The sequence below is a fragment of the Somniosus microcephalus genome, chromosome 10, assembly GCF_052327205.1.
Source record: "Somniosus microcephalus isolate GS21.2 chromosome 10, FLI_Smic_1.0, whole genome shotgun sequence".
Taxonomy (NCBI): Eukaryota; Metazoa; Chordata; class Chondrichthyes; order Squaliformes; family Somniosidae; genus Somniosus; species Somniosus microcephalus.
In genome coordinates, this window is record NC_140996.1 from 197303031 (window position 1) to 197578289 (window position 275259).

General features: G+C 46.2%; 2 protein-coding genes and 1 long non-coding RNA gene across 3 annotated transcripts in view; 2 read left to right on the top strand and 1 right to left on the bottom strand.

Moving 5' to 3' along the window:
* Positions 1–71628: 71628 nt before the first annotated feature.
* On the bottom strand, positions 71629–242205 carry LOC147111974 (LHFPL tetraspan subfamily member 6 protein-like). Its single transcript, XM_085999409.1, has 4 exons — positions 241903–242205; positions 240729–241303; positions 79047–79145; positions 71629–76387 (listed from the first exon to the last, which is right to left on the bottom strand). The coding sequence occupies exons 2-4, from the start codon at positions 241114–241116 to the stop codon at positions 76269–76271; spliced, it is 606 nt and encodes a 201-aa protein (XP_085855535.1). The 5' UTR covers positions 241117–241303; positions 241903–242205; the 3' UTR covers positions 71629–76268.
* LOC147111975 (uncharacterized) lies at positions 112843–119011 on the top strand. Its single transcript, XR_015079791.1, has 3 exons — positions 112843–113086; positions 114032–114099; positions 118643–119011. It is a non-coding gene; the product is annotated as an uncharacterized LOC147111975 (long non-coding RNA).
* Positions 242206–263112: 20907 nt separating the features above from the next.
* The window catches only part of cog6 (component of oligomeric golgi complex 6), a 149153-nt gene continuing 137006 nt past the window's right edge, over positions 263113–275259 (top strand). Inside the window, exon 1 of the mRNA XM_085999410.1 lies at positions 263113–263358. Coding sequence (XP_085855536.1) covers positions 263227–263358 — 132 coding nt within the window. The 5' untranslated portion in view covers positions 263113–263226. The remainder of the gene's footprint in view (positions 263359–275259) is intronic.

The following is a 275259-nucleotide window of genomic DNA, read 5'->3' on the forward strand; positions in this document are numbered from 1 at the left end:
CTCTTATTTAATAAGGGTTGGGTGGGGGCATAGGACCCCTGCCTGTAGGTATTTGAAGTAAAGAGAATTTGCTTCAGTCTGCCCCTATCTGTCTAAAATTCTCAGTTACCAAACAGCCCCCAATGTAGAAAATTACTGTTAGGAACCAAACATCTGCACAGCTTGTTTGGGTAATAAATATTTTCCATTTTGAAAATGTTTCCTTTTGGTTCTATTTGGTCACTCACAGTAACTGGAGCGAGCCCTCAAGGACTTGCCTTATGAGTGACTTCGGGTGTGTAAGCTCCATTGCTTCCCACCCTCCTTTAGTACTGCCATTTGATATCAGTCCCAAACCTCTCAGTTCTGGCAGTGAAATGCAGATTTGGCCTAGAACTGGGAGCAGCTGCTGCCTCTATGTCTTCAGGCAACAGGAATTTCATGTGGTTGAGGGTTGGCGTCACTGCCATTTTTTTTTGCTCTACACCTGTGCAATTGGATTTGGCCTAAGCTCTGCACTGTGTTTTTTTTATGTTTTGTATTTTTTTCATGTTTATCCCTTATAAATATCTGGCACTGTTCCCTTTTTGATGTGAAGATTACCTACTTTCAGGCCTCTGCTAATGCTGGATTTGCTTGCTTCTAGGGAGTCGTGAGAGGCCCAGGCTGACTTGCACTCTCATTCTTCCTCCCTCCATGTTAGCCTCTATTTGGCACCTCCCCTGCAAAGATTAGCTACTTGCTCTGTGAGGAACATAAATTTGTGCCTCATCACTCTGTGGCAAACTTCATTGTTACAACACAAGCTGTGCTACTGTGCCACCAACTAAAGTCTGGAAGCACTGTAAATGCTGCCAACCTCAGATGGCACCCAAATATAGCCAATCTGGTAGGATATAAGTGTAAGATGGAATTTAATACAGAAAAGTGGGAACTGATGCATTTTGGTAGAAAGAATGAGGAGAGAACATATAACCTAAATGGTACAATCCTAAAGCGGGTGCACGAACAGAGAGACCTGGGATTTTGTGTGCATAAATCATAGAAGGTGGCAGGGCAGGTTGAGAAAGCAGTTAAAAAGGCTGTCGGGATCCTGGGCTTCATAATTAGAGGTATAGAGTACAAAAGTGTGGAAATTATGATGAACCTGATTCGGCCCCAACTGGAGTACTGGGCGCGATTTTCCCATTGAAGGCAGGTTGGAGGCGGGTTTCGGTTTGGATGGGTTCCAAACCCGCCTCCACTGTCCGGTGAGAAAAATTTGCGATTTTCCAATAATTGGCCAGTTACTTTCAGAGGTGTGGGTTCCCCTGGGCCAATTAGTCTTTTGGGACTGAAACTCACTTCTGCTGACGTCACTTATTCAGCTTCATTTAAGGGCTGCTTGCTGCCTTGGCTCTTTCCACTGGTTTTTGGTCAATGGTGCACCACCTCCAAACTTTTACCTCCTTGATGAATGACCAGCTCCAAGGCAAGGGCCTCCCCGAGGTTCTCGGATGAGGCGCTGGGTATGCTGGTTGAGAGGGCGAGCTAGCAGGGAGGTGCTCTTCCCCTCATCTGGGAGGAAGAGGCCTCCCAAAAAAACCAAGGCTGTGTGGGTCCAGCTGGCAAGGGATGCAACCTCCAGATCTGTGTGCAGATTGGGTGATTGTTTCTGTTTCTGTTTCTGCTTATTGATGAAATGCCATCCCTGTGTGAATGTATCAAAATTAGGTGATGGCAAACTGTTGGCGTGATGGCATCTGTTATTTCGGCTTAGGCAGCTCCACATTGCGGGCTCCGCGACACTTGCGTGGTCAGGTTGGTGGTCAGAGTGAAAGGAGGCCAGAGACTCATGTCCATTGTCTATCATGTGTTAAGAAGGAGCCAAGCACATGTGCCACAATGGGCAACCTATGCATCACGGGCAGCCATGAGCTCGCGTGCTGCCGCTGCTGCTGGTTGATACGCTGCTGCTCGGTCCTCCTCCTCATCTGAGGAGGCTATGAACTGAGCCACTTGCTCATCAGGAAGCTGCAAGCCACGACACTGTGCCATGTTGTGCAGTGCATAGCAGACCATGACCAATCTGGAGACCCTGGCTGTTGAATACTGCTGTGTTAATAATGATCTGTCAAGGCATCGGAATCGCATCTTCAGCAAGCCAATGGTTTGCTCGATGATGGACCTGGTCGAAATGTGGCTGGCGTTGTAGTGCTCCTCAGCCTCGTTAGCTGGCCCCCTGATTGGCGTCATTAGCCACTTCTTCAGGGGGTAGCCCTTGTCACCAAGGAGCCATCCGTTAAGTTGGTTTGGCGGATTGAAGAGCGGAGGAACACTAGAGTTCTGCAGGATGAAAGAGTCATGGCAACTACCACAGAACTTGGCGCAAACATGCAAAAACTCCTCCTTGTGGTTGCACACCAGCTGTAAGTTGAGGGAGTAGAAGCCCTTGTGGTTGACAAAAATAGCTGGGTTTTGATGGGGTGCCCTAAGGGCCACATGTGTGCAGTCTATGATCTCCTGCAACATTGGCAAGCCTGCCATATTTGCAAAGCCAACTGAACGCGCGGTTACACTTGCTTGATCCCTTGAGAAGTGGATGTAATTGTACGCCTTTGCGAAAAGGGCATCAGTAACCTGCGTGATGCAACTGTGGGCGGCCAACTGGGAGATGCCGCTGATGTCTGCTGATGATCCCTGGAAGGAGCCTGAGGCAAAAAGGTTGAGTGCGGTGATGACTTTGTCAGCCATTGGTAAGGGGTGTCCACCCACTCCTCTAGGCTCCAGGTGTTGGTGCAGCAGTGCGCAGATGTCTCCGACAACCTGTCGTGAATGTCTCAGCCTCCTTTGGCACTGTTGCTCAGTTATGTTGAGTTAGCTAATCCTCTGTCTGTAAACCCTGTGATGGGGGTATCTCCTGCGGCGACGTGCTTCCATGCACTGGTGCCTTCTGCACTGTGCAGCATCAGGTGGGTGAGCAGGAGGTTGGGGCTCCTGCTGCTTTTGCTGCTGAGCTGCCTGGTTCTGCTGCTGCCGTGGCTGCTCCTCATCCGAATCTGAGCTCCATGGTGGAAGGAAATAAATGGTTCCCATGCTGCTGGCAGATACCTCTGTTGAGGAAGCGCTCAATCCAAGCGGGGAGAGGGTCTTCCAAGGAGGTCCCACAGTTGAGAGATAGAAGCTACAGCACCTCCGACTTCGGTAGGCCTGCTAAAAGTGCTGAAAGACCTGTGGAACAAAAGTTCTGCCACCTGTAACTGCTCCCTGATGAAAGCTCCATTTAATGGTGGAGCTGCAGCTGTGAGGAGGCCACCCATGTGTCAACCTGCCAGGATTAGCTGGAGTGGTTTATGAGGGTAGTGCAACACGCACAAAATGTGGCAAAATAACAAAGGCCTGTCAAAATAGGATTATAGAGGCCCTTAACGACCATTTAAGGGTCTTAACTACCTCTCCCGACTGATGGAGGCGTGACCGAATCGCACTCATCAACCCGCTTCCGGCAAAATTGCACGGAGGTGGGTTGGAGGCGGGTTCCGAACCCACCCTCACTTTTTGCGATTTTGCCAACTGTCCCGCCTCCAAACCTGCCTCCTCAGGGCTGGGAAAATCACCCCCACTGTATCCAATTCTGGGCACCACACTTTAGGATGGATATGAAGGCCTTAGAGTGGGTGCAGAAAAGATTTACAAGAATAATTCCAGGAATGAAGGACTTCAGTTGCGTTGATAGACTGGAGAAGCTGGGGTTGTTCTCCTTAGAGCAGAGATGATTGAGAGGATATTTGATAGAGGTGTTCAAAATCATGATGGGTCTGGACAGAGTAGATAGAGAGAAACTGTTCCCATTGGCAGAAGGGTCAAGAACCAGAGGATACAGATTTAAGGTGATTGGCAAAAGAACCAAAGGTGACATAAGAAAAATCTTTTTATACAGCGAGTGGTTAAGATCTGGAATGCATTGCCTGAAAGGGTGGTGGAGGCAGATGTTATGTCTGACATTGGTGATAGGTACTCGATTGCCTTGGCCTGAGCACATGGAGTTTGATAGTGCTGTTATCGTTGTATTGTGTCTGACATTGGATATAGGTATTCGATTGCTTTTGCCTGTGAGAGTGTGTTTGGATCAGCCATAAAAAGCAACATGATCTGAGCTCTGCATACGGCCTCTGGATTATCTTTGCAAACGCAACATTTGGCGACGAGGATGGCTGAAATCTCTCTTCCACCACCTCCTCCCTTCCTTGCACTACCCGGTGAGCCCCCGATCCCATGGGTTCGCTGGTTACAGTCCTTTGAAACCTACCTCATTGCTCTTAGACTAGAAAATGTGAGTACAGCACGGAAAAAGGCACTGTTATCCCATTGCTTGGGAGCGGAGGGCCAGCGTGTTCTTGGGACATTATGCACAGCAGACTCAATTCAAACGTATGATGTGGCTATGGCTCTGTTAAGCACACACTTCTCTGCCCCACAAAGTGCCCTCCTGCGGCAATTCATTTTTAGACAGCGTCACCAACTCCCCGGCGAGTCGGTGCATCAATACGTGGCTAATTTGAGGGGGTTAGCTAGCTCGTGCAAGTTCGGTGCACTACAAGACGAGATGGTGCGTGATCAACTAATAGAGCACACCAACAACGTGAGAGTGCAAGAAAGACTGTTACTCGAGTCCGACGATCTGTCGTTGTCACAGGCAGTTAACATTGCCTTTCAAGTGAAGTCTGCAGCTGAATGTGCAGCGAAACTAGCACACACACCCAGTGTCGGCGCACTTGGCCCCGACAGCCCTGACACTGTAATGCTCGCGCGATGCCAGCAACGCGCACTACCGCGGCAACAGTGTGGAAACTGCGGATCTCGTTCACATGCTACCAGAGCGCAGAATTGCCCCGCGCGCGGCCATGCCTGTCGCAATTGTGGAAAACAAAATCACTTTACCAATGTCTGCCGCTCTGCCCCTGTTGCTACAGATGAACACTCTCAGTCCTCAAGCAGTTGGCCTATAATTCACAACGTGAGCTCTGGGCCAGTAATGGCTTTCAAGTCATGCACAATTAACCTGAATGATGTGTGCATCCCTCTGTTGTTGGATACCGGTGCCAGTGTCTCACTGCTGAATGTGGACACATTCAAATGCTTTTTCATCTCCCTGCCACTCTCTGTGCCCTCCACTGCCCTTTGCGGGTATGGTAATTCGAAAATTGGACTAGTGGGCTCAGTCAACCTCACTGTACACTATGGAACAAAAGTTTTGCCAGATTTTTGTTTTCATGTGGCACGCCAAGGAGCTAACCTGATGGGACTGGATCTTTTCACTGACCTGGGTTTTTCTCTCTTGGACACCGGCGGGTCTGCGATTCTGCACGTCACCTCATCGTGGCGCCAAACATGGCCAGCACTCTTTGAGGGTCTGGGCTGCCTGACTGCCTTCACCCACCAGCCCATGGTTGACTCCACCATTACCCCTGTCATTCAACCACTGCGCCGCATCCCGCTTGCTCTCCGTGACGGGGTCACAGCTGAACTAAAGCAGCTACTGGAAGCTGGCATCATCGAACCAGTTGATGCCTCCCCATGGGTCTCCAACCTGGTGGTCGCAACGAAAAAGTCAGGTGGTCTACGCATCTGTGTCGATCTTCGAGCAGTGAACAAGGCCGTAATCCCTGACAAATATCCACTGCCCACGTCAGAGGAACTCACAGCGCAGTTCTATGGTTCCATCCTGTTCTCGAAACTGGACCTTCGTCAGGGCTATCTACAGGTTCCCCTCCACCCCAGCAGCAGGGACCTCACTGCTTTTGTGACACGTGCTGGCGTCTTTCGGTACACCAGGATGCCATTTGGACTTAGCTCTGCACCCAGCTGATTCCAAAAGGTGATGTCCTCTGTGCTCGCGGGCATTCCTGGGGTGGCCATCTACCTGGAGGACATCGTCGTGCATGGGCCCTTGACCTCCACTCACGACGAACGCCTTCACAGAGTTTTCACGGCTCTAGCAAAACACAAGCTCACACCGAATGGCGAAAAGTGTGTCTTTGCTGTTTCAGAGATCGAATTTGTGGGGTTTCGGTTGTTGGCTGACGGTATATCCCCACTCCAGTCAAACGTGGATGCCATTCACAGCATCCCAGAACCCAGCTCTGCAGCACAGGTTGCCTCCTTCCTTGGCATGACTGGGTACTACCTGAAGTTTTTGCCCCAGTACTCAGCCACCACAGCCCCACTGCGCCAGCTCCTGCGAAAGGATGAGCCCTGGGTGTGGTCACAAGCCTGTATGGAAGCTGTTCACCTCCTCAAATCGCAGCTCACGTCGCCTCCAGTGTTGGCTCACTTTGACGTCACCAGCCCCACCCTCGTCACCTGCGACGCGTCCGCTGCAGCTGTGGGGGCGGTGTTATCGCAGATACAGAATGGAGTGGAGAAACCAATCGCTTTTGCCTCCCGAGCCCTTAGCCCCACTGAACAGAAGTGCTCAGTAGGCGAGCGTGAGGCGCTGGCGTGCGTCTGGGCAAGTGAGCGGTGGCACCTGTACATGTATGGCCGTGCCTTCACCCTGCGAACCGATCACCAGGCTCTCACTGCCCTGCTGTTGACATCCGGCACGGGCCACAGACCACTGCGTCTACACCGCTGGTCTGACCGCCTCCGCCAATACAATTTCAGTCTCCAGTTCACACCAGGACGTGACAATGTTGTTGCAGATCTGCTCTCCTGCACTGTCTCTGCCCCAGCCCCACTCGTCGGGTCTGAACATGTGGAACAGGATATCGTCCAGATGCTGCACACGCCTCTCCAAACCACAGTCTCTCTCCAGGAGCTCAAAGAGGCCTCTGAACAGGATCCGGCCCTCTCCCAGCTGTGTACCTTCATCAGAGATGGCTGGCCTCGCAAGGTGCCTGAGGAACTGTCTGCCTACTCTAGAGCTAAAGAGGAGCTCTCCTGCTGGAATGACTCCTGTGTTGCATGTGGGCTCTGCACTGTGGTCCCAAGTGCCCTTCGTGCGTGTGTTTTATCCATGGCGCACGAGGGCCACTTGGGCATAGTGAAGCTCAAACAACGATGCCGAGACCTAGTGTGGTGGCCGGGTATCGACAGGGAAATCGAGGCCCTGGTCAAGGACTGTGCAGCCTGCCTTGTAAGTGGCAAGACTGGCCACCAAGCTCCTCCACCCCTGCAACCCCTTGCCTGGCCCTCTCAGCCCTGGGAGCACCTGCAGCTGGACGTCTGCGGGGAGATCCATGGTGTCACCCACCTTCAACGGTTCCTAGTGGTGACCTATGACCTGCACTCAAAATGGCCAGAGGTCACTGCCGTGGGCTCCGTCACCTCTCGGGTCATCATCGATACCCTTGAGTCCCTCTTCTCCCGCTGGGGGCATCCAAAGGCCATCACCACAGATAATGGCCCCCAAATGGTCTCTTCGGAACTCTCCTCTTACCTTGAGAGCAAGGGCATCCGTCACATACGCACAGCATACTACCACCCTGAGTCAAATGGGGGGGTGGAGCGTTTTAACCAGACACTGAAAAATGGCCTCAGAGCACACCTATCCTAGGGGTGTGCATTTGACAAGGCCCTCCTCCACACACTGCTGCACTACAGAGCCTCCCAGCATTCCACTGCAGGGGTCTCACCCGCATCCCTCATGCTGCCCCTTGGCAGGCTCCGCCCCTCGCTAGCTCAGAGCCCTGCTCCACGGGCTCAAGCCACAGTCGCTAGACAGCAGGAGAAGATGAAACTCCGCTTCGACCAGTCGAAGAGGGCCAAGGCGCCCAACATCCCAGTCTCCGATTGGGTCAGAGTCCACAGGCCTCACCGCAACAATAAGTTGGCCTCATTCTGGTCCTCCCCTCTCCAAATCAGCCACCAACTTGGACCAGCCACTTTCTGCCTCACTGACGGCTCTCGGTGGCATGCCAGCCGCCTTCGGAAGGTGCCAGCACCCCCTGATGCGGGATTATACGGACCTAATCCCCAAGCCTTACCCCCAGAGTGGCGGGATGCACATGTGGCTCAGCCAGCCAACCCTCAAGCAGATATTGTGCCTCAGCCTGCTCCTCACCAGTCCCCACTTCGGCCTGCTCTTCACCAGTCTGCACCTCGGCCTGTCCGTACACGTTCTCACCCTGGCCACCTATAGGACTTTGTCACTACATTTCATGTTTGAAATTCTGTGAGGGGGGAGGAAATGTTATGTCTGACATTGGTGATAGGTACTCGATTGCCTTGGCCTGAGCACATGGAGTTTGATAGTGCTGTTATCGTTGTATTGTGTCTGACATTGGATATAGGTATTCGATTGCTTTTGCCTGTGAGAGTGTGTTTGGATCAGCCATAAAAAGCAACATGAACTGAGCTCTGCATACGGCCTCTGGATTATCTTTGCAAACGCAGCAGCAGACTCAATCTTATGTTTCAAAAGGGAGTTGGATAAGTATCTGAAGGACAAAGAATTACAGGGCTACAGGGAAAGGGCGGGGGAGTGGGACTAGCTGAGAGTCGGCACGGGCTCGACGGGCCGAATGGCCTTCTTCCGTGCTGTAACCATTCTATGGCCCCGATTTTCGGGCAGCTGTCGGGCGGCTTTTCATGCGGCCGTGGTCCGAAAATCGCGGAAAAAGCGGGTCGGGACCCCCCCCGCCTGATTCCCCGCCCCGTCCGACTTTCGGACTGCCGTTTTCACGCGCCCCGCTTCAGTCCCGCCCACCGCTGGCGGGACTGGTCGTCGGAGCACTAACAAGCAATTATCTGCTTGTTGAAGTGGATTTTCCCGTGCCGTTGCGACTTTGGGGCTTTCCCCACCTGAAACCCGCCTGCGGGGAACCCCGCCGATGAGAGCTGGCGTGAAAACAGCTGGCTTGCTTGCTTGCAGCAGCAGGTCGCTGAGGGCTGAAGATATTTAAAGAGGCAGCATTTGCAGGCTGCAGGACCTTGTTGATCAAGGCTTGGGGGAACTATTTGAAGCCTTAGGAGCAGCTGCAGAAAGTTGGATCCTCACACACTTCTTTAGTGTGAGCTCCTGGGAAGCCCCTCTCACCACCCTAACTCAGGACCTCCTCAACCGAGGCATCTGCTAGAAGCATGGGAGGCCTTTGGCACCTTCCCTTCCTGGCATTAGAGGATCTCCAACAGCAGAGGTGGCAGCAGCAGAACCAGGAACAGCAGGATGATTACCAGGAGCACCAGGCTGCTGCTCACTCACCTGAAGCTGCACAAGCCAGAAGGGGCCAGCGCTTGGAAGTGGCTTGAGAGCACCTTGCTGCGCTTTAGGAGGCCAGTGGGGCCCGTTTCTGCACTGGCAGTCCTACTCAGAAGGATTCCATGAAGATCTGGTTTCTCTGTTCAACAGATGGCCAACGCTCCTCAAGAGATGTCATTCTCTTATGAGCACTCACCATGTTTTCCGTATGCTGGCGAGTTATCTCCTCCATGGAGGTTGCCAACCTTTCCATGGTGCTGCGTTCATGCACCAATGACTCCACAAAGGCTCTGCTCATGGTCGCTATGGACTCCTCCATTCGCTCCACACTCACAGCGACCCTGGAGACAAAACCTGCCAGAGACTCCTGCATCTGTGCATGGAGATCCATCACCTCTTCTCTTGCGGATGGACCCAGAGGCAGAGGGTAGAGATGCAGCGCAGCTGAGCTGAGCTGGCAGAGCCCTGTGCCCTCCGACGAGGACTCTCCACTGCTGTCCCTGTCTCCAGAATCTGCTGAGGCTCACTTGTCAGCTGTGAAACACCAGGTGACAACATTATTCTGTGTCCCAAAGGTCCCCCCAAGGTGTGAGTGTCTGCGCTGGTGCTGGGTGCGCTTACAGAAGTTGCACCCTCAGAGGTTGGAGCTTCCTCTGAGGAGTCTGGCTGCACAGCCTCTTCCTCCTCCACAGTGAGGACGGGGGCTCTGGATGCTACTGTGGGGGAGTAAAGGAAGGAGTTACAGATTCCTCTGGTGACTCCCAGCGAGTTGGCATCTGCTGACACCTGCATCCATGCAGCATTGGTCTCAGTGGGAGGCCTCTTCCTCCCTGACCTAGGGAAGAGGACCTCCCTGTGGGCCCTAACCCCATCCAATAATGCCTGCAGTGAAGCCTCATCGAATTTGAAGGCAGCTCGGGGTCTGGCACTGGCCACAGCTGCTGCAGGCTCCTCTGCCATCCTGAATGGTTCATTTGGAAGCCTTCAGAGGATGCAGTGCTTGCCATGGACCTTGAAAGCACCACGAATGATGACATCATAGTGTGGGGATTTCTGACTCGATTTAGACAATTAGCAAGGCTTCCCACATGCTGGGAATTAATTGGCCAATTAAGGGAAAATTGCGTGGGGCTGGCTGACACTTTTTTATGTGTGTCAGAAACCCCACATTCGGGGAAATCCGACCATTTCCCACACAAGCCGAAAATCGGGGCCTATGATTCTACCAGTGTAAATGCCACACAGCACTGCAGTAGAGCAGCCAATTGTTCTCCAGATGCCCAATAGGTCTCCGTACAGCACCTACTCCAGAACCATTTGAGAGCTAAATCAGTGCTGAAGGTTGCTCCAGCTTCAATCAGGAATAAAAGTTTACTCTGGGAGATTTGTTCTTCAATGTAATGTTCTATTTCCTGGAGTTCCTCACTATTTATATTTCAGAGATGTGTACATAGAATGATAAAATAAGAAAATAAATAAAAATAAGACTTGCACCTTTCATGACCCTAGGATGTTCCAAAGCACTTTACAAACAATGAAGTACTTTTAAGAACATAAGAAATAAGTGCAGGAGTAGGCCATTCGACCCTTCGAGCCTGCTCCACCATTCAATAAGATCATGGCTGATCTTCTACCTCAACTCCACCTTCCCGCACTATCCCCATATCCCTTGATTCCCTTAATATCCAAAAATCTATCAATCCCTGCCTTGAATATGCACAACCACTGAGCATTCTACAGCCCTCTGGGGTAAAGAATTCAAATTCCTTTTGAAGTGTAGTCACTGTAGTAATGTAGGAAATATTACCTAAAAGTTAAGATACAAAATAAATATATTTGTTGCAGCAGCGTCTTCCTGTAGGTTTCCAATCCCTTTGATTTGCATGGGTGATGTTTGGTGAATGTGCTTTCACCACACAAGTTATATTGAATTATATTTTCGTATTATTTAGCAGATAATAATTTTAGTGAACCGCCAATGCTAATGACATTGGCTTTTATCCACAAACCCATACAATGATCCTGTTGTCAAAACTGTGGCTTCTACACTGAATCCAGCAAGACTCTGGGACCACTGACAGTTACACTGTAGGTCAGGGACTGCCTTGTAAGTTGACAAGGGGTGCTGGCAGGGCTCTGCTTACTTGTCAAGCGGCCATCGTTCATGCGTACGTCTACATAAAGAGAGGCGGCAGAGACTCCTCTTCATCTGACATCCACCCACACGCATTTCTCTGCATGGGTCTCTGTAAAACTCAGTGTCCTGGAGTTTCCACTCAGTTGCGCCGGTTTTTTCACCACAATTCGCCTGATATCGGCCAAACCAGCGCAAATGATTGAGGAATTTCAAGCGCAAATTACCTTCAATGCAAATCAAGTTTCCGCGATCATTTGCGCTCATTTAAAAAACACTGCGTTAGCCTAGAAGCCGACCCCGCCCACAAAACCGGCCCAGATCAAATTAATCAGCATTGCGAGTTTCCACTCATTGCGCTCGTCTGTGGGCCTTCAAGGGGGCTCTTAAAATGAAGTTGTTTTTTGTAGATGCAAGGACACTAATAGTTATGATTTAAAAGCTTTTAAATAGGAATTTTTTAATTTACTAAGAAACTGAGGTTCTGTAATTGGTACTGTACCAAGGGATTGTATCAATGTAAATAGTAAATGGTTCTGTAGTTTTTGAAAGTCATTTTCAGTTATTTAAAATCAGGTTACTCACAGGTGGTGGACTGGGCACTCTGATTAAAAATGCTTATTTTTTGTGATAAACCCATTTTCAGCTGCATTAATAAAACTGCATCAGATTACCACTCTCAAATATACCAAGGAATATTTTTTAATGCAAATTTTAAAAAAAATAACATTCTAAAACGCTGCCCGATTGCACTGGTGCATGGAAGATTTTACATTCGGCGATATGCAAATGTGTTTGAGTGAAAGCTTGAGCAAAAAAAAACACTTCTTAAAACTAGCGCAATTTTGAGCGTAATTTGCACCCGGATCGCTGATTGCACCCAAAGCGGAAACTCCTGGCCAGATTTGTTTTTAAGAATACATTTGTTTCATTACGGAGGGAATGAACATTTTAAATAAGAGGCAATTTATTGTTCAGTGTTCCAGTAAATGTCCAAGGCACATGCCCTGGAGGCTTCTATCTAGCGAAGGCTATGTTTAACATTTATATCCCAATGAAAACAGAGCTGCTTTTGTTTGTGACAGTTTGTAGCCATTGGTAATTAAGAGATAGAATGCAAGGGTTTGAAATATGTAATTATTTTGACTGTACCCTTTTACTGGGCCTGTAGGTTGCCCACTCTTGGGTTTTACTGCAACTGAGATGATGCTGGGCCAGGCTCCCACCAATACCACTTTGAAATCAGTCACAGGGACATAGTGGACCGGACTGGCTCTCGGTCATTGTGAGGAACTGACTAGTCTCTTCCTGGCACCTCCAAATGATGATGGGTGGGGGCGGTGGAATTTCCTCAGGGGCTTCTCCTGCTTATTGTTGTGACTTCTTGCAGAGGTCCAGCAAAAAACTTGTTTACAAACGAACGCCAGGTTTCCGCTGAACTTCCATCAAAGTTACAACAACGGAGCAAGATAAGCCCCGAGTTTATTCACCCCAGTGTAGCTGGACTGAAAACACAAAAGTATGCGGGGGCAGTCTATGAACTCTTGTACCCTATCATATCATTCCTCCACCACTGCACTACACCTGTTTTTCTGTACTGAAGTTGTTTTAGCTTGGATCTTTATTTATTCAATGGGACAGATTTTGCTGTGAGCGGCAAACCAACAGATTCTACCGTTTTGATAGCAAAATTCTACCATTTGTTAGACTTGCACTTGGCCATAGACTGTTAGTTAGAATAGTAAATTCAAGGTCAAATCAGACACAGAGGCCTAGAAATTCAGTTGGGCGCGCCAGCCGTTAGCGCCTTAGGAGGAGTAGATCTCGAGCGCTAGGCGCTTAGCGCCCGGGCGCAGCGCGATCTGCGCCTCGCCCCAACTTCAGTACACATTTAGCGCCAGCGCAAAGTCTTAGCGCGCGCCCTGCTGCGCGCGCAGATCATGACGTCATTTCGTCGTGCAACGCCCTTTGTGCGCCCCGAACCGGAACTTCACTCGCGCCGGCCCGTTGTGCGCCGGGCGGCCCTAACGACTGTGAAGTGGAACGGTACACAGCCGAGGCGGGCCGCGGGGAGCGCTAATTAAAGGGCACTTACCCTGCACTATAAAGGCCAGCCATTTTGCAGCATTCACTCTTGTGCAACGGTTTTTTGGAGAGAGGCCAAGGAGGAGAGCTTACTGGTTTGGACCAACACTAGGACAGGTATTTTTGGCTCAGGCCAGAGCTTAGCAATTATCTTTGCCTTCATTGAGAGCTCAGTGTTTGCCAGCATATAATGGGGGCTGCATTGGGTGCTAACGCTGACTTTCAGCCTTATGCCAGAAGGGCTTACAGACGCCGTGAGAGAGTGGCAGCCCTGGCTAGACGCAGAGGGGGCAACAGGCGTCGCCAACTGAGGCCTTACCCACCCAGGGTATACCGCCAGCAGTCCTCCTATCTGACCATGTCTGCCGCGATGTGTGTTAGGAGGCTGCGATTCAGAAGGGAGGTGGTTGCAGACATCTGCCAGCTGCTTCACAGAGATCTGCAGCCATAGCTGATGCGCAGGATGTCTCTGTCGGTGGCAGTGAAGGTGACGGTGGCTCTCAACTTCTATGCCACCGGCTCCTTCCAATCCGCTGCTGGGGACATCGCTAACATCTCCCAGTTCGCCGTGCATTGCTGCATCCGCCAGGTGACCGAAGCCCTTTTCAGAAGGAGACATCAATTCATCTCCTTCCCCATGACCCTGGACAAGCAGCAGCAGCGTGCAGTGGGATTTGCAAGAATAGCGGGCTTCCCCATGGTGCAGGGCGCCATTGACTGCACGCATGTGGCTTTGCGGGCACCTCTGGAGCATGCCGAGGATTACCGCAACCGGAAGGGCTACCATTCCCTCAATGTACAGCTGGTGTGTGACCACAGGCAGCACATCCTAGCTGTCAATGCCCGCTTTCCAGGCAGCAGCCACGATGCCTTTATCCTGCGACAGACAACTGTGGCTGACATGTTCCAGGCACAGCCTCACCCAAGAGGATGGCTTATCGGAGACAAAGGCTATCCTTTGTGTACCTGGCTCATGACCCCGCTCCGCGCGCCCACGACCCCTGCTGAAGAGGCATACAACGAGAGCCATCAAGCGACTAGGAACATCATAGAACAAACAATCGGCGTCCTCAAGCAACGGTTCCGCTGTCTCGATCGCTCCGGGGGAGCCCTCCAGTATTCGCAGGAGCGAGTCTCCCAATTCGTCGTCGTTTGCTGCATGCTGCACAACCTGGCTATCCGCAGGACTCAGGCACTGCCACCTCACGTTGGACCACCACCTCAGGAGGAGGAGCAGGAGGAGCATGAGGAGGAGGAGGACGAGGAGTACCAGCCCAGGAGGGAGGCAGAAGGTCCAAGGGCCGCCCGTCGGCGGCTTATTGAACGTCACTTCTAGGCCCCCTGTCAGGGAATGGCTTGTGCCAATGAAAGAACATGATTGCAGCCACTCCGCAAGCCCTCAGCCGGTTAAGGCAACAAACACTTCAAAGATCAAACATGGACAATGTTAATAAATAAAATGCTTTATTGTACAAACTCAGGGCCCTTCCCACATGAAAACCAAAAACAGACGAAACCCCCAAAAAACACTCAAACACATTACTCGCTCCCACAACCTGGAGAGGATTAACAAAACAGTGCAACTAAAATGGCCGTCATCCTCGGCCTTCGTAAAAAACACACATCACATCCTCGGCCTTCAAAAAACAAACATCCAATTCTCGGCCTTCAAAAAACAAACATCCAATTCTCGGCCTCAAAAAACAAACATCCAATTCTCGGCCTCAAAAAACAAACATCCAATTCTCGGCCTCAAAAAACAAACACAACTGGCCACACATTCGACTTTTTGGCCCGCTAGGGCGATGCCTTGGCCATCTTTGTGTGGCCCCTGCCCGCCCTGCTGCTCCTCCTCAAAGTAAGGCCATTGGCTGCTGCAAGGCTGGGGGCAGGCTCCAGAGGGGCACATGTCGTGATGGCAGATGCCCTTGAGGGTCGGCCTAGTCGAGGTCTGGCCGTCGAGCGGGCGGCTGTTGAATGCTGCAGCTGTGGCTGGCCAGCATCAGTCGCTGCAGCAGCTCCTGGCAGCTCCACTGGGGGAGTGGCAGTGGCGGCTGGAGGAATGGGGGCAAGCTGGCGGATGGCAGGGGCTCGCTGGTCGCCTGAGACACTGGCACTCGCCCGGGCCAGCACTGCAGCATGCGCACCAATCTGCCGAGGGACAGACCGCAGTGCTGCTGCAGCACGCCGGGTGCCCTGGCGATGCCTGGCTGACACAGCGAGTGTGGCAGCAGTGAGTGCCCGTGTTGACCTGTTCAGTGACCTCATCAGAGCACCCAGTGACTGCACGGCACCACTGATCAGCTGCCCACTCGCTGCCTGAGCTGACCCGAATGCCGCCCGACTCGCTGCCTGCTCTGCCCCGAATGCCGCCAAACTGATGGCCTGTGAGGCCCCGACGTCGGTCACACTCCGAGAGAGGGACTCGATGGCCTCAGGCAACCGTGCCACTACCCCCATGAGCTCCGTGTGCCGGCGTTCCGAGTCCGCGGACAAGTCCTCGAGGCGTTCCATCTCCTCGGCGAAGACCATCTCCGGACTGGAGGCCGGACTCTCCCTCTGGGGAGAAGGCCGCCGAGCTGGCCGACCCTTCCTGCGTTGCTGGACGCCGCTGGGCCCAGCAATTGGACTCCCCTCCGACCCTTCCCCCCTCTGGGGAGAAGGCCGCCGAGCTGGCCGACCCTTCCTGCGTTGCTGGACGCCACTGGGCCCAGCAATTGGACTCCCCTCCGACCCTTCCCCCCTCTGGGGAGAAGGCCGCTGAGCTTCCACCCCCCTCCCGCGTTTCTGCAGTCCGCAGGTCCCATGAGCTCCCCTCCCCTCCGACACTTCCGCCACGCTCCCCTCCAGGGAAGACGTGTCCCCTACATTCGCATGGGTTGCCGCGGCTGAGGGTTCCCCTGATGGGCCGCCTTCCTCTTGCTCCTCCTCCTGCTCCTCTTCTGAGGGGCTGTCACTGGCAAGTTCAGGGACCTCCTCCTCACCATCTGAAAGCAGGAAGGCACAAGAGTAGCTTTAGAGTGAGGAGAGGGCGTCAGTGTGGTAAACCACTGTCGTTCACTGTGTTCACTATTGTTGTTGTTGTTGTTGTTGTCGTTCACTCTTGTTTCACTGTTATGCCTGACTATGCCTCAGCTGACTCCGCCCTTGGCTACCTGGTATAAGGACGGCCGCATGGCAGCTCTCTGGCATTCGGTCGTCCACTAGAGGCATAGGCCTGATCTGTTTGAAGTGCAATTCAGTAGTTAATAAAAGCCTGTCGTTCTGAACTCTGCTCAGCCTTTTATTAGAATTGATAGCGCATCAATTTTATTAACTACTGACAAAAAAAAAAATAATAACGATGCTGCAGATCCTTAAGATCAAGTGTCTGGAACTCAACCTGCAAGAACCGGACTCGACTGCTAAGTTCTCGCACTGGCTGAACTGTTTTGAGTCCTTTCTGGCTGCATCCGGCGAGACCGTCGCCACCGACGCCGCCAAGCTCAGGGTGCTGAATTCTAAAGTAAACCACCGAGCTTTTGCCCTTATCCAGGACGCTACGAGCTACCAGGGGGCTATCGACATTTTGAAGGAGCAATATGCACGCCCGGTCAACTATGTTTACGCAAGACATCTCTTGGGGTCTCGCAAACAACAGCCCGGGGAACCCACAGAAGCATACATACAGGCGCTGAAGGAACTCGGCCGAGCCTGCAAATGCAAGCAAGTATCAGCCATGGAACATACGGAGGAGCTCATCCGGGACGCCCTCGTTGTGGGCCTCAGGTCCACTCACACACGGCAGCGACTGCTGGAAAGTAGCGAGCTCGACCTGAAGAAGGCGATTTCACTCACCCTTTCGTTGGACGTAGCCCATCGGAACATGGAGGCCTACTCCCCGGACCGCGCGGCCACCTCGTGGATGTCGCAGCTGCCGCCATCTTGGGACGCGGCGCCGCCCCAGGCCCCGGCCCCAACTGCTGCAGCGATGTCCTGCCCGAGCCAGAAATGTTATTTCTGTGGCCAAACCAAACACCCCAGGGCGCGCTGCCCGGCGAAAAACGCGGTCTGCTCTGCCTGCGGTAAGAAGGGACACTACGCTGGCATCTGCAGAAGTCAGAAGACCCCTACCTCCAGCAGCGCCGCGTGCGATTCATGGGAGCAGCCACCTTGCCTTCCTCCAGCCTCGTGGGGATCGGGATCGTCATGGGCGCCGCCATTTTGTCCTTCTTCTCCGACGCCGCCATTTTGTCCGCCATTTTGCCAACGGGCCCCCGACTCACCCACCGCCTCACCGGGGTTCTACAGCGACGCTCCCGACTCCACAGCGGCCTCCATTACGCTGGATCAATCCAGACCCCATCAGCTAGCCAGGTCCACGATGGACATCCAGGTAAATGGCCGCGCCACAACTTGCCTTTTTGATTCCGGGAGCACGGAGAGCTTCATACACCCTGATACGGTACGGCATTATTCCCTCTCGGTCCGGCCAACGCGCCATCGGATCTCCATGGCCTCAAAATCTCACTCAGCAGACGTCGGCGGCTACTGCGTAGTGACCCTCTCGGTGAAGGGCTCCGTTTATAAAAATGTAAAGCTATTCGTCCTGCCACATCTCTGCGCTGCCGTTCTGCTGGGGTTGGACTTTCATTGTCACTTTAAGAGTGTCACCTTGACATACGGTGGACCTCTTCCCCCGCTCACTGTCTGCAACCAGCAGTTTTTAAATTGCCCGCCGCGCCCCACCTGTAGTCTCTCCACCCTCAAAATCACCCCCCCCCCCGTTCGCTAACCTCACCCGCGACTGCAAGCCTATCGCCACAAAGAGCAGGCGATACAGCACCGGGGACAGATCCTTCATAAGATCTGAGGTGACGCGGCTCCTGAAAGAGGGGATTATTGAGGATAGTACCAGCCCCTGGCGAGCTCAGGTGGTAGTTGTTAAGACCGGCAACAAGCAGCGCCTGGTCATCGACTACAGCCAGACTATCAACAAGTACACCCAGTTGGACGCATACCCTCTCCCCCGCATAGCCGACATGGTTAATAAGATAGCGCAATATCGCGTTTTCTCGACCATTGACCTCAAGGCAGCATACCACCAAATCCCTATCCACCCTGAGGACCGCCAGTACACAGCTTTCGAGGCAAACGGCCGTCTTTTTCACTTCCTCAGGGTTCCTTTCGGCGTCACCAATGGTGTCTCCGTCTTCCAGAGGGAGATGGACCGGATGGTCGACGAGAATGCGTTACAGGCCACGTTTCCCTACCTGGACAACGTGACCATCTGCGGCCATGACCTGCAGGACCATGACGCCAATCTTGATAAGTTCCTTCGCACGGCCCAACTCCTAAACCTCACGTACAACAAGGAAAAGTGCATATTCCATGATGTGCCTCAATAAATCCGAGACTCGGTGTTAGCGAAACAAAACAAGGCTTTTATTGACTTAGAAGGTAACACACAGAGGAGAATGTATCTTCCATCCAGAGGTCTGCCGTACTGGATGTGCTGCAGGCTGGGCCAGCTTACATAGGAGCCAGGTATGGGCGGAGCCCTACACACAGTACAATACAATGGAAATGAAACTGAAACCAACCACAGTCACAGGCAGAGAAATACTGATGAGTGATGAATGGAATATTTCATCACATTCACCCCTTCTATAGATTTAGTCTGTTCGGGGGTTTGATAGTCCTCTGCGACCGACGTGGCTGTTGTGGTGCCGCGGGTGTCGGCTGGGTGTCCCCGGTAGCCTCCTGGGTCTCTGCCGGGGGTGCCGCCAGGGTTGTTGAAGGGGTAGTTGGTGGGGGTACCATTGGTCGATGTTCTTCCGGGGGTGATGAAAGAGTAGTGGGTGGGTAAGAGTTGCTGTGGCCGTTGTTGCTGCTGTTGTCGTGGTTGTTGTCGTTACCGGCTGGGGCGACGTCTTTTATGGACACGGTGTCCTCCCTTCCGTCGGCGTGCCGGACATACGCGTATTGGGGGTTGGCGTGGAGTAGGTGCACTGACTCCACGAGAGGGTCCGTCTTGTGGCCCCTCACATGCCTTCGCACGAATACCAGACCTAGGGTGGAGAGCCATGACGGCATGGATACGCCTGAGGTGGATTTCCGGGGAAAGACAAACATTCGCTCATGAGGCGTGGCATTAGTGGCAGTACACAATAGCGACCGTATCGAATGGAGCACATCTTCCCGAAGTGCCCCTTCTTACCGCACTTAAAGCAGGTGGTGCCTTTCGCCGGGCACAGGTTTCTGGTGTGCTTCGGCTGCCCGCAGAAGTAGCAGTTGGGTCCCCGACGCGTCGCGGCTGTCGTAGGGCTTCTGGGGGGAGAGCGGGGCCCCGACGGTGTCGGGCTGCCGGGCGGGGAAGATGCCTTCCAAGATGGCGGTGCCCTTGGTGCACACGTGGCGGCGTGGACGGCGCGGGCTGAAGAGTAGGCGTCCGAGTTTCTCTGGGCCACATCCAGGGATCGTGCTGTGTCCGCAGCCTGTTTCAGGTCCAATCCCGTTTTTTCCAGCAGTCTCTGCCGGATGTAAGTGGAGCTGAGGCCTGTGATAAAGGCATCGCGAACAAGCTCGTCAGTGTACACTGCGGCTTTTACATCTTGGCACTTGCAGTCTTTGCCAAGCGTTTTCAGGGTGCCTAGGAACTCCTCCACCGATTCCCCAGGTCGCTGTGCGCGAGTAGCGAGCAGGTGCCTAGCATACACCTCATTCGTAGGCTGCTGGTAATGCGCCTTTAAGATGTCGCAGGCGGCCGGGTACGTGTCGGCGTCTTGGATGAGGGGGTAAACCCGGTGGCTTACCCAATTCTGCAGAATTCCGAGTTTCATACTCGCAGCGTCCGTAGCGTCTTTGACGGCTGCGGAATTGTCCAGGAAGAATTCCATACACATAAACCAGTGTCCGAAGCGTGCCGATGCGTCCGAAGCATGCTGGTCCAAATCCAAACGTTCGGGTTTCAGGAGTTGATCCATTGTGTTGAAAATTAAGTCAATAAAATTGATGTGCCTCAATAAATCCAAGACTCGATGTTAGCGAAACAAAACAAGGCTTTTATTGACTTAGAAGGTAACACACAGAGGAGAATGTATCTTCCATCCAGAGGTCTGCCGTACTGGATGTGCTGCAGGCTGGGCCAGCTTACATAGGAGCCAGGTATGGGCGGAGCCCTACACACAGTACAATACAATGGAAATGAAACTGAAACCAACCACAGTCACAGGCAGAGAAATACTGATGAGTGATGAATGGAATATTTCATCACATTCCGCACAGCCCGCCTCGCTATCCTTGGTTGCGTGGTGGAACACGGAGTCATCGGTCCTGACCCTGACCGGATGCGCCCATTGATGGAACTTCCCCTGCCCCACTGTCTCAAGGCCCTCAAAAGGTGCCTGGGCTTCTTTTCCTATTACGCCCAGTGGGTCCCTCATTATGCGGACAAAGCCCGTCCACTTATCAAGTCCACTTCCTTCCCCCTGACGGCGGAGGCCCGCTCAGCCTTTCACCGTATAAAAGATGACATTGCCAAGGCCACCATGCACTCGGTAGACGAGTCCATCCCCTTCCAGGTGGAGAGCGATGCATCCGACTTTGCCCTGGCCGCTACCCTTAACCAGGCGGGAAGACCCGTGGCCTTTTTTTCACGAACCCTCCAGAGCTCCGAACTCAGACACTCCTCTGTGGAAAAAGAGGCCCAGGCCATTGTGGAGGCGGTGCGCCACTGGCGGCACTACCTGGCTGGAAAACGATTTACCCTGCTTACTGACCAACGTTCAGTCGCTTTCATGTTCAACAACAAGCAGAGGGGCAAAATCAAAAATGACAAGATTTTGAGGTGGAGAATTGAACTTTCCACCTACAATTACGACATCTTGTACCGGCCCGGGAAACTCAACGAACCCTCAGATGCTCTATCGCGAGGCACATGCGCCACCGCACAGATTGATAGACTACGGGGCCTCCACAACGACCTCTGCCACCCGGGGGTCACCAGGTTCTTCCATTTCATTAAGGGCCGCAACCTGCCTTACTCCATCGAGGAGGTCAGGACCATGACCAGGAGCTGCCCAGTCTGTGCAGAGTGCAAGCCGCGCTTCTATATGCCTGACAGAGCAAACCTGATCAAGGCCACCCGCCCTTTTGAGCACCTGAGTGTTGACTTTAAAGGGCCCCTCCCCTCCTCTGACCGTAATGTGTACTTCCTCAACATAGTTGATGAGTACTCCCGTTTCCCTTTCGCCATCCCCTGCCCGGACATGACCACCGCGACGGTCATTAAATGCCTGCACAACCTCTTTGCTCTGTTCGGTTTTCCCAGCTATATTCATAGCGACCGGGGCTCGTCCTTCATGAGCGACGAACTCCGTCAGTACCTGCTCATGAGAGGTATTGCCTCAAGCCGGACCACCAGCTACAACCCCCGGGGGAACGGACAGGTTGAAAGAGAGAACGCGACGGTCTGGAAGGCGGCCCTCCTAGCCTTAAAATCTAGGGGCCTTCTGACCTCCCGTTGGCAGGATGTCCTACCTGATGCGCTCCACTCCATCCGGTCACTGCTGTGTACTGCCACCAACGCCACCCCCCATGAGCGAATGTTCATTTTTCCCCGGAGGTCCACATCCGGTACCTCACTACCACACTGGCTGACGTCCCCAGGGCCCGTCCTGCTGAGGAAGCATGTAAGGTCCCACAAAACGGCTCCCCTGGTAGAGAAGGTTCACCTCCTCCATGCCAACCCCCAGTACGCCTACGTGGCATACTCGGACGGGCGGGAGGATACAGTCTCCATTAGAGATCTGGCACCCTCGGGGTCCACTGACCCATCACCATTGCCCTCCACCACGACCCCCTTCGACACGGCCCAAAATTCAGTAGACCCAATTCTCACCCCTGTTCATTCCACCCCAGTAGACGGCATGCCGCGACCCCAGGACCAGCCGGAGTCCACTCGCCCACCCAACACCAAAGGGGACGATACGCCAGTGCTCGACCCCGTTCAAGACGCGTCGTTGGAAGCTGTACCATCGCAACCATCGCCACGAAGATCTCGACGGCAAACGAGGCCGCCCGACAGACTCGCCTACTCGAACTTTTGATACACTTCACCCCGCCGGACTTAATTTTAAACGAGGGGTGAATGTGGTAAACCACTGTCGTTCACTGTGTTCACTATTGTTGTTGTTGTTGTTGTCGTTCACTCTTGTTTCACTGTTATGCCTGACTATGCCTCAGCTGACTCCGCCCTTGGCTACTTGGTATAAGGACAGCCGCATGGCAGCTCTCTGGCATTCGGTCGTCCACTAGAGGCATAGTCCTGATCTGTTTGAAGTGCAATTCAGTAGTTAATAAAAGCCTGTCGTTCTGAACTCTGCTCAGCCTTTTATTAGAATTGATAGTGCATCAATCAGCGAGGGATGCATGAGTGGTGGCATTCAGCGCATTGGTCGGACAGTGGCAAAGGATGTAGATCTGATGCGCAAGTGGGACGAGAGAGGTCCAAAAGGTGATGTCCTTACCATTGGTGCCCAGAACAGGGTCGGCATCTCCACATGCAACGGGGCCAATCACCCGGCCACCCATGATGCGCTCCACGCGATGTTGCAGCTCGGTCAGCAGCTGGATCTGGGGTCGACCTCCCCCGGTCGCAGTCCGGCTCTTCTTATTATTGGCCAGCTTGGCCTGCAAGAGAAAGGACGGCCTCTACGTACAGTGTGTAGCCCTGATCTTGTGTGCACTGCCTCCCATGGTGGAATAGCCTGGCCAGTGTGTCGCCCTGATCTTGTGTGCACTGCCTCCCATGGTGGAATAGCCTGGCCAGTGTGTCGCCCTGATCTTGTGTGCACTGCCTCCCATGGTGGAATAGCCTGGCCAGTGTGTCGCCCTGATCTTGTGTGCACTGCCTCCCATGGTGGAATAGCCTGGCCAGAGTGTCGCCCTGATCTTGTGTGCACTGCCTCCCATGGTGGAATAGCCTGGCCAGTGTGTCGTCCTGATCTTGTGTGCACTGCCTCCCATGGTGGAATAGCTTGGCCAGTGTGTTAAGTGCAGAATGTGCAATTGATGTTCATGCCTGTCCCATAGCTGCTGGATGAGGGCTGGCCATTAGGGCTTTCAGGTCCCTTTGCCCATAATGTGAGGTGCACATGCAAGGATGAGGAGGACACTGGAAAGGGTACTCACCCTGACAATCCGAGTGAGGTCATTAAACTTTTTGCGGCATTGGACACCGGTCCTGGGGACCTCGCTGTTGGCTGACACCTTGCTGGCGACATGCCTCCAGGCTCTCCGGTAGACGCAGACCGGCGCCTTCCTGCCATTGTCCGGATACAAAATATGGCGCCTCTTCTCCACACCACCAACCAGCACACTCAGATCATGCTCTGAGAAGTGCTGCGCTCGTTCACGGGCCTTCTGCATGGCTTCAGGCGCTATTTGGATACAGCAGCAGTGTTCAGGCCTAGCTGGAGGGCTCCACTATCCAGGGCGTGGCAGCAGACCAAGTTGACCCTTCCCCCTTAAGAGCTGGCCGGCGCCAGGGTGTCTGCTGTCAATCACGAGATGGCCGCACCTGCGCTGCGCCCGGCCTCGGCGCTCTCGCTCAGCACCTCCGGCTTAGCGCCTAAAGAGAGGCGTGCAGCGCCAGTTTTAGCGCTCGAGCAAACTCTTAGGGCGAAGCTAATGAATATTGGAGAAGTGGCCTCGATTTTGCGCCGGGCGCAAACTTTAGCGGCCGCCTGACTTTACCGCCCCAAAAGTGGCTACAATGAATATCTAGGCAAGAGAGCGAAATAAAGAGAGGGGAAAAAAGATTGGTTAAGCGAGAGAGATAAAAGAGAGAAAGAAACAGTAAAAAAAATGTTATTTATATTTGTTTTTTAAATCTTCAACAATAACTAAAATTTGAAAGACACTTGTAGATATTAACTTTCAGTGACAGAGAGAATGTTTGGAAGCAATTAAGACTTATCACGTCATTAAAAGGGTACTTAGGCCGGAATGGACAAGCCCTAATTTTTGAGGTGAGTTTAGTCCGTATCTATGATGTCAATAAATTTGAATAGGGAGCCAGACGGCGAGATGCCGTTTCCGCGCAGCTTACGGTGGAGCGGCACATCTTGGACAGCAACTTCTGGATCTTTGCGCTTAACTGCGCATGTGCGCTCACCAGATTTGTGCATAAATAACATAAATATGCCATCCTCACATGTTAATATCCACAAACGCAGCCTATAATCATGGGCTACCAAAGTGGATTTTCTGTACATGCAGGGGTGTAAATAACTCAATTTAAAATATAAGTGTATGATCAAGAAAGCCATTGTTCAAACAGAATGTATCCTGCCTGTCAATGTGTATCTTGTTTTTATTTATACTGAGTTAATGGATCACAGCTGGGGCAGCATTAGTGGTATGACAATTAACCTAAGTGTTCCTGGGCTCCCATTCCTGATTGCTATCCGATGACTCCTGCTGAAAAGCACATGTGTATGTGTATTTTGGGATGAGGATGGGATTAGGGTCTGCTGTGATCCCATCCCGTCCCCACAGTTAGCTGAGACTTTTTTAAAAATTCATTCTCGGGTTATGGAAACCACTAGCAAGGCTTTATTGCCCATCCCTAGTTGCCCTTGGGAAGGTGGTGGTGAGCCTCCTTCTTGAATCGCTGCAGTCGTGTGGTGAGGGTACTCCCACAGTGCTGTTCCAGGATTTTGACCCAGCGATGACGAAGGAACGGTGATATATGTCCAATCAGAATAGTGTGTAAATTGGAAAAAGAAAGAAAGAAAGACTTGCATTTATATAGCGCCTTTCATGACCACTGGATGTCTCAAAGCGCTTTACAGCCAATGAAGTACTTTTGGAGTGTAGTCTTTGTTGTAATGTGGGAAGGGAATTTGTAGGCAATAGTGTTCCCATGCACCTGCAGCCTTTGTCCTTCTAGGTGGTGGAGGTCATAGGTTTGGGTGATGCTGTCGAAGAAGCCTTGGCGAGTTGCTGCAGTGCATTCTGTAGATAGTACACACTGCAGCCACGGTACGCTGGTGGTGGAGGGAGTAGATGTATAAGGCGTTGAATGGGATGCCAATCAAGTGGGCTGCTTTGTCCTGGATGGTGTCGAGCCTCTTGAGTGTTGTTGCAACTACACCCATCCAGGCAAGTGGAGAGTATTCTATCACACTCCTGACTTGTGCCTTGTAGATGATGGAAAGGCTTTGGGGAGTCAGCCACTGAGCCACTCGCCGCAGAATACCCAGCCTCTAACCTGCTCTAGTAACTATGGCATTTATGTGGCTGGTCCATTTGAGTTTCTATATAAGATTCCCATGACCACTTACTGCTTGGGTGGGGTAAAGCAGGGCCCCAGGACCCATGAAATTGTTTGCCATTATGAGCATCTGCAGGAGAGGAAGGAAGAGCACAGTTAGGGAGTTTATTTAAGAGTCATTGCATATTGGGGATTCACATGCAATTTCAGTTCCTGGAAGCACCGGGAAAACCTGTCTCAAAAGCTACCATCAACCTCCCCTGTGTTCCTGCTGGGGAGAGATGATGGCCCCAATATTTATGGGAGGTGGGAAGGGAGCGGGGTGGAGGGGTACAGGGCAGCTGAAAAACCCGGAAATGTGGGTGAGGCGGCAGTCCTGACGAATTTAATGGCAGGACCTAATTTTTTTTCTCCATTTCCCTGCCTGCAGCCAGCCAGATTGAGAGTCTGGCTAGCTGTCGGGCGGGAAGGCCTGTGCTGGTAGGCCACAGCCGGGGAGTGGAGAAGAGGGATGGAGCGAGAGACAGATCGTGGCCGGGGTGGGGAGGAGGAGATTGTGGATGGAAGGTCAGGGGAGATCGTGGATGGAAGGTTGGGGGAGATCGTGGATGGAAGGTTGGGGGAGATTGTGGATGGAAGGTTGAGGGGATTGTGGATGGAAGGTTGGGGGAGATCGTGGATGGAAGTTCGGGGGAGATCGTGGATGGAAAGTTGGGGGAGATTGTGGATGGAAGGTTGGGGGAGATCGTGGATGGAAGGTTGGGGGAGATCGTGGATGGAAGGTTGGGGGAGATCGTGGATGGAAGGTTGGGGGAGATCGTGGATGGAAGGTTGGGGATGATCGTGGATGGAAGACCGGGGGGGATCGTGGATGGAAGGTTGGGGGAGATGGTGGATGGAAGGTTGGGGGAGATCGTGGATGGAAGGTTTGGGGAGATTGTGGATGGAAGGTTGGGGGAGATTGTGGATGGAAGGTTGGGGGAGATCGTGGATGGAAGGTTGGGGGAGATGGTGGATGGAAGGTTGGGGGAGATCATGGATGGAAGGTTGGGGGAGATGGTGGATGGAAGGTTGGGGATGATCGTGGATGAAAGGTTGGGGGAGATCGTGGATGAAAGGTTGGGGGTGATCGTGGATGGAAGGTTGGGGGAGATCGTGGATGGAAGGTTGGGGGAGATCGTGGATGGAAGGTTGGGGGAGATTGTGGATGGAAGGTTGGAATGATCGTGGATGGAAGGTTGGGGGAGATCGTGGATGGAAGGTTGGGGGAGATCGTGGATGGAAGGTTGGAGGAGATGGTGGATGGAAGGTTGGGGGAGATTGTGGATGGGAGGTTGGGGGGATTGTGGATGGAAGGTTGGGGGAGATTGTGGATGGAAGGTTGGGGGGATTGTGGATGGAAGGTTGGGGGGATTGTGGATGGAAGGTTGGGGGAGATCGTGGATGGAAGTTCGGGGGAGATCGTGGATGGAAGGTTGGGGGAGATCGTGGATGGAAGGTTGGGGGAGATCGTGGATGGAAGGTTGGGGGAGATTGTGGATGGAAGGTTGGGGGAGATCGTGGATGGAAGGTTGGGGGAGATCGTGGATGGAAGACCGGGGGAGATTGCGGATGGAAGGTTGGGGGAGATCGTGGATGGAAGGTTGGGGATGATCGTGGATGGAAGGTTGGGGGAAATCGTGGATGGAAGGTTGGGGATGATCGTGGATGGAAGGTTGGGGGAGATCGTGGATGGAAGGTTGGGGATGATCGTGGATGGAAGGTTGGGGGAGATCGTGGATGGAAGACCGGGGCAGATTGCAGATGGAAGGGTGGGGGAGATCGTGGATGGAAGGTTGGGGGAGATTGTGGATGGAAGGTTGGGGGAGATCATGGATGGAAGGTTGGGGGAGATCATGGATGGAAGGTTGGGGGAGATCGTGGATGGAAGGTTGGGGGAGATCGTGGATGGAAGACCGGGGGAGATCATGTATGGAAGGTTGGGGGAGATCATGGATGGAAGGTTGGGGGAGATCATGGATGGAAGGTTAGGGGAGATCGTGGATGGAAGGTTGGGGGAGATGGTGGATGGAAGGTTGGGGGGATTGTGGATGGAAGGTTGGGGGAGATCGTGGATGGAAGTTCGGGGGAGATCATGGCTGGAAGGTTGGGGGAGATTGTGGATGGAAGGTTGGGGAGATTGTGGATGGAAGGTTGGGGGAGATGGTGGATGGAAGGTTGGGGGAGATGGTGGATGGAAGGTTGGGGGAGATCATGGATGGAAGGTTGGGGGAGATCGTGGATGTAAGTTCCGGGGAGATCGTGGATGGAAGGTTGGGGGAGATTGTGGATGGAAGGTTGGGGGAGATGGTGGATGGAAGGTTGGGGGAGATGGTGGATGGAAGACCGGGGGCGATTGTGGATGGAAGACCGGGGGCGATTGCGGATGGAAGACCGGGGGCGATTGCGGATGGAAGTTCAGGGGAGATCGTAGATGGAAGGTTGGGGAAGAGATCAGATCGTGGGGCAGAAGTGGGGGGGAGAAATCAGGCTGCGGGGGGGGCGAGGAGGGGGCGGTTGGTGGCTGATCACAGGGAGGGAAGCAGGTTTGCTTTAAGGAATGGAGTGGTGGGTTGGGGGGGAAGCTCTCCTGCTCTTCCTGGCCCACAGGCAGTGCTGGAAAAGCCCTTACCTACTGGATCCGGCCCTTCTCTCCTCACTTCTGCTGTTGAGTTCCCCATGCACCTCAAAACCCATGCTGGAGACGTTAAATTTCAAGGTAAGTAAAATTCAATGCAAAAAGTCTTCATTAACATCTCATAAGGACATTAATTGCTGTGATAAGTACCCGCCCGCCTGCGTGAATTGAGGTCCTGACTGCGGCAAGTAGGTTACTCACAGGGATCCAAACGCGCATCCATTCAACCTGGAAGTGGGCCCGTTGAAGCTGGGTTGCGGTCATGATCTAAAAATAACATATTTTAACTACCCACCACCCCCCACCCCCCTCACCAACCCAATCGTTCCTGGTGGTTGAATCCCCCCTCGATGTTTCAATAATAAAGCACATAATTGAATTTATTCTAATACATGCAGAATATTTCAGCAATGACAGTGATTTACAGCAGCTATTTTAAGAAGTATGATGGGCCATTAACACATGAATGCTTCAGGGTGTCCGAGTAAAAGAAAGCCTGGAACTCAGTAATAACATTAATGAGATGTTCTATTTATTTTATCATTGGTAGGAGCTGAACCCACTTTCACATGAATTCTGGAGCACTTTAAATTACCGAGTCTGCTTTTCACACATGTGAACGATCAGTCCTCAGTGATCACTAACCACATCCATCAGACACTAGTATTACCATTTTATACATTTGTTTTATGTTATGTGTTGAAAAATATATCTGTAACTACCACACTGAAGATAATTATTACCAAGAGGATTAAAAATCAAACATTCTGAATGCAAACTACCCACACTTCACCTTGTGATATTACTAACATTATTATTTGACATATTCTTTGATATTAAATAATGAAATACTTCATTTTCACATGTTAGATTATAAAACTGGTTAATTATTAAAATAATTAATATCAAAATTAGAAACCTTTTGCTTTTGCATCATACATTGATAATTGCCTATTGTTATTTTCATCTCACTCATGCTGACACCTGAACCGGTTTAAATTAAAATGGCAGGGGGTTGGGAACCTGAGCAGGGAGACAGAGGAAAGGGAAACAAAGGTAAAAGCAAAAGATAGGAAGGAGAAAAACAAAAGTGGCAGTCAGAGAAATCAACGGTTTAAGTCAAACGTGGTCACAGTAAATAATAATTCTAATAGGTCTAAGAGCGTTAAAAAAATAAGCCTGAAGGCTTTGGCCTAGAAATTCATTAAGGCGCTGCCAGCTTTGCGCCCAGTTAACGCCTAAAGAGTGATTTTGCGCCAAAAATGAGTTTGCACAGATATTCAGCACAGCGGTATTGGCGGCGGTAGCCGTTAGCGCTGCGTCGGCACCGATGACGTCATCAGTGTGCGCAGTGCCCCGGTACCGCCCCGAAACCAGCCCGATCCCCATATTCAGTTGCGGCCGCCTCCTCCGAAGCGGCCGCAAACAACGACCAGAAAACGGGGCCGTGCAGAATCCTTAGTGGGGCGCTTTAAAGGGGAAGGTGCGGCCGGCCGCTTTTTTGGCGGCCGCCTGCCCGCACCTCCTTCCCCGGCCTCCTCCACCCCCCCCCCGCGGCATTGCCGGCTAGTTTGCGGGAGCCCGGCACTTCTCCGTTGTGCCAGGCTCTTTTGCCGGCACTCGCGATCGGGGCTCCGGCTGTTGCAGGCACCTCCCCCTTAAGAGAAGGAGGAGGCCTGCAGTACCGCAGCCTGCTGCTCCACAGTGGCTGGCGCAGCGGCGCCAAGAGCGCTGATATTCAGTGTCAGCGCCCCAAGCGGAGGCGGGCACACCCTGGTATAGCGCCCGTTTCCGAATTGGGGCGCTAACAATGAATAGCTGACGATCGCTATAGGCTTCCCGCCCAGCGCTAACTTTTGGGTGCTAGCCAGCTGGCAGGGCCATAGTGAATTTCTAGGCCTTTGTGTCTTAATGCGAGGAGCATTTGTAATAAGGTGGATGAATTGGCTGCGCAAATAGAGGTAAACGAATATGATTTGGTTGGGATTACGGAAACGTGGCTCAAGGATGGCCAAGACTGGGAACTCAACATCCAGGGGTATTCGATATTCAGGAAAGATAGGCAAAAAGGAAAGGGAGGTGGGGTAGCATTACTTGTTAAAGAAGGGATTAACACAATTGTAATGAAGGATATTAGCTCTGATGATGTGGAATCTGTATGGGTAGAATTGAGGAATACTAAGGGGAAAAAAACGTTAGTGGCAGTGGTATATAGACCTCCAAACAGTAAGGCGGAGGTTGGGGATGGCATTAAAAGGGAAATTAAAGAAGTGTGCAATAAGGGCACAGCAGTCATCATGGGTGACTTTAATCGACATATAGATTGGGCCAACCAAATTAGTAACAGTACTGTGGAGGAAGAATTACTGGAGTGTTTACGGGATGGTTTCCTGGACCAATATGTCGAGGAACCAACCAGAGATCAGGCCATCTTAGACTGGGTATTATGTAATGAGAAAGGATTAATTAGCAATCTTGTTGTACGAGGCCCCTTGGGTCGGAGCGATCATAATATGATCGAATTCTTCATTAAGATGGAGAATGAAGTAGTTGACTCAGAGACTAGGGTCAATTTAAATAAAGGAAACTACAATGGTCTGAGGAACGAGTTGGGTAGGATTGATTGGGGAATGGCACTCAAAGGGTTGACGGTGGATAGGCAATGGCAAACATTCAAAGACCGAATGGATGAGCAACAGAATTTGTTCATCCCAGTTTGGCATAAAAATAAAACAAAAAAGGTGACTCAACCGTGGCTAACAAGGGAAATTAGGGATAGCATAAGATCCAACGAGAAGACATATAAATTGGCCAGAAAAAGCAATAATCCTGAGGATTGGGAGCAGTTTAGGATTCAACAAAGGAGGACAAAGGGGTTAATTAAGAAAGGGAAAATAGAAGCTTGCAGGGAACATAAAAACTGACTGTAAAAGCTTTTATAGATATGTGAAGAGAAAAAGATTGGTGAAGTCAAGCGTAGGTCCCTTACAGTCAGAATCAGGGGAATTTATAATGGGGAACAAAGAAATGGCAGACTAACTAAATACATATTTTGGTTCTGTCTTCACAAAGGAGAACACAAATAACCTCCCAGAGATGCCGGGGAACATAGGGTCTGATGAAAGGGTGGAACTGAAAGAAATCAGTATTTGTAGGGAAATGGTGTTAGGAAAATTGATGGGACTGAAGGCCGATAAATCCCCAGGGCCTGATAATCTGCATCCCAGGGTACTTAAGGAAGTGGACCTAGAAATAATAGATGCATTGCTAGTTGATGTGCCTCAATAAATCCGAGACTCGATGTTAGCGAAACAAAACAAGGGTTTTATTGACTTAGAAGGTAACACACAGAGGAGAATGTATCTTCCATCCAGAGGTCTACCGTACTGGATGTGCTGCAGGCTGGGCCAGCTTACATAGGAGCCAGGTATGGGCGGAGCCCTTGACACAGTACAATACAATGGAAATGAAACTGAAACCAACCACAGTCACAGGCAGAGAAATACTGATGAGTGATGAATGGAATATTTCATCACACTAGTCATCTTCCAGAACTCGATAGACTCTGGAACAGTACCCATGGATTGGAGGGTAGCTAATGTTACCCCACTATTCAAAAAAGGTGGCAGAGAAAAAGCGGGGAATTATAGACCGGTAAGCTTGACATCGGTAGTGGGGAAAATGCTCGAGTCCATTATAAAAGATGTAATAGCAGGGCACTTGGAAAGCAGTGACAGGATCGGACAAAGTCAACATGGATTTACAAAAGGTAAATCATGCTTGACTAACCTACTGGAATTTTTTGAGGATGTAACTGGTAAAATAGATAAGGGAGAACCAGTGGATGTGGTGTATTTGGACTTTCAGAAGGCTTTCGATAAGGTCCCACATGGGAGATTAGCGTGCTAAATTAAGGCACATGGGATTGGGGGCAAGGTATTGACTTGGATAGAGAACTGGTTGGTGGACAGAAAGTAAAGAGTTGGAATAAACGGGTCGTTTTCCGAGTGGCAGACAGTGACTAGTGGGGTACCGCAGGGATCGGTCCTAGGACTCCAGCTGTTCACAATATATAATAATGATCTGGACGAGGGAAATGGATGTAATATCTCCAAATTTGCAGACGACACAAAGCTGGGTGGGAGGGTATGCTGTGAGGAGGATGTCGTGAAACTCCAGTACGATTTGGACAGGTTGGGTGATTGGGCAGAAACATGGCAAATGCACTATAATGTGGATAAATGTGAGGTTATCCACTTTGGTGGCAAAAACAGGAAGGCAGATTATTATTTGAATGGCAATAGATTGGGAGAAGGGGAAGTGCAAAGAGACCTGGATGTTCTTGTGCACCAGTCGCTGAAGGTAAGCATGCAGGTGCAGCAGGCGGTTAAGAAGGCAAATGGTATGTTGGCCTTCGTAGCAAGAGGGTTCGAGTACAGGAACAAGGATGTCTTGCTACAGTTGTACAGGGCCTTGGTGAGACTGCACCTTGAGTATTGTGTGCAGTTTTGTTGCCTTACCTGAGGAAGGATGTTCTTGCCATGGAAGGAGTGCAGCGAAGATTCACCAGGCTGATACCTGGGATGGCAGGAATGACGTATGAGGAGAGATTGTGTCGATTGGGCTTATACTCACTGGAGTTTAGAAGATTGAGAGGGGATCTCATCGAAACCTATAAAATTTGTCAGGCCTGGACAGACTAGATGCAGGAAGGATGTTTCTGATGGCCAGGGAGTCCAGAACCAGGGGTCATAGTTTAAGGATAAGGGGTAAGCCATTTAGGACTGAAATGAGGAGGAATTTCTTCACCCAGAGAGTGGTGAACCTGTGGAATTCTCTGCCACGGAGGCCAGTTCATTAAATATATTCAAGAAAGAGTTGGATATATTTCTTAAGGCTAAAGGGATCAAGGGATATGGGGAGAAGGCAGGGACAGGGTACTGAATTTGGATGATCAGCCATGATCTCATTGAATGGCGGAGCAGGCTCGAAGGGCCGAATGGCCTACTCCTGCTCCTATCCTCTATGTTTCTATGTTTCTATGGAACGGGACTAACATCTTTGCGGGGAGGTTTGCTAGTACTGTTGCGGGGGGGGGGAGGGGGTTTAAACTAACTTGGCAGGGGGATGGGATACGGAGTGGAGCTATAGTAGGGGGTGATGCACAGCCAAATATAAAGGAAAAAACAAGTCAGTCTGGAAGGCAGAGCAAATATGTAATGGCACAAGGGAGTATGGCAAGGCTGGATGGCATTTATTTTAATGCAAGGACTCTTGCGAGTAAGGCAGATGAATTGAAGGTGTTGATGGACACATGGGAGTATGATATTTTTGCTATCACAGAGACATGGTTGAGGGAGGGGCAGGACTGGCAGCTCAATATTCCAGGGTATAGAATCTTCAGGCGAGACAGAGGGGGGTGTAAAAGAGGAGGCGGTGTCACAATATTAATCAAGGGGTCAATTACTGCTGTAAGGAGGGATGATATCTCAGCAGGTTCCTCTAATGAGGCCATATAGGTAGAACTTAAAAACAAAAAGGGGGCAAGCACTTTGCTGGGAGTGTACTATAGGCCCCCAAACAGTCAGGGGGAGATAGAAGAACAGATATGTAGGCAAATCTCAGAGAAGTGTAGAAATAATAGGGCAATAATAGTAGGAGATTTCAACTTCCCCAATATTAACTGGGATAGTCAGAGTGTGAAAAGCTTAGAGGGTGCGGAATTCTTAATGTGCATTCAGGAGAGCTTTTTGAGCCAGCATGTAGAAAGTCCTACAAGAGAGGGGGCGGTACTGGACTAATTCTAGGGAATGTAGCCGGGCAAGTGATAGAAGTGTCAATAGGAGAGAATTTTGGTGACAGTGACCATAATTCGGTGAGATTTAAGGTAGTCGTGGAAAAGGACATAGATGGACCGGAAATAAAGGTTCTAAATTGGGGGAAGGCCGATTTTAATATGATAAGGCAGGATCTGGCCAAAGTGGACTGGGATCAGCTACTTGTAGGAAAATCCACATCAGAGCAATGGGAGTCTTTCAGAAAGGAAATAGAGAGAGTACAACACCAACATGTTCCCGTAAAGGTCAAGGGTGGGTCCAACAAGCCCACGGAACCCTGGATGTCAAGGAATATACAAGAATGGATTAGGAAAAAAAGGGAGGCTTTTGGCAGATACAAAGGACTAAAAACAGTGGAAGCCCTAGAGGAGTATAGAAAGTGCAGGGGGGTACTTAAAAAAGAAATTAGAAGAGCGAAGAGGAGGCATGAAAAAACACTGGCGGGCAAAATAAAGGAAAATCCCGAGGTGTTTTATAAGTATATTAAGGGCAAGAGGCAGGGCCGGGACTGATGTCCTAGGGGGAGTGATTGCTAGTGCTGTTGGGGAGGGTTTAAACTAAAGTGGCAGGGGGTTGGGAACCTGAGCAGGGAGACAGAGGAAAGGGAAACAAGGAAAAAAGCAAAAGACAGGAAGGAGAAAAACAAAATTAGAAGGCAAAGAACTCAACGGTTTAAATCAAACATGGTCACAGTAAATAATAATTCATATAGGTCTGAGAACGTTAAAAAAATAAGCCTGAAGGCATTGTGTCTTAATGCAAGGAGCATTCGGAACAAGGTGGATGAATTAGCTGCACAAATTGAGGTAAACGAATATGATTTGATTGGGATTACAGGAACATGGCTCCAGGGTGGCCAAGGCTGGGAACTCAACATCCAGGGGTATTCAATATTAGGAAGGATAGGCAAAAAAGAAAGGGAGGTGGGGTAGCATTGCTGGTTAAAGAGGGGATTAACACAATTGAAAGGAAGGATGTTAACTCTGATGATGCGGAACCTGTATTGGGTAGAACTGAGAAATATCAAGGGGCAGAAAACATTAGTGGGAGTGGTATATAGACCTCCAAACAGTAATACAGAGGCTGGGGATGGCATTAAAAGGGAAATTAGAGAAGCATGCAGTCATCATGGGTGACTTTAATTTACATATAGATTGGGCTAACCAAATTAGTAAAAATACTGTGGAGGAGGAATTCCTAGAATGTTTACGGGGTGGTTTTCTGGAACAATATGTCGAGGAACCAACCAGTGATCAGGCCATCTTAGACTGGGTATTATGTAATGAGAGAGGATTAATTAGCAATCTTGTTGTACGAGGCCCCTTGGGACAGAGCGATCATAATATGATAGAATTCTTCATTAGGATGGAGAGTGAAGTAGTTGACTCGGAGACTAGGGTCCTGAATTTAAATAAAGGAAACTATGATGGTATGAGGCGCGAATTGGGTAGGATTGATTGGGGAATGTCACTCAAAGGGTTGACGGTGGATAGGCAATGGCAAACATTCAAAGACCGCATGGATGAACTACAGAAGTTGTTCATCCCAGTTTGGGATAAGAATAAAACAGAAAGGGAGACTCAACCGTGGCTAACAAGGGAAATTAGAGATAGCATAAGATCCAAGGAGAGGGCATATAAATTGGCCAGAAAAAGCGGTAACCGTGAGGATTGGGAGCAGTTTAGGATTCAACAAAGGAGGACAAAGGGATTAATTAAGAAGGGGAAAATAGAATATGAAAGTAAGCTTGCAGGGAACATAAAAACTGAATGTAAGAGCTTTTATAGCTAGGTGAAGAGAAAAAGATTAGTGAAATCAAGTGTAGGTCCCTTGCAGTCAGAAGCAGGGGAAGTTATAATGGGGAACAAAGAAATGGCAGACCAATTAAATGCATATTTTGGTTCTGTCTTCACAAAGGAGGACACAAATAACCTCCCAGAGATGTTGGAGAACATAGGGTCTGATGAGAGGGAGGAACTGAAAGAAATCAGTATTTGTAGGGAAATGGTGTTAGGGAAATTGACGGGATTGAAGGCCGATAAATCCCCAGGGCCTGATAATCTACATCCTAGGGTACTTAAGGAGGTGGCCCTAGAAATAGTAGATGCATTGATGATCATCTTCCAAAATTCGCTGGAATCTGGAACTGTACCCATGGATTGGAGGGTAGCTAATGTTACCCCACTATTCAAAAAGGGTGGTAGAGAGAAAGTGGGGAATTACAGACCGGTAAGCCTGACATCGGTAGTGGGGAAAATGCTAGAGTCCATTATAAAAGATGTAATAGCTGAGCACTTGGAAAACAGTGACAGGATCGGACAAAGTCAACATGGATTTACAAAAGGTAAATCGTGCTTGACTAATCGACTGGAATTTTTTGAGGATGTAACTGGGGAAATAGATAAGTGAGAACCAGTAGATGTGGTGTATTTGGACTTTCAAAAGGCTTTCGATAAGGTCCCGCATAAGAGATTAGCGTGTAAAGTTAAGGCACATGGGATTGGGGGCAAGGTATTGACTTGAATAGAGAACTGGTTGGCGGACAGAAAGCAGAGAGTAGGAATTAACGGGTCTTTTTCTGAGTGGCAGGCAGTGACTAGTGGGGTACCGCAGGGATCGGTCCTTGGACCCCAGCTATTCACAATATATATTAATGATCTAGATAAGGGAACTAGATGTAATATCTCCAAGTTTGCAGACGACACAAAGCTGGGTGGGCGTGTGTGCTATGAGGAGGATACCGAGAAACTCCAGGATGATTTGGACAGGTTGGGTGATTGGGCAGAAGCGTGACAAATGCAATATAACGTGGATAAATGCGAGGTTATCCACTTTGGTGTCAAAAACAGAAAGGCAGACTTTTATCTGAATGGCAATAGATTGGGAGAAGGGGAAGTGCAACGAGACCTGGGTGTCCTTGTGCACCAGTCGCTGAAGGTAAGCATGCAGGTGCAGCAGGCAGTGAAGAAGGCAAATGGTATGTTGGCCTTCATAGCGAAAGGGTTTGAGTACAGGAGCAAGGAAGTCCTGCTGCAGTTGTACAGGGCCTTGGTGAGACCACACCTTGAGTACTGTGTGCAGTTTTGGTCGCCTTATCTGAGGAAGGATGTTCTTGCCATGGAAGGAGTTCAGCGAAGATTCACAAGGCTGATCCCTGGGATGGCAGGAATGACGTATGAGGAGAGATTGGGTCGATTGGGCTTATACTCGCTGGAGTTTAGAAGAATGAGAGGGGATCTCATCGAAACTTATAAAATTCTGACAGGTCTGGACAAACTAGATGCAGGTAAAATGTTCCCGATGGTCGGAGAGTCCAGAACCAGGGGTCATACTCTAAGGATAAGGGGTAAGCCATTTAGGACAGAGATGAGGAAGAATTTCTTCACCCAGAGAGTGGTGAACCTGTGGAATTCTCTACCACAGAAGGCGGTTGAGGCCAAGTCTTTAAATATATTCAAGAAGGAGTTAGATATATTTCTTAGAGCTAAATGTATCAAGGGATATAGGGAGAAGGCAGGTACGGGGTACTGAGTTTGGATGATCAGCCATGATCTCATCGAATGGTGGAGCAGGCTCGAGGGGCTGAATGGCCTACTACTGCTCCTATCTTCTATGTTTCTATGTTTCTATGTAACCAGGGAAAAAGTAGGGCCCATTAGGGACCAAAGTGGCAATCTGTGTGTAGAGCCAGAAGATGTGGGTGAGGTTTTAAATGAATATTTTGCATCTGTGTTCACTATGGAGAAGGATGATGTAGGCATAGAAATCAGGCAGGGGGATTGTGATATACTTGAACAAATTAGTATTGAGAGGGAGGAGGTACTCGCGGTTTTAGTGGGCTTAAAAGTGGATAAATCTCCAGGCCCAGACGAGGTGTATCCCAGGCTGCTGTGTGAGGCAAGGGAGGAGATTGCAGGGGCTCTGACACAAATTTTCAGAACCTGTCTGGTCACAGGGGAGGTGCCAGAGGACTTCCATGAAGGTCTGGTTTCTCTGTTCAATAGATGCCCATCGCTCCTCAAGAGATGTCATTCTATTCTGAACAATGACCATGTTTTCCATACCCTGGCGACTAAGCTCCTCCATGGCCGTAGTCCTCCTCTCTTCTACCATAGCCATCCTCTCCTGCACGGTAGCCAGCCTTAACATGGAGGTAGCCATCCTTTCCGTGTTGATGCATTCATGCGCCAATGACTCCACAAGGGCTCTGCTCATGTTCGCTATGGACTCCTCCATTCACTGCACACTCGCAGCGACCCTAGAGACAAAACCTGCCAGAGACTCCTGCATCTGTGCCTGGAGTTCCATCACCGCTGATCTCATGGATGGACCCAGAGGCAGTGGGTCGACATGCTGTTGAGCCGAGCTGGCAGAGTCCTGCACCCTCTGACTAGGACTCTCCACTGCTGTCCCTGTCTCCACAATCTGCTGAAGCTCACTTGTGAGCTGTGATACAGCAGGTGGCAACACTACTCTATGTCCCGAAGGTCCCACCGAGGTGTGAGTGTCTGCGCTGGTGCTGGGTGCGCTGAATTCTGCTGACGCTGCGCCCTCAGAGGTTGCAGCTTCCTCTGAGGAGTCTGGCTGCTCAGCCTCTTCTTCCTGGCTAGGGGGGATGGATGCTTGTGATGGTCCTGTGGGGGAGTAAAGGAAAGAGTTACAGATGTGATGCCAAGGCTACATGCACATAGCTTTTTGCAGATGCTCATAAGTCCATCTGTCACAGCTTGACAATCATTATCAGTGACTCATGCAATATCAAAGAGAGAGATAGGGAACTTCTCTGTCACCAGCTTGCTGTGTTGCACACGTCTGTCCATCCCCCATGCGCGAATCATCCTCAATGCCAATGATTTCCAGGACGGTCTCCTCCCAGGGTGTCAGGTGGGCTATTGAGGCTGTCCCTCCTCCTGTCCTGGCTCGCTCTCTTTTGTTGTGAGCTCTCTTTTCCTGCAATGAGGGAGACAAGTGGAGGTTGAGGGAGAACGAAGGAGTGAGAGTAGAGATTGCATAGCATAGATACTTAGAAGGAGACAAAGATGGAGTGAGGTTGCAAGACCAAGGGCCCTCCCTGTGTGTTGTCAGTTGTGTTCAAAGCATCAGAGTGAGAGGATGTGTGAGGGCTGCATGGTGGAATAGTTATGTGAATGTGAGCATAGAGGGAGAGGGAATGGGTAAGGGTGCATGGATATCAGTGTCAAGTGGGATGTGGAGGAAGAGATTGCTGAAGCTGAGTGCTGGTGAAGAAAGGCAATGGGGATCAGATTGAGGGTGATGGGATATTCATACTCACTTTTCCAGTGCGCTGAAGGTCATGAAATCTTTTCCTGCACTGTGTCCAGGTTCTGCGGGTGACTCCCAAGGAATTGACCTCCTCAGCCACCTGCATCCACACTGTCTTGGTCTGAGTGGGAGGCCTCTTCCTCCCTGATGAAGGGAACAGGACCTCTCTGTTGGCCCTAGCCACATCCACCAATGCCTGAAGTGCTGCCTCGTCAAAGCGAGGAGCTGCTCTTGCCCTCCCGCTTGTCATCTCTCCTGCAGGTCCCTCTGACACCAAATGGAGGAAGCTTGGAAGCCTGCAGAAGAAGCAAGGCTTGCTGTGGACCTGAAATGCAGCAGCAATGATGACATCATCGGAGGGGATTTTCAGTCATGAAAAATCCCTTTGCAAAGGCTTCCCACACATTGGAAATCAATTGGCCAATTGAGATAAAATTGCATCAATCTTCCACATCCATTTCGATTCGTGTGGGAAACACGAAATTCGGATAACACGACACCATCCCACACCTGAGCTAAAATCACCACCTATGACTCTATGACTATGCTCACATTATCATTTTTCTCTTTGCTTTGCTCAGTACTGCATCACATTTTAATCCTTAGTATTTCCATTCGCCAATGAAGGAATTATTGATAAAATATATGGCTAACTGAAACTTAGTTGAAAGAATTATAGGCAAACTATTGAAACTCAGACTTGGGTGAATGAATTATAGGCACAATATATACCTAACCCAAACTTAAATAGCCTCCTACAGTAGCATGAAAAAAATGGAGTAACACTGAGAAAATGCCATCTGGTTATTTACCCAGAGACCAGCTGATAAAGGAAGGGGGTAACTATAGCATTTTAGCAGTGAAAACAAGAAAGCTACATTTTACGGATATAGAAATGGCCTTCGTCACCCAGGTGGTAGTATTCAGCAGGTTGACAAACTTCAATACAGGAACACAACCTCCCTTCCAGGAAGCATGTGTGAGGAGATAACAAGTTGGAGGAACACCATCTCCACCAAGCAAAGAATGACACACAAGTCAGGAGAGGGTTGTACAATATTAAGAACAACCTGTGTCGAACCACCATGAATACGCCGCTCCAGAATTTAACTGTCAGTGGGTTTCTAGCGGGAAGCCATGCTGGCAGATCGCTTTCTCACCGGCCCAGGCAGAATGAGGCCAATGTTCCCGTTAAGGTTAAAATTGGCCCCGTGCCATAGCAGGTGGGTGGGTGACCAGTAAAGAGGACATTGGAGAAATTGACTCTAGAGGTGATAAGGGCTTTCCGCAGTGGTGCAACTGAGATATGGTCAACAATCTTGGTGATGGGTGGGAGATGGGGTTGGAAGCTCAGCTCTGAATTAAACAGAACATCAACATTGCACAACTGGCTCAATCTGAGCAAGTGACTGGAGAAGGAGATAAAGTCAGTGGTAAAGGAACAGAATTTATAGTGGAGCCAGAAACAATGGCTTCCTGTCAGAGATAATTTTGACAACTTAATGTCAGACAGGCAGTCATGAAACTCTCGACAATTTTGTGTGAGCGCTATTTGCACCAGCAGTAAATGGCACAGTGCACATTTGGAAGGGGAAGATCTTGCGGCTTCATTACTTGCTCACATGATTCCTCGTATGGAACCATCTCCGCCAATCAGAAAATCCACCGTAAACATCAGTTGACCCTTTCTGAAAATGAAGTAACTAATTAGAAATGCTATTACCAAAACCAATATTAATAGTGCTCACAGTTATAGTACACAGTTCCCCATAAGTAATGCACTGATATAAATATCGGCTTTATCTGTACAGTAACACTTCTGCCAGCCTCAAATGGCTGAATATTTTTACTAAAATCATGAATGGTATTTCTTTTTGTTAAACATTAACAATCTGCTTAACTTGAAGGGTGATGTAATATTTAAAGCAAAACACGAAGGAATATTTTTCACACTCCAATAGAAACAGCCTGAAATGAATAATTAGGATGCAAAAAGCAGATGTGTTTTAGAACCTAGCATTTGGCTGCCCTGTTATTTTCATCAGCTTTATTAGGATTGCCACATGCAGTTGTCTAATCCCTCAGCGGTATCCACCAGTGTTTGTTTAACAACAAAGATCTTACTGTGGATTTTGAACAGCCTTATTGAGTTTCTCAAATATGACAGCTCTTTTCGATTCAAGTAAACAGAAACAGCTTCTTTGTGTACCTAACCCTTTGGTCCCGAGTCTAACAAACAACTGATCAGTGTCAGGTATCTCCTGTCCCACTTTCTTATCTTACGTCTGAAGTGGTTTTCAATTCTGTTTGGAAAGAAACCAGATAAGTGGGTGTTCAGAACAAGACAAACCATGCTGAAATAACATTCACAATTAAAATATGCCACATACAGCTTTCTTAGTGTGTTTTTTCTGGTAAATAGATGTTCTACTTGCTCAATGAAATGTGATAAAGTTGGAATCCTGACAGTAATTAAAACTCTGGTTGCTTTGGACTCAGAAAGATTGAGCAAGCGGAAATGGAGGAATGATGTCTCAACTACTTTGGCCTGCCACATGGCCTGAATTTTAATTTCACAGAAATCGGGCCATAATTGTTTCCGTATGAGGTCATGGAAATATGTGAAGAGCAGAAAAATTAGGAGGGTTAAAGGTCTACAGAAATAATGCTTCTCGGGCCTCTCACCACAGGCTCATGTGGCTCTTGTTAGTTTTAGGAGTTGCTCACGGCAGGAGTCCATAGATCTCCAGCACCATCTCTGTATTTTATGGATGTATTACTTTTGCATTTAAGAGAGAAATGTCTGTGCTTTGCCTTGGGATTCGTAAAGTTCTGAATCAGTGCAGAAAGCAAATCGTGTTTTATGCTAGTGGTCACAGATTCTGTTGTGGCAGAGGAGATATCTTAAGAATTTTTGAGTCTGGGTCACTGCCCCAAATCCTTGCACTGCTGTTGGAGAAATTAAGACCTTAAGGTGAACCGCAGCAAATAATTATATATATTCTTCCTTTGATTTAAAACAAAATTAAAACATTAATTGCTATTTTTTTTAAATTAATTTTCAGTGAAGTCAACCTATTATAGAACTTCCTAAGGTGGCTCAGTTGGCTAATTGCATTGCCCATTTGAGCCATACAGACCAGGAGGATCCCAGGATTTGCTGCCCGATCAATGATGAATTAGTTAACCTTAACCAATGACCTGGTAGGGGTGCTACATTTGGCCTCAATGCCCCTGGACATGGGAGGGGACAATCAGCCAGGGATCCTGCTCCTGATTGCTAGCCAGAAACCCTTACTAGCAAGTGAACATCTGGTGAGGACAGGGGATCGGGTCTCTGTGTTTACTTGGAGTCAATGGGAATGAATATCGGGCGGACTGTAAAACAGGCTGCCAATTCGCTAGCGCACAAGACGAATACATACCCCGCTGAATCTATCCTGTTGCTGCCGCTGCCAACCCAGCTGAGATTAGAAAACTCAGCAAAGGCTGGGAATTGAAGCTGGAACCTTCCCCTCTGTATAACTCAGTCACATGGTCCCTTTATCAAATCAAGAAGTGTGTTGGTAGTGATAGTGAATAACTGAAACATACAAACCAGAAGAGCTTGCTTATTCCACTTTTTAAACAAAATTGCTAGGATTTTCGTGGCCCATCTTAGGCTGGGAGGGGCCTCCACAAGGATATGCCCTTGACTCCGGCAAATTTTCTGGCCTCAAGATTATTTTCAATTTTAAGCTTCTATTCTAATTTCTTCAACCATCTTTGGGATGCCCCGGGACTCTCTTAGGTGCTCTGGTCCAGGGAAGATCCTGGAGCCAGCGCCAGCACCAGGTTTTTTCAGGTACCTCTCCTTCGGGGCAGCTGAAGTCGTGAGTGAAGCGAGAGATCGGGAATGTCCCCTCCCACCTCTTTTACATAGTTACACTGGGCCTGCGCTTGCTGTGGGAGAAGGCCAAATTAAATCAGATTGGGGAAACCCATGAATTATCAGCACAAGTTTGTGGAGGTGGAGATCTGATGCAAGAGGTCTCCACCCGTATTTGCTCTTTGCTGCCTCTGAGAACTGAACATTTCCCAGGCACAATAAAGCGGGAAATCCCCTTTTGTCATGTCACTGCCTACAGGAGAGGAGGAGAGAACTGGAGAAAATATATACTGGGTAACAGGGAATGAATTATTATAAGGGAACAAATCCCTTGCAGTTTATTAATGTTATCTGAATCCCAGATGAAAAGAGAAACGTTTAAATCACTCTGTAAGATCTGTCTTTTCTGGCATACTTACCAGATGAGGTGACAGCGCTATGGTGCACTGGTGCCTCAGAGTGTTGTATCATGAATTGGTGGAACATATGTTTGCAGCTGCAGGACTCCGCACCCTGAGGTGTTCTCATGGGGAGGAGCTGAACAGCGATCCAATGCTGTTCCAAAGGGACAGAATGAAAGTCAAAGGTAAAGTTAGGCCCATTGCACTCTCATGCGCTGATGAGCAGGTGTGTTATTAATAGGGGCTTGGGAGCAGGACATCTGCCCTTTTTACCATGGATAGTTCAGGGCACAGAAGACCCAAGCATTAGAAAGAGGAGAAAATATCTTAAAAACAGAAAGCCTGACTCTCACTGTTTATGTTTTTTTAATTGTATCTTGGGATCTGGGTGACGCTGGCAAGGCCATGTTATTGCCCATCCCCAGTCGCTCTGAGAAGGTGGTGGTGGGCTTTTTGCTTGAACCGTTGCAGCCCTTGTGCTGATGGTGCTCCCATGATGGCATTGGGTAGGGAATTCCAGGATTTTGACCTAGTAACTGTAGTGTATGTAACTGTTCTACCTTTAAGAGAACTATTGTATGTAACCGTCCACCTTTAAGAGAACTATTTTAGGTGTGGCACTACTTTATCCTGGCTGCTGTATACTGTAATACCGACGGTGACCACACCGGTATATAAGTGCTGTGGCAGAATTTATTGGGCAGATTCTCCCTGACCTTCGAATAGTAAAGTCCTGTTTAAGTTACTCTTGTAGTCTGTGTATTACTTCGCTATACAAACCACAGACTTTACAGTGGCGACGAGTTCGATCTTACCCTGCGGCAACAATACTTCTGAAGAAGTAAACGAGCGTCGAGAAGAGGCACCCGCCCTCGTCGTTTTGCTGAGAGAAAACTCGAGTCTGCAGACCAAGAAAGGAGGAAGATTTCAAACACGAAGTCTTCCAGCAGCAACAGGCACGGATTGTCCCTTCTGCCACGATGGTGAGTGAGCCGATCAACACGAGAAGCAAGTCGGCCACGGTGACTGTGAGTAAAGGGAAAATAGAAACAAATAAACGGAGGATAAGGGCGGTGCACTCGACCATGGTCGAGTGGGAAAGGAGCCGGACAGAAGTCGGGCCCAGAGGCGCTGAGACTGGGGCAGCGTGGAGCAGAAGCCGCGGTACAAGCGGGCTGGGGAGCGTCGTGAGACGACTAGACCGCGACGGCGAAAAAGGCCGGACAAATACCGCGACCACGAGGCGCTGTGACCGGGATCGTAAGGTGCGGGAAGATATAAACATAAATAAGCCACGGAGAACGCAGCCGCAGCCGGGGAGGAAGCACCGGACTGCGAGAGGCTGGGTGGAGCGATTGGGTGAAAAAGGTCGGACAGTGACCGAGGCCACGAAGCGCTGCAACCGGGATCGTAAGGCGCGGGAAGAGATAAAATAAATAAATCGCGGAGAACTCAGCCGCAGCCGGGGAGGGAAGCACCGGACTGCGAGAGGGCTGGGAGGCGTGATTGAGAGCCGCGCGAGCGGGAGAGACAGAGCCCGAGCGAGAGCCGCGCGAACGGGAGAGACAGAGCCCGAGAGAGAGCGAGCGAGAGCCGCGCGAGCGGGAGAGACAGAGCCCGAGCGAGAGCCGCGCGAACGGGAGAGACAGAGCCCGAGAGAGAGCGAGCGAGAGCCGCGCGAGCGGGAGAGACAGAGCCCGAGGAAGACTGAGCGAGATCCAGCCCAGCGGCTGAAACTGTTCGCCGTCAATGGGTTGTACCCAGCACCGGAGAGACAGAGCCCGAGCGAGGGAGACTGAGCGAGATCCAGCCAGCGGCTGAGACCGTTCGCCGTCAACAGGTTGTACCAGAGCCGGTTGCCCAGCCGAGAGAAGGGAACACGCTGAAGCCGAAGAGCAGGCTGCGAACCCTGAAAGCCAGCGGCCGTCGCCCGAGGGAAAAGCTTACCCCTCCCGCCAGGGGAAGAAAAGCGGGAACCGCCATCTTGAAAGTGGGCGGGGAAAGAAGATAAGTGCGGGAAACCGCGGGAAGCCGCCAGTAGGCGGAGAAAAAGACAGAAGCGGGAACCGCCATTTTGAAAGGGGCGGGGAAAGAAGATAAGCGCGGGGAAACCGCCATCTTGGAAAAAAATAAATTTTAAAAAAAGAGTTAAAGAAATATTTCGTTGTTGTTTATCAGGGAGGTGAAGATGCCTAAGCGTGGTAACATCAACGATTTCGATTCCGAGGTAGAAGATTGGGCCACGTATGTAGAACGCATTGAGATATATTGTGAGGCCAATAAAATAGAGGATGATGATAAAGCTATAACCTTGCTAAACTCGATGGGGGCGAAGACATACGGGCTATTGAAGCATCTTCTAGCACCAGTTAAACCGGCGGATCAAACCTTCGATAATATTGTTGTTGTTCTGAAGGATCACTTGAACCCCACACCGCTGATGTTGGCAGAACGATTCAAATTTTATGCGAGAACGCAACGGAAAGAGGAAAGCAACGCGGAATACTTGGTCGAACTGCATAGGCTAGCGAAATACTGCCAGTTTGGAGGAAATCTGACAGAGGCATTGCGAGACAAGTTCGTGTGCGGGTTGTCGAAGGAAGGAACGCAAAAGCGACTGCTCGAAGAGAACGACCTTACACTGGATAGGGCTGTCCTTATTGCAGCATCACACGAAGCCGCAGCGAAAGGAACTGCGGAAATGCAGCTGAAGGCAGCGGTCCTCAGTGTGGATCAAATTACTTCGGGTGCAACGAAATGTTATCGTTGTGGGAAGACAACACACGACCAGAACCAATGCTGGTTTAAAAACCAGGACTGTAGGAAATGTGGCAAACTGGGTCACATAGCCAAAGTATGCCGGTCAGGGAAGAAGACCAACAACCAAAAAAAAAAGCCATCACAGGAAAAGTACAACAAAGTACACAAGGTGGTTGAGAAGAGTTCAGATGAACAGAATTCGGATTCAGACCCAAGCGGCCAGGAACTGGGTAGTCTGAGAATTCATAATGTGTGTAAGGAAGCTGACCTACAAACTATCTGGGTCATGCTAAAAATAGCCGGAGTCCAAGTGAGAATGGAATTGGACACTGGATCAGCCCTATCAGTCATAAATCGAAGGGATTACAACCGGCTATTCTCACATATACCCTTGAGAGATACCAAGTTCGTATTGCAGACATACACGGGGCATAAAGTATACCCCATGGGAAAGATAAGAGTCAAGGTGAGAGACAGGGGCAAAGAACACCCCGGAATGGACTTATACGTACTACCTGAGGGAGGACCACCACTTCTAGGACGGGAGTGGATCAAGAAAATAGACATGGAATGGCACTACCTCAAAGCAATAACGAGTGAGGACTTGGGGCAGACAATCAGCTCAGACTCTGAAACGGATGACGATAAGACCAGCCCAAGCATGAAAGACAAGTCTACAATGAACTTGCTGACTAAGGTTGGTAGAACGAATGTGGGCATAAAGGCTTATGCTCCAGAGGAGAACAAAGTTTCAGAACAGAATTCCTCTGAACAACAACAACATAGCTTGACAGAGAATTCTGAGTCTGTTCAAGTTACAGACATATATATTACTGAGGAACATCGAGCTCGAACGCAAACTTATTTCAGATTACGACAGCAATTAGAACAATTGAATTGCCGTCTCGAGCAAGAGATGAAAGCAATGAAAAAGTTCTATGATACCGAATGGGAGAATCTGGAAAGACAACAGAAGCAGCTGGGGAAGAAAAGGGAGCAGGAGCACACAAACCGTCTGCACGAGGAGGCCAAATGAATCAAAGCTGATTCGGCTTCTGAAGGGGCGTGCTCCAATCCGGTGGAACAAGATGTGCCGCAACTGAAGGCGCTGGTTAGCAGGTTGCAGGCAGAAAAAGCTGAGTTGGTCGACATGACTTCCGAGCTCCTATTGAAGTTGGGTGCAGCATCACCGGACGATTCATTTATGGAAATTCGAATGATGGGGGCTGCGGATGATGGCGAAGTGGAAGCAGCAAAGGAGCCCCAGGACAAGGTTCTAAACAGCCCTGCAGCTAATGGAAAAGGGATGAGGACAGAAGAGTTAACAGTCAGCCAACTCCTCCAGGGCAAGGTTATAAACAGCCCTGTAGTTAATGGAAAAGGGATGATGGCAGAAGAGTTAACAGTCAGCCAACTGAATCTGTGAACTGTTTCCCGCAGAGACTGAATCTGTGAACTGTTTCCGCAGAGACTACCTCTGTGAACTGTTGTAACATGAAGTTGGATATGTTATGATGTTATGTTAATGGGGAATAAGTATGTTGTAAGCTAAAAAGGGAGGATTGTAGTGTATGTAACTGTTCTACCTTTAAGAGAACTATTGTATGTAACCGTCCACCTTTAAGAGAACTATTTTAGGTGTGGCACTACTTTATCCTGGCTGCTGTATACTGTAATACCGACGGTGACCACACCGGTATATAAGTGCTGTGGCAGAATTTATTGGGCAGATTCTCCCTGACCTTCAAATAGTAAAGTCCTGTTTAAGTTATTCTTGTAGTCTGTGTATTACTTCGCTATACAAACCACAGACTTTACAGTAACAATGAAAGAACAGTGATATATGCCCATGTCAGGATGGTGTGTGACTTGGAGAGGAACACACAATAGCCATGACATTGCTCACAGCCAAAGATAATGAATAGTGTCTGTCTGTGTATCTACTTGTCTCCCACTCTCTAATTCTTGCAGTCTCCCTTTATCTCTGTCTGTTTTAATCTGTTATTATTGATGTTGGCCAAGGCAACGCCTCTGCTCTTCTTCAGTACCATGAGGTTCTTTTACTTCCACCTGAGCGGCCAGGCAGGACCTAGGTTTAGCATATCATCCGAAAGAATTACCTCTGACAGTGCAGATGTTCCTCAGTACTGCACTGAAGTGTCAGCATAAATTGTGTGCCCAGGTCCCTGGAGTGGGATTAGAACCCACAACCTTCTGACTCAGAGGTGAGAGTGCCACCATTGAGCCAAGGCTGGCACATTTTAAACTTTGGCCGTGATTTTCCCAGCGGAGACGGGTCGGAGGCAGGCCGGAGTCGGGTCGGAGTCGGGCCGGAGTCTGGTCGGAGGCGGGTCGGAGTCGGGTCGGAGTCTGGTCGGAGGCGGGCCGGAGGCGGGTCGGAGGCGGGCCGGAGTTGGGTCGGAAGCGGGCCAGAGTCGGGTCGGAGGCGGGTCGGAGTCGGGCCGGAGGCGGGTCGGGGTCGGGTCGGAGTCTGGTCGGAGGCGGGCCGGAGGCGGGTCGGAGGTGGGTCGGAGGCGGGTCGGAGGCGGGCCGGAGTCGGGTCGGAGTCTGGTCGGAGGTGGGTCGGAGGCGGGTCAGGGTCGGGTCGGAGTCTGGTCGGAGGCGGGCCGGAGGCGGGCCGGAGGCGGGTCGGAGGCGGGTCGGAGGCGGGCCGGAGTCGGGTCGGAGGCGGGTTGGAGTCGGGCCGGAGTCTGGTCAGAGGCGGGTCGGAGTCGGGTCGGAGTCTGGTCGGAGGCGGGTCGGAGTCGGGTCGGAGTCTGGTCGGAGGTGGGTCGGAGTCGGGTCGGAGTCTGGTCGGAGGCGGGTCGGAGGCGGGTCGGGGTCGGGTCGGAGTCTGGTCGGAGGCGGGTCGGAGGCGGGTCGGAGGCAGGCCGGAGTCGGGCCGGAGTCGGGTCGGAGGCGGGTCGGAGGCGGGTCGGAGTCAGGCCGGAGTCTGGTCGGAGGCGGGTCGGAGTCGGGTCGGAGTCTGATCAGAGGTGGGCCGGAGGCGGGTCGGAGTCGGGCCGGAGTCTGGTCGGAGGCGGGTCGGAGTTGGGTCGGAGTCTGGTCGGAGGCGGGCCGGAGGCGGGTCGGAGGCGGGTAGGGGTCGGGTTGGAGTCAGGTTGACTGGTCGGTGGCTTCCGGTCCCGTTGTCGGCTTCAGCCGCTCTAAAATCACAATTTTAATTTAACTGAGTTTATTAAGCTCGCCGTGCGCGCTTCTCGGCCCAATCTTTGGGTTCGGGTCTGCTGCTCACTTCTGCTGATGTCTTCCATTCAGGAGCTTTTAAGGGGACCATGTAGCCTTTGCATTTCATTTCCTTTATGCTGCTCCTGAAAACAAGTTTTCTGAAAATGACTGCTGCAAGATCGAAGGCTGCTCCTAGATTTGATGATGACTCCCTCCATGTTCTGTGCAGGGAGTAAGAGACCACAGGGATGTTCTGTTCCCTCGCGATGGCCGGAGGAAGCCTCCTCAGCAGACAAAGGCAGCCTGGCTGCAAATTGCTGAGGAGGTAAGCGCAAGGTCATTGTGCTCGCGCACCTGGGTGAAGTGCCGAAAAAGGTTCAATGATCTGCTACGCTCAGCAAAACTGAGTCTAACATCACACTTATCTTAAATCTGCTTCCCATCTGTTTTCATCACCAACACTCTGCATTGTCAACCTACTCCTGCACATCCCAACTTACCCTTACTTCCCTTGTACCCTTAACGATCCCTCTCTCTCTTAAGTACAGAATCATTTCACCATCCTACTATGCACCTCGCACACTTGCTCTCTCTCTCTTCTCTTAGGCAGTCCCTCGGAACCGAGGATGACTTGCTTCCATATTAAAAATGAGTTTGCAGGTGACTGATGAGTCCAATGCGGGACCTACAGTCTCTGTCACAGGTGGGGCAGACGGTGGTTGAAGGGGCGGGTGGGTGGGGTGCTTGGGTTGACGTGCGCTCCTTGCGCTGCCTGCGCTTGGCTTCCGCTTTCTCCCGGCAAAGAGACTCGAGGTGTTCGGCGCCTTCCCGGATGCTTCTCCTCCACTTTGTGCGGTCTTGGGCCAGGGATTCCCAGGTGACGGTGGGGATGTTACACAGTACGCAGTATGCAGACGATGCTTGCGTCTGTGCTCACTCGGGGGTCGAACTCCAAACCATCGTAAACACCTTCACCGAAGCACACGAGAGCATGGGCCTTACACTAAACATCCGTAAGACAAAGGTCCTCTACCAACTTGCCCCCGCCACACAGTGCCGCCCCCCGATTATCAAAATCCACGACAAGGCCTTGGACAACGTGGACCACTTTCCATACCTCGGGAGCCTACTGTCAACAAGGGCAGACGCCGACGACGAAGTCCAACACTTGCTCTCACTGTTATGCAATGACAACAACTAACAACGCACAGGGAGGCACCTTGGTTTTGGCACCTCACTCCATCTTTGTCTCCCTCCAAGCTTCTATGTTATGGAATCTTTACACTCACTCCATCAATCTCATTGAAACTCTACTCGTTGCAGGAAAAGAGAGCCCACAGTATGAAGGAGAGCGCGAGGACAGGAGGAGGCCCACCATCCCTCGCAACTTTAACAAATGCTGAGGAGGCTGCTCTTGACATTGTAGGAGATGCTGAGGAGCTGGAAGTGGGGGACGGAGAGACGGGCACAGTAGAGCAAGCTGGTGACAGAATAGATTTGCAACTCTCTCATTTCGATTTCATCTATGGCATCTGATGTTCATACAGATTGAGTTCTGATCGTTTGCATAAGAGGTTGTGTCTGCTACCTAAATATCACGGGGGAGAAATTCAGTTGTTTGCGCCACCCGTTAGCGCCTTAAGAGGGCGATAAGTGGGGCGCAAGATGGCTAGCGCCCAGTTGCGGCGAGACCTGCGCCTCTCGCGAAATTGAGCGGACATTTAGCGGCGGCGCTAAACCGCAACGCCTGCTCAGCTGTGCGCGCAGATCCTGATGTAATTTCATGGTGCAACGCCCTTGGGGCGCCCCAAACCGGAAATTCAGTGATGCCCCCCTCCTTTCCGCCTGTCGCTCCCAGCGACTGGTTGACTGGAACGGTTCCCAGTCGCTGTGGGGCTGGGGAGGGTGCTATTTAAAGGGGGCTCTTCCTGGCTTTTTGTGGTAGCCATTTAACATAGAAACATAGAAACATAGAAGATAGGAGCAGGAGTAGGCCATTCAGCCCTTCGAGCCTGCTCCGCCATTCAATGTGATCATGGCTGATCGTCCAAATTCAGTACCCTGTCCCTGCCTTTTCCCCATATCCCTTGATCCCTTTAGCCTCAAGAAATATATCCAACTCTTTCTTGAATATATTTAATGAACTAGCCTCCACCGCCCTCTGTGGCAGAGAATTCCACAGGTTCACCACTCTCTGGGTGAAGAAATTCCTCCTCATTTCAGTCCTAAATGGCTTACCCCTTATCCTTAGACTATGACCCCTGGTTCTGGACTCCCCGGCCATCAGAAACATCCTTCCTGCATCTAGTCTGTCCAGACCTGACAGAATTTTATAGGTTTCGATGAGATCCCCTCTCAATCTTCTAAACTCCAGTGAGTATAAGCCCAATCGACATAATCCCTCCTTATACGTCATTCCTGCCATCCCAGGTATCAGCCTGGTGAATCTTCGCTGCACTCCCTCCATGGCAAGAACGTCCTTCCTCAGGTAAGGTGACCAAAACTGCACACAATACTCAAGGTGCAGTCTCACCAAGGCCCTGTACAACTGTAGCAAGACATCCTTGTTCCTGTACTCGAACCCTCTTGCTACGAAGGCCAACATACCATTTGCCTTCTTAACTGCCTGCTGCACCTGCATGCTTACCTTCAGCGACTGGTGCACAAGGACACCCAGGTCTCTTTGCACTTCCCCTTCTCCCAATCTATTGCCATTCAAATAATAATCTGCCTTCCTGTTTTTGCCACCAAAGTGGATAACCTCACATTTATCCACATTATAGTGCATTTGCCATGTTTCTGCCCAATCACCCAACCTGTCCAAATCGTACTGGAGTTTCCCAACATCCTCCTCGCAGCTTACCCTCCCGCCCAGCTTTGTGTTGTCTGCAAATTTGGAGATATTACATCCAATTCCCTCGTCCAGATCATTAATATATATTGTGAACAGCTGGGGTCCTAGGACCGATCCTTGCGGTACCCCACTAGTCACTGCCTGCCACTCGGAAAACGACCCGTTTATTCCAACTCTTTGCCTTCTGTCCGCCAACCAGTTCTCTATCCAAGTCAATACCTTGCCCCCAATCCCATGTGCCTTAATTTTGCACGCTAATCTCTTGTGTGGGACCTTATCGAAAGCCTTCTGAAAGTCCAAATACACCACATCCACTGGTTCTCCCTTATCTATTTTACCAGTTACATCCTCAAAAAATTCCAGTAGATTAGTCAAGCATGATTTACCTTTTGTAAATCCATGTTGACTTTGTCCGATCCTGTCACTGCATTCCAAGTGCTCTGCTATTACATCTTTTATAATAGACTCTAGCATTTTCCCCACTATCGATGTCAGGCTTACCGGTCTATAATTCCCCGCTTTTTCTCTACTACCTTTTTTGAATAGTGGGGTAACATTAGCTACCCTCCAATCCATGGGTACCGTTCCAGAGTCTATCGAGTTCTGGAAGATGACCAGTAATGCATCTACTATCTCTAGGGCCACTTCCTTAAGTACCCTGGGATGTAGACCATCAGGCCCTGGGGATTTATCGGCCTTCAGTCCCATCAATTTTCCTAACACCATTTTCCTACAAATACTGATTTCTTTCAGTTCCTCTCTTTCATCAGACCCTATGTTCCCCGGCATCTCTGGGAGGTTATTTGTGTCCTCCTTTGTGAAGACAGAACCAAAGTATGTATTTAGTTGGTCTGCCATTTCCTTGTTTCCCATTATAAATTCCCCTGATTCTGACTGTAAGGGACCTACGCTTGACTTCACTAATCTTTTTCTCTTCACATATCTATAAAAGCTTTTACAGTCAGTTTTTATGTTCCCTGCAAGCTTACTCTCATATTCTATTTTCCCTTTCTTAATTAATCCCTTTGTCCTCCTTTGTTGACTCCTAAACTGCTCCCAATCCTCAGGATTATTGCTTTTTCTAACCAATTTATATGTCCTCTCCTTGGATCTTATGCTATCCCTAATTTCCCTTGTTAGCCACGGTTGAGTCACCTTTTTTGTTTTATTTTTATGCCAAACTGGGATGAACAAATTCTGTAGCTCATCCATTCGGTCTTTGAATGTTTGCCATTGCCTACCCACCGTCAACCCTTTGAGCGCCATTCCCCACTCAATCCTACCCAACTCGCTCCTCAGACCATCGTAGTTTCCTTTATTTAAATTGAGGACCCTTGTCTCTGAGTCAACTACTTCATTCTCCATCTTAATGAAGAATTCAATCATATTATGATCGCTCCGACCCAAGGGGCCTCGTACAACAAGATTGCTAATTAATCCTTTCTCGTTACATAATACGCAGTCTAAGATGGCCTGATCTCTGGTTGGTTCCTCGACATATTGGTCCAGGAAACCATCCCGTAAACACTCCAGGAATTTCTCCTCCACAGTATTGTTACTAATTTGGTTGGCCCAATCTATATGTAGATTAAAGTCACCCATGATGACTGCTGTGCCCTTATTGCACGCTTCTTTAATTTCCCTTTTAATGCCATCCACAACCTCCACCTTACTGTTTGGAGGTCTATATACCACTCCCACTAATGTTTTTTTCCCCTTAGTATTCCTCAATTCTACCCATACAGATTCCACATCATCAGAGCTAATATCCTTCATTACAATTGTATTAATCCCTTCTTTAACCAGTAATGCTACCCCACCTCCCTTTCCTTTTTGCCTATCTTTCCTGAATATCGAATACCCCTGGATGTTGAGTTCCCAGTCTTGGCCATCCTTGAGCCACGTTTCTGTAATCCCAACCAAATCGTATTCGTTTACCTCTATTTGCGCAGCCAATTCATCCACCTTATTACAAATGCTCCTCGGATTAAGACACAAAACCTTCAGGCTTGTTTTTTTAACGCTGTTAGACCTATTCGAATTATTATTTACTGTGGCCACGTTTGATTTAAACCGTTGATTTCTCTGACTGCCACTTTTGTTTTTCTCCTTCCTATCTTTTGCTTTTATCCCTGTTTTCCTTTCCTCTGTCTCCCTGCTCAGGTTCCCAACCCCCTGCCATTTTAGTTTAAACCCCCCCGAACAGTGCTAGCAAACCTCCCCGCAAGGATATTTGTCCCGCTCTGGTTCAGGTGCAACCCGTCCGACTTGTACAAGTCCCACCTTTCCCAGAAGCAGGCCCAGTGATCCAGGAAACTAAAGCCCTCCCTCCTGCACCAACTCTTTAGCCACGCATTCATCTGCTCTATCCTCCTATTCCTATACTCACTAGCACGTGGCACCGGGAGTAATCCAGAGATTACAACCTTTGAGGTCCTGCTCTTTAATCTGCTACCTAGCTCCCTAAATTCTTGTTGCAGGACCTCATCCCTCTTCCTACCTATGTCGTTGGTCCCAATGTGAACCATGACCTCTACCTGTTCACCCTCCCCCTTCAGAATGCCCTGCAGCCGTTCAGTGACATCCTTGACCCTGGCACCAGGGAGGCAACAAACCATCCTGGAGTCACATCTACGGCCACAGAACCGTCTATCTGTTCCCCTTACGATAGAATCCCCTACCACTATTGCTCTCCCACTCTTTTTCCTCCCTTCCTGAGCAGCAGCAATACCCCCGGTGCCAGGAAGTTGGCTGCTGCTGCCTTCCTCTGGTGAGTCATCCCCCTCAACAGTATCCAAATTGGTATACCTGTTTGAAAGGGGGATGGCCACAGGGGTCTCCTGCACTACCTGCCTGCTTCTACTGCTCCACCTGTTGGTCACCCATTTCCCTTCTGCCTGTGCAGCCCTACCCTGCGGCGTGACCAACTCATCAAACATGTAATCCACGACCCTCTCAGCATCGTGAATGCTCCACAACCCATCCATCCGCAGCTCCAGCGCCTCAATACGGCCCGTTAGTAGCTGCAGCTGGATGCATTTCTGGCACACGTGGTCATCAGGGACACCGGCAGCGTCCCTGAATTCCCACATAGAGCAAGAGGAGCATAACACGGGGCTGGGCTCTCCTGGCATGACTTACCCCTTTAATTAATTTAAATTAATTCAATACCACCAGTTAAAGATATACTCTAGGGTGCTTATTTACCAACTGTCCCCACTACACCACAGAGACCCAAGAAAATATAAACCGCAGAATTTCTGCATTGAGTCAGCGCTCGCAGAGGTACTTTTGGCTTCTGACCAGAACTTTGCAGTTGGTTTGCTTTTTCACTGGCATAACCTTGAGTGGCCACATACTATGGGGGCTTCAATGGGTGGGAACGTTGGGCTTCTCCATTACATTGAGAGGGCTCAGAGACGCCAAGAGAGAGTGCCAATCATGGCCAGACAGAGGAGGGCCAACAGGCGTCGGCACATGAGACCTTACCGTCCCAGGGTTTTCCGGCAACAGTTTTCATACCTCAATATGTCTGAGGAGCAGTGTTTTCGGAGGCTGCGATTCAGCAGGGAGGTGGTCACTGAGCTCTGCCACCTGCTTCAGCCAGATCTGCAGCCTCAACTGAGGAGCAGGACGTCTCTGTCGGTGGCAGTGAAGGTCACAGTGGCTCTCAACTTCTATGCCACCGGCTCCTTCCAACCCGCTACTGGGGACATTGCCAATATCTCCCAGTTCGCGGTGCATTGCTGCATCCGTCAAGTCGCGAATGCCCTCTTTAAAAGGCAACGTCAGTACATTTCCTTCCCCATGACCCCGGACAAGCAGCAAGAGCGCGCAATGGGATTTGCAAGAATAGCGGGCTTCCCCATGGCCAAGGGCACCATTGACTGCACGCATGTGGCTTTGCGGGCGCCGCAAGAGAATGCCGAGGATTACCGCAACCGGAAGGGGTTCCATTCGTTGAACGTCCAGTTGGTCTGTGACCACAGACGGCTGATACTCGCTGTCAATGCCCGCTTTCCAGGCAGCAGCCACGATGCCTTCATCCTGCGCCAGACTTCTGTGGCAGACCTTTTCGAGGCCCCGGCTCACCCAGGAGGCTGGCTTCTCGGGGACAAGGGCTATCCTCTGTGCACCTGGCTGATGACCCCGCTCCGTGCGCCCAGCACCCCTGCTGAAGAACGATACAATGAGAGCCATCAAGCGACCAGGAACATCATTGAGCACACAATCGGCGTGCTCAAGCAACGGTTCTGCTATCTGGACCATTCCGGGGGAGCCCTTCAGTACTTACCTGAGTGAGTCTCCCATTTCGTTGTTGTGTGCTGCATGCTGCATAACCTGGCAATCCTCAGGACTCAGCCACTGCCGCCAGACATTGGAGCACGAGCAGAGGAGGTGGAGGAGGAGGAGCACTAAGACGGGGGGAGGCACAAAGTGCAAGGGCCGTCCGTCAACGGCTTATAGCAAGTCGGTTCTAGGCCCCCTCTGAGGGAATGGCTTCTGCCATACAAAGAACATGAATGGAACGGTGCCGTAACCCCTAAGCCGGTCAAGGCAACAAATAGTTCAAAGAGCAAACATGCACATTCTGAATAAAGACACTTCTTTATTTAACAAACTGTGTGCCCTTCCTGCATGACAAAGTAATAGAGAGAAACCCCCCAAAAAGCAGTCAGACACATAACTGGCTCTCACAACCTGGAGACAATGAACAAAACAGTAACCAAAAAATGACCACGATCCTCGGCTTTCAATAAAACATTTAACAGCATTTTGCCACACCTCCTACTTTTTGCCCTTCAAGGGTGATCTGCTTTGCTTGCGAGATTCGCCCCTTCCCAACCTGCAGCTCCTCCGCAATGGGACCCCAGTGGCTGCAGCAAGGCTGGGGGAAGGCTGCTGTGTGTCAGAAACTGAGACTGCAGATGCCCTTGAGGTACGGCCTGGACCAGCTCTGGGCCTGGAGGGCCCGGCTGCTGACTGCTCCAACTCTGCATGGGCGGCAGCAGTCTGTCCTACAGGTGGTGGCAGCTGCAGTGGAGAAGTGACAGTGTTGGCAGCAGGAATGCTGTCATCCTGACAGAGGACAGCAACTCCCTGGTCGGATGACACACTGGCACTCCCACGGGGCAGCACTGCAGCATGTGGCGCAATCTGCTGAAGCGCAGACTGCTGGCCTGCTGCGGCGCGGCAAGGGCCCCGATGATTCGTGCCCGATCGAGTGAGGGTGGCAGCAGTCAGTGCTCGTGTGGCCTCAATCTGCATCTGCATGACCAGCCACTGACTGCACTGCACCACTAAGCACGTGCGTGGCAGCCGCCTGTGCTGCGCCGAAGTCCTGGAGACTCCTTGCCTGTGCTGCGCCGAAGTCCTGGACACTCCTTGCCAGTGACTCAATGGATTCGGGCATCCTTGCCACTGCAGCCATGAGCTCAGTGTGCCTGTGCTCTGCCTGGGCACTCATTTCAGCGAGGAGCCGCACCTCTTCTGCGCTCACTGTAGCAGGACTCGAGGCCAGACTCTCCCTCTGGGGAGAAGGCCGCCGAGCTTCCCTACCCCTCCCGCGTTGCTGCAGCCCGCTGGGCCCTGGAGCTTCACCCTCCTCAGACCATTCCCCCCTGCTCCCCTCCAGGGAAGACGTGTCCCCATTATGGCCATGGGCTGCCTCGGCTGAGGGTGGCACTGATGGCCCAGCTTCCTCCTCGTCGTCGCCTTCAGAGTCACTCACATTGGCAGCTTGAGGGCCCGCCTCCTCACCTGGCAAATCAGCATCTGAAAGCAGGGAGGTATAAGAGTGGCTTTAGCATGAGGACAGGGTGGCAGCGAGGGAGGCATGAGTGCTGCAATGCACTGTATTGGTTCGATAGTGGCAAAGGATGCTGGTGTGAGGCACAAGTGAAAGGAGAGAGGTCGAAAAGGTGATGACCTTACCATTGCTGTCCAGGACGGGGTCGGCATCTCCAGTGGCGACGGGGCCAATCATCCGGCCTGCCATAATCCGCTGGACTCGCTGCTCAGTGAGGACTTGAAGGTGAGGCTGGCCTCCCCCGGTCCATTGCTGCTGCCTGCTGTTATGGGCCAGCTTGCCCTGCAAGAGAAAGGATGGGCTCTGAGTACAGTGTGAAGCCCTGATCTTGGCTGCACTGCCTCCCATGGTGGAATAGCCCTCACAGTGTGAAGCCCTGATCTGGGCTGCACTGCCTCCCATGGTCGATTAGCCCTTACAGTGTGTAAATTGCTGAATGTGCGTGTGAGTCTCATGAAAGGCCCATAGGTGTTGGATGAGGGCTGGGCATTGGGGCTTTCAGGACCCTTTGGCCATAAAGTGAGGTGGACATGCAGGGATGAAGAGGATTCTGAAAAGGGTACTCACCCTGATGACCCGAGTGAGGTCGTTGAACTTCTTCCTGCATTGCACAGGCGTCCTAGGCACCATGCTGCTAGAGGTCACTCTGTGAGCCACCTCCCTCCAAGCTTTGCGATAGTCGTTGGGCAGCGGCCTCCTGCCACTGTCCGGTAACAGGATAGATTGCCTGCGCTCCACCGCGCCAACCAGAACCTGCAAGGCCCCCTCGCTGAACCACTGTGCTCGCTCCCTGGCCCTCTCCATGGTCCTAGGCATAAGAATGTGGCAGCAGGTCTATCCAGGCCGAGAATCAGGGCTCCAATGCGCAGGGTGTGGCTGCAATCCAAGATCGAACCTTCCCTTTAAGAGCTGACTGGCGCCAGCGTGTCTGCGTGCAATTGCTAACTGGCCACACCTGCGCTGTGCCCGCCCTCGGTGATAGCGCCTCGCTTCTCAGGCTTAGTGCCTTAAGACAGTCGTGCAATGCCTGTTTTAGAGCTCCAAGCACCTCCTGGGGCAAAGCATGTCAATTTAGCAGTAGGTGGCGATAATTTGCGCCGGGCGCAAAATTTCACGCTCCGCTCGATACTTACGCCCCAAACGGGGCGATACTGAATTTCTCCCCCCACATGTCTAATTCATGCCTTTACTCTCCCACAGGACCATTGAGTGCCCCCCTCCCCACTGTCCTGGAGGAAGAGCCGGACAACTCCTCAGAGGAACCTGCAGCCTCTAAGGGAGCAGCATCAGCAGAAATGAGCGCACCCAGCACCAGCACAGAGACGCGCACCTCGGTGGGACCTTCGCGAGATAGATTAGTGTTGTCACCTGGTGTATCACAGCTCACAAGTGAGCATCAGCAGATGGTGGAGATAGCCACAGCAGTGGAGAGTCCTCATCGGAGGATGCTGGACACTCCTAGCTCTGCTCAGCTGCATGTGGACACTGTACCTCTGGGGCCATCCAGAAAGAGAGCGGTGCTGGAGCTTCAGGAACAAGTGCAGGAGTCTCTGACAGAATTTGCATCCACGGTAACTGCGAGTGTGCAGGGAATGGAGGAGTCCATCTCAAACATGAGCAATGCCATGGTGCACGCAATGGTGAATGTAGGTGCCACCATGGAAAGAATGGCAACCTCCATGGAGGACATAAATCACCAGACTCAACAGAGCATGGTGACTCTTCTAAATAGATGGTCTGATATGGAGGATAGATGGGCATCTATTGAGGAGAGGAACCAGAGGTACATGAATGTCTCCATTAGGAGGACTGTCAGTACAGAGGCGGATCCTCATGACCCCACTGATATGCAGCAAGGTGCTCTCCAGCCACTTGCTAGCAGTGAAGTGCGGGTGACCCATGAGAGAGATGCTGGTGGTCGACAACAAGGAAGTGTAGGCTCCTCTCCAAGTGCTCACACTCCCATGCCACTGCGGAGCCCTTGGCCAGAGCCCCAGATTCCTCACCCAACTGAGATGGCCGTCTCAGACCCTGCACAGCAACAGGAGGAGCAGACTGTTGCGGAGCCCTCCCAGGCTCCCAAACCCAGAGGATGCCAGCCAAAGGCGTCAAAGCAGGTGCAGCATAGAAGTGAGCAAGGTGCCTCTACATCTGCTAAAGCCACAGGGGAAGCACCACGTAGAAGCACGTGTAAGAGAAAGTTAACACACAAATAGTCACAAAGGTAGTCATTTGGGTGTTTTCAGCTGATACAAAAGTTTGTCATTGTCATTATAAATGTATTGAAGAAAAGCGATGACAAAGATTCAAAGAGTTGACCTATGTGTGCACAGAAATGGAAGTTGCACAGTGAGTTGTCAGGGCGCCTTTCATCTGTAATGATGGTGATGAGAGTGATTGAAAATCACAGTTTATTGTACAGATGCTGTATGGTATGTTAAGAAGGTCGGCCAGACATTCATTTCCATGTGCCAGCCATATGTGGTTAATGCATCAAATTACGCGAATCTGTCATGGATTAGTGCATCCCTTGCCTCATGGCTAGCAATGTGCTCGCGTGCTGGTGGAATTGACACATCTGCCCCCGCAAGGCGCCCCTCATCTGCCGCCTCCTCCTCCTCCTTCTCTTCCGAGGAGTCTGTGCGCTGAGCCACTTGTTTCTCAGGCAGCGGTAAGCCACGTTGCTCTGCGATGTTGTGCAGGGCACAGCAGACCATGATGATTCTGGAGACCCTGGCTGGTGCGTATTGTAGGGCTCCACCAGATCTGTCGAGGCATCTTTGCAAAGTTGCGTGGAGGCGGGATGGCGGCGGATTAGCAACCCGCCATCAATCATTTGGATTTTTACTCCCGACCCGCCTCCAAACCCGCCCCCTGAGCGCCGGCAAAATCGCGGCCTTTATTTTTGCTCCAGTTCTTCTTGCCTCCCGGTCAGCTGGAGTTCCAGAAACTATACAGAGACTATCGCCTCTGTCACGGTCCCTGACCAGCTTATAACTCTAACTTGAACTTTACCTATAAGTGTAGGGATCACTTTCATTGGCTATTTTGCTTAACTTTCATTAATTATGGTTTGCTTGCTGGGGAACATTTGTGCACGATACGAAATTGATACACTGTTGAATTTTGAACACTCAGTTGTGTAACTACTTATTCAGTACTCATATAAACATGGTAGAAAAACTGACATGTTAAAAGACTTTTAGTACAGTTGTATTCTTATAGTTTTGTAGGACCTGCTACACTGCAACCTCTGTAGGGTCAGAGTTTATTTCATTTGCTAGTTGTTCCTGATTCTGTTGTACATCAATAACTAGGGCGTGATACCACCAGTTGAAAAATGTGCCATTGGGATTGCAAAGTTACACTGAAAAGTCTTTGAGAAGATCGATAATTGAAATGTAAGGGTAGATTTTAACTTTCGGGATGGTGGGGGGGGGGTGAAACGACTTGTGGAGCGGGCTGGCTGCCCACTCGTGCCGGGAGCGAAGAGGCCGGATCCATTTCGAAGTCCCACCTTATTTAAATAGAACCATCGAGTTGCCTGCCCCCAGAGGGCACGCTGAAGCAACTTGCCGTATTTGGGCCGGTTCAATATCAGGTGGGACAGAGACCACCCAACTGGCAGTAAAGTAAGGGGGGGGCGGGTGTTGCAATTGGTGGAAGGGGGGGAATTTGATGTAATTCTATGTAATGACTGCTGGTAGGATTGTAACATTAGTGATTCTAATGTCAGCAATGCCAGCCAAGCAATGCCTTTCTACCCTAATATGCAATACTAAAATAGCTATTAGAAATACTTCAAGAGATCATTAGCATTACAGCACTATCTGAAATGTGCATTGATGAGTTCACAGAATCATAGAAATTTATAGCACAGAAGGTGGCCATTCAGCCCATTGTGTCCGTGCCGACTGACAAAGAGCTATCCAGCCTAATCCCACGTTCCAGCTCTTGGTCCATAGCCCTGTAGGTTATGGCACTTCAAGTGCATGTCCAAGTACTTTTTAAATGTGGTGAGGGTTTCTGCCTCTTCCACCCTTTCAGGCAGTGAGTTCCAGACCCCCACCACCCTCTGGGTGAAAAACGTTCTCCTCAAATTCCTTCTAATCTTTCTACCAATTACTTTAAATCTATGCCCCCTAGTTATTGACCTCTCTGCTAAGGGAAATAGGTCCTTCCTATCCACTCTATCTAGGCCCCCTCATAATTTTATACACCTCAATGAAGTCGCCCCTCAGCCTCCTCTGTTCCAAAGAAAGCAACCTCAGCCTATCCAATCTTTCCTCATAGCTAAAATTCTCCAATCCTGGCAACATCCTGGTAAATCTCCTCTGTATCCTCTCTAGAAACATACTCTAGTGCAATCACATCTTTCCTGTAATGTGGTAACCAGAACTGTGTGCAGTACTCTAGCTGTGGCCTAACTAGTGTTTTATACAGTTCAAGATGCAAGCGTTGTCTGCATACTGTAATTCAACGGCAGAGGATGGGACGACCTTGGATCTGGACTGGAGGCAATGGAGGTTGAACAGTTTCCCATTAGTTCTGTAAATTAGCTCCACTCCAGCGGGGAGCTTACTGAGGGTGAGATGGAGCATTACAGCAAGGAAGATCGAGAAGAGCATTGGTGCGATGACACAGCCTTGATTGACCCCAGTCCGTATGTGAATTGGGTCTGTGGTGGAACCATTGGTCAGGATCACGGTTTGCATGTTGTCGTGAAGCAGGCGGAGGATGGTGACAAACTTTTGAGGGCAGCGCTCGGAGGTCGAACTCCAAACCATCGTCAACACCCTCATCGAAGCGTACGAGAGCATGGGCCTTACACTAAACATCAGTAAGACAAAGGTCCTCTACCAACCTGCCCCTGCCATACAGTACTGCCCCCCCCCCCGCCCTGATTATCAAAATCCACGACGAGGCCTTGGACAACGTGGACCACTTTCCATACCTCGGGAGCCTACTGTCAACAAGGGTAGATGTCGATGATGAAGTCCAACACTGCCTTCAGTGTGCCAGTGCAGCCTTCGATCGCCTGAGGAAGAGAGTGTTTGAAGACCAGGACCTCAAACCCAGCACCAAGCTCATGGTCTATAGAGCAGTAGTGATACCCGCCCTCCTGTATGCCTCAGAGACATGGACCATGTACAGCAGGCACCTCAAAGCACTGGAGAGGTACCACCAATGCTGCCTCCGCAAGATAGGCACACCAACATCAGTGTTCTCGCTCAGGCCAACATCCCCAGCATCGAAGCTTTGACCACGCTCGATCAGCTCCGATGGACGGGTCACATTGTCTGCATGCCCGATACGAGACTCCCAAAACAAGCGCTCTACTCGGAGCTCCGGCACGGCAAGAGAGCCCCAGGTGGGCAGAGGAAACGCTTCAAGGGCACCCTCAAAGCCTCCTTGAAAATGTGCAACATCCCCACCGACACCTGGGAATCCCTGGCCCAAGACCGCACAAAGTGGAGGAGAAGCCTCCGGGAAGGCACCGAACACCTCCAGTCTCTTCGCCGGGAGCAAGTGGAAGCCAAGCACAAGCAGCGCAAGGAGCGCACGTCAACCCAAGCACCCCACCCACCCGCCCCTTCAACCATCATCTGCCCCACCTGTGACAGAGACTGTAGGTCCCGCATTGGACTCATCAGTCACCTGAGAAGTCATCCTCCGAGGGACTGCCTAAAAAGAAGATACAGTTCAAGCATAACCTCCCTGCTCTTATATTCTGTTCCTCAGCTAATAAAATAATGTATCCTGACGTAAGATAACTACTAGGCACTTGGTCAGAGTATTAAACAAGGCTTTAATCGACTGTTTCACAACATGGAAGTCTAGTTATCCTTCACTAGTTCCTGTTTACAAAATGTCCTGAGAAAGCTGGGCCCATGCCCGAGTATTTATACTCTCCCTGGACAGCGCCACCAGCAGGCCGCCCAGTATATTTCAGAAGTCCTTTCGACATGAATGGCATGATTTATGTTATATCCCATTTGCCTTCTTAACCACCTTATCTACCTGTCCTGCTACCTTCAGGGATCTGTGGACATGCACTCCAAGGTCCCTCTGTTCCTCTACACTTCTCAGTATCTTTTTCCTTTTTCCTTTCTGTTAAATTAGGTGCAAGAGACCTGAAAAAAAATTAAATCTTCAAGACAAAATTGTCAAAACCTCCTAGTTGGAGACAAAAAATGAGGGATGCTTCCTTCTCAGACGGAAGATAGCTGATTGTGTCATTAATATGGAAGACCTCTTTTTTTACTGTGGCTCCCAGCTCCACATCCGTCTGCGTGTGGCTTTAATTTATTCATTCCTCTTTTCAGATAACTCATCACCGTGAAGCAGCATCTCACCCACCTAATGTGTTAAGGCACTTTGCGCCTTCATTGCTTAAACAGATTAAGTAACAACTGAGATCTGCAGTGGAGTCAGAGAAGCTTTCATCATTCATGCGCACAGCATGTCATAGACCAAACCCAGAAAGAGTTGGTTTCATCGCTCCAGAAAAGATTGCTAGTTTTCTTTGGATAAAATGAAATGCAACTATATTCATAAGTCAGGGGGAATTATAGTAGCTTTCAACATTTAATATGAATTTAACTATCAGTGTCTATCACAGTTTGACAGTCAGTATTTTGTCTCACTTTTTCCAGGATGGATATTTTAATTTTTGGTTTTTTTTTTAACTTGGTTGATTAACCTCAACATTTATCATACAGATAGGATTTGATCTTTGCATTTCTATCTATTTACATATTAAAGAAATTCAAATCTCATTAGTCATTCGCTGCTTGTCAGCAATCCAAGGTTTTTTTTATCCAGCTCTGTAGAAAATGCTCCAACCAGGCCAGCCAATACCAAACCAATGTCAACCACCCAGCCAGAAGTTTAAACAGAAGTATCCATGGAGACAATGGCTAAATTCTATGGACGGGCAGGCTGCACCCTGTTAGCAACTCCCTGTCTCCTCGAATGTGGATTATCACAATACTTTTAATCCAGCTTTGTTTTGGCTATAATTCAATGTTTACTAATGTATCACAAATCATTCAAAAACCACATGAGAAGCACTTCCACAATGGTTACTTTGTATTAGCCACATGGAATCCTTTGAGTAAACTGCTGAATGCTTGCAAATGTCTTGGAAATGTAACGTACTCAGCGACAATGTGATTATGACGGCTTTTATAATAGAAGGTTTGTACAATGCCATGCGTTAGTACATATGAGAGTTCTTATTAACAGTTTAATTTCTAGCTACAAGCGACAGAACAGCAGGAGGTACAGCAATAACAGTGCATATGGGTTCAGGTGTATTTACACTGGTGGTTTATATCCTGTGATTGTATCACTTAAATCTTGTTCACGGATACCAGAATGACAGGCAATGTTTCTTCTTTCGATTAGGCACTCTACAGCCCTCTGGACTCAACATAGAGTTCAACAATTTCAGATCATAACCTCGGCCCCTATCACATATATATTTTTATTTCTTTTTTTTTCTTCTTCCCTCCCACATGGCAGCTGTCCTTCATTCTGCCCGCGCAATTCACACCCCATCTAGAGCCATCCTTTGTTTCTTAACCTGTCCCATTACCACCTCCTCTCGCCTTGAATGTCTCTTAATCTCTCCTGCTTTCTATCCTATCACTGACCTTCCCTTTTGTTCTTTCATCCCCTCCCCCTTTTCCCAGCCCCTAAACCTGCTTTCCATTTCCTGCTTTTTTCCAGTTCTGACGAAAGGTCATTGACCTGAAACGTTAACTCTGATGCTGCCCTGGCCTGCTGAGTTTTTCCAGCATTTTCTGTTGTTATTTTGGATTTCCGCAGTATTTTGCTATCGTATTAATGTTTCTTCTTTTATTGGTTTCATTTTTATCCCTCTTCCTTTCCTGAAAGCAATGCTCGTGCCACGGTTTGGTTCCAGCCGCCTTCCACTACCTCAACCAAGCATCCAGTCTTTATGTATATGCCTAGACAGTACACATTGGCAGGCTGTTCAAGTGTCCCAGCTGGGCACAATTCTGTCCAGTGTCCTGATGCCCGCACAAACACGTTTTCCAGCGGGAACCATGACTTTTCCTCTCTCTGGCCCAGGGACACTGAAACCAATTCTTGTGCCCTTGCTGCTGCGGTGTCCGAGACAGGCTCACTCAGTACAGACCAGGCGCTCAAGCTTGGGACCTTCCCAAGCTGGGTGGATCAGTGCCAGGCCATATGGTGCTTCACCCATTGAACCATTGGTGGAGTTAGGTCAATACTTCCAAATCCTCAAATTTATATGTGTTATTGCAAGTTAGGCCTCGTATCACTCTGGTGAATTTGTGCTGTACCCCCGCCAAAGACAATATATCTTTCCTGAGATTCATTGCCCAAAACTGAATGCAGAACTCCAGATGAGGCCTGACCAAGGCTCCAAACAACTGCCACTTTTGCATTCCAACCCCTTTGAGATAAAGGCCAACATTCCACGAGCCTTTTTAATTACATTTTGTACCATGGTCACCTAAACTTATTTGCTCCTCCAGAGCTCTTAGTCTCGCACCATTAAGAACATATTCAAATTTGTCTTTCTCAGATCAAAAGTGGATGAATTCACACTTCCTCACATTGAATTCCATCTGCCAGTTTTGTCCACTCACTTTGTCTATGTCCCTTTGTAACTTCCTGCTACCATCCATAACTTACTGTGGCTCCTAATTTAGTGTCTTCTTCAAACTTGGATATACAACTCTCTATTACTTCATCCAAGTCATTAATATATATTGTGGAAATCTGAGGCCCTAATACAGATCCCTGGGGAACACCACTTGTCACATCCCGCCAATCAAAGAACATTACAGCTAGAACATTCAGAGAACTACACTGTCTCCTACATCCCAATCAATTACCGACCCTTGTCACAAGGTTATGTTCAGTTCCATGCTCTTTCATTTTTGTTAATAATCCTCTGTGCAGAACCTTATCAATTGCCTTCTGGAAGTCCCGATAGACAACATTCAAAGGTGTTCCTTTATCCACCGTGCTACTGACCACCTCAAAAAATTCAACTAGATTAGTCAGACATGACCTACCCTTCACAAATCCATGCTGACTGTCTTAAATTAGCTCATACTTGTTCAAGTGCTTAGTCACTCTGTCTCTGATGATAGATTCTAGTAACTTCCCCATAACTGACGGTAAACTGACAGGTCTGTAGTTACCTGGTTCCTTTCTTCCTCCCTTGTTAAATAATGGAGTGACATTGCAATTTTCCAATCCAAAGGCTCAATTTATGAATCTAGACAGCTTTGGATAATTATGACTAATACATCTGCAATTTCCTCGTCTAGTTCTTTTAATACTTATGTGGTGGAAACCATCAGGTCCTGGAGATTTGTCTATCTTAAGACCCATTACTTTCTCCATTACCAACAACAACCTGTATTTATATAGCACCTTTAATGTAGTAAAACATCCAAAGGCACTTCACAGGAGCGTCATCAAACAAAATTTGACACCAAGCCATATAAGGAGATATTAGGGCAGTGGCTGAATCGGGCGATGCTACGGAGGTGGAAATAAGCAGTCTTAGTGATAGCGCGGATATGTGGTCAAAAGCTCATCTCGGGGTCAAGTATGACACTAAGGTTGCGAACAGTCTGCTTCAGCCTCAGACAGTTGCCAGGGAGAGGGATGGACTCGTGGCTAGGGAATGGAGTTTGTGGCTGGGACCAAAGACAATGGCTTCAGTCTTCCCACCTTATATATTAAATCCATTAAGTTCCACTGCTTGACTAATTTTTAGGTTCTTTTGTACTGCTGATACTTTGGCCTCGTCCTCCACTATGAAAATGAATACAAAGTACTCTTAAAACGTTTGTCAGTTCCTTATTATCCATTACAGTCTCACCTGCATCCACCTTTAATGGGCCCCCCTTCTCCTTCACCACTCTCATTCTTCTAATATATTGATAAACACATTTGCTGTTAGTTTTTTTTCATATTCCCTTTTTGCACCTCTTATTACTTTCTCTGTATCGCTTTGTGCTTTTTAAAGCTCTCCCAGTCCACCGGACTTGCACTTTTCACTATTTATGTAAGCCTTTTCTTTTAGCTTGATACTGTCTCTTACCTCATGGCTGTCTAACCACAGAAGTGCAGTCTTTGCCTTTTAGATCACTACTGTCAGGAAGTCTGTACACTCCTACCCTACTTTGCGGTTCCTTAACTCTACCCATAGTTTTTCTACTGCCCAATCACCCTTACTGAATTCCCTTCTTTCTACTGCTGTAATTGTGTCATTTATCAATAGTGCTAGTCCCTTTTCCCAATTTCCTTATCTTTACTGAAGATCCTATAGCCTGGAATACTTAGTCAATAATCATATCCAGCTTGTAGCCAGGTCTCTGTAACCACATCATGGCTACTGCATCATACCCTTGAAGCTGATTTTGTGTTTCTAGCTCACTTGTTATATTTTTTATACTATTTGGGTAACTGTCCCCCCTCAGGTCAGCTTTATGCTGACATGGCTCTTTCCTAGCAGTGAGATGGGTAGGCCATCCCATTTGTTTAGATCTCCATATTTGTTGGAAAGAGGAAAAAATAAATTCCGTAAAGGGTTACGAATTTGGCCGTCATAGTTATGTGCACGGTTTTGAAGCCTGCATCTTACCAAGGAAAGGGGTGTATGTGAGCCTTACTTTGAGATGGCCATTAAACTAAGACTTGTCAGCTGTGATTTTTGAAAATATTGAAGTACTGGCAGCACTGTTAGAAAATAAAGCAAATCCTTCTATTTATATAGCACCTTATCACATTGAAATGTCTCAAAGTGTTTCATACAGTGAATTACTTTTTGAAATGCGGTACTTATTATGTAGGCAAACATTACGTCCATTTTACTTCAGTGTGCTTTGAAGGTTTTGGCATGAATTTAGCTTCTGTTCCTATGTTGTCTTAAGATGACTATTGGGATCACTGTGACTAAAAACGGTGTTTGATAGGACCACACACACACACCTTAAGTGGAGTCCTGCTCACAACCATGTTTAACTTTTAGTTATTTACAGTTGTGTATTAAGATATGACCCGAGAGTCTGAAGTCAGATCCTATCGTTCTATAGTGCCTTAAGTGCATTCTCTAGCAGATTTCAAGCTGTAAGCTTTAGCAGGGAAAAGAGATTAACTTTTCTGCACCCATAATTGTAGAACATTGGATTTTATCTCGAGTCCTATCTTCCTGCATTGTCACTGTGTTGAAATCAAAATTTGTCACCCAGTCTCCTCTCCTAATTCATGAGCTCAAAAGTGTGGAACTCCTTACTTTCCTTAAACTTCTCTTCTTACAATCCACAAGCTTTTAAAACTCAAACTTAGCATTACCTTATTATTTCTCGATTTGTCTCATCTTTTCTCCTACGCTTTTCTTTTTGTTCAATTTTGAACATGTTAAGAAGGGGCAGGGCGGGGGTGGGGGAAATCAGTCAGGGTTCTTGCTCCCACTTGTTACTCTTGCTGGAAAGTGCAAATGTGTAAACATTATGTGAAGTTAGGATTAGGCTAAACTGTCATAGACCCCGTGGTTGAACAGCACACAAACACTTATTAATGAAAGTCGCAAATTACATCCTCTGTGACTGTGACCGTCGTGCACTCTCCCTCCTCATCCTTCTCGGCCTCTCTGCAACCTTTGACATGGCCAAACATACCAGGCTGATTTACTGACATACAGTTTTGGGAACGGAGCAGCAGGAGGCTCGTGGGGCGCTAAGCAAAGGGGAGGTGGCGGGCGGGGGGGATAAAAAAAATCGGCCGACTTACTTGGCACTAAATTTAGCGCCCAAAATGGTCGCTAACGAATTTTTCCCCCTGCGTTTCTCTGACTCTGGTCTCTTGTCTATCCCGCCTCCCTATGCCATAACCATTAGCGGCCATGTCTTCGGCCACCTAAGCCCTACATTCTGAAATTCCCTCTCTAAAGCCCTCCACCTCCTTCTTCTACTTTAAGACCCTTCTTAAAACCCAGCTCTTTGACCAAGCTTTTGGTCATCCCTCCTAATATCTCCGTCTTTGGCTCGGCCTCCATTTTTGTTTGATTGCGTTTCTGTGAAGCTCCTTAGGATGTTTTTTTAATGTTTAAAGCGCTATGTAAATGCAAGATTTTGTTGCTGTTATTTAGGCTGACGCACAAGGTATAGTCACATGGATAAGGTACCACTCATAGAACTGAACAGTAGGTCTTCAAGATGAGGAATGGGAATAATTGGAAGAAAACTAGAGGGAAAACTGTAGCAGATAAAATTTACAAGACATCTTTCTTTCAGAGGTCATGTTCTCTGGAGTTCCAGGATATATACTTCAAGTGGAAACTCACTTGCTAACTTAAATGAACTGTATTTTACTAACTATTATTACATCCTTCAAAAGAGAGCACAATAAGAGATTGCTGGGAATGAGATAAGTATGGAAAGGGCTCAACAAATACTGCATTGAACATTGCAGTTCCTGTACTGTTGGGAGTTAAGAAATTACATCTGTGGATAGCAACCAGCCAGACCTGTGTGCATATCTCTTCCCACCCCCTCCTGAAAATATTGACTGCCTGCTGGGATATGGTTCCACAGATGCCAGTCACCATCTTATACCTCACTCAAATAGCAGCATTCATCTGTGAGCTTTGATAGTGATTGTTGGCAGGCCATTCAACTGCATGAGGCATCATTGCCAAGCCTAATTCTGTCCTCATCTGACATCTACATCAGTAGACTTCCAGCAGGAATTGCTGCAACTGTTAGGAGCAGGAGCTATAACTGATTTACCCCTATCCTAATACATGAGCATCGAGACCAATTGCTTCTCTAACACAAGACAGAATGGGGATCAAATCTGTGACCTCTCTAGTTTATATGGCTCACGGGATAAACTTACCGAACCATCGGGGAGCCAAATAGATATTCCCTTGATTACCTTTGGAAGTCAGAAAAATTCTGTAAAACTTACCCTCAAGTTACCACAAGATGACTGATAAAGGCATGAATTACACAGAAATTACAACACAGAAACAGGCCACTTATACCAAGATCATTAGATTTTTGGTGTTGAAAAAGCTAAGACTGAAGTTGAACCTTTCATGGAGTACTCATGATTAAATGCTTTAATTGATTTCTGTTCGGACAAGTTGTACAGGCCTGTGGAAGGAACATTTTCATGTACTTAGAAGTTAAAACACTTTTATGTGGCGAAAATGACGATTAATTGCAACACACTTTAAATTATTGTATGAAAATAGCAGTTCTGTAATAAATGAAACTTTTACACTTATAAGTTAAAGCAACTGTAGGTACTTTAATGGTCTGAGCAAATGTACATGACACTTGCTGCAAATCGGTAGTTTAATAAAATAGTTGCACTGATATAGTACAGAGTAATAAAAGTTTGCAAAAAATGTATTGGAAAGAGATACAGATTGGGAATTACAGCACTGATAGCAACAAGTAGAGACAGTGAAAACATAACTTTAGATTCAGAATTGCACTCAGTTTGCGAGTTCCTTGAAAGGGTAGTTTGGAAAGTTTGCAAACTGTGAAAACATTAGGAAAAATGTCTGTGGTACCTCAGAGGCAGCCCCACTTGGCAGAAATCTTCATTTTACGCATAGCAGGTTACAGTCTGCATGTCTGTAACCCTATTGTGGCAACACTTTTAATGTACCAACCTGTACACATTAGAATTTTACTTTAAACCTACTTCTTTATATGTGCATGTAATAGTATATCTGGTATATGTAGGGCTACAAAAGAACAGCTGATTCTGCTCAGTCTGCAGAACAATACTAAACTGACCAGTAGAGGACAGTAGAGGGTAAGGCCATGTTGACTCTTTTTGGTATGTGAGGTACACACCCGTCTTGTTTAAGTTATTTTGTTCTCTCCTTTTTAGCTCACACCAAGCCATATGGTAACTGCAGCCACGGGGTAGACAACCTGCTCCCAGTCCTCTGTCCATACTGTTCTCCAGGCACTAGGAGCTGATCAGAAGTGGATCGACCGTGACTGTTTCTCTGATTAACACCTCCCACCCATTCCCCAAGTAAATCATTTTGCCTTCACTCTATATGTGGCATGGCTGAGATTGACAATGCATGAGTGGGCATGTTTCAGGTGAGAATTCCTATCCCATAACTTCATGGCACAGTTCATCAGAGCTTTAACATACCATGCACCATTCCATCCTGCCAATCTCAGGACACATCACTTTTGTAAATGTTAGAATTCTGACAACAGTCTGCGGATGGGATTACAGAACGCACCCGGGGTGAAATTAAACTTTGACGGGGGTGCAAAACGAGCGGTAATGGATTAGCCGTGTGTTACACACCGATTTTCCTTTCTATTGAAGCCAATGGAAGTTAAATTTCACCCTGACTTAGTTCAACATCCTCATGAGGAGATGCTTCAATTGACAGAATATAGCGTCTGAAATGCTTGTTAAAGGGGGTTTCATTGCACCTAATTCCCTGTCTTCATTAAGTAAAAATGCTGCACTAATGAACTTCCCTTTCCTATAAATGCTCAATCACTAATTTTGCAGTCTTCTGGGATCCATACTACATGTAAAGCAAGTTGCTGGCGATGACCTAGATTCTATGATACACTGTGTTCAGCTCCATTCTCTGCACTTCCACTCATCTGAAGGGCCATTAGATTTTTTTTTTAAACAAATCACTCTATAATTACTTGGTGAAGAGGCAATTACCTCTTAATATAAAATGTAACATCGACGTTTTCACCTGCATCACAAATTGAGGTGTGGGAGATATCTGAGAGATAACACAATGTAAACAAAGCTAAGTACCTTCAACTAATGATATTAAGATATTATAAATCATCAAGCTTTTTTGGGGAATAGGGCCCATTTTGAGCCCTGACAGATTTAGCATTCCTATAAATGTTTAATCAGTTGGCTCTTGTTCCAGGCTGTTGCTAGGGTTTTAGAAAGACCTCGACAACGGCACAGTTTTTAGACCCAATATATTTTATAATAATTTAACATTATGCTTCGGAGACATGTTTCTAAGCATGATCACGAAAACGTCTGCACATGATCACCCTCAGTCAGCACACATTTCAAATTCTAATTCCACTATTTTGCGTTTCAGCGACTTGGAATTTACCAAAACCTTGGATTGTTTAGTTTGACTTATATTACAGGGGCACTATCTGTAGTCTACATGTGATCTCGGTTCGCATTTTGTTTTTGGCTGGTATGCAGAAATTTGATTTGGAATCAAATACTTTGGGGTTTCCAGTCACACGCAGATGCTCAATTTAACAGGAGCGCAAGTGTGTCAGGGTAGTGGCACAAATATTTTTTGATAATTCCCATAAAGATGCCAATCAATGGTCTCTCACCTTTGGATCCAAAATTCAAACTTGGTTTGGGCGTGAAATTTTAACTGGGTCTGCAGGCTGTCCAGTTTATGTTTTTAGTCCAAACCTGATTTGAACTGTCCTGGCAAAGGGGCCCCAATTCCTGACCTTCACACCTACGAGCCAGGTGGTTCCTGGCTGGTAAACATATCACCACTGCATTTCATCAGTAACTATAAATTTAAATGTAAATCTGCTTCCATTTGTGGTTCCTTTTATGCCATTGGTTTGGTCTATTTGAATTTGACAGATTTGGTGGCCTGGAAAAACACTGTTTACTTTATTTTATTTATTGAATTTACGGTTTATTTACCAATGACGGAGCAGTGCTGAGACCAGACCTTTCAGGACCGCCGGACTGCCAAACTGAAACAGGTGAACTCAGCCACAAGTAGGGATGACGCATTCTATCAGGTCTTCTATCAGTTGTTTTGCAAGTTCAAGATTGATGTTACATCTGTGCACTGTAACTGCGATATATCTGAGGATGAGTCTGCAAGCCCCACCACAACCGTTACATATCTGATCCCAGATGGAGGTTAGAGATAGGGCTGAGGTCCCAGGGAGCAAAGGAGAAGGGAGGGTCTCCAGGTAGGATTGATGCGGAAAGTGTGGAGTTTTGTCTTGAGGAGTTTTAAGGCGGGCATAATACCCAGGGTTACCAGATGCATTCTGCTCGCCAGGTATGCATTCTCTATTATATGCCCACAGCTAACTATTGATTGTACTCACGACTTCTGACTGGTCAGGAGTGCGCTAATTTTTGGTCGTTGAAGTTATAAGTAGACAACAAGGCCTGGATTTTCCTTCACCCTGAATCAGGTGGGATAGTGTTGGAACTGGTGGAAAAATGAGGCAGTGAGGTCTACCACTGCCTCCCTGCCCCAACTTGGATTTTCCTCCACATGTAGATTATAGCAGGAAGCGTTGGGCTCTGACTACTGCCGCAGCGTCAGTCGTCCTGGGAACCGCCAGGAGAAGGGCGGTGGTAAACCCCCGGGTCATCAGGGCCGATCACCCTTTTTGGGAGAAAGGGGACCTTACTGGGTGCCTCTCTCTCCCTCCAATTAGGCCACATACCCCAACCTTTGTTAGGACTTGGCTCAGTCTGAGGCCTGACAGTAAAATGTACCTCAGATCTTTGTGGCCCCTTGAACCCTGCCTTCACTTCTGCTGGTGCTGCCGTGGCGGTCTCATTGCAGAACCACTTTTCCTTGGTTGCAGTGGGGGCTGGGGCGGGGGCGGGGGGCTCCCACTTGCTGATAGGGATGCCGGCAGGAGCCAACCCTGCATACATAATGACCCATTACCCAGGAAATTGAGTTGGATTCATGGCATGATTGGGGCATTGGGTGGAAGTCCTGCCCTGGCCTTCCACTGGCAGGAAGAGGAGAATCCAGACCCAAATCTTTTGTTTTTTTGCTGTTTACAGGATTTGTTAAATATCTGCATAGAAAGTGACTGTTACCTGTACACTGTAACAGCAACAACACTGACACAAAGTTCTACCATACGGACATATATACTGAAGTGTACACACGTGGAATACAATCTACCCTGACGTGATAACATGGTACACAATATAAAATACTGCTATTAGGTACATTTACTAGCCTTTAACATTGTCACCAAATTATAAACACATCACAGTTTTTTTTCCAAAAGGGAAATGTGTGTGTATGTGTGTGTATATATAATTATATATATAATTATGTACATATATGTAAAAAAAAAAGCTTTTACTAGTAAATTGGTCCTTTGAAAAACCTTATTTAAAGGCGAAGAAAGGTCCAAGGGGAGTACTTTTCATTCAAAGTGCTCCATCTTTTACAGAAGAAAATAATGTACTCACCATAAACTCTTTGTTTTAAAAAAAAATTGTAAATATTATTGCTGGCATGGAGAGCGACTCCCCATTGGCGGAGAGTGTTCGCTGTGACTTCCAGAGCAGCTCTAAAGCGAACAACCGAAGGCAGAACTTCTCAACGGTTTGAGAGGTGCCCCAGAGCCACCGACCCCAAGAAAGCAAGTGATTGGCTGCTTTGTAATCATTTCCCCTTCCTGTTCCCCTGCCCCCCACCCTTTGCTATGGAGCCATTCCACGAATCTCCCCATCAGTGATGTCACCAGTGGCCGAACAAGCAGGAACATCTTCCTCAAGGGCCTCCATTTGTACTGAAGCATCAACAATATTTATGGTGAGCCTATTCTATAAAATGGGGGAGTTTGAGCAGGGAGCACTTTGAGCGAAGAGAACTTGCCCAAGACTTTCCTTCCTCTTCAGTGATTTGAAAGGCCTTGACACTATACATCCTAGAAACAAACACTTAAAAGAAAGAAAATCATAATCCCAGACCACAAGTGTTTTGTTCAGATTCATTTTCAGTTCGGAATCTTCTTATTTCAGGTTTTGAATGCGATTAGGAGCAAGTTCAGTAAGGAAGCATTGGAAAAGTTCCAGAAAATGTTTTGCCTGTAATTTCACTCCTCCTCGGCTCTCTTGCTCAGAGCTGTTTCTTTGTCCTTATTTGGGGTTTCAGTATGGATACTGTTTCTGTTTTTTCCCAGCAAAGCAAGCCAGCCAAGTGCAGAGAAGCATTGCAGCCGCTGCACCTCCTCCAGTACAGTAATAGGCCCATCCCAGCTGGCATGTGCCTACAAATAAATAAAAAAAGCTGTGTCAATTCTAATATTATCAAGCTTTGCGTCACATGCAGCTTTCTAGTCAATGATGTATGAGCTTCTCCAAGAGGCACCCTTCTACTTTAGACAGTGCGAGGTCTGACCACAGAACTGAGCTTTCCAGAGTGCCATGGAGTTTGTCACATGGTAAGTTTCCAGTCATAAACACAGAATCCTAGCTACATGCGGAGTGAGGCAGAGGCCAAGGGCTTCCTCATAGGCAGGGAAACTTGAGCCCAGAAATGACTGTGAGCAGCGTTACTGTACAAATGCTCAGCGCACTCATATCAAGTTCTTTGCTGTTATTTTAATGGAAGAGCTAACCCCTTTATTTTACATTGGCTAATGCCTTTGTTAAAATAGCAGATAGAGGCATCGATATGATTGTACTTAGCAATCTTAGATTAACGTGAGGCAAACCCGGAAAGGTTGCGGGTGGACAAGACAACTCATTGGCAGCCACCGGAAGCTGACTAGCAATTAACTCACCTGTGGTGTGGTTATGGTTAACATTCCAGAACAAGGAACTAACAAGATGAGCTTCTAATAGGTAACAGTGTCAGCTTAGCTCAGTTGTAAGACTCAACTCTGAACCAGAAGGTTGTGGGATCTAGTTCTACCCCAGGTACACACAATCTAGCCTAACACTTCAGTGCACTACTAAGCAAGTGCTGTATTGTTATAGGTGCTGTTTTTTGTTCAGATCTTGCATGGAGGCTCTGCCTGCCTATTCAGAGGGATGCATTTTTTTGCTATTACAATATTCTGGCAAAATTAATCCCTCGAAAAATACCACCAAAATAGATTAACTGATCGTTCACCAACAGCAACAATTTGCATTTACATAGTGTCTTTGATGTAGAACAACATCCCAGGTGCATCAAGGAGGGGATACAGAAAAAAATGGATCATGAGCCAAAGGAGATATTAGGAGGAGGTAACCAAAAGCTTGGTCAAAATGGTGGGATTTAAGGAGGGTTTTAAAAGGGGGAGCTGGAGGTGGATAGCTAGGAGGGTTTAGGGAGGCAATTCCAGAACATGGGGCCTAGTCAATTGATGGACAGCGGCCAATGGGAGGATGAAGTGGAGGGCATGCACAAGAGACTGAAGTTAGAGGAATGAAGAGTTGAGGATGGTTGTAGGGCTGGGGGAGACTACAGAGATAGGGAGGGACATGGATGGTTTAAACACAAGGATAAGAATTTAAAATTTTAGGCACTGGGGGAACTGAGAGCTAATGTAGGTCAGCAAGGACAGGGCTGATAGGCAAATGAGAGTTGGTGCAAGATAGGACAACAGATGAGCTAAAGTATACAGAGGATGGAGGATGGGAGAGCAGCCAGGAGAGCGTTCGATTAGTCCAGTCAGGCATCAATGAGGGTTTCAGTGGAAGATGGGCTGAGGTAGATCAGAATCAGGTGATGTTTAAGCAGGTGAAAGTTGGCAGTCTTTGTGATGGAGAGGATATGGGGTTGGAAGCTCAGCACAGGGTTGAATATGCTGCAAACAGTCTGGTGCAGCCTGAGACAGTGGCCGGGAAGGAATGTAGTTGGTAGCAAGGGTACAGCTTCAGTCTTCTCAGTCTTTAGATGCAAGAAATTGAGCCTCAACCAAGACTGGAAATCTGATAAACAGTCTGACAGCACAGAGGCAATGAAGGGGTCGCGAGAGATGGTGGAGAGATAGGGTTGGGTATTGTCGATGTACATGTTGAAGTTGACCCCATGTCTGCAGATATAGCCAGGGGACAGCATGTAGATAAGGAAGAGGAGGGGGCCAAGAATGGATCCTTGGGGGACTCCTGAGGCGATGGGGTGGGGTGAAGAGAAGCTATTCATCTCACTGCTGTTCTTTGGGATATCCTGAGGATGTTAAAGATGTTATATAAATGCAAGTTCTTTCTTCCCAATAAGGCACACATTCTAGACTATCAACTCAGTCCAACTATTTAGTGCAATCCTCACAACAGACAGATCATAGTCAGGAAGCACTACCCAACCAGGAATATTTTGTAAGTGTTTTGGTACCACACCTGCTCACTATCATGACCACCCATAAAAATGGTAAGGCTAGGAGATCTAGATATCCCACTAATCAAATCCTCCATTTGAAGAGGTTTTACTGTGCTCTATTCAAAGTAGATTAGCTGAAGAATTAAACATATCTTGGACCCTATAACTTTAAAGTCCAGATTTATTGGAGCGCCTGTTCACTCTTTAGATCGCCCTGTGCCCCACAGTATTCCTGGGTGAGAGATCAGGCAGGTGAGCCAAACCCTGGGCTCAGCTAGTGCTGATCCGTAACTGGCCACCACCATCTCACTACTGGGTCAATCTCTATCTACAGCGCTCCTAACATAGCTCTGCCTGTCAGGAGTACATAATGGGAATTTGGGTATGTAGCCATCACAAGTTTTACTGGACAGAAGATCATGTTGGGAGGGAATTGCTTTCACATTTCCAGTCTGCATTTTCTGCACCAGGAGGTCTACAGACAAAAACTCTCCCCTATGAATCCTCCCAGAAAGCAGCAAAGATTTCAGAGGAAATCATGGCTCGTATATTTTGACCCCAAGCAATAGGATTTGAAAATGGTTTATAGCTAACCCTGACTGGAAGTTGAGTCCCCTTACCTAGCTCGAACTGCTCTGAGAGATTGCTGCAGGTCTGTTGCACCTCTTCACTATTCCAGCCTAGGGGATACAGGGCGCAACCCGAGCCAATCAGCAGACCTGGTGAATAAAAAGGATAAATATATTTGTTAAACATTTAAGCTGGGGGATAAATATGCATTATAATATCTATTGCATACTAAAAAGCCAACAGCACATAGCGCAAATAAGCTCGTCATATCCTAGTACCCGTTATGTGATGCATCTCACTCCATTTGCACTTGTTGCTGCCTGGCATCGGACTATCAAGTGGCCAACATTAAATGACAGGAGAATCAAAACAAAATTATTCTTAAAAAAGCTGGACATTGACAGTTAGTGAGATTGTCACCAAGCAGGTTGTTAGAAACAATGACCTCAAAGGAGATGTCCGAGAACAGGGTTTGAATCCAACCCAGACTAATGGAACAAAACTCTGTTGGCTCTGAGCGTCTATGCAAAGGAAAGCAAAGAGAGAGCATGAAAAAATATTGACAAGGAAAACCCAACGATGTTTTATAAATACATTAAGAGCAAGAGGATAACTAAAGTAAGAGTAGGGCCGATGAGGGACCATAAAGGTAACCTGTGTGTGGAGGCGGAAGACATAGGTATGGTTCTTAATGAATACTTTGCATCTGTTTTCACAAAAGAGAGGGCAATGCAGACATTGCAATCAGGGAGGAGGAGTGTGAAATATTAGATGAAATAAACATAGTGAAAGTCTGTTAAGAGAAGTAAGAAAGGAAATAGCAGAAGCTCTGACCATCATTTTCCAATCCTCTCTGGCTACAGGTGTGGTGCCAGAGGACTGGAGGACTGCTAACGTGGTACTAGTGTTTAAAAAGGGAGAAAGGGATAGACCGGGTAATTACAGGCCAGTCAGCCTAACCTTGGTGGTGGGAAAATTACTGGAAAAAATTTTGAGGGACAGGATAAATCTTCATTTAGAGGACACGGATTAATCATGGGACAGTCAGCATGGATTTGTTAAGGGAAGGTCGTGTCTGACTAACTTGATTGAATTTTTCGAGGAGGTAACAAGGAGGGTCGATGGGGGTAGTGCCTTTGATGTAGTCTATATGGATTTTAGCAAGGCTTTTGATAAGGTCCCACATGGCAGACTGGTCATGAAAGTAAAAGCCCATTGAATCCAAGGCAAAGTGGCAAGTTGGATCCAAAATTGGCTCAGAGGCAGGAAACAAAGGGTAATGGTCGAAGGGTGTTTGTGTGACTGGAAGGCTGTTTTCAGTGGGGTTCTGCAGGGCTCAGTACTGGGTCCTTTGCTTTTTGTGGTATATATCAATGATTTGGACTTGAATGTAGGAAGTATGATTAAGCAATTTGCAGATGATACAAAAATTGGCTGTGTGGTTGATACTGAAGAAGAAAGCTGTAGACTGCAGGAAGATATCAATGGACTGGTCAGGTGGGCAGAACAATGGCAAATGGAATTCAATCTGGAGAAGTGTGAGGCAATGCATTTGGGGAGGGCTAACAAGGCAAGGGAATACACATTAAATGGTAGGACACTGAGAAGTGCAGAGGATCAGAGGGACCTTGGAGTGCATGTCCACAGATCCCTGAAGACAGCAGGACAGGTAGATAAGGTGGTTAAGAAGGCATACGGGATACTTGCCTTTATTAGCCGAGGCATAGAATATAAGAGCAGGGAGGTTATGCTTGAACTGTATAAAACACTAGTTAGCCCACAGCTAGAATACTGCGTATAGTTCTGGTCACCACATTACAGGAAGGATGTGATTGCACTAGAGGGGGTGCAGAGGAGATTTACGAGGATGTTGCCTGGGCTGGGGAATTTTAGCTATGAGGAAAGATTGGATAGGCTGAGGTTGTTTTCTTTGGAACAGAGGAGCCTGAGGGGAGACCTAATGGAGATGTATAAAATTATGAGGGGCCTAGATAGAGTGGATAGGAAGGACCTATTTCCCTTAGCAGACAGGTCAATAACCAGGGGGCATAGATTTAAAGTAATTGGTCGGAAGTTTAGAGGGGGTTTGAGGAGAAAGTTTTTCACCCAGAGGATGGTGGGGGTCTGGAACTCGCTGCCTGAAAGGGTGGTAGAGGCAGAGACCCTCATCACATTTAAAAAGTACTTGGATATGCACTTGAAGTGCGATAACCTACAAGACTACGGAGCACGAGCTGGAAAGTGGGATTAGGGTGCATAGCTCTTTGACGGTCGGCAGGGAGAATATGGGCTGAATGGCCTCCTTCCGTGCTGTAAATTTCTATGATATATGAAAGCTAAGTGATCTCAATCCAGTATCCTTAGGCCTCAGCACAAGTTACCCTCAGAGGATGGATAGAACAGTTTTCTTAGAGGAGGTGTGTTGCTTTGGTTTGACATCGCCAGTACAAAACCAGATGTAAACTGTGCCCGAGGTTTCTTTGGGCCACATGGTCCCTTTTTAAACCTATCTTCAGTTAATTAAAATCTTCAGAGAATGAGGACTCCTTTTACTTGTTTATCTTCGAGGGTCCAGGCTGCAATCCTGGCCTGGACCCTAAGATGGGCCCCACTTATGCCAAATGTACCACAGCCAACCATATGCCATGTCTGAGTAGGCCAGGGCACGGAAACTCCAACCTTCAAAGGTTCCCCCACTTAACCCCCTTACGCTGCTGGACTTGCAAGGGGCAGGTGGAGGGTCTGCTCTTTACTAGGCCGAGCAGGATTTCCAGCCTCTCTGGGTCCCAGCCTAGGCCGGGAAATTCCTTGGTGCTGCTCCCGCTCCTCCAGCGGAATGGGAACAGCTCCGAGGAATTTCCCGGCCCGAGTCTCCAACCATTTCGGTGCACACCTGCCGAAGTTATGGTGGGAGTCCACTGGAACGGCCACAATCTTTGGCCCCTTAATGTTTAAATCCAGGCAGAGAAGTGTAAGCACACTTGTGCAATGTTCTCTCCTGGGCAGCAGAATTGAAGTATCAGGCAACAAACCAGTAGGTGCAGTCTAAATGCACCCTGATTTATACCTGGTACTGCTTAATGCTGAGTTTGGGTGCCTGAAATCTCTCACCTTGATCAGCACAAAATTGACCAAAAAAAACAAGGGAACGCCTATTGATCATTTTTGCACTTTGATGAAGTGTGCAGGGAATTCCAAGGGGGGTTTATTGTAAGACTGTAGTCAGTTCCTGTATCTATGATACGCAAGCCACATTGGGCACATTACTTCAAGCAGTAAGAACAAACTAAATCAATTCAGAGTGCTGAAACATCCACCTCTCTAGCCTTTATCAGCAGGCTTGATAGTGAGTAACACTATTAGGTTGTCTGAACTATTGTAAATGTTTCACTCCCAGAGATTTGAGCACTTTCCCATACTAGCATCTTTGCAGTAATAATATTTTTTGCTGAAATGCTCGGCCTGCAAAAATATAATTACTGCAAAAACACTTAATTAAGAGGGTAGACCTAGAAGTGGAGGTGAATCTCTGATTATAAATTTACCACACACACAACTGCCATTCATAAAACATTATTTTTGCAGAATAATAAGTAATTTGACAGTAACTTGTTGGTGACGGATCAGAGGACCCATTATGTTGGTAATATGACTTGGAAGTAATTGGTACCAGGGCGATAGCAGAACAGTTTATTTCTCCCTCGGTGTTTGAAGAACCGTCAGTTAAGGGTTAGCACTGAACGTGACTGTTTCTGCTCCCCAGCATGCTTTCTTCGGTTTTCCTTAACCATGTGTTAATTGATGTTATTTTTGGCACTGCGGTAAGCCAGTGTTAAAAATAACAGCAACTGTAAACGCCAACATAAAATCTCGGTGACAATTTATAACAGTGCTCACATTTTATGTTATTTTTAACACTGCGCTAAAATAATGGCCACCAGAAAATCCTGGCTTTTATGTCCTTGTATAGTCACTCTTGCTGTTCTGTAAGGTGTTTACTGCCTTCCACTGCTCAGACTTTATTCTTGGACAATACAGCAAGCAACCTGTCCCAGGACTCAGCCAATGCTACTCTGTAACTGGCAATCAGGATGTGTTCAAGAGCAGCCTGGGTGACTTACCCTTTGATTTTCTGTGCCTCCCTGCAGGGAAAGTGTCTGGGCTTCATTCAGTATCTCTTTACAATAGCAGGAATACAGCCAAAACCTCACAAGTATGGAGAACTGCAGTTGTGGAGCTATGTTCTATCCCGGTTCTTGATCATCCAACTTCATCTTCTAAGCTACATGCTTGCCAACATCGTCAACATTTCCTTTTCTTCTGAGCACTTTAATAACCTCACTACCCCAAGAAACCCACCATTGTCTCCAACTAATACCCTTTCTCCATCCTTTTGTTGCTTTCCAAAGTCTTGGAACGCGTTGTTGCCTGAGAACCATGCTCCTATGTCTCCCACTATTTGTTGTTCAAAATCCTCCAATCTGGCTTCTGCCCCTGCAACAATACTGAAGTTGAAATGGTCCGAGTCACAAATAACATTCTGCGCAACTGTAATCATTCTGTTCCTCCTCCTCACCTTCAGACTCCATACCATCATCCGCCAACATCTCTTCTCTGCAATCCACCTCCATGGTACTGCTCTCTCCTCGTTCCAATCATACCTGTTGCATATGGAGTCATCTCATCACCTCCGGTAGCTTCTCTTCCTGCCCACTTCTCTCCACTTTACCGCTTCCTTCTCTGCTGTCAAAACCCTCCTCAAAACCCTGCTATTCAACTCTGTATTCAGCCCTGCCCAAACTAACCCTCTCTGTTGTACCTATTCCTCTTCTGCATGGCATCCACTGTTTTTCCTCTTTAATGTAAATCACTTCCTGCACATGAGGAGTGCTGCAGTAATACAAGTTCTTGTTGTATGGCCTGGCACATCAGCACACCATTACAGAGACTCATACAGCACAGAAGGAGACCATTCGGCCCATTGTGCCTGTAACTGACTCTTCGAAACAGCTATCCAATTAGTCCCACTGCCCTGCTCTTTCCCTATAGCCCTGCAAATTGTTCCTTCCCAAGTATATATCCAGCTCCCTTTTGAAAAGCTGCTATTGAATCCGCTTCCACCATCCTTTCAAGTGGTACACTCCAGATCATAAAAACATGCTGCATAAAAAAAAAATCTCATCATCCGCCCTGGTTCTTTCACCAATTAGCTTATTATTGTACTACTCCAGTGCTACTGAAGTGTAACTTTTATTTATGAGCACTTCAATTTTATTTGAGATTGGTATTTGTTATAATTTGTAGGCTATCACATCAGTGACTAAATGCCAATTAATTTCAAAATATCAAAGCTTGGTATCTCACCATACCTGTTTAGTGTGCTCCGCTCAGATAAATGGAGAAGTAGCAGATAATTATAAGGTTCCTCTCTGTAACCTTGAAGCACAGACACATTAATCTAATGATGTGTATTCCCCAGAATACATGTGCCTCCAATTTCTGCTCCAGGTGACAGCATTTCTATTAACTTCCTTATCACCTCGAAGGGAAAGCTAGTTGGGCGGAGAAAGTTTCAGTGCTCAGTTCTGCGCTGGCCTGACAGCTATCGGCTAAATATGATCTATTGAAACACAGTTCTATTTTTAGGTTGGTTAAAAAATGTGAGATATTGGAAGAAAAAAAGAACAGGCTTGTTGGTCTTAACAGCCTATTCCTGTTCCTAAAAAATTCTTACATTCTTATAATACTTGAATAAATTTGACTTTTTCTCTCTCTCTCTCTCTCTCTTCATAGCTCAGCAGCACTGAGCTTAGTCACACAGCCCATAATAAGCCCTCAGGAAACCTTCCTCTGTTCAGTGCCCCATCCATAAATCAAAGAGAATTAGTCCCAATGACTGGAGATCCTGAAAATTAACTGTCATTAGTGCAAAATCAAAAAGAAATGTGCGATCCAAAAACACCGACCACTCTTAAGAAAAAATAATGACAATTAAAGTGCAAATTATTTATACTTCAGAACCAAATGAAATACTTCAGGGAACATTTTCTTGGCACATCAACGGGTTGAAATGTCTTTGGGACATCCAAATCACAGTGAGTGAGTCATCGGGACTTGCTCTTGTAATGATTAATGAGGCTAAAATGTGGATAAATGACAGCGACACACAGTACAATACCCAAGTGCTGGAACTTGCCAAAATGCTTCTGGGCAACTTCATTTTGCTTCTAGTTTTGCAGTAGGTCGATACAGTAGGTAGCGCAGGCAGGAGTTCTTTTGGAGTTAGCTATCTGCATTAAAAATAGGGTATAAGTGGCGTGACTTTCTTCAGGGCTGATGTTGGCAGATTAGAATTCAACTTCATTTGCAACGATGTTTTTACCACATGGGTATAATGAATGGCCTTTATAAGTAAATGTCCACCAGCCAGAATTCACACACTGCAGTAGCCATTTTGTTCTTTTTAAAGAAAATATCTTATGCCATGCACAGCTGGATTAGTGTCCTTCTGAGGACAGACAAGACTGCACGTCATAACCATGGCTGCAGTGTTCAGAGAGCTGAGCTTTTCAATGATTGTGGGGTTCAAATTCGTTTTCAACAGGTCTTATTTCTACTACCAGTAGCTACTACAAGCTCTCTTATCAACTGGCCTGTCCTCTTATTAACCAGTATGCCCCACCTCCTGTCAACTAGTTTCTCCTTATCAAATGACCTACTCCCTTATCAGCCACTCTGCTCACTTCTCAACTAGTCTGCCCCCTTATTAACCAGCCGCTCCTTTGTTGTTGACCAACCTGTTCCTGTATTAACTAACCTTTCCCCCACCCCTCGCTCTCCGCTCCCCACGCCACCCCAGTCCACTGGTCTGTCTCCTTATCAACTAGTTTGATCCTTTACAGAGTGGCTCCCACGGATAATGGGGCAATTCCTTGCTTGTTAATACTATTAGTTTACTGGCAGATGCAAACTGTAAATATTCGCAGATGTAAACATTGCTCTTAACTTTCGCTTGTGGGGAAAGCCCTCTTGCGCATTCTAATTAATAAAAGGAACTGGAATATACTTAGATCTGTAGACCATAAACCCTTTTATGTGTTCAATACAGTTGTATAATTTTAGTGCTTTTATTACAGGTGACGGTACACATTTAAAGAAATAAATGCAACAACAACAACTTGTATTTATAAATGCAGAAGAAATATTGGAAGATTCTACCACTTTCTAATTAGGCAAAAAAAAAATTAAGAAGTGAAACCAAAATCACAACAGAGACTAAAGCCACTCCATCCATGAAGAAACCTCACACTATAGAACAAAGTGAGAATGATTAATTCTGTGCAGACTTCAACCTGCTCATTCTCATTCATACAGCCAGACTACAAAGGTGAAAAGGTTTCTCATTTTTCTCATTTACCCCAAGCTGTTTCTTGCTGCTATTAGATAAAGACGGGAAGCAAATAACTGGATGGATGGATGTCCTGGGTGAAATCAGACAATGGGGATATGGCTGGTGTCTGCCCAAAACAAAGAGGGACAAAGTAACTAGAAAGAAAGGCCAATCACTGCCCATTTAAAACAGAAAAGTACAGACATGTTGCCTTACTAGGCACCAGTGTAATCCATTATATATCATTTTAAGATAAAAACAGCAAATATTGGAAATCTGAAATAAAAATGAACAGAAAATGCTGGCAATTTCACAGGAAGTCAATCAGCATCTGAAACAGAAAGATAGGTTCATATTTTGGGAGGGTCCTTCATAGTGACCAAGAGTCCCAGCCAAAATGTTATCTACCTTTCCCTTTTAGATGTTGAGTGACCCACTGTACGTTTCCAGCTTATATTTAGTATGCATTGTTTACCACTTGTCAGTATATCAATATTTATACCTGTTCACTTGTGAAAACAGCACAATAAAAAAAGAAAATAGAAAATTCTGTAGGATATAAATATATATTTATTCTAGGAATTTAATATAACTATAACTGGCTACAATGTAGGGGATGCGGGGTAAATTACACAAGGGAACTTGTAGCGTGGTGGGCTGCTGGAGTACTGGAAAGATGCCACACATCAAGTCCCTGACCTCAGTCAGGTCAGCAGAGGTACTGAGCAGAGGTGTCATTGTTCCAATGTTTCACACTGTTATAGAAAGGTTGCTACAGATAACAACGGGTGTTTCAGTAATCAGAAAACTGATAACATGGTCTGTTTAAAGTTGTTGGCATACAGTTAAGAAATACTGAGGGAGAAATTGTGCCCTTTTCTGGTGGAAAAGAGTGGCACAAAGGACCAATTTTGGGCTGCAACACCCCTCGCTCGATCTGCGTCTGCATCATGGGTGCCGCCATATTAGTAAAGGTGGCTTTCCAGGTGTTAGGTTTACTTGGTCTACATGCGGCTCAGGCCACCAGCAGAATGTATGTTTTTATTTACTTACCTTTGTGTGGAGACGGAAGGAGCAGGAGTGCTCCTCCTGGTTCCACAGCACTACGTGCACCACTGCTGACCCATGTTAGCCTCTGTCCCTCCACCCTCCCAGGACATACCTCAGGACCACACAGAGGCAGCCAGCCCAAAGCAGCCCGCTTGCTTGGCACCATATCCACCACCTTAAACATTCACTCCCTCCACCACCGGCGTACCGTGGCTGCAGTGTGTACCATCTACAAGATGCACTGCAGCAACTCGTCAAGGTTTCTGCAACAGCACCATCAAACCCACGACCTCTACCACCTAGAAGGACAAGGGCAGCAGGCGCATGGGAACACCACCACCTCCAGGTTTCCCTTCAAGTCACACACCATTCTGATTTGGAAATATATCGCTGTTCCTTCATCGTTGCTGGGTCAAAATCCTGGAACTCCCTCCCTAACAGCACTGTGGGAGTACCTTCACCACACGGACTGCAGCGGTTTAAGGCGGCGGCTCACCACCACCTTCTTGAGGGCAATTAGGGATGTGCAATAAATGTTGGCCTTGCCAGCGACACCCAGATCCCGTGAATTAATACAAAAAATTGTAGCGGAGCAAAGTGGCACAATTATAAACACGTGGCCGGTGGCCCAATTTCGGATGGGCCTCCAGCTTCTGGAGTGCACGCTGACTGTTCTTCTCCTGAAGGCAAGCCTAAATCAACTTCTAGGACACGGTGTCATGTGCTGTTAAATGCTTTCTCCCAGCCTCTTCTGTGCTTTAGGCTGAACAGCTGATGAGTGTTCAGTTTACCCAAACTAATCACAGTCATGGGGCTGATTGTAAAGAACCTCGTGGTGCTGTTGGGACTGTTAGCAAATGGTATGTGTGCAGCTTCCCTGTGGCTTCAGACATCATATCTGCAGCTGTTTCGATGCAATTCATGTCAAAGAGGCAATCAGCGGGACTGCCAGCGGCTGCTTTCTGTACAGTTCACCTGCAGTACAGAGCTGGGGTCAGGGAGAGAGGGAATTCTCCCATCTGGCAAGGTTAATGTCCCACTCCGAATCCTATATTAAACTAATATATTGCCTTGCTAACCTGTGGAGCTTTTCAACATGCTGGCGACTGTCACTGCCCGTCACGAGATATGCTGTTAAAGGGTCTGCTCTCAATGAGGGCGTGACAACAATGAAGCTTTTTTGTCTTTACGGTATTATGTTTGGCTTCTTTCTTTATGTCACGGTATATACAGGATTAAAACCACTCTGACTTACAGAAAAATGGCCCCAAATCAGACGAGGGCCTAGAAATTCAGGCGCGCCAATTTTTGGGAGCAATCGCTGCACCTGAATGGTGAGACCCGAGGTGCACCCAAAATTGGGCCTCAGGCTTCATTACCATCGGAAGTGGGATTAAAGAGTGGGCCACGACAACACCAACAGTGACCCTCAGGGGATGGTGGTGACCAAGATGGGAAGGAAGCGGTGGCCTGGGGGAAAGGTAGCGGCAGTGATCGGGGCTGGCGGGGGTGGGGGGGCAGGGGTGGGAGGGGGGTAGCGGTGGCGATCTGGGGAGCGGTGGCCGGCAGCGGTCCACGTTCTTTAAATGTAGAAGCACTCCTGTTCCATCTGGCGCAACATTCAGGTAAGTATATTTTTAAACCTTACCTTGTTGGTTGTGGCCTCTCAGGTGGTTCCTTTAAGATTTGTGTGTCAGCCATGACATAGTTGGTAGCACTCTCGCCTCTGAGTCAGAAGGTTGTGGGATCAAGTCCCACTCCAGAGACTTGAGCACAAAAATCTAGGCTGACACTCCTGTGCGGTACTGAGGGAGCACTGCACTGTCGGATGAGACGTTAAACCAAGCCCTGTCTGCCCTCTCAGGTGGACGTAAAAAAATCCTATGGCATTATTTCGAAGAAGAGCAGGGGAATTATCCCCGGTGTCCTGGCCAATGTTTATCCCTCAATCAGCATCAAGATTATCTGGCCATTATTACATTGTTTGTTGGAGCTTACTGTGCACAACTTGGCTGCCACGTTTCCTACATTACAACAGTGACTACACTTCAAAAAAAAGTACTTCATTGGCTGTAAAGTGCTTTGAGACGTTCGGAGGTCACGAAAGGCACTATATAAATGCAAGTCTTTCTTTTGAGAGTGCAGTTGGCGTCAGCTGCCTCAGGACAAATCAATGTTGGCATAGGGAACTCAAACTGGCGTTTGGCCCCTTATTTGCATATCCACAGGGCTTAATGCATGTTTCAGATGTGGGCAGTGCACGCTGATTTTTTGGCCTTTATGGCTTTTGGCTGCGTACTTCGGCACGTAATGAGCATGTGCTTCCTGCTTACCATATTAGAGGCTTAGGAGGCCATTTGGCGCCCGAAAAACAGGGGCTGCGCAGCTGAATTTCTAGGCCCATATATTTACTATAAACATTAGGGAGCCATACATATGCAATTACCTTAAGTTACAACTCTTGTTAACCGGATTGCTTTGTTCATTGTGTTCAAAGTGCTGTTACCAATAGGGGACAATCGGAATGTTCTAGCATTTATTAGGTGGGTATTGTTCTTTAGTGAGGAAAAGTCTCAGTCTGTCTAAAGTGTTTGCAACAGATTATTTTTGTTCATGGGAAGCTGTTCAATTCAAATGTAATTCTCCTGAGGGCCTTTTTAAGTATATGTTTTATTGCCAGCTCTATGAGAGTTTAAGAGATGTGTTTTTAATTTCCTTTGTCAATCCTCATGGATTTTTAAAGTATAGCTTGGGCTGACTAGCTCCAAGCCAGCATTCCTCCAGACAAATAGGTAGGCGACTCTGTGAATAGTTAGCAGTGAACTTCCGCATAAGGTCAGGGATTTTATTTTGGTGTCCAGTTTTAAGCTGAGTGTTAGTGTAGGAGATGCAACTGTTGTTCTGAGCAGAAAGAGTAAAGTCTGTAATGACTGCAATTCGACTGTTTATTTTTGCTACTTTATATATTAATAAATCTGTTTGGTAGTTTTAATGATATGGTGTGCAGTAGCCTTAGAGGACAGTATTTGCTAATCTTCTCTGTATCGTTCCAATTTTTACAAACAGGCTTTTGTAAATGTGACAGAATCAGATCTCCATCTTGCTTCAAGCTATAAAAGTTCAGCATTTGATTTGTTTCATATGAGATTTGTAACTAGGTCAAGTATTATAAATTCAAAATCAAACTCAGCTGCTTCTGAAAGAAATGGTTATGTTTTCACCATGCAGCCTAGGTGTAAGCATCTAAGAAAGAAAAGGAAGACTTGCATTTATATAGCGCCATTCACAACGTCCCAGAGGGCTACAAAGCCAATGAAGTACTTTTGAAGTGCAGTCACTGTTATAATGTAGGAACCATGGCAGCCAATTTGTGCACAGCAAGGTCTGACAAACAGCAACGAGATAATGACTAGATAATCTGTTTTAGTGATGTTGATTGAGGGATAAATATTGGCCAGGACATCAGGAGAACTTCCCTGCTCTTAATCGGAAAGTGCCCCGGGATCTTTTACATCCACCGAGAGGGCAGACAGGGCCTCGGTTTAATGGCTCATCTGAAAGACGGCACCTCAGAGAGTGCAGCACTGAGATGTCAGCCTAGATTATGTGCACAAGTCTCTGGAGTGACATTTGAACCCACAACCACTCAGAAGCAGGAGTGCTATCACTAAGCCAAGGCTGACAACTATAAAAACTATAAATCAAACACCTAAAGAATTGACTCAGCTCCCACTGCTCTTTCCAGTCATAATGGCTGCATCCACTGTTACAGTATATCCTACACACATCAGCATTTATTTTCTCTGAAGGTCTTTAAAAATGCAGAAGGAACGTTTACGTTTTTAGAAATGTTGTTATCAGAAATCTCTTTGGCTTTTTTTAAAGACTTTCCCCCCTCCTGAAGGCACCAACTCTGGGCAGGGTTATGGTCCCAAGTGGTCATTTTGGTATCTTGTCCAAATGGTTGTTGGTGGCCTAATGAGCCATAGGAGCACCACAGCTGAACCCTATCCCGTCCTCAGCTAATCCTCCACACACACGCACTTTCCAGTAGAGTGCCTGGATAAGAGTCAGGAGCGGAAATCCCTTGTAGCAAACAGCTGCTTTTCCAATAATCCATTAACTTGACCCATTGCCTTCATATATGTATCACACAATGCTTCTGTGGCGCTACAAGATGGATTTACAGCAAACTGTTTATGTTCGGCACCCTTCGGAGATCACCATAACACATCTGTGATTCTCAAGGGAGACATGTGAATGAAAACCGCAGTCTTGAATCACATATTAATTATGTGTTATGTTTGCTTTGGATATTTGATACTAAAGTTGTAGAAGTGTGCCTCGGACGTTGCGCCAGCTCTACAATCAGGGCTGCTCTATCGAGCACAACAAAGAGTCCATGTTCTCCATGGTCCATTCTTTGTCTACTTTTGTCTGAAAACAAGCATGCACTTAATGTGCATAAATCGCAAATATTCAATTTCTTTTTTTATCCTTTCTCTCTCGAATTTTCCCTCCAACCGTGAAGGAGACCATAGCCAAGCCTGGTCTTGTATGCACTCTGTTTCTGCATACACTTTTGATAACTGTCACTGTATAGCAACGGGCAGCCTGCCCTATTCCTTTCTTCCCTAATTCAGCAGTGCAATATCCCCAGTTGCAGGACCCTTACATTTCCTCAGCTGAGATTGGCTAACTCAGCAAGGACCAAGCATCAATTCTGCGACTTTCCTGCTCTCTGTGGAAAACTCTCGTTTAAACGGCACCTAAATAGCCGGAATTCTCTATTAACCAGCAAAATTCTCACTCCAAAAACAACACCTCAATAACCAGCAATGTTGCCGAGTCCGAGTCTCCTGCGGTGGCCGAGTTAGTCAGTGGGGGTAGTTCTCCAAACTGCGCTGTCAGAAGACCTCAATAACAGGAGTCCAACTCTCCCGCGCTGCCGGTAGTCTCTTCTGATCCGCCATTTTACAGGGGTACTGTGCGTCTCCCACGCTGCTGGTAGTCATTGCATTGCATTACCCTCAACTGGCAGGACTGTATTTAATCAAGCATCTTCCACCATCCATTTAACACAACATTCTGTAGGTGAGTACCCAATTACTGTATACTGCACATTTGATTTTTTTATTTTTCTTTGTTAAAAATAGCCTCGGTAGATAATGTAGTATATGTACCTTTAAGAGAGAACTACTTTTACTGCTCCTGTATACTGTAGTACCGGCAGTGACCACACCTGTATATAAGCCTTGAGCATGCCTCTGTACTGTTAGTCTTTAGACTACCCTCCTCCAGTAAGCACCTGTTGATTGTTAATTTACAGCCTCCATCTAGTTATTGGAAAACATCACACTTTAAGAATCAACGGATTCAATAGTGGCGACGAGGTCGATTCGAATCTACCTGCAACTCTGCATTTCCTTTCAAGGATTCGCTCCGGGAGGACGGTGGAAGAAAGTCGAGGCCAGAAGCACGGGCGTCAACCACGAGCAACCGCCCAGTCATCTGGCAGAGAGTGAACATCGCAGGGGAGGCTGTTGAGGGCTGGGCTTCGTTCTCCAGCCACGACGATCCAGCAACAGACTGGCAACAGGTACAGCGCAGACCCTTCCCAGACAGCGGCGGCTGGAGCCGACCACGGGGTAAGAGGGTGAAGCGCACAGGGCGCAGCCGGGGGGGTTGAAGACCGAGCAGCGTCGACGGAAAACAAAAAGAGAGAGAGGGTAAAGCACAGGAGAACGCGCAGAGCGCAGCCAGGGCTCAAGGGCTAAACAGCGTCCGCGGGAAAAAAAAAGGGAGAGCCCGGGAGACGCCATTTTAGAAGCCGCAGCGGAGAAGAAGGGCGAGCGCGGGAAGAAAGGAAAGCGCGGGAGACGCCATTTTGTGCCAGCGGAGAAGAAGGGAGAGCGCGGGAGATGCCATTTTAGACAGTTTAATCACACCCAGGGATGTCAAAGAGTGGCAGTATCACTGCGTTTGACAATGAAGTCGAAGATTGGGCGACATATGTGGAACGCATTGAGGTGTACTGCAAGGCGAATGAAGTGCCAGATGCTAGGAAAACACTGGTTTTGTTAAATTCCATGGGTGCAAAAACTTATGGCTTACTGCGAAACCTAATAACCCCAGAGAAGCCAGTGGATAAGAATTTCGAAAGCATAGTGGAAATCCTACAGGATCACTTAAACCCCACACCGCTGCTGATAGCAGAAAGATTTAAGTTCCACAAAAGGAACCAGCATAAAGACGAAAGTAATGCTGAGTACTTAACGGAACTGCGCAAGCTATCGAAACACTCCCAGTTTGGATTGGGGCTAGCAGATACGTTAAGGGACAAGTTTGTGTGTGGGCTTCAAAGTGAAGGAACCCAGAAACGGCTTCTATCAGAAAAGGATCTTATGCTGGACAAGGCTTTCAGCATGGCAGTATCACACGAAGCAGCCGCACGGGGCGCTGCAGAGATACAACGGAGACCGCAAGAATATGGCACCAATGAAATGTCATATGGAGCAGGGAAGTGTTATCGCTGCGGCAGAACAACACACGACCAGAGGGATTGTTGGTTCAAGGACCAAGTGTGCAGACAGTGTGGAAAAGCAGGACACATAGCAAGAGTCTGCAGGTCAGGGGAGAAAACCAGCAGCAAGAAATCTCCACAGGAGAAGTACAAAAAGGTACATAAGGTGATGGACAGTAGTTCAGACGAACAGAAAAGTGATAGAGACTCCGGAAGCAAGGAGCTGGGTTGTCTGAAACTACATAAGGTAATCAAAATAGAGGATCACCAGACTATCTGGGTCACGCTCAAGATAGACGGAGTCCAAGTGGAAATGGAATTGGACACAGGATCAGCCCTAACAGTCATAAACCAAAGGGACTACAAGCGGCTATTCTCACATATACCCTTGAAAGCTACAGAGATTGTCTTGAAGACGTACACGGGGCAAAAAGTCTACCCCAAAGGAAAAATAAGGGTGAACGTGATATACAAAGGCCAGGAAATACCCAAAATGGACCTATATGTATTGCCAGATGGAGGACCACCACTACTAGGACGTGAATGGATCCGGAAGATACAATTAGATTGGCATTCCATACAGGCACTGAAGGTTGAGGCCAAAAAGGATGACGACGTCACACCTGGACGACTGTCAAAAATGCTAACTGACGCACAAGAAGTGTTCCAGGAGGGACTCGGAACATTAAAAGGCATAACAGCGATGATTAAAAATAGAGGAAAATGCAAGCCCAAAGTTTTTTAAGGCCAGACCGGTGCCTTATGCGATCCGACCAGCCGTCGAAGCAGAGCTCGAAGGGTTGGAACGTTCAGGAGTACTGTCCAAAGTGGACTGGAGTGAGTGGGCTACACCCATTGTTCCTGTAATGAAGAGGTCGTTGAGTAATACGCCTGGGGAACCAAAGAAGGTCCGCATCTGTGGGGATTTTAAGGTGACAGTGAACCCAGTCCTTCACACGGTACAATATCCACTTCCACGGGTTGAGGATATTTTCGCCTCGCTATCTGGAGGTAAACGCTTCACCAAGATTGATCTGGCCCAGGCGTACCTGCAAATGGAGGTGGAAGAAACCTCGAAACAATACCTCACGATCAACACTCATAAAGGTCTCTACCAATACAACCGGCTGGTGTTCGGGGTAGCATCGGCTCCGGCTATTTGGCAAAGGGCAATGGATCAAGTCCTGCAAGGGATTCCAGGGACCCAGTGTTATTTGGACGACATCTTGGTCACGGGCGAAAATGACAGTGATCACCTCACCAACTTGGAGAAGGTGCTCACTAGATTAAAGGAATATGGGCTACGAGCTAATCACCACAAGTGCGAGTTTTTCCAGAAGCAGATCTCGTATTGTGGCCACGTTATTGATGAAGAGGGGTTACATAAGTCCCCTGAAAAGATTGATGCAGTAGTCAAGGCTCCAGCACCGGAAAATGTGTCACAACTGAGGTCGTTCCTCGGGCTGGTGAACTACTACCATAAGTTCTTAACAAATTTGTCTACAGTATTACACCCACTGAATACCCTACTGCAAACGGGGGTACCATGGAAGTGGAATGACGAATGTAAACGAGCTTTCCAGAAGTGCAAAGAATTGATCACATCAAAAGAGGTGTTGGCCCATTTCAACCCAGCACTACCAACTCGGTTGGCGTGTGATGCATCACCCTATGGTATTGGAGCGGTGCTGTCGCACAAATTCCCAGACGGGTTGGAGAGGCCAGTAGCCTTTGCGTCTCGGTCACTAACCTCAGCCGAGCGCAACTACGCCCAGATTGACAGGGAGGCCCTCAGCCTAGTATGGGGAGTAAAAAAAATTCAACCACTATCTGCATGGGCAGAAGTTCACCTTGCTGACTGACCACCAACCACTTGTTTCCATCTTTAATCCAAAGAAGAGCGTTCCGGTGATGACTGCACAACGGCTACAAAGATGGTCCCTTTTTCTAGGGGCGAACCAATATGAAATAGAGTATAAGGGCACGAAACAGCATGGAAACGCTGATGGGCTATCACGCCTGCCACTGCCTACTGTGGAGGAAGCACCAGCAGTGGACCCTATCGAAATATTTTATTCGTCGATAATTGAACGATTGCCAGTAACTAACGCGGATATAGAGAAGGAGACCCGCAATGATCCGACACTGTCTCGGGTATATGATTTGACAGTGAAGGGATGGCCAACACATGGCGACTCACTGTTGCCAGCATTCTCATCCAGAAGAGAACAGCTGTCAGTATGCCAGGGGACAGTGATGTGTGGATCCTAAGTGGTAATTCCACCCAAGTTAAGGGAGAGAGTGCTCAATGAGCTTCACGAAGGCCATCTGGGAGGGGGAAAATGCCAGGGCTTATGTGTGGTGGCCGGGGATCGATCAACAAATCGAGGACCTAACCAAGAGCTGCTCAGGATGCCAGAAGGTCCAAAATGCACCACCACATGCCCCTCTACACCCATGGGAGTGGCCCTCCTCTCCATGGCAACGGGTGCATATTGATTTTGCTGGTCCATTCATGGACTCAATGTTCTTAATAGCAGTGGATGTGCACTCGAAATGGCCTGAGGTGATCAAAATGTCCTCCACCACTACAAAGAAAACGATTGCAGTCCTACGGACCATATTTGCCAGGAACGGCTTGCCAGAGCAGATTTGCTCTGATAATGGACCATAGTTTTTGCCCGAAGAGTTTCGAAAATTTATGAGAAGGAATGGGGTAAGGCATTACACATCCGCCCCGTATCATCCAGCCACAAATGGATTGGCTGAGAGGTTCGTACAAACCATTAAAAAGGCGATAAGGGCCATGTGCGATGATGAAATTCCACTACAGCATAAGGTGGACAATTTCCTGTTAGCCTACAGAAATGCGACACATGCAGTTACCAACCAGACCCCGGCCATGATGTTCTTTAACCGAAGGTTGAGATCTCGTCTGGATTTGCTCAGACCAAATGTGCAAAGGAATGTTGAGGATAAGCAATTCCAGCACATTAATGAGAAGCCGACAAGGAGTTTCAATGTAGGACAACCAGTCTTGGCCCGCGACTGCCGAACAGAGAAATGGCAACCCGGAACGATATGCACACGGCAGGGGCCACTAATGTACACAGTGGATGGCGGGGAGAACATTGTGAGACGCCACGTCGACCAGATCCTAGCGTCACAGGGACGAGTCAACCCCATGTCTCGCGTACCTGGGGATGAACCCGACATACCGGTAGCGTTTACCCCAGAAACAGTAGCAGCGGAAACTGATGAACTAACCGACGAAAGGGAGCCTGAATCGCCTCCGCACCAAGAACAAGAACCTCAGGAAAGGCGCTATCCAGAAAGGATCAGGAAGCCGCCCCAAAGACTGAATCTATAAATGGACTATTTCAGTTTAATGTGCATGTTAAAGTGTTAACTGTTATTTGAATGTTATGGGTACTGTTAATCTAAAAGGGGAGGAATTGTAGTTTATGTACCTTTAAGAGAGAACTACTTTTACTGCTCCTGTATACTGTAGTACCGGCAGTGACCACACCTGTATATAAGCCTTGAGCATGCCTCTGTACTGTTAGTCTTTAGACTACCCTCCTCCAGTAAACACCTGTTGATTGTTAATTTACAGCCTCCGTCTAGTTATTGGAAAACATCATACTTTAAGAATCAACGGATTCAATAGATAACCCTCGCCGTCATCTGGAATTTTTGATCAACCGGCAGCACGGCGGTCCCGTCGGTGCCGGATACCAAAGAGTTTCCTGTCGATGGTTATTTTACCTCTGAACCATTGGGACTGCAATATAGGAAAGCTGATCAATGTTTGATAAGGTGTTTGCCTGCCCTGCTGGTCCTATGGTTTTCATTCTGACTCAGCACCTTGCAGCTTATGTTCTAAATTGCTCTTATAAATCTTTATCACATAAAGATTTCAGGTTTTCAGAAGTTTACACTTTTATTTGTGTTTGAGAGACACTAACAGGATGAGGTGAAGTGAAATATCAGAAACAATAAAATCAGACTTTCAAAGTTCTTTCAGCGTTATGACAAATATTTCAGCTGCTACTGGTTGTGGTTAGAAACTGTTAAAGTAAATCAATGTCTAAAGTGTTAAAGACTGGAAAAGTTTACATTTTAATAGTGTTAATACTTTCACATCAGGTCGTACCTAAACTTTATGCTTAAGATTGACCCTCCTTAATATCAAAGCAGGATTCCACTTTTTATTTCTGCTGGTCGGTGAGTCAGTAACTAGAGGGCAGCAATTTAAGAAGGGAGAGGTCAGGAAATCATTTTCTTTTATACCGCATTTATACACTGAGGGTTGTTAGGACATGGAATGCCCTACCAGAAACAGCGGTGAAAGCAGAATCCATAACAGCTTTTAAAAGGGGCAGTGAATAAATATTTGGAGAAGAAAAATCTAAGCAGGTACGGGGAAAGGGCTATAACATTCCATGTTCTGTTACCTATATTGTGTACCTTTCTGGCCTGTCTGAGCAAGAGTGTCAATAAGAAATGCATATCTGGATGCATTCAACCTAGAGATTCTACATCCAAATCAAAAGCATGTCGGTCAGGAGGAGGAGCCTCCTAGGCTGGAATTATTGTTGCAATGACCAGCTGTAAAAGATCGAGGGGGAAAAATTCAATTGCTTTGTGCCTCCCGTTAGAGGGCACTAATGGGGCGCAAAGCAACTAACGGCCGGGTGTGGTGCCACCAACGCCTCCCGTGAAATTCAACGGGAGGTTAGCGGCGGCGGTAACCGTTAGCGCCCCGCGGCGCTGCGCCGCCGGCAATTACATCATCACCGTGTGCAGCACCCCGCTCGCACCCCAGCCGCAATCTTCGGTAGCGCCCGACTTACCGCCGGACGCTATGTCCGGCAGGGTCAGGGGGGTCTACCTGCAGCCGGGGCGACGCTATTTAAAGGCGAGGTGCCGGGCGGCCATTTTTGTTGCTGGCCGCCTGACAGCACCTGCCTCCACTGCCGTCCCCGGCCTCCTGACCCGCCCCCCCATGGAGTGCCGGCTGCACTCAATTCCGGCCGCTCGGGCGCTAATTCTTCCGGTGTGCTAAAAGTAGCGCCCTGGCGAAGTTAGCACCCCAAAGGGGGCGCGACTCAATTTTCCCCCCTGAATATTTGTGTTGAAATGGACACCGCACACTCATACCCATCCCCAGATCAGTTTGGAATAAATGCCACACATGAATATCCCTTTAAAAAATGACATAACCCAGCGCAGACTATAAATGAATGGATAACAAAACTGGATACTCTAAAGACGTCCAGCAGACGATTGCCTCCCATTCCATCCCCTCCCTGGCCACTGTCTTGGGGAGAACCAGACTGCTTGCAATTTTGTTGTCCTATTCGACCATGAGGGGAGCTTCTGAGCCCATATCCTCTCCCATCACAAAGATTGCCTATTTCCACATCTACCACATTGCCCACCTCTACGCTTGCCTCAACCCATCTGCGGCTGAAATCGTCCATGCCTCTGTCACTTCCAGACTCAACTATTCCAATGCTGTCCTGGCTGGCTTCCTATCTTCTACCCGCTAGACCTCAGCTCATCCAAAATGTTGCTGCTTGTATCCTATCCCGGATGAAGTCCTGTTCAGTATAACCTGATGACCTTGAAGTTGAAGATGCATTATTTTGGGCAGGAGCAGTCTTATTTGAGGATGGAGCAGCAGGATTTGGGGTGGGAGCAGTAGCAGAAATCAATCAATGTTTTAGAACTTTATACAGGCACTTGATGTACAAACAGGAAAGTGGCAGAATTTTATCTTTGGTGCACACCATAGGATCTCTGAATCTACAAGGACCCATAAATGAATACATCCATTTTGATTTGTTATATTTTTTGTTGGGTCTGTTCGCATTTGTCTTTTCTGGCTGTGCAAAGACCGTGAATTTTGGCGAAAAATTCCAAGAAAATACACAGCCCTAATCATCAGTTGGATTTTTCGTCAGAAATCATACAATCATAGAAGTTTATGGCACAGAAGGAGACCATTCAGCCCATCGTGTCTGTGCCGACCAAAAAAGAGCTATCCAGCCTAATCCCACTTTCCAGCTCTTGTAGCCCTGTAGGTTACAGCACTTCAGGGGAAAAAATGGGTTGATTTGCACCTCCTGTTAGCGCCCTAAGAAGGCGCAAAGCAACTAGTGTCCGGGCGCGGCGCCGCCCGCGCCTCCCGCAAAATTCAATGGGAGGTTAGCGATGGTACTAACCAGTAGCGCCCCACTCGCGCCCCGGCCGCGATCTTCGGGAACGCCCCCTGACTTACCGCCAGACGCTGGGTCTGGCGGCCCTACCTGCGGCCGGGGAGGAGCTATTTAAAGGCGAGGTGTGGGGCGGCCATTTTTGTTGCTGGCCGCCTGCCAGCACTTCCGTCCCCGGCCTCCTGAACGGCCCCCCCCCATGGAGTGCTGGCTGCACTCCAAGAGCCCAGCACTTCTCTTGAGTGCCGGGCTCTTTTGCCGGCACACCTGATCCCCGGGGCCCCGGGTCGCGCTGCGCAAGTCCCCTCCCCTTTAAGAAAGGGAGGAAGGCCTGCAATACCACGGCGCGATGTGCCGCAGTGCCTTGCCCCAAGAGGGATGCGGGAACATAAGAACTAGGAGCAGGAGTCGGCCATTCGGACCCTCACGCCTGCTCTACCATTCAATAAGATCATGGCTGATCTTCTACCTTGTCTCCACTTTCCTGCACTATCCCTATGTCGCTGGATTCCCTTAACATCCAAAAATCTATCGATCTCTATTTTGAATATGCTCAATGACTGAGCCTCCACAGCCCTCTGGGGTAGAGAATTCCAAAGATTCACCACCCTCTGAGTGAAGAAATTTCTCCTCATCTCAGTCCTAAATGGCCGACCCCTTATTCTGAGACTGTGATCCCTGGTTCTAGACTCCCCAGTCAGGGGAAACATCCTCCCTGCATCTACCCTGTCAAGCCCTATAAGAATTTTGTATATTTCAATTAGATCACCTCATTCTTCTAAACTGTAGAGAATATAGGTCTAGTCTACTCAATCTCTCTTCATAGGACAATCTCCCCATCCCAGGAAGCAGTCTGGTGAACCTTCGCTGCACTCCCTCTATGGCAAGTATATCCTTCCTTAGGTAAGGTGACCAAAACTGTACACAATACTGCAGGTGTGGTCTCACCAGGGCCCTATATAATTGCAGTAAGACGTCTTTACTCTTATACTCATATCCTCTTGTAATAAAGGCCAACATACCATTTGCTTTCCTAATTGCTTGCTGTATCTGCATGTTAACTTTCAGTGATTTGTGTACAAGGAAACCCAGGTCAGTCTGAACACCAACATTTCCCAATCTCTCACCATTCAAAAAATACTCTGCTTTTCTATTTTTCCTACCAAAGTGGATAACTTCACATTTCTCTACATTATATTCCATTTGCAATGTTCTTGCCCACTCACTTAGCCTGTCTATATCCCCTTGAAGCCTCCTTGCATCCTCCTCACAACTTACATTCCCACCCAGCTTTGTATCATCAGCAAACTTGGATATATTACATTTGGTCCACTCATCCAAATCATTGATGTAGATTGTGAATGAGGGTTTCTGCTTCTATCACCCTCTGGGTGAAAATAATGCTTATGACTTATACCATCTTTCTCATGACATAAAAATCAGTTCCACTGTGTAGGACCCCATGTTTGGTCATATTTGTATTCATCATACTGGAACGTATTTAAATGCAAAACCTCCAGTCAGGGAATTTATCTTATGCCAGAATATTTTGCAGGGAACACGAGCTATCTAAACCTCACAGGCTTTCTCCCTGGGATAATAGCTAAAGCTGCTTAAGAAGTGAGGTGAACCGCCACCAATCTGTAAAACAATATTTGCGTTGCAGAAGCTCGATTCTGAGCAACACTTGATTGCCTAAAAGAAGTGACCCATCCAAGGGTGAGTTTAGCTTAGCAGTAGAAATATGAGCACAACGATTTTACAGCCAACATTCATTTCATTTCTTTATAATTTAAAAAAAAGCTGTGAAAATTTAAAGTATGGTTCTGGTCCTTCTATCTTGCCAGCTTGGAACGGCGTCAGTTTGAGAGAGTTGCAGCTGTGTGTTCTGACCAACTGCAGTCTCATCCCATTTCCCAACACTATGTGGGCCCTGCTCCTGACACCTGACCCTGCCTGACTCTGGAGGCTAGCATGACTATCAGCAGGTTTTCTGTGCTCTGCAATAAAAAAAATTACATCTTTTAGAAACTACATTACATCCATTTTTTTTAAATTATTGATAGGAAATGGAAGTTGGAATATCTCATTCTGCTCCAGTGGGACAGACTAACTCGATTATGTGCTCAGCAAGGCAACAGAAAGCAAATAATTGCGGGGTCTAGAATAAGAAAAAAAAATGACTTGCTGGTTGTCAGACATTTTTTTTTGAACAGTTAGCTGGTGCGGTAACGCCTCCTGCGATAAAGTTCTTTACATTTCAGGCAGGCCCCTGTAGTTTTATGTCTTGCCTGGAAATCAAGTCCAAGTGTAAGCAGAGCGTAGCAGACTGTCACTTTCCTGTCATCTCGCTGTGACACCGTGTCAGACTGCTGAACAATAGCAGCTTGGCAGTGGCTCCAATTGTCTCCATAGAAATTCAGATAACTGCTTTCAGTATTAATGGTGCAGGAACCATTAAGGGCCTGACAGCACCCTTTGGTATTTCCTCCCTAGTCTCAGATCTTCCAGCTTTCAAAGCAGCGACACCACACAGGCCAGGAGACAGTCGAGGGGATAAGGGAACGCCTTTGACCCCTTGTGACAGCCAGACCTCAAATCCAAATAAATTATTTAGTCTTTGTATTCACCGACTGGCAACAGCCTACATCGCATCAAGCGTCATTTCCAGGCTGTACGATGTCATTTACATGATGAAGTTCACACATTTCCCTCTCTAGAAAATGTTCCTGTGCAGTGCAATAAAATGCTGCACCACGGAGAAGGAGCGAATGCAATTTGACATCTTTTTTTCTCCCCTCTTCTGCAGAAAGCCCCATCTCATGCGGCAGTTGAGTTACATGAGCACACCAGCCATCCCTCGGTTCCACACACAAATGCTCATTCTTCATGTGCAAACCGCAACAGGGAAGCTATTCAACTACAGGGAGCATCACAGCTGAGCCTGACTCTATCCCCACCTGATGGCCACACAGACACAAGAATTACTGGATAGCAATGAGGAGTCAAAACCCTAGTTATTCCCCCCCCTCCTAGCCCAAGGCTCTGAGGCCAATTGTCGTGCCTCTAATGCCACCTCGCTGACTGTAAAATAACCGAATAGTTACAGTACTGGACTAATAACCCAGTGGTCGTGAGTTAAAGTCACGTTTAACAGGTTGTGAAACTGAATTCTGATGTCAAGAACTCCAGAACAGTTTCCCGCACCCCCCGGCCATATGAAACCGAGGACAATTTATAATAACCATGTTAAAAACTCTGTACTAATATGTGCCCCCCATATAAACCTGCAGTCATTTAACAATGACCACGTGAAAACCTTTGAACCCTATGTGAATCCTTTTAGAATAACCATGTTAAAAATTCCATACTGAAGTCCAAAATAAAAACCATCCATTGTCTGGCAAGGGCTCTGAATACAGATGGCAGTGCAGGTTTTTGGTCTGGATAGATTTTAATGTCATTCAGACCTTTCAAGCTGTTTGTCAGGAAATCATTTACACTGCAGCCACTTTGTTCCAGTCAAGACCTACACGTTTAGCCCTGTTAAAGAAAGCCAGAGAACCAGCACAAGGCAGACACGAATGAATTCCATTCTTGTTTTAAAGTTACTAGTACAGGTTCACTGTAGTTTGGAGCAGAGCGTATCGTCCACCCATTGAGACTATGAATAGCTATATTGACAGTGAGTTGGATCTGCTAGATGATGCTGAGCTGACTTCAAGCAGGTACTGCCGCTCTAACAGAAGAGTGCTCCCTCAGTACTTCCCCTCTGACAGTGCAGCGCTCCCTCAGTACTTCCCCTCCGACAGTGCAGCGCTCCCTCAGTACTTCCCCTCCCGACAGTGCAGCGCTCCCTCAGTACTGCCCCTCCGACAGTGCAGCATTCCTTCAGTACTTCCCCTCCGACAGTGTAGCGCTCCCTCAGTACTTCCCCTCCGACAGTGCAGCGCTCCCTCAGTACTTCCCCTCCGACAGTGCAGCGCTCCCTCAGTACTTCCCCTCCGACAGTGCAGCGCTCCCTCAGTACTTCCCCTCCGACAGTGCAGCGCTCCCTCAGTACAGCCCCTCCGACAGTGCAGCGCTCCCTCAGTACTGTCCCTCCCGACAGTGCAGCGCTCCCTCAGTACTGCCCCTCCGACAGTGCAGCATTCCTTCAGTACTTCCCCTCCGACAGTGTAGCGCTCCCTCAGTACTTCCCCTCCGACAGTGCAGCATTCCTTCAGTACTTCCCCTCCGACAGTGCAGCGCTCCCTCAGTACTGCTCCTCCGACAGTGCAGCGCTCCCTCAGTACTTCCCCTCCAAAAATGCAGTGCTCCCTCAGTACTTCCCCTCCGACAGTGCAGCGCTCCCTCAGTACTGCCCCTCCGACAGTGCAGCGCTCCCTCAGTACTTCCCCTCCGACAGTGCAGCGCTCCCTCAGTACTGCCCCTCCGACAGTGCAGCGCTCCCTCAGTACTTCCCCTCCGACAATGCAGTGCTCCCTCAGTACTGCCCCTCTGACAGTGCAGCGCTCCCTCAGTACTGCCCCTCCGACAGTGCAGTGCTCCCTCAGTACTGACCCTCCGACAGTGCAGCGCTCCCTCAGTACTTCCCCTCTGACAGTGCAGCATTCCTTCAGTACTTCCCCTTCGACGGTGCAGTGCTCCCTCAGTACTGACTCTGATACTGCAGTGCTCCCTCAGTGTAAAGAGGTTATGTGCCGCTATTAGAAGAGGTTGCAATTTTCCTTAAGTTAACTTGAATCAAGCTGAAGTTCCTTACAAACAAGAAAATCAGAGGATACTTTATTATGATAATAAAGTAGTTCATCTAAGGGTAGGAGGATGAAAACACATCTTGGGCGCGGGACAGTGCTGCTGTCAAGATGAAATCCCGAGTTTGCTCACTTAGACCGTGCCCACCAAAGCTACAGAAACGCCAGCCCGAGAGGTTATAAAAAATCTAGTAAACTCTTCTAATGGCCTAATAGGTAACGGGGTCACCTGGGGTAGTACTAAAGCCATACAGAGCAGAAAGTCCCACGTTTATTTCCCAGCCTGTGATGAATGAACTGGTCTCAATTTGGACAGCAGTATGACCACTGCAATTAACCTCAGGTTAGGGTGAGGAAAAGCCTGATAAGACTCCTTATTCCTGATCACAACCTAGCGACTCCTGGTAGAAAGTACACGTGTGTGTGTGTGCACGCACATGTGTTTGGACTTGGCTGTGACATCCACCCATGGTTGATTAGCCTTCCGCCACTTACTGCCTACGCTCAAAGGAAGAATGGGTATGTGTGCGAGGTGTTGTGGGGACCCATGGAACCGTACTGTGGCAAGGGGGGTCAGCGTGTTCAGGAAATTAGAAAAAGGGATGAAAAATGCAGAAAAGAGAGAAGAAAGTGAATACATGACAAGACAGTCCACTTGAAGACAGGCTGTGGCCTCGAAACATCTACTGCTGATCTGTTTTTTTTAATCTTGCAGTTTGCATTGGCAGCAGTTTGAACAAAAAGGTGCCACAAAATAAAATTAAAACTTGTTTATATAATCCCTATTGAAAATCAGGTCTTCTCTCTGGCTCTGCAGTCCGTGCGATATCCTAATCTGCATTTGAATGCGCACATTTTGGGTTTCATTAAACTGGAAGAATCTTTAAATCAGAACATGGCTAAGCAGCTCCTGCAGAATATTTTATGTAAATGCAATGTGTGTGAATCCGCACGATAAGCGAGTGTAAAGCATGTAATGTCCTCCCACACCTCTGCCTCTGGTGAACAACGGGTGACAAGTCATTAATATTACCCACGGTTTCCGCAGGCACTGATGGCCATCAGCTCCTCTCTGTGTGCCCTGCCGCCTGCGGGCGCTGTCGAGGGCACTTGTGGCGTGCGCTCGGAGTGCCAGCTGCAGCAGAAGGTGGTGAGCGATCCGAGTCCCATCAAACTGTAAGCGTCCAAGTCGCTGCTTTGCTGCTGTTGTCCGGTCTCGGCAAAAACTAGGGAGCCTTGAAAGCTGTTCCCCGATGGCGATATGAGATTCCTTAGGGAAATGTGTTAAATTTATGGCCCAAAAGCAGGCAAAATAATCCTCTTAATACAATGCGGGGATTAGGCCCGAAGCAGCAGTCAGAGCATTCGAGGGAAGAAAAGGCAGTGTAATTACAGGACCTTTGACCTACAGCTGTTTGTTCCACTGCCTTCAGCTGAGCCCATTTTAATGTCTGACAGCTCATTTTTTATATTCTTGTTAAATTCCCCATTACAAAGCCCTCCATCTATCACAGAGACAAAAAAAAATGGCCCATGCTTTATTCTGAGCAGTTCACATGAGCTTTTTTCCTGTAGCTGATTCAGGGAGCAGGCAGTTTTGCTCTCATGAGCTTTGAGCAATAATCTGATCAATCCTCCTTGGAAATGGCTCCGTTCCTCCCTGAACAATTCAAGTGGAAGTGAAAATGCCAGAAAGAACGTCTCTTGTTTTTTTCTCTCTTGTTATTCTTACAAGGAATAAATCCCTCTCCTCCCTGCACTCCACTGGTCTACAAGCGACCACCAAAATCTTCGACCAGAAACGGGTAGGCACAATCTAACCCATTACATAGTCTGCTCGCGAGGCAGATATTTTCCATTTGATTCATTTTTTCCTTTGAGGACAGCAGTGACAATTCTACAATCAGGCCAAAGGAACGATTTGTAAAGTTACTGTAAGAATAATGGTCTAAAAATTACAAACTTATAAACACTTAACTTGTTCATCTGAAATTACTATCTCCACCTTAATAGTGGAAATGTTACCCCAATAAATAGAAATGGGTCATTTTCTATTAAGACACCTAGGTAGAGGCCCAAGTTCCATAGCGCAAGTAGACCCTTGCAGTCTGGGCCTCAGTTTTCAGGTTTCTAACAAACAAGAAATCTCCACCGCCTCTCCCAAAAAAAAATGCCAATCCTTCTTTCTCATAAGGATATTGTCCCTTTAAAAAATAGTCTAGAACTCGGACCATTTTCTAATTCTACTTTTTAACATTCATCAGGTTTAATAGTAGTCACACGATAGGGGAAATTAATCGAAATTTGAAAGAAAGGCTCGGAATTTCCTCAATTTTCAGCGCAACAATGGCGCAAGAGCTGCATTGTGCTGGTTTTGTCTGAGGAAATTTGTGCGTCTGTGACTTACCATGGTTTACGGTGCAACCTCGCTACATGCAAATTTCCTCCATCTATGCTCGGCTCCCGCGTTACATCCACCAAACCCCGACTTAGCTCATTAACATAACTCCGCCCCCATGCAAAAGACCAAAGATTGCAAGTTCCCCGCGTTTAAGCCAGCGCTGAAACGGGTGTAAATATGTGGCTAAAACCTTGTCCCCACCTAACCCATAATCGGCATAACTGAGAAGTTTCAGCCTCCGATCATCCCCCAAACGTTATTTCTGGATTTTGACAGTGAATTTCTTGGCGGTTTTTGTCTTTGAATTTTTCTCACCGGGACTGTATTGTATTTGGTGTATCTTTCTAATAATGCTTTATTATGGCATCAGAATCTGAAACATTGAAACAGCAAAAAGCTACCACGTTGCCATTAAACATGCGGCAGTGCTTAATGTGCAGAAATGATGGTATCTAATGAGATAAAGAGGGACTTAAAGAAGGAAGATGGCGTGTGCTCCGCAGGTTTCTTCAGGCTCCTAATGGTTACCCTGAATTTGTGTGTATTTAATGTTGGTTTTTAAGTTCCGGCGCCTGCAATTAAGATCCACAGGAAATTTCGGTGTAAATGTCAGCGTAGATTTCTGCATAATATCGGGCCGAGGAATTTCTGGGCCAAAATCTTTTTGTTTCTCACGTCATCAAAAATGCAGCCGGTAAGATACTCCAAAATTTCTTAAATAACAAAAAATTAGATTCTAGTCAAATCCTGTCATGCAGAATAACAAAATCCTGTAGTAATCTAATTGATGGGTTCAGATGGTTTATCAAAAGAATAATGGATGCATGGGACTGGCTGGTACAGTGGGTTAACACATTTTTCTTCAGTGAGCAGAGTTTGAATCCAGCCCAGACTGAGCGGATAAAAGTTCTCACTCTTTGACAGCTGTCTACCGGGGCGTTGCGCACTCGACTGACTTCATGATCTGCCGGCGCAGGAGATCGTGGCGGTAGTGTTTAGCACAGCCGCAAAATGTCTAGTTAATTCCGCGAGCGACGCAAACATCGCCGCGCCCAGGCGCTACTTGCTTTGCGCCCCATTAGTGCCCTCTTAAGGCGCTAATGGGAGGCGCAAACAACTGAATTTTTCCTCCACAGAGTTTTACAGCACAGAAAGAGGCCCTTCGGCCCATCGTGACCGCGCCGGCCATCAAGCCCTGTCTATTCTAATCCCATTTTCCAGCACTTGGTCCGTAGCCTTGAATGCTATGGCATTTCAAGTGCTCATCTAAATGCTTCTTGAATGTTGTGAGGGTTCCTGCCTCTACCACCCTTTCAGGCAGTGAGTTCCAGATTCCAAACACCTTCTGGGTGAAAAAGTTTTTCCTCAAATCCCTTCTAAACCTCCTGCCCCTTACCTTGAAACTATGCCCCCTTGTTATTGACCCCTCTACTAAGGGGAAAAGTTCCTTTCTATCTACCTTATCTATGCCCCTCATAATTTTGTAAACCTCAATCAGGTCCCCCCTCAGCCTTCTCTGCTCTAAGGAAAGCAACCCCAGCCTGTCCAGTCTCTCTTCATAGCTCCAGCCCAGGTAACATCCTGGTGAATCTCCTCTGCACCCTCTCCAATGCAATCACATCCCTCCTATAGTGTGGTGACCAGAACTGCACACAGTATTCCAGCTGTGGTCTAACTAGCGTTTTGTACAGCTCCATCATAACCTCCCTGCTCTTATATTCTATGCCTCGGCTAATGAAGGCAAGTATCCCATATGCCTTTTTAACCACCTTATCTACCTGTCCTGCTACCTTCAGGGATCTATGTACATGCACACCAAGATCCCTCTGATCCTCTGTCCTTCCTAGGGTCCTACCATTCATTGTGTATTCCCTTGCCTTGTTAGTCCTCCCAAAATGCATCACCTCACACTTTTCAGGATAAATTCCATTTGCACTGTTCTGCCCATCTAACCAACCCGTCTATATCGTCCTGTAGCCTGAGGCTTCCCTCCTCGCTATTTACCACACCACCAATTTTCATGTCATCTGTGAACTTACTGATCATACCTCCTACATTCATATCTAAATCATTAATGTACACTACAAACAGCAAAGGACCCAGCACTGATCCCTGTGGTACACCACTAGACACAGGCTTCCAGTCACGAAAACGACCATCACCCTCTGCCTCCTGCCACTAAGCCAATTTTGGATCCAATGTGCCAAATTGCCCTGGATCCCATGGGCTCTTACCTGCTTGACTAGTCTCCCATGTGGGACCTTATAAAAAGCCTTACTGAAGTCCATGTAGACTACATCAACTGCACTACCCTCAGCCACACACCTAGTCACCCCCTCTCAAAATTCAATCAAATTGGTTAGACATGATCTCCCCCTGACAAAGCCATGCTGACTATCCTGGATTAATCCATGCCTCTCCAAGTGGAGACTAATTCTGTCCCTCAGAATTTTTTCCAATAATTTCCCTACCACTGATGTTAAGCTCACTGGCCTGTAATTCCCTGGTTTATCCTTACTACCCTTCTTGAATAATGGTACTACATTAGCTGTCCTCCAGTCCTCTGGCACCTCCCCTGTGACCAGAGAGGTTCTGAAAATTTGTGTCAGAGCCCCTGCAATCTCCTCCCTTGCCTCATACAGCAGCCTGGGATACATCTCATCTGGACCTGGGGATTTATCTACTTTTAAGCCCACTAAAACCACTAGTACCTCCTCCCTCTCAATACTAATTTGTTCAAGTATATCACAATCCCCCTGACTGATTTCTATGCCTACATCGTCTTTCTCCATAGTGAACACAGATGCAAAATATTCATTTAAAACCTCACCTACATCTTCCGGCTCTATACACAGCTTGCCACTTTGGTCCATAATGGGCCCTATCCTTTCCCTGGTTATCCTCTTGCCCTTAATAATATACTTATATGAAACACCTTGGGATTTTCCTTTATTTTGCCCGCCAGTGTTTTTTCATGCCCCCTCTTCGCTCTCCTAATTTCTTTTTTAAGTACCCCCCTGCACTTTCTATACTCCTCTAGGGCTTCCACTGTTTTTAGTCCTTTGTATCTGCCAAAAGTCTCCTTTTTTTTCCTAATCCATTCTTGTATATCCCTTGACATCCAGGGTTCCTGGGTTTGTTGGTCCCACCCTTGACCTTTATGGGAACATGTTGGCGTTGTACTCTCTCTATTTCCTTTCTGAAAGACTCCCATTGCTCTGATGTGGATTTTCCTACAAGTAGCTGATCCCAGTCCACTTTGGCCAGATCCTGCCTTATCATATTAAAATCGGCCTTCCCCCAACTTAGAACCTTTATTTCCAGTCCATCTTTGTCCTTTTCCATAACTACCTTAAATCTCACCGAATTATGGTCACCGTCACCAAAATGCTCTCCTACTGACACTTCTACCACTTGCCCGGCTACATTCCCTAGAATTCGGTCCAGTACCGCCCCCTCTCTCTCCCTTTCTGCATGCTGGCTCAAAAAGCTCTCCTGGATGCACATTAAGAATTCCGCACCCTCTAAGCCTTTCATGCTCTGACTATCCCAGTTAATATTGGGGAAGTTGAAATCCCCTACTATTATTACCCTATTATTTCTACACTTCTCTGAGATTTGCCTACATATCTGTTCCTCTATCTCCCCCTGACTGTTTAGGGGCCTATAGTACACCCCCAGCAAAGTGCTTGCCCCCTTTTTGTTTTTAAGTTCTACCCATATGGCTTCATTAGAGGAACCTGCTAAGATATCATCCCTCCTTACAGCAGTAATTGACTCCTTGATTAATATTGCGATACCCCCTCCTCTTTTACACCCCCTCTGTCTCGCCTGAAGATTCTATATCCCGGAATATTGAGCTGCCAGTCCTGCCCCTCCCTCAACCATGTCTCTGTGATAGCAACCATATCATACTCCCATGTGTTCATCAACACCTTCAATTCATCTGCCTTACTCGCAAGACTCCTTGCATTAAAATAAATGCCATCCAGCCTTGCCATACTCCCTTGTGCCATTACATATTTGCTATGCCTTCCAGGCTGACTTGTTTTTCCCTCTATATTTGGCTGTGCATCACCCCCTACTATAGCTCCACTCCATATCCCATCCCCCTCCCCCTTTTACTGAACTGCTGGCTGACTAGCAGGAAGTCTTATGCAATTTGTTAGACAGGGCAGCACAAATCATTTGTTAGGTTACCATAAATGAGATCGCTCCAGCAATCGGCTGTGTGAGTAGTGACACATCTACAACACCAACTTGCATTTATATAGCACCTTTAACATAATAAAACATCCCAAGGCGCTTCACAGGTGCGTTATCAAAGAAAAAGAAACCAAGCCACAAAAAGAGATATTAGAACAGATGACTAAAACCTTGCTCAAAGAGGTAGGTTTTAAGGAGCGTCTTAAAGGAGGAGAGAGAGGTAGGGAGGCTTAGGGAGGGAAATCCAGAGTTTAGGGCTTAGGCAGCTGAAAGCGCGGCCGCCAATGGTGGAGCGATTAAAATAGGGGTTGCGCAAGAGGCCAGAATTGGAGGAGTGCAGAGATCTCGGAGGGTTGTAGGACTGGAGGAGGTGACAGAGATAGGGAGGGGTGAGGCCATGGACGGATTTGAAAAAAAAAATCAGAATTTTAAAATTGAGGCGTTGCTGGACCAGGAGCCGGTGTAGGTCAGCGAGCACAGGGGTGATGGGTGAATGGAACTTGGTGCGAGTTAGGATACGGGCAGCAAAGTTTTGGATGAGCTCAAGTTTATGGAGGGTGGACGATGGGAGGCCGACAACTACACATCTACATATGGACTTCCCTTTGTTCCCAGTGTCTGCTCCTCTGTAAATCAGCGATCATGTACTGCAGCTCAGCAACATATTTTATTCATTTAAGATTTTGATGCCTTGACTTTAGAAGGTTGAAGGGTGATCTAGTTGAAGTTTTTAAAATGAAAAAGGAATTCTATAGGGTAGATGCAGAGAAGCTAGTTCCACTGCTGGGGCGGGGGTGGGGGGAGTGGGGGAACCCAGAACATGGGGGCATAATCTTAAAATTAGAGCTCGGCCATTCAGGAGTGAAATCATGAAGCACTTTTTCCACACAAAGGATGGTGGAAATCTGGAACTGTCTCCCCCCAAAAGGCTGTGGATACTGGGACAATCAGTAGATTTTTGTTAGGCAAGGATATCAAGGGATATTGAACTAAGGCGAGTAAATGAGATTGAGATATGGATCAGCCATGATTGAACTGAATGGCGAACAAGCTCGATGGGCCGAATGACCTGTTCCTGTTCCTCTGGTTAACTACGTGTCATATTTCAGGGCTTTCTCCTGACACATTTTTTTTGTTCCCAACTAAACTCGTTTTCATAAGCAGACCGAATCTGTTATGAATTGAAACCTGTGATCTGGAATGCTGAAGGGGTGGTGGAAGCAGATTCAATACTAACTTCCAAAAGGGAATTGGATATATACATAAAAAGGAATTTTTTTCAGGGCTAAGGGAAAACATTAGGGGAGTATGACTAATTGGATAGCTCTTCAAGGAGCAGGCACAGGCATGATGGGCCGAATGGCCTCCTTCTATGCTGTATGATTCTATAAACCATACAGAGCAGAAAGGACTCAGGCTCAATCCACTGGTTTACTCTGTTTTAGCTGATCAGAACTGTGGCAGTGGTGAGGGCGACATCATTGGCCTCAGCTCCCCTACGTTCGGGATGGGTGTTGGAAAATGCGGCTGCGTGGACATCAGGTGAGGAGAAGATTGGGTGGGTCTGTAATGGTCGAATCGCCGGTCAGCATTTGCTGGTTAGAGTCACACATGACGTACGGCTACTTGGGTGAAGCACTGAAAGGCTGGTGTAATAATTGAATTATTAGAGGTCTGTGGAACTCTGCCCAGCAGACTTCAACAGCTTCAGGAGAGGAAAGTCTGGGCTGGAGGGTAAGAAAGTGCAGCGCGTTTATTGTGAAACACTGCTGCAAAATTCCCCTCCAATAGAAATCAGTTACATCGACAATAAAGGCAAGTAGCATCTTTAAGGAGGCAGCTTGTAAATGAAAACCTAGTGCTGCGTTTTACTTGCTTGTTGCAAGGCTTCTAGAGCAGCCACTAGTTTTAAATAAGATTATATTTATTAGTAGTCTTTAAATCATTAGTAACAATTGCTGACTCGTTAGCTAGTGTATAGAGTAACACTTTTGCTCTGCACTATAACAGTTTTATGTATTGTACATGTTTTCACTATTACTCGTTTATAGTACCACACAGCCAATTATTGTCTAAAATAATGTTTACAACAAAGGCAGCTCCTTCAGTGACAGTGCACTTTGGATAATGGCCCAGAGGAAAAGCTGGTAATCAGCAATTGTCCCTTGACCTTCTCTTAACCTTCAGGAAGTACGTACTTGCTTAAATTCCACTCGTAGCTGATACCTGAGGAGAGCGATGGGTGACGGAGCATGAAAAAGCCATCTGTTTCCAGTTAGCCGAATCATCAGTGCTATGGGACAGACTTTCTAAGGCTCACTGGGATCTAGCGTGCCTCCAGCCCTGCCGAATAAGGCCTTAGAGCCAACAGGAAGTGTAAAGGTGCCATCTGTGTTGAGGTGCCGCTTCACTTTATAAACGTCACTTTTTCTTCCTCAAATCTTCTTCCCTCTTCTCCTGATGCCACTGACTCTTCATGGGGAACAGTTCTGGAAGCATTGGCAGTCCTCCTGTACCTCAGACAAATGGCCATCCTTCATTTAAGAGACCAGAAGGTGAGTGATGGCAGGCTATTTGACCTTGGGATGGGAAATAGCAGCAAGTGAGCCTGTAATGTTGGGAGGAGTCAATGAATGGCGATCAGGAGTCAGAACCCTACCTGAGTTTTCCATTGGCAGGCCAATGAGGCCTATTGTATAACCTCACTTACTGCCCAGCCTGAGATCAGAGAACACAAAAGAAAGACTTGCATTTATATAGCACCTTTCCCAAACCTCAGGATGCCTCAAAGCACTTTACAGCCAATTAAGTACTTTTTGAAGTGCAGTCACTGTTGTAATGTAGGAAACGTGGCAGCCAACTTGCACACAGCAAGCTCCCACAAGCAGCAATGTGATAATGACCAGATAATCTGTTTTAGTGATGTTGGTTTTGGGATAAATATTGGCCAGGACACCGGGGAGAACTCCCCTGCTCTTCTTCAAAATAGTGCCATGGGATTTTTTACATCCATCTGAGAGAGCAGACGGGGCCTCAGTTCAATGTCTCATCCGAAAGACGACACCTCCAACAGTGCAGCACTCCCTCAGTACTGCACTGGAGTGTCAGCTTCAGAAATCAAATAGGGAATTCAAAAGAAACCCCTTTACCCAAAGAGTGGTGAGAATGGGGAACTCACTACCACAGGGAGTGGTTGAAGTGAATAAGTATAGATGCATTTAAGGGGTGGTTAGATAAGCATATGAAGGAGAAGGGAACAGAGGGTTATGCTGATAGAATTAGATGAGGAAACCTGAGTGGAGCATAAACTGCGGCATGGACTGGTTGGGCTGAATGGCCTGTTTCTGTGCTGTATATCCTATGTAAATGTAGATTTTTGTGATCAAGTTTCACGGATCGGGACTTGAACCCACAACTGTCTAACTCAGAGGCAAGAGTGCTACCAACTAAGCCACAGCTGACACTAGACAGAGCTCAGAGCTTCTGGTCTCTATGGATTTGCACAACATAAGTCAGTGCTTTTACTCACGAGGTCATCAGGGGACCATACTTAGTTCACTTTAGCTGCTTTCAATGCTCTATTTGTATTCTAGACTACCACATAAAACCACATCTCTTTCAGAATATTTCATAAAGTGAGGATGCCGAATATAGTGCAGGAAAGTAAGTTGTCAAGTATACTACAGATAAGAATATTTGTCAAGAACCTATTATCATTTAGATATATGGTAATTAGTTTCATGAACTTAATCCACTTGTTGAGTTTACAGGAATCTGGCACCAGGAGGCTCAGAAACCCAGGGAGCCGGCGCACAGATATGGGTTTCCGAAAGTCCAAACTAAATAGTTGTAAAACACCTTTAAGTGCAGGGTCAGGTACCCTTATGCCCTCATCATCCTAATAACGGTCATTAAAGGCAAAGGCAATTTAGTGAGGTCAAAGGTTAACAGTAAAATAAACCAATCGTTCCAGTGACCGTATCAGGGTATTTTTGGACAGTATCATTAAGTTAACAGTAATGTCCCATTCCCAAGGACCAAAGCAGTTCTGTGCAACTCCAGGAGGCAGTCACACATGGATTTGAGTTTGCACCCAATGCAGTATAATTCCAGCTTTACACGAGCAGTGTAATAATCAGATCTACAGATTACACTTAAGGAGCACCATCTTCATGAAAGAACTGTTTGGGAATTACAGTTTACACATGGCCATTCTTGGCAAGATGTACCAGTCTACCGACCGGTCTTTCAAAGAGAACAATCTTTTCCCCTTCCCACAAGAGGCTGCCTGCCACAGTCTGTATGTGGCCATTGTAGTGAATGATTAGCATATGATTTAATTAGCAATTACATCACTAAACTAGGTCAAAGAGGAGGCACTTTCCCTTTCCCCAACAGCACAATGCTGCCTTATCAAAACATTCCTCGGTGTCTCTCCCTCCCCCCTAAATTAGCAACTAGTTCACTGCTGTCATCAGACTGCTGAGCACTGGGAAATAAATAAAGGTCCCATACATTTTATTCATTTATTTGTTTTTCACTTCAGAGGCACATTTAGTTAATTAGATAAGCTAATTTGATATAAATTAAATGGTAGTGTATTTAATAGGGAAAATGTTCGCCTTTAGTGCTCCCAGCGATGTGCTATGTGCATTGATGGGAGCGTGTTGGAAATTCGGGGGCACTCCCAGTTCACAAGCCCCCAATTTGTACATTAAAATGAAAGTACAGAAAATCAAGTCCTCCCAAATTCCTGATACATACTCCGGACTAAAATTTACTCCAAAAGACTCCAGCATAATGATGCCCTAATGGGTAAAAGTAGCAATAACCAAACAGGCCAGAAGGTCCTAGGTTTTATTCTTGGTCTATGCTGGATTAGGTTCTCTCCTGGGTCTACAACTAGCCTCAGTACCGTTGTGCAAGGGAAGGAAAGAAAAAATCAATCAGTACTCCCAACCTGTGTGTGCCGATGGAAGTGAATGGTTATGGGAGAATGCAGGGCAGTCAGATTAGATTTGGTCTTCTTCTGTGTTGTAAACATCTTATGATTCTAGGCTTTAGAATTGCATGAACTGAACTCATGAACTAGGGAAAGCTTGCCATAGCAGTTTCCGGCTACAGAATATCAGTTGAACTGGAACAAGGATACAATGCAGGAAATGGCTTTAACCAGGAGGTGCTAATTCTGACACAATAGGCATGGTTTTAACCCTACCCTGAGTGGAGGCTGGGCAGACGAGCGAGCAGTTAAAATCGCCATACCGATTCCACAGGTTACAATTTTAATGTGCTTTTCTTAGCAGGCAAGACGGACATTTGCCGGAAACTGGCGGGGTCCTTCTTTAAGTATATAGATCAGGCGCCAATGACATCATCGGATCCCGGTTATATGTTAACATTGAGGCCTGCTTGGGGAAGTGATTGTGGCTTTCCCGCCCAGTGCACCTAGCATGAAGAGGAGTCAGAACTAGAAGAGGCCCAAAAAAGTCTCCTCTGAGCGCAGCAAGGAAAGTGCTTCCCTGCCCTGAGCTCACCCTGATCGACTTACCCGAGTGCCAGGGATCTATTCATTTTCCTGCTTTTTTCCAGTTCTGACGAAAGGTCATTGACCTGAAACGTTAACTCTGTTTCTCTCTCCACGGATGCTGCCCTGGCCTGCTGAGTTTTTCCAGCGTTTTCTGTTGTTATTTCCGTTCCTTCAGTGCCTGGTTGGTGGCAATTGTCTGCTGCTCGACATTGCGCTCTTGTCCATCAGCCAGCGGCCACGTCTAGCCAGTTCCGGGTGGGAAACTGGCTGGGGTCGTGCAGATGAGGCTCGGGCGTTAAAATCTCCCGGGCCTCAAGCTGCCGAGGTCAGGGCAGGTTGCTGCCCGTCTCGGCCCCTGCTCACCCGAATCCTGCTCCGGGTTAAAATTGGGGCTAATGTGAGCTTTTGAAAAATAAAGCTTATTTGCAATGGTTCAGTCGTTCGAGATAACCAGGACGTCTCCTCTAACTGTGGCAGCCTTACAAATATTAACATGTATCACAAGCCTGTCCAACCAATCAGGACCTGACAAGGGGCTGTTTCTGAAGATGTACATTAAAAGGCAGACTGACGCTGCCCTGCTCCTCAATGTTTAACCCAGTTCATGTATTCTCTCCTTCACGAAGACAACACAAATCTTTCCTACAAAGCAGTCACAGAAGCTATTCTGAAACTGTTACAGTACAAGAAATAGCTACAAATTCCTATATAAACACATCATATAAACATTCCTCTGATCCCAGGTCCCTCGCACTGGGGGGTAATTTTAACTCTATTGAGTAAAATGGCCGATATCAGAACCAATGGAAAGGAAAATCAGGCGGGTGTATAATGGTCAGTCTGGTATCGCCATCGCTTAGAGCTAAAACTACCTCCACTGTGCTCAAATCTGGTTGCCACGCTACAAAAGATGTAACACATTTGTACTGCAGAGGGTACAGAGAAGGGTAACAGAACCAATTCCAAATTTAATGGGAATAAATTATGAAGAAAGGTCACAGAAGTTCATGGTCTAATTTTAACAAAAAACTAAAAGAGGGCTCTGATCGAGATAAAGACAAACCCAGAATATTATTTCAAAGTAAGCCGGGAAAGTTGGACTAGAAGGCATAAATTTAAATTATTGAAAAGTAAATTTAAAATGGAAATATTGGCAAGATGTTCTTTTCTCAGAATGATAAATATTTGGAATAATCTGCCGGTCAGAGTAGTAGAGGTATAAATATTAGAGATGTTCAGAATATAGCTGGACGCTATAACGGCAAGTTTAGGATACTAGAGGAACAGGCTTCAATAGGCCAATGGCCTTTTCTCATTTTACTTTTCAAATGATTTTAATAATTATTGGCTATATTTTTTAAAATGGTGCCCCTGCCCCAGGCAAAGCGAGTTAAAAAAAAATTAAATGTAATTTAAGTCAACCATGGCCTTGACGAAATAATAACAATGACAGCGCGCTGCCTTCAATCTTTCTACTAAAGAATCAAGTCCTAGAAAAGCAGAACTGACTCTGCAGTTTGTCTCTTGCTGTTGTTGGTCAATGTTTGAATTGTCTTTTTTTTCCTCAGAGTGAACATTAAGGTCATGGGAAATTATCCAGCTCAAAGCTAAAGGCCGTTTCCTGGAGTTAAAAGCCTGGGACTGCCGCCTCCTCAGATTCCTCAGCAGGCTGATGGTCTGCATGCTGGATTTCACAGAGTGGAAACAAGCCAGCAAGAGGCAGATTAGCCAGTGGAAAACCATAAATGGAAAAGTTATTTGTAAATTACTCTGTTTGGCAAGCCACAGCTTCCCTAAACCCAACCACCCTGTAAACAATGAGGTCCTACATCTGCAACTCCAGCTCTCACTAAATAAAATGACGCCAAGTGTGTTCAACTGTGATCATTGTATCGATGCATACAGCACACTAACGCTCCCACTGACTGGATAATTGATCTCCCACGATCTATCATCCACTTATCAGGACTAAACACCGGAGAGAAGTCCATACAAAGTACTTGCAGAATGAAAAACTCACACATTGGAAAAATGCCATTATAAATTTAAATCAAATAGGACAGCTTAAATTATGGTATTAACTATGAACAGAGGGAAGTGACTAGAAAAATATAATCTGTTGTATGGATGGATGCACTCAGCACATACATCTTCACAAATTTAAATGTGCAGCTTTCAAACCGTTCATTTCCACTGTGTACTGTGCAGCTTGCAGTAGATTTTGATGGTGCTAACTGTTCTTCCTGTCAGCATCTATTCCAACATTTTGTTTTTATGACTGTGCCCAAAAATGTGAGTAATGTTAGTGCCACATCCTAAGAATGAATTTTTAAAAAAAAGGACACCCAGGTTATTCCCCATTTCAATACACTTTTGAGGCAGCTCTATGGATCCCTGCTCAGCTTTGGGTGTGGGACCTTGAAAATACAGATGATAGATGCAAGCACATCTGTTAAAGCAAGTATGAAATTACTGATCACAAAGGGATCTGTCTAATATAATTTAAAAGCTATCACTTTCTCCACTTGCTCTAATTCAGCTGTTAAAAGACAGATAACTGGCAAGCCGATTCCATGACCTGTTTCTGTGCTGCAGATGCGCTGTGCGTTTAGCACGCGCCCGAACTGAGAGGCCCAAGGATTGATGGAAATTGGTCCTCGGGCCTCATCAGTATACTTGTCGTGAGCTGGTTGTGCCGCCACAGACAGCTCACCCATGCAAAGCTATCAATGTCAGGCCACCTATGAAAAGTTGCACGCATTTCACGCCCGAAAAACAGGTGCCAATAATACCAGTTTCTACCCCTATGTATTCTATTTTACCTAATGACCACGGGACGAGGAACAGATTAGGCTCAGCTCCCATGGTCCAATAGCCTGTCAATGGTCACTGTACTGTATTAGCTCACATATGAAAAAAGGCTAGAGGAGTGAGGTACTGGAAGGCAACTGCATCAGTAGAGCAATACCACATCAGCAGTCAATGGTGGAGGGGAGAATATTGGCCCAACAACAAACCAAATGCAACTTTTCATAGGTAGCGCTTCAGAATAATCTATTGCATGTGCTCTTAATTCTGAGCATCGAAAACCAGGAAACCAAAGTCTATGCTCAATAGCCTTTTGTCAGGAAGTGGGAAGCAGGCTGTCTGTGATTGCTGACATCTCTATTAATACTAGCATTCCACACTCAGAATTCTAGATATGCACTTTCTGTAGTGAGAGAGGCAATTTTACAGTGACTCAGTGAAGCCACTATACTGCTATTGATGCACACAATCCCCTATTCAGGACCTGTAGTTCTCGCGTGAAAGGTCTTCAATTTGTAGTTATAGATCCAAACAAGGCTCCTGTCTAACTGCGAGAATGTGATTGACAAACAAGGTTTCCAGGAGAACCTGTGAGTTAGAAACCGTTGAGGCTTGCAGGCGAGATTGGTTTTATTTTCTTCTCGTGGTGTCATTCACATTCTCAAATCCCCTCCATTTGCTGATCGTAACAGTATTTAAGCCTACAGCTCCTTTACTTCCAATGATGGGGGGCCCAGGAGCCAATGCAGGTTAGCGAGGCCAGGGGTGATGGGTGAGTGGGACTTGGTGCAGGTTAGGATACAGGCAGCAGAGTCTTGGTTGAACCGAAGTTTATGGAAGGTGGAGAATGGGAGGCCGCTCAGGGGAGCATTGGAATAGTTTTCTGGAGGTGACAAATGCACGGCTGATGGTTTCGGCAGCAGATGGGCTGAGCCGGGGCGGAGACGGCCAATGTTACAGAAGTGGAAGTAGACGATCTCTGTGATGGAGAGTATATGCGGTTGGAAGCTCTGCTTGGAGTCGAATAAGACCCTAAGCTGAGCTTCCGACAGCCTCTGTAGTCGAATGGTGACACTCGTTGTCCATCCTGACTCATGAATAATGGCCACTTGGGTGAGGTCTCAACACTTTCTTTACCCAGACTGGTTAGAATGTGGAACTTGAGATTGAGGAGAATAGCATAGATGCATTTAAGGGGAAGCTAGATAAGTACATGAGGGAGAAAGGAATAGAAGGATATGCTGATAGGGTGAGATGAAGTAAGGTGGGAGGAGGGCTCATGTGGAGCATAAACACCGGCACATAGAAACATAGAAGATAGGAGCAGGAGTAGGCCATTTGGCCCCTCGAGCCTGCTCCGCCATTCAATGAGATCATGGCTGATCATCCAATTTCAGTACCCTGTCCCTGCCTTCTCCCCATATCCCTTGATCCCTTTAGCCTCAAGAAATATATCCAACTCTTTCTTGAATATATTTAATGAACTGGCCTCCACCGCCCTCTGTGGTAGAGAATTCCACAGGTTCACCACTCTCTGGGTGAAGAAATTCCTTCTCATTTCAGTTCTAAATGGCTTACCCCTTATCCTTAGACTATGACCCCTGGTTCTGGACTCCCCGGCCATCAGAAACATCCTTCCTGCATCTAGTCTGTCCAGACCTGACAGAATTTTATAGGTTTCGATGAGATCCCCTCTCAATCTACTAAACTCCAGTGAGTTATAAGCCCAATCGACACAATCTCTCCTCATACGTCATTCCTGCCATCCTAGGTATCAGCCTGGTGAATCTTTGCTGCACTCCCTCCATGGCAAGAACGTCCTTCCTCTGGTAAGGTGACCAAAACAGTTAGGCCAAATGGCCTGTTTCTGTGCTGTAAATTCTATGTAATCCTATGTAACAATTGCTGGAAAGGAGGGGAGAAACCTGGGGGAAAATTACCCTAAATCAAAACAAATAGTGGAGAGGGGAAGGGACAAATAGGCCCCCAAATTCCTTGAGGCCTGGAACAGACTTGCAGCCTAATTGGGGTCAGGATAGATGGGGCTGGGAAATAGGGCAGGCTTTGGTAAACCTCGTCTCTGAAGATACTTCCACAAGGATTTTCTCTGGGCCAGGGGCGGGAGATAATTGCGTCCCCCTCCTTGTGGCCTGACATATCAAAAGGATGTGGAACATGGTGTCATCCGCCAGCTCCTGCCTCCTGTGCTTTGAACGTACTGAATGCCGGCAATATACCAGCAGCAAGTATAGTGGGGCAATGCAAGAGGAGCCATTCCAGGCGGAGGTCATAGCTTCTCCTGTAAACATCTGGCCAGCACTGGATTCTCTGCACCCCTCCCCCACATAGCAGACCCCAAGAGGCACTGGGAATATGTAAAGTCCCACTCCATCAGAGTTATACTGGTGGAGCAGGATGACCCATTTCAGCCACATATTGCTGTAGTTTCTTGGGAATAAAGGACAAGTTGTGGAATTCTAGTTGAAGTAATGGTCAAAAATCTTGAAAAGAAGCAAATGTACAAAAGTCATACCAAGCCCGTAGCAGATTCTGCACCTAGTTTTGGACAAGTGCAAAAAGTTGCAAAAGAATTACAAAAGATCAGTTCCCCATATAACATACTTGTAGAAATCAATAGGAAACATCTGTTGTACTATAATACGTGCTATAATTCATTAGCCAGAATGGGTTGGTGTGCAGCGAGGACACAAAGGAGATGATTAGTTCCTGTTTGAGACAAGTTACTGTCTAGACCAGTGCTTGCTCTAAAGAGATCAGTCAATACCAGCTCACTACAGTTTTCCCAGGATCTAACCTGATTGACTGAAGAAAAACGATTCTGTTCAGTAAGGGGATGCAGTCGTACATCAAACAGCTGAATGTCAAAGCCTTTCCATTCTTTGGTGTCTGACAGTTCCCCTTAATGCAAATGATGTTTTCTCATGACTGGGACACTGCTCGTATATCACAACTCCAGAGGCAACGGTGTACAACATAAGCAAGGTGCTTACTCCCTGTGCTGCTGGAGTCACAACTTCGGTCAGCAAATGACCATCAGCGCCATTGCACACCACAGGCTGCCATTTTGTTTTGGCTGTCGGCAGGGACCATACACATAGGCAATGTGCTTTTCTCCCTCTGACACTGGGGAATTTCTTGGAGGCGGGACGGAGACGGGACCATTAGACACGAATTAATGAAAATTGCTTGGAGGCGGGATGGAGGCGGGCTTGGGCCCGCCCACCAGTTTTTGCAATCTTAACCACCCGCGCGCCTCCAATCCCGCTTCCATGGCCCAATGAAAATCTTGCCCAACAAGTCCACCTCCTGGCCTTCTCACCATACCCTCGCTTATTCTCTCTCCAAAAATACATCTAATTGTTTCTTAAACCCATTTTTACTGTTCACTTCCATGCTATTCCCTGATATCTTAGTCCATAACTCTACCTGATTTCTTTTCTAACTTCCCAATTTTTAATTTGTGCCTCTTGTTTTTGTTTGGACCCAATACCATAAGAGACTCATTTGCCGGCATCAACTTTGTCAATCCCCTTCACACTTTTCTTTGCCGACTATTAAGCTATTCTATCTACTGAGCAAACCCTCTTAACTAAACTTGTTTACAGCACCACGAGTTTTACTTAGGAACAGATTAAACCAAATAAAGCTCGTAATCCCAGCAAGACAATAAACCAGCACCATTGACACGTCTCTGCCAGGTGAGCAGGATATTGCTCGAAACCACACTACAATTATCAGCTCAAAGCAGGATCTTAACAGAATTTGGGAACTGGCACTGATGTGTATAAAGACTCAATTTAAAGATTGAATATAGCTGAGACTCCTTTAAACTGAGTTCTGTGGAATGTGTGTTCTACATTTACACAGCAGCAAAGGGCAGAGATATCATTTTTGGCAGCAAACAAGGACAAGACAGAAAAGGTCAATATTGCTGTGCTATCGACTGAACACTTCTAATATTATGGTGCTAAATGCAGCATGAATTATTAATAAGAATCCATACTTTTATGCTGCAGTGCCATCAGCTTAGATGTCCTTGCTTTTTACACTGTAATGTCTAGGCTTTTGTAAATCATTAGAAAGATTAACTTAAAAAAAATTGAAACTTATGGCAGAATCTGAATTGATGATTAAATTGACTTTGGTTTGTTTTAACCTTCCAACTATTTCTCGTCACTGTACTCTACTACAAGTCTTTGTCGTATGGGTTTTTTCATCTGTGGGAAAGTGCCTGTAACCGCCCCAGTTAGCTTGTTCGAAATGCGGAGCTCATCATGTGGGGAATCGTAAGCCTGGGCACATCATTTAATGGTGCAGTCTGTTGGCGTGTTCCTGAGAATGGGCCTTCAGCAAGACACTGCTTGGGGGATTGTCCCCTTTGACAAAAGTTAGTGAATAAAAGCAGCATGCTGGATTCTTAGGCCTGTGAGTCACAAATTTCTGATGTCAAAACCCTTTAAAAGCAGTAAGGTTTGTCACAAGGAAATATAAGCCTCAATCTTAGCATCTGCCGAATGCTCATTTTTGGAGACTGTGTTTTGCATATTGAAAAGGTTTATTTTATATTGCCCAACCATCGTGACACAGTTCCAGAAGTTTTAGTAGACATCTACCTATTTTGAAAGTGATTTTCTCCTTGCTTTAGGTTGTCCACAATGACATGCACCATTCTGACTCGACAGGCGTGGAGACAATCTCTTTCCATTTGCTGCATCTTCCAGACCATACGATTATCAGGAATGTTTATATGGCACTGCGGAGGGACGAGGGCAGGTTAGAACCTGCATCCTATCAGTCCGTGAGGCACACGTTAATGGTCTGTGCCACTAGCCAGACCTCCACAGTTCTTCTTCCTTCCTCCTCGCTCTCAATTTTCTGCTCTCATCTCCTGAAGACACGGATTCATACTGATACTGTTCTACAGATAATGGCCATCCTCCACTACCTCAACTAAGTAGTTATTTTTCATGTGTGAACCTAAAGAGCGAGTGCCAGTGAGCTATTTGACTGTGGGGAGTGTTAAGCTGTGCCTGATCCTATCCTCACCTAGTGTCCATACAGGCGTACTTACAAGCAGGGTCACTGGCTAGTGATCAGGAGCATGATCGTCACAAAAGTTTGTATTTATATAGTGCCTTTAACGTGGTAAAATGTCCCAAAATGCTTCACAGGAGCGATTTGCAAACAAAATTTGACATAAGGAGATACCACACTAGAAGGTGAATTTACCAACAGAGCATTACATAAAATTAACAGCACAGAAACAGGCTCCACATGAACCTGCTCCCACCCTACTTCATCGATGCCTATCATCATAACCTTCTATTCCTTTCTCCTTCAGGTACTTATCGAGCTTCCCCTTAAAAGGTGTCTATGTTATTCGCCTCAACTGCTCCTTGTGGTAGCAAGTTCCACATTCTAACCACTCTCTGATAAAGGAGTTTCTCTCCTGAATTCTTTATTGGATTTATTAGTGACTATCTTATATTTATGGCCCCTAGTTTTGGATTAGTGGAAACATCTTTTCTACGTCAACCTTATCAAACCCCTTCATAATTTTAAAGATTAGGTTACCCCCTCAGCCTTCTCTTTTCTAGAGAAAAGAGCACCAGCCAGTTCAGTCTTTCCTGATAACCTCTCAGGTACACGGCTCCACATCAGTTCATACTGTGACAGCGCTTCATGTGCACTGCTGCGTCTTACTTCTTCGTTATTAAAATCTCTTGAAAGGAAATTCCGGATCAACTTTTCCAGCCTAAGAAATGGAACAGAACTATTGCAAAAGTAAACGCAGGGGTCCGCACAGCAGGTCTTTTCATTTCAGTCTACCCTGGAAAACTTAACTCTGAAGGAATACCTGAATGATTTATTATAATGGTTTGTTATTTATTCAACATGAGTTAAAGAATCCCACGGCAATGGGATGGCGAAACATTAGCAATGGAAACTGCACAGCAGACCCAGCACCAAATAAAAACTGTAAATCACTGCACTGGCTTCCAGTGCCAATAAACAGTTTATTAGAGTTCCACAGTTGGCACATTGACTGCATTCTTTCGTTCTCCTGTGGGACTAGCGAGGGTGCTAATGTCACTGCCAGGCTTAGTTTCCCAGAACTGAACACTAGCTCTGTGTAATGCTGTTGCTGCTCAGTGCCCATTTATATAAAAATTAATCAGCGCAGATTTGAAGAAAAAGAAAACACTGGTAATAGGATGATGAATCATATGGGGCCGAAGGTCACTCCAATACTCTTTGTTCTCGGTGGAATGGCTAACCAAGGCAGACATAATCCCACACTGTAGCAAGACCATCAGAAGTTTTCAGTTTACTTTCTACAGACGTTACAAACTCTGCCTTGAAGATTTTGTCCCACAAAACCACAGCCTTCGACATATACAGCTCCCATAAGAAAAAGAGAGGATAAAAATGACCAATATAGCACGGAGATAGCTTTTTCATTAAAACTAGATAGGCAAGAATTTTAGTTTTCCAAGGGGAAAAATTACTGCTTGTAAATGGGGCAGCTTAGAATATCCAAGATGGCAGCATTGTCCAAATGATCTTCACAACAACAGCTTGTATTTAGATACAGGAAACTTTCTGGTATCCGGCACGGACGGGACCGACGTGGTGCCGGTTCATCAAAAATTCCGGATAACCGAACACTATAGTAAAAGATATGGAGCTGAGAGCTCCGTATAAAGCAACAAACCCTGTTGCTTAGCAACAGCTTCAGAACAATCGGCACAAGTTGCAAGCGTCTCTGTGGCTTAGCAACAGCTGCAGCTACACCCTTGCACAGCAACAAATGGAGTAAAAAAAGTAATAAAAAAGTTACCTGAACCTACGCCTGAATTTTGCTGGTTAACCGACATTTCCAGTTATTTAGGGGCCGGTTAATCGAAAGTTTCCTGTAGCACCTCTAACATGGTAAAATGTCCCAAGACGTTTCACAGGAGCAAACAAAATTTGACATAAGAAGATATTAGGGTAGATGACCAAAAGCTTGGTTAAAGAAGTAGGTTTTAAGAAGCGTCTTAAAGAAGGAAAGAGAGGTAGAGAGGTTTAGGGAGAGAATTCCAGAGCTTAGGGCCTAGGCAGCTGAAGGCACGGCCACCAATGATGGAGCGATTAAAATTGGGGATGAACGAAAGAGCAGAATTGGAGGAGCACAGGAACACGGAGGGTTGTGGGGCTGGAGGAGGTTACAGAGATAGGGAGGGGCGAGGCCATTGACGGGTTTGAAAAAAAGGAGAATTTTAAAATTGAGGTGTTGCTGGACCGGGAGCCAGTGTAAGTCAGCGAGCACAGGGGCGATGGGTGAATGGGTCTTGGTACGTGTTAGGATACGGGCAGCAGAGTTTTGGATGAGCTCAAGTTTATGGAGGGTGGAAGGCCAGCCAGGAGTGTGTTGGAATAGTCAAGTCTAGAGGTAACAAAAGCAAGGATGAGAGTTTCAGCAGCAGATGAGCTGAGGCAGGGGCGGAGACGAGCAATGTTACGGAGGTGGAAGTAGGCAATGGTTTAGAAAAGCTTTAGCTCAGAAAATGCAAAACACAAAATTGCTCATTATAAAAGGTTCCAATGCAAAGAGGGTATCTTTGAATCTTTTTTTTTATGTTTAAGCTCTCCCAGTGGCTTAGTTGGTAAAAGCACTTCTAACACAGGGCGAAAGTCCCAGTTTCAATCCCTGGTTTGGGCTGAGTTGTCAATCAGGACAGCAACAAAGTGTCCTACAATAGACCACAGCAGCCCTGTGCTAGAGAGGAGAAATATCAGCCAGGGTTCCTATTCCATTCATTATTCAATGATACAATAGCAAAATACTGCGGATGTTGGAAATCCGAAATAACAACAGAAAACGCTGGAAAAACTCAGCAGGCCAGGCAGCATCCGTGGAGAGAGAAACTGAGTTAACGTTTCAGGTCGAAGACCTTCCGTCAGAACTGGAAAAAAGCAGGAAATGGAAAGCCATTATTCAATGACCCTTGCTGGAAAGTGGGTGTGAGGTGATGTACCAAAATGCAGCATACCTTAGCATGAGTGACTGCCTATCACAAGGAAGAAAGAGTAAATACAGAACATTGGAGAACCAGAAAAAGGGAGTCCAGTATTTGTTTATAGACAAGGAACATTTGGAGCTATTAAGGTAAACTGTATCCAGCCCTCTTAAAACAAAAAAACCCTATAGAAGAGCATAGAAAACTGGGCTAATTGTGAGCACTGCAAGCAGTGGATCGCTGAAGAAGGAAAGCTTTTATACGACTTGAAGGGGTAAAACAAAAATTGGGTCAATATGCATTTTCTTTATCACAATGTAGCTATTTTCTGCTTGTTTCTTAACCTGCTGTATGTAACTATACAAACAAAAGTACATTAATATTTAACCTGGGCAGTCACTATGTGGAGACCAGGGCTTTGTAATGTCTCTGGTATTAGCAGAGCAAATTTTATGATTTCTTTTAGCTATGGGCACTTTACTGACAGTTTCTGGTGCTTTAGAAGAACAAACAGTTCGAGAGTTATCAACCAGTAAAACACGATCAGTAGGGTTGGAATTTTGTCAGACAATTGAGCAGTTTCACAGCGCAGGCTGGGACCAAGTAAAGTCCCTTCCAGTACAAGAGCATTGTTGTGCAAATGAATGTGTTTATTGAATGCTTAATCAGGCCAAAACAATGCACAAGTGATCCTTTTCTCCGCTGTACTCATTCCTTAAAGCTAGTCTTACAGGCCACGCATTATTTTCTGAAGTGTTTTCTATTTCTCACCTTTGGCACGGCAGCCTGTCTGTAGACTTGGCACTTTCTAATGAGGACAGGATTTACTGTCCAGTGAGGCGCACAACAAGGTGCAGTGTGAGTAATTTTCCAAAGCTTGTTGAACAAGGCTCTGGCTCAAATGTTAAGTCAAATGTACTGCTGCCTGACAGAAGGACTGAATGTAAAACTGCAGGTTTCGCTACTTGGCATAGGGCAGTGCTGAAGCCACATGGAAACAATACACAAATCTAGAGCGCGATCTTGCCAGCCCTGGGGAGGCGGGACTGCCAGGAAAATGGCAGAATTTGGGGGTGGGTGCTCAACCAGGTAGTTAACAGGCAGATAAGAGGATTATCCCCATTTTGCCCACACAAGTGCGGGCTTCCCGAAGGCTGCGAACCCCGCCAGGGTCACCAAGGCGAGTAGTGGGTCAGCGGGGGTCGGAGGGGTGCAAAAAGTGCGCTGTGAAGGTAAGTGATGGGTGCAAGTGTGGAGAGGTGAGTATGTGAGGCAAGTGGAAAGTGTTAGTAAAAGTTTACTTAGCTTTGTTTCTTCCTGCAGGCTTCAATCGGTGGGTATGCGGAGAGTCTCGCACCTCCGTGGCAGAGATGACAGATGGCCGTTGCATTCTCCAATGCAACAACCATCTAATTTCTGCAAAAGAAAGACCTTTGATGAGTCTTGAATTCAAGAACTCATCAAACTACATAGAATGTCAGCGTTTGACAGCTTCACAGTGCTGGCAAACGATGACAATTCATCTGTCAAAACTTTTTGACAGATGAAACGTCATACGCTGACGTTCGCTGTAACCGGCTTTCCCTTAATTGGCCTGCTAAGCCCACTGGGCGGGCTTAACAAGGTCAATCAAGGGAAAATAGTGTGGGTTGGCCAGAAGTTGATGGAGTGGGACTGAAACCCGACGGGCAGGGTTTTCATTGGGCTGTGCAGGTGGGATTGGAGGCGTGTGGGGAGTTAAAATCCCGAAATCGGGGGGCACGAACCCATCCCGCCCCCAACCCGCCTCCATGCCAGTTTCAACGGAGGCGGGTACCCGACCCGCACTGGGGCCCGCCTCCCCGAGGCGGGAGGGGGATTAGTGCCAATTAACTGCCTACCTGTTAACAGGCAGTTTTTAGCCTAATCCCTATTTTCATTGTTGAAATGTGGGATTCCCGACGGCTCCAAACCACGCCAAGTTAGCGAGGCAGGCCGTCGGGATGAAGGGCTTGGAGGGGTCAAGATGTCCGGTGTTCAGGTGAGTGATGGGTGCATGAGTGCAGAGGTAAGTGTGTTTGGTGTGTTTAAAGAAGTTTTACTTACATTTACATACCTTTACAGCCTTCCTTCCCTCAGGTCTCGGGAGTCCCTCATCTCACCAGCACAGAAAGCAGAATGGCCACGATCTGTCAAAAGTTCCAGCATTCAGATTTCTGTTCCGGGGAGATCTCTAAATCATCTGGAGAGGAAGGAATTAACTTGGAGTACAGATTGTCAGTGTTTGACAGCTTCAAACAGCTGTGAAACGCTGATATTTCACCTGTCAAAAGGTCTTGACAGATGAAATATCAATCTGTGACGTCACCTGTTGCCGGGTGGCCCTTAATAGGCCTACTTGGGCGGGCTCAACAAGATCAATCAAGTCAAAATCGTGTGAGTTGGCTAGAACTCGATGGAGGCGGGACTACAACCCCGAAAGTTGTAGTCCCGCCTCCTACCCGACTCCTCAATGAAAATCCAGCCCGACAAGTGGGAGTCCCGCCTCCAAAAGCTCCCCATTGGCAAAATCCAGCCCCTGGTTTCCCTGTGCCACTTTGCGCTACCTCGGCACCTGTACATGCATGCGCCTCCAGAAAGAATTGGGACTCAGGAAACTCCCCGAATGCAAAGTGCGACCCTTCCCCCCCCCCAACCATCCTAGACCAAAATTCGTTATTCTTTTCTCACTTTTCTTCCCTTTGCTGCTCTACACATGCCACACAGTATCTTAGTGGAGAGGACAGTCAGGCAACCTGCACCCTGCCCTCAGCCAAGGCTGCTCTGTAACGAGGCTTTAGGGGAAGTGCGAGAGTGGTTCACCTCTTGCGCTTTTTCCCCCTCCCTTAGAGAAAACTTGCCATGGGGAAAATCATTTTTATGTACCCAAATCTGCCTGCATGTCGGTGTTGCGCTGTATTTTCTTTTCCTTTCTTGTTAATTTTTTCCCCTTTCCTCCTCTTTTCAAAGCATTCATTCCTGGTTAGGCACAGTTCTGTGGGTGCCAGGTGCCTTCTAGTACCTCGCCCAAGTAGTTACTATTCACATGTGATCTTTGACGGTATCAGCAAGCTACTCAACAGCGGAGATATTAAAGCCAAGTCTCATACCGTCCTCATTCCACACGCACACACACTTCCAACAAGGGTTGCTGGCTAGCAATCAGGAGCAGGAACCCAGGCCAATTTCCCCTCCCTAGCCCATGGGCACTGCCCTGGCTAGATTTAGCTAACAGCGCAGGCTCGGAATCGATCCTGGGACCTTCCTGGGCTGTATGGCAAAGCTACGCACTGGTTAAGCTCACTGAGTCACTGGGAGAGATGTTGTGGGAAATAGTTTGAGGTCTCGTGCCCAAATAAATCTCAGCAACAAATGTGGAATGCCCATGTGAGTGGTAGCACATGTTAAATGTTCACTAAAACAAGCATGCAGTAGGAGTAATGTTGACTAGCCCTGCGTCCAGTTGGCACACCCCCCTCTTCAGAACCTTGGCACAATGTCACATCAAATTCTAAGCCTCCCCTCTCTGCCAATAAATAGAATGCTGGTAACAGCCAGTTGTGATAAATCAAACTTTGAAAGGGAGAATTGTGGAGATAAGTACAATTTCACTGGGTCCCCATCACAAAGTGCCATCCTCACCTACAATTTCATGCGCACAGAGACATATCAGAACCACAGGATGTTATCATCAGTTACCAATATTGATGTCTACTGTTGCTCAAGACAATGGCGACAAAGCAAGTACTTTTTGTCATGAAGGTGAGCTACTTTCTTCCTGTCTTTTCCCTTGCTTTCAATCGCCTTGCGTTACCTGTCATCTCGGAGAGAACAGGATGGAAGTTTTCCTTTCGGACCTTTACCGGCACCACTCGAGTTGTTCTCCAAGTGGCCTGCGTTTGCTGGTTCGCCAAAGCTGCCTGTTCATTTGCTCACTCTGCTGCCAACCTGTCACGCTGTTTGCAAATTACAAGCTGCCATTGACAGCTGCCTTGGAGAAATCCAGGGCTTAGCCTATTCTGCCTGAGTGAAGATGGCTCCCTGGCCTCTGCTCTCTATGTCTTCTTGCCAGCATGGTTAAGTTTGCGAATTGAACAAGTGGGGAAATCACAGGCATAAACACATGTCCTAGCATTCCACAACACAGCCGATTTGTTGCTCAATCACAACATAGGACGAATTCTCCGAATCTACGCTTCCAGCGGGAAGCAACATCCACTGGCTGCGGGATTCAGGAAATCATGGGTGGAGTGCCCATGAGCTTCCATCCATGGATTTCAATGCATGGAAAATATTTCCCAGCAAGCGAAGTTTCAAATGGCACTTGGAAAATGGGTCCTTATATCAGCTGAATTTTTTTTTTTTTTTTTTATAACATCACTCATAGTATCACTGTATTTGTTTGGCTGGCCAGAATTCTTGGTGTTCCTTAGGAATGCACCTGGACTTGCCCCTAAAGCTTCCCTCAACCATGGGGGAGAGAAGCAGAAGACTCACCAGCTCTCTCCCACCAGAATTTGGGCTGTTCTTCAGACGGGGCGGAATCCTGGTGGATCTGGATTCTGCCCCATCTTGCCCCTCCTCTCGCCGCAGGCACTCAGCCACTGGAATTTCAGCTGCTATCAGTTCTGCCTCCACCTTCTCCCTCCCCAACCAAGGTTCAGAGTCCCATCATAGCGTGGCATTCCAACAACTAGCCAGGTTAGGAACTAATGAAGCTCAAGTGAAAAGCTGCATCAAAAATCTCTTAAACTGGAAGTCCAGACATGCAATATAACTGGATTTTGTTTCACGGCTCGTCATATATTTTTTTGCCAATTAGAAAATATACTGGTCATATTTCAAACGATTCGGCAGAGCAGGACTCCCAGAATTTCGGCCCCATATAGTCAGCTCGTGTTGTTAGCAGATTACAGAGTACCATTGCCAAATATCCTGGAGAGATTTAGGGCCTGGGTTGTGCTGGCTAGGCTGAGTCAGAGGACAACATGGAAAAATGAAAGGGATTAAAAAACAATTGTGGTTGGTTTATTGGAATTTGAAGCAGAGGGGCTGGAACTAAATAAATGAAATAAATAAATGAAAAATTCACTTAGGATTGATTCAAAAGCAATTGTAAGGAGCACCCTGCCCAGCCTAGTCTTTGAATATCACAGCCTACATTAAACTGCATTTCTGAATACTGTATTCTATACTCTGCATCAGATTAAATCTTCTATCACTGTATTTAATCCAACAATGTGAGAACTAATGTCCAGCTCTTGTGTTTGGAACGTTGACTTTGAACTAACCGATTAGACACGTGGATATTGATATATAAAATTGCAGAGTATAAACCAACACATGCTTGTCATTTTTACAAAGAATCCGATTGGACTCTGCACCCGTTGCTGTTTTTCACTTTCAGGTGTTTTCCGTAGACTTTTTTTTAAGAAAAGGTCACATTGCAATGGCCTGTAAGAGGCAAAGAAATAACAGAGCGGCATCCAAATCGGACCTCCAGCAGCTTTTCATACCCCTAAAGGCGGTTTGAAAGTATAACAGCGCAGCCGATGGAGGGAGATGCAGTCAGTCTCCTCTCACTGGCTGCAGTCCGCAGTGTAAACAAGCCTGGTTCCCTTATCCTGACAGCACTGTAGACCCACATTAGGATGTCGTCAGAATAAGGGAGCCACTTGTGGCAATGTAAACTCAGGGAGCCGACTCATTAATACACCTTTTCCGTGATTCCATCTAAAGAAACATTGCCATAAACACGCTTAAGGAGGAGGTTTCAGTACAGAGCAGTGCATGCAAACCTTTTTAATACTTAATTTCACACTTTTGGTTTGCTTATTTTGTTGACTGTGCACAAACTAGAGTGCTAGCAGCAAACTGAATTCCCAATACTACATTGAACACTGCGTTGAGTTTATGCAGCTGATTAATGTCGCGTTTACATTACAGAGCCACTTCAAATAGAACTTGTCCTGTAATAGCTTTTAATTCGCAGTGCGGTGGAATCTGCCATGACAACATCAAAAATCGGTGCATGTGCTGTTTACATCACTGCTTCAACGTTACTGCCATTGGAGAAACCGGGAGAAAGCATCGCTTATACACCATTAATTAAATTCTCCTTAATAGGGGCTACTGCCACTATTGCAAATGAGAATGGTTGGGGCCCTCAGACAGTTCCTAAGGGATCCCATCAAAATGTAACTGAGCCTCTAGTTATGCCACTAACAACCCCCCACCCCCACAATAAAACCAGAGCTAAATCCACAAGGCAGCCTTCACTATTTCTTCTTTGCAGCTCAGTAGCAGAGAGTGCAAATGTAGCCCAGGCCCAGTGACAACAAATAAAACAAAGCAGATACTGAATCAGCTCACTGCTCCCGATTCACCCTAGTTCCACTAACAGGGGTTTGAAGCTTGGATGTGTTCCTTCTGTGGCTCAATGGGTAGCACTCTTGCCTCTGACACTCTCGTCTCGGAGTCAAAAGGTCATTGGTTCAAGTCACACTCCAGAGACTTGAGCACAAAAATCTAGGCCGACTTTTCAGTGCTGCACTGTCGGAGGTGCCGTCTTTTGGATGAGACGTTAAACCAAGGCCCTGTCTGCTTGCTCAGGTGAATGTAAAAGATCCCATGGCACTATTTCGAAGATGAGCAGGGGAGTTATCCCTGGTGTCCTGGCCAATATTTATCCCTTAATCAACATTACCAAAAACAGATTATTTGCTCATTATCACATTGCTATTTGTGGGAGCTTGCTGTGTACACATTGGCTGCCATATTTCCTACATTACAACAGTGACTACACTTCAAAAGTACTTCATTGGCTGTAAAGCGCTTTGGGACGTCCTGAGGTCGTGGAAGGCGCTATATAAATGCAAGTCTTTCTTTTTCCTTCTTTCTCCCTAGCATAGACATGGTACAAGTACTTCTGTTGTGCTCTCCCAGCTGTTGACTTCAGCTTAGTTGATTTGAAGTACAGAAAATCCATGGCTTAATGCACTGTGGCAGTGAGGCACATGGAGCAGGAAGGTCCCTGGTCCAATCCCTACTCTGTGCTGAGTTTGCTGAACACAGCTGGAACAGCAGTGAGGGTACTACCATTGCTTTCATATTCCCTGGGCTAGGAAGGGAGCAAAACAATCAGTTAAGGTTTGTACTCCTCATTGCTGTCCAGTGGTCCCTACTAGAAAAATGCACATGTGCGGACATCAGGGGTGATTCCATGTTCTCACAGTCCCAGCAGGGAGTCACACTTGCACGGAACCTTGGGTTGAAAGCTGGGCTACAACACAGTAGCCCTGATTCTCCAACCCACACTCACTGCAAGTGTGGTTTCTCCTGCTGGGAGTGCAGGATATGGTAGTGCTGTAGTTTTGGAGCCAGACCAGCAACCCAAAGCTTGTGAGTTCATAATCCCACTAAGGTGAGTTGTGAAATTGAATTCAAAATAAATCTGGTAAAATGTGAGCTGGCATCACAAAAGAAAATGCCCATAAAAGATTGTTGTTAATAACCCAACTGGTTCACTAATGCCCTTCAGACAAGGGAACTTACCACCCCTACCCAGTCTAACCTATATGTGATTCCAGTCCCACATAACGTGGTAGTTTCCCAATGTTTCCTGAAGTGGCCTACCAAGCCACTCAGTTTTAACAGCAAAACTGCTGCAAATTCACCACATCCCACCACTGCCTTTCCAGAGGAACTTGGGATGGGCAATAAATGTGGCCCTGCCAGCATCACCCATATCCCGAGTATGAAGTAAAAAACGATTCACCCCTTTGGGTAAGGGATGGAATCAGGCTGGGCTATGGTGGCCCCCACCAGTCAAACAGCCTTTTGCTACTCGGTATCAAGGCTCTGAATGGAGAATGGCCACTTGGGCATGGCATCAGAAGGCTGCCTGCTCACATGGAACTGTAGCCCAGCATTAGTCACTGCCTTCAGGAAAGAAGGGGAGAGAAGGAGGGAAAACCCAGGGGTGGGGGAAAGCAATCTGGAGATTTTCTTTGGGGTTTTTTCAGTAAAAAACTATAAACGCATTATATATACTCGCAGTTAAAACGTTACTCCTTATGGTTTGACTCTTGAAATACCAAAATACCTTTTAAATAAATACATGAACCTTTTGACTTTTCTCAGTACTCCTGCAAATACTGCCTGATTCTGACAGTTCTATTCAGGATGCAGAAGCCAGTGATCTGTTTTTGAATTCATAAAACATAACATTCAGCTAATAGTCTATTCACAGAGATTCTCAGAACAGCTCGATCTCATCAATTATCTAATACAAATTTCAATTCCTGTTCACTCGGATTTTTCCAGATGAAAGAAAGTGATATTTTGGCTTGTTGCACCAAGTCAGATTTGATCCAGGCCCCTAAGGATCTGGAATTTATCTGTCTTCGTTATGATTTATTAATCAGGGAAGATTTTATCAAAGTATTAAGTAAAGATCATACTGTACTTCATAAAATAATTGGCCGATATGTGGGTCAGTCCAGGTTTCTCTATTACCCAAGTATTCTCCTACAGCACTAGAAGCAGCAGTTTCTTTCTTAAATGATTGTGGTATTTTTGTATGCGCTGTATAATTCTTCATTGGAAAAAAAAACCCTGTGGAGAGGCCTCCTACCTCCAAGTTCCCGAAAGGTCCAACATTTTACTGACCTGTGAAGGAACAAATGAATCTGCTGTGACATTGTCATCTCAATTCATTAAATATTTAACAGACACTGGCTTTTATGAGAAGGTTGAAAGAGCTGAAAGAGGACATTGTGTAAAATGAGCTTCATGACTGGTGCCTGCATCGGCCAATTAAAGATACGCTGTGGAGATGGTCTGGAATGTTTGCACTGGAACAAGGTTAACTACTTCAATTCCTAATCTTCACACAGAGACGCAATAAAGATGACCAAACAGTGCAGCATCCTTTTGTTTTTATAGATCATGCTGGCGTTATTATGACACATATACCGGCACAATTAGTTTCAGTAATGCATTGGCACCTTGGTGCATGGCGTTGGATCTCCAACCCACTGTGCCACAGTGGCATCACCATGCTCAGTTTTAATTCCTTCAGGTAGTATATTCTTGGTCCTCTGGTGGCTCAAGTGGTAAAAACACACTGCTTGTTGTGATAATAAGCACTTCAGATCAGATAGCTTTTAGTTCAAAGCCCAGTCTATCCTCACTGAGCTGATCTAAGCTGGGATGGCAGTATTATAATTGGTCTTAACATTTGATTTGAGTAAGCTACCAGAGGGCTGCTGGTGCCCATGAAACCATACCTCAGTGCTGTTCTATGAATGAGAGAGAGAGAGAGAGAGAGAGAGAGAGACAACCTGAGGACTGTTTAAAATTAATACTGAATATACCCACTGATGTACAAAGACTGAAAAAATTAATATTGTTTAAAGTAATATTGTATGTACCCAACGAAGGTCAAAATTGTTTGACACCTACAGAATGTTGGAAAACTGTACTTTTTGTTATGTAAGCTTTGGCAATATGGTTCCCTGTAAACTTTCATGCCAATAAAGCATTTGAATTGAATTGAATTGAATTGAATTGAGAAGAGGAATCACAGAATCCTACAGAGCAGAAGGAGGCCACGTAGCCCGCCGTGCCTGTGCCAGATCTTTGAAAGAGCTGTGCAATTTAGTCCCACACCGCAGCTTTTTCCCCCATAACCCTTGTTTTTGTATCCCATATGCTTTCTTAACCGCCTTATCAACTTGCCCCACCATCTTCAAAGATGTAAACATGCACTCCAGGTCCCTCTGTTCTTGTACCCCCCTCAGAATAGTATAGTTTAGATTATACTGCCTCTTCATGTTGTTTCCACCAAAGTGCATCACTTCACACTTATCCACATTAAATTGCATCTGCCATGTGCCTGCCCATTTTACCAGTCTGTCTATGTCCTCCTGAAGTCTTCTTCTCTACAGCTCACTATTTACTACATTGCCAAGTTTTATATCATCCACAAACTTCAAAATTGTACTCCCTATACCAAAGTCCAAATCATTTATATATAACAAGAAAAGCAATGGTCCTAATACTGACCCCTGGCGGAATCACACTGCATTCTCTCGAGTTAGAAAAACATCCGTTCACCACTACTCTTTTCCCCCAACCCTTACCTAATTATGTACCAAAGTTACAACCATCCCTTTAATCCCATGTGCTTCTATTTTCCAAATAAGTCTTTTATGTGGTAGTTTATCAAATGCCTTTTGAAAGTCCATATATACATCTACTGCACTACCTTCATCAACCCTCTCTGCTACTTCATCAAAGAATTCAGTCAAGTTAGTCAGATATAATTTGCCTTTAACAAATCCCTTATTAACCCATGCTTCTCCAAGTGAGAATAAATGTTGTTCTTGACCAAGGTCTCTAGTAGTTTTCCTGCCACCGACGTTAGACTGACTGGCCTGTAGTTACCAGGTTTATCCCTCTTCCCTTTTTTGAATAGGCGTGTAACATTTGCAATCCTCCAGTCCTCTGGCACCACTCCCATATCCAAGGAAGATTGAAAGATTGTGGTCAGAGCTTATACGATATCCACCCTTGCTTCCCTCAGCAACCTAGGATGAATCTCATCTGGTCCAGGTGATTTGTGAACTTTGAGTGCTACCAATCTATTTAGAACCTCCTTTCCATCTATTTTTACCTTATCCAATATCTCTACTCCCTCCTCCTCTACTGCGGCATTAACTTCATCCTCTTCTCTTGTGAAGACGGATGCAAAGTACTCATTCACTACCTCAGTCATGCCCTCTGCCTCCACAAGCAGATTCCCTTTTTTGTCTGTAATCGGCCCTACCATCCTTTTTACATGTTTATAAAAGATTTTTGGGTTCCATTTCATGTTACCCGCAAATCTTTTCTCATAATCTCTCTTTGCCCTTCTTATATCCTTTTTCAATTTCCCTCTGTATTCTCTATATTCTGCCTGGTTTTCTACTGTAGTCTGTACATGACATTTGTCATAAAGCTCCTTTTCCTGTTTTATTTTAACCTATATTTCCTTCGTCATCCAGGATATCATATCTTTGGACGTCACATCTTTCCTCCTTATTAGAATATGCTTGGTTTGTACCTGAACTAGTTCCACCTTGAAGATCTGCCATTGCTCATTTACTGTTCTCCTGGCCAATCTTTGTTTCCAGTCCACCTGTGCTAGATCCCTTCTCAAATCATTGAAATTGACTCTCCTCCAGTTGAGTATTTTCACTGTTGATTTTTCTTTGTCCCTTTCCATAATGACTTTTAACCTATTTATATTATGATCACTATTACCCAGATGTTCTCCCACTGAAACACTCCACGTGCCCTGCTTCATTCCTCAGAACTAGATCCAGCGCTGCTTCCTTCTTCGTTGGGCTAGAAATATACCAATTAAGAAAGTTCTCCGAATTCTTCACCCTCCTTGCCCTTTACAGTTTTTTTCCCCAATCTATATGAGGGTAATTGAAGGCTCCTACTATTACTGCTCTATTATGTTCACATTTCTCTGATATTTGCCGACAGATTTGCTCCTCCATCTCCTTCTCACTATTTGGGAGTCTATAGTAAACTCCCAGCTATTCTAACCAAATAGATTCAGTCTTTGAATCCTCTAGTATATCGTCCCTCTGCAGAACTATAATTTTTTTTTATTCGTTCATGGGATGTGGGCATCGCTGACAAGGCCAGCATTTATTGCCCATCCCTAGTTGCCCTTGAGAAGGTGGTGGTGAGCCACCTTCTTGAACCGCTGCAGTCCATATGGTGAAGGTACTCCCACAGAGACGATGAAGGAACGGTGATATACTTCCAAGTCAGGATGGTGTGTGACTTGGAGGTGGTGGTGTTCCCATGCACCTGCTGCTGCCCTTGTCCTTCTAGGTGGAAGAGGTCGCAGGTTTGGGAGGTGCTGCCAAAGAAGCCTTGGTGAGTTGCTGCAGTGCATCATCCTTGATAAATACGGACAACCTCCACCTTTCTTTTTTCCTTCCCTATACCCCTCTGAATACATTGTAGCCAACAATGTTTAGTACCCATTCTTGCCATGTTTAAGCAAGGTCTCCGTTATAGCCACTATATCATAATCCCATTTGGCAACTTGTGCCTGCAGCTCATCACCCTTATTTGTAACACTCCTCGCATTAACACACATGCATTCCAAAACCATGTTAGTCTGCTTTGCTTTTTCCATCCATCTAATTCCTGCACTTTCTACACTATTCTTTATTCTGTTCCTGTTTATCCCTCCAGTTTTCTATGCTCCTTTTCTCTCCTCTCTGCTTTCTCCTGGTTCCCCTACCCCTGCCAAATTAGTTTAAACCCTTCCCCTACAGCACTAGTTAACCTCCCCAGGAGAACATTGGCGCCAGTCTTGTTCAGGTGCAACCCGTCCAGCTTGTACAGGTCATTCCTGCCCCAGGACTGGTCCCAATGCCCCAGAAATCTGAAGCCCTCCCTCATGCACTACTTCTCCAGCCATGCATTCATATGCACAATCTTCCTGTTTCTGTCCTCACTCGCACGTGGCACTGGGAGTAATCCAGAGATTAGCACTAGTGAGGTCCTGTTCTTTAATCTTTTTCCTAGCTCCTGAAACTCTGCCTGTAGGACCTCAACCCTTTTCCTACCTATGCCATTGGTTCCAAGATGGACCATGTTCCCCTTCCCATCGCAGAATGTCCTGGACATGAGTTCAGTGATATCCTTTATCGTGGCACTGTGGCACCAGGGAGGCAACTACTTCTTCTTAGGCAGTCCCTCGGAACCGAGGATGACTTGCTTCCACATTAAAAATGAGTTCGCAGGTGACCAATTAGTCCAATGCGGGACCTACAGTCTCTGTCACAGGTGGGGCAGACGGTGGTTGAAGGGGCGGGTGGGTGGGATGCTTGGGTTGACGTGCGCTCCTTGCGCTTGGCTTCCGCTTGCTCCCAGCGAAGAGACTCGAGGTGTTCGGCGCCTTTCTGGATGCTTCTCCTCCACTTTGTGCGGTCTTGGGCCAGGGATTCCCAGGTGTCGGCGGGGATGTTACACTTTTTCAAGAAGGTTTTGAGGGTGTCCTTGAAGCATTTCCTCTGCCCACCTGGGACTCTCTTGCCGTGCCGGAGCTCCGATAGAGCACTTGTTTTGGGAGTCTCGTATCGGGCATGCAGACGATGTGGCCCGTCCATTGGAGCTGATTGAGCGTGGTCAAAGCTTCGATGCTGGGGATGTTGGCCTGAGCAAGAACACGGACGTTGGTACGCCTATCCTGCCAATGGATTTGCAGGATCTTGCGGAGGCAGCGTTGGTGGTACCTCTCCAGTGCTTTGAGGTGCCTGCTGTACATGGTCCATGTCTCTGAGGCATATAGCAGGGTGGGTATCACTGCTGCTCTGTAGACCATGAGCTTAGTGCCGGGTTTGAAGTCCTGGTCTTCAAACACTCTCTTCCTCAGGCGACCGAAGGCTGCACTGGCACACTGAAGGCGGTGTTGGACTTCGTTGTCGACGCCTGCCCTTGTTGACAGTAGGCTCCCGAGGTATGGAAAGTGGTCCACGTTGTCCAAGGCCTTGTCGTGGAGTTTGATAATTGGGGGGCAGTACTGTGTGACAGGGGCAGGTTGGTAGAGGACCTTTGTCTTACGGATGTTTAGTGTAAGGCCCATGCTCACGTACGCTTCGGTGAAGGTGTTGACGATGGTTTGGAGTTCGAGCTCCGAGCGAGCGCAGACGCAAGCATTGTCTGCGTACTGTAATTCGACGACAGAGGATGGGACGACCTTGGATCTGGACTGGAGGCGACGGAGGTTGAACAGTTTCCCGTTTGTTCTGTAAATTAGCTCCACTCCAGTGGGGAGCTTACTGAGGGTGAGATGGAGCATTGCAGCAAGGAAGATCGAGAAGAGCGTTGGTGCGATGACACAGCCTTGCTTGACCCCGGTTTGTACGTGAATTGTGTCTGTGGTGAAACTGTTGTTCAGGATCACGGCTTGCATGTCGTCGTGAAGCAGGCGGAGGATAGTGACAAACTTTTGAGGGCAGCCGAATTTGAGGAGGACACTCCATAATCTCTCATGGTTGACAGTGTCGAAGGCCTTTGTGAGATCAAAGAAGGCCATGTACAGCGATTGATGCTGTTCCCTGCATTTCTCTTGTAATTGACGTGCGGTGAAGATCATGTCCAATGTGCCCCTTAGTGGGCGGAATCCGCATTGTGACTCTGGGAGGAGCTCTTCGGCCACTGGGAGAAGGCAATTGAGGAAGATTCTTGCGATGACTTTCCCTGTGGCAGACAGCAGGGAAGCTCCTCTGTAATTACCGCAATCGGACTTGTCTCCTTTCTTGAAAATGGTCACAATTACGGCGTCTCTGAGATCCCCTGGCATGCTCTCCTCCTTCCAGATAAGAGAAATGAGTTCATGAATTTGTGCCAGTAGTGCTTCTCTGCCATGCTTTAGTGCCTTGGCGGGGATTCCATCTGCTCCTGAGCCCTTGTTGTTCTTCAGTTGTCAACCTTTTCAACCTCATGCCGAGATGGTGGCGGGTAGCATGCTGTGGGATGGAGTTGAGGACATTCATGTCGAAGACAAGAGTCGTGGTTAAGGAGATCTTTGAAGTGCTCCTTCCAGCAGGCACTGACTGCCTCTCTGTCCTTGATGAGTACCATTCAGGACTCATGTCTGCAGTTGCAGAAACGCCTGTCTATCCCCCTGACTTTTGAATCCCCTATAACAACTGCATTTCTACAATTTCCTTGTATCCGCCCCCCACCGTGCAGCCGAGTCTCCCACGGTACCGTGGATTTGCATCTGACTGCACACCCCTGAGGTGTCACCACCCTCACTGGTTTTCAACGCGGAATCGGTTTGTGAGTGCTACACTTCCAGGGGATTCCTGCACTGCCTACAGGAAGAAAAGAAAATGATTTTAATTCCAAACTTTCCTCATTCATCTTCCTCTTTTGAAATCTGGTCAGCTTTAAAAGGGTCATTCTGAATTTCTGACAGCATAAACTTATACACCATCTACTTTACAGAGTAACCTCCACAATGAAGTTTACTGTCAGAGGCAATCCTGCAGTGAGTAATGTGCTGTATCTACCTTTGGAGGCACTTATTCTATGCTCATGAATGGGTTTCACTGCCTGTCTCCAGCTGTAAAGTACTAGCAGTGGCACTTGGCACTGGGTCTGCCATTTCATTTCTGATTGTGGGTTTCCTGAGTTCTCAGCCTACCATATAGGAGTGAAGTACGTTTTTTTTGTCAAAATGATGTTTGGTTGAAAACAAAATTCAACACCAAAGGAATCAGCTTAATGAACATGGATTGTGCTTGCATCATTCTTAACGCTCGTAGGTGTCAGCTGTGGCTCCGTTGGCAGCACACTTGCCTCTGAGTCAGAAGGTTGTGGATTCAAGTCCCATTTCAGGAACTTGAGCATATGAAGCTAGGCTGACACTCCAATGCAGTGCTGAGGGAGTGCTGCGCTGTTGGAGGTACCATCTTTCAGATGAGATGTTAAACCGAGGCCCTGTCTACTCTCTCAGGTAGATGTAAAAGATCCCATGGCACTATTTTGAAGAAGAGCAGAGGAGTTATCCCCGGTGTCCTGGCCAATATTTATCCCTCAATCAGCATAACAAAAACAGATTATCAGATCATTATCACATTGCTGCTTGTGGGACCTTGCTGCCGCATTTCCTACATTATAACAGCGACTGTACTTCATTGGCTGTAAAGCGCTTTGAGATGTCCGGTGGTCGTGAAAGGCGTTATATAAATGCAAGTCTTTCTTTCTTTATGATTACTGCTGTTCAAGAGAAAAAATAAGGCGTATTTTGATCCCAATTTAGATGGGTACACTGATTTAAATTGCAATGTAAACTGCAGGGACTTTCTGTTTTTGTACTACAACTGTTAGGACACTTACAATTAAATCTGTTTGTCTGGAATCGTGTATATTATGTGGATGCAGCCGACAGAAATATATTATTGCCTAGATTCTGCCTAATTATAGTCAGTGGGCAGAAAATCTAGGCTTGTGCTCTGTCCACTGTTGAATTGAGTCTGAGTAGGAGATACTGGCCTTAAAATTGTGCCACAGGATCCTAATGTGCAAGCACTTAACATGTTCCTCTGAAATTAAAATTATGAGTTAATGCCTAGCGCAATTTAAGGGTCATTATCTATTTGCCTGGGAAACCATCCACAAGTAATCTCCTATGCTAATCAGACTGCACAAGTAATTGGAAATCCTGACTTCAAAAGAAGTATCGGGATAAAAATTTGGGAGGTTTTGAGTTCAGCAGTTCATTCTGTGTTCTGGAATTTGGACAGATGGAGGAGACAATAATGTAAGATTACATTGCATACATCAAGCTTCAATTCCAATGATGCTGATACTGAAAGGGGTACACGAGGTCGAAGACAGGAGGATTTTGCCAATCCAGGCACTTTGTTAATACCCAAAGACATTTTTCTAAAAGGGTAATTAATAACAGACTTTGTTCATTATATTTATGTATGACATTATACTCAATACTTTTTGTCTAATTCTTTTGTACTTATAATTTCACTTAATTATAAGTAATGACATTGGATGCTTTACACTGAAAACTACATGTTTGGATGTAATGTCCAGCTATTTGAAGAAAGTGTGCACCATAGCACAAGACATGTTTAACCCAGTATGCGGATTACTGCAACGAAGGCAAAAGAAAGAACAAACTTGCATTTATAATAAAGTCCTTGGGACATCCCAGAGCACTTTGCAGCCAATGAATTGATGTTGTTTTGTACGCCAGCATGGTAGCGAATTTGCACATAGCAAGATCCCGCAAATAGCGAGCGAAATAAATGACCGGCTAATCGGTTTAGATGGTGACGATCGGGGGAAGAATTTTGTCGAGGACACCAGGAGAAATCTCTGCTCTTCAAATAATGCTGCAGGATCTTTTACATCCTCCTGAACACGTAAAGGGGTTTAGTTTAACAACTTATCTAAAAGACAGCATCTCCACCCTTTTGATGAAGCAAGAGTACTACAACTGAGCCAAGTGGACAAGGTAATTATTGACCCTCTGGGGGAGAAATTCGGTGCAGCCCCGTTTGGGGCGCTAAAACTTTAAAAGTTGAAGAATTGGCGGCAGGCGCTAATCATGGTCGACTCCCGCGAAATTCATTGTTAGCGCTCCAAGAGGGAAGTGGAGCACTAAATCAAGCGCTACACTCCTAACTTAGGGCGCTAACCTCCGAGAGCGGGCAGCTACCGGCAGAGCAATAAAGAAGGTCATGCGCAGTCCAAACGGCACTCTTTAATCACACAGGCTGCTTCCATCTCTTAAAGGGAAGGGCCAATCATGCTGTATAACCTCGACCTGTTCAACACGACCTGGGCGACTGCCATTGCAGCCCCCATCACTTTCAGAAAGTGCAGCATTTAGAGATGTTTGAGGAAAAGGTGTAAAAAATTTTGGGCAGGCAGCAGACTAGTGCAAGTAATAAACGGAGCAATCACTGAAAGCGCCTTTTTCGCGATGTTCAAGCGACACGGAAGCATTCCCTTTAATTACCGCTCCTGCAGCACACTTCCAAGTGCACAATGCCTCCTCTTACTGAGGCAAGGCGCTAAAGCTGGGGGTGAAAGGCAATTTTGCATCGGGGCCATTAACGCAGGCATTGCACACGCATTGACGTCACCATGTGAGAGGCGCTAGCGGCCTAGGCACTAACAGTTAGCGCCAGTGCTAATTCGCCACTGAAAGTCACATGCGGCGTTGGGTTCGCCACAGCCGGGCATTAACTCCTTAGCGCCCCCGGCAGGTGCTAATCGGAGGCACTAACCTTATGAATTTCGCAGCCTCTTGTGTCATAAAACTCTGAAAACAACAGTTTGCATTTACGTAGAGCCTTTAACATAGAAAAACATTCCATGGCACTTCACAGAGGCGTATGGAAAAAATAGAGCTAAGAAAAAAGCAGAAGAGTTTAGGAGAGGTGACAAAAAACCTGGTCGAATAAATAGATTTTATGGCAGGTTGCAGAGCAAATGCATTCAGATGGGGTGGAAGCCGGCAATATTATGGACATGGAATAAGAACAGAAAACACTGGAAAAACTCAGCAGGCCAAGGCAGCATCCGTGGAGAGAGAAACAGAGTTAACGTTTCAGGTCGATGACCTTTCGTCAGAACTGTTCTGACGAAAGGTCATCAACCTGAAACGTTAACTCTGTTTCTCTCTCCACGGATGCTGCCTTGGCCTGCTGAGTTTTTCTAGCGTTTTCTGTTGTTATTTCGGATTTCCAGCATCCGCAGTATTTTGCTATCGTTATGGACATGGAATTAGATAGGGGTGGAAGCGGGCAATGTTATGGACATGGAATTAGACAGTCGTTGTGATGGAGATAATATGGGTTTAAAAGTTCTGTTTAGGGTTGAACAGGACACTGAGGTTGCAAACAGTCTGGGTCAGCCTGAGACAGTGAACAGGGAGAGGAAAGGAGTTAGTGGTGAGGATACAGAATATGTGGCATGGGCCGAAGACAATGGCTTGAATCTTCCTACTGTTTCAGCTGGAAGAAGTCAAGACTCATCCAGAACTGAATGCAAATTAAGTATTCTGACAGCAGAGGGTCAACGGAGAGGTTGAGCTGGGCGTTATCTATCAGCATGCATATAGAAGCTGACCCCATATGTGTGGATGATTTTTCCAAGTGGCAACATGCAGCTGAATATCAAGGACCTTGGGAGACCCTGGAGGTGAGATTATGGGGGAGGGAATAAAAGTCATTTCTATAAATGCTCTGGCTACGGTTCAATAAGATTCAAACCAAGAAAGGGCAGTTGCATGGAGCTGGACAATGGAGGAGCTGCACTGGAGGAGAATAGTGGGTTGACTGCATTGAAGGCTACAGAGATGTTGAGGAGGATGAGGAGGCATAATGCACCATGGTCACAGTACCACACATAGGGACTTTTGTTCCTGGAGCAATCTAAACAACTCATCCTAGACTCACTTACATGGAAATAATCTATCCTTAAAAGGTCAGTGGCCTAGACCATTTTCTTCTCCACTGGATGTTCAGATTTAGTTTCACAAAGTAATTTGCCTCTTAGTGGGGTAGTGTCATCATGGTAACATGTAGGCACTCTACCATGTTTTTACAGAGATGAAAGCAGCAATCCAGTGGTTAATGATGATGTCTCTAAATTGCTGACAATGTATCTTTATCGTTTTTATCTCTTTTTTAATTTAAAGCCATTCAAAATTCCATCGGAAAAGTGCACAAACAGCAAATAGAACATACATTACACGGCAAGCTTGCTTCAGCACCCAACATGTGGAGCATAGTAGGCAGACAATTCCAGGAATTGACCTCTGGAAGATTCCCAAATATGGCAACTCTACTCTTACAATTTAAGAATCCTATTATTAGTTCTTGGCATTTTTCATGCTGCAGTGAACCACCTTGAATCCACTGAAAAAAATTTACTGGGCGAACGGTCAAAAGTTTGAACAGCTGAATAACTTCATTAAACATTCTTTTTGTTACCAGAGCCAACAAAAAAGTTGCAACAGTTCACTTAAATTTGCAAAAACAGACCTACCATTATTTCCACCTCCCTCGGCCACTGCTCTTCCCATTATGATTGTGCAATGAGTAAGTGGGATGAATTTATGCCGTTGACTCCCCATTCCACTGCAAGGATAAATTTGATAACTAGTTGTTTTTGTTGTTGCTGTTTTGTACAGTTTCTCCCCTCCTTTCTTGAAGGTGCCGACACATGCTGCAGTTTGGTTCCACAGGCTGCAACCACCCACTGGTAGGTAGGCCAAGCAATTGTTCCTTATTTTTGAAACAAAACCGTGTTAAAACCCAGGCTGAACTCGCTGCTGAGATTACTGTTTCTAGGAGGAGGTCACAGGATCGCCATCGCCCCAGGCCCTGGGGCACTGAGGCCAATTATACTGCACTACCAGTACCCAGGTTGAGACCAGCTTGCTCAGCACAGGCCAGGGATTGAACTTGGGACCTTCCTGGTCTGTATTGGCTCAGCACCACATTTGGTGATCTTGTTTGGCTAGATTTTGACTAGATGCAGATGTTTATTAAGGTGATTTAATAGGATGGCACAGGATGGGTCTAATGCTATTTGATAATAAAAGGGACATTTTTGATCAGTTTACTAATCTAGTTGATAAAGTGGTCATTAACTTCCATACACCAAGATCAGTTTGATGATGCAGAATACTGAAAGACCGATACATGGAACCACGCGGCGATGGGATACAGGTGCTGTCCCCACTGCTGAATTCGGGAGAATCTGTTGAGCAGATGCCAAGCACTACCCTGCAGGAGAAAAATGGAGGGAGGGTATCCTTGGGCTTCTGTGGTACTCCCCTCTGCAGTCTGCTGAGCAACATTGGCAGAGAACTAGGTGCCACCTATCCACCCTTCTGATTGCTAGATTTGCATGGCTTCAGGGAGATGAGAATGGAAGTGGGAAATAAAGCGTAATATACCCTCCAAAAGATGGTAAGTGTTGTTAGTCATTAAGTGAAATAAGATAGGAATTGTGCTTTCGATTGAAAACAACCAGTCATTTGAGTATCAAGACTGAGAGGCATGACACTGATAGTTAGAATAGCGTATGTCCTATATCAGAACAACTGGCAGAATTAAAACCACACTGCCATTCAGTTCTAATTCTCATCTTCGGCTTTGAAATATTTAATTTCTTTTACATATATATTGAAAAATTCTGAGCTATGAAGCTGAAACAAGATGAATTTGGCTCTTATATCAGTAAAGATGTCCCTCTCAATCTGTAACTCATTCATTTTGTATTAGGCAATACATTTCTTCAGGTTATTGACTGCAACCTGCAGCCCAAGCACCATGGCTAATTAATCCCGCAGCAAACTAGCAATGTAAAAGGAAGGCACTTCAATCTGCAGTCTTTAATCAATCTGGTGTGTACACAAACAATAATCTGCCTTCATCTACATAAGCATCATTACACTCTCATTCACTGTGAGTTTATGATTCCCAGAGAGGATTTCAGAATAACTATCTGATTTCTTCATTGCTCACCATGTTATTTCTTTTCTTTGATTTATATGGAGGAGGGGAGGGGAGTGGCGGGGACATTAGATTATGTGTGCTGAAAATGCAAATGTGTTTTAGTTTGGCTTCACCATCCCAGTGGCAATTTTTCCTTCCCACTCTTCCGCAAACATTTTTTCAAAATTATACAACATGGAATCCAAATGTGATTCTAAAAGGGCGATACTGTCATTAGCAAAAGCTGCAGAGAGCCGATTATGCCTGTGTCCATCATCACTCTGCCAGCTCCACAATGTGCACTGATGGAACAAATGGGCATTTAATGTTGCGTGTCACAAAATTTTATGTGCCAGCATGGCACTCTTTACTGAAACAGTAACAACTCTTCATGTTGTATTTTAAAATGTTGATGTACTGGACTTATAATAGAAATGGAATTTTAAATTTTATAGTTATAAAAGAAAAGACTTGCATTTCTATAGCGCCTTTCATGGCCTCAAGACATTCTAAACGCTTTACAGCCAATGAAGTACTTTTGAAGTGTAGTCACTGTTGTAAAGTAGGAAACGCGACAGCCAATTTGCGCACAGCAAGCTCCCACAAACAGCAATGTGATAATGACCAGATAATCTCTTTTTTAATGATGTTGATTAAGGGATAAATATTGGTCAGGACACCGGAGAGAACTCCCCTGCTCTTCTTCAAAATAGTGCCACGGGATCTTTTACATCCACCTGAGAGAGCAGATGGGGCCTCGGTTTAAAAAATGCATTTTTTGAACCTTTCTTCATAACATCTCGCCTTTCGGATGAGATGTTATCAAGAAAGGTTGAAAAAATGCTTTTCTTTCCACTGGAACCGGAAAGATTAAGGAGGATCTAATTGAGATTTTCAAAGTTGTAAAGGGTTTCAGAGGACGAACAGCGAAAGATTGTTTTCACTAGCTAGCAAATTGTTAACAACTGGGCACAGGTAACAAAGAAAGGAACAAATTGGAAGCTTCAATCAGCTGCTCGTACTGTTAACAACTTCCGGAGGCAGTCCAAAAGTGGAGACTTTGGGCAGCTTTATTCACATGGCATTACCGTTCGCCACGTATAGCGGGTAAATCACATTAGCACGAGGGCATCCACTATATGGGGTGGGGACTGTTTGTGCGATCTATGCTAGAAATTGGTATGTTGAGGACCCGTTTGCGCCCGGATAACGGGTGAAGTGACTTCCAATTTTGCCCTCTATATGGGGGAAAAATTCAGTTGCTTGCGCCGCCCATTAGCACCTTAAGAGGGCGCCAATTGGGGCGCAAAGCAACTAGAGGCCGGGCGCAGTGATGCTTGTGCCGCTCGCAAAATTAACTAGACATTTTGTGGCGGCGCTAAACACTTCCGCCACGATCTCCTGCACCGGCAAATTGTGACGTCAGTCGAGTGCGCAACGCCCCGGACCTGATATTGAGTGGCGCCCCCTGCCTTACCGCCTGCCGCTAGCAACGACAGGTTGAGGGGAGCGTTATGCTATCAGAAAGGGACTAGGGGAGCGCTATTTAAAGGCGACCGCTTCCTGCCTATTTTTGACGGTGACATTTTTGCACCACGCATTCTGAGAGAGAGAGAGAGAGAGAGAGAGAGAGAGACACTTCTGGAGAGATTCAACGCTGTGTGAAGGAGTTTTGAGTACTGAGCAGCACTTTGCAGGTTTATTTTGATTTGCCCTTCCTTGCTTCGCCAGCACTCTGAGGTAGCGCCTCGCTCCTCAGCGTTTGCGCCTTAAGACAGGTGTGAAGCGCCTGATTTAGCGCTCCAATCACCTCCAAGGGCGATAAAAGCCAAGTTTGCTGTCAGAGGCGATAATTAGCGCTGAACTTTGCACACGGCCGATAACGGCGCCCCAAATGGGGCGATACCGAATTTTTCCCCCATAGGCTTCTATGTGGCTCACAAAGACAAATTATTAGACACCTTTTATTTGAAAAATGATGCACTGAAATGTTGATATTCAATGTAGTGTCAGTGTTATGACTGCATGGAGGGAAATTACTATGTTTGAACTACAGCACTATAACCCCGTCTTCCCTGAAACCTTCAACTCTTTAGAAATGCTGCTCCTAATTACCCATCAGAGAGTGTGGTTAAAGATTCAGGTGCTCCCTTTATTGCTGAGCAATGTTATTGTACAGTGGAGCCCTGAGATTCCTCTTTGATGACAGATTTTCAGGGCACCAGGGGGACGATCGCAGAGTGTGAGCTGTCTGGGATGAATGTCAGCCTGCGACAAGAATCAGAAATTCAGACACTGACCGGGGACTTCGGAGAAAAGGCTTGTTTTCACCGTGGCTGCTCTGCAAATACTTTCTCTGCAAAGGTCCACTTTGTCCCCTGGCTAGCGTGTCTTGCCCCTTCTACGTCAGATGTCAGTGGTTGTTTAAGCATTTCCAGGTTTGTACTGGAGGTTTAAATTGCGGCGTGGAATCAAAATGAAGGAGTTTGCGCCTTCATTGACAAACCGAACAAAGGAATTTCTTACAACGCAACATGTGTCTTATTAACATTGCACAGCACAATTTGAACCCTTTTGTGTTGTTACTAAAGATTGTATAGACTTTTGTTTTCTTTTTTCTTGTGAATTTTAATTTTCTCCCCATCGTCACTTCTCTCCTGAAGGTGTTGGGGTACTGGGCTATCTCCTCTACCTGCACGAGTGGCTACTATTCATGTGGGAAGAGATGAAAGCTGACATGAATCAACTGAGCAGCCTGCCAGTGGCGCTGTCCAGGGAGAGTATAAATACTCGGGCACGGGCCCAGCTTGCACAGGACATTATTAACAGGAACTAGTGAAGGACACAACTAGACCGCCATGTTGTAAAACAGTTGATTAAAGCTTTGTTTAACGCTTAGACCAAGTGCCTAGTAGTTTTCTTATGTTAAAAGCTACGGGTGATTTTTTTTCCTCCAGAGCGATAGCCGTCAGATGAACAGTGGAACACGCCAGCCAGTTGCCCATGGTCCTGCTCGGAAGCACGGTCAATTTTGAGGACAGGCCGTCATTCGCATTAGGCCAGCGGGCTGCGGCCCCAAACTGAGCGTACCGAGCAGCCAGAGGGGGTCAGTCTCCGAGGGGGGGAATGGAGCCGGGGCAGCAGTGGCCCACGCTGGGTTTGTGGGGTTGGGAAGAGCACTCCAGCTTCTCACGGCACCACCCTTTCGGGTACTCTTCGGCCACACTGGTCAGAACTTGCATGGTGCACACCCCGGCCAGAACTTGCATGGTGCACACCCCGGCCAGTTCAGGCTATAACAGTCCACAAATGGCAATCAGGATTCTACTGACTTCAAAAGGACCATGATTTGCATTTTCAATAGGCCTACCGTCTGACTACAGGGGCCGCTCCAGCTGTCCAGTGGGCATTGCCTCTGCCGTGATCAGTAGCAGGAACCCCAGCCAGATTTTCTCTCCCCAACTGATGGACACGGACACCACTTGTAGCACCTTACCACTGTCTGGGCAGCGGGCAACAAATGCAAGCCAGGAACTTTATTCCTTTCTGATTTGCATGGCTCAGTTACTAGCTGGATAAAGTTGCTGTCCATCAGGGGAATGCTACAACAGACTTTTTTTTTTTAAAGTAATATCACACAGCCTCAGTGGAGCAAAGACCCAACTATTGCATAGAATAATGGAATGGCTGGGTCCTAATAGTTCTCTGCGATATTGGGTAAGGACAAGAATGTTTTTTTCTATGATGCCCCCTATGATTGAACAGGATGAATACGATAGTGGAGGGTGACCAGCGCCCACAGAAACATATGCCAACGAGTCAGCACCTGCAGCAGAAATGGGGGGTGGGGGGGAGAGACTGGGTGAAAAGAAACAAAAAGAAAAGGTAGGTGGACCAGTTGACTGGTGTATCACCCGTTAAATTGTGGAATGTCAGGAGTGCTTGGTGACACAATAGGTTAGTGTATCGACCCACCACAGCATGCAGTGGCAGGATGTGGGGTCAAGCCGAAGGCTGCCAACATGATGAGCTCCCAGTCTCATGCGGTGCGTCAGAGGAATGCATTAAGACTAAGCATTTTCCTCACAGGAAAATGAGAGAAATTCAGGCAAATGAGCCACCCAACGTGAAGTTCCCTCCTAACACCTGGTTAAACAGAAACATTCGCAGAGTCTTGGAAGGCCTGACAGCTAAAGAACCAACTGAAAATGAAAACCCAATAGTAGTCAATAGAATTTCTTTTCGCAACTTTCTAAGGCCGTATTAACTGGCTACCGGCAACTGATGTAGATCCCATAGCAGGGAGTAGAGTGACCATTTTACCAAATACAAACCTACCCTATTGTTGAGGGGCTTTTTTCCACAGGGTCCCTTAGCTCGTGCTGTGAGGATTTTTGTGAGACATTACTAAATGATAACACAAATCAATTCTCCCTTTAAAGCAGAAATTATAATGCACATCTTTCTTGACCTTTAGCTAGTGCTGATAATCAAAAACAACAGCTGCATTTATATAGCTTTAATGTAGTAAAATATCCCAAGGCGCTTCACAGGAGAGTTAACAAAATTTGACACCGAGCCACATAAGGAGATATTAGGGCAGATGACCAAAAGCTTGGTCAAAGAGGTAGGTTTTAAGGAGCGTCTTTAAGGAGGAAAGAGAGGTAGAGAGACGGAGAGGTTTAGGGAGGGAATCCAGAGCTTAGGGCCTAGGCAGCTGAAGGCAAACAATCCCAAGAAACAATGATCTGAAATGCACTGCCTGAAAGAATGATGGAAGCAGATTCAATGGTAACTTTCAAAAGGGAACTGGATATACAGTAAACTCTTTCGTATCCGGCACCGACGGGACCGGGATGGTGCCGGTTGATTAAAAATTCCGGATAACAGAGAGGTAGGCAATTTTTAACACAAAAAAAATAAAAACCAGTGACTAACTCGGCCACCGTGGGAAACTCGGACTCAGAAAAACAAAAAATGGATGGATTCGGCAAGATTACCGGCTATCTATTTAGCCGGTTATTAAAGAATTCCGGTTGATTAGGTGCCGTTTAAACGAGAGTTTACTGTATACTTAAATTTACAGGGCTATGGCGAAAGAGCGGGGCAGTGGGACTAATTGGATAGCTCTTTCAAAGAGTCGGCACAGACACGATGGGGCGAATGGTTTCCTTCTGTGCTGTATGATTCTACAATTTCAGTATCTATGTATTCAGTTTATTATTACAGGGAAACCAATCAGTGATATGACAACCCAGTCAGTGATATGACAGCCCAGTCAGTACATTAAGCACAGAAGCTTAGTTTTTCCAGAGTAGTCAAGTGCAAATTGGGAGACCTGATCCAAAAAGTGGATGGCAATCCACAACAGCGCATCTTCGAGCAGCTTGGGCATTACATGCATTTCCGGGGGGGTGAAACAGGGGCAGAAAGTGTCTCCCCGAAACTGGCGAGACCTTCCTTACAATATTAAAATGAGGCATGGAATATGCATGCAGGGTAATCAATGATGTTCACCCCCATATATAATGGATGTCCAGTTGTGCTAGAGCATCAGCTATGAGCATGTTAAGCACTGGAGCATGTTGACTGCAGTTTACTGGACTGTTATTGTACAGATGATCAAGTTTACTCCTGATAATCAATTTCACTACTTTACATAGAATGGAAGCGAGACTAATGAGTCTATTCATGTCTGTAATAACAACAGAAAAAGCTGAAAAAACTCAGCAGGCCAGGCAACATCCGTGGAGAGAAAATAGAGTCAACGTTTCGGGTCAAACCCTTTGTCAAGACTGAAAAAGCACAGGAAATAAAATAGATTAAAAGGCCAGGCTGGGAGAGAACAAGAGAAGTGAAGAGACATTAAGAGGTATTCAAAACGAGACGAGATGCTGATAGGACTAGTGGAGACAAAAGACGGCCCTAGATTAGGTGTGAAATGCGCTGGCAGAATGGGAGACAGCTGCCATGTGGGAGAGAAAAAAAAGGGGGGGGGGGGGAAGGGCCAAAACAAAGGTGTGGATAAAAAAATAAGTAAAAATGTAATGGGGGCCAAGGTTATGATCTGAAATTGTTGAACTCAATATTGAGTCCGGAAGGCTGTAAAGTGCCTAATCGGAAGATGAGGTGCTGTTCCTCGAGCTTACGCTGAGCTTCCGTGGAACAATGCAAGAGCCCGAGGACGGTGAGGTCTGAGTGGGAATGGAGCGGTGAATTAAAATGACAGGCGACTGGAAGCTCGGGGTCACCCTTACGGACTGAGCGGAGGTGTTCCGCAAAGCGGTCACCCAATCTGCATTTGGTCTCCCCAATGTAGATTAAAAGGCCAGGCTGGGAGAGAACTCTACATTGGGGAGACCAAACGCAGATTGGGTGACCGCTTTGCGGAACACCTCCGCTCAGTCCGTAAGGGTGACCCCGAGCTTCCAGTCGCCTGTCATTTTAATTCACTGCCCCATTCCCACTCAGGCCTCACTGTACTCAGGCTCTTGCATTGTTCCACGGAAGCTCAGCGTAAGCTCGAGGAACAGCACCTCATCTTCCGATTAGTCACTTTACAGCCTTCCGGACTCAATATTGAGTTCAACAATTTCAGATCATAACCTCGGCCCCTATTACATTTTTACTTTTTTTTATCCACACCTTTGTTTTGGCCCTCCCCCCCCCTTTTCTCTCCCCCACATGGCAGCTGTCTCCCATTCTGCCAGCACATTTCACACCTAATCTAGGGCCGTCTTTTGTCTCCACTAGTCCTAGCACCATCTCGTCTCATTTTGAATACCTCTTAATGTCTCTTCACTTCTCTTTTGTTCTCTCCCAGCCTGGCCTTTTAATCTATTTTATGTCCTGTGCTTTTTCAGTCTTGGCAAAGGGTTTGACCCGAAACGTTGACTATTTTCTCTCCACGGATGTTGCCTGGTCTGCTGAGTTTTTCCAGCTTTTTCTGTTGTTATTTTGGATTTCCAGCATCTGCAGTATTTTGCTATTCATGTCTGTGTCTGAGATTGGAAACTTAACGTGTTAGTCTGTCACCCCATAGTGTGGTGCCTCGGCCCCTTTTAATAGTAGTGTTAGAAGACTTGGAAACACAAAGGGCTGAATTCTTAAAGCTGATGCTTTGCTTTTAGTCTGTAATCAAGTTGTGAAACCATTTGATCCAATTTATCTATTTAAGTGTTCCTGGCAGAGCAGTGTTTGAAGAAGTCTGGATAGCTCAATCCCTTTCATACTGTAACCTGTATCAGGCGACATGCCCAATGTCTGCCTGGGGCATCACATGCTATAATGCAGAGGCCAAATCTAAGCATTTCTAAACTGTACATACCACATAAAAAGCATTTAAACAAAGATGTGTTGTAATTCCCAGTTTTTGCAGTGTAGTGGAAGGTGCTAATTCTCCCTCCAAATCCTCTGGCACTGATTAAAATTTAAGCCTCGTCTATTTGTGAGCACATAGTTAAACAAAGCATTATGGATTGACCTCAGATCAGCAGCTTCAGGGACCTCTAGTCTGCTGTGTCACGGGAGCCAGTTCAATCTGTAACTCCTGCTGGCTTTAGTTACCAGAGTCTCTGTTGCTATTGTGTTCAACATTTAAAATCGGTCATCTCAGCACAAACATAGCCAAATTCTCCTTGTTCTTACTAGCGCTGCCATTTAAGGCGCCAATCTTCTGCTGTTTTCTCCCCCTAGAGCTTTTGCTCCATAGCAAACAGCTATAGTTGTTTGTGGATGGTTAACCAAGGGGCATAAGCAGGGACCTGAAAATATGTTCAGCACCCGTGCCGAAATGTGTATTTGATGTCATTAGAAGTCGCTGCGGAAAGCTGGTACTAACCACTGTACTTACTTTTCACTCAGCTGTCACAAATTCTGACTGATGATATATTTTGCAAGTCCAGGATTCTAAGAATCAAGCCCTACAGCTTACAGAGTAATAACAACAACAGCTACCTGAATTTATAGTGTCTTTAACGTAGTAAAATGAACTTACACATCCAAGGTAGAAAAAGTCAGATTTGGAAAAAGAGACTGGAACAAACATTTTAAAACCTGCAGTTTTTCCATTTGTTCTGTCTAGTCATTTTTCCAGTTTTCCCCAACCCTCCATCCCTAATTTCCTCCCCATCCCTTTTGAAAGCAGTGAGTTATGCTGGGGTATAATTCCACGTTCAGTGCAAATCCTCCAGTATCTCAGACCAAGTGGTTATTCTAAACAGTGAGCGTTAATAGTTATTGTAACATTGGGGGGCATTAGAGCTGAACCAGGGGTCACAGTCTAAGGATAAGGGGTAAGCCATTTAGGACAGAGATGAGGAGGAATTTCTTCACCCAGAGAGTGGTGAACCTGTGGAATTCTCTACCACAGAAGGCAGTGGAGGCCAATTCATTAAATATATTCAAGAAGGAGTTGGATATATTTCTTAAGGCTAAAGGGATATGGGGAGAAAGCAGGGACCGGGTACTGAATTTGGATGATCAGCCATGATCTCATTGAATGGCAGAGCAGGCTGGAGGGGCCACTGCTCTATGTACCTAATCTCACTCACACACACACACACACACACACACACACACACACACACACACACACGTTTTTCTCTTCCCTAACCCAAAGGCATTGAGAACCAATTGTTGTCATCCTACTACCATCCTGGCTGAGACTACTAACTCAGCTTCGATCAGAACATGGAAGTTCTTGGTCTGTAGGGCTCAGCTACGCCCAACTCATCAGGAGAGCTGATTGTCCAGACTCAGACATAAACCATCATCAATATTTGTGAGGTGGGGAACCACCACCGTGAGTTACCACCTTCAGGAGATGAGCAATAAGGGGAGAAAATTGGGCAGGAAAATGGTTGAATTAAATCCCATCTAAGGCCGTTGTTTTGAACTAGTTTACTGATCAGCAGCATAGAAGGTCAGGGCTGTGGTCTCCGTAACTGCCACAGACAATGCAGTGCCACTGTCATAATGGTTTCTAGCCATGATTTAATTAAGTGGCGGAAACAGGCTCCGGAGGCTGAATGGCCTACTCCTGTTACTATGTTCGCCCCTCCCTCCAACCACACCGCCCCTCACCAACACCCCCCTCCCCACCCCCCCTCACGCCAAGTCCCTTCTGTAATCTGAAATAAAAAGAGAAAATGCTGGAACTACTCAGGTCAGGCAGCATCTGTGGAGAGAGGAAAAACAGAGTAATCATCGATCTGGAATGCTGGCCACGATTTTGCAAATGGATGCAGCTTGGGAGCGGGTCAGCTGGTTTCCGGGTTCCAGTCCTGCCCCCAACTGCATCCGGCCAACGGACGTGATTTTACGCCGATTGGCCTTGTTAAGCCCATCCTGCCGCTTGCCGGCCAATTAAGAGGAAGCCGGTCAGATGACGTCATTTGATGATGCGTCATCTGCCAGTTTTCTTAAAGGGAACATGCACAATTTTTCTTTGACAGCTCATTTCTCAGTGTTTGACAGCATTGAGGTGCAGCAAACACTGACAATGACTGTTCACAGGTGAGCTCTTGCACCCAGGCTCTCCAGTGACTCCCTCCTTAGGCTAGAACAGATGGCAGCTGCAGGTGAGGTTACAAAAGCGATCTAGTGAAAGAGGTTCTCCCAATGAGGTGGGACTAGACAGCCAATTCAAAACTTGTTATCTACAGAAAAGTGTAAATGCATTAAAACTGATTTTCCCAACATGTCCTTACCTCAAACTCACCAGTGCACCACTGGATCCTTCACACCACTTCTGCAGCTGTCATCAATGCAGAAACATTACAGCAGACTCATAACACGCCACACTTACCTGGCGTGGTGTCCGGACGTCTTGGAACCCGAGGCAGAAGCGGCAAAATTGAAAAAGAGCTTGTTAACAAGTATCAAGTACCCGTTAACAGCCAGGTAAGTGGCTATAAGCCTCTTCCCGCCACTAGGATACAGAGTGGAACTATAGTAGGGGGTGATTTGCAGCCAAATACGGAGGAAAAAACAAGTCAGCTGGGAAGGCAGAGCAAATATGTGAAGGCAAAAGGGAATATGGCAAGGCTGGAAGGCATTTATTTTAATGCAAGGAGTCTTGCAAATAAGGTGGATGAACTGAAGTTGTTGTTGAACACATGGGAGTACGATATTGTTGCTATCACGGAGACATGGTTGAGGGAGGGTCAGGACTGGCAGCTCAATATTCCGGGGTATAGAATCTTCAGGCGAGACAGAGGGGGGTGTAAAAGGGGAGGGGGTGTTGCAATATTAATTAAGGAATCAATTACTGCTGTAAGGAGGGATGATATATTAGCGGGTTCCTCAAATGAGGCCATATGGGTAGAACTTAAAAACAAAAAGGGGGCAAGCACTTTGCTGGGAGTGTACTATTGGCCCCCAAACAAAGTCAGGGGGAGATAGAGGAACAGATATGTAGGCAAATCGCAGAGAAGTGCGAAAATAATAGGGTAATAATAGTAGGGGATTTCAACTTCCCCAATATTAATTGGGATAGTCAGAGTGTGAAAGGCTTAGAGGGTGCAGAATTCTTAAAGTGCATCCAGGAGAGCTTTTTGAGCCAACATGTAGAAAGTCCTACAAGAGAGGGGGCGGTACTGGACCTAATTCTAGGGAATGTAGCCGGGCAAGTGGTGGAAGTGTCAGTAGGAGAGCATTTTGGAGACAGTGACCATAATTCGGTGAGATTTAAGGTGGTCATGGAAAAAGACAAAGACGGCCCGGAAATAAGGGTTCTAAATTGGGGGAAGGCCGATTTTAATATGATAAGGCAGGATCTGGCCAACGTGGACTGGGAGCAGCTACTTATAGGAAAATCCACATCAAAGCAGTGGGAGACTTTCAGAAGGAAAATAGAGAGAGTACAACGCCAACATGTTCCTGTAAAGGTCAAGGGTGGGACCAACAAGCAAAGGGAACCTTGGATGACAAGGGATATACAAAAATGCATTAGGAATAAAAGGGGGGCTTTTGGCAGTTACAAAAGACTAAAGACGGAGGAAGCCCTAGAGGAGTATAAAAAGTGCAGGGGCATACTTAAAAAAGAAATTAGGAGGGCGAGGAGGGGCCATGAAATAACACTGGCGAGCAAAATAAAGGAAAATCCTAAGATGTTTTATAAGTATATTAAGGGCAAGAGGATAACCAGGGAAAGGGTAGGGCCCATTAGGGACCAAAGTGGCAATCTGTGTGTAGAGCCAGATGCTGTAGGCGGGGTTTTGAATGAATTTTTTGCATCTGTGTTCACTATGGAGAAAGACGATGTAGACATAGAAATCGGGCAAGGGGACTGTGACATACTTGAACATATTAGCATCGAGAGGGAGGAGGTACTAGCGGTTTTAGCAGGCCAAAAAGTGGATAAATCCCCAGGCCCGGACGAGATGTATCCCAGGCTGTTGTGTGAGGCAAAGGAGGAGGTTGCAGGGGCTCTGACACAAATTTTCAGAACCTCTCTGGCCACAGGGGATGTACCAGAGGACTGGAGAACAGCTAACATAGTACCATTATTCAAGAAGGGTAGCAGGGATAAACCAGGGAATTACAGGCCAGTGAGCCTAACATCTGTGGTAGGGAAATTATTGGAAAAAATTCTGAGGGACAAAATTAGTCTCCACTTGGAGAGGCAAGGATTAATCGGGGATAGTCAGCATGGCTTTGTCAAGGGTAAATCATGTCTGACCAATCTGATTGAATTTTGAGAGGGGGTGACTAGGTGTGTGGATGAGGGAAATGCTGTGGATGTGGTTTACATGGATTTCAGTAAAGCTTTTGACAAAGTCCCGCATAGGAGACTGGTCAAGAAGGTAAGAGCCCATGGGATCCAGGGTGCCTTGGCGCGTTGGATCCTAAACTGGCTGAGTGGCAGGAGGCAGAGGGTGATGGTCGAAGGTTGCTTTTGTGACTGGAAGCCTGTGTCCAGTGGGGTACCTCAGGGATCGGTGCTGGGTCCCTTGCTGTTTGTGATCTACATAAATGATTTGGATGAGAATGTAAAAGGTATGATCAGTAAGTTCGCAGATGACACGAAAATTGGTGGGGTGGTAAATTGCGAGGAGGAAAGCCTCAGGCTACAGGACGATATAAACGGGTTGGTCAGATGGGCGGAAAAGTGGCAAATAGAATTTAACCCTGAAAAGTGCGAGGTGATGCATTTTGGACGGACAAATAAGGCAAGGGAATACACAAGGGCCTAGTAATTCGGTGGGGTTAGCGCCCAATTAGAGGCGTTAGAGGGTCTTGCGCCGGAATTATAGCTGGTAACGAAATTGCGTTGGGCCCTACCATCGGCATTAGCCGGTAGCGCTGCGCCGGCACCGATGACGTCATCGGTGTGCGCAGCGTCCCGGTTGCCGTGGTAACCCGGCCCCAAGCCCAAATTCAGTTGCGGCCGCCTCGCCCGTGGCAGCCGCAACCAACGATTGTTGAAAGGGATGTTACACACCTTTGCGCCGGCGCATAAAGGTGGAGCGGCGGCCGGCCGCTTTCCCGGCGGCCGCCTGCCCGCACCTCCCTCCCCGGACTCCTCCACCACCCCCCCGCGGCACTGATGTGTGTGGCCCGCGAGCCCGGCTCTTCCCCGAGGTGCCGGGCTCATTTGTCGGGCGAATCGACCGGCCAGTGGTCGGCTGCAGGCAGCTCCTCCTTAACAGAAGGAGGAGGCCTGCAGTACCCCAGCCTGCCGCACCGCCTCGGGTGCCGCAGCGGGGGATTAGCGCCTCAAAACTGCACTGAACGCCCATAGTGAGGCGCAAAAACCCTCCATTAGCGCCCGCCGCCGTCTGGGCCCGGGGCAACCGAATTTTCGTCGGGCACAGCGGCATTAACGCCGGCGCAAAATTTCGGGCGCTAAAGCCCTGGCGGACCCACAACCGAATTTCTAGGCCAATGAGTGGTAGGACCCTAGGAAGTACAGAGGGTCAGAGGGACCTTGGTGTACATGTACATAGATCCCTGAAAGCAGCGGAACAGGTAGACAAGGTGGTTAAAAAGGCATATGGGATACTTATATTCTATGCCTCGGCTAATGAAGGCAAGAGCAGGGAGGTTATGATGGAGCTGTACAAAACGCTGGTGAGGCCACAGCTGGAGTACTGTGTGCAGTTCTGGTCGCCTCACTATAGGAAGGATGTGATTGCTTTGGAGAGGGTGCAGAGAAGATTCACCAGGATGTTACCTGGGATGGAGCGCCTCAGCTATGAAGAAAGACTAAACAGGCTGGGGTTGTTTTCCTTGGAGCAAAGAAGGCTGAGGGGGGACCTGATAGAGGTGTACAAAATGATGAGGGGCATAGATAGGGTAGATAAAGAGGAACTTTTCCCCTTAGTAAGGGGGTCAATAACAAGGGGGCATAGATTCAAGGTAAGGGGCAGGAGGTTTAGAGGGGATTTGAGGAGGAACTTTTTCACCCAGAGGGTGGTTGGAATCTGGAACTCACTGCCTGAAAGGGTGGTAGAGGCAGGAACCCTCATAACATTCAAGAAGCATTTGGATGAGCACTTGAAATGCCATTGCATACAAGGCTATGGACCAAATGCTGGAAAATGGGATTAGACTGGACAGGGATTGATGGGCGGCGCAGACACGATGGGCCGAAGGGCCTCTTTCTGTGCTGTATAACTCTGTGACTGAGGTGTCGGGTTCATGCGCAAATCGGGGACCCAACACTTGGGAAGATTGACTGGAGGCGGGTCGACAGCGGGTTTCCTGCCCGCTGTCAATCTTTGCGATTTTGACAGCGGACCCGCCTCCGATCCTGCACTCTGAGGACTGGCAAAATTCCACCCATTAATTCTGTTTCTCTCTCCACAGATGCTACCTGACCGGCTGAGTATTTCCAGCATTTTCTGTTTTTATTTCAGATATCCAGCATCTGCAGTATTTTAGTTTTGTGATTCCTTCTATAATATGTTCCTTTGCCCTCTTCCACAATCCCTGCAATTGACTGCTGCTATAGAAACTTTTATTTAATTAGTTCCGATATGCAGAAATGTTTATTTAATTTGTTCAGATATGCTTGCATATAAATGAGATGGCTTTGGTAGCACAGTGCCCTGGAGCTTGAATGGGCTGCACCAGGAAATGGAGAAACAACATCTAAACATCTTAAGGGGTAATTTGATTGAGGTTTTTAGGATTCTGAAAGGAATTGATAGAGTAGATAGAGAGAAACTTTTTCCACTAGTGGGGGAGTCTACGACAAGGGGACATAACTTTAAAATCAGAGCCAGGCCATTCAGGAGACAAGTTAGGAAACACTTCTTCACACAAACGGTGGTAGAAGTGTGGAACTCTCACAGAAAAAGCAGTAGATACTAGCTCAATTAATAATTTTAAATTGGTGAGTGATAGATTTTTGCTAGACAAGTGTATAAAAGGCTATGGAGCCAAGCAGGTGGATGGAGTTAAGATACAGATCAGCCATGATCTCATTGAATAGAGGAAGAGGCTCGAGCGGCTAAATGGCCTATTCCTGTTCCTACATTCATAAACCTGACTGAATCATAGAAAGTTACAGCACGGAAGGAGGCCATTTTGGCCCATCGTGTCCACGCCGGTCAACAAAGAGCTATCCAGCCTAATCCCAGTTCCCAGCTCTTGGTCCGTAGCCCTGCAGGTTACAGGGTCCCAAGTGCACATCCAAGTACTTTTTAAATGTGGTTAGGGTTTCTGCCTCTATCACCCTTTCAGGCAGTGAGTTCCAGACCCCCACAACCTTGTGGGTGAAGAAATTTCCCCTCAAATCCCCTCTGAACCTTCCCCCAATTACTTTAAATCTGTACCCCCTGGTTTTTGACCCCTCTGTTAAGGGAAATAGGTCCTTCCTATTCACTTTATCTGGGCCCCTCATAATTTTATACACCTCAATAAGGTCTCCCCTCAGCCTCCTCTGTTCCAAGGAAAACAATCCCAGCCTATTCAGTCTATACTCATAGCTAAGATTCTCTACTCCCGGCAACATCCTTGTAAATCTCCTCTGTACCCTCTCTAGTGCAATGTTCCCTTTAAGCTGCACGGCCCTCCCACACAGCTGGCTTGCCGGCTTTTCAATGAGCGGTATTTTGAATGGGCTGCGCAGCCCCTTAAAGGGAAGGGTCAGTGCGTGGTATGATGAGATGAACAGAAAGAGAGGAGGAGGAGAAAAGGTGAACTTTAACAAAAAGAGTGAAAGATGAGAATAGCATTTTTACACTAGTGGAGTGCAATTGTTGGCAGATGGTTCTCCCTCTGTCATTGCACAACGCAGTAGTTGAAATTGAAGTCATTATAGATCGGAGAAGATGTGGGTCTACGAATCTGTGAATCTGCTGTTGGGTTAAGGCCTCTTTTCTAATGGAGTAAACACGAAGAGCTGGTCCCATCCATTTGTACTTTGGATCTCTTATTACACCGTGGAGTCCAGAACACTAATGGAGATCAGTTCCTGACACCGAAGGCAGAGAGAAACACATGGAGGTCATTGTCTCAAAACAGGAACAAAGAGAGACAGTAGTGTGAAAACACGTAATAATGGAAATGTGAAATTATTCTTTTCTTTTAACCTCTATTAGTGTTCTCTCTAAACACAATGGTCCGTATTTTGCGGTCCCTACGGGTGCGTACGCACCCATAAGGATCTCGCAAGTTCCGGTTTTCGTGCGTGAAAACCTGAAACTTGCGATCTGTCTCTTCTTGACAGATCATCCACATCCCTGGGAAAAGGCCATCTGTGGGCGGAGAGTTGGGCTATTTGCCCAATTTGCCCAACTTCTGTCCAGTGAATGCCTGTGAAATTCTTACACCTGGTAAAAGCAGGCATAAGGCCTGCTTTTACCAGCGTATGGGTTTAAATGAATATAAATTAAATTTTTTCAATCACTTAAACATTAAACACCTGTAAAATAAGGTAAGGTTATTTTTAGCCCCTTTAAACATTTAAATTTATTTTTCAAAAAATTACATTTTTGTTTTATATGTTTAATTATATTGTATTTTAAATATGTAATTTTTTTTAACATTTATTTATGTTAATGCATTTTTTATGTGATCCCCATTCATGCTTATGGGGATTCCATACATTCGGAATCCCCATAAGTATGAATGGGGACCCCCTTCTTTCATTGGTTGTGCCGGCCCATGTGATCCCAGGGGTGCTTGCGAATCGCCTGCGCTCCTGGGATACGTGAACCTCTATGCAGGTCAACGCCTAGAAGCCCAAGATCGCGAGTCTCCGAGGATCCAGGACCACCAGGTAGGTTCGTAGATTTTTTGCCAGTCGGAGGGATCCGCCCGCGGGAAGTCTCCGACCACAAGTTCAGGCCCATTGTGATTTTTTTCCCCCATGAAGACGACAAGTGTGTGTTAAATGGAAATTTCGGTTCATTTGATTTTCTTCAACCATCAAGACACATGGGTAGGTAAAAGGCAGCATATCCCTTCAAATGTTATTGTTCGCTTGCTGTATTTTTCTGTTTGTTAGAAGAATTGATCAGGACAAATAGTTGCAGGAAGAGACCGAAAACAAGTTTAAATGCACTGTGGGGTACAAACAGTCCTATAAATCTCTCACTATCCATACTCAACAGGATTCCACCGAGCCTTTGTTACCGAATCCACTGCCCCTAGGGCAAGCCTTCCATTGCATTCAAACATAATTCAACAAACGGGTATTTAGCTGCAAGGTAAATATAATTTGTAAAAATGAACAAAAGGCAGCTGAAGATGGAAACAATTAGAACATTCTTCCAAGGCAATTTAACAATTAATTCAAATGAAAGGCCAACTAGGCATTGTGGGTTTTTGACTGGGCAGTTGCAGGCCAGCAGGGAAGTCTACTATGACCAACATGACACAGAACACCTCATCCTAGCACCAGTTGTCTGTGCCCATCCCCCCACAGTGCTCTTCAGTTTGCGCACACCACTGGGATGGGGTCCCAACAAAAACGGCAGCCTAGGTGTGATATTCAGCAGCTTGCAATTTGATTTTGTCACCTTTTGATTAACAGAGAATCCCCCTAGTCTGGCAGTTGCTCAGTCAACCGTGTTTGTCGATAGTGACAGACTCTGCAAGATGAAAGCAGGTCCCCAAAACAGAATGTGAGAAAAAATACGTCTAAATCTCATAAAAGTGGCAGCAAACCTATAATTACCTCAGCGGGTATCTTATTGAAGGTATGAGTGAAAACGCGAGAGAGAGAGATGTTTTTCAAAAGATGTGTCTTCGAAAAAAAAAGGTATGAAAGCACAAATTATTTGAAGACACCCCATCTGGTGTTTAATGTGTCAAAGAGCTTCCTCATACCATTAGGAAAGAATAAGAGATGAAATAACCGTAATAATTTGATGAACAACACTGACAAGTCCTCTGGGACTGAAGGCCTTTGTGAAGCTCACATAATCATAAAGCATTTAAGTACTAACAAGGGCAGCGGTTCTATCAATCATGTAAATGCACCGTCTCCATTGAGATTAGATTAGTATGCTCATTTAAAAGATTACATTATCTCATTCATTTCTGAAAGGCTTTCAGTGTGCTGATAAAGGATTATTCAATATCTGAATTATAGCCTGCTCGGAGGTTCGACAGTGTTAAAATAGGCTCCGCTTTATTGTTGAGACAGAAAAAAAGTTAAGCCTTGATGGTTTCTGACATGGCTTCCAACCGGAGAGACTGGTATGGCAAATTAAGGTGCTGCCTTCTTCTCCATAACATATTAATTATTGCATTTTTCTGGAACTCACATTAAAATACTTTTCGTCAAGTATTCACTTGCGCAATAGTCACCTCTTTAATATAAGCCACATAAGATTGATCAGAGCGCTCCAGGCTATAGGGGAGCATCCTCCAAAATAACCAATGTAAATCTATGGTTTTATTTGGCTATTACACCCATAACTGCACGTTGTAGTGTCTAAACAGCTCACATCCTGCCATAGCAGACAGCAGTTGCTAATTACTGATTTTAAAAGGAGCCTTAAATCAGAATAGATTTCAAATTAATTAGTTTCTGCAGACAGTCCTTGTGTACTGAGAAAAACTTTCACTCATTTAGTTGTTTATTATCAATTTATTATGCATTCCAAACCACAAAATAATTACAGATGAGAAAGGCCATTCAACCATCTAATGCATCCATCCAGAGAGATCCAAAACTCCCTCCCCAGTAGCACTGAATCATTTCTTAAATGATTCCAGTGCTTTTGCCTGCATTATTGTATCTGGAAGTTTATTCCACATATTGATCAGTCTTTCTGTGAAGAAGAATTTTCTGATATCAGTCCTAAAATTGACTTTTGCTAGTTTGAATCTGTGTCCCTACTTCTACTACCACCATTTAATTTAAAGTAATATTCAGGGTTAGCTTTTACTACAGCTTTAACGAGCTTATTTACTACGATATGATCACCCCTCAGATGCCTCCTTTTCAAGCTGACAAACCTCAGTTTATCTAGTCTTTGCTAATAACTCAAACCTTTAACAATAGAGATCAGGCTTGTGGTTCTTCTCTGCACTGCTTTCTGGGCTAGAATGTCTCTTATTTCTTGCCGACCAGAACTGGATACAATATTCAAGGAGTGGTCTGACCAGAACTGGATACAGTATTCAAGGTGTGGTCTGACCAGAACTGGATACAGTATTCAAGGTGTGGTCTGACCAGAACTGGATGCAGTATTCAAGGTGTGGTCTGACCAGAACTGGATGCAGTATTCAAGGTGTGGTCTGACCAGAACTGGATGCAGTATTCAAGGTGTGGTCTGACCAGAACACTATAAAATGTGATCATTACCGCCTCTAATTAATATTCTACTGTTTCGGCTCTCTCTTTAACATACTATTAGCTTTGTTGTTTGCTGCTGCTCTGCATTGGTTGGACACATTTAGCGATTAGTTTACTAAGACTCCTAGGTTTCTTTCAGCCTTATTCGAAGCTATTCCAGCACCAGTTATGGAGTATTTTTCCATGCAACATGCAGCACAGGTGGCATTGTTCTGCCCACTTGCATCATTAGTCCAACTCACTTTGTTTCTGAGATGTCTCCACTGATTCCACTGTCCCTCCTTTGGTATCATCTGCAAATTTGACCATTTTGCATTGAGATTCTGATTCCATGTTATTTATGTAAATTAGAAGCAGTAGTGGTCCCTGCACCGAGCCCCACTGACCATCACGGTGGCAGATTTCTGATTAATGCATGCGGCAGTCTAACCATCCTGTAAACCCTTTATTTTTGTGGCAGTTTTAATTTAGCTGATTTTGCCAGTTATAGAAACCTAATTCTAGTCTGAAGCCTCTTTCCAGGAATAGGAAAAGGCCGCTGTGCCTCTTTTTTTGACCGATTTCAACTACACCCTGCCCCCTTCTCAGCATTTCCATCAATTCCTAGATGCACATTTAGTGATGTAGGAAATGTGAGGAACAGATGCAGGCCATTTGGCCAAAGACTGCACTCCGCACTGCACATCACAACCTTGTTTCATCCATGCTCCATTGTCCTAGATTTCAGGTTTTTTTTAAATGTTAGGAAAGAAGGAAAGACTTACATTTATATAGCGCCTTTCACGACCGCCTCAAAGTGCTTTACAGCCAATATAGTATTTTTGAAGTGGAGTCACTGTTGTAATGTGGGAAACGCAGCAGCCAAATTGCACACAGCAAGCTCCCACAAACAGCAATGTGATAACGACCAGATAATCTGTTTTTGTTATGTTGATTAAGGGAGGAATATTGGACAGGATACCGGGGATAACTCCCCTGCTCTTCTTCGAAATAGTGCCATGGGATCTTTTACGTCCACCTTAGAAACCAGACAGGGCCTCGGTTTAATGTCTCATCCGAAAGACGGCACCTCCGACAGTGCAGCACTCCCTCAGCACTGCACTGGAGTGTCAGCCCAGCTTTATGTGCTCAAGTACCATGGAGTGGGACTTGAACCCACAACCTTCTGACTTAGAGGCGAGTGTGCTACCAACTAAGCCACAGCTGGCACTTAGACAGTTAAACCATGGAAATTCAGAGATAGTCAGCATGTTACAAGACTCACAGAAATAAGAAGGAGCCCTCCAGGTTAAACTATTTCATTGGTGGCCAACATGACCCCTGCGGGTTTGTTTTGGGTTCAAAATCATTAGCGGTGTTGTTTTGGCCAGGCCAAGGGGCTCTGTCACGGGCAAAATAAATGCCTATTGCCCTGGAAGGTCCACCCAAGTTAGAATAACTAGCGGGACTGGAGAAGATGGCTGTACTCGCTGGAGTTTAGAAGAATGAGAGGGGATCTCATTGAAACTTATAAAATTCTGACAGGACTGGACAGACTAGATGCAGGAAGGATGTTCCCGATGGTCGGGGAGTCCAGAACCAGGGGTCACAGTTTAAGGATAAGGGGTAGGCCATTTAGGACAGAAATGGAGGAGGAATTTCTTCACCCAGAGTGTGGTGAACCTGTGGAATTCTCTACCACAGAAGGCAGTAGAGGCCAATACATTAAATATATTCAAGAAGGAGTTGGATATATTTCTCAAGGCTAAAGGGATCAAGGGGTATGGGGAAAAAGCAGGGACCGGGCACTGAGTTTGGATGATCAGTCATGATCGCATTGAATGGCGGAGCAGGCTCGAGGGGCCAAATGGCCTACTCCTGCTCCTATTTTCTATGTTTCTATAATCCCAGACAACAGAAAACCACACTGAGGAGGGAAGGCAATTAAAACAGAACTAACATTTCAACAAAAGAAAGTATCCCCCTCCTGGGTTGGAAAAGATTAACCCCAGTTTTCACATTAGACCACAGCCAGTATACTGTGGGAAGAACATATTTCATTGTGTCAAAGGTTTAAAAGTGGATCAGCATGTGTGAAATCATCAACCACATGCATTGTAGTGGGGGAGGGCATGTTTTCAATCCGAGTAGAATCTAAGAAAATGCTTACAGTCACAGTCAAACAAACAGATCCTGTTACTGGATAACTTTTGTGCCCTAAATTCCATTGAAACCAAACTTGTAATTTTGCTTGTCGTTACCACAAGAAGACAAATGACATTTAAGAGCAATTTAGTTGCCACAGATTGAAATAATTCCTTGGATTATGCTGTATGGTAAGATGATTTCCAACAACTCTCATCCCCTTGATCAGAAAATAGGAACAAGCTTAGGATAGTGCAGACCAAGCATTGAAGTGCTTACTGGATCCTACAGGTCCTGTTTCTGTGGAGAACTAATCCTCTGTCGCCACCACAGGGTAGAAATTACTGCCAGTGATGTCATCATACAAACACTTAACGTGCCCATGTCACATTCCTCTGTGCTATTTTAGTGGGGACGTTAACTCACTTATATTAAATGGGGTAATCCTTCTGTTAATGTAGCTGAGACAGCAAGTTGAAAAGAACACATTAAGCATTTGTAGGATGGCATCATAATTTCTACCCTAACATGACTCCAGTCCTGCTGAAATGCAGAGTTGAATAGTTTAGTTTTAGATTTTATTTGGATTATCTTTTAGGCATGAGGAAGACATTTCAGAGTCGTGCCTCTTTGGAAGTTTTGTCAGTGTTTATTTACCTCCTTCAGGAAATTGGGAAAGCTTGTGACAGTGCAGACTGTACCCGCTCTGTTGGAAGGGCTTAACAGGTCAAATGGACTTTTCTCCACCCACAGCCGAGTTCTTCTTTCTGAAGTTAAAGGCTTCTGGGATGGCTCAGTGGGTAAATGAATTACTCCGTGTGTGCCATATAGACCAGGGAAATCCCAGGTTCAGTTCTTATGTTGTCCTGGGTTACCTGCTTTCAGCCTGGGAAACAATGGGAGGTCACAATTAAGCTTTGTGTCCTGTAGCAGAGAGGGGGAAAATCATCCCGAGTTCCCACTCTTGATTGCTCAGGTTTGGATTTAGCGGTGATATCCCCCACATAGCCTGCCATGCTCAGTCAAGGCTCACATATGGCAGCGTGGGCGAGATCCTGGAGAGCTGCAGGAGTCCAAACCCTAACCCAGAATGAGTCACTGCATTCAAGACAGCAGGGGAAAAATTACAAAAGAAAAACATCCATCATTAATCTGAACAGATGCAATGTTATCAAGCGAATAAGACAATATTCAAACGGCGATTTCTTTTTGGAAAATTGCTAACCTTTGAAAACTCACTTTTTCTAACAGGTGGTGTACAATCTGTGCTGTCCAGAGGGAGGTGAATAAGCATAACGCAATCCAAAGGAAAACTGAAATTTCCCCCGACTCTAAAAGCAATCAAGTGAAAAGCTTACGAGTTAGCAGTGTAACACATCCATCAACCCAGGCACTCACATTCCAAAGGTCAGAAAAGACCCGCAGTCATGGCGTTTAGTGATAGCTATAATCACTATAACTTTCAATCCCCTTCATAACTAGACACCCAGCTCCTTTTAAAAGGATTTAACCAACTATTATTAACCAGCTTTCATGGGTGTCTATTGCACATATTTACTACTTTTGTGGGAAGAAAATTCTTTTCTAATCTCTAGTGTTGTTTGAAGCCTGTCAACTTTGTAATTGTCAAGCACTTTATTTAAATAATAATACAATGAGTGGCAACAAAACATCTCAAAAAGACAAGCTAAAACTTCATAACTAGACAGAGCGAGTGTCATTTCCCATTATGTTATACAAAGAGGTGGCCTGCTCCTTTCCACAGCACAGACCAAACGCAGATTGGGTGACCGCTTTGCGGAACACCTCCGTTCAGTCCGTAAGGGTGAACCCGAGCTTCCGGTCGCCTGTCATTTTAATTCACCGCTCCATTCCCACTTGGACCTCACCATCCTTGGCCTCTTGCATTGTTCCACGGAAGCTCAACGTAAACTCGAGGAACAGCAACTCATCTTCCGACTAGGCACTTTGCAGCCTTCCGGACTCAATATCGAGTTCAACAATTTCAGATCATAACCTCGGCCCCTATTACTTTTTTTACTTATAATTTTTTCCACCCCTTTGTTTTGGGTCCTCCTTTCCACCCCCTCCCCCTCCTTTCCTTTGGTTTCTCTCTCACACCTGGCAGCTGTCTCTTACCTGCCAGTACACTTCACACCTAATCTCAGCTGCCTTTTGTCTCCACGGGCCTATTACCATCTCGTCTGGCTTCGAATACCTTTTATTCGATCGCAGCCTTGCCTTCGATCTATTTTCTTTCCAGTTTTGAAGAAGGGTTTCGACCCGAAACATCAACTCAAATTTCTCTCCACGGATGTTGCCTGACCTGCTGAGTTTTTCCAGCATTTTCTGTTGTTGTTACAGAATGAACGTAGTTGACCTGCACCATTCCCCAGAAGAGAAACCTTTCCAGACCTCTATACCAATGCTTCTCTTGAGGTGGCTAGGATGTTCATTTACTGTCTGATATTTCTTCCTTTCCTCCCTCTGAGGAATTGCCTAGCCCCACTCAGTGGCTGAGATTGAGGAGGTGTAACATAGGAACAGAAGGCGGCCAATCAGCCTCACGTGCCTGCTGCGCCATTCAATTCGATCACGGCTGATCGGTAGCTCAACTCCATTCTCCTGCCGTTGTTCCAGATCCCTTAATATCCTTCCCTAACAAAAATCTATCAATCTCAGTTTTGAAATTTTCAATTGACCTAGTCTCAGCAGCTTTTTGGGGGGGGGGAGAATTCCAGATTTCCACCACCCTTTGCGTGAAGTAGTGCTTTCTGATATCACCCCTGAACGGCCTAGGTCTAATTTTAAGGTCATGCCCCTTTGTTCTGAGCTCCCCACCAGAGGAAATAGTTTATTTCTATCTACCCTATCAAATCCTTTAATTCCTTACAAAATGGGTCAATAGGGACACATCACAGTTCCTTTGGGTGGAGGGGATCCTCCAAACCCCCCAGAACTGGTAACAGGCTGTGGTATGTGGACTCTGGGACATTACAGACACTCTAGTGTACCTCTAGTGGCATGGTTGCTGGTTAAGGTACGTCCTCCTGACCTCATGAATTTTGGCAGGGTCAGTTGCAGAAGTCCCAGACGGATGCATTCAGCACTTATGCCAACATGCACCTCTCCCCCATGCAGACGTTCGGCTCCAAGGAATCTTAACATACACCAGGAAGCTACTTATTAACTGTAAAATGAAAAGTGCTGCTGAAGATCTCAGGGGATCCTCTTCACTGACCTCGGTAGTCTGATGATCTATCAACAATGTTGATTTAAGCCTTAAAAAAATGACTGGTCAAGCACTAACCAAGTGTGATATTTGAGTGCTGGTACCAAGTCGGAGCTCTCGGACAAGCCTCCAAGTTCACCGCAACCCTTTGTGATATTGTTATCTCCTTCCAGCCAGAAATGAACCGTTCATCCTAGTCTGACCCTGCACTAGTTAAGACCATCATTTAAATGTCACAGACTTTTCACTCCCACCTAGCTGAAAATTCTTGCTGCACATGTGCAACCATTAATGCAATTGCCAGTCACGCAAGACAAAGACCCACAGGGACTACGCTGCACAATTAAGCTACATATATTCCAATACCAGACACACATTAGTTCACCGAGCCAGGAAGCTTTGTAACTTCAAATTCCGGCTCACCTTAGATGACCAGAAGTGGCCTAACTACAAACCATCTGAGTGCCAAAGCCAATCTATTAGATTCTAAACCTAATTAAACAGCGTGTGGAATAGATAGCACAGGCACCTGCTGGCTTCACATTTTGGAAAAATATATATATATTTTTTTAAATCATTTTAAAACAGCTGTTTTTGGAACAGGTGGAGCTTTGGTTTCAAATTATCAAGTTGTATTATGTCTGGATTTTAAATTAATATGAAGCAGACCATTGTTTAGACAGATTCTGAATGACTAATCTCTGGAACGTGTGGAGGGTGTCTACAATCGCAGTTGTATAATTGTTGACTATCTCTTTATTCTCAAAACAGGCTTTGAATTGCATCCACACAAACACAGCAGGGTAGAAGAAATATTCACAGATGAAATGAGGAGAGAGAAAAAAAAAATCACTCTTCTGCTAGGTAGCATTACTGAGGGTTATTACATGAAAAGGTCTTTCAGTGCTGTTGTGGGACTTGGAAGCTTGACAAAGAAGCATTGATTACATTAAATTACAGCACCTGCATCCAACACAGCAAGACTTCCCTTGTTACTGCTGGAGTGACAACCTCTAGCCTTCTTTTACACGCAATGAAATAGATTACAGTAGATTTCAGAGGCAGCCTCCCTCTGTGGGCTTTGTAACAAAAATCATCTTACTTGCTGTCAAGCGATTTCTAAATAAATGAAGTTAATTGAAAAACTGCTTTCAAATTAGCAAGTTTTTCCACACAAAGGGTTGTGCAAATCTGTAACTCTCTCCCCCAAATTTGGGTCAACTGATATTTTCAAGACTGAGATCGTCAGATTTTTATTGGGTAAGGGTATCAAGGGATATGGATCAAAGGCAGGTAAACGGAGTTGCGATACAGATCAGCCATGATCTAATTGAATGGTGGAACAGGCTCAAGGCAGGTGAATGGCCCACTGCTGCTCCTATGTTCTGAAATTGAATGAATATAAAATTATTTTCACAAGATATGTCAGTGTAAAAAATAAGAAACGTTTGATTGACGTATTGCTCTGGGGAAAGAGGTCCCCGAGAGTATAAGAATTGGGACTACACTGGGACATGGTGCATTTCAAGCTATACAATGCTTGTTTGTGCAATGAAGAAACAATTGTAAAATATAATATGGATACGATCTCTTTTAGGCTAGAATAGAAGAGATACTTCTGCAAAATCACTAACAATACCGCAACCCCCACCCCCACCCCTAGAGATTCTTGCTATAAAAGTGGAGTTTGGTAATCTGTCTGAATTATTCTAAAGTTTTCTGAAAGAAATACTCCTTTGTTAAAGAATCTTGGAGGTTTTCAATATGAATACATATAATTACTCATAAAGCTCTCATTACAGTTATTCTCACTAAGTCAAGGCTTCAGATAAATTGTGGGGTGTGGTTATATTTAACACATAAATTGAAGAATGATTTACTTCTTAATGCAACCCTTCTTTTATGGTCTCGTGGGCTGCTAGGGGTTTCTTTGTTTTTTTGAGATGGTGAGGTTGTTATGTAAAATGTGCTCTTAGGGGTAAACATAAGAGTGGCTGAAGATTCAGGGGGAGAAATTCGGTATCGCCCCGTTTGGGGCGCTAACTTTTAAAGGCTGAAAAAATTAGCGCCAGGCGCTAATGCTTTTCAACTTTTAAAAAATTCGGGGTTTGCACTCCAGGAAGGAAGTGGTTCTCTAAATCAAGCGCTCCACTTCCTTCCTGGAGCGCAGCAGGCGGGGCAGGAGGGGAGCAGCGCGGCTCAATGGGCCGAGCAGTGCTGCCGCGTTGGAAGGCTCCTTCCCTCCCTTAAAGGGAAGGGCCATCGCTGCAGGCTCTGCAAGGGGAAACCTTACCTGGTCCCCGACGACAGCCGCGATCCTGCCCGATCAGCCCGAATCACTGCAGCAGAGTGCCGGGCTGATCGATCGCTGGCGAAGAGAAAGAGGAAAAAAAAGAGAGAGAGCATTTCAGAATTTTTTTCACTTACCTTGGCCACCTTGCCTTTATGAATCGCCCCCGAAGTGCCCGGCCTCCCGATGAACGCCTCCTGCAGCTGCCGGTGTTTTCGTCCCATGATGCTGCAGGGGGCGGAACCGAAGTTCAGGTCCGGGGCGCTACGCATAGTGATGACGTCACAATCTCCGGGCAAAGGAGATCGGGGCGCAATGCCATACCGCCGCTGCAAACCTCCCACCGAATATAGCGGGAGTCGATCTTCTCGCCGCGCCCGGTCGCTAAGTGCTTAGTGCCCCAGAGGCGCTAACGGGAGGTCAATTTCTAGGCCATAGTATTTCACAAATGTCAGCAAGGTCCTCAGTCTCCCGAACCTCACCCTCAGCAGAACTCACTTGAAATCTCACAAGGAATGTGTGGCCCCACTGGGCTATCTCCAAGATACAAGACTGGCAAAGTGGTGGAAAATACGTCTTTTATACAGTAAACTTGTCCCTGGAACCAGTTCAGTAACACTGCTTGAATACAATAACGAGTTTCAAGGCCACTTGAAGCCTGTTGCTAACAGATCTAACTGACAATTTCATTGGACAGTGCCAAGTGTCACTCTAGCCCTGGACATCACGACACATGTTAAAGTTGAAATTGTGGCATTTAAAACTACAGGAAGTCAACTTGACCCGTTTGGTAAAGCCCACTCGCAAGTTCAATGTTCATGTGCTTAAGTTGCTTGTGCAGCATGTTTTGTATCACCAACACCACATGTTAATCTTGTTTTACATTTGTGTGTGGACGGGGGAGATGAAGATTTTGAAAAGCTGTGAGGTATTACAAATGTTTGTGTGTTATAACCAGTAGAATGACTTGGCCAATAACTTATACCCACTTATTGACTGCAGGTAACAAAAACAAATCAATCCTTTAAAGAATTTTTTTCAGATTAAGGTCATAGCCAAAATGATTGATACTGACTGGGTGAATAAAATATAGCAGATGCTTTACATAAACAAGGCCCCAGTCTACATTACATCCTGGAAGGGGGTGGTGGGGTCTCGGAATGCCATCTAAAGCACCAACACATGTTTCTCCAGAAAAGCAGACCTTTTAATATTTCCCATCACGTGATGGAGGCCCTCAATCAGGGACTCCATTCCAGACAGCACAACTATAGTGATTGCAGATGTTTAAACAAAGCAGACACACCTTAAAGGAGTCACTGTCATCAGAAATTTCCTGCTTGCAAACCAAAAACTCATCATTCAATCCAGCTGCCTGTTTGAGCGATTCCAAATGGCGGCAGTGCACTTTTTAATAACACCGTTATTTTTGTGTTGATTATAGCTTGGAAAAGAGGAAAACAATGCCTGTCATTGTTTAAAGAGCTGCAGAATCCAATTAGGAATCTGGATATGTCATAAAGCCTAAAAATGTAGCTTAAGTAATTTCATGTTTGTCATCTAAATCCCAACTTTGTTTTTCTATCTTAAACTCACAGACAAGTGTCTCATTGTTTATATGATATATAATTTTCAAGGTCCCACAATGGCTGTGAAGCTCAATGCACCACCCATGTGGCAGTGCTGAGCTATTCTGACCAATAAAGGTGCCAGGTGCAATCCCTGGTCCTGTTGAGCTGCCTAATCTCGGGCAGTGGACCTTAGTGGAAGCTCACATTTGTGGCCATAAGCCAAGAGCAGGATTTGGCTTGGCTGGGATAACCTTTAACAATCAATAGCCTGCTGACACTCACAGTCTGGGTTAACATGTGAAGAATGGTCACTAGGACAAGGTCATAGAGAGCTGCCAGCGTCCATGGTACCATGATAGCAGCAGAAGCCAGCACTTCAACAATAAAATGGGAGAAACACGAGTGTAGTGTATGTAACGTTCCACCTTTAAGAGAACTATTTTAAGGGTTGCACTACTTTATCTTGGCTACTGTATACTGTAATACCGGTGGTGACCACACCGGTATATAAGTGCTGTGTAAGGATTTATTGGGCAGATTCGCCCTGACCTTCGAATAGTAAAGTCCTGTTAAAGTTACTCTTGTAGTCTGTGTATTAATTCACCATATAACCCACAGACTTTACAGTGGCGACGAGTTCGATCTTACCCTGCGGCAGCGATACATCCGAAGCAGTTAACGATCGTCGAGAGGAGGCACCCGCCCTCGTCATTCTGCTGAGAGAAGACTCGAGTCTGCAGAGCAAGGAAGAAGGAAGAATTCAGACACGAAGCCTTCCATCAGCAACAGGCAGTGATCGTCCCTTCTGCCACGGTGGTGAGTGCGCCGATCAGCCACGAGAAGCAAGTCGGCCACGTTGACTGTGAGTAGGGGGAAAATAAAAAAAAAAGAACGGAGGAAGGGCGGTGAACTCGACCACGGTCGGGGGGGAAAGGAGCTGGACAGAAGTCGGGCCCAGAGGCGCTGAGACTGGGGCAGCGTGGGGCACGGAAGCCGCGGTGCAAGCGGGAACGCAGCTGGTGTGAGAGACCGGGCTACCAGCGGGAATGCAGCCAGTGAGAGAGACCGGGCTACAAGCGGGCTGGGAGACGCAACAGCGTCGTGAGACAGCTCGACCGCGACCGGCGAAAGGCCGGGCAGCTACCGAGGCCGCGAGGCGCTGCGACCGGGATCGTAAGGCGCGGGAAGAAATAAAAATAAGAAACCGCGGAGAACTCAGCCGCAGCCGGGGGAGGAAAGGACCGGACTGCGAGAGGGTTGGGAGGCGCGATTGGAAGCTGCTGAGGGAGAGACAGAGCCCGAGCGAGCGGGAGAGACAGAGCCGAGCGAGGGAGACCGAGGAGATTCAGCCAGCGGCTGGAACTGTTCGCCATCAACGGGTTGTCCCCAGCGCCGGTTGCCCTGCCGAGAAAAGGGAACAAAGAACGCACTGAAGCCGGCGCGCAGGCTGTGAACCCCGAAAGCCAGCGGTCGTCGCCCGAGGGAAAAGCTTACCCCTCCCGCCAGTAGGCGGAGAAGAAGACAGGAGCGGGAAACCGCCATTTTTGGGGAAAAAAAAGTTAAAGAAAAATTTCGTTGTTGTTTCTCAGGAAGATTGTGAAGATGCCTAAGCGTGGCAACATCAACAAATTCGATTCTGATGTGGAAGATTGGACCACGTATGTAGAACGCATCGAGATATATTGTAAGGTCAATAAGATAGCAAATTATGATAAAGCTCTAACCTTACTAAACTCAATGGGTGCGAAGACATACGGGTTATTGAAGCATCTTCTATCACCAGCTAAACCGGCGGATCAGTCTTTCGCTAATATTGTTGCTGTCCTGAAGGATCATGTGAACCCCACACCGCTGATGTTAGCAGAACGAGCTAAATTTTACGGGAGAACGCAACTAAAGGAGGAAAGCAACGCGGAGTACCTGGTTGAACTGCGTAGGCTAGCAAAATACTGTCAGTTTGGGGAAAATCTGACAGAGGCACTGAGAGACAAGTTCTTGTGCGGGATGTCGAAGGAAGGAACACAAAAGCGACTGCTCAAAGAGAACGATCTTACACTTGATAAGGCTGTCCTTATTGCAGCATCGCACGAAGCCGCAGCGAGAGGCACGGCGGAAATGCAGCTGAAGACAGCGGTACTCAGTGTGGATCAAATGACTTCGGGTACAACGAAATGTTACCGTTGTGGGAAGACAACACACGACCAGAACCAATGCTGGTTTAAAAACCAGGAATGTAGAAAATGTGGCAAACTTGGTCACATAGCTAAGTATGCCGGTCAGGAAAGAAGACCAGCAACAATAAGTCACCGCAGAAGAAGTACAGAAAGGTACATAAGGTGACTGTGAAGAGTCCAGATGAACTGAATTCGGATTCAGACCCCAACAGCAAGGAACTGGGTAGTCTGAGGATTCACAATGTGAGTAAAGAAGCTGACCGACAAACTATCTGGGTCACACTGCAGATTGCAAAAGTCCAAGTGAAGATGGAAGTGGACACCGGATCGGCGTTGACGGTCATGAATAAACAAGATTACAAAAAGTTATTCAAACATATTGCCCTACGGGATACGGAGATAGTATTGCAGACATACACGGGGCATAAAGTATACCCCATTGGAAAGATAAAAGTCAAGGTGAGACACAAGGGCAAAGATCACCAAGGAATGGACTTATATGTACTACCCGAGGGAGGTCCACCACTTCTGGGACGGGAGTGGATCAGGAAAATAAAGATAGACTGGCACTCACTAAACACAATGACGGTAGATTTCGGAAAGAAAGATGTCAAACCTGAACGGTTGTCCAGAATATTGGACGAGGCTAAAGAGGTATTCCAGCAGGGACTGGGAACACAGAGAAATTAAGGCAAAAATCAAGATTGCAGAACATGCAAGCCCAAAATTTTTCAAAGCCAGATTGGTACCTTACGCGATACGACCTGCTGTGGAGGCAGAACTGGAAGAGCTTGAACGTGCAGGGGTACTGTCGAAGGTGGACTGGAGTGAGTGGGCCACGCCCATTGTTCCAGTCATGAAGTCTTCATCAAGTAACAAGCCAGGGGGACTGGGGAAGGTCCGCATCTGCGGAGACTTCAAGATCACAGTTAATCCGGTGCTTCACACGGTACAATACCCGCTTCCGCGGATTGAGGATATCTTTGCTTCATTGTCTGGCGGGAAACACTTCACCAAGATAGACCTGGCACAAGCATATTTACAGATGGAGGTCGAGGAAGAGTCACGCCAGTATCTCACAATCAACACGCACAGAGGCTTGTATCGATATAATAGACTGGTTTTTGGAGTAGCTTCGGCTCCAGCAATTTGGCAGAGGGCCATGGAGCAGGTCTTACAGGGTATTCCAAGCACGCAGTGTTACTTGGACGATATCCTGATTACGGGAGAAGACGAGGAGGAACACCTCACAAATTTGAAACTGGTGCTCACCAGGTTGAAGGAATATGGCCTTCGAGTTAATCGCCAGAAATGTGAGTTCTTCCAGAAACGGATCTCGTACTGCAGTCATGTCATTGACCAAGAGGGGCTGCACAAGTCACCTGACAAGATCGAAGCAGTCGTGAAGGCCCCCGCTCCGGAAAATGTATCACAGTTGAGGTCGTTTCTGGGGTTGATTAATTATTACCATAAGTTTCTGCCAAATCTATCCACGGTGCTGCATCCGCTGAATGCTCTGTTGCGGAAAGAAGTACCATGGAAGTGGAGCGAGGACTGTAAGAAGGCCTTTCGCAGAAGCAAGGCGTTGATTACCTCTGAGGAAGTGTTGGCTCACTTCAACCCAACGCTACCTCTTCGTCTAGCTTGTGATGCTTCCCCTTATGGTATTGGAGCTGTACTCTCACACAAGTTACCAAATGGCTCGGAAAGGCCAGTCGCATTTGCGTCCCGATCATTGACCTCCGCTGAGCGAAATTATGCTCAGATAGATAGGGAGGCTCTCAGCCTTGTGTGGGGAGTAAAGAAATTCAATCATTACCTGCAGGGCAAGAAGTTTACATTGCTGACAGACCACCAGCCGTTGGTGTCCATATTCAACCCTAACAAGGCCGTTTCCACTATGACAGCGCAAAGGCTACAGAGGTGGTCCGTGTTACTTGGGGCACACCAATATGACATCGAATACAAAAGGTCCAAACAGCATGGAAATGCTGATGGGTTATCGCGCCTACCGTTGCCAGTGGAAGAAGAGGCGACTACAGTGGACCCAGTGGAGATGTTCCACTCAACCATAATGGAATGTCTACCAGTAACAAATTCCATGATCGAAAAGGAAACAAGAAATGACCCGACTCTCTCACGAGTCTACGATTTAACGGTGGAGGGATGGCCAGTACATGGCGAACCAATGCTGCCAGCATTTTCGCACAGAAGAGAACAGCTGTCAGTGTGCCGAGGAACCTTGATGTGTGGATCTAGAGTGGTGATTCCACCCAAACTCCAGCAGAAAGTACTAAAGGAGCTTCACGAGGGGCATCTGGGTGGAGTGAAAATGAAGAACCTAGCAAGAGCGTTTGTGTGGTGGCCAGGTATCGATGGAGACATCGAAGAAATAACCAAGAGCTGTCTAGGATGCCAGAAGGTCCAAAACGCGCCACCACAAGCTCCTCTGCATCCATGGGAGTGGCCCTCATCTCCATGGCAAAGGGTACATATCGACTTTGCTGGTCCATTTATGGACTCAATGTTCTTAATCGCGGTGGATGCACACTCCAAGTGGCCGGAGGTAATAAAAATGTCCTCCACCACCACGGAAAAAACCATCACAGTATTAAGGACCATATTTGCCAGGAATGGGCTGCCGGAACAGATCTGTTCTGATAATGGACCGCAATTTGTGTCCGAAGAATTCAGGAAGTTCTTAAAAAGCAATGGGGTCAAGCACTATACGTCCGCCCCATACCATCCCGCCACCAATGGATTAGCTGAAAGGTTTGTCCAGACCTTCAAGAAGGCCATAAAGGCCATGGGTAATGAAGACATAAATCTACAACATAAGGTAGATAACTTCTTGTTGGCGTACAGGAATGCAACACATGCGGTCACAAACCAAACTCCCGCTATGATGTTTTTCAATAGAAGAATAAGATGCCGGCTGGATTTGATTAAGCCAAACGTCAGAAGGGACGTAGAGAACCGGCAATTTCAAGGCATGAATGAAAGGCCAACTAGATCCTTTCAGATAGGTCAACAAGCTTTGGCCCGGGACTACCGTACCGAGAAATGGCAGCCGGGAACTATTGGAAAAAGGCTAGGACCGTTGATGTATACCGTGGACATTGGTGAAAGCATAATAAGGCGCCATGTTGACCAGATCATAGAATCCTCCACAAAGGCCCAACCTACTCCACAACTCTATACGTCTAATGTTGAAGCAGAGATACCCAGAGCATCTACCTCCGATCCGGTAATACTGGAATCCGATGAACCTGAAACAGTCCTTCAAGCCGAATCGACCTTGCCAGAAGAACCTACTACACCACCGAAAACGACTACACCACCGAGGCATTATCCGGACAGAGTCCGGAAGCCTCCAGAGAGACTGAATCTGTGAACTGTTTCACATAAAGTTGTATATATGTTAAGATGTTATATTAATGGGAATATGTATATATTGTTAACCTAAAAAGGGAGGATTGTAGTGTATGTAACGTTCCACCTTTAAGAGAACTATTTTAAGGGTTGCACTACTTTATCTTGGCTACTGTATACTGTAATACCGGTGGTGACCACACCGGTATATAAGTGCTGTGTAAGGATTTATTGGGCAGATTCGCCCTGACCTTCGAATAGTAAAGTCCTGTTAAAGTTACTCTTGTAGTCTGTGTATTAATTCACCATATAACCCACAGACTTTACAACGAGGGGAAAAAGTTGTGAATGTTTTTATCAATGTATCTCACTTCTGTAATGATGTGCTTTACTTCCGTTGCTTTTTCAAAATTCTACGTTAGGTAGGACTTTAAGATATTTTGAATTTGTGGTGCAAATCCTGAAGGTATGTTGGATTTATGCAGTAAGACCTACAGTATCATTGAGACATGCTTAACAGTGAATTAACGGAAAAGTTGGTTCCTTGTATACATTATATTGCCATAATTACTCACTTCTATCTTCCTGTGGGGACAGCAATGCCTTTTCTATTGATTGCAGCTTGGCCTATTCTAAGACATTAACTACTGACCTCCTTGCTCTCCCCCGAGAGCAGTAATGCCCACTTAAAATAATATATCTCACACATATTACAGCCTTGTTTCCTGATCAGAAAATCCCAGGAGATTTTGAAATTGCTGTGTAAAAATCCAGAATCATTAACCACTTCAGTGGGACAAGTCTAGAATTACAACTTCTGTTAAATCAAGCATTGCAACGTGCGTTTACTTTGTTCAAACTGTGTGAGCGCTAACCCTGCTGGGTGCCCTGAGCTGAGAAACCCTGGGAACCAAGATTGCCTCCTTGTCAATATTACATATAATAACATATCTGACTTGTGCAGCATTCTCAATCAAATAAACATTTCAAAAGTGCAACTTATTTGAAAATGTCAGCACATTTATCAAACAAATGTCATAATTTAACAAGAAAGCGAACAGTCCAATTAGTTCGCCCTGCTCCTGCAGGGGTGTGGTAAGCCAGTAAAAGAATTAAATACTAGAAGGTTCTATAGCTACTAACAGCTTTTAGGGTGCTGTTATACCACAGTTAGCATTTTGGGGCCCAGCCAGCTTAGAGCAGTAGAGAGAGAGAGGCAGCAGAACTGAGTAAAACTGACAGCTCTACCTTGATTCTATCAGAGTTCTACATATACATGATTACATGGGTGTGCAGAGGTCCATCAACCGGCATCTAAAAGCCAGTTAAATTCTAATCTTAGTTAAGAGCTGGCAGGACAATTAGCTCTACTAGCAACTAAAAACAGTTCTAAGATGGAGTTTAACAAGCTTCCAAATAACCATTATACTGCAGTCAGCACAAAGCTGAAGCACTGCGAAACTACTTCCTCAAAGCCAAAAGTGCTTTAATTTGATGAAAATGTGTAGTCTAACTGGCACAATGAAGTGTTTGTATGGTTTCATGCAGGGTCATTTTAACCTAACCCGTTCGACGGGAAACTGTTGGGTTTGGGCCGACCGCCTGTCTTGCACCCCGCCCCAAAAGGAAGGAAGATTTGCACTGATATAGCGCCTTTCACGACCACCGGACGTCTCAAAGCGCTTTACAGCCAATGGAGTACATTTTGGAGTGTAGTCACTGTTGTAATGTGGGAAACGCGGCAGCCAATTTGTGCACAGCAAGCTCCCACAAACAGCAATGTGATAATGACCAGATACTGTAATCTGTTTTTGTTATGTTGATTGAGGGATAAATATTGGCCAGGACACTGGGGATAACTCCCCTGCTCTTCTTCAAAATAGTGGCATAGGGTCTTTTATGTCCACCTGAGAGCGCAGACGGGGCCTCGGTTTAATGTCTCATCCGAAAGACGGCACCTCCAACAGTGCAGCACTCCCCCAGCACTGCACTAGAGTGTCAGCCTAGATTTATGTGCTCGAGTCCCTGGAGTAGGCCTTGAACCTACAACCTTCTGACTCAGAGGCGAGTGTGCTGCCCACTGAGCTGGTAGGGCCTGATTTGAATGTGAGGCCTTAGATTCCCGCCCGCAGCCAGCCAGTTTGACAGGCTGGCTGGCTGCGGGCAGGCGGGCCCCAGAAGCGAGGGGCCGGTCCAGGGGAGAAGGTTCAGCAATCACCTGGGGTCGGGGATCAGGAGAGGGGAGAGAGCATTGGCAGGGGTAGGGGATCGGGAGGGGGGGGCGTCAGCAATTGGCAGGGATTGGGGATCGTGGGGGGCGGGGGAAAGATGATTGGCAGGGGTGGGGAGAGAGGATCGTGGCTGGCCTCATCATTATCGTTGGGAGGGGGGGATGCCTTCGGGGGGGTGGGGGGTGGGGGACAGGGGGAGAGCCCTGGTTGGGGGGGGGGGGGGGTCTCCAATCACGGGAGGTGGGTATGGTCAGGACCCTGGATCCAGGAGGTAGGTATAAAGCCACTTACCTCCTGGATGCAGCAGTCCCTGCCTCTGTTTAACTGCCGGGTTTCACGAATTGTGTGAAACCTATCCGCAGGCAGTTAAACATAAAATGGATGGGGAAAGAGAGGCTTCCAGCCTCATTACAATATTTAAATTGAGGTTATGCCCCCTGGGAGCGGGTTGGTCACCTGCCCCCCATCCCGCCTCTGGCAAAACAGCAAGTGGGCGGGTTGGAGGTGGGATTTGGTAGGGAATCCCATTTTTAATCCTTTAATTGCCCCCACGCTCCAAACCCACCCTTTTTTTTTAAAGGGGAAAATTACGGCCATTGAGTACAAAAGCTAGGAGTTATGCTAAACCTATATAAAACACTAGTTAAGGTCCCAGCTGAAGTATAGTGTCCAATTCTGGGCACCGCACTTTAGGAAGGACGTGAAGGGCAGGATTTTCATTGTGCCATGGAGTCGGGATTGGAGGCGTGTGGGGAGTTAAAATCCCGAAATCAGGGGTCCCGACCCCATCCCGCCTCCATGCCAGTTTCAAAGGAGGCAGGTACCCGCACCACACTGGGACCCGCCTACCCGAGGCGGGAAGGGATTAGTGCCAATTAACTGCCTGTTAACAGGCAGTTTTTAGCCTAATCCCTATTTTGAAGGTTGAAGTGTGGGATTCCTGACGGCTCCAAACCACGCCAAGTTAGAGGAGGCAGGCTTGGAGGGGTCAAGATGTCGGTGTTCAGGTGAGCGATGTGTGCATGAGTGCAAAGGTAAGTGTGTTTGGTGTGTCTAATGTGATTAAAGAAGTGTAAATTACCTTTTCTTACTTTTTCAGCCTTCCTTCCTTTAGGTCCCGGGAGTCCCTCATCTCACCGGCACAGAAAGCAGAATGGCTGCAAACTGTCAAAGGTGACAGCCTGCAGCTTACTGTGCAGGAGCGATTTCTAACTGAGTCTGTGGAGAAGGACTCAGGTTAGAAGACTATCAGTGTTTGACAGCTTCAAACAGCTGTGAAACACCGATATTTCATCTGTCAAAAGCTCTTGACAGGTGAAATTTCAGTCTGTGACGTCACCTGTTGCTGGGTGGCCCGTAATTGGCCTGCTGAGCTCGCTGGGCGGGCTCAACAAGGTCAATCAAGTTAAAATCACGTGGATTGGCCGCATCTCGATGGAGGCGGGACTACAACCCCGAAAGTTGTTGTCCCGCCTCCAACCCAACTCCTGAGTTAAATTCCTGCCCAAAGTCTTGAGAGGGTACAGAAGAGATTTACTAGAATGGTTCCAGGGATAAGGGATTAGAGTTACATGGATAGAATGGAGAAGCTGGTGTTGTTCTCCTTAGAGCAGTGAAGGCTAAGATGAGATTTGATAGAGGTGTTTAAAATCATGAAGGGTTTAGTAGAGTAAATAAAAAGACTGTTTCCAATAGCTGAAGGGTCGATAACGAGAGGTCACAGTTTTAAGGTGATTATCAAAAGAACCAGAGGCGACATGAGGAAAAACTTTTTTACGCAATGAGTGGTTAGGATTTGGAATGCGCTGCCCGATAGGGTGGTGGATACAGTCAATAGTAGCCTTCAAAAAGGGATTTGGATAAATACTTGAAGGAGAAAAAATTGCAGGGATATGGGGGAAGAGCGGGGGAGTGGGACTAACTGGATTGCTCTTCGAAAGAGCCGGCACAGACTCGATGGGCCAAATGGCCTCCTCCTGTGTTGTACTGTTCTATGATTCTAAAATAAAAACTGAAAAGGAAAAAGTTAAAAAAAGAAATAAAAACTGCTGCAGTTCTTTTAGGCTTCCGAGTATTGTCAACCAAGTACATATAAGCCCTTAATAACTGATAAATGGTTTTAATATTATTTATCAGCTATCTGTCAGCACTGCTTTCAAAAAGTAAATGGAGGCTATTTGATGCTCAAACATGATATTTTATATTAGGACCAATATCTGGGAATTGTCAAAGTCTGATCCAAAAAAAGAGTGAAACAAAGCTCCATTTGAACACCTATAAAAGCCACTTATGTGCCAAGATAACTTGAAACAGATGGCAAATCACAAAAAGGCCTTTATCAGGAATCTGTAATGAACCTGTCTGGTACTGTATAGATGTCATAATCAATTAACATTCTCTAAATGCTGACTTTATTACTGTTTATCAAGTGTGGATTCACCAAATGAAAAAAAGTAGGGTTATTTTATCCATATTTAAATAAATCAAAGAATAAATACTTTGGGGGCGAAATCCAGTAGGTTAGCGCCCGCAGTTAGCACCTGGCGGGGGCGCTAACGGGGCGCTCAGGCAGTAGCGCTATGGCGGGACGAGTCCCACGCCGCACAGCAAACAGTTAGCACCTCAGTCCCTTTTGCCATGCAGATCGTGATGTCAGCGAGTGTGCAACGCTCGCTGGGTGCCCGATCTGCAAACTTCAGTAGCGCTCCCTGCCTTACCGCCTCGCGCGGACAGCGCCAAGGAGCAGAGGCATGAGCCAGCTGACTGGCAGGGCACTACTTAAAGGGATGCCCCCCAGCTGTCAAGGAACTTCCATTCCAAAGGTCAGTTGAGTGGCCGAGAGTGCAGGATGTATCTGCAGCCAAATAAAGGCTGCTTAGTCCCCGGAGTGTTGCGGGTCGTCAAAGCGCTTTGCATTTTATCTCACAGCGTATCACCGTTCTGCACTCGCCGAATCACTGGGGGCTGGTGTGCAGATTCCAGTGACCCTCTCCTTTAATGGCTGGAAGGCACCTGCGCAAATGCTCACTCCCGATTACACAACACCTCATATTTGTTATTGCTTGGAGCCTAATGCCACTCACTTACGCCATTAGCGCCTGATTTAGCGCTCCCCTGAATTCTTTGAGCGCTGAGACTGAATTTAGCGGGCATGAGATTGATTAGCACCTGCCGCTAAATTTCCAACTTTTCAAAAGTTAGCGCCCCTTCCTGGGCGCGACTGAATTTCTCCCCCTTTATTTCTCACTTTGTCTCTTGTTGTTTCTCCAGCACTTTCCCCAGTATTTTGGTGATGTCCTTGCTGAAGTATGGCAGGTTTGCTGCCATTATTGAATATAAAACTCAACACTAAGTAATGTGCAGAACAAGTATAAGACAGCGAGAATTTTTTATGCAGGTTTAAGTTATTTTCTTCTCTTTCACGGTTACGCCTCCTCTCTCCCAGTTAGGTCAAAAGGCTGCTGCCAGTGATACCTTGAAACCAGGTGCTTGGAGATGCAGAGCATCTCTTTCCAATTTTCCCTCCCTCTTCCCAACAGCAATATGGCTGTGATCAGGAAGTGTGGTGAGAGCAGAAGAGTGAGCCTATCACACCACTGTATGAATTCTTTACATAGAATGTACAGCACAGAAACAGGCCATTCGGCCCAACAGGTCTAGGCTGGTGTTTATGCTCCACAGGAGACTCCTCCCATCCCACATTGCACCCTATCAGCATATCCTTCTATTCCTTTCTCAGTAATGTACTTATCTAGTTTTCCCTTAAAGTTTTAAAAGAGCTTCCCCTTAAATACATCTATGCTATTCACCTCAACCACTCCATGTGGTAGCAAGTTCCACATTCTCACCACTCTGAGCCGCAGAGGAGGCATTTGCAAACAGCTTCAAAAGATCCACGAGGAGAACCCTATTCCTTTCATAGTCACAGTTCATCAGGTCACAACCTTGCCTGTGGCCTTGTTTGGGGGCAGAGCCTTGGCCTGGAGGGGCCTGGAGGTTCCCACATTCCCAGCCGCTCAGGGACCACTGTGTGAGAACAAGTGTCCGATCCTGCTGAGAGCTAGAAATGGACCCCATCAGAAGGGGTCCAGGCAGTTCCTGGACCCCGAAGATTGTAAGGCAATTATTTTTAATGGATTTAAATGTGGGCAAAGCAAGCCACTCAGTTGTAACAAACCGCTACGAAAAACAATAATAACAGCACTGTGGGAGTACCTTTGCCACACGGATTGCAGCAGTTCAAGAAGGTGGCTCACCACCACCTTCTCAAGGCAACTCGGGATGGGCAATAAATGCTGGCCTTGCCAGCGACGCTCATAAGAACATAAGAAGTAGGAGCAGGAGTAGGCCATACGGCCCCTCGGGCCTGCTCTGCCATTCAATAGGATCATGGCTGATCCGAATCTAGACTCACGTCCACTTCCCTGCCCCCTCCCCGTAACCCCTAATTCCCTTATCTGCTAGGAAACTGTCTATCTCCGTTTTAAATTTATTTAATGTTGCAGCTTCCACAGCTCTCTGGGGTAGCAAATTCCATAGATTTACTACCCTGAGTGAAGAAGTTCCTCTTCATCTCAGTTTTGAAAGGGCAGCCCCTTATTCTAAGATTATGCCCCCTAGTTCTAGTCTCACCCATCAGTGGAAACATCCTCCCCGCATCCACCCGATCAAGCCCCCTCACAATCTTATATGTTTCGATAAGATCGCCTCTCATTCTTCTGAACTCCAATGAGTAGAGGTCCAACCTACTCAACCTTTCCTCATACGTCAACCTCCTCATCTCCGGAATCAACCGAGTGAACCTTCTCTGAACCGCCTCGAGAGCAAGTATATCTTTTCTTAAATATGGAAACTAAAACTGCACGCAGTATTCCAGGTGTGGCCTCACCAATACCCTGTATAACTGCAGCAAGACTTCCCTGTTTTTATACTCCATCCCCCTTGCAATAAAAGCCAAGATTCCATTGGCCTTCCTGATCACCTGCATACTAACCTTTTGTGTTTCATGCACCAGGACCCCCAGATCCCTTTGTACTGTAGCACTTTGCAGTTTCTCTCCATTTAGATAATAACTTGCTCTTTGATTTTTTCTGCCAAAGTGCATAACCTCACACTTTCCAATATTATATTCCATCTGCCAAATCTCTGCCCACTCACTTAGCCTGTCTATGTCCTTTTACAGGTTTTTTATGTCCTCCTCACCTCACTGCTTTCCCTCCCATCTTTGTATCGTCGGCAAACTTGGATATGTTGCACTCGGTCCCTTCCTCCAAATCGTTAATATAGATTGTAAAGAGTTGGGGTCCCAGCACTGACCCCTGTGGAACACCACTAGTTACTGATTGCCAGCCCGAGAACAAACCATTTATCCCAACTCTCTGTTTTCTGTTAGATAGCCAATCTTCCACCCATGCCAGTATATTACCCCCAATCCCGTGATTTTTTATCTTGATCAGTAATCTTTTGTGTGGAACCTTGTGAAATGCCTTTTGGAAGTCCAAATACACTACATCCACTGGTTCCCCTTTATCCACCCTGTATGTTACATCCTCAAAGAATTCGAGCAAATTTGTCAAACATGACTTCCCCTTCATAAAACCATGCTGACTCTGTCCTATTAAATTATGTTTATCCAAATGCTCTGTTACTGTTTCCTTAATAATGGACTCCAACATTTTGCCAACCACAGATGTTAGGCTAACTGGTCTATAGTTTCCAGCTTTTTGTCTACTTTCCTTCTTAAATAAGGGTGTTACATTAGCAGTTTTCCAATCTGCCGGGACCTTTCCTGAGTCCAGGGAGTTTTGGAAAATAATCACCAATGCATCCACAATCCCTACCGCCACTTCTCTCAAGACCCTAGGATGTAGGCCATCAGGTCCGGGGAATTTATCTGCCTTAAGTCCCATTATTTTACCGAGTACCATCTCCTTAGTGATTTTAATCGTGTTTAGCTCCTCCCCCCCATTGCCCCCTGTTTGTCCAGTGTTGGGATATTTTTAGTGTCCTCTGCTGTAAAGACTGATACAAAATATTTGTTCAGCGTCTTTGCCATCTCCATGTTCCCCACCACTAGTTTCCCGGTCCCATCCTCTAAGGGACCAGCGTTCACTTTAGCCACCCTTTTTCTTTTTATATAGCTGTAGAAACTCTTGCTATCTGTTTTTATATTTTTTGCTAGTTTACTTTCATAATCTATCTTCCCTTTCTTAATTAATCTTTAAGTTATTGTTTGCTGGCTTTTAAATGCTTCCCAATCTTCTATCCTCCCACTAGATTTGGCTACTTTATATGCCCTTGTTTTCAGTCAGATACTATCCTTTATTACTTTACTAAGTCACGGATGGCTGTCTTTTCTTTTACTCCCCTTTTTCCTCAGTGGAATATATTTATCTTGAAAGATGTGAAATATCTCCTTGAATGTAAACCACTGCTCTTGTACCGTCTTACACTTTAATCTGTTTTCCCAGTCCACTTTAGTCAATTCTACTCTCATACCTTCATAGTCTCCTTTATTTAAGCTCAGTACGCTGGTTTGAGATCCAACTCTCTCACCCTCAAACTGAATTTGGAATTCAACCATATTATGGTCACTCATTCCAAGGGGATCCTTTACTAGGACATTTTTTATTAATCCTGTCTCATTACACAGGACCAGATCTAAGATTGCCTGCCCCCTGGTTGGTTCAGTTACATACTGCTCAAGGAACCCGTCCCTAATACACTCTATGAACTCTTCCTCAAGGCTGCCATGCCCAATTTGATTAGTCCAGTCAATATGAAAGTTAAAATCCCCCATGATTATAGCTGTTCCCTTATTACAAGCCCCAACTATTTCCTGATTTATACTCCGACCAACAGAGTTGCAACTGTTAGGAGGCCTATAGACTATGCCCACTAGTGACTTTTTCCCCTTATTATTCCTCATCTCCACCCAAACTGTTTCACTATCCTGATCCTTTGACCCAATATCATTTCTGACTATTGCAGTGATTCCATCCTTGATTAACATAGCTCACATCCAGAGAATGAATAACAAAAATCAAGAGTATAGAAAGTGGTACTGAGTGCTGAGAGTGGTACTCAAAGTGGATGCTGAGAAAGAAAGAAAGGCTTGCATTTATATAGCGCCTTTCACGACCACCGGCCATCTCAAAGTGCTTTACAGCCAATGATGTCACTGTTGCAATGTTGAGTGATACTGAATGTGCTCAGAATGATTCTGAAGAGCCAGAGCAGTATAGGATGCTTAGTAATATTGAAAATTAGTCAGCGTGATACTGTGGGCAGAAAATGGCACTGGCTGCCTATAGTGGTACTAGAAGGAGTCAGAATGGTGCTGAGGCACAGAGAGGTACTGTATCAGTAGCAGTAAGCTACCCAGCTCGTGGCCTTGTGCTGACTGTGACTCCTCACACTATCTTGGATTATGAAATAGGCTCTGAAAAATTGGCAGTCACACCACACCATCAACAAGATCCACCTCATTTTCCTTAACATATCGTTCCTGCAGTCTTTAAAGAGTAATTGGGCAAAAAAAAATTTAAAACCCATTGCTCTAAACTATCTCCACGTTACTTTAATTATGCAAAATTACAACTTTGATGTATTTTTAATGAACTGGAAAAAGCAGCAACTGCCTGTGACCATGGTATTATTTCTAATTGCTGTGGCTGTCACCTCTTGTGCATTGCCTTAAGAAACCAATGGCTGTGCATTCCCATTGTTCTTTCCCAAGTGAATTAAGAAGATCGGTCACACAGTTAAAAAAACAATGATCAGAACACATGGTTACCCTGTATAAGGTTGCGCTATTCAAGACTCCCACTAAGCAAAGTCAACAGAATAGAGCAGGACTCATGGTGCAAGACTGTTGTGTGATTGCAATCCGTGTCAGTCAAAACATCAACAGCTGTGATGAAATCAAATGCTAGGTTAAAGATTAGGTTTTATGGTTAAAGATACAATGCAGTATGGAGCTATTTTCCCGGTTTTTATTTCCAAAGGAAAAATCGAATGTGTGAAAGGACCAGGTTAGCTGATTTCAGCCAAAGAAGCAGAAAGGAATCAATATGGGACCACAAAATCCCCGAGTTGGGGGGGGGGAAACAGAAAATTGGAGTTTTCCTATGCTTTCGTAGTTCAGCAATGCCACAAACTCCGCAGTCATGTGAGAAATTCCTTTTACACCAACTTTAAAATTAAGTTCAAAGTTGGGAAACATTCTCCACCATAGCTTCAAAAGTTAGCTACACAAACATTGACGTCATTTACAGAAAACCATCTCTTTTCTCTAACAATGCTAGGAGTCCTGTTATTTTCTCTTTTAACCACGATAGTTGTGGCGCAAGCTTAGGTATGTTTTTATCTGAGCTTTATCTGTAAATAATAGACATAATTACAAGCGGCTGTTCAGTTAGAGGAACCTTTATTAAAACTGCGGCATTCCCAAGGATGAGATATGAATCTTGATTTGGTTTCATAATGTTCGAACAAGAATCCAGCTAATTCCATTTTTCTCTTTTCTCATAGCAGTAAACCATTTTATTATAGCTAGTGCTGGCCCTCGTTGCAAATTTGAGAGCTTCCCTGCACAGTGAAGGAAAGGCAGAAGCGGAGTGTCCCTGGAGGACTCTTCAACGCCCTCGAGAGGCAGATCAGCAGCAGCTTGTCAGAGAATGGACAATAAAGGCCAACTGCCCGCTCTTGGTTAATGGTTAGTGGATGACACGGAGGTGGCTAAAAATGCAGAGAAAAAGTGGACTGAGAATGGGAATAAGGAAAAGCTTTCCTGATGGCACCATATGGTAAAGTACTGAATTATGCAGAACAGGAAGGCCCCAAGTTCAATCTCTGGTCTGTGCCACATTACCTGACCTCAACTGAGGCAACAGTGGGGCTTTTGTCCCAGCATTCCCATGCGAAGAGGAAAGATCAGCCATGGTTCCCGCTTCTGATTTCGATCTAATGACATTGGGCGAGGACACGATCGGGCTTGCTTGTAATGCCCCCAAGGTCGAATAGCCAGCCAGCACCCTCTGCCTGGCCTGATACATGATGAATGGCTACTTGGGTGTTGGAGGGCTATAGGTCCAAACCTCGACATGAATCAGATCTTTCGGGCGAGGATCAGAGAAAGGAGGAAAAAAAGTCTGGAGAAAAAAAGGCTACAAGAAATGGAACGAGTTTAGGCAGTTGTCAGGAGAGTGACTTGATGAAGTACCTTGCAATGGTAGGCCACTCCATCCAGGGTAAAAATAGTGAGATACATCATTAGAAAAACCTATCCAGCCTCACTAAGCAAATCTATTACTGTTGAACAGGACGCAGACCATTGAAGCCATGCAGATGTCTACAGCTCAGAGGATCACATCCTCTTGAGTGACAGAGTAACATTATAACAACAAAATGAAGTGAAGAGAGCACAAGGCTGAGTGCCAAGAACTGGTGCTGCAGGGATTGAGCCAATGCATCAATATATCGAGTCGATTGCTCCATTGGAGCCCATAAAGCTTGATGCTGTCAATGGATGTAAAGTGGATACATGTACTTCTCACCGTGACAGGTACATTCATATAGAACAAAAAGGACAAAAAACTGCCAGAGTAGGCTTCTAGTAAAACCTTAAAAGTGTCTGTTTTATATACCTGCAAGCCATGAATAGGGACAGCGGGCCATATTAATGAAATTGATTTCTGTTCCTGAATAAGATGTAGGTTACACAAAAAAAAATACAGCTTCAGACAAGTAATCAAAAGATATTAGTGATGGTGTAATTGTCAACATGCTGTAATGTATTCTGTTCACTAGTTCATGATGTAAGGATACCTAGTATTATTTTGAGTGGATTTTCAGTACAAAAATCCCAGCACAAAAGTTTAACAGTTCACTAATATCACTAAAACAGATTATTTGGTCAGTATCACATTGCTGTTTGTGGGAGCTTGCTGTGCGCAAATTGGCTGCTGCATTTCCCACATTACAACAGTGACTACACTTCAAAAAGTACTTCATTGGCTGTGAAGTGCTTTGGGACGTCCGGTGGTCGTGAAAGGCGCTATAGAAATGCAAGTCTTTCTTTAAATCAGAGGGTGACAGGTTCATTAACTCTCTAGATCCTGGCCTCATGTTCTTATGAGCACCCAACTGTCAAATTCCTATACAGTTTGTAAGCACCTTGTAGAGTACTGGGAACTCATGACTCTTAGAATCCCCTGAATTTCAAACATGCAGACCTGCAGAGTCGCACACATTTGCTCTTCTGGGTAAGCTCTCATTCTTAACGTTAAAAATGCCATGCCAAAGCCTTGCCATTCAATGTTTCTTTCAAAATCCCATTCATCCACGCAAGTCACAAAAGATCATTTTTACTTCACCAAATTCCTCAGCTAAGTTCTGCAAAATCATCTACACCTCACCTCCCGCCACCCCCCCCCTAGTATTTTATGTACTTTAGGCATTTATTCTAGAAATAACGTGGATCATTATTTGTACTGAGCCACCAGGCTCTCCCCTGCAGTGGGCCAGTGATACAGTCTGTTGGTTTAGTACAGTAGAGTGCTTCCCTAGAGTAGGAAAATGGAATGTCTAGTTTCCCTTACGTTACGTTCTTGATTTGTCTGGATTGGTCATTTTACTGCGCGGGGGGGGGGGGGGGGGGGGGGGGGAGCAAGCAAGGGAAAGCCTACACCCATATTCTACTTTATGCACCTCCCAGTGCACACATAGCTTGGCAGAGGGCTAGCAATGGGAAGGCTAACCTTCTTGTCAGCCAGGAAATGGTACATGACAGAGCTAAGCGATCTCACAACCATCGGATCAAAACAAAGCTCTGCAGTCCTGCCACATCCAGTCATGAGTGGTGGTGGACAATTAAACAGTTAACAGGAGGAGGAGGCTCCAAAAATATCCCCATCCTCAATGATGGTGGAGCCCAGCACGTGAGTGCAAAAGACAAGGCTGAAGCATTTGCAACTATCTTCAGCCAGAAGTGCAGAGTGGATGATCCCTCTCGGCCTCCTCCTGAGGTCCCCAGCATCACAGATGCCAGTCTTCAGCCCATTCAATTCACTCCACGTGGTGTCAAGAAACAGCTGAAGACACTGGATACTGCAAACATTCCGGCAATAGTACTGAAGACTTGTGCTCCAGAACTAGCTGCGCCCCCTAGCCAAGCTGTTCCAGTACAGCTACAACACTGGCATCTACCCGGCAATGTGGAAAATTGCCCAAGTATGTCCTGGCTACAAAAAGCAGGACAAATCCGACCCGGCCAATTACCGTCCCATCAGTTTACTCTCAATCATCAGCAAAGTGATGGAAGGTGTCGTCGACAATGCTATCAAGCGGCACTTACTCAGCAATAACCTGCTAATTGACGCCCAGTTTGGGTTCCGCCAGGGCCACTCAGCTCCTGACCTCATTACAGCCTTGGTCCAAACATGGACAAAAGAGCTGAACTCAAGAGGTGAAAGTGACTGCCCTTGACATCAAGGCAGCATTTGATCAAGTGTAGCATCAAGGAGCCCTAGCAAAACTGAAGTCAATGGGAATCAAGGGGAAAACTCTCCATTGGTTGGAATCATACCTAGCACAAAGGAAGTTGGCTGTGGTTGTTGGAGGTCATTCATCTCAATCACATGCCATCACTGCAGGAGTTCCTCAGGGCAGTGTCCTAGGCCCAACCATCTTCAGCTGTTTCATCAATGACCTTCCCTCCATCATAAGGTCAGAAGTGGGGATGTTCGCTGATGATTGCACACTGTTCAGCACCATTCGAGACTCGTCAGATACTGACGCAGTCCGTGTCCATATGCAGCAAGACCTGGACAACATTCAGACTTGGGCTGACAAGTGGCAAGTAACATTCGCACCACACAAGTGCCAGGCAATGACCATCTCCAACAAGCGAGACTCTAACCATCTCCCCTTGACATTCAATGGCATTACCATCGCTGAATCCCCCACTATCAACATCCTGGGGGTTACCATTGATCAGAAACTGAACTGGACCAGCCATATAAATACTGTGGCTACAAGAGCAGGCCAGAGGCTGGGAATTCTGCAGCGAGTGTCTCACCTCCTGACTCCCCAAAGCCTTTCCACCATCTACAAGGCACAAGTCAGGAATGTGATGGAATACTCTCCACTTGCCTGGATGAGTGCAGCTCCAACAACACTCAAGAAGCTCGACACCATTCAGGATAAAGCAGCCCGCTTGATTGGCACTCCATCCACCACCTTCAACATTCACTCCCTCCACCACCGGCGCACTGTGGCTGCAGTGTGTACCATCTACAAGATGCACTGCAGCAACTCGCCAAAGCTCCTTCAACAGCACCTTCCAAACCCGCGACCTCTACCACTTAGAAGGACAAGGGCAGCAGACGCATGGGAACATCACCATCTACAAGTTCCCCTCCAAGCCACACACCATCCGGACTTGGACCTGTATCGCCATTCCTTCACTGTCGCTGGGCCAAAATCCTGGAACTCCCTTCCTAACAGCATTGTGGGTGTACCTACACCATATGGACTGCAGCGGTTCAAGAAGGCGGCTCACCACCATCTTCTCAAGGGCAATTAGGGATGGGCACTAAATGCAGGCCTAGCCAGCAACGCCCACATCCCATCAATAAATAAAAAAAAGTTTTAAAAATGGGGGAGGGGGTTAAGTTTTAAAAAAAAAACTTGCTAAAACTTTGACAAACCGTGGTCATTATTTTGGTGGGATGGCAGCCTGCTTAAATGGTTATCACATTAGACAGCCTCTGCGATGAAATTCAACTTTGGCTGAAAGGAAAATCGTTCGGGGTGTATAACGGGCTTGGGCTGATAAGTGGCAAATAACATTCGCGCCAAACAAGTACCAGGCAATGACTATCTCCAACAAGCGAGCATCTAACCACCGCCCCCTTGATATTCAACAGCATTACAACTGCCGAATCCCCCACATCAACATCCTGGGGGTCACTATTGACCAAAAACTTAACTGGACCAGCCACATAAATACTGTGGCTACAAGAGCAGGTCAGAGGCTGGGTATTCTGCGGTGAGTGTCTCACCTCCTGACTCCCCAAAGCCTTTCCACCATCTACAAGGCACAAGTCAGGAGTGTGACGGAATACTCTCCACTTGCCTGGATGAGTGCAGCTCCAACAACACTCAAGAAGCTCAACACCGTCCAGTACAAAGCAGCCCACTTGATTGGCACCCCATCCACCATCATAAACATTCACATCCTCCACCACCGGCACACTGTGATTGCAGTGTGTACCATCTACAAGATGCACTGCAGCAACTTGCCAAGGCTTTTTCGGCAGCACCTCCCAAACCCACGACCTCTACCACCTAGAAGGGCAGCAGGCGCATGGGAACACCACCACCTCCAAGTTCCCCTCCAAGTCGCATACCATCCTGACTTGGAAATAGATCGCCGTTCCTTCATCATCACTAGGTCAAGATCCTGGAACTCCCTCCCTAACAGCACTGTGGGAATACCTTCACATCATGAACTGCAGCGGTTCAAGGCGGCGGCTCACCACCATCTCAAGGGCAATTAGGAATGGGCAATAAATGCTGGCCTTGCCAGGAATGAATTAAAAAAAACACAGCTCCTGCAAGTAACAGAGAAGATGATGCACAGAAAAATAATGCCAGGGACCCGGGTTCGAATCCGGCCTCGGGTGACTGTCTGTGTGGAGTTTGCACATTCTCCCCGTGTTTGCGTGGGTTTTCTCCGGGTGCTCCGGTTTCCTCCCACAGTCCAAAGATGTGCGGGTTAGGTTGATTGGCTATGATAAAAATTGACCCTTAGTGTTAGGGGGATTAAATATGTGGGGTTACGGGGATAGGGTGGGATATGTGTTGGTGTAGGGGTTACGGGGATCGGGTGGGATATGTGTCGGTGCAGGCTCGATGGGCCGAAATGGCCTCTCTGCACTGTGAGGTTTCTGTGATTTCTGTGATTCTTAGCCCAGCAAACTGCTGCTGACTACAGTTAAGACTAAGGAAAATGCAAGAGAAAGCGGCATCAAATGTATGCTCAGCGAAGCATCTGACAAGATGATAGCTGTGATCAGCCGAAGTCTTCAAAAAGGCAGTGCTGGGTCACTTCTTGAGATGATAAAAATTACCTGTGGTCACTAAGGTCCTCAAACCAAGCAAAAACTCTTGTGACCTTAGGAATTATCTGCCTATCAGCCTGCCGAGCTGCCTAGGAAAGCTGTTAGAGTCATCACATACTGTCTCCAGCATCACCTCAAGGGCATTAACTTTTTCAGCTCAAGCCAAGCAGGGTTCAGGAGAGGAAGAAGCACCAGTGACAACTTGCTACAATTGTACATTCTCCGAGCTTCTGAAGCTAACCTTTATGGGCAGGCGGAGTGCTCTCAGCCTACCCATGGCCTGAAAAACTGGCAGCCAGCAGTATTCAGTACCGCCTGTGGTATGACTGCAGCCTGCAGAGGAGCCTTGGGAAATCAGTTCCTGGAGTTGTTTGTGTCGTCCCCAGTAGCAGTATGGTCACCTCATTTATGTCACAGCAATGCAGTTGATGTTGGGGCTGCTGTAAGTAGACAGCAATTTGACAGAAGGGTACAAACCAACCATTTCACAATAAAATCTATTAATATAAAATCTGTACTAAATAAATCAGCTGCTATAATATCGTGGTTTTTTTTCCCCTTTTCTCTCCAATTTTTCTCCTCTCCTTGTCCAAGTGGCCATTGTTCATACATGAACCTTGACTGAGTTTGGCAGACTATGAATGCAACCAGAGTGGGATTTACAGTCAAGCCAATTCTGTCCTCACTTGATTCCCACACCTGCATACTTCCATCATGACTCGCTGGTCAGCAGTTAGCAGTGATGATTAGCATTAATGATTTTTCTCTCCCTCATCCAGGGGCACTGGGGTCAACCATCGTCTCACTTCTACCACTCCTTCCCCCCTGGCAGAAATCAATGCATGCACTACAGACCAAAAATCAAACCTGTCCGCTTCCTGGTCTTTACGGGTCAGTTACTCACAAGATAAGGGGAGACATTCTTGTGGTTTTTAATTCCATGTTTAATTAAAAGAGAGTTGTGAACACCTGCACCTCTTTAGTATGGCCAACAAAACATTAAAAACTTAGCGTGAGCAGGAATCATTCCTTCCTTCCTTCAAATGGTGTTGAAAGAGAAGAATGTTTAATTCAGTTAAAAAAAGTCAACAGTTCAGCTGTGGCTCAGTGGTAGCACTCTTGCCTGAGTCAGAAGGTTGTGGGTTGAAGTCTAGGCTGACACTTGGGAGTGCTGCATTGTTGGAGGTGTCATGAGGCGATAAACCTCTCGGCTGAACGTAAAAGATCCCATGGCACTATTCGAAGAACTGGGGAGTTCTCCTTGGTGTCCTGGTCAATGATTATCCCTCATCCACAATCACTAAAATAGTGCGTATCTGGTCATTATCTTATAGCTGTTTGTGGGATTTGCTGTGCACAACTGGCTGCCACGTTTCCCTATATTAGATTAGTGCTTTGGGATATCCTGAAGTTGTGAAAAGCGCTATATAAATGCAAGTTTTTCTTTTTTCTTTAACAGGTCACATCAAGCTGGCATATTTTGGCACAGCAATACTGAAGAATGGCACAATCTGGAGAAATTTATGCAAAAGAAAATGTGGCAATGGAAAGGAATATGAATAAACAATGACATTAGATCATTAAAAAGAGCTGGAAGTACAGTCAAAAATGCAATATAAAGATTATTGCAATGCTAAAAGACTATGAAAAGCCCAGTCACTCCACTAATTTACATTTTAATATATTTGAAACATGACAGGAGGAATGGGATGCTGTCTATCTAAATGGCCTTCCTTCATGGTGGAACTTCCATTTTGTGTATAGCATGACAATTAGTAGTGGAATACAGCATTTAATCCTCTCAGGTCTTGCCGATTTGAGTCATTAGCCAACTCTGCCCATCACTACATTCTGTACTGCACCCTTAAGAGCTTACAGCTGTAAATTGGCAAACTTTGTAATTACTGTATGGTACAGGCTCTGCAGATGGATTTGAGCTATAAACCAAATTATCTGGAAGTTAATTAACTTGCTGTAATGAGTGACTGAGTCCTTTAGGTCAAAATATGTCAAAACATGTTTGGCACTTCAGATAGCATCAATAATGCACATTCCTATTGACTGGAGCCATACAAGATGTTTTTGCAGACAAAGTGGTTATGGCTGTAAAAGCAGCAGAACAATCTCAGCCCATAGCTGGGTTTTCCATTCTCTAGTATGAATTCAATTCTATAATGTTATAAACTCCAGTTTCAGATCCCGTGTCTGTTAGGCGAGCGTGATATGTCCATTGTATGTAAATTAGGTGCAGTGGTAGAAGCTGATGTCAGAGTCATAACGACACAGAAGGAGGCCATTCAGCCCATCGAGTCCGTGCCGGCTCTCTGTAGAGCAATCCAGTCAGTCCCATTCTCCCGCTCTATCGCCATAGCCCTGCAAGTTTATTTCCCTCAAGTGCCTATCCAGTCGCCCCTTGAAAACATTGAGGGGGAGAAATTCAGTAGGTTGCGCCACCCGTTAGCGCCTTAAGAGGGCGCTAAGTGGGTCGCAAGCCAACTGGCGCCCAGGCGCAGCACTGCCCACGCCTCCCGCTAAATTCCGCGGGACGTTAGTGGTGGCGCTAACCGTTAGTGCTGCGCCACTGCCAATGACGTCATCGGTGTGCGCAGCAGCCCGCTGACGCCCCGGCCGCGATATTTGGCAACGCCCCCTGATTTACCGCCGGACGCTATGTCCGACCGGTTCAGGGGGGCCTACCTGCGGCCGGGGAGGCGCAAATTAAAGGCGAGGTGCGGGGCGGCCATTTTTGTTGTTGACCGCCTGCCAGCGCTCCCGTCCCCGGCCTCCTGAACGCCCCCCCCCCCCCCCCCCGGAGTGCCGGCTGTGCTCAAAGAGCCCGGCACTTCTCCTCGGTGCCGGGCTCTTTTGCCTGCACTCCCGATCCTCGGGGGCCCAGATCACACTGCTCAAGGCCCCTCCCCTTTAAGAAGGGGAGGAAGGCCTGCAATACCGCAGCGCGACGTGCCTCAGCGTGTGGTGCTGCGGCACGTAGCGCCACGATATTCACTCGCAGCGCCCCAAGAGGGATGCGGGGCGCCTCCAGTAGCGCCGCGCTTCCCTTTGGGACGCAACAACTCAATTTCCGATGCGGGGGCACGAATGTTTCCGGGGCGCTACTTTTAGCACCCTGGCGAGGCTGGCGCCCCAAACGGGGCTGTACTCAATTTCTCCCCGAGTGTCTCCGCTTCCACCACTTCCGTCGGCAGCGCATTCCAGGCCATCACCACTCGCTGCGTAAAAAAGCTTTTCCTCACATCCCCCCTGTATCTCTTGCCCAAAACTTTAAATCTGTGTCCCCTAGTCCTTGTACCATCAACCAGTGGGAACAGCCTTTCCCCATCATAATCTTGTACACCTCTATCAAATCACTCCTCAACCTCCTTTGCTCTAATGAAAACAAATCCAGCTTCTCCAACCTGTCCTTGTAGCTAAGATCCCCCCATCCCTGGAACCATTCTGGTAAATCTCCACTGCACCCTCTCAAGGGCCTTCACATCCTTCCTAAAGTGTGGTGACCAGAACTGGACGCAATACTCCACTTGTGGCCTAACCAGCGCTTTATAAAGGTTCAGCATAACTTCTCTACTTTTGTACTCAATACCTCTATTTATGAAGCCCAAGATCCCATGGGCGAAAAATGGAGTCGTGCACCCTTTGGGGCACTAACTTCACCGGGGCGCTACTTTTACCATTCAAATTAATGGTCAGAAAATCATGTGCTACATTAGCCCAGATTTCCCATATGCAGTTCCTGCAGCTGAGGCACACTGCGAGGAGCACAGTCAGAAAGTTACCCCTTAAGAAGAAGTAAAAGTCATTTGACTCAATCCAGATCACTCAGATTGTAAATAGGCTTGAGTAAGTTTGCCAACTCTGGTTTGATGTATTCCTGGAGATTTGATCACGTGACACTTGCCCATTGTTTGCAAATGTTATTGCATTTACTTTAATTTTGAGTCGAAGTATCACCAAGCCACAAATAAAATATTTGACTTTTTGCTTTATTGTGAGATGAATAACATAACTCATAAATCAAAGAACACAAAAGAATAGAAAGATTTAAGGATAAGTAATGTTTAACTAAAAACGACTTCTGTGATGCTTCCAGTGTTGACTGCAATGAGAAACACCAAGTAAATACCACTGATTCAACAAAAACATCAAACTTCTAACTAAAGTTTTCATAGAACTTTCTGACCTTTTGCAATACACAGCAAGTTATAAAAACAATAAATAAAACCAAAAACAAACCTAATTTAATTCACTGACTCCCACACCCCACCGCTAAGCCCAGCTTCAGTGAAGTGAGACTCAGTCCTCAGAGAATTACCAAAGCTATTTGACTCCCGAAATAAAACACATTATACAGCTGTACACCTCACAGGCCATAAACTCTCCCTCTCTACAGTTTGCATTTCTACTCCCTTCCTCCCCCATTTTGTGTTTCTTTCCTCTCCCAGTTGCTCTCTCAGGACTCATGGGAGGTTCCAGGCAATTTTTGTTAGCCCCAAAGCCGCCAGCCTCACAACTAGCAATGAATATAGGGGAGACCAGCAGGGCTCAGACAACACGGTTTGGTTGCAAGCCACGACAGCCAGCGAACCGCACATACAAGCGCTGTTTCTCCCGGGTCGTCAGCAGCAGCACTCGGGAGCCCAATCGCCTATTCCGGTAGACTCCCACCCAACGCGGAAGGATTGGGAACCCTTGAGAGTAAGTTGGCCAAAGTCAAATGGCCCTTTGTTCTTCCAATTTTTTATTCCATAAATCGCTATGTACTCCAAGACAGAGAAATAATTTTCTTCCTTCCTCTACAGAAGGCCCCGATTCTATTGTGCCGGCAATTTCTAGTGCCTTGCCCAAGTAGCTATTCTTCATGTGCCGCCTAAAGATTGAAGCCTGGACGTTATTGGGAGCGATGTTATAAGAGGAATACTTAACATACTTGTAACAAGTTCTTCCCACATTACAACAGTGACTACACTTCAGAAAGTACTTCATTGGCTGTAAAGTGCTTTGGGATGTTTGGTGGTTGTGAAAGGCGCTATATAAATGCAAGTCTTTTCTTATTCTTCGCTCCACTATTTTAACAGCAGCATTAATGCATTTACAATAATTAGGTTATCACCCCCATTAAAAAAAGCGAAGAGAGGTAAGCGATATAAACATATTAAGCATTCATATGATAACATTGCTCACAGTAATTGATAGACTTGAGTGTCAACACATTAATGAGAAGGGAGAAAATTGGGGAAAAATGTGTTCTCTAGCTCTGTACTCAAAAACCCCAACTTTAATCTAACTGGGAACAGGCCCATTGACTTCAATGGGGCGTAACATTGGGCGGGGTGTAAAACAGGCATCCGGCCTGAACCCATCCCATTCCCAAAGGGCAGGATAGATCAAAATTGGGTATATTCCAAGAAGTACACCAAGGAAGTAAGGCCAAAGGATATAAATGGAAATTAGTGAAAAGCAAACTTAGATCAGCTGCCAGAAAAAACAACTTCCTTACTGACAATGATCTCTTTTTGGAATGATCGACCAAGCAAGGTAGTAAAGGCAAAAACATCGGGGTTACTCCAAATACAATTAGATGTCTTGGTGGGAAAGTTATCTACAATGGTGAGCTTCAGTGGACAAAACAGCCTTTTCTCACCCCTGACTTTTCACATTCCTATGATAAAGTTATAGGCGTCAGCCTTGGCTCAGTGGTAACACTCCCACACTTGAGTCAGAAGGTTGTGTGTTTAGGCCCCACTCCAGAGAGTTGTGCACGAAATCTAGGCTGATACATCAGTGTAAGTACTGAGGGAGTGCTGCATTGTCAGAGGCACTACCCTTTGGATCAGATGTTAAACAAAGGTCCCACCTGCCCTCTCAGGTAGATGTAAAAAAAAATCCCATGGTGCTATTTGAAGAGGAGCAAAGCTCTCCTGATGTCCTGGTCAACCTTTATCCCTCAACTAACATCACTAAAACAGATTATCTGGTCATTTATCTCAATGATGTTTGTGGGACCTTACTTTGCACAAATTGACTGCTGCATTTCTCTATGTTACAAGAGTGACTACACTTCAAAAGTACTTCGGGATGTCCTGAGAGGTGCTATATAAATGGAAGTTCTTTTTTTCCCAATAGATCATAGGAGTTCACATCCCAGCATCAAATATTATAAAGAGGAGATAGAGGCACTGGAGAGGGTGCAAAAAAGATTTACAAGGACGATACCAGAACTGCAAGGTTATACCTATCAGGAAAGGATGAACAGCTGGGCCACTTTTCTCTTGAAAAGAGAAGGCTGAGGGGTGACCTAATTGAGTTCTTTAAAATTATGAAAGGTTTTGATAGAGTGGATACAGAGAGAATGTTTCCACTTGTGGGGAAGAGCCTAACTCGAGGCCATCAATATAAGATAGTCACCAAGAAATCAAAATAGGGAATTCAGAAGAAACTTCTTTACCCAGAGAGTGGTGAGAATGTGGAACTCGCTACCACAGGAAGCAATGTTCCCTGTAATTTTGTTTGGTGCCGCGCAGCCCCTTTAAGGGGCTGCACTGGCCATTCAAAATACTGCGCATGCAGAGTTTTCTGTATTGAAAAGCCGGCTGCGCGGGGTCTCTGGAGCACTGCGTGGCCGCACAGCTTACAGCAAACATTGACAGGGAGTAGTTGAGCCAAATAGTATAAGATGAATTTAAGGTGAAGCTAGATAAACATATCGGGGCTAAGGGAATTCAGGGTTATACTGATGCAGTTAGATGAGGAAGGATGTGAAGAGGCTCGAATGGCATAAACACCAGCAGCAACAACAACAACTTGTACTTATATAGCACCTTTAACGTAGTAAAACATCCCAAGGCGCTGCACAGGAGTATTTTAAGACAAAAAAATTTGACTCCGAGCCACATAAGGATAAATTAGGGCAAGTGACCAAAAGCTTGGTCAAAGAGGTAGGTTTTAAGGAGCGTCTTAAAGGAGGAAAGAGAGGTAGCGAGGTGGAGCAGTTTAGGCAGGGAATTCTAGAGCTTAGGGCCTATGCAACAGAAGGCACGGCCACCAAAGATTGAGCAATTATAATCAGGGATGCTCAATAGGGCAGAATTAGAGGAGCACAGATATCTGGGGGGGGCGGGGGTTGTGGGGCTGAAGGAGATTACAGAAATAGGAAGGGGCGAGGCCATGGAGGGATTTGAAAACAAGGATGAGAATTCTGAAATCGAGGCGCTGCTTAACCGGGAGTCAATGTAGGTCAGCGAGCACAGGGGTGATGGGCGAACGGGACTTGGTGCAAGTTAGGACACGGGCAGCCGAGTTTTGGATGACCTCAAGTTTACGTGGGGTGGAATGTGGGAGGCCAGCCAGGAGTGCGTTGGAATAGTCAGGTCTAGAGGTAACAAAGACATGGATGAGGGTTTCAGCAGCAGATGAGATGAAACGGGCGGAGACAGGCGATGTTACGGAGGTGGAAGTAGGCGGTCTTTGTTATGCTGCGGATATGTGGTCAGAACTCATTTCAGGGTCAAATATGATACCAAGGTTGCGAAAAGTGTGGTTCAGCCTCAGACAGATGTTAGGGAGAGGGATGGAGTCAGTGGCTAGTTAACGGAGTTTTTGGCAAGGACCGAAAACAATGGCTTTGGTTTTCCCAATATTTAATTGTAGAAAATTTTTGCTCATCCAGAGTATGTCGGACAAGCAGTCTGACAATTTAGACACCATGGAGGGGTCGAGAGAAGAAGTAGTGAGGTAAAGCTGGGTGTTGTCAGCGTACATATGAAAACTGACGCTGTGTTTTCAGGTGATGTTGCCAAGGGGCAACATGTAGGTGAGAAATAGGAGGGGGCCAAGGATAGATCCTTGGGGGACACATAAAAGATAGGAGCAGGAGTCGGCCATTCGGCCCCTTGAGCCTGCTCCGCCATTCAATGTGATCATGGCTGATCATCCAAATTCAGTACCTGGTCCCTGCTTTCTCCCCATACCTCTTGATTCCTTTAGCCTTAAGAAATATATCCAACTCCTTCTTGAATATATTTAATGAATTGGTCTCTACTGCCTTCTGTGGTAGAGAATTCCACAGGTTCACCACTCTCTGGGTGAAGAAGTTCCTCCTCATTTCTGTCCTAAATGGCTTACCCTTTATCCTTAGACTGTGACCCCTGGTTCTGGACTCCCCGACCATCGGGAACATCCTTCCTGCATCTAGTCTGTCCAGTCCTGTCAGAATTTTATAAGTTTCGATGAGATCCCCTCTCATTCTTCTAAACTCCAGCGAGTACAAGCCCAATCGACCCAACCTCTCCTCATACGTCATTCCTGCCATCCCAGGTATCAGCCTGGTGAATCTTCGCTGAACTCCTTCCATGGCAAGAACATCCTTCCTCAGATAAGGCGACCAAAACTGCACACAATACTCAAGGTGTGGTCTCACCAAGGCCCTGTACAACTGCAGCAAGACATCCTTGTTCCTATACTTAAAGCCTCTTGCTACGAAGGCCAACATACCATTTGCCTTCTTAACCGCCTGCTGCACCTGCATGCTTACCTTCAGCGACTGGTGCACAAGGACACCCAGGTCTTTTTGCACTTCCCCTTCACCTAATCTATTGCCATTCAGAAAATAATCTGCCTTCCTGTTTTTGCCACCAAAGTGGATAACCACACATTTATCCACGTTATATTGCATCTGCCATGCTTCTGCCCAATCACCCAACCTGTCCAAATCATCCTGGAGTTTCTCGGCATCCGCCTCACAGCACACACGCCCACCTAGCTTTTTGTGTCGTCTGCAAATTTGGAGATATTACATCTAGTTCCCTCGTCTAGATCATTAATATATATAGTGAATAGCTGGGGTTCAAGGACTGATCCCTGCGGTACCCCACTAGTCACTGCCTGCCACTCGGAAAAAGACCCGTTTATTCCAACTCTTTGCTTTCTGTCTGCCAACCAGTTCTCTATCCAAGTCAATACCTTTCCCCCAATCCCATGTGCCTTAACTTTACACGCTAACCTCTTATGCGGGACCTTATCGAAAGCCTTCTGAAAGTCCAAATACACCACATCCACTGGTTCTCCCTTATCTATTTTACCAGTTACATCCTCAAAAAATTCCAGTAGATTAGTCAAGCACCAGAGGTAATGATGCAGGGGCGGGAAGAGAAGCTGTTGCAGGTGATTCTCTGGTTACGATTAGATAGATAAGTATGGAACCAGGCGAGTGCAGTCCCACCCAGCTGGATGACGGTGGAGAGGCGTTGGAGAAGGATGGAGTGGTCAACCGTGTCAAAGGCTGCAGACGAGGAAGGACGTGGAGGGATAATTTACCTCTGTCACAGTCACAAAGGATATTTCTGTGCTGTATATCTATGTAATTCTATGTAATATGGGGAACAGAATGGGATGTGGTGAAAGTATACTTATACTATACTATTCCATCTTTATGATTTACATGCAGAGCAAACAGATTTAATGGATTTTTGCTCATAAATTTTGTACTGAGGTTTAGTGATGGTGACGGAAAGCATGAAGTTTGGATGTACAATTTTATTATAACTACAGGACTTGATTGACTGGCCTGAGGGAGCTTTTGGTTCTGTTGTTCCTTGGATCAAAACACTTCCCTTCTGTCTGAAACAGTTCACCTCCCAACCAATAAGCCTGTAATTCAATATCAATTACACTTCCCTCCGCACAGACTTGACCCTTTCTACTGCTTTCAACTCTCTTCTGTGCTGTAAGTCCAATTTATCCTGATGTCCTCTATTGAAATAAACTGCTATTGATGTCGTGCTTCTGCTGGGAGAAAGAGGCCGCGATATTTACTCGGGGCCGTGGAGAGCAGGAGGGAGGATTTCCAGACGGGAAATTAACAGCAGGATGCCTTTTCATTTTTTTTCTGCAGAGAAAGCCTGTGGCACAAGGCCACAGCCAGGGAGCGGAAAGGAGGAAGAGATTGCGGGGGGAAGAGATCGCAGGGGGGGTGGGGGGGGGGGGGGGAGATCGTGGAGGTCGGGCGTAGATCGTGGAGGTCGGGCGTAGATCGTGGAGGTCGGGCGTAGATCGTGACTAGATCGACGAGGTCGGGGGGGAGATCATGGGAGAGATGGAGGGAGGGTCTGATGATCGCAGAGTCTGTGAAGAGGTTCGCTTTTTGAGCCTAGTGGAAACACTCCTGCTCCTCCTGGCCCACAAGCAGTGCTATAAATGTACTTAGCTTAAGGATCCAGCCTTTCTCGCCTCCTTTTACTTGCCGGGTTTCCCAAGCCCCAGGAAACCTAGTTAAAAATAAAAAGCATGTAAAAATGGAAGCACACAGCCTGCTTAAAAGATTTCAAAGACCAACACGCCTCCTGAGAGCAGATTGGTCGCCTACCCGCATTCCCCGCCCCCCCCCTCTGTTAAAACTGGAAGCGAGCGGGCTGGGGTCAGATTTGGAATTTTTACAATTTTTACTTCCCACCCGCCCCAAATCCACCCGTTCGTGGAGTTTAACATTACCCCCACAATCATTTAAAGGACCAAAAAGTAAAGCGATGGAAATGGTAGGTTTTAGTTCTACCACTTCCTCATATTTGCAAGAAAGAAACAAGGGAACATATGAACATACAAAAAAGAAAAGACTATCAGGTCTGACAGTGCTCACCCAATCCTTTCGAAGCTCCAACTCCTGCATTACTCTCCCCAATTCCTAGCAATGGCAAATCCTGAGAGGCAAACCAAAACTGTGACCAGTTTCAGGGAAATCTCTTGAAAAATTCTTCCCTGATTCTGAGAAAATCAGTCAAATGCCAGGAGACCCACCCATAACTTCCTGATATGTCACAATGTCCTTTGGAACATAGGACTGTACAGGACTAGAGAAGAGCATTTCTATCCATCAGCACTGCCCCAACAATCACAGACTTCATACCCCATTTTTTAATCTCATTCCCTGAGTAACATCCTCCACTTGCACTGTCTCCATGGGCAAGTTATTCTACATAAGCACCATGAAGCAGTTAACTGTATATTCACTTTTTCTCATCTAAGCTTAAATCCATGTCCCCTTGTCCTACAGCTTATTGGAACATTGAACATCTTGAATTTAGTTTATTTATTCCCTTTAAGATGTCAATAAGATTGCTTCTAAGTGCCATTTTTCTCAACAAACATCCCCAGTACCCAGAGGCATTCCTCATAGCACAGGTGTTCAATCTTATTTACAACTTGGTTGCCTAGTCTTTCCCTAAAGCTAGCATGTCTTCTTTCCTCCCCCGCCAAAATTTTTTAATTCTCATCCTCACATTTAAACCCTTTCATGGCCTCGCCCCTCCCTACTTCCGTAACCTCCTCCAGCCCTACAACCCCACCCCACTTCCCTGAATTCTCCACACCTGACTCTGGCCTCTTGTGCATTCCCCTCCCTCCTTTTACTCCACCATTGGCGTCTGGGCCTTCAGCTGGCTAGGCCCCATACTCTGAAATTTCCGCCATACACCACTCTGCCGTTCCACCTCCCTGTCTTCAATTAAAACCTCCTTTAAAACCCACCTCTTTGACCAAGTTTTTAGTCACCCTTCCTTATATCCCCTCCTTTGGCTCGGCATCCATTTTTGGATTACACCTGTTTGAGGCACTTTGGGAATGATTTCCAATGTTAAAGATGCTATATAAATGTAAGTTGTTCTCATTACAGATTCTAACTGATCTGTATATTTTTGATTTTGTGCTTTACTGGCATTGTAGCATTTTAAGAAAATATTAATTACTTTAGGATGAATATCAATGACCCTAAATCTGACGCAACTTATACTAAGTGTGTTTCAGTTCTAATAAGAAAGCTCTCCCACTGGCAGTCTTCCTGAAACTATTAGCATTGCAGGCCCAGGTGATAAACAAATATGCTGTATCCCAATATAATGGGCCAGAAATTGCTGTCAAAATAACAATTAGGCTAATGGCGCTTTCCGTTATTTATGCGCAAATGCTGCAGCAACTTAAGTCAAGGGGCAGATGCGCAGTTAAATGCAGATATTCAAAAGTTGCTGTCCAAGACACGGCACTCCGCCACTGCCTTCGCAATAACAGCATCTCACAGTCTGCCTCACCATTGAAAAGCATTGAATGGTGTGAAGTTGCTGTATTTGCATGGCAGACAGGAACTAAACTCGCCACAGAAAGTTAAGTCTCGTCTATTTCAAGCTAAGTACCCTTTTAACGACACAAGTGTTAATTGCTGCCAGTCAACCCCTTTGGCACTGAAAATTAAATATTACAAGTGTGGAGTCTCATTCAACAAAACAACTTTAAAGTAGTAAAATGTCTCATGGTGCTTCACAAGAGCGTTATCAGACAAAATTTGACACCGTGCCACATAAGGAGATAGTAGGACAGAAAAGAGGCAAGTTTTAAGGAGCACCTTAAAGGAGGTGAGTGAGGTAGACACTCATCCATTTTTGGATGACACCTTTTTGAGGCACTTTGGGAATGATTTCCAATGTTAAAGTTGCTATATAAATGTAAGTTGTTGTTCTCATTACAGATTCTAACTGATCTGTATATTTTTGATTTTGTGCTTTACTGGCATTGTAGCATTTTAAGAAAATATTAATTACTTTGGGATGAATATCAATGACCCTAAATCTGGAGAGGATTAGGGAGGGAATTCCAGTGCTTAAGGCCTAGGCAGCTGAAGGCACGGCCACCAATGGCAGAGTGATTAAAATCAGGTTTTAATTGTTGTTGGAGATTATAAAAATAACAATTTTTATACTTTTCCTTTCTGTCTTTTTTTTCCCTCTCTCTTAATCCAATCTTTCTTTCTCTTTCTGTACCTGATTTGACATTGAATTCATGCACTCTAATTTAGACTTCCTTCTTAGTCCTTGCGCTGTTAATTTCACAATCCTGCAATCTCATTGATTAAGGAGATACACAGTTGCTTGCCCTATTCACTCAGGTCCCAGATGTCAGTTTTCCTCATTGCGATGTTATCAGCTCGCACTTTCAGCAACTTGTGGCCCAAAATATTGTCAACATTAAACGAGCAAGGGGAGGTCCAATTAATGCAGACACCATTAGATTCACTCCTACAGCATGTTATGGCCTAATGGCTTGACTATAAATACCACAAACATTTGGCGTTTAACTGAGATACAAATGCTAATATACTTACCATTCTACCTGCAGCAAGCATGACTTCTGAAGCATATTATTAACAATACTGACATGAATCTTGTCATTCATGTGGAATTGACTTATGAAATAATACTGGGCGACCTGCTGGTGGCGCTGTCCAGGGAGAGTATAAATACTCAGGCATGGGCTCAGCTTGCTCAGGACATTCTTTAACAGGAACTAGTGAAGGACACAACTAGATCTCCATGTTGAAAAACAGTTGATTAAAGCCTTGTTTAATACTCAGACCAAGTGCATGGTAGTTTTCTTACGTCAAATACATCATTGTGCAACACAAAGGTGGAACTCACTGATTACTTTTCAATTGAAACAAATGAGTGCAAGCTTTTAAAACATGCCCCACTCCCCTGAAGCTGAGTGAGTTTGCTTAGTTCGAGAAACTGAGCCACACAGAGCAAGAAGGTCCCAGATTCAACACCAGGACTATGCTGATGTAGATGATCTCACTCAGTGGGGGCCCTCCAATCGGCCCCAGCATCCCTTGGTTTGGAATGGGAATAATAGGCACTCAGGTGAGACACTAGACGGTGACCCAAAGGATTTAAAAAAAATGAAAGAACTGTATTTACATAGTGTATAAACATCACTAATCCAAACATCTCAGAGAAAAAACCTTAATGGAGAGCTTTATGGCCATCTAGATTAGTGATAAGCATTCCTGTTCATGACATAGGACTGCGGTATACACTAATCATGTTTTGGATTTCCAATCAATTAAATTTGTGGCGTTGGTAATGGCATTGCTTTACTGGTGCTTTTTATTCTTGATTGATTCAATTGACCAATGGCTCCGCATGACTCCTCCCTCTCTGGTCAAATAGTCTGCTGGCACCAGCTGCGTGGGCTCATACGTGAAGAATGGTCACTGGGCAAGGTACTGTTGAGTAGTTAGTACTCATGAAGCCCAATCCCAGCATGAGTAAGCTTCAGGAGAGGAGGGAAGGAAATTTGGGAACAAAGAGAGCACACCATGTAAGTGTAACAGAACAAGAAACTAGAGGTATCTTTCATTTCACACACCACCCACAGTTGACATACAAGCTACTTCCCATCTCCTTAACTGCACAGTGCCACTCTTATCACAAACATTAAAGCTAACCATACAGGCTGCATTCACTCAGTCAAATCTGGCAACTCTGCTGACACCTTATTCCTCGGGGTATCTAAACATAATGGAAAATGTGAAAGAAATAGGAAGCAGCACAAATATTGCTTTGAAATGATCTACAAAGTCATTAAAAAAAAAGTATTAAATTAAGTTGTGCAGGGCTCCCTTGCCAATGCCTGCCTGATTACTGTGAGCTCACTCTTCGAATATGCAACATGAATGATTCATGGCTCAATATTGTGAACTTGCTGTTCGGGTAACTGATGTGTTGCTAACTGATCTTTTCTTCGCATTTTACATTTCATTCAACTGAAAATAAACTGATTTTCCTTACAGATTCCATAGCAACTTATGTGTCACTAACTCTGACTATTTAAATATTGGCTGATTTGAAGTTACTTCAGAAAAGCAGCATATCAGTAAATGTAAAAGTGGATATGGAAAGGAGATTGAATCTGTGTGCCCCTCCTCCACTCTGTGATACGTCGCATTGCTGCGCCAATGCATCCAAATGGCCCAAGAATTGGTGCTTTATTTATGAAGAGATTAGATAAACTGGTGCACTTTTCATTAGAGCTAAGAAGATTGAGGATACCTGATAGCTGTGTTCAAAATTATAAACAGTTTTGATAAGGTAAATAAGGAAAAACTTATTTGACTGTGTAGTGAAGCAGTAACTGGACATAAATTTAATCTTATCATTAAAGAACAAAGGGGGTGGTATAAGAATTTTATTTTACTTAGAAGCGTGTTAAGACATGGAATGCCCCACCAGAATAGCTTTTAAAAGGAAACTGAATAAACATTAAAAAAATATAAGTTTAAAAGGGTACGGTAACAGGACAGAAAGGAAAGGCAGCTCTTTTAGAGAGCCAGCGTAGGTGCAATGCCCCGAATGGACTCCAAAACTGTTGTAAAATTCTATGATTCTATATACAAGTGTATAAGGTACCTCGGTGAAGTCAGACTCTTGAAGTACTGTAATTTAGAAACTTTTTTTTTGGTCCAGCGCTCCTACAGTAAAATGTCGTCTATTCTTCTCATTTTATTTAATTTACAATTGTCACTCTAAAAGAGCCTGGTTCTTCATTACGCCGAGACTGCTACTACAGAAAGGCTCATGTCACCCCTCACAGTTTTGAGCTGTAAGCAATAGATAAGAGAGATTGTCAGGAACCCCCATGAAGCGGCGTCGACAGCTATTTACAACGTCTATCTTGGGTTTCTGACGATTTTCCACTGAAGTAACGATGGACGATCGGGAGAAACCCGTGGAAATTCCAGACAATTGTGTTCTGTCTTTGCCCATTTCCAGTTTCTAACTCCTATGTTAGGGGCGGTGACCAATGTTGCCTTTAAGCTGTGCTGGATCTCTAGAGCGCTTCGCAGCCACGCAGCTGGTGAGCCAGCTTTTAAATAGAATAACTGCGCACGCGCAGAATTTTGAATGGTCTGCCCGGGCCAAAAAAAAATCCGAGGGAACATTGGTGGTGACCCTTTGAAAATCTGGCTTGATGGGGTGTTTTTACAGTACAGAGATGCAGCCGGTGGCAGCAGACACCTGGTACTGCTGCTGCTGGCTGCACCTATAGATGGTATTGGCAGTACTGTAAAAATGGGGATTTATGAATAAGAAATGATAGCAAAGGAAAATAGCGTGTCAAATCATTAAAAAACATTCAAGGCTAGGGAAGAGATATTTTTCAGTTAAATCTTTAGGCACTTCTACTTTGCTTTTTTAATTCAAATCTCAGGAGAATGGAACCCCATGTGTCACAATGGCACATTTATAATTTTCAGTCGGCAGCAGAACCACAAACCATCTAACCTGCAGAGAACCAACAGCATTGTAAAGAAAGAAATAACTTGCATTTATATAGCTCCTTTCTTGACCTTAGGATGTCCCAAAGCACGATAGTCAATAAAGTACTTCTGAAGTGTAGTCACTGTTGCAGTGTAGGGAAACGCGGCAGCCAATTTGCGCACAGCAAGCTCTCACAAACAGCAATGTGATAATGATCAGATAATCTGTTTTAGCGATGTTGGTTGTGGGATAAATATTGGCAGGGCAGACGTGGCCTCGGTTTAACGTCTCATCCGAAAAAAACAGCAACTCCGACAGTGCAGCACTCCCCTCAGTACTGCACTGGAGTGACAGCCTGGATTGTATGCTAAAGTCTCTGGAGTGGGGCTTGAACCCACAACCTTCTGATTTAGAGGCAAGAGTGCTACCCACTGAGCCGTGGAAAATGAGCCTCTGCAATCTGCGGTCAGATTAATCGACTCCTGTAATGCACAGAGTTAGCCACATGCAACTGCAATCTACGAATGCACGTAACAATCGGATTCTCCGTATTGTGTACTGGAGCGTAGCTACCATACAAAGATCAGTACTCTGTGATAAATATAGCTGAAGAGGGCGACACGTGGAAAGCACTCTCCGGAGACCTAAACTAAAAAGACAAGCGCCTGGAATTTCCCCAGGATTACGGCAGAAGATCAGAGGAACCCTTTCCCCTAGAGACAACATAAACGGCTGTTTTTATCCGTTTCTCCGAGAGTTCTGCTGAGGTTATGGCAAAAGATCAGGCGAACCCCGTGGAAATTCTCCCTCGTGTTAAAACTGGCAAGTTTTTCTTCTATACCCTCGAAATTCTTAAAGATTTGTCCTCTTGGTTTCTTCTAACATCGTTTCCCGGTTAGTAAATTCTTGTTGCTAGTGTATTGTCAAAACCCATGACGCTGCAGTTCTGCCCCGTTCCCTTCCCCCAGTGAGGGCTGACCCCAGGCAGTTCGTGCTCCTCCGGGGGTGGTCTAAAATCAATTAGTTACTCAACACAAATGTGCCGTCTTCTGGTTTAAATCTACAAGAGATTTGCATCAGCTATTTACAGGGACCTGACGTGAACCTCCTGCTTATAGTCTCCCAAACAAAGTAAACAGGAAGAGGGGGAGATTTGATTCCAGGTTCAAAACCAGTTATTAACAGACCACTTTGTTCTTCCTCAATTGCTGCAAATTCACAACAGTCACACTCACGCCTGATGAAATTAGCTGCTTCCAGCCAACACTGTTATTAGGAACCTGTAAATCTGAAATAAAAACAGAAAATGCAGGTCAATCAGCCTCTGGAAAGAGACAAGACAGGTTGACAATTCCGGTATATGCCCTTCTTCAAAACGGAAAACTCAAAGACAAGCAAACTCCGATGCATGGCAGTCCTTTTTCGGAACTGAATGACCAATAGACCTAGAAAGTGGATCGTGTAGCGCCCGTTTTTCAGGCCCTGCTGCAATATTGGTTTGGCCTGAGGCTGCATTCAGGAAAACCAACTCTAAAAATCGCCTGCAGTAAAAAGTACTTCACCTGTAAAGCACATTCCCGATCATTGGTGCTCCCACCCCACCCGACCCCAGTCCCAAGATCCCCGACCTCGCAGGTTTGGTTACTGATGTGCCATCAATAACTCAAAGACAAGGAGTTTAAAGGATTCAACTGAAGGCTTTTAATCACTAAGAACATTGCAGGTCTTTCCACATCGGGTTCGTCTGATATAAAGGTCTCAAGAGCTGTATGAGTCATTCTATGACAAAAGACAGGGGCGTAGCCAATACACACAATAGGAAAAAGGGGGCGGTACACACAATACAAAGCAGGTAAAACACAGGGGCTGATGAAGGCATATATTTCATCACATTCACCCCTTCTACAGATTTAGTCTGTCCGGGGGTGTGATAGTCCTTCCTGAACGTCGCAACAGTACCTCGGGTTCCGACCGGGAGTCCGTGGTGCCCTCCTGAGCATACCCATGTGTTGGGGGTGTTGCTGGTACTTCTGGGGGTGGTGAGCCTGGGGATGGTGGAGGTTCTTCTGGGGGTGGTGGTGATGGGTCGTCGTCGCTTCCTGCCGAGGCGAGGTCCTTTATGGACACGGTGTCCTCACGCCCGTCGGCGTGCTTGACGTACGCGTACTGTGGGTTTGTGTGGAGTAGGTGTACTGCCTCCACGAGGGGATCAGTTTTGTGGCCCTTCACATGCTTCCGTAATAGGACTGTCCCTGGGGTGGAGAGCCATGAGGGTAGGGACACTCCGGAGGTTGATTTGCGGGGAAAAACAAACATCTTCTCGTGAGGAGTGGCATTAGTAGCAGTACACAGTAGCGACCTTATCGAGTGGAGTACGTCTGGGAGGACCTCTTGCCAGCGGGAGGTGGGGAGGCCTTTAGACCTTAGTGCTAAGGTGACCGCCTTCCACACTGTCGCGTTCTCCCTCTCCACTTGCCCATTACCCCGGGGGTTATAACTAGTGGTCCGACTCGTGGCTATCCCCTTCGACAGCAGGTATTGGCGCAGTTCGTCGCTCATGAACGACGCCCCCGTCAGTGTGGATGTAGTTAGGCATGCCGAACGTGCAAAACAGGCTGCCGAGGCACTTGATGACCGTGGCACTGGTCATGTCTGGGCAGGGGTAGGCGAATGGGAAGCGGGAGTACTCGTCCACAATGTTGAGAAAGTACACATTGCGGTCGGTGGAGGGGAGTGGTCCCTTGAAATCTAAGCTCAGGCGCTCGAATGGCCGTGTAGCTTTGATCAGGTGGGCTCGGTCGGGCCTGAAAAAACGGGGCTTGCATTCCGCACAGGTGCGGCAGTCCCTGGTCATCGACCGGACCACCTCGATGGAATAGGGGAGGTTACGGGATTTTATAAAGTGAAATAGCCGGGTGACCCCCCGGGTGGCAGAGGCCATTGTGGAGGCCCTGTAGCCTGTCCCCCTGGATGCTGGCACACATCCCTCGTGATAGGGCGTCGGGGGATTCGTTGAGGGCCCCTGGCCCTCAACGTGGAGAGTTCGATCCGCCACCCGAGAATGTTGTCGTTCTTGATCTTCCCCCTCTGTTTGTTGTTAAACATGAAGGCTACCAACCGCTGGTCGGTAAGCAGGGTGAAGCGTTTGCCGGCTAGGTAGTGCCTCCAGTGCCGCACTGCCTCCACTATGGCCTGGGCCTCCTTCTCTACCGAGGAGTACCTGATCTCGGGCCCTTGGAGGGCTCTTGAGAAAAAGGCTACGGGCCGCCCATCCTGGTTGAGGGTGGCTGCTAAAGCGAAGTCGGACGCATCGCTTTCGACCTGGAAAGGGATGTTTTCATCCACTGCCTGCAGCGCGGCCTTCTCAATGTCGTGTTTAATGCTGTTGAAGGCGGCGTGGGCCTCGGCCGTGAGCGGGAAGGACGTTGATTTCAGGAGGGGACGGGCCTTGTCGGAATAATTGGGGACCCATTGGGCGTAATAGGAGAAAAACCCCAGGCACCTTTTCAGGGCCTTGGGAGTGTTTGGTAGGGGTAGCTCCCGTAGGGGGCGCAATCGGTCGGGGTCCGGACCAATTTCCCCGTTTTCCACCACGCAGCCCAGGATACAGAGGCGCGTGGTGCTAAAGACACACTTATCCTCGTTGTAGGTGAGATTGAGTCTGAGGGCGGTTTTCAGAAATCTCGCGAAGTTCGAGTCGTGGTCTTGCTGGTCGTGGCCGCAGATGGTGACGTTGTCTAGGTATGGGTAGGTGGCTGTTAACTGGTTCTCATCGACCATGCGGTCCATCTCCCGCTGGAAGACCGAGACCCCATTCGTTACCCCAAAGGGGACTCTGAGGAAGTGGTAGAGGCGTCCGTTCGCCTCGAAGGCGGTGTATGGACGGTCCTCCGGCCTAATGGGGAGCTGGTGGTATGCCGATTTTAGGTCGATGGTGGAAAACACCCGGTATTGCGCGATTTGGTTAACCATATCCGCTATGCGGGGCAGAGGGTAGGCGTCTAGCTGGGTGTATAGATTAACCGTCTGGCTATAATCTATCACCATCCGCTTTTTTTCGCTACCCTTAACTACTACTACCTGGGCGCGCCACGGGCTGGCACTGCATTCGATGATACCCTCCCGCTTGAGTCTTTCTACTTCCGACGCAATGAACCGTCTGTCCTCCCAGCTGTACCGCCTACTCTTGGTCGCTATGGGTCGACAGTTGGGTGCGAGGTTGGCGAACAGAGAGGGCGGCTTGACCTTCAGGGTAGCCAGACCGCACACTGAGGGGCGGCTGGGACCCACCGTAGGTAAGCGTGATACTTTGGTGGTGGCACTGGAAGTCCAGACCCAAGATCACGCTCACACAGAGATCTGGCATTATCAATAGTTTAAAATCTCTGTAATCAGTGCCTTTTACCGACAACATAACCGCGCAGAAACCTGTAATTTTTGAGGTATGAGTCTTATCAGCCATGGCGATTTTGCCCTGTGTGGGGACTATCGTTAGTGAAAGTCGTTTTACCAGGCTAGGATGAATAAAGCTTTCGGTGCTCCCGCAGTCAGTCAAGCATTTAACCTTGTTCCCGTTTACGTCTATGTCCATCATCGATTTAGACAACGGATGCGGCCTGGATTGATCCACTGTGATCGAGGCCACCAGTGGGTCCTGGAGGTCCGTGTAGTCGGGGCAAGATGGTGGACTCCATGAGGGTGGACAAGATGGCGTCCAAGATGGCCGCCCCCACGCGGTGGTGGTGGTGGAGGAGTTGGAGGCGGGGTTCCCTCTGCAGACTTTGCTGAAATGTCCTTTCTTCCCGCATTTAAAACAGGTGGTGCCCTTCGCTGGGCACAGATGCTTGGAGTGTTTGTCCTGGCCGCAGAAGTAGCATTTCGGGCCCCGATGCATCGCGGCAGTAGTGGGGCTCCTGGGTGGGGGCTGGGGCTCCGATGTTGCTGAGCTGGCCTGAGACCTGGGAGGTGAAGATGTCTTCCAAGATGGCGGCCCCCACGAGGCGGAGTGGGCCGCGTGGCCTGAGGAACAGGATTCAGAGTTCCTCTGGGCCATATCCAGCGATCGTGCTATGCCCATAGCCTGTTTTAAGTCCAGTCCCTCCTTTTCAAACAGTTTCTGCCGAATGTAATTTGAACGGAGGCCCGCAATAAAGGAGTCTCGGATCAGCTCCTCCGTGTACACGATGGCAGACACGGCCTTACAGTTACAGTCTCTGCCCAGTACTTTTAGGCTTAGCATGAAGTCTTCTAGTGACTCACCATGCCGCTGCGTGCGAGCAGTCAGAAGATGCCTGGCGTACACCTCGTTTATTGGCCGCACGTAGTGGGCCTTCAGAATGGTGCAGGCATCCCCGTAGCTGGTGGCATCTTGGATGAGAGGGGAGACCCGATGGCTCACCCAGTTTCGCAATATTCCCAGTTTCACGTCTCCGGTGGCGGTTGCGGCTGCTATGGCGGTGGATGAGTTTGCGATGAAAAATTCGAAGCATTGGAACCAGTGTCCGAACTGTGTGGCTGCGTCTGAGGCATGGGGGTCCAGATCCAAGCGCTCTGGTTTCAGGAGTCGATCCATCTTGGTGTTTTAGTGATTAAAATTGATGTGCCATCAATAACTCAAAGACAAGGAGTTTAAAGGATTCAACTGAAGGCTTTTAATCACTAAGAACATTGCAGGTCTTTCCACATCGGGTTCGTCTGATATAAAGGTCTCAAGAGCTGTATGAGTCATTCTATGACAAAAGACAGGGGCGTAGCCAATACACACAATAGGAAAAAGGGGGCGGTACACACAATACAAAGCAGGTAAAACACAGGGGCTGATGAAGGCATATATTTCATCACATTTACGATCTCCACATCACCTTCCTTCCCCCCCCTCCCCACCCGCCGCCCCAGGCTCCGGCCCACGATCTTCTTCCCTCCCAGGCTCTGGCCCACGAACTCCCTCACCTCTCCCTGCCCACCCCCCACCCCAGAGATCCCTGACAACCGTCCTTCCTCCTCCCAATCCCCGACCACCAAACTCCCTCCCGCCCCCCTCCCCCAAGCTCTGCCCCCGACCTCCCTCACCCTGCTGAGATCCACAACCTCCAGGCTGACACTAACCCTCACATTCCGCCCCCCAACACTGGCGTCACCCCTCCGCGGACGCCCTCGATTTCCACCCCCCACCCCTCCCGATGCCCACTTTCCGCACCTGCCACCGATCACTGACCCTGTGGTCCAAACTTCCATCACTTACCTGCGTAGCCTCCTCCCGCAGCACTGGTGATATGTCAATGAGGTCCAGGGCCCAATATCCGGGGCTTCTCTGACTCTACCATTCATGCGCAGGGCAAGTACCTTGCTCCCAAATTACTAGTCCATGGTGTTTTCAGCATTTTGTGTTTTCACTTTCGACCTTGGGGATAAAATTCAACTCTGACAGGGATGGAGAACAGGTGTTAGCGGATCAGCCGCCCATTATACGCCCCGCCTGAATTTCCTTTCCATTGCCTTCAACACGTTCTTGCTTCTGTATCCAAATATATTATGTCATTTACTAACAACTTTTCAGTACTTGATATCTCTTTTCCTTCCATCTTCTGCTTTTTCCTCCTCTTGCACCCTACCAAGGTGCTTGCTTATCTTTCAGCTTTCAGTTCTGATAAAGGGAACACATCTTAAACCTTTACCCGTCTTTTCTCTTTACAGATGCCGGCTGACTTGCTGTGCATTGCCAGCATTTTCTGTGTAGCATTTTTATTAGTAAGTTAAATAGGTAACGAAGCCCCAATCTGCCTCAATGTGCCCCGTTTATGACCAGAGTTCAACTTTAACTCCACAATGCTGTGCCACCAGTGGCCTAATGAAAAGCTCATGGTCTACAGGGCAGCAGTGATACCTGCCCTGCTGTATGCCTCAGAGACATGGACCATGTACAGCAGGCACCTCAAAGCACTGGAGAGGTACCACCAACCCTGCCTCCGCAAGATCCTGCAAATCCATTGGCAGGATAGGCATACCAACGTCAGTGTTCTTGCTCAGGCCAACATCCCCAGCATCGAAGCTCTGACCGTGCTCAATCAGCTCCGATGGACGGGTCATATTGTCCGCATGCCCGATACGAGACTCCCAAAACAAGCGCTCTACTCGGAGCTCTGGCACGGCAAGAGAGCCCCAGGTGGGCAGAGGAAACACTTCAAGGACACCCTCAAAGCCTCCTTGAAAAAGTGTAACATCCCCACCAACACCTGGGAATCCCTGGCCCAAGATCGCACAAAATGGAGGAGAAGCATCCGGGAAGGCGCCGAACACCTCGAGTCTCTTCGCCGGGAGCAAGCGGAAGCCAAGCGCAGGCAGCGCACGTCAACCCAAGCACCCCACCCACCTGTGATGAAATATGCCATTCATCACTCATCTGTATTCTCTGTGATTGTGCCTGTGACTGTGGTTTAGTTTCAGTTTCATTTCCCTTACTTCAGTTCCATTTCCTCACCTGTATTTTATTGTGTGTAGGGCTCCACCCATACCTGGCCTCTACTTAAGCAGGCCCAGCGTGTCTCACATCCAGTACAGCCGACCTCTGGATGGGAGACACTTCTCCACTGTGTGTTACCTTCTAAGTTAATAAAAGCCTTGCTTTGTTCAGTTAACATTGAGTCTCGGATTTATTGAGGCACATCACCACCCGCCCCACCTGTGACAGAGACTGTAGGTCCCGCATTGGACTAATCAGTCACCTGCGAGCTCATTTTTAATGTGGAAGCAAGTCATCCTCGGTTCCGAGGGACTGCCTAAGAAGAAGAATGAGAATATAGTTTTTGTTTGTTTGTGTGGATAGGGTTGGCTATGAACTCCTCCAACAGTGTGTGTGTGTGTGTGTGTGTGTGTGTGTGTGTGTGTGTGTGTGTGTGTGCGTGCGTGTATAGGATTGGCTATGAACTCCTCCAACATGCACATCACCCGCCAGTGCTCACTGTTTTGTCTTACAATGTACCAGAAGGCTGTTGCCATCTGTTAAACTACTATTGCAGGATACATTCAGAAGAAGCAATTAGAGTGAAGCCTAAATATATTTATCTCCTACCACATAATTCATTTTGATGAATGTAGAGTAAAAACCCAGCACTGCTTTTGAGATGCGTCACTGGGATTGCCCAGCGATAAGCAGGATGTAAACCAGTCTTCATAACTCGTCACCTTTTTGGGTCGGACTAAGTTGAAGTTATCAAGACCAATAAACACTGACTTTTCAGGACTGAATCACTGTTCGCACAACTTCCCTCAAGTATCTTCAGTCAATTCAGGAACTAGCAGGTGCTAAAGGGAGATGAATTTGCAAATGTCAAGCAGCGTCAACAACTTTGACTACAGGATGGGACTTTTAACAGTGATTTTTGCACTCGATGTTAAACGAGGTCCTGTGATCAGCCAGACATCAAAGCTCATGCAGCTCTGCACTCCTCCTTCCTTAGCAGGAAGGTTTTCACCGAAGGCGGCTTTGTGCAGAAAAGCAGCTATAATCAACGACACATGTTTCTGGAATTCATATTAATTTCAAAACGGATACAAGATAGAAAGGCCATTATTTGTTCATTTAGCTTTTTGACCCACCGCCATGGCACTTTGACAAAAAACAGAAAACAGTATATAAGTAAACCCAATTTATGTAACTATGGTTTTCATATTTTATTTAACAATTCATAATTTATAAAAATGGTTAACATTGCTTTTACTCTCAGATCCGAACCCATAATCAAACACTCTGGTGCCAGTATCAGTGGAGCTGCCTGATTTACACTCCTGGGTGACCCGTCTTTCAGATGAGATGTTAAACCAACTGCCCTCTCAAGTGGACACAAAAGATCTCACAGTACTATGTGAAGAAGAGCAGGGGAGTTGTCCCAGTGTCCTGGCCAACATTTGCCCCCCAACCAACAACTAAGAGAGATGATCTGGTCATTTATTTCATTGCGGTTTGTGGGAGCTTGCTGTGTACAAGTTGGCTGCCACGTTTCTTACATTACAACCAATTTTCTATCCATGCTGCTATATTTCCTCCTATACCTATGCCTGAATTTTTCTAGCAACTCTCATGTGAGATATCTTATTGAATGCCTTCTGAAAATTCATATACAGTGCATCTACTGCACTCCCTTCATCAAGTCAATAAAATTCCACTTCTTCAAAAAGCTATTAAATTTGTCAAACATGACTTGCTGTTAATAAATAGATTAACTCATGCATTTCAAAATGCTCACTAATTTGGATTCTCTTTGTTTGTGCCTATGCCTTTGTTCAGAAATTAATTAGGTAAAAAAGTCATTTGGTGGCTGTAGAACAGGAAAATTCAAATTTTTGCTGCGAGAGGTGAATTTGAAAGTCTGACTGTAACATGAAAGAATTGTCATGACATAAATCATCATTCAGATTGTTCATGCTTTTAGTCAACTGTGAATCATGTCACCCAAGTGCAACATCACATCATGAAAGCGTACAAAAGACTGTTTAATCTAAAAGTCCTGCCAATTATCAAGCTGTGTATGAAATACATTCTAAAAAAAGGTATTTTAACCCAAATTCTATCTTTATTCTTTTCCATGTGTTTTCCTTGTACTCTAGGTAATTTGCTGTGTCTCATTGCTTCTGTTTATTATATTGTATCTGTAAATATATATAACCATTTTAGTTTGTCCAATTGGTCCGATAGCATGGTACCTTCTGTCTTTTGATGGAGAATGTCGAGGGCATCCCCTGTGATCTGCCATGGTCAATTCCACAATTGGGGTAATTGTTAATAATAACACACTCACAGCACATATAAGATCGCAGGCTTTGGTCCATGGGAAACTGGGTCCGTTTATGGAAACCATCTTTTTTTGCCGTGAGCACAGGGCAAAAGTGTTTGGAAGAAACCCGAAGCCAAAACACACTGGCGTGTGCTAAGTGAGCTGATCTTGGCCAGGATAGCAGCAGGGCAGTGGTGCTTTTTCCACATATGGCTCCATCAGCCTCAAGCTAGGGAGGTCAAAGAGAAATGGCCATGGCTTCAGCTCCCGATTGCCTCCCAGCAATCTGTGTTGGCAATGTGTACATCTGGATGTCAGGTTAGGATAGAAACAGGCCTTGATGGGATGCTCACACTGTAAAACAGCCTGCTAAACCCGCTGTTGAGGCGTACAAATGAATAATGGCCACTTGCATGAGATGCCAGCTAGCTGTTATGGAACTGTACTCCAGCAAGTTCTTTTTTCTATTTGCTCGTGGGATGTGGGCAACATGGTCAAGACCGTAGTTATTGCCCATCCCTAGTTGCCTTGAGGAACGTGAGGGCATGCCTCTCTATTTCTAAAGAACAGCTTTTTTTCCTGTCTACACTACTGTATCACTATCGTAAGGAGAGATGGTAAGGGAGACAATAAGAGATAAAACTGAAAAAGATAACAAAAAGGACTTTGCCTTAGAATATCAAGACTGTGGATAGAGTGAAGTTTTCTTAGTGTTACAGTCCTTGTTGGTAATACTGTAGGTAGAAGCTAAAAGGGAGAGGTTGTTGTTCCTCAAATGGTTGTTAGCTCTAATGTTATTTAGGGAATCAATCAAATATAATTAATTTTTTTTTTTTTTTTTTAAATCAAGAATGTAAGCTGAAATTCAAAGTCACAGGACTTAATCTTAGAGCTTGCCAAATCCTGGCATTTTTAGTGTGCCTACAGTGTACTCATTACTTTACTGAACAGTGATGAATGATAAGGGGTGTGTTTAGTACACCAGGGAGCAATCTGCCACGAGGCAAGACCAAAGGAAAAAACAGCCCCTGCTGTGTTAATACCTTGACAAATGAATCCCTGGATAAACATGCATCTCCAGGCTCATTAATGATATTTTATATATTATAAATAAGCTCCATTCTTTCCACCTGCAATGTACCCAGGACTGCTCTACTCCATTAACCTGACAGCACATAACATAAGCAGGACAGCTCTCTTTCATCAACTTCTGAGAGGACGCAGCATAACCAGGACAGTGTCAATCCAGCCACCGACAGAGATTACGCAGTGTGCACAGAACACTTCCACTCCATCCACCCAGAGAGTACACAGTGTGCGGAGAACACTTCCACTTCATCCACCCAGAGTACACAGTGTGCAGAGAACACTTCCACTCCATCCACCCAGAGTACAGAGAACACTTCCACTCCATCCACCCAGAGTACACAGTGTGCAGAGAACACTTCCACTCCATCCACCCAGAGTACAGTGTGCAGAGAACACTTCCACTCCATCCACCCAGAGTACAGAGTGTGCAGAGAACACTTCCACTCCATCCACCCAGAGTACACAGTGTGCACAGAACACTTCCACTTCATCCACCCAGAGAGTACAGAGAACACTTCCACTCCATCCACCCAGAGAGTACAGAGAACACTTCCACTCCATCCACCCAGAGTGTGCGGAGAACACTTCCACTCCATCCACCCAGAGTACAGTGTGCAGAGAACACTTCCACTCCATCCACCCAGAGTACACAGTGTGCACAGAACACTTCCACTTCATCCACCCAGAGAGTACAGAGAACACTTCCACTCCATCCACCCAGAGAGTACAGAGAACACTTCCACTCCATCCACCCAGAGTACACAGTGTGCCCAGGACAACTTCACTCCATCCAGCTTCTGACGGCACACAGTATAACCAGAACATTATTCCATCAACCTCCGTAAGCAAGATAACCAGGACAGCTTCACTCCACCCACCCATGAACAGTGCATAACGTACCCAATACAGCTCCATTCAATCTACCTGCTTAGGGCACACAGGTAACCAGATCAGCTCCATTCAATCTACTTACTGGGGGCACACAGTACAACCAGGACAGCTCCATTCAATCTACTTACTGGGGGCACACAGTACAACCAGGACAGCTCCATTCAATCTACCTGCTTAGGGCACACAGTAGAACCAGGACAGCTCCATTCAATCTACCTGCTTAGGGCACACAGTACAACCAGGACAGCTCCATTCAATCTACCTGCTTAGGGCACACAGTACAACCAGGACGGCTCCATTCAATCTACCTGCTTAGGGCACACCGTGTAACCAGGACAGCTTCACTGTAGACAACGAATTTCTGAGCCCACAAATACTCATTAAAATGATGAAATCATGAATAACTTAAATCAAAATTTAATTTGACAGGAAAAGATCTTAGATTAATAAAACATAGATTTGTGTTATTTAATGGCTAGTTAGTATGATCTGTCCTCGCTGTATGCTAGCATGAATTTGGCACCTATAGGTCAACAGAGTTGCACAGTTCAGAGATAGGCCATCATTAAAAAACTCACCTCAAAAAAATGTGCAGCACTCCAGAGACACAAGAGATTTCACAGGGATACAGTTTCTTAGCTGGAATCTCTATTTGGTTTGACATGGATATGTCCAGGAAGCTGTTGGCACCTGTTAATCAATCTCAATCTTCCAGAGGTTGGTCAAGTTGGTATCGCTCTAGAGAGTAGTGCCATTTGGGAGGCAGTTTCTCAACTGAAGTCTCTATCCTGCTAGGCACAGACATTGGCAGGATGCTGCTGGCATTTGTTAAACAACTTCAGCTAGGCTTGGTGCCAGCTGCAATTACTTTCCATGTCATTACTTGAAAAGAAATACATATACTAGAACCCTCTCTAAGCGCAAACAAAGGAAAGCGTGATTATGCTCAGCCTCAGTTGAGGGCGGTGAGCAAGGCGATGGGAAGTGGGGGAGTTCGATAGGTTAGATATAGAAGCCTTGTTTCCTAGTCTGGCCCAGCTATAGGATCTAATCGTTAATAAGGAATTCAGGAAAAACTTCTTTACCCAGAGAGTGGTTAGAACATGGAAGTTGTTACCGCAGGGAGTAGTTGAGACGAATAGCCTAGAGGCATTTAAGGGGAAGCTAGATAAGTACATGAGGTAGAAAGGAATAGGATAGGCTAATAGGGTTAGATAAAGTAGGTTGAGAGGAGGCTCATGTGAAGCATAAACACCGGCATAGACCAGTTGGGTCGCATAGCCTGTTTATGTGCTGTAAATTCTATATAAAACTCTAATATCCTGAAATCAATCTCGAAACAACAGCAATAAGACAGCAACGATCAAGTGAGATTAAAGGTGCCATGGTTAATAATAACAAGTTAACAAAACTGATGTATGTTGTGTGATAAATGGTTAATTGTTGATGAGGTCACACACAGACTTCAAACTAACAAAGACTCTTCCAGTGGTCATCTGAATTGTTCTTATTTGTACTTGTGTCCTATCATTCAGGAATATATCAAAGGACTAATATGACTGGACAACTCTGTTTATGTGCCTCTTGTAGTAAAGCATCTAAAATGATTTTCCAGATCAGTAAGAAGCTTTATGTTATGTCTGTTGTTCAGCCACACACAGTGATTCAGCTGTCTTATCAACGGTTTAATGTAGTGTCATATAGGCTATGTGCACACTAGACATTAAAGGAGCTGTACTGTCTTTCAGGCAAAAACTGAGGCGCCAAGTCAGGGGAGTCCAAGATGCAGTAGACCTGAAATCTGCCACAATCTTCAGAACAACAATGTTTTATTGAACAGTTTCAGATATTATTCAAATACTGAACTGATTAGCAACTGACAAAGGGTTGCCATTGTTAGATGTATCCTTCATTTGGCCAAAAAGACTTTTCCTAGCAAAGCTACTTAAAATCCAATTAACCACCGGATTAATGTACAACAATATAGGTCCTTTAACCAACTGAATACTCCATGACAATACACGGCCTGATCCTCCAAGTACTGCACAGCGGTATGGGCCCTTGAAAAAATCCAATTAACCCTGAGTGCTACAAAGCAGTGTGGGCCCTTTAACAAAATTTGATTAACCCTCCGAGTACTGCAGGGCAATACAAAATATATAAGGTGTAATAAACCCTCCGCATAATGAAAAACAATCTAGGCACTTTAAAATTTCATCAGCCTCTGAATGTTGAATATTATTTGGTACTCTCAAAGGACATTTTTTTGAGATTTTTTTTCTTCTCATCTCCTGAAGTTGCTGACTTTTGGTGGGCTACAGTCCCAAGGGTGCCAGTAATTCTCTAGTACCTTGCTCAAGTGGCCATTCTGTGCTGACAGTTAAGGCATCACAGCTGAGACCAATCCTACCCTCACTCAATGTCTACATGTGCGCACTAACCCGCCTAGTCCAATCCTGATGTTTTTGCTCTTAACTCATCCACTCAGTTGGGTCCTGATGTTGCTCCCTTCCTATCACATAGAATTGCAGAGACAAACAGGAGAAAGGTAAAAACGGAAAAGTAGGAAAGGAAAAAATAAAATGAACGTGAAAAGATGAGAGAAAAGTAAAAGTAAAAGAGCAGATGGGAAGGGAAAGAAAGAATTGAAGGAGAAAGACAGAAGTGACCTAGTAAGGCAGAAAGCCAAAAGTTCAGGAGACAGAAAAGGACAAAGAAACACATGGTGGAGAGAAAGAAAGAAATTTAGGAGAGGCATACAGGCAGATAGAAGTGAAAGACAAGAAAGAGAAACAAAAGTGGAGGAAAGGAGAAAGACAGACAAACAGACATACTGATGTGAAGGAGGTTTAAATGACATGGTCCAAGGGGTCCAAGAAAAACAGAATAGACTGGGATTTGAAGGTAGAGTTTAATCATGATTCTGTCTGAGTCAAAAGTGATTTCAGACATGGTTCAATCAAACGTTAAGTTACAGGCATTCAACTCGCTGCTCCAAAAGGTCAGACACTCCTGCAGAAGGCCACCGGGAGAGCAAAGCATATGTTTTAAGTCACACACACTACAAAGATACTGGCTTTGAACTATTGTAAATACGTTAAGGAAGCACTATTCATTTTTTGTATATATTTGTAAATTGAGTTAGTATTGTGCCCGGATCTATCCAGATGATACTTTAAATAGGTCACTCGCTGCTTGGCTCCAGCTTCCACTAGGTCAGCTGTTGTGACAGACTTGATAATGTGAGTATCGCATCTGTCACCGTGCCATGTGCTATATGAGAAATTGTATTAGAAATCACAGCTGCAGTCTGTGTTCAGTCTCCCTACATTCAAAATAGTCACCCCAGCAAATAATACTGTCATTGAAAATTGGTTATCTTTTTTTACAACTATAAAGCACAGAAATGACAGTTTTTGCCTTATTAACATACAAACATTTAATACAATCCTTTGTCCACTCTTTAAAAGAAATGTTGGCCCATTTATTAGAAATAGGCAAGTGCCTTCCATTAAAAAAGGGAATGTCATACAAACATGTTGCGCGTCATGCGCTAATATAGCAAGTGATCATTTCTGGGCTAGTACTTTTAAGTGAGTATTTGGGGTTAGTAGTAAAGCCAATTCTATTACCACCAATAAGAATTATGTAAGATGGCCTCTTCAAACCAGAAACTGGGATATATAAATCACAGAATCATACAGCACTTCTTAAATTGGTTTTCTTGGAACAAAGTGTTCAGACTGGTCACAGTTTTGATTTTCATTTTTAAATCCTCCTTACATATTCAAAAGGTTAAAAACAAACAGAAGCATTTTAATCTGTGAATCCTTTGAAGTGTGATGAAAGGAGATGGGTTCACAATGAACTGGCACTTGTAGACGGAGTCAAATGTGGACAGTATGACCACATCAAGCAGCAGCAACCATCTATAATAACCCAGCTTCCCTCTGAGACAAAGGCTAAATAGAACAAATATGTTTTAAAAAGCTAGAACAAGATAACATAAACTGACTTATTACTGACAAATTCATAGCAAACTGTAGATTTACTCCAATTATGAATAGCGGTTCTCCATGTTCCGAACCAACAAATCCAACATCACCAAAAATTGTGAAATTAAAACTCTTCTGATTCAAAACTTCTTATTTCTGAAGTTCATTTTAGATACTTTAAATAAAATTGCAATACAATAACATATGTAGGGTATGACGTCAACTTGTCAATTGCAATGTTTTATCACTGTGATCCCTGCTCATTGATGCTCCATGGTGTTTTTGTTACATGCTGTCGCAATGTACTGTTTTGTTTATGTCATTTACAATGCCTCTCTATTAATTGTTCTGTTCTGCCCCGCTTGCAATGCTTTACATACAAAGTATCTCGTCTGTGACAAGCTGAGGTCTTACAAAAGTGATCCAGATGAGTGGTTGAGAGCACAAAGACATTTACGCTGAGGTGCCAAGGAGTAAGCTCGAAGCTGAGCTTTCTCTGACCACAGCCTGAGGGTTCCTTCAACAACCCTCAGTGCACACGATCGAAAATATGTGGGCTTTAAATTGTTACATTTTTATTGATCCTCCTCCATGTTCCTTCATCGCACCCAAATGTATCACTTACTTTCTCCATGCCTTTCACCTTCTCAATGCCACAACCAACAGAATGAACAGGTGGCCCGTTTCAAGTGCCGTTTACTGCTGATAATTCAGCCATTTTTTTTTCACTAGAAATTTTGCATTATGTAATAACCTGTCCCAATATCTCCTTATATGGCTCGGGAAGTTTTGTTTGATAACACTCCTTTGAAGCGCCGTGAGACGTTTTACTGCGTTAAAGGTGCTATATAAATGCAAGCTGTTGTTGTAATTTGAATTTAGCAACATAAGTAATACAGCAAAGTTGGAATTTAGAGCTATAAAAAATGAATTATCAGCTAATTTGAAATCAGTAACTTTGAATTAAGAGTAGATTGTGCCGGTCAGTGCTAGAAAGTTCATGAGAATGATGTTACTTGGTTCTCCCTTTGGCCTTTCTTCCCTTGCGCTGAGGAGATTCCAGGTGTAAATTATTGGACAAAAAGTTACTTGAAACCTATCTAGCTGCTTCTCCAATTACAGTAATGGGGCAGGTTTATACATTGAGTAGCAGAGCCATACAGAACCTCCCAGGATCAATCGCCAACCTGTATTGAGATAGCCAATTTCTGCTATGGCAGCCTTATGGACAATACAATTAGCTTTGAGACTGCTGGTTTTGGAAGGAGAAAATCATCTTGCTCCGATTAGTGTACAACAGCCCCTACTGTAAGTATATATGGAAGACAGACGAGGACAGGTTTAAGGTCGGCAGTGGTGTCCCCTTGGTAACTAGACTGTTGATGTTCATGCATTAACAACAGTCCCTGTGTCAATGCATCAGACAGTGCCCAGCATCCATAAGAAAGAACTTGCATTTATCTAACACCTTTCACATCCTCAGCATGTCCCAATTTCACACCAATGAAGTACTTTTGAAATGTAGTCATTGTTGCAATGTAGGGAAATATGGCAGCAATTTGCACACAGCAAGGTCCCATAAACAGCAATTAGATTAATGACAAGGAAATCTTTTTTTAGTACTGTTGAGAGATAACGGTTGGCCAGGACACTGACAGACCTCTGTTGCTCTTCTTTAAATTGTGCCATGGGATCTTTTCCATCTATAGAGGAATGTTAGATCCGTGGTTCAGTGAATAAATAATTACACGGATGCTGTACATAAACAAATAACAGGTCTTTACTGGAGGAGGGCAATCTCTAGACTGGAGTACAGAGGCATGCGCACAGCTTATATACCGGTGTGGTTACTGCCGGTACTACAGTATACAGGAGCTGTAAAAAGTAGTTCTGACTTAAAGCACATACACTACAAGGAAGGCAGACAGGGCCTTTGTTTAACATATCTGAAAGACAGCATCTCCAACCGTGCAGCATTCCCTCAGTGCTGCATTGAATTGTCAGCCTAGATTATGTGCTTAAGTCTCTGGAGTAGGGCTTGACCTCATAGCACTCTTGCCTCTAAGCCAGAAGGGTAACACTGAACCAAGACTGGCACCATGGAATCACCAAAAAGTCAATTACTTAAAAGGAGATATATTTGCTGGAGAAAAGTGGCCTAGAAGCAAAAATAAAACATATTTATCTGGAATATCCATAACATTTAAAAAGAATGCCCGTTATAGAAGCAAAAATAAATCTATGTGGACAAATTTGAGATCTTAGAGACTATCTCTTAAATGTTTTAACATATTCTTTCATTTTTGCTTGACTAGTTCACAAAATGAGATTGCCTGAAGGAGTACAAATACCCAAGTCACAAAACCTGAAATACCATTAAACCATAAAGAACCGAGAGTGAACTCCAATCAAATCTAATGATCTCTGCCAAGCGCTTAGATCATGGTCTGCCAACTTGAATTAAAGAAAAGGAGATGACATGGAGGGAGCCATTAAGTTGACTGGACATCACTTTGTGGAAAAGCAATAAGAAAATGAAGTCAAGGACATACGCTTTGGCTGCCAACTCAGCTCAAACTTTCAGGCAAGAGATCAGAACTGAAATATGCACACCGTGATGCTCAGCATCCTGTTTCTGCAGTGAAATCCCTGCTGATTAGTGACCTTCAATGACCCAATTCTGGCAAGTAACCCCCTCCTCCATACTAGTACTGTCCCATCCCCTCTATATCAATGCTTTCAAACATTCCTGTGCACAGCTTCACTGAAATAAATGGGATGTGCTTCAGTAACCAGTGTCTAAAATTGATTTTGCCACCAGTTTGCAAAGCTTCTTAGAAGGTGGGCATTATAGCTACAACGCCACAGCATTTTGATAAAGATTAAATTAACAAATAAGCATGTCATGAATATGGATGGACATATATTTTCATATATGCATGTGCATGAAAGTCAGACAGGTACATGTGCATGCACACACACAAGTACACAGACTCCCCCCATAATTATGTAACATTGAGAATGGAGCTTTTAATGCAATTAAACAAAGTAAGTGATCTCCACTGAAATAGACAGTGGGAAATCAGGCTCACATGGAAATCCCTTAGTCCATTTGCATTCCTATTTTTGAGCTATATTGAAGGAATGTAAGGAATAGCGCAAAGCAATGAGACAGCAAAGTTCTTTGGCTCTCTGTTGACCATCATTCTGCATATTTATTTCATATGGAGCATGTTCTGATGCTCCGTCACATCAGTGGTGACTTTGATTGTTCCTGGTTTGATCAGGAGCATAGGCTGTAATGTAAGAACAATCCAAAGGGCAACGTTTATCACACTAACAATCAATTTATGGATATATAAACATACACAAAGGATAAATTAGTACTTGAGGTAATCATGCATGCAAAGAAGCAGAAAATGAAATGAATAACTATGCAACTGAGCGAAACTGGTGAGACTGCACGACAGCCATCAATTCACAGTTGATAATATAAGTGGTGTAAAATCTCTCATCTCTGATCTGATTCCAGGCTTCACACTGGATTGGTGTAAATTACCTAATGAAAATCTGTCATTCTCTGCCACAAATCATAAGCCAGCACGTACACGGGTGTTTAATGTTGCTTGGCATGGGAAGTGGGCTGGGGCAGAGGGCATTCAAAGAGTCAGAGCAACTTTGTTCAAAACTGAATGTGATCTTGTGATGTAAACACAGCTTTGGAATTAGAAATTCCAAGCTCACTCCAGATCAATACAGAGGCACGGCTGTTGGTGCAAGATGCAGGTCTCAAATCAGTACATCTCTGTTAAAGCAGTATTGTCACCATCACTGCTGCACATTCTGCTGTAGGACAACATGCAGATAAAAATGAATACTTCTTCTAATAATTGCAGGGTATATGAAATCAACACAGGGAGGTACTGAGTTAGACATATGGCAGTCATTTATAAATCATTAACATATGTTTGATGGAGTTCTCTCCATTTTATAACGTAATCCCTCAGCCTCCTTCTATTGGGGCGAGTGCCTCAAGGCTACAATCTTGAACTGTCTCCAACATTGGCTATAAATATATAAGAGAAACTCACAACTGCTGTATCATCCCATTGTGCTGTCTGCTAGACTTAAATCCAATTTATACTTTCAGCCCTGCAGCGTGGCACAAACTGAATATGATATTCCCCACAGGGCTTGTACAGAAGTCTGCTGGAGTCAATTCATGGGCTGCAAGGTATTAAATTACCCACGCAATGCATTCAAGGCGTTTTGATTTCCAGCTAAAAAGTCAGCAGGAAATTCAGATCAGGCGCTTACACCGGCCTAGTGCAAATCTCTTGCTTTACAGCTCCAAATAACTCTGAGGTCAAGCAGTGGGAGTTTTTAACTCTGAAATCCAATCAAAGTCAATGGCTTTGCACCATTTCAATTGACTCGGTTGCTGAATTTCTGATGCAAATTCACAAGATTTGCAAACCTGTAGCACAAATAAAAACTTATATTACTGTACGGACACTGCATTTTGTAAGTAGAATTTTCTATAAAAGGAGCCATCTTCAGATTAATCTAATGAGATCACCAGCATCACATTAATGAGATGTGTGGTCTAATAACACAATGTACAGCAACACTTAGCAAACCAAATTACTGAAAAAATATAGCATTAGCTCATGACTTTATATTCCAGCACTGTAGAAACAATATTAAATTTAGCTTCAGCCAAAACAGTATTACTTGACAGAGAGTTATGAAAAGCGATTGCATCCCATTCTAACTTGCATCTTCTTCCTAACTCATGCAGTGTTCCCAAATCATTATTTTTTTTCTTATGAACTACACTTATTTTCCTGTATTTCTTTCAGCGGGCTCACTTTTCTGTGTGAGTGAAAATGCGACAAAGGCAGCGACAATTAAGTGATTACATTTTGCTGAATTATATTTTTTAAAAATACAACAGTTCCACCTGGTTAATGCTAGAGTGTTCGTTAACCCATTTGCATAATTATTGACAATCAAATTTGCTAATTTGTCAGTGCCTGGCTACATCCACAGGGGGAATGTGAATGCGTCACCTACCTGTAACCATCTTGTAACTGCCCAGTTTTAACAATCACCACAACCTGTTCATAAGCTGTTATCTGGATGCATGTACACACCCACCTCCTTTCTTTCCTATCACTGTAAATTGCCACGTTTCCTTATTTTTACTTCGCTATTTGAATAAATTATTGGTGTAGAACAGGAATTCTCATACATATGGGTGCAATCACATGCAAACTGAATTCTAAAATCCATCCTTATAAAAGGGTCTGAATGAGAGTGTATATCCCCTTCCCCCACAAGAAGTGTGGGTTAATCCTTGCTTATGCATTAGTTGCATCAGTGCAATTATACTGGCATGTTAAGTTGTGCACTTCTGTTTCTCAGTTCTGTGATCTATATTGTTTGACCATCCTTTTTGAATGTTTTGATCATACAAAACAAAATACTAAAATATTCAAATCTCTCAGCTGCAGAAACTGGAAGAAGAAATAAAATCATCCTGCAATGAGTGGGTGGTGTTGCAAACCAGTCAGCTCAAAGAACACAACAAAGTTTTGTTGCTGATTTAAACCAATGCAAAATCAAGCATGAAGGTCAAATGCCTGCCCAGCTGAATCCACTATGGTAGCCACAGCGGAAATGGCAACATAAACAATAAGCATCATCCATTGTCATTAATCGTTCAGCGCAAATGTTCAGAGTGAGCATGAATGAAACAGATACGATAGCAAAATACTGCGGATGCTGGAAATCCGAAATAACAACAGAAGACACTGGACAACTTCTCCTTTGACTCCACTCATTTCCTCCAAATTAAAGGTGTTGCTATGGGTACCCGCATGGGCCCTAGCTATGCCTGGCTTTTCGTGGGATATGTGGAACACTCTTTGTTCCAGTCCTACTCGAGTCCCCTCCCTCACCTCTTTTTCCGGTACATTGATGACTATCAGTGTCATTTCCTGCTCTCGCCCTGAACTAGACAATTTCATTCACTTTGCCTCCAATTTCCACCCTTCCCTCACCTTCACATGGTCCATCTCCGACTCTTCCCTTCCTCGACTTCTCCGTCTCCATCTCTGGGGATAGGTTATTGACCAACATTCACTACAAGCCCACTGACTCCCACAGCTACCTGGACTACACTTCCTCCCACCCCGCCTCCTGTAAGGACTCTATTCCATTCTCCCAGTTTCTCCGTCTCATCTGCTCCGACGATGCCACCTTCCACACCAGTGCTTCTGACATGTCTTCCTTTTTCCTCAACCGAGGATTCCCCTCTACCATGGTTGACACGGCCCTCGACCAGATCCGTTCTATCTCCCGCACTTCTGCCCTCACCCCTGACCCTCCCTCCCGCAACCACGATAGGGTTCCCCTTGTCCTCACCTTTCACCCCACCAGCCTCCACATTCAACGGATCATCCTCCGCCATTTCCGCCACCTCCAGCTTGATTCCCACCAACAAATGAATCTTCCCCTCACCTCCCCTTTCAGCATTCCGTCGGGACCGCTCCCTCCGAGACACCCTAGTCCACTCCTCTATCACCCCCAGCACCCGTTCCCCTTTGCCCGGCACCTTCCCGTGCAAGCGCAGGAGATGCAACACCGGCCCATATACCTCCCCCCTTCCCACTGTCCAGGGCCCCAAACACCCCTTCCAGGTGAAACAGCGATTTACTTGTACTTCTTGCAATCTAGTATACTGTATTCGCTGCTCACGATGCGGTCTCCTCTACATTGGGGAGACCAAACACAGATTGGGTGACCGCTTTGCGGAACACCTCCGTTCAGTCCGTAAGGGGGACCCCGAGCTTCCGGTCGCCTGTCATTTCAATTCACCGCTCCATTCCCACTCAGACCTCACCGTCCGCGGCCTCTTGCATTGTTCCACGGAAGCTCAGCATAAGCTCGAGGAACAGCACCTCATCTTCCGATTAGGCACCACGATTTACAGCCTTTTGGACTCAATATCGAGTTCAACAATTTCAGATCATAACCTCAGCCCCTATTATTACTTTCATATTTTTTATCCACACTTTTGGTTTGTGCCTTTTCCTTTTTTTTCCCCTCTCTCCCACATGGCAGCTGTCTTTCATTCTGCCAGCGCATTTCACACTTCATCTAGAGCCATTGTTTGTTTCTTTACCTGTCCTATTACTATCTCGTCTCGCCTTGGATATCTCTTAATGTCTCTTCTTTCATCCCCTCCCCCATTTCCCAGCCCCCAAACTGCCTTTTAATCTGTTTCATTTCCTGCCTTTTTTTCCTCAGTTCTGAAGAAGGGTTTCGACCTGAAGCGTTGACTATTTCTCTCTCCATGGATGTTGCCTGGCCTGCCGAGTTTTTCCAGCGTCTTCTGTTGTTATGAATGAATGAAACAGAAATGCCTGCACATCAACCACAACCAGCCCTACGCTGCCCAAAATATATGTGACAGATCGAGGCTTTCAAAATGAAATACCAGAGGTTCTCACACCCCTCATTCATTGAGTACAATTAATTAATTTTAATGTAGAACTATTATTGATATTCACTGTTTGCCTCATCATCCGTAATATTACTGAAGTAAATTTGATTTAGATTTTTCTATGGGGAAATAATGTCTTATTTCCACAGTATTTTTGTAGCTCAAGAAGATCGGTTTAAATTACATTGTGGTGTCACTTTGGCATTGTGATATTGTAACAGTGGAAATATAATTTTATTTCAAATCAGGGTGATCTTATCAATGCTCGCGAGGCTGATTATAACTTTCTTATAACTTGGTCATTGTAAATTGTCTGGTCAGCCTGCCATGTGGCAATACCTATCAGTTAACAATTTCATTGGAGTTTTGGAGAGGCACTCAACAGCAGTGTCAATATACATCCGAATCTTTCCAAACCTTTGACAGGTTCGTCAACAAATAAACTTGGAAGAAAACTCATACCTAATAAGAGTAATTGGCAATGGAACCAGGTTGGATTCTATGCTTTGATCTTACATGTGTTTATGCTGGTTTCAATCTACTACACATAACCACAGTGATCGGTTTTAACTGACCTCAACCAGTCTGGACCCATGTAATTCTGTCCACAACCAGACATAACCATGAGTGCAGTCTGTGCTATTTGTGTCTCAACATTGGAGTTTTCAGTTTGTTAAAACTCTGTTGCATAAACTTCAACAGGTGTATATTTTATTACCGCTTGCACAATTGTGTTTCTTTTTGTTTCCCATAGAACTTTGATGAAAGTCAGGTATTACAGAAGTTGCTTTCAAATGCAGTGAAAACGCAGAGCAATTGCTTCTACCATTCTTTGGGAATCAGAGTGCTTCTATATCCGGCATAATCCAGTTTCTGAAGGACAGTATAACCAGGTTGGATTCTTCACAGCCTGGCCAATCTCCGTTCCTTAGTGGCCCATTACCAGCACTCATAAAACCAGCTACAGTAAAATCGATATCTCGCTTGACCATACTAGTTCATGCCCCATAATGCTTTTCAGCAATGTTACTGTCTGCCTTAATAAATGTGATTGAAACTATAGGATGCTGAAGGTTTCTTTTTTCTCTATTAAAGATATTCCCCAATATATTTTTTAAAAATCTTGCATTCATAGTGTTTTTCATGTTTTCAGGACATTCCAAAGTGCTTCAAAAGCAATGAATTACTTTTGAAATATAGTGACTGTTGTTTTGTGGGTAAATGAGGCAGCCAAATTGCACACAGTGAAGTCAAACATCAATAAGATAAATGATCAGTTAACCTGTTTTATTGGTGTTGGTTGAGGATAAATGTTGGCCAGGACACCAGAACTCACCTGCTCATGTTTGGAAAAGTGCCACTGGATCTTTCGCATACACCTGAACAGGTACCCAGAGTCTTGGTTAAACCTACATCACAACAGTGACTACACTTCAAAAGCACTTCATTGGCCTAGAAGAATGAGAGGGGATCTCATTGAAACTTATAAAATTCTAACAGGACTAGACAGACTAAATGCAGGAAGGATGTTCCCGATGGTGGGGGAGTCCAGAACCAGGGGTCATAGTCTAAGGATAAGGGGTACACCATTTAGGACAGAGATGAGGAGGAATTTCTTCACCCAGAGAGTGGTGAACCTGTGGAATTCTCTACCACAGAAGGCAGTTGAGGCCAATTCATTAAATATATTCAAGAAGGAGTTAGATATATTGCTTAAGGCTAAAGGGATCAAGGGATATAGGGAGAAGGCAGGGGCAGGGTACTGAGTTTGGATGATCAGCCATGATCTCATTGAATGGCGGAGCAGGCTCGAGGCCAAATGGCCTACTCCTGCTCCTATCTTCGATGTTTCTATGGCCATAAAGCTCTTTGGGGCATCCTGAGGTCATGAAAGGTGCTATATAAATGCAAGTCCTTCCTTTGTTCTCTCATCTGAAAGACAGCACCTCCAATAATGCAACAGTCCTACAGTACTGCACTGAACTGTCAGCCTAGATGAGGTGGACAAATCCTGCAGGTCCGACAACATTTTTCTCAGAAGCAAAACACTTAGGGATTACTAGTTCATTGGGACAAACTTTTATTAGGAGAGAATTTATGGAATAGCATTAAGGATACTAATGAATGCAAGGATTCAATGAAGAAACTCTGCTTCTGTGTCCATAGATGCTGCCTGACCTGCTGAGTGTTACCAGCATTTTCTGCAAGGATTATATTGTGGTCATGGCCATTGCAACTGAAATAAAAAGTACCAACTGAGAGTCTGCGGCATAAAGGAGGGCTTCACTGTACATTTATTCTACCCGCAACTTATGTCTGAGGGTATTCTCACTGAAGAATGAATGGCCCTGACATAATCACTGCAAGTTTATGGACTGATAGTTTGCAGTTAACTAAACTATTACATCATATAACAAAGGTGCAGTTAAAACGGTATATGGAAATGACTGGCGCACTCTCATTGGGGGCCCATTTTATTTATTTATTTTTTTAGAAAGTAAGTTGCTGGCACTTACCTCCCACGAACTGAATGCCTCCAGCCACCCTGCCCACTGTCCTGGAGATGAGTTCGGAGACACAGCAGCCCATGAGCGCGGTGAGCGCCACCAGCAGGAGAAGACCGCACCCCACCCCGGTCACCACCGTGCAGATCTTCCAAGCCAGGCTGGGGATGCCCAGGAAAGAGGCGTATCGGCCGCACTGCTCCACCATGACCACCGACTGCAGCTGGCCCTCCTGCCGCACCGGGTAGGTGCACCGGCGGAAGACGCCGAAGCTGACCGGCTTGTCGAGCTGGGAGCCCAGCAGCCAGTAGGGCATGAAGAAACCGGTGCAGGAGGCGGCGGCACACAGCAGGGACAGCATGGCCCACAGCACCCCGGCACAAGTTAGACTTGAGGACATCTTCCCAACAATCCGCAGATTGTCCCCACTCTTTTCCCGGCAGACTTTCGAACGTCCTCTTTTGGGTACTTTTTAAAAAATAAAACTTCTTTTTCCTTGAATGTGTAAATCTAATTATTCCGTTGAACTTCCGCAGAGTCTCTTAAAGCAGACTTATTCATCCTGTCTTCCTCCCTTCTGGTAATCCCTGTTGGAAGCAGAAAAATAAAACAGTTTAGACCATTTATTAAACTGGAGTATTAAAAAAAAACTAGTTCCCTGTTGCGCTTCTGTGGGGAACTGTCCAGTTGGGGGGTGGTTTTGCCGCGGGATGTCTCGCAGCTCTGCCGACCCTTCGAGCTGTCTTTTCTCCAGACCCCATTGCACGGTCCCAGTGAATCTGAAATGCCCTTTCTGTCTTGTCTGTGAATCGGAGCTTGACAACCACCTCAAACAGCAGGGGAATGTTTAACGAACGGGGATCGCGGATCCTTAAACAAGCGAATGTGAAACGCCGCTTCTTTAAATAATAAATGATTCGATAACAAATACTTAAACTGTCGCCTTCGCGATTATTTTGGAGTTACTATTCTATACGATCGGGTTGAACTGTTTCCAATTTCACACTAGGGTATAAATTGATTAAAAAATATATATTTGTAATTGTTTTCCGTAATAATCATTCTTTTTTTTTAAAAAAGCCAACTTGGTTTGTGAAACTTCTAAGAAGCGGTACTGGGTGTCTCCAAGTGGCAAAGTGGGATTCCACTTCACCCAAACGCGAACTAACTTCAGATTATTACTTACATCCTCCGCGCGGATCCTCTCAATCTGCCTGAAATCCGAACAGATTTCATTTAATCAAAGAACTTCTCTCCAGGAGAGGACGGGTCCGCGGTGACCCGAGTATCCAGCTTTCCTCTTGCTGTTTCTCCCGGATTATGAAGAGCAGCCACTGTGCTCAACGCCAATCCTGGCTCTCTGTCCCGCTCTGCTCGCCCGCGACCCTCACAGGATGTGCACACATTCCTAGGAGCAGAGCTAGACTGAGGGGAATGAATGTTCTTGTCAGCTCAGCCCGGAGCCGTCAATCACACGTAAACTCCCCGAGGAAACCCCGCCTCCAACTACCCGCCCACCACGGCCCCTATAAGCGCATGGAATTTATGAATTTATATATATTCTGTTCACATTTTTAAGTCACTGACACACACAGTCAGTGCACAGGAAACTATCCCAGAGGAGTAAGAAGTAATAAAGCTGCGAGCCCAAGTAATAACCATTTCCATCCTTAAACTCTCATAGAATCTTATAGCACAAGAGCGACCTTTGGTCCATAGTGTCTGCGCCGGTCAATCAATCTTTGACAATCTTTGATTGTACTCTTACTGTGTAGTTGATGAATCTTTGATTACACTTATGATGTAGTGAATGAATGACTATACTTATTGTGTAGTGAATGAGTTTTTGTACACTTGTTTTGTGTTAAACAGCACCTCGATTTCAAAATTCTCATCCTTGTTTTCAAATCCCTCCATGGCTTCGCCCCTCCCTATCTCTGTAATCTCCTCCAGCCCCACAACCGTCCCCCCCTCCCCACCCCCCAGATATCTGCGCTCCTCTAATTCTGCCCTATTGAGGATCCCTGATTATAATCGCTCAATCTTTGGTGGCCGTGCCTTCTGTTGCCTAGGCCCTAAGCTCTGGAATTCCCTGCCTAAACCTCTCTGCCTCGCTACCTCCCTTTCCTCCTTTAAGACGCTCCTTAAAACCTACTTCTTTGACCACCTGCCCTAATGTATCCTTATGTGGCTCGGTGTCAAATTTTTTGTCTTACAATACTCCTGTGCAGCGCCTTGGGACGTTTTACTACGTTAAAGGTGCTATATAAATACAAGTTGTTGTCATTAATGAATCCTTGACCGTACGAGACAAACTTTGTGATACCCTATTGATATTACTTTAATTTAACCTGGTTCCCTCACTGCTGACTCTGCTCAGTTTATACTGCAAGACATATTTGGCAACAGACCCTGCATGCTGGTGCAAAGTCTGCCCACAGACCTTCTTCATTGTTGATGGGGGAAGTCTCTATACAGTCCAGCAGTGCTAAATGTGCATTGCTGGCCTGTGCTGATGGACAGGCAGCTTAGCTCAGCTCAGCTGTGATCAGATTGACCCAACCATGTCTCGCCAGTGAGAGGAGGCACCAGGCTAAACTTCCTCTTAAGAAGGTGAATCTGATAGCACTGACATTGCTAATGCAAGAGTACTGCCAGAGGCATCCTGAAGACTCCCCTTGAGATGGAATCTTGTCGACGTCACTGAACAAAACAGCAGACAGTGACAAATATAATTAGCACCTCGGGAAGGATATATTGGCCTTCTCCTTCTTAGGCAGTGTCATAAATCGCAACTTCTACAAGAAGTAACTCAGGAAGTCGGGACCAGCGGGAGCAGCGAGGAGGAGCTCGGGAGAAAACCCGGCGACCAGCGAGGCCCGAGACCAGTCGGGAGCAGCGTGGTGAGACCGGTATAAAAACCGGAGAGAGGCGAGGCTTACCAACTCAGCAGCGGGGAGAGAGGTAAAAAGTAATCAGTGTGTGACGTCACCAGGGAGCAGGTAGGTGATTGGTTGGTGAGTATTTCTCTTTTTTCAATACAAGCTTGAATTCTGTGGTGTTAAATTTCTGTGGTGTAGTGGGGATAGTTGGTAAATAAAGCGCCCTAGAGCATACCTGTAACTGGGGTATTGAATACATTTTTTTAAGTAATTAAAGGGGTAAGTCATGGCAGGAGAGTTCAGACCCGTGCTCTGCTCCTCCTGCTCTATGTGGGAAGTCAGGGATGCTGCCAGTGTCCCTGACGACTATGTGTGCGGGAAATGCATCCAGCTGCAGCTACTTGTACACCGCATTGCAGCGCTCGAGCTGCGGGTGGATGAACTTTGGAGCGTGCGCGATGCTGAAAGGCTCATGGATAACACGTTTAGCGAGTTGTGCACGCCTCAGGGTAGGGCAGCACAGGGGGTGACCATCAGGCGGAGCAACAAAGGCAGGCAGGTAGTGCAGGGAACCCCTGCGGACATCCCCCTTTCAAACAAGTATACCGCTTTGGATACTGTTGAGGGGAATGACTCACCAGGGGAAGGCAGCAGCGGCCAACTTCCTGGCACTGGGGGTGCTCCTGCTGCCCAGGAAGGGGGGGAAAAGAGTGGGAGAGCAATAGTGGTAGGGGATTCTATAGTAAGGGGAACAGATAGGCGTTTCTGTGGCCGTAGACGTGAATCCAGGATGGTTTGTTGCCTCCCTGGTGCCAGGGTCAAGGATGTCACTGAGCGGCTGCAGGGCATTCTGGAGGGGGAGGGAGAACAGCCAGTGGTCGTGGTCCACATTGGTACCAACGACATAGGTAAAAAGAGGGATGAGGTCCTGCAGCAAGAATTTAGGGAGCTAGGTGAAGGATTAAGGAGCAGGACCTCAAAGGTTGTAATCTCTGGATTACTCCCGGTGCCACGTGCTAGTAAGTATAGGAATAGGAAGATAGAACAGATGAATGCGTGGCTAAAGGGATGGTGCAGGGGGGAGGGCTTTAGTTTCCTGGATCACTGGGTCTGCTTCTGGGAAAGGTGGGACTTGTACAAGTCGGACGGTTTACACCTGAACCAGGGGGGAACCAATATCCTTGCGGGGAGGTTTGCTAGCACTGCTGGGGAGGGTTTAAACTAACTTGGCAGGGTGTTGGGGTACAGAGTGGAGCTATAGTAGGGGGTGATTTACGGCCAAATACAGAGGGAAAAACAAGTCAGCTGGGAAGGCAGAGCAAATATGTGAAGGCAAAAGAGAATATGGCAGGGCTGGAAGGCATTTATTTTAATGCAAGGAGTCTTGCAAATAAGGTGGATGAACTGAAGTTGTTGTTGAACACATGGGAGTATGATATTGTTGCTATCACGGAGACATGGTTGAGGGAGGGTCAGGACTGGCAGCTCAATATTCCGGGGTATAGAATCTTCAGGCGAGACAGAGGGGGGTGTAAAAGGGGAGGGGGTGTTGCAATATTAATTAAGGAGTCAATTACTGCTGTAAGGAGGGATGATATATTAGCGGGTTCCTCTAATGAGGCCATATGGGTAGAACTTAAAAACAAAAAGGGGGCAAGCACTTTGCTGGGAGTGTACTATAGGCCCCCAAACAGTCAGGGGGAGATAGAGGAACAGATATGTAGGCAAATCTCAGAGAAGTGCGAAAATAATAGGGTAATAATAGTGGGGGATTTCAACTTCCCCAATATAAATTGGGACAGTCAGAGTGTGAAAGGCTTAGAGGGTGCAGAATTCTTAAAGTGCATCCAGGAGAGCTTTTTGAGCCAACATGTAGAAAGTCCTACAAGAGAGGGGGTGGTACTGGACCTAATTCTGGGGAATGTAGCCGGGCAAGTGGTGGAAGTGTCAGTAGGAGAGCATTTTGGCGACAGTGACCATAATTCGGTGAGATTTAAGGTGGTCATGGAAAAAGACAAAGACGGCCCGCAAATAAGGGTTCTAAATTGGGGGAAGGCCGATTTTAATATGATAAGGCAGGATCTGGCCAAAGTGGACTGGGAGCAGCTGCTTATAGGAAAATCCACATCAAAACAGTGGGAGACTTTCAGAAGGGGAATAGAGAGAGTACAACGCCAACATGTTCCTGTAAAGGTCAAGGGTGGGACCAACAAGCAAAGGGAACCTTGGATGACAAGGGATATACAAAAATGCATTAGAAATAAAAGGGGGGCTTTTGGCAGTTACAAAAGACTAAAGACAGAAGAAGCCCTAGAGGAGTATAAAAAGTGCAGGGGCATACTTAAAAAAGAAATTAGGAGGGCGAGGAGGGGCCATGAAATAACACTGGCGAGCAAAATAAAGGAAAATCCTAAGATGTTTTATAAGTATATTAAGGGCAAGAGGATAACCAGGGAAAGAGTAGGGCCCATTAGGGACCAAAGTGGCAATCTGTGTGTAGAGCCAGAGGATGTAGGCGGGGTTTTAAATGAATTTTTTGCATCTGTGTTCACTATGGAGAAAGACGATGCAGACATAGAAATCGGGCAAGGGGACTGTGACATACTTGAACATATTAGCATCGAGAGGGAGGAGGTATTAGCGGTTTTAGCGGGCCAAAAAGTGGATAAATCCCCAGGCCCGGACGAGATGTATCCCAGGCTGCTGTGGGAGGCAAGGGAGGAGATTGCAGGGGCTCTGACACTAATTTTCAGAACCTCTCTGGCCACAGGGGATGTACCAGAGGACTGGAGAACAGCTAACGTAGTACCATTATTCAAGAAGGGTAGCAGGGATAAACCAGGGAATTACAGGCCAGTGAGTCTAACATCTGTGGTGGGGAAATTATTGGAAAAAATTCTGAGGGACAAAATTAATCTCCACTTGGAGAGGCAAGGATTAATCGGGGATAGTCAGCATGGCTTTGTCAAGGGTAAATCATGTCTGACAAATCTGATCGAATTTTTCGAGGGGGTGACTAGTGGGGTGGATGAGGGAAATGCTGTGGATGTGGTTTACATGGACTTCAGTAAAGCTTTTGACAAAGTCCCGCATAGGAGACTGGTCAAGAAGCTAAGAGCCCATGGGATCCAGGGTGCCTTGGCGCGTTGGATCCTAAACTGGCTGAGTGGCAGGAGGCAGAGGGTGATGGTCGAAGGTTGCTTTTGTGACTGGAAGCCTGTGTCCAGTGGGGTACCTCAGGGATCGGTGCTGGGTCCCTTATTGTTTGTGATCTACATAAATGATTTGGATGAGAATGTAAAAGGTATGATCAGTAAGTTCGCAGATGACACGAAAATTGGTGGGGTGGTAAATTGTGAGGAGGAAAGCCTCCGGCTACAGGACGATATAAACGGGTTGGTCAGATGGGCGGAAAAGTGGCAAATGGAATTTAACCCTGAAAAGTGCGAGGTGATGCATTTTGGACGGACAAATAAGGCAAGGGAATACACAATGAGTGGTAGGACCCTAGGAAGTACAGAGGGACCTTGGTGTACATGTACATAGATCCCTGAAGGCAGCAGAGCAGGTAGATAAGGTGGTTAAAAAGGCATATGGGATACTTGCCTTCATTAGCCGAGGCATAGAATATAAGAGCAGGGAGGTTATGATGGAGCTGTACAAAACGCTGGTGAGGCCACAGCTGGAGTACTGTGTGCAGTTCTGGTCGCCTCACTATCGGAAGGATGTGATTGCTTTGGAGAGGGTGCAGAGAAGATTCACCAGGATGTTACCTGGGATGGAGCGCCTCAGCTATGAAGAGAGGCTGGACAGGCTGGAGTTGTTTTCCTTGGAGCAGAGAAGGCTGAGGGGGGACCTGATTGAGGTGTACAAAATAATGAGGGGCATAGATAGGGTAGATAAAGAGGAACTTTTCCCCTTAGTGGGGGGGGGTCAATAACAAGGGGGCATAGATTCAGGGTAAGGGGCAGGAGATTTAGAGGGGATTTGAGGAGGAACTTTTTCACCCAGAGGGTGGTTGGAATGTGGAACTCAATGCCTGAAAGGGTGGTGGAGGCAGGAACCCTCACAACATTCAAGAAGCATTTGGATGAGCACTTGAAATGCCATTGCATACAAGGCTATGGACCAAATGCTGGAAAATGAGATTAGACTGGACAGGGATGGATGGGCGGCGCAGACACGATGGGCCGAAGGGCCTCTTTCTGTGCTGTAAAACTCTATGACTCTATGACTCTAAGTACTACTGGACGGCCAGCTGAGGGCGCCGTCCGAGGAGTATAAATACTCGGGCGTGGGCCCAACTTGGCCAGAGACAATCTGGAAACAGGAAGCTAGTGACTACTAACTAGACCTCCATGTTTTGTTACAAGTCGATTAAAGCCTTGCTTTATGTACAACCAAGTGCGTAGTGAGTCTTTATTATGTCAGGCAGTCCCTCAGAACTGAGGATGACTTGCTTCCACATTAAAAATGAGTTCGCAGGTGACTGATGAGTCCAATGCGGGACCTACAGTCTCTGTCACAGGTGGGGCAGATGGTGGTTGAAGGGGCGGGTGGGTGGGGTGCTTGGGTTGACGTGCGCTCCCTGCGCTTGGCCTCTGCTTGCCTCCGAAGAGACTCGAGGTGTTCGGCGCCTTCCCGGATGCTTCTCCTCCACTTTGTGCGGTCTTGGGCCAGGGATTCCCAGGTGTCGGTGGGGATGTTACACTTTTTCAAGGAGGCTTTGAGGGTGTCCTTGAAGCGTTTCCTCTGCCCACCTGGGGCTCTCTTGCTGTGCCGGAGCTCTGAGTAGAGCGCTTGTTTTGGGAGTCTTGTATCGGGCATGCAGGGGCCTTGGAGGGGTGCAGATTCACCAAAATATTACCAGGGCTTAGAGGGTTAAATTCTGAGGACAGGTTGCATAAACTCGTCTTGTATTCCCTTGAGTACAGAAGTTGGAGGGGTGATCTAAACGAGGTGTTTGAAATGTTAAAAGGATTTGATAGGGTAGATACAGAGAAACTGTTTCCTCTGGTGGGGGGGATCAAGAATGAGAGGACATAATCTTAAAAATTACAGCTAAGACCTTTAGGAGAGAAATCAGAAAGCATTTTTTCACACAAAGGGTAGTAGAAATCTGGAATTCTCTCCCCCAAAAGGCTGTGGATGCTGGGACAATTGCTGCTTTCAAAACTGAGATTGATAGAAATTTGTAGGTAAGTGTATCAAGGGGTATGGAGCTAAGGCAGATAAATGGATTTGAGGTAGAGATCAGCCATGATCTCATTGAATGGCAGAGCAGGCTCGAGAGGCTGAATAGCCCACTCCTGTTCCTATATTCATATTATGTTCCTATATGCCAGAGGATGAAGGTCAGATCTACCATTATGTGATCTGTCTGCAGGCATCTCAGACTGTCACCCAACACTCCCCCTGCCCCACCCCCCGCCCCCCACCTGTACATTTAGCAATACAGTTTTGGAAGGTCCATAATTAAACTGGCAAAATGACAATAGTGACTTTGCTTGAGATTAATGCATGTGCAGTACAGCTAAAGTTGAGGTTGTAACTTCAGATAATTTGCATCTGTATTGTTGCCAAATCTACCTTGCAGTATAAATAGGACAGTTTTGGAAGCAAGCCAACAAGGTTATATTTTAGAGCCATTTCTATTAACATAAATGGGGTATGAGAGCTAAATGTGGATATTCAACCTTTTTTTCCATCAATTTTATTCCCTCTTTTGAAGGCATTTAATACTTCCTGCATTATACCCTCCTGTGTCCTGAGGCACCAACTAGTACCTCACTCAATTGGTCATTTTTCATGTATGAGTCTAGACAACCAAGTGTCAGCAGGCTACTCAGCTACATTACAGCCAAGTACAATCCTGCTCTCTTATTTTTCATGTGTGAAGCTGGACAGTGAGAGTTAGCAAGCTATTCAACTGCAGAGATATTACAGTCAAGTCCAATCCTGCTCTAACTGAGATCCACACATGCAGAGGTCAATGGATGGTTTGGTCTCCAGTCTGGGTTGTATTAGTTGACCTAAGCCAAGTAGACAGTGGTTCGGGAGTGGAAAATCAATTGAACTGCCTCCCTAACCACTGCCTCTCTGGCTGAGGCCAGCTGACGCGATACAGACCGGGGATTAAAACTCGGACCACTCCCCAACACCCCCTTGTCTGCATGGCTCAGTTATTAACAGCTGAGTCATTATACAAATCATTTTTTAATATTAGGTTAATATTCTCTATCTTCTCACTCAGGTAGCGTTGCTGGTCCCAAGATTTCTGGGCTGGGTGCAGGCTGCAGTTATGGCGCAAACACGATGGGAAGGAATTTGGGGTGAGACCTCGTTCCGTTAGGCCTCTGCGCATTCCAACAGATTCATAGAATCATAGACTCTTACAACACAGAAGGAAGCCATTCAGCCCATTGTGCCTGTGCCGGCTCTCTGTAAGAGCTATCCAATTAGTCCCACTGCCCCATTTTTCCCCATAACCCTGAAAATTTTTCCTTTTCAAGTATTTTTCCAATTCCCTTTTGAAAGTTATTATTGAATCTGCGTCTATCATCTTTTTAGGCAGTGCATTCTACATCATAACTACTCGCTGCATAACAAAATTCTCATCTCCCCCTGGTTATTTTGCCAATTATCTTAAATCTGTGTCCTCTCCCTAACTGCTGTATCAAAATCATTCCTAATTTTTAACACCTCTATTAAAACTCCTCTTAAATTTGACTGCTCTAAGGAGAACAATCCCAGCTTTTCTAGTCCATCCAAATAACTGAAGTCCCTCATTCTTGGTACCATTATATTAATTGTTAGGGGTATGGTAGCATAGTGGTTATGTTACTGGACTAGTTAATTCAGCTAAGCCTGGACTAATGATCTCAGACAGCATGTGTTCAAATTCCACCATACTAGCTGGGGAATTTAAATTCAGTTAATTAAATAAATCTGGAATAAAAAGCTACTATCCCACCCCAGCCACAGTCTGTTCGCCCTCCTACCATCTGGAAGACGCTACAGATGCATTCGCACCCATACGACCAGATTTAGGAACAGCTTCTTTCCCAGGGCTGTCATCCTACTGAACTCCACAAATAAACACTAAAGCCTGCACATCTGCCGATGCACGTTATTATGGTCATATTTATGCTAATATATATGTACAAATGTATGTTGAAATGTTTAAGTGTCCTAATCCAAATTGTACACTCTCGGGAGCCGCAAGCCTACATTTCGTTGTACTGCACTTGTGCACTAACGATGACAATAAAAGTTGATTTGATTTGATTTGATTTGATTTGATGACCAGATTGTCATAAAAACCTATCTAATTAAATCTGTTGTCCTTACCTGGTCTGGCCTATATGTTACTCCAGACCCACAGCAATGTGGTTGACTCTTAACTGCCCTCTACATTTCAAGAAGGCGGTTCACCACCACCACCTTCTTGAGGGCAATTAGGGATGAGCAATAAATGCTGGCCTTGCCAGCAACACCCACATCCCATGAAGGAATTAAAAATAAATATTCTCTGCACTATCTCCAAGGCCTTGATAGCCTTACTAATGTGTAGTGCCCAGAATTGGGCACAATACCCCAGCTGATTCATAGAATCATAGAATCATAGAAAATTACAGCACGGAAGGAGGCCATTTCGGCCCATCGTGTCCGCGCCGCCCAACAAAGAGCTATCCAGCCTAATCCCACTTCCCAGCTCTTGGTCCGTAGCCCTGCAGGCTACAGCATCCCAAGTGCACATCCAAGTACTTTTTAAATGTGGTTAGTGTTCCTGCCTCTATCACCCTTTCAGGCTGTGAGTTGCAGACCCCCACAACCCTCTGGGTGAAGAAATTTCCCCTCAAATTCCCTCTAAACCTTCCACCAATTACTTTAAATCTGTGCCCCTGGTTTTTGACCCCTCTGCTAAGGGAAATAGGTCCTTTCTATCCACTTTATCTAGGCCCCTCATAATTTTATACACCTCAATAAGGTCTCCCCTCAACCTCCTCTGTTCCAAGGAAATCAGACCCAGCCTATCCAGCCTTTCCTCATAGCGAAGATTCTCTACTCCCAGCAACATCCTTCTAAATCTCCTCTGTACCCTCTCTAGTGCAATCACATCTTTCCTGTAATGTGGTGACCAGAACTGCACGTAGTATTCTAGCTGAGGCCGAACTAGTGTTTTATATATAAGAACATAAGAAATAGGAACAGGAGTAGGCCATTCGGCCCTTCGAGCCTACTCCGCCATTCAATGTGATCATGGCTGATCTTCTGCCTCAACTCCATTCACTGGCCCCATCGACATATCCCTTGATGCCCTTACTAGTCAGAAATCGATCGACTTCTGTTTTGAATATACCCAATGACAGCCTCCACAGCCCTCTGGGGTAGAGAATTCCAAAGATTCACCACCCTCCGTGTGAAGAAATTTCTTCTCATCTCAGTCCTGAATGGCCTACCCATATCCAATTTTTTTTAATAAAGGTTTAGAATAGCTTCCTTGATTTTGTACTTTATGTCTCTATTTACAAGGATCCCGTATGCTTTTTTAATAGCCATCTCAACTTGTCCTGCTACCTTCAAAGATTTGAGTATATGAGTCTCTGTTCATGCACCCCCTTTAAAATTGTGCCACTTAGTTTATATTGCCTTTCCTCATTCTTCCTTCCAAAATGCATCACTTCACACTTCTCTGCATTAAATTTCATCTGCCACGTGCCTGCCCATTTCACCAGTCTATGTCCTCCTGAAGTCAGCTACTATCCTCCTCACTGGATAGTAACTCAATAGTAACTTTCAAAAAGGAATTGGATAGATACTTGAAAAGGAAAAGTTTGCAGGGCTATGGGGGGGAAAAAACAGGGGAGTGGGACAAATTGGATAGCTCTTTCAAAGAGCCGGAACAGACAGGATGGGCTGAATAGCCTCCTTCTATGCTGTATGAGTCTATGAGTTGGATGATTTATATATTTCAATATCACACTATCCACACCATTGATTTCCAGATCAAGTGAGACACCAATTCGTGTAATGTGAAAAGAAGTTACAAAATGGCATAACATTTGACTGCTTGCTGGCAGTTTAGATCCGGATCATCTAAATCATTATATATTGGAAAAAAACAGATGAGTGCCAGTGCTGTTACAGATTTCAATTAACGTAGACTGTACTAATATTCATCTCCTTTTCTCAAATCTTTTATTTGGTGATACTTTTGTGAAAATTTCTAGTAAAAACACTTGGCACTATAATTTTACTGGAAATTCATTGTGTCAAATTCTTGAAGATGTTTCTCAGAGGTTTTATAAAGCACTATATAAATTTCAGCTGTAGGCATGTATGTCTTGTTTGTCCTCTTTATAAAATTATATTTTGTACATTCCAGCTGATTTATTGTCATTGTTGTATGCATTCCTGAGCAGCTGTTCTGTCAATATTTTCCAAAATGGGATTGTTTGTTTTACAGATTGTTCCCTACCAGACTCATTCTACATAGTTAGCTTGCCGTTGCTTGTTTTACCGCAAGATAATAAATAATTAAACATAAACTGGAGCTTAGTCATTAAAAAAATCTCCAAAACAATGATGTGACCATATCAATTGTTACATTTTTGCATTCAGATTGTCTGAAAAACCAACCATGATTTTCAGCCAATTAAAGAACAACTTTTTAAAGTTATTCTCAGCTTCAAAGTGAGCAATGGTATGATAATTCTTTAGGAACAAAAAATGCTTCTTCAACAAAAAAAATGTTAAATAAAATTGTAATTGCATTGCAATTAGCACACAGACACTATGGTAGGCCCTGAATTTCTGCGGAGTTCTGTCAATCTCCTGCTGTAATTTTGATGAGAGATTGGTGGAACCCCTGGAGAAATGACCTATTTGCTTTTGGCTATTTCCACAGTTTCTCTGTGGGGGGGTTCCGCCAATCTCCTGCCAGAGAACACCAGTGGAAAATCCAGGTGTACAAATGTAAGTTTATATTACATAGGATTACATAGGATATACGGCACAGAAACAGGCCATTCAGCCCAACCAGTCCATGCCAGCGTTTATGCTCCACTAGAGCCTCCTTCCGTCTTTCTTAGAAACATAGAAGATAGGAGCAGGAGTAGGCCATTCGGCCCCTCGAGCCTGCTCCGCCATTCAATGAGATCATGGCTGATCATTCAAACTCAATACCCTGTCCCTGCCTTCTCCCATATCCCTTGATCCCTTTAGCCTTAAGAAATATATCTAACTCCTTCTTGAATATACTTAATGAATTGGCCTCAACTGCCTTCTGTGGTAGAGAATTCCACAGGTTCACCACTCTCTGGGTGAAGCAATTCCTCCTCATCTCTGTCCTAAATGGCTTACCCCTTATCTTTAGACTATGACCCCTGGTTCTGGACTCCCCCGCCATCGGGAACATCCTTCCTGCATCTAGTCTGTCTAGTCCTGTTAGAATTTTATAAGTTTCAATGAGATCCCCTCTCATTCTTCTAAACTCCAGCAAGTATAAGCCCAATCGACCCAATCTCTCCTCATACGTCATTCCTGCCATCCCAGGTATCAGCCTGGTGAATCTTCGCTGCACTCCCTCCATGGCAAGAACGTCCTTCCTCAGATAAGGTGACCAAAAGTACACACAATACTCAAGGTGTGGTCTCACCAAGGCCCTGTACAACTGCAGCAAGACATCCTTGTTCCTGTACTCAAACCCTCCCGCTACGAAGGGCAACATACCATTTGCCTTCTTAACTGCCTGCTGCACCTGCATGCTTACCTTCAGCGACTTCCTCATCTAAATCTATCAGCATAACCCTCTATTCCCTTCTTCCTCATATGCTTGTCTAGCCTCTCCTTAAATGCATCTATACTGTTTGCCTCAACTACTCCCTGTGGTAGCGAGTTCAACATTCTCACCACTCTCTGGGTAAAGAAGTTTCTTCTGAATTCCCTATTTGATTTCTTGGTGACTATCTTATATTGATGGTCTCTAGTTATGCTCTTCCCCACAAGTGGCAACACTCTCTCTGTATCTACTCTATCAAAACCTTTCATAATTTTAAAGACCTCTATTAGGTCACCCCTCAGCCTTTTTTCAAGAGAAAAGAGACCCAGCCTGTTCATCCTTTCCTGATATGTATACCCTCACATTTCTGGTATCATCCTTGTAAATCTTCTCTGCACCCTCTCCAGTGCCTCTATATCCTTTTTATAATATGGCGACCAGAATTGTACACAGTACTCCAAGTGTGGTCTAACCAAGGTTTGATACAGGTTTAGCATAACTTCTCTACTTTTCAATTCTATCCCTCTAGAAATAAACCCTAGTGCTTGGTTTGCTTTTTTTATGGCCTTATTAACCTGCGTCGCTACTTTTAGTGATTTGTGTATTTGTACTCCGAGATCCCTTTGTTCCTCTACCCCATCCAGACTCGCACCCACCAAGTAATAAGTGACCTACCTATTATTCCTCCCAAAATATAATGGCCCAGAAATTCGAGTCGAGGGTTTCCCGTGGGTGTAAGCCCCCGACCTGCACTTACCTTGTGTGCCGGCCGTTGAGCTGTGGGCCCCCGTGGAATTGCGATCCTGGGCCTCCTCCAACTGCTGGCGCGCAGTGCTTGCGTATCCCAGGGGCGCAGTTAGTTTGATGCGTCCCCTGGGATCACGTGGGCCATGGGGAGCTAATCGGAGCAGGGAATGCTTCATTCATAAGTTTGACAGGAAGGGCTGTCAAACTTATAAATACTATAAGCCCCAAAACATCACTATATCTTCAAATAATTTTTTTTTTAAATCACATTTTTTAAATAAACTATAAATTACATGAAATAACTATTTTAAACACTAATTTAAATTTTTGAAAAAAATAATTTTATTTTTTAACGGGGCTAAAAATAAACGTACCTTTCTTTAAAGTATTTAAAAATAATAAACTTGTGGAAAAAATGTTTTAATTTTAATTAATTCGCCACTTACCTTGTAAAAAGCAGGCCTTGTGACTGCTTTTTATATGTGTAACTTCTGGAGACTTACCCTCCCGGGAAAACCTGCAAAAAAAACGTAAGTTCGATGCGCAAGCACAGCCTCTCCTACGCACGCGTTCGCCCTCTGAACCCCTTCTTTCAGGGGAACGTAATTGCCGGTTTCCCGCGCATGCGCAGTGCATGCAGGAAACCGGCACTTCCATTGGGCTTACGGGTGAGTACCCCGTGCGTACTCACCCGTGGAGACCCGAATTTCTGGGCCAATACCTCATATTTATCTGTGTTGAATTTCATTTGCCAATTATATGCCCATTCTGCCAATTTATTAATATCTTCCTGTAATTTGTTGCAGTCCTTCTCAGTATTAACTATCCCCCCCAATTTGGTGTCATCCACAAATTTAGAAATTGTGCTTTTGATTCCAAAGTCTAAATCGTTAATATAAATTGTGAACAACAGTGGTCCCAGCACTGATCCTTGTGGAACACCACTACCCACCTTCTGCCACTGTGAATAGCTACCCTTTACCCCACTCTCTGCTTTCTGTCTTGAAGCCAGCTGGCTATCCATTCTGCTACTTGTCCTCTGACTCCGCATTCTCTGACCTTATTCATTGGTCTATTATGTGATACCTTATCGAAGGCCTTTTGAAAATCTAGATAAATTACATCTACTGCATTACCCTTGTCTATTCTCTCTGTTACCCCAGATTTGGCCAGAATACAAAGAGGATAACAAAGTTTTAGCAGCTGAATGATGTGATTACCCACAGGCTGAGTTGCTGCCAACTCTTGGGCACAGCACATGCTTAAATAAAAGCAAAATCAAAGAGACAAAGTTACCATAATTGCAAAAGCCCACAGACAATGGAAACCCCATGGGGTGCAGAGCGGAATTACTCTTCCAAATTGCCCGGGCCCCAGTCCTGTTGCTCTCACAGTCCCTTCATAAACATATGTTTACGATTGTACCTTTCTCCCAATTTTCTTATTAATTTGTATTTCATTCATGTGTACCAAATCGTAATGTAATTCTTACAGTAGCTGTTCAGAGGAAGAAGAAAACAAGATTTGTAAGGTTTTATGAGAAAAATGGTTATAGACATTGGAATTCATAATGGTAAAGTTGATAGGACGTTTATGCAGACATAAGATTTTTAATACATTATAGACAGATATAGATATAAGACTGTTTTAGATATAAGACCGTAATTGGTATGGAAAACGTAACTCTGAAAATTACTTTAAATTAAATTGTGAGAGTAGGACAAGGCAACACAGCTCAAACTAGTAAAGGGCAAATTTACTGATATCAGGAAATTCTTCTCACAAACATGGAATGGTGTACTGGAGGCGAAAACCCTGGAATCATTTAAAAACAAATCCAATCTGCAATGAGAACACTTTAGGTTCTTTCTGGAATGATGAACTAAGATGGGCCGAAAGACCTCTTAATCCATCATTATTTTGTGGTCTTGTAAACCGAATGCAATGGAAGTTGCTCAGTAGCCTTCAGTCAATATGTTTTAAAATTCAGAAAGACGTTCTATTGAATATACTGCATTTATAATAAGGATTAAATGATTGAAAAATTAAATTTGAATTTATATAGATTCAAGAAATTTCAAAACAAAGGGATAGTTTGAGAAGCACTGGATTGTTGGTGTGAGTTGAAGTTGGATGCATACATGTCAACCTGCAAAACTCAGAAAAGCTTATGAACAGCTTCAAAAAAGCTGACACAGCCCCAGAAAGCTGACAAGTCAAAAGACAATGTGTAACTGAAAATTAGCCCAGAATAAAGGTCTATGACCAAGGCCACTGCTTCAAGGTGACCAATTTAAAAAAAAAATCTTTTTTATGGGATGTGGGCATCGCTGGCAAGGCCAGCATTTATTGCCCATCCCTAATTGCCCTTGCAAAGATGGTGGTGAGCTGCCTTCTTGAACCGCTGCAGTCCGTGTGGTGATGGTACTCCCACAGTGTTGTTAGGGAGGGAGTTCCAGGACTTTGACCCAGTAACGATGAAAGATCGGCGATATGCTTCCAAGTCAGGGTGGTGTGTGACTTGGAGGGGAACTTGGAGGTGGTGGTGTTCCCATGTGCCTGCTGCCCTTGTCCTTCTAGGTGGAAGAGGTCGCGGGTTTGGGAGGTGCTGCCGAAGAAGCCTTGGCGAGTTGCTGCAGTGCATCTTGTAGATGGTACACACTGCAGCCACAGTACGCCGGTGGTGGAGGGAGTGAATGTTTAAGGTGGTAGATGGGGTGCCAGTCGAGCAGGTTGTTTTGTCCTGGATGGTGTCGAGCTTCTTGAGTGTTGTTGGGGCTGCACTCATCCAGGCAAGTGGAGAGTATTCCATCACACTCCTTACTTGTGCCTTGTAGATGGTAGAAAGGGATAACTCAAATTCCTTTTTATTACATTGGACTTCAGGATTTTTATTCGTATTTTGGGATAACATTCCACAATTCAGTTGATGTTTCTGTGAAAGCTAAAACCCAAAGGCCTAAAACGTTCTGACAAAAAGTAATCGACTTGAAACATTTACCCTACCGTCCTCTCTCCACAGATGCTGCCTGACCAGCATTTTCTGTTTTTATCCCAAAGTATTCATTAAATGTATTATAGTGCAAAAAAAAACTGCAGAACCAAAAAGTACAATTTTCAGTGTTGAATTAAGAAATCTTTGCTGGGGAAAGTGAGAGACAGAATTAGAGAATGACAGGGGTAGTGAATGAGGGACAGGAATAGAGAATGAATTAGAGAGAAAAACCGCGACAGAAAAACAAAGAATGACAGGGACTGAAAGACACAGAAAATGACAAGGATTAATCTAAGGAGAATGATTGGGTCAATGGATTCAATGGATAGGGAAATTAGGTGGGGTGTATAACAGGTGGCTGATCTACCACCTGAAATTGAATATCACCCCCAGTGGCTTTTAGAAACATAGAAACATAGAAAAATAGGCGCATAAGTAGGCCATTTGGCCCTTTGAGCCTGCTCCGCCATTCAATATGATCATGGCTGATCCTCTATCTCAATACCATATTCCTGCTCACTCCCCATACCCTTGATGCCTTTTGTGTCTAGAAATCTATCTATCTCCTTCTTAAATATATTCAGTGACTTGGCCTCCACCGCCTTCTGTGGTAGAGAATTCCACAGGTTCACCACCCTCTGAGTGAAGAAATTTCTCCTCATCTCAGTCCTAAATGTCCTACCCCGTATCCTGAGACTGTGACCCCTCGTTTTAGATCCCCCAGCCAGGGGAAACATCCTTCCTGCATCCAGTCTGTCTAGCCCTGTCAAAATTTTATACATTTCAGTGAGATCCCCTCTCATTCTTCTAAACTCTAGTGAATACAGGCCGAGTCGACTCAATCTCTCCTCATACGACAGTCCTGCCATTCCAGGAATCAGTCTGGTGAACCTTCGCTGCACTCCCTCTATGGCAAGTATATCCTTTCTTAGGTAAGGAGACCAAAACTGCACACAGTACTCCAGTGTGGTCTCACCAAGACCCTGTATAACTGTAGTAAGACATCCTTGCTCCTGTACTCAAATCCACTTGCAATGAAGGCCAACATGTTTGCTTTCAGTGACTGGTGTACAAGGACACCCAGGTCCCTTTGTACATCAACATTTCCCAATCTATCACCATTTAAATAATACTCTGCCTTTCTGTTTTTCCTACCGAAGTGGATAACTTCACATTTATCCACGTTATACTGCATCTGCCATGTATTTGCCCACTCACTCAACTTGTCTAAATCACCTTGAAGCCTCTTTGCATCCTCCTCACAACTCACAATCCCACCTAGTTTTGTGTCGTCAGCAAACTTGGAAATATTACATTTGGTTCCCTCATCCAAATCATTGATATATATTGTGAATAGCTGGGGCCCAAGAACTGATCCCTGCAGTACCCAACCAGTCACCGCCTGCCAACCTGAAAAAGACCCATTTATTCCTACTCTCTGTTTCCTGTCTGTTAACCAATTTTCAATCCATGCCAGTATATTACCCCCAATCCCATGTGCTTTAATTTTGCACACTAACCTCTTATACGGGACTTTATTAAAGGTCTTCTGAAAATCCAAGTACACCACATCCACTGGTTCTCCCTTATCTATTCTACCAGTTACATCCTCAAAAAACTCCAGTAGGTTTGTCAAACACGATTTCCCTTTCATAAACCCATGTTGACTTTGTCTAATCCCATTGATATTTTCCAAGTGTCCTGTTATCACATCCTTTATAATAGACTCTAGCATTTTCCCTACTACTGATGTTAGGCTAACCGGTCTGTAGTTCCCCGTTTTCTCTCTCCCTCCTTTTTTAAATAGTGGGGTTACATTTGCCACCCTCCAATCTGCAGGAACTGTTCCATAATCTATAGAATTTTGGAAGATGACAACCAATGCATCCACTATTTCCTTGGCTACCTCTTTTAGTGCTCTGGGATGCAGATTATCAGGCCCTGGGGATTTATTGGTTTTCAGTGCCATTAATTTCTCCAGCACTATTATTTTACTAATAGTAATTTCCTTTAATTCCTCCTCCTCACGAGACCCTTGGTTCCCTAGCATTTCTGGGAAGTTATTTGTGTCCTCTTCCGTGAAGACAGAACCAAAGTATTTGTTCAATTGCTCTGCCGTTTCCTTGTTCCCCATTATAAATTCTCCCGTTTCTGACTGTAAGGGACCTACATTTGTCTTCACTAATCTTTTTCTTTTTACATACTAGTAGAAGCTTTTACAGTCTGCTTTTATGTTCTTTGCAAGTTTACTCTCATACTCTATTTTTCCCCTCTTAATCAATTTCTTGGTCCTTTTTTAATGAATTCTAATCTGCTCCCAATCCTCAGGCTTGCTACTTTTTCTGGCAACTTTATATGACTCCTCTTTGGATCTAATAGTATACTTAACTTCTTTTGTTAGCCATGGTTGGGCTGCTTTTCCTTTTGTGTTTTTGCGCCAGAGAGGAATGTATAACTGTTGCAATTCATGTATTCGTTCCTTAAATGTTAGCCATTGCCTATCCACCGTCATGCCTTTTAATGAAGTTCCGCAATAGCCAACTCGCTCCTCATACCTTTGTAGTTTCCTTTGTTTAGATTTAGGACCCTAGTTTTGGATTGGACTTCTTCACTTTCCATCTTAATGAAGAATTCTATCATGTTATGGTCACTCTTCCCTAAAGGATGCCACACAACAAGATTATTAATTAACCCCTTCTTATTGTACAATACCCAATCTAGGATAGCCTGTTCCCTATTTGGCTCCTCAACGTCCTGGTCTAAAAAACCATCTTGTGCACACTCCAGGAATTCATCCTCCACAGTATTATTGCTAATTTGGTTTGGCCAGTCTACATGTAGATTAAAATTACCCATGATTACTGTAGTACCCTTCATCTTTAATTTCCTGTTTGATGCCATCCGCTACATTACCACTACAGTTTGGAGACCTATAGACAACTCCCACCAATATTTTCTGCCCCTTGGTGCTTCTTAGCTCCACCCAGACTGATTCTACATCTTTATTTTCTGAGCCAATATCCTTTCTCACTATTGCCCTGATTTCATCCTTTACTAACAACGCCACCCCACCTCCTTTTCCTTTTTGCCTGCCCTTCCTAAATATCGAATATCCTTGGATATTCAGCTCCCAGCCTTGGTCACCCTGCAGCCATGTCTCCGTAACCGCAATTATATCGTATCCATTGACATCTATTTGTGCTGTTAATTCGTCTACCTTATTACGAATGCTTCATGCATTGATAGTGCCTTTAGATTTGTCTTTTTAACATTTTTAGACATCTTAACATTTTTTTGTACTATGGCCCTACTTGTCTTACCACTTTTTGTTACCCGGACCCTATTTGTTAGTGCACTCCTTTGTTTGTACGTTCTGTCCCTTCCTGACATAATCTGGTTATCCTTACCGCAATCACTTTCCTGCACTGCTTCCTTGTCTTTTCTCTTTAGCATTCTAGATTTCTCTCCACTGGGATCCCCCCACCCCCCTTATTTAGTTTGAAGCCCTATCTACCTCCCTAGTTATTCGATTCGCTGGAACTCTGGTCCCAGCATGGTTCAGGTGTAGTCCGTCCCAGCGGAACAGCTCTCTCTTTCCCCAGTACTGGTGTCAGTGCCCCATGAATCGAAACCCACTTCTCGCACACCAATCTTTGAGCCACGCATTCATCTCCCTGATCTTATTGACCCTATGCCAATGTGCTCGTGGCTCTGGTAATAATTCAGAGATTATGACCTTTGTGGTTCTGCTTTTTTAGTCCCTACTGCTCAAACTCTCTCAGCAGAACTTCTTTCTTTGTCCTACCTATGTTGTTGGTACCTACGTGGACCACGACAGCTGGATCCTTCCCCTCCCACTCCAAGTTCTTCTCCAGCCCAGAGGAGATGTCCTTTACCCTGGCACCGGGTAGGCAACATAGCCTTTGGGACTCACGCTCCTGGCTGCAGAGAACAGTGTCTATCCTCCTAACTATACTGTCGCCTACTACAACCACCTTCCTTTTTACTCCTCCCATTTGAATGGCTTCCTGTACCACGGTGCTGTGGTCAGTTTACTCATACTCCCCACAGTCCCCGCACTTGTCGGAGTCTGCTCATCATCTGAAACGAGAAAGGACTGGTTAACAACAATAATTTGCATTTACGTAGCACCTTTAATGTAGTGAAACATCCCAAGGTACGTCACAAGATGCATCAGACAAAATCTGACATCGAGCCACATAAGGAGATAATAGAACAGGTTACCAATAGCTTGGTCGAAGAGGTAGGTTTTAAGGAGCCGCTTAAAAGAGAGGCGGAGAGGATTTGGGAGGGAATTCCAGAGTTTGGGTGGAGACCCCTTGAATTGTAAAAACGAACGTGATCCCTTTAAACCACTAGCAACCCAGTTTAACTAAAGAAAAAAAACAAGACTTGCATTTATATAGCACCTTTCACAACCTCAGGCCATCTCAAAGCGCTTTACAGCCAATTAAGTACTTTTGAAGTGTAGTCACTGTTGTAATGTAGGAAATGCAGCAGTCAATTTGTGCACAGCAAGCTCCCAGAAACAGCAATGTGATAATGACCAGATAATCTGATTTAGTGATGTTGATTGAGGGATAAATATTGGCAGGAACACCTCCCCTGCTCTTCTTCGAAATAGTGCCATGGGATCTTTTATGTCCACCTGAGAGGGAAGACGGGACCTCAGCTTAACATCTCATCTGAAAGGCGGCACCTCCGACAGTGCAGCACTCCCTCAGCAAGCACCAGAGTGTCAGCCTAGATTTTTATGTTCAAGTCTCTGGAGTGGGACTTGAACCTTCTGACTCGGAGGTGAGAGTGCTACCCACTGAGCCAGGGTTCTGATCACCTTTACTGTGTAGGGACAAGAGGGGATTGAAGAAGGGCTGTGAATTACGACCATTATTCCATCTGTGGTGCCATAGGCTCCTCCCTCCAGTGTGTGTGCCTCACTCAGTGCGCTTCCTCCCCCCTCTGCCCCGGAACCATTGTGCGGAGCCAGCTGTGGCTGGGCGCCGGGGTTCTTTTATTCGTGTGTGACCAGGTTTCCGGTGAGGTGGTCGGAGGGATTTGTGTGGGAGGCTGGTTTCCTGGGAGATGGCTGACAGCAAAGTGGAGGCGGCAGGTGTGATCCCGGAGCCGGGGCTCGGCGGAGCCACGCAGACCAACAATAACCCGCTGGCCAGGAAGCTGAATAAAATACTGGAGACCCGGCTGGACAATGATAAGGTGGGTGAGCCACGCCACGTCTTCTCGGTCAGTGAGCCTGCTTGTCAGTGCACTGAGCTGTGAGCTGTAGTATTAATAACTATTTATTTAGTCGAAATAATGCTGTAGAGAAAAAGGTTCCTGCAATTTTGCAAAACATTTCCCGTCTTGAAGCAATTCTTGAAGCTGCCAAACCTCCGGGTACATTGCAATTAAAAAACATTGCTGCCAATACAGAGACCCGCAGAATGCCCTGACCAGGGGTAACAGTCTTCCTCTAGCATAGAAACATAGAAGAATAGGAGCAGGAGTAGGCCATTCGGCCCTTCGAGCCTGCTCCGCCATTCAATGAGATCATGGTTGATCATCCAAATTCAGTACCCTGTCCCTGCCTTCTCCCCATATCCCTTGATCCCTTTAGCCTTAAGAAATATATCCAACTCTTTCTTGAATATATTTAATGAACTGGCCTCCACCACCCTCTGTGGCAGTGAATTCCACAGGTTCACCACTCTCTGGGTGAAGAAATTCCTCCTCATTTCAGTCCTAAATGGCTTACCCCTTATCCTTAGACTATGACCCCTGGTTCTGGACTCCCCGGCCATCAGAAACATCCTTCCTGCATCTAGTCTGTCCAGGCCTGACAGAATTTTATAGGTTTCGATGAGATCCCCTCTCAATCTTCTAAATTCCAGTGAGTATAAGCCCAATCGACACAATCTCTCCTCATACATCATTCCTGCCATCCCAGGTATCAGCCTGGTGAATCTTCGCTGCACTCCTTCCATGGCAAGAACGTCCTTCCTCAGGTAAGGCGACTAAAACTGCACACAATACTCAAGGTGCAGTCTCACCAAGACCCTGTACAACTGTAGCAAGACATCCTTGTTCCTGTACTCGAACCCTCTTGCTACGAAGGCCAACATACCATTTGCCTTCTTAACCGCCTGCTGCACCTGCATGCTTACCTTCAGCGACTGGTGCACAAGAACACCCAGGTCTCTTTGCACTTCCCCTTCTCCCAATCTATTGCCATTCAAATAATCTGAAAGCCTTGCAAGTATCGATGCCTTCTCTGAGGAGTTTGAAAATGTGATATGCTTGGATATTTCAATGTTCAATGTGGTGATGATAGGGGGAAAGGCGCAGCTCCATCATGCCCCTGATTTTGCGGTGGGTAATCTTGACAAACTGTCAGTGTTTGCCGTCATTACCCCTCCGAACTTGACCGCAACTTCAGGATTTAGCTCATGTGCAGCCTAACGTGTTGCGGTCAGTCATTCACTGCTCCGACACTGGCTGCGCTGTGGCACATCCACCCCCTGCCCATAGCCAGCAATTAGTGAAACCAGTGGCACTGATGAAAACTTGGGCTTTTCTGCGCTAATATCGCTGTTCAATACCCCATTTAATATTAAGCCTTATTGAAATAGGTGTAACTGGGGTTTTAACAGTGTATTGACTGCTAGACAAGCGTTCTGGCCCTGAAAAACTAATTTTATATTTATGGAGTGTCAAATCTCTCCATTATGATAAAAATTACAATAAAAAAAACCTTTTTTTAATAAAGTTTGTTTATGATATTTCAGCTTCTACTTTATCCCCATGTGAAAGTCTCAATCGTTATATTGCTCTCTGTAACATTTTTAAAAAGTCCAGATAAAAGCTGCTTTTCATTTCCTGCTTTGCTGTCTGTGAGAATTCTCACAATGTGATTGGTTGCTTGGAGAGCTTGTTGATGTCACTGCAGCTGTTCGTTGGAAATTCCCATTACAGAGCGCTACAATGGATTGCACGTCGAGAAAGGCAAGATCTCTGTGGGCAGCATTCTTCGAGGTCAGCGGCGAGCCCCTTTGCTTCACCACTGACTGTTAACATATAGGCCCATAATTTGCAATGTGTAACGCTCTTTAAATCGGCGCATTCGCACTTGTTAAAGGTAACATTTAAATTTTGATTTAAAACGTTTCTCATACTCACATATAAATAGCCTCATTGGGCAAGCATTCTTTTTGTCACTATGGTCCTTAGCCCAATACGGACCGGACCATCGCTCCCTCAAGTTAAAGGGTGCAGACTTGAGCATATCTGGTGCACAACTGATTTAGCTATCCATCACCAGATCTGGCTGGATCACATCAAGTCCATGAAACCCCCCTCCTACTCCCTTGACCCCATTCCCAGAAAACAGCTAGCCGTCCAGCATCCCTTTCTGGTTCCCGCTCCTCAGGTACAGTCCCCCTCCCTATCACACCACTGTCACCACCCTCATCTTAAAACAAAAACACCCTTAATGTCTCTATCATTGCAAACTACCATGGCATATGCACCATCGCTTTCCTTTCCAAAGACTTTGATTGATTGTGCTGTTGTCACCCAAACCTATGCCCACTTTTATCATGACTCCATGTTTGAACCTGTCCAATAACGTTTCTGCTTCGATCGTAGCCAGAGTTCTCCAGAAATGGCTTCTCTTCATGCCCCTGCACTGTTATATATCCTTGGATCCTTCTAGTCCTCATCTGCATTATGCCCCCTAATGACAACAACTGCAGATATGGGGTCAGTTTCCACAGGTTTGCTGATGACACCCAGATCTATCTCCATCACCTCCCTTGAGCCCTCCACTACCTGTGTTGTGAGACTGCTTGTCTGAGATATTATAGTCTTGGATGAGCTACAATTTCTGGCAGCTAAATGTTGGGCAGATTGAAGCCATTGGCCTGGATTTTGCAGTCAGCGGTGAAGTGACGGTGCTTGCCGCTGACCTCGAAGAAAGCGGCCCACAAACATTTAGCGGGCTCTGTGGCATCGATTTCACCTCTCCCGATGCTGATTTAATTCTGGTGCCATCTATCGGGGATCTCTGGCATCCAGCAACAGTGATGTCATCAAACAGGCTAAGCAGCCAATCACATTGAAGAATTCTCACAAACTGCAAACCAGGAAGTAACAAGCAGGTTTGATCATTCACTTCTATAATTTTACAGAAAGCAAAATAAAGATTGGGCATACACATGGAATTAAGGTAGAAGCTGAAATATCATAAACAAACTTAAAACATTTTTTTTAATTCTAAAGATTTATGGAATTTTTAATCATAGAATGGAAGGATTTGACACTCTACAAATAGTTAATTTTTTTCAGGGCCAGCGAGGTTGTTCATGACTTAGTACACCATTAAAAACTCAGATACACCTCATTCAACAAGGCTTAACTTTTTCAAGGGTTTTTACAGCAAGAATAAAGCGTAACAAGTGGAAATTCCTGTAAATTCAGTGATTTCTAATTGATTTCCATCTGCGAGGACTGCAACAGCGCACCCTGTGGAGGAACAGGGTATCACTGACAGCAACTTCAGGATTTCCACGTTTAAATGCGCATGTGCAGAAGTTGCTGTCAGTTTTACAGAGTAATGATGGCGAACACTGACAGTTTTGACGTCATTTACAATTGCAAATTCCGGGCCGACATCTTTGGCCTCCACCATAAACTCCATACCTTTTCCACCGATTCTATCTCAGGCTGAACCCGATTGATCACAAACTTAGTGTCCTTTTCGAGCCTCAGCTGAATTTCCGATCCCGTATCCTCTCCATCACAAAGACTGCCTACATCCATCTCCATAACATCGCCCGTCTCTGCCCCAGTGCGTCTATTGCTGAAACCCTCAGCCATGCCTTTGTCACCTCCTGGCTGGCCTGCGACCCTCCAGCCAGCATAAACTTCTGCTTGTCCAAAACGTTGCTGTCCGATCACATCCCTATTAAGTTCTGCTCACCCATCACCCTTGTCCTCGCTAACCTACATTGGCTCCCGGTTCCCCAATACTTTAAATTTAAAATCCTCACCCTTGTGTTTAAATCCATTCATGGCCTTACCCCTTCCTATCTCTCAAACCTCCTCAGTCCGACAACCCCCCACCCCCATCCAAACTCCCCATTCCTTTAATTGTGGCATTCCAATGTCCCACAATTGGCAACCTTGTTTCTGCTGCCTCGGCCTCACACTCTGGAATTCCCTCCATAACGCCTCGCCTCTCCACCTCCTTTAAGATGCTCCTTAAAACCCACCTCTTCGACCAAGCTTTTTATCACCCCTGCTAATATCCCTTTCTTGGGCTTGGTGGTCATTTTTTCCCTTGAGCCTTTGTGAAGCATCTTGGGATGTTTTTTTCAAAGATGTTCTATAAGTACAAGTTGTTGCTGTTGTATCTGTAGCAATGTTGTAAACGTATTGGTGAAGATTTCCTCTGTTGGGAATTCATGGTGATATTGAAAACGTATTTGAAAAACATACTGACCAAGGAAGTTACCCTCACGTTTAAATGGGTTTACAATGTCACTCCTGACAATTCTTCTGTACTGACAGCTCTGATCTATCAAATCAATATTAAAGATTACTAGCCTCTAATAAGTAGTTATTGGAATCTATAATTAATGACAGAATGACTGAGTACTTAGAGAAATTTGAGCTGATTAGAGAGAGCCAACATGGATTTGTAAAGGGTAGGTCATATCTAGCGAAGCTAATAGAATGAGGCCATTCAGGAGAGAAGTTAGGAAACACTTTCGCATAAAGGGTGGGAGAAGTATGGAATTTTCTCCCATAAAAAGCAGTAGATGATATCTCGATTAGTAATTTTAAACCTGAGATTGCTAGATTTGTTTCTAGCCAAGGGTATTAAGGGATAGGCAGATGGATGGAGTTAGGATATCGATCAGCTGTGATCTCATTGAATGGCGGAACAGGCTCGCGGGGCTGAACGGCCTACTCCTTTCCCCATGTTCCTATGATATTGTGAGCTCTGCATGCAGGTAGAAATAAAGATCTTTGTTGAAGAGGTTTTTTACCTAGCTCTATATGTTATAACAATATTTGTTTTGCAGTTGAAGTCAGTTTTAGTACAACTTTGTTTCTGTAGTCCTGTCATTGGTGATTAGAGTCAGAAGCTGGGAGTGAAGAGGCCTGTGGGCTGAGTGCCCAAACTGTGCAGCTTGGCATTGGAAAAATCGAATATATCTTAATAGTGAATGGAGCGAAGAAGATTCTTCCCTCCATGGAGCAGGCTTCCACATCTCTCACAGTAAAACAAAAATGCCAAGTGTGGGGCACTGTAGGGTTAAAGTGCAATAATGCTTAATTAAGAAATTAAAGATTGATAACAGAAAATGTTGGAAACACCCAGCAGGCCAGGCAACATCAGTGGAGAGAGAAACAGAGTTAACGTTTCAGGCCTGTGACCCTTCGTCAGAACTGGTAAAAGTTGGAGATGCAACAGGTTTTAAGCAGGTGGAGAGGCAGGGAAAGGGGGTGGGGTGGTGGGGGGGAGGAACTAAAGGGACGGTCTGTGCTAGGATTGAACTCGGCCGAGATAAAATGTTGCGGAACACCTCCGTTCAGTCTGTAAGGGTGACCCTGAGCTTCCGGTCGCTTGTCACTTTAATTCACCGCTCCACTCCCACTCTGACCTCTCTGTCCTTGGCCTCTTACACTGTTCTAATGAAGCTCAACGTAAGCTCGAGGAACAGCACCTCATCTTTCAATTAGGTACTTTACAGCCTTCTGGACTCAACATTGAGTACAACAATTTCAGACTATACTCCTGAGGTCTCCACCATCACAGAAGCCAGCCTTCAGCCAATTCGATTCACTCCATGTAATATCAAGAAACGGCTGAGTGCACTGGATACAGCAAAGGCTATAGGCCCCGACAACATCCCGGCTATCGTGCTGAAGACTTGTGCTCCAGAAATAGCCGCACCTCTAGCCAAGCTGTTCCAGTACAGCTACAACACTGGCATCTATCCGACAATGTGGAAAACTGCCCAGGTATGTCCTGTCCACAAAAAGCAGGACAAATCCAACCCGCCCAATTACCGCCCCATCAGTCTACCCTCGATCATCAGCAAAGTGATGGAAGGTGTCATCGACAGTGCTATCAAGCGGCACTTACTCACCAATAACCTGCTCACAGATGCCCAGTTTGGGTTCCGCCAAGACCACTTGGCTCCCGACCTCATTACAGCCTTGGTCCAAACATGGTCAAAGGAGCTGAATTCAAGGCAGCATTTGACCGAGTGTGGTACAAAGGAGCCCTAATAAAACTGAAGTCAATGGGAATTGGGGGGAAAACGCTCCACTGGCTGGAGTCATACCTAGCACAAAGGAAGATGGTTGTGGTGGTTGAAGGTCAGTCACCACAGCCCCAGGGCATCGCTGCAGGAGTTCCTCAGGGCAGTGTCCTAGGCCCAACCATCTTCAGCTGCTTCATCAATGACCTTCCCTCCAACATAAGGTCAGAAATGGGGATGTTCGCTGATAACTGCACAGTGTTCAGCACCATTCACAACTGCTCAGATAATGAAGCAGTCCATGCCTGCATGCAACAAGACCTGGACGATGTTCAGGCTTGGGCTGATGAGCGGCAGGTAACATTCGCGCCACAGAAGTGCCAGTTAATGACTATCTCCAACAAGCGAGAGTCTAACCACCTCCCCTTGACATTCAATGGCATTACCATCGCTGAATCCCCCACCATCAATATCCTGGGGGTCACCATTAACCAGAAATTTAACTGGACCAGCCACATAAATACTGTGGCAACAAGAGCAGGTCAGAGGCTAGGTATTATGCAGTGTCTCATCTCCTGACTCCCCAAAGCCTTTCCACCATCTACAAGGCACAAGTAAGGAGTGTGATGGAATATTCTCCACTTGCCTGGATGAGTGCAGCTCTAACAACATTCAAGAAGCTCGACACCATCCAGGACAAAGCGGCCCACTTGATTGGCACCCCATCCACCACCTTAAACATTCATTCCCTCCACCACCGGCGTACCGTGGCTGCAGTGTGTACCATCTATAAGATGCACTGCAGCAACTCGCCAAGGCTTCTTCGGCAGCACCTCCCAAACCCGCGACCTCTACCATCTAGAAGGACAAGGGCAACAGGTGCATTGGAACACCACCACCTCCAAGTCACACACCATCCTGACTTAGAAGTATATCGCCGTTTCTTCATCGTCGCTGAGTCAAAATCCTGGAACTCCCTCCCTAACAGCACTGTGGGAGTACCTTCAGCACACGGACTGCAGCAGTTCAAGAAGGCGGCTCACCACCACCTTCTCAAGGACAATTAGGGATGGGCAATAAATGCTGGCCTTGCCAGCGACGCCCACATCCCTTAAACGAATAAAAAAAAAAAACTTTTTTCAGGCGGTAGCTGTTGATGATTCAGACATCCCCATTTGCAACATTTTATCTCCCCTGAGTTAAATTCTAGCAGAGACTGTGCCTTCAGTGCACCCCCCCCACCCTTTCCCTGCCTCTGCACCTGCTTAAAACCTGTTCCATCTCTAACTTTTACCAGTTCTGACGAAGGGTCACAGACCTGAAACGTTAACTCTGTTTCTCTCTCCACGGATGCTGCCTGGCCTGCTGAGTGTTTCCAGCATTTTCTGTTGTTATTTCAGATTTCCAGCATCCGCTGTATTTTCCTATTGAATTAAAGATTGATGTTGCCTCATTTGAAATAAAGGGAGTGATTTTTGCCAATGGGGGCGCATTGGAGGCGGGACTGCTGATTGTCAGGTTTTAGTCCCGCCTCCATCGACTTGTGGCCAATCCACGCTAAGTTCCCTTTATTGACCTCGTCAGCGGGCTTAGCAGGCCAATTAAGTGAAAGCCAGTGACAGAGAACGTTAGCGTATGACGTTTGATCTGTCAAAAAATTTTGACAGATGAATTGTCATTGTTTGACAGCTTTGAGAACCTGTCAAACAGTGACATTCTCTGTTGTTTGGTGAGTTCTTGTACTCGAGGCTCACCAAACCTATTTCCTGAGCAGAAAGCAGATGGCTGTTGCATCGGAGAATGCAGCAGTCATTCTGTCATCTCTGCCGGAGCCTCCGGATCCCCAACGATTGAAGGCTGCAGGAAGAAACAAAGGTAAGTAAACTTTTTCTAAGACTTTTCACTCACCTCACATACTTACCACTCCACACTTGTACCCATCACTTACCTCCACAGCGCACTTTTGGACCCCTCTCACCCCCACAGACCCACTGCTCGCCTCGCTGACCCTGGTGGGGTTTCCCGATGTCGGGAAGCCCGCACTCATGTTGGAAAAATGGGAATAATCCTCTTAACTACCTGTTAAGTAGCTGTAATCCCCTTCCTGCCTCCAGGAGACGGGATCCGGCGCGGGTTGGGTACCCGCCTCCTGGGAAGATGGCATGGAGGCGGGATGGGTACCCCGCCCCCAGACACTGCCATTTTCCCAGCAGTCCTGCCTCCCCAGGGTTGGCAAAATCACCCCCAAAGTGACAGTTTTTATAGAATTGTGACCCCTACTTCCTTCTATCCTAGTCTGTTTATGGTTATTTGGAATATACCACAGTAAGTGATCTGACATTGAGCCTGCCATGCTTGTTACTGTGTCACAGACTATCAGAGAACCTGGGTCAGACTGGGCAAAAAAGGGAATACGAAGGGAGAGTGCACCAAAGCTTGTGAGCCTGTTAGAGAGACAAGAATTATGTTTTGTTTGCTTTTAAAAGTAAACTAGAAATAGAGTTGATCCTAGTTGGGCCAGATCACAGTCTCTAAGTATTTTCTGAGGACCTCCCTTTTTCTTGCTTTAATATGCTGAATCAATATGAGTAATGGAAAAATGATCAGCCACTTCTGAAAGTATTTTTAACATCTGTCCACACAAAATAATTGTGCATATAATTTTTACATCTCAATATTCTAGTACAAAATTTTTGTTGCGAACTATTGAGCATCTCGAATTTGAATCTTGTGCATGTACAAGTGAGTTAATGCTGGAGAAAGTGTGTGCTGACATCAAAATTGGTGCATCATGATATTTAGCAAAGGGAGTGCTTTATCACCAACTAAAATCCATTTCCATTGCACTTATTTGATTTTTCATAATTATGATTGTTATGCTGTTAAGAGAAGGCTGAAAGGACTATTGAAATGATACTGCATTGCATTACAGGTAGACTATCCTTTATCCGCACTTCCGAAAACCGAAAACCTCTAAAAACCTAAAGTTTTTTCGTGGCGCGTAAGTCGTGCGCACGACATGACCCGAGTGGCGCCAAACATGACAGGAGTGGTCCGGGAGCTCTGCCTGTCCCTGTGAGCAGGGCAGAGGGTCACAGAGTTCCCTCCTGGGTAGGAGATTGCAGGCCGAGCCGGGCAGTGTGAAGGAAGGTACCGGGAGAGTGAACCCAACAATACAGCGGCCCGTCCGATAGCTGCAGCGGCCCGTCCGATAGTCTTTTCTTCCCCCCCCACCCCCGGACCTGATTTGCGGGCCAGCTTAGTGTAGGAGTCAGCCGATATCCGGCTTTCCCACAACTGGCAGCGGCAGTCAAGCCCCAGACCCCCGCTAAGTCAAGGAATTCAGATACGGAGCAGGGGGAGCTGGAAACCTCGATCTAACGGCAGAAATCAGCAGCCGTTTTGTTAGGTTCTTTTTCTTCCCCTAGCATTTTTTTAAACAGTCAGGCTGTGGAAAGAGTCTCTGTAACTTAGCAACAGCTTCAGAGACGCTTCCAAGGCAGGGCCCCGAGTGTTTACAAGCTGTTGCTAAGCAACAGTGTTTGTTGTCAGATACGGAGATGAAAACCTTCTGAAATCCGAAAAATTCCGAAAACCGAAACACAGCTGGTCCCAAGGTTTTCGGATAAAGGATAGTCTACCTGTACTGTCTTTCTGTTAGATATTGGCCCAGTAATTCCGTTCCAAACGCGTGAGTACGGTCGGGGGTACTCGCGCGTCTGGCTGGAGGAAATGCCGGTTTTCAGCATGCACAGCGCATGCGGAGAAAACCGGCACTTCCTGTCCTCTGAACGAAGGGGTTCAGAGGCACAGCGCGTGCGCAGTGAACTTCGTCGATTTCATTCATGGATTCAGTGAGGGTAAGTCCTTGCAACTTACACATGAAAAAAGCATGTGTAAAGTTGCTCCAGAGGCTGCGGAGGAAGATATATTTTATCGTGGAGCTTCTGAAAGGCAATATTTTTGTTTGGGAAAGGGAGGAAAGTTATTTTAAGAAATGATGAGAAGTTTTAAAGTTTAATTTTTTTTTTTTTTTAAACGGGTTTTCAGTACTGTAGGTAGAAGGAGCAATTGTGGCTGTGTGAATTGAATTTGCTGTGTTTAATGTGAAAATGACTGTTCTAAAATATATTCTTTTAAGTAATTATGTATGTATGTCCGTATATATTCCTTTACGTATCTATATATATAAAGCGGCTCTTCTGTCTGTCTGTCCCGATGTCTGTCTGTCCGTGTTCTATACGTTTGAAAGTTATAGAGCGTACCGACGCGCGCGTCGCCTCAAAAGAAAGCTTGCGATTCCGGACTGGTCATAGGCGTATTTACCTTTTCGGCCGGACAAAAACCGCGCCCGCGGTATCCGAAAAACGTTCAGCGTTCCGTTCATTAGCACCTCATTAGCGACCGTGTGACGTTGAGGTCGACCAATCGGACGGCGGGTTCCTGGCGCGTGCCGTCCTACAGTTGAGTGTCGAGTGACTCGACTCGATTGACCAATCCTACGCTTCGGTGACCTGACCGGTCGACCAATCGGTGCGTGTGTGGGCGGGCCTTATCCTTCTGAACCGAGGTGAGTGGCCGCCATCTTGCTTCCATTCTTTTTCCTGCTTTCTGCGTCTTTCTTTTCAAATATACATTTCCAGCAAAATAAAATTGAATTTATTAAATTGTTTTAAAAAAAACTTCATTCATTTGTAAATATTTTTTCTAAACTGAACATTCTTTTTCCTACCTTTTCCCGTTTTTTTGTTAGGCCTGAAAGCCTGGGACTTTCTTGCCCAGCCAGGCCCGAGCTAGGGCTTCTGCTAAGCTCCTCATCCACCCCCCCCCCCCCCGCCCCCGTCACGTTACCCGGGGCAACGGCCTCAGCCACGAGGGTCAGGGTGCGTGCGCAGCAGGAACAGGTGAGACGCGGCGTCGGATCTCGGCCTTGGTTAGCGGGAAGGGTTACCCCGGCAACCAGAGCCGCAATCGGCGGAATTCAAGCCGGCTCGGAGAGCGGGGCGGGGCGGCGGTTGGTGCTTGGAGAGCGGGGCTCTCGGCCGGAGGGGGGCGGGGCTCGGAGAGCGGGGCTCTCGGCCGGGAGGGGGGCGGGGCTCGGAGAGCGGGCCTCTCGGCCGGGGGTGGGTGGGGCTCGGATGAGCGCGGCTCTCGGCCGGGGGGGGCGGGGCTCGGAGAGCGCGGCTCTCGGCCGGGGGGGGGGGGTGCGGGGCTCGAAGAGAAGAGGCCGCCAGTTGCGAAGCCGCCTTGACGCCGGCACGCATGCGCACGGCCCCCGTGACGCCAGCACGCATGTGCACGGCCCGCCACTGCGTCTATGCTTTTGGTCTGCGCAGTGGCGTCGGTGAGAAGTTGTTGGCTGGAGAGGGAAGAGATGCTTTGAGGAGATGTAGTGAAAGTCAAATCGGGTCCTGGAGTCTGCAGGAATTAAAGATTAATCTGGACACTACTGTGAGCAAACTTGGGGGGGGTGAAGAGAGAGCGACTGGGGGGGGGTGAAGAGAGAGCGACTGGGGGGGTGAGAGAGAGCGACTGTGGGGGGGAAGAGAGAGCGACTGGGGGGGGGAAGAGAGAGCGACTGTGGAGGGGGGAAGAGAGAGCGACTGGGGGGGAGAGAGAGCGACTGGGAGGAGCGACTGGAAGAGAGAGCGACTGGGGGGGAAGAGAGAGCGACTGTGGGGGGGGGAAGAGAGAGCGACTGGGGGGGGGGAAAGAGAGAGCGACTGTGGGGGGGGGAAGAGAGCGGACTGTGGGGGGGGGAAGAGAGAGCGACTGTGGTGCGGGGGAAGAGAGCGACTGTTGGGGGGGGGAAAGAGAGCGCGACTGTTGGGGGGGGGAAGAGAGCGAG

Bases quoted from the DNA above. Each gene is read 5' to 3' on its own strand.
- LOC147111974 (XM_085999409.1), bottom strand. From the start codon at position 241,116: ATGTCCTCAAGTCTAACTTGTGCCGGGGTGCTGTGGGCCATGCTGTCC. The intron at 79,146-240,728 runs GTAAGTGCCAGC...TTTATTCACCAG, and splicing joins AGGCATTCAGTTCGTGGGAG to GTCTGCTGATTGGCTCGGGT. The intron at 76,388-79,046 runs GTAAGGGGACTC...ATTTATTTGTAG, and splicing joins CTCAGAGCAGTTCGAGCTAG to GCACATGCCAGCTGGGATGG.